This window comes from Stegostoma tigrinum, chromosome 17 (assembly GCF_030684315.1).
Source record: "Stegostoma tigrinum isolate sSteTig4 chromosome 17, sSteTig4.hap1, whole genome shotgun sequence".
NCBI classification, from domain to species: Eukaryota; Metazoa; Chordata; class Chondrichthyes; order Orectolobiformes; family Stegostomatidae; genus Stegostoma; species Stegostoma tigrinum.
Genome location: NC_081370.1, coordinates 43,330,188 through 43,618,545, shown reverse-complemented (window position 1 = coordinate 43,618,545; position 288,358 = coordinate 43,330,188). Strand labels below are relative to the sequence as shown.

General features: G+C 41.0%; 2 protein-coding genes across 2 annotated transcripts; one reads left to right on the top strand and one right to left on the bottom strand.

The window, feature by feature from the left end:
• Positions 1–71,132: 71,132 nt before the first annotated feature.
• On the top strand, positions 71,133–156,618 carry LOC125459512 (coiled-coil domain-containing protein 73-like). The gene is made up of 14 exons (XM_059651846.1): positions 71,133–71,202; positions 72,864–72,985; positions 74,990–75,025; positions 75,603–75,677; positions 79,223–79,358; positions 89,238–89,317; positions 102,282–102,410; positions 103,964–104,023; positions 128,325–128,435; positions 134,737–134,877; positions 137,471–137,687; positions 144,708–146,249; positions 149,048–149,181; positions 156,280–156,618. The coding sequence occupies exons 1-14, from the start codon at positions 71,133–71,135 to the stop codon at positions 156,616–156,618; spliced, it is 3,192 nt and encodes a 1,063-aa protein (XP_059507829.1).
• Positions 156,619–156,828: 210 nt separating this feature from the next.
• Positions 156,829–194,450, bottom strand: eif3m (eukaryotic translation initiation factor 3, subunit M). Its single transcript, XM_048545612.2, has 11 exons — positions 194,326–194,450; positions 192,155–192,287; positions 191,818–191,956; positions 187,804–187,927; positions 187,245–187,339; positions 173,109–173,192; positions 172,024–172,123; positions 168,102–168,183; positions 159,937–160,080; positions 158,027–158,087; positions 156,829–157,059 (listed from the first exon to the last, which is right to left on the bottom strand). Exons 1-11 carry the CDS (start codon positions 194,365–194,367, stop codon positions 156,939–156,941), a joined length of 1,125 nt encoding a protein of 374 aa, XP_048401569.1. The 5' UTR covers positions 194,368–194,450; the 3' UTR covers positions 156,829–156,938.
• Positions 194,451–288,358: the final 93,908 nt, after the last annotated feature.

Below are 288,358 nucleotides of genomic sequence, written 5' to 3'. Positions count from 1 at the left end.
GACAAGGTTTCTGCACACAACAGTAATTACTGTTAAATTACCTGTGTTAAAATCAATGGACTATTGACTTTATTCTAAAGAGTTAAAACTCTACTCAGGACTCTGTTACCTCTATATACACTTGCAGACACAAAATAAAATTGGATTTACGGGTCGAGGGACAAACTGGGTAGGCAGTTCAGTGAACTCTGCCCACACTATTCATTGAGTGGATCCTTTTGGCTTGCCAGGACTTGCTGTTCAGAGATTTCTTTTCCTGTCTTTCTCTCCTTCTCCATCTCCTTCTACTTCTTCTCCTGCTCCTTCTCCTCGTCCTCCTATCTTTCTGGCTCCCCTTTTTACCCCTGCTCCCCACACCCATGCACAGTAATTTTCTGTGCATCCTGCAAGTGAATCGTGACTGGTTCTCGATTTTTGGTTAATAACAGTAGCAACTGATGAGCTGGTGGAGAAACATTAGCTTTCTTTAGGCTTTAGGTGTTTTGTAATTGTAGAGATAAATTCAGCAACTTCCATTCCAAGGGTTTGAAGCCCTCTGCTGTCTCGTTCACACCCAAAAACTGTTCAGCTACTTTGAAGTCAATCACGTAGTTTTGGCAGTTGGAAAGCCTTCGTCATCGACAATTGGTACTTGTCCCAGATGAATCTCATTTCTGTACACTCCCTGGTGCCAATTTGCATTCAAATAATCTTACTCCTGTGGATCGCCCAAAAGTGTGAACAGCACCTACACTGCCACCAGCTTGTTTTTAAAAGTGTTGGTTTTTAAAGGAGTCAATTTTCTCTTTAAATCCATAATCAAGAAAATAAACAGGTATGGTCTTTATACCAGCTGCGACATGCTGTCATCTGCCCCCCCACACACACAAGTACACACTGCCCATGTTTGTGCTGCCAAGCACCATCCCTTACTGACAAGGGATACCCACTAAAGGGACCCTTGAATGGAATGAGAGGTGTTCTGAATCACTTGCCAATCCAAGCCACCATTGAACGGAATTTGAACGTTTTAAGATCAGATTTAATGGATTGGATCTGTCATGTTGGGTACTCCTGGTGCCCAGCAAGAGTATCATAGTAGTCCACCAGGGTTTATCAACTTTACTAATGTGACACTCCAGAGGTTAGAGGACTTGGCTTCTGAGGACACGCTGAGGAGGCAGAAGGTATCCTCACCTGAGGGTAAAGATAAAGAAGCTAATGACAAGTTGCAGCATCCTGATTTAAATGCTTGGCTTGAAGGGTGCCAATATATGGGCAGGGGGAGGTTTAGGAAGTGCTTGTGCATAATCGTTTGGATTACTCTTATCACTGCAGCCAGCTAGCCAGATAAAGAGCCACATTTCACCTGCCCTAATACTACTTGCCTCTGTATTGTTCAAAAATAGAAAAACGTGTCATGGTCGTCCCAGCAGCACTTGGGTGACATTCTTGCACTATCAGCTGGCCACCACCAATGGACAGAAAATTAATGAAGCTGAAAGCTTAGTCTTTCTCATTCTTTATAATTTGCTAATTCCTAACCAAACACTCCTGTTCTGGAAGTTGCATAAACTAACTTTCTGCTAGGATAACTCAGGCATTGAACTGTTCCACATTCCTTTTTAGGAGAGAATACATTGTGCCTCTCATCCTAGTTAGGTCTCCTTCAAAACTGGTTATAAAACTTCCAGTCTTTGGGTTTCCAGAAGTCAATTTCTGACTCTCCCAAATCAAAAGCAAGATAATAGCTCTCAATGTTTTAATGTGGTGGTGTGAGCTTGGCATAAACTAACCATTGTTCATTAACACTTGAGACACTGCTCTCTAGCAGCTACTGGGTTAGATCAAGTTTCTGGAGGGATTCATTGACCTAATTTTTGAAATAAACATTTGGAGTAACCAATTGCCAAATGTCAATATTTTGAAACCCAAACCCTGTAAATAGATTAGATTAGATTCCCTACAGTGTGGAAACAGGCCCTTTGGCCCAACAAGTCCACACCGCCCCTTACAGCATCCCATCCAGACCCATCCCTCTATAACCCACACACCCCTGAACACTATGGGCAATTTAGCATGGCCGATCCACCTAGCCTACACATCTTTTGGACTGTGGGAGGAAACCGGAGCACCTGGAGGAAACCCACGCAGACACGGGGAGAATGTGCAAACTCTGCATTGACAGTTACCCGAGGCTGGAATCGAACCTGGGTCCCTGGTGCTGTGTGGCTGCAGTGCTAACCACTGAGCCACCATGCCTCCCCAAATACCTCATCTTTTTTGGACTGTGCACTGAAAGAAAGGAAAAAGTTACTGTTACTTTGCAATGTTGCCTTATTCAAGCAATGGGAGAGTTATCTAAACATATCTGTTTTGTGTGTTTCTCTGTCTGTCTGTGTTCGGGGCAGTTTTGCCCAGAGAGAGGCGCATTGTTTTTTCAATTAAATCAGAACCAGTTGGTCATTAGCGCTTAGCAAAGTAACAACTTTGTGGTTAGTTCCTGGGTAGATGACGACAGCTTTGTTTGGACAAAACAGAAGAATCTTCTAAGCTGCAAAGAGAAAGCACCTAAATCCCCTTCTGTCCTCGCTCTCTCAACCTTTGTGTGTTGAGAAGTAGCAGACAATCCCTTCGTTGTTTTCACATTAGAAGTTTCCTGTAAACTGCTCTCTGCAAATTCTCTCACTAAAAAGTGGAAAAAAGCACCTTCAGAAAGGTTGAATCCTGAACAAGTGAATGGAAGACTGAGAATCAGAGTATCCACAACCTTGCATCATTGGCAAAGAATCAGAAGAAAGCCTAACAAAGTCATTTGTGATCTGAACTCGTGTCATCTGTTTTCCCGGATTATTTTTCCCATTCCCCACCCATAATACTTTGTCTTTTTGTGCGTCTGCTTGTATGTGTATGGGAATTTTATGGAAGGGGTAGTTTAGGCTGTATTTGGTTATAAGTGAGCAATTTGTTTCTTTTTTGCCATTGATTTCAAAACAGATTGATTACAGTAAATAATTGTTTTCTTGTTTATGAAATACCTGTGTGCATTTTTTAAATTTGAACTAGTGGTTCATCAAAGTTTGTCAATTTGAAGGTTTAATCAAAATTTTACATTTTGTGACAACTCTGGAATTGGTGTATCTTTAATTTCAGATGTAGCACTCTATGGGTGGTCACAAGTCTAAAAACTGATGTTGCACAGCAGAGCCAAAGTCACATAATTGACTGAATAATCAGGCTTGTTGTCAAACCTATTGACCTGGATAATACACTGCCTGTGCCATGATATAGTTGGTTGGCAGTGAGAGTTAGCAACCTGTTGTTTTCTTTTTTCTTTAAAAAAGGTTTTTGAAAGGCCATTCGAGAAGGCAGGGGAAAATCGGGAGTGGTGATTATTCTCTTTTTGGGAAGCTAACAGTACGGCTGCAGGCAGACCTCTTCTTCATCCATTCGTTGCCTCATTACTTTCTTTCCACAGGTGCAAGCAGTCTTGGTCCCTTTATGTGCCAGTTAATAAATAAATTTGCTGCACTAGTCAAAATTAAGAAGTCAATTACAACCTTTTCTTGAATGAAAGAAAATTGAATTTTAGTACTCAAAACCTTGAGAAAAGTAAAATGTGACTCTAAATGCACACAAAACAGGCATAAAATTCCAAAAGGAGATAATGTTTAAAACAGAACAATGACACATAAACAGTTTAAAAAAGGCCTTGGATTCCTTGAGGTGCTAGATCTTTAACATGAGATTGATGTTTAATTGATGATATCACAGCTTCCCTACAACATGGAAGTAGGCCATTCAACCTATCAAGTTCACACTGATTCAGCAAAGAGCATCCCAGTTAGACAACCATTCCTCCACCCAAGCCCGTCCTCCAATCCCTGTAACCCTGCTTTTCCTATGACTAATATACCTATCCTGCACCTCCCTGAACACTGGATAATTTCGCATGGCCAATTGACTTGCACATCTTTGGACTGTGGGAGGAACCTGGAGCACCCAGAGGAAACCCTCACAGATATTGGCACTTGTATCCTCAACATCATTGAAGTTTGTAAGTATGAGTTTTGCATGAATGAATATTCATTCAAGTACTTTATCTGATGTTGGTTTTTAAGATGCTGAAAGAGAGATTTCCAATTTTGCTGTTAGGAATCAACTTTCCTTCTTTCTTTCTGCTGTAAAGCGGTTTTTGAAATACAGTTCACTTGTGGACTGTTTAATTTGCAGGTGACTTTCATTACAATATGTACAACAACAATTATGGCTCACTACTGCTTTCTCAGGGGCAATTAGGAATGGGCAATAAATGTTTAACTTAAGTCAGTGCTGAAGTCTCACGATGTACCATCTATCAAACTTGATGAGAAGCAGTGTTTTAACAAAATGTTTTCATGGCTATCTGGATAGCACAGTGGTTGTAAGAATTACTGGATAATCACCTATTTCCTACTGCAGCAAACAGCTGATATCAAGAGCTTATTATCACTTCAGCTGAGATCAATTTATTCATTATTGGCAAGGAATCAGATTAGGTACCTTTATGTATTTTTTACACTGCACTAAACACTTCTCAACTTAGCCATTAGCCACTTCTCAACAATATTTAATTGTGCAGTGTTAATAGTACTTCACTTGCACACTTCCAGTTTTGTGCATAAAGACTTGGCTTGTGAGCTTGTTTCTTAATGGGAATAATTTTGCACTTCAAATAGATATTTGCTGAATTTCTGGAAAAAATACTACTTGCACACTTAACTGAAGTGCAGTACATATGTTGCTTGGGGCACTATTACTGAAAGGTTACATGTATCTGGACGAATGTTTTAGCACTTGACCTACAGGCTTTTAACCACATTGTTGGCCATAAAGCATGTCTGACATGACCTTTACGTTTGGACTCTACCCTTTAATTTCAGGTCATTGTCTTAACCTCATTTCAAGTAACCAATTACAAATCGTAAAGGTTTACTACAGGTATTTCCTTTCTCCTTACAGTTTTCAGAACAATTGTAGCATTTTCTTAACTTTCCTAGTACTGATTGAAATGTTCACTAAGCATCCAAATAGTTTTACTCATTGACATTTTAACAACTTCAGTTTTCCAGATTTGTGTCTCAGTTTAATGAGCTGTTAATTTCTTTCTCATTTCATTTGAAGCAATTTAAACTTTGAATTCTGAAACTTGGAAGGAAATATTGAGCTCCTTCCAAACTTGCCACATTAAAAATGGTTTGAAGTCAATCCTGTTTGATTTAAGTACTTAGGATGGAACAGCAATGATAGAGTATTTATATGTAACTACTTTGGAAAAAATGTTCACAATTTTGTGTATATCGTTCTATCTTTAAAATGAGCACGATGTCCAGACTAAATCTTCATTTTCAGTTGTGTAGTGAAATCAAATTGTAGTGCTTTGCTGAGTGTGCTAAAGTCTTTTTTGCTGTCAGAATGCTCTGGTTAAGATATACTGAACTGTACTTGGAAAATATATTCCTGTTTTTCTTGCTATATATGCCATAATTGTGTAGAATGTTTGTTCGTAAAGTGATGTTAGTCTGGAATAATTTTGCCAAAATAAGTCCAAACCTTTTAATAAACATTAGGAGAAAATCTCAGCTTTTAGAGCATATCTCTTAAACATGAAAATGGCAACTGCACCAGGGAAATTTATTTTGATTGTCGAATAATTCAGTGTGTTCTCCACTCTCGCTGGTTAAAAAGACTCCCTATGGCACTTCTCCAGCAGTTTACTCCAAAATTAGTAACGTTACTGTCTTTCCGGTGAACTGACAGCCTAGTGTTCTACAAAACATCTCTTGGTGCGATTATAGATTGTCCATACCCTGCTACTGCAGAAATAGGTAACCGTTGCTGAGGTTATTGAAAATATTCTATGGAATTTTGAAAAAGTTCAGAAATATGTTACATCAGTTATCTTTGTAGTGGAGTTCATGACTGTGTATCCACTCACGCCTTTTTATCCACTGAATCGGTACCCACAACTCTCCGTGCTTGCGAGGTTGGCCCCAGACCTTTTTTGTCTGATTGACTTGTTCGGTCAGATTGCACGGTTCTTCGCGGTGCATAGAAGAATTACATTCGAGCGGTATTTGTGTTGTTTTTTTGTTATTCATAGGAAGCCCGTGCCCCTATCCCTTGCAGATAATGGGAATTTGGTGACTGCCGATGGCTTCTCCAGCGAGCTTTTTAAAAAAAAAAAGACTTTTGCATATTAACTTCAGCTTGCATGATTTTTGTGTTGCTGTGATCCTTCTGTGAAAAAGCCTATTACAAGTAATTTATTCAATTGTATTTTTGACGTGTTTTCATTTTCATGAAAGCATTTTTGCAATTTGCTATTGAGAATGAAGTAAGTTTCTGAATTGCAGATGTAAAATCATGCAGAAAGACCCTGTTGACATACTAGTTTAAACTGGGTAGCACAATGGTTAGCACTACTGCCTCACAGTGCTAGGCATTCAGATTTGCTTCCATCCTTGGTTGACTGTCTGTGTGGGTTTCTGCCAGTGCTCTGGTGTCCTACCATAACCTGCAAATATTTTGTGGACTAACGTGGAATTGAACGCCCAAGGTGGGAAGCTCTTCAGAGAGTTGGTGCAGACTTGATGGAGCTGAATGGCCTCTATCTGCACAGTAAGGATTCTGTGTGGATGACCTAGTTTATTGGGTGGCACAGTGGCTGTGGTTAGCATTTCTGCCTCTCAGTGCCTGCTTCGATTCCAGCCTCGGGTGACTGTGTGGAGTTTACAAGTTCGCCCTTGGCCTACAGGAAACCCGTGTAGACATTCTCGTTTCCTCCCACAGCTCAACGATGTGCAGGTTAGCTGGACTGGCCATGTTAAATTGCCCATAGTGTCCAGGGATGTAGTGGATTAGTCATGGGAAATGCAGGGTTACAGGGACAGGGTAGGGGAGGTAGGTCTGGATCGAATGCTGTTTGGAGGGTCAGTGTGGCCTCGATGGGCCAAATGGCTTGCTTCCACACAGTTAGGATTCAGTGATTCTAAACAGTTCACAATAGTAATAGCTTTAGTAGTGATTGTAAATTATTTAAAAACTGTAATGCTCAGGGTAGATAAATGTCACACTGTGTCCTGATCCTTGGAAAGTAAGGGATTACGTATGCTTTTTACAGTTGCTTGCACTCAACTCCAGTGACAAATGGGTTTTTGCAATGTGATTAAATGCATATTAGTGTTTGCCCAAGGCACTTGATTATTATCATCCTTATTTTCATTACATTGTTACTGTAAGACCATATAATTCATAAAGATAATACAGAAATCATTTTGTTGCTGCTGGAAATAATTCTGCTTTATGGATGATGTCCTTTTAATTTTTCCTTTCATGGATTATAAAATTGGTTAATATCCATTGAACTGAACCAGTGGAGAAGCAAATAAAGATGTTGGCCTTAGGTCACAGTGTCGTTTGTGATACTGGCAAATTCCTACAGGCTCATTTATCCCTGTACATGATTGATAATAGTATGGGTTAAATGGAGAATGGTTTGCTTCCATTAAAGGATCATCTCTAGTAAAGACCTCCCACTTAAAAGTCAGGCATGGCAACATCTGTGATGAGAAGACAAGAGACTATCTACAGGTCAAATTAAATAACTTAAATAATTTAACTGGGATGACAGTGTAATTTGTCCGTTCTGTGTTATTACCTTGACCCCTATCAGACTTGTAGGCCACCTTGCATCCCACCCCAGGGTGTTTAGGATATATATTTTTTAACAAATAAATGTTCAAGATTAGGAATTTATACCGTTCAGTGCTGTGAAAAGGATCTGAAGGAAAATTGAGTATTAAACATTTGTATTCCTTAAGCTTTGGTTGAAAATAAGTATTTAAAAGCAAATACAATTTTCAATTTTATCATAATTTAGAATAAAAACGTTGGCATTGATCCCAGAAAAGATAACAGATTATTCATTTTGTTTGTGAGACAAAAACTGCTGTATTGATGACTATTACAATTTTTACATCTGACATGGCCCGAAGTGATGGAATACAATGTATGTGCAATTTTCCACAAATGTTCTTAAGAACCCCTAAAGGGTGGAAACAGACCATTCAGCCCATTGAGTCCACACCAACTCCCCGAAAAGCATCCTACTCAGACCAATTCCCTTACCCTGTCCTTGTAACCCTGCATTTCTCATGGCTAACACACGAAACCTATACATCTCTGGACACCACGGGCAATTTAGCATGACCAGTCCATCTAATCTGCACCTTTTGGACTGTTGGAGGAAACAGGACCGCCTGGTGAAAATGCACACAGACACTGGGAGAACGTGCAAACTTCACACAGACAGTTGCCTGTGGGTGGAATTGAACCCAGGTACCTTGCGCTGTAAGGCATCAGTACTAATCGTGCCAATGTAATTTATATAATCATTTCTGAAATCTTGCTCACTGAGTCTGAAATTAATGAATTCACATAATCTCCCAGAGCACTTTGGTACAGGGGAAGTGCTAAATTAGATTAGATTCCATTCCCTACAGTGTGGAAACAGGCCCTTTGGTATAACATGCCCACACCGCCCCTTGGACCATCGTACCCAGACCCATCCCTCTATAACTCACACCCCTGAACACTATGGGCAATTTAGCATGGCCGATCCACCTAGCCTGCACATCTTTGGGCTGTGGGAGGAAACCCACGCAGACATGGAGAATGTGCAAACTCCACACAGACAGTTACCCGAGGCTGGAATCGAACCCGGGTCCGTGGTGCTGTGAGGCTGCAGTGCTAACCACTGAGCCACCGTGCTGCCGAATGATCAATGAGCTAATATGTGGACTTTGTTTACTTATTTAACTAGATGTAGGAACAACATTGTAGAAGATCTGTGTGTTCTGAGGTTAAACTATCCATTTTTGTGCTGACAATGCTTGCTGATTCAGTTTTGGAGGAACAGTGGTGAATAGAGAGACACCTAGAGGCATGAAGATATTTTCCTTCCATTATTCCTCTAATTTTAAAATTAATCTACTTTCTCCACCGAGTCAGCTACAAACCTTATAATTAGAAATACAACTCACCACCTTCTGATCCCAGACCCTGTTATGGTGGCCAGTTTACTACTTGGGCATTTGGCACAGGAAGTATGCTTGCATTCCTTTTGTCAAAAATGTAGTGCACCTCTTATACACTGAGCTGGTTGGACAGGAGACACTTGAAGCTTCAGAAGAAAATTGGCCAAAATTCCTTTCCCAACCACATTGGCAAAGAACATAAATAACTAGAGCTGTGTTAGCTGGGCTTCTCTGACTATATGTTTTCACAGAATGGATTTTGACATTAACCAAATTAAGATGTGTAACTTGAGTTATAGCATCTACAGCAAGGGAATACACCCTTGGTCCAACTCGTCCACGCCAACCATGTTCCCAAACCAAACTAGTCCCACTTGTCTGCATTTAGCCCATGTATCTCCAAACATTTCCTGTTCATATACTTCTCCAAATGTTTTTTTAAATGTTGTAACTGTACATGCATCTACTACTTCCTCCGGCAGTTCATTCCACACACCAGCTACTCTATGTTTTTTAAAAAAGTTTCCCCTCGTGTCCTTTTTAGATCATTCTCCTCTCACCTTAAAAAAAGTCCCCCTTGTTTTGATCTCCCTCCACCCTAGGGAAAAGACATTTGCTATTCACCTTATCTATGCCCCTCATGATTTTGTAAACCTCTCTAAGTTCACCTCTCAACCTCCTACTTTCCAATGAAGAAAGTCCCAGCCTATCTAACCTGTCTTTGTAACTAAATGCTGCCATTCCTGGCAACATCCTGGTAAAACTTTTCTGAACCTGCTCCAACTTAGTATCCTTCCTAGGGTCACCAGAACTACACACAGTACCCTAAAAAAGACCTCACCAACATCTTGTACAACCTTAATGTGATATCCCAACTCCTGTGCATAGGTCTAAGCAGTGAAGGCAAGCATGCTAAATGCTGCCTTCGGCACCCTGTCTACATGTGATGAAAACTTCACAGAATCATGTACTTGAACCCCAGGCCTTTGTGTTCAATGACATTACCCAGGGTGCTACCATTAATTCTGTTATTGTTTACATAAATGACAAAAAAGAATGGAAGCAGTGCTGATCCCTGTGAAACACCACTGGCCACAGGATTCCAGTCCGAAAAGTAACTCTCCACCGCCACCACTCTACTGTCAAGCCAATCTTGTTTCTAATTGGCAAGCACACCCTGAACCTCATGTAATCTAACTTTACTAATTGATCTACCATGCGGAACTTTATCAAAGGCTTTACTGAAGTCTACTGTAATGCTGTACTGTCATTGAGATTTTTGAGAAAGTAATCAAAGAGATTAATCAAGTTTGTGAGACACTATTTCCCTTGCATAAAATCATGCTGACTATCCTTAATTAGTCCATGCCTCTCCAAATGCATGTAAATCCTATCTTTCAGAATCAACTCCCAACAATTTACTCACGGCCAATGTTAGATTCACAGGTTTCTAGTTTCCATGCTTCTCTTTACAGCCTTTGTTAAGTACGGCTCAGAGATGCATAGAACGTACAAGCAAGAGTAGGCCATTCGGTCCATCGTGTCACCTCTGCCATTAGAGGATCAGCCATGATCATGTCTATTTCAAAGCCATATTCCCACACTCTGTACCCATTGCTTCTGGTGTCTAGAAATTTACCTATTCTTAAGAAGGACATAGATTGTGACTTGGCCTCCATTGACTTACATGGTACAGAATTCAGTAGGGTCACCACCCTCTGAGTCAAGAAATTTCTACTCGCTTCTTAAAGTTTTGAGATTGTCCCACTTTGTCCTAGACCCCACAGCCAAGGAAACATAATTTCTGTGTCCAGCCTGGGCAGCCCTGAAGAATTTTGTAGCTTTCAATTCAAGACCATTCAGTTGCAAAATCCAATTAATACAGGCTTAGTTGTATGACAAATACCAGAAATCTGTCGGTGGCTGTGTTTTGTCTTTGGCAACTATGGTCTTGCTTAGGTAATGAGGCCAGAATTTTATACACTACTCTACTCTATATGTGGTCTCACTAAGACTCTGTGTAGCTGCAGCAAGATATTCTTGCTCCTGTACTCAAATCCTCTTGAAATAAAGTGCAACATACTGTTTGCTGCACTTGCATGCCTGTTTTTAGTGACTGGTAGCAGGGGGACCTGGATCCCTTTACAACATTTCCCAGACTATTGACATTTAAGTAATATTCTGTCATTCTGTTTTTCCTACTGAAATGTATCGTTTCACGCTTGTCCATATTAAACTGCTTATGCACGTATTGGCTCATTCATTCAATGTATAAGTTGCCTTCAAGCCTCTTTAACACTTACTCACTATTGCTTTTATTTCCGTTATCCAGATTGTTGATATATGTTGTGAATAACTGGGCTACAAACACAAGTCTTTTGATATCCCACTAAGTCATTGACTTCCACTCCTAAAAGGACCCATGCCAGTATATACCCCATATCCCATATGGTTTATTCTTGCATGCTAACCTGTTATGTAGATTTTATCAAAAGCCCTTTGAAAATCCAAGTACATTACATCTATTGGTCTCCCTTCTCTGTTCTACTCACCTGTCTTCACAGAACTTAAGTAGGTTCGTCAAACATCGTTTACAATTTAGAAATCTACCTTAATTTTGTTTTGTTTCCTACGTGACATGTTATTGTATACTTTTATAACAGAGTCTAGCATTTATCTACCATGATATCAGACAAACTGCTCTCTAATTTTCTGGTTTCTATCTTCTTTTTAAAAAAATAGTTGGGTTGCATTTACTCCTGTAGTCTGTTGGGCTTCTGTTTCAGAATCTCTAGAATTTTAGAAGATCATTACCAACATTCCATTATTTACATGACTATCTCATTTTGTACCCTAGAATGTAGATTATCAGATAGTGGGGGTCTATCATCATTCAGTCCCATTAATTTCTTCAGTGTTGTAATGAGTATCAGTCTCCTTCAATTCCTTATTCCAAAAAAAGCACTTGCTTCCCTAGCATTTTTAGCAAGTTATTTGTGTTTTCTTTGAACTCAGAACTAAAGGACTTGTTTAATTGCAGTGCTATTTCTTTGTTTTCCATGGTCAGTTCTCCCATTTCAGGTTAAGTAGCTACATTTGTCTTCTCTAACGTTTTTCTGTTTACAGACTTACGGAAACTCTAACAATCTGCTTTTATGTTCGTTGCAAATATATTTTCATACTGCATGTTTCTCTAGCTGTGACCCCTGCATTGCCTCAGGGACCTCTGATGTGAGCACATATCCATCACTGATCATCCTAAGTACAAATTCCTTTCTTGTGATTCTTAAAGTCCTGCATCTATGGCAAGCTTTATGTCCTCCATCCTCTGAAAGAGGTTGCCATGCTGAGACAGTCCCTCTCACCTCTTCCTATTCACTGGTATCATGCTGTTCACCCAGTCTCAATCTAATTGATGTGTGTACATACACAGGTGGAGGTTGTGCTTGACTGATGTGACAATGAGGTACTTCTGTTGATGCCATTGTATAGTCACGTTCCCCATTTCTCAACTGACCCTGTGGGAGATGCATGAAGGTGATCATGACAACTCCTTTATGACTGGGCTTTTGTAGTGATTCAGCTTCCAATTGTAAATGAGTTTTTGGCATACTCTTAGATGAGGAGGAATGTACTCCATACCTTTCATTCATGCATTCACTCACTCACTCACTCAACCCAAAGTTGGTGTTGGTTCTGCAAGGTCCTTAACAGCTTTGAGCCTTGTTGGAGAGTCAGTGATTGCCATTTGCAGCCGCATGTTCAAGAGCATCATTAGCTGGATGATATCGGGATGGATGTCTGCCTTCTCGGTCTCTGGTTACACTCATCTTTGCCAGAAAGAAGAAGATCATTAAACGCCGTGACCACTTACCCAACCCGTCCACACAAAGTCTGTGTTCACAATTTCTGTGACATCCATTTGGGCTTGTTTGTATGGCTGGTTCAATTTTTGCCACCTTCTTGAAATAAATCTCCTCCTCATCTCTCTCTCTCTCTCTCTCTCTCTCTCTCTCTCTCTGAACCTCCAACAGCAATTCATGGATTTGGTGAAACATGAGAAAATCTGCCTTGGGTTTACCTCTCTTGAGTGCCAATTGATCTGAAGCTTGTATGTGATGCTTTTAAGTTGGGTCTGCAATTATAAATCCCATCATCAACCTGCACTTGCCACAGTTGATTGGCCAAAGATCCTATGCGTAAAGAAAATCACAGTTTGATTACTTCCAGTGCAGTTTTGAGACTGGACATAGCTACACTGTTGGGGTTGCCAAGCCTGGAGGCAGTCTTCTGTGTATGTGTTCTTTAGTTTTCTTATAAGATGTGATCAGGAATTGTAACTTATTTCTCTCAATGTGTGGTGTTCTGCATGTTTCAACTCAGCAATATAGAAGCTTATAAATCAAACTGAATTGTTTTTATTCATTCATGGGTGTTGCAGGATAGCCAGCATTTATTGCCCATCTCTGGTTGCACTGGAGGAGGTGGTGGTGGGCCACTTTGCTTTGTTGAGACTTTGTAGCGATTGATACAATTGTGTAGTTTGCTCGGTCACGTCAGAGGGAAGTTGAGTGTCAACCACAAAGCTGTGGGTCTAGAATCACACGTAGGCCAGACCAGGTGAGGATGGCAGTTTTCTTTACCTGAAGGTTATTAGTGAACCAGATCAGTTCCTGACATTTGGCAGTGGTTTCATGGTCACCATTAAATTCTTAATTACAGGTATGTATTGAATTCAAATTCCACTGCTGTGGCAGTATTTGAACACGGGTCCCCAGACACTTAGCTGAATTTCTGGATTAATTGTTTAGCAATAATCTCACTGGCCATCAGATCCCTTTAGATAGAAAAACAAACTGCTGGTGAAACCCAACTGATCTGGCAGCATCTGTGGGGAGAGAAACAGAGTTAGCAGAATTTGGTCAGTTACCAGGGGCACAGATTTAAGTTCATTAGTAGATGGATTAGATAGGTATGAAGATATTTGAGTTGGAAGCAAAATTGATTAATTTTTCTATTTCCAAATAAGAGCAGGAAGCAACATTGATACATTCATCGAGGTACCAGAGAAGAAAAATTGTGGGGTGGGGCCCCTTGGTAGGACTGGTATAAGGAATGTTTCACAAGTCCGTGCAGTCACCGTATGTACAATTTCACTTTTGAGTAAGTGAGGCATTTTAAAGGAGGAATTGTTCAATGAGCAAATAATCTCAATTAGATGGAGGATCATGATGGTGCATGGAAACTGTGTTTGTATCTCCATTTAAGGAGACACCTCAGACTGTGATGGTGAGGGATTGGTTTGCAGAAGGATCGGATGCCTTTAGTGAAGAGGGGGAGTGAGGGCCAGGAAACTAGAAGTTGTTGAAATGGTGTAAGGCAGCAGAAGAACTGCAAAAATAGTTGGAAAGAGGAGAAGAAGACAATCTTGATATAAGAAGCCAAAAATACCTCTGGGGTAGGACCACACTGAAATGATAGGACTACAAAGGGCAATCTTGTTGGCGAAGTTTGGGAAGAAGGTAGAAGCAAGCTGTGCAGGATTGGATAGCTGGTAGGTGGGAAGCTGTGGAGAGAGAATCTCCAGATGAAATGAGATTAATGACAGTCCTGGACATTCTAGTTGCTTGACATTCAGTGGTGTGGTCATTATCCAGGAGTGGATGAGAAAAATCTCATTTGAACCATGCTGTGTTGGTGAAGTTGAATTACATGTAAATAATCTGCAATGATCCAATTCAAAGCTCAGGAACTTTGTACAGCTAATGCATATGGGGTAATAGATGCTAACTTCCCTTTCAAGGGAATGATTGACAAAAGTGCAAAAGACTTTAACAGAGATAATAGGAACTGAGATATTGGAGAATCCGAGATAACAAGGTATAGAGCTGGATGAAGGGCCTAGGCCCGAAACGTCAGCCTTCCTGCTCCTCTGATGCTGCTTGGCCTGCTGTTTTCATCCAGCTCTATACTTTGTTATCAGTGACTTTAACAGGTCCACGCTTTTGTCATTGCTGTTCATCTTATTTAGTTGTTGACTGTATGTGAGACTGGTGATTGTTTGCCCACAGAAGTCACTATACTCTGGAATTAATTCACTGTGATATGATACATTTTCTATAAATGCATGTGTTATATATTACAATGTAACATTTGTGTTCCTGTATTGATTTCAGTGAGAATGGTGAAGAAGCTTCTTTTTCCTGCCTCCTCATGGTAAATCATTGTCTATTGCAGCTAAACTAACAAATTCAGGATCATGTAGCAAATACAGAGTTACTTTAGCACAGTCACTAATTGAGACAAAAAATGCATAATTTACACATTTAATAATTTGGCTTGGCTTGTCTGATTTCTTTTTTCCATCCACTAAAGGTGCTGAACCCTAGCTGGCATGCAGTCCCATGCATGCTGGCAGCTCACTGAAGTGTGAAACTGAATCTCTATCAATCTTAGAGCATCATACTCAGTCTGGTTTAATCCTTATCTCACATATATATACTGTTTCAGCAAAGGGTCACTGAGCAGATTTTAAGACGGAGCCCTACTCGATCCTTCCCTTAGAACGTAGGTCAGTTGTGGCACTTTTTTTTGCGCTCGCTGAGATCAACTAATTCAGCACAAACTGAACATTCAACTTGGGATCTTTTGATCTTTATGATTTAATACTTGAGATCCATTTACCACTGGAATGTCTGTGTGGGTGATAGGTTGTTCCAAATTGGGGTATTTTAAATCATCATGAAAAATCTGCCAGAAAAATATGTGCTATGTTCCAAACAAAGAGATTTGATATGTGCGGCTTATTTCAGTTGTAATTATATATATGTTCAGTGTGGATTTGTGCTTTGTTCTTCACAAACATTAAAAATTAACTTTCCTTACACGAACAAAGAACATGTGATGATCTTCAATGCAAGACATGCTCTATATTGGAAAATGCCCTAGGGCCTGAAATTGAAAAGCTGCATTCACTAACATGAACAGTTCAGAAATAGCAATAACAGTTTGGATTTGCCAATTTAAAAGTGGCATTAAAAGCAGAAAACAAATTTACAGCTAAGTGTGCTCAAAACATGTGACCGCGTGGGACCAATAGTCACCATGAGTTGTGCACTGATAACATTGTTAGAATAATTTTGCTGGCCTGCAACTAGAAGTTTTCAAAGAAATTAAACATCCCACATCAAGCAGCAATTAAATTCTGATTGCCCTCAGGTGGTGTTTATGCATAGTTAAATTCCTCAAATAGGGCAAGGCGATTTAAACCATTTCAGTTCAGCGATGCATTGTACATAGTTTATAGTAGGAACATTAAACCATCATACCATTTGGCCCACTGTTATAATAAACAAAAGCAAGCACATTTCTGCTGCTTCTGTGTTGTAATGGCCATCAGACTTTGGAATTTTATAGAGGCAATGGGAGTCTTGTCTCCTTAGTCGCTGTTTTTTGAGAAGGTCTGTTTTATTTTGTGCCGTGGACTTAGGCACTTAACAGACCAACAGCTAGACTTTCCCCAGGATAAAGGGCATCAGAAGTTGAAAGCATTCCTGCCAAAAGGCTGGCAACTCTCCTGCACTCAGCAGTGGTACTGAGGAGTTCCTGTTGCTTGTATTACATCTATCTGAGGTTGAGTACAGAAGAGGTGTCCCAGGCACGGGCCCTGGAGATCATGGGGAGCAGAAAAAGTGCAGAATCAGCAGCAAAGCTAGTGGTGACTGCACTTGCTATCTTTCCTAGCAAATTCACCTTGGTGAAGAGTGCTACAGTTTGCCCAATGGGCCTGCTTGCTTATTCTGCTGATGTATGTCATTTTGGACTGCAGTGCCAGTTTCTTAGGAAGCAACTGAAAAATCCCCTCTGTCAGCAACAAAGAAATTTCCCTTATGATTATTGCCAACATATGAGGCAAATGGCGACAGTGGAGGATTGTTTTTGTAATCGGAAGCCTCTGACCAACAGTGTACCACAGGGATTGGTGCTGGAGCTCTTGCTGTTTGTTATGTAAATTAACTTGAATCCAAATGTAGAAAGTATAATTAGAAAATTACACAAAAATTGATAGTGGTGTTGATAATGAAGACTAGGACCTCGGGCTACAATCTGACATTGATCAGCTGGTTAATTAGGTGGAGAGATGGCAGATGGAGTTTAATCCTGATAAATGTGAAGTGATGCATTTTGAGAGGTCCACATACGTAATGATAGGTTGCGAAGTAGAACTGAGGCTAACACTGGGACCACATTATTCATGTTATACATTAAAACGCTATATGAAGGAGCTGAGCGCATTGTTGCTAAGTTTGCAGTGTCACAAAGATAGATGGAGGGACAAGGAGTGTTGAGGAGGTGGGGAGGATGCAGAAGGACTTGGACATGCTGTGAGAGTGGGCAAAGACTTAGCAGATGGAATACAGTATTGGAAAGTGTGAGGGTGTGTACTTTGCTAGGAAGAAGAGACAAACATTATTTTCTAAATGGGGATGTGCTTGAGAAATCTCAAGCTCAAAGGGCATTACGAGTCCTCCGTCAGGATTCTCTTAAGACTAACAGGTGGGTTCAGTTGGCAGTTAGTACAGCAAATGCAATGTTAGCAATTATTTGCACCTGGATAAAGGGCATCAGAAGTTGAAAGCACTCCTGCCAAAAAGCTGGCAACTCTTCTGTACTCAGCAGTGTACAAGAGCAGAGATGTTCTGCTGAAGCTGTATAAGGCTCTGGTCTGACTGCACTTTGAATATTGTGAGCAGTTTTGGGTTCCATATCCAAGAAAGGATGTGTTTGCCGTGAAGGGGTCCAGAGAACACTTACACGAATGATCCTGGGAATAAAGTGCCCTTCACATGAGGACAAGTGAGGACTCTGGGCCTGTGCTTGTCGGAGTTTAGAAGGATGAGGGGGAATCTGATTGAAGGTTAGAGTGTACTTGAAGATATTTCCACTAAGAGGAGAGACTAGGACCTGAGGGCACTTCCTCAGAGTGGAGGGATGACTCTTCAGAACTGACGTGAGGAGGAATTTCTTCAGTCAGATGGCAGTGAATCTGTGGAATTCATTGCTGCGGAGGGCTGTGGAGGCTAAGTCATTGAGTATATATAAGGTAGAGATAGGTTCTTGATTAGTAAGGCAATCAAGGGTTATGGGGAGAAGGCTGGGAAATGGGGTGAGAAACATATCAGCCATGATTGAATGGCAGAGCAGACTCGATTGCCTGAGTGTCCTACGTCTGCTCCTGTTTCTTATGGTCTTGTGTGGATGGTGACTGCTCACAATTTTAAGAACTTGTTCTATTTCTGATATTGGCTACACAGGTGCTTTGGAACTGAGGTCAATGAATGCAGCCAGGCAGGGTAATTATTGCTGTAGCTGTTCTGTTGTAAAGATGCTGCAAATTGAGGAGACCATAAGACATAGGAGTGGAAGTAAGGCCATTCGGTCCATCGTGTCCACTCCGCCATTTAAATCATGGCTGGGCATTTCATCTCCACTTCCCTGCACTCTCCCCGTAGCCCTTGATTCTTTGTGAGATCAAGAATTTGTCGATCTCTGCCTTGAAGGCATCTAACATGCTGGCCTCCACTGCACACCATGGCAACTCCATAAGCCCACCACTCTCTGGCTGAAGAAATGTCGTCTCATTTGAGTTTTAAATTTACCCCCTCTAATTTTAAGGCTGTGCCAATGGGTCCTAGTCTCCCCACCTGACGGAAACAACTTCCCAGCGTCCACCCCTTCAAAGCCATACATTATCTTTGTAAGTTTCTATTAGATCTCCCCTCAACCTTCTAAACTCTAATGAATACAATCCCAGGATCCTTAGCCGTTCATCATACGTTAGACCTACCATTCCAGGGATCATCCATGTGAATTTCCGCTGGACACACTCCAGAACTAGTATGTCCTTCCTGAGGTGTGGGGCCCAAAATTGGACACAGTATTCGAAATGGGGCCGAACTAGAGCTTTATAAAGTCTCAGAAGTATATCACTGCTTTTATATTCCAACCCTCTTGAGATAAATGACAACATTACATTTGCTTTCTTAATCACGGACTCTACCTGCGAGTTAACGTTTAGAGAATCCTGGAGCAACACTCCCAGATCCCTTTGTACTTCTGCTTTACGAATTTTCTCACCATTTAGAAAATAGTCCATGCCTGTATTCTTTTTTCCAAAGTGCAAAACCTCACATTTGCTCACATTGAATTTCATCAGCCATTTCCTGGTCCACTCTCCTAAACTGTCTAAATCTTTCTGCAGCTTCCCCATCTCCTCAGTACTACCTGCCTGTCCACCTATCTTCGTATCATCGCCAAACTTTGCCAGAATACCCCCAATCCCTTCATCCAGATCATTAATAAACAAGGTGAACATCTGCGGCCCCAACACTGAACCCTGTGGGACACCACTCGTCACCGGTTGCCATTCTGAAAAAGGGCCTTTTATCCCAATTCTCTGCCTTCTGTCAGACAGCCAATCCTCAGTCCAAGCCAGTAGCTCACCTCGAACACCATGGGTCCTCACCTTGCTCATCAGCCTCCCGTGAGGCACCGTATCAAAGGCCTTTTGGAAGCCTAGATAGATAACATCCACTGGGTTTCCCTGGTCTAACATACTTGTTACCTCTTCAAAGAATTCTAACAGGTTTGTCAGGCACGACCTCCCCTTAGTAAATCCATGCTGACTTGTTCTAATCTGATCCTGCACTTCAAGGAATTTAGAAATCTCATCCTTGACAATGGATTCCAGAATTTTACCAACTACCGAGGTTAGGCTAATCGGTCTATAATTTTCCATCTTTTGCCTTGATCCTTTCTTAAACAAGGGAGTTACAACAGCAATTTTCCAATCATCTGGGACTTTGCCAGACTCCAGTGACTTTTCAAAGATCACAACCAAAGCCTCTGCTATTTCCTCAGCCACCTCCCTCAGAACTCTCGGATGTAGCCCATCGGGGCCAGGAGGTTTATCAATTTTTAGACCTTTTAGCTTTTCTAGCACTTTCTCTTTTGTAATGCCTACCATACTCAACTCTGCCCCCTGGCTCTCCCTAATTGTTGGCATACTACTCATGTCTTCCACTGTGAAGACTGACGCAAAGTACTTATTAAGTTCTTCAGCTATTTCCTTATCTCCCATCACTAGCCTTCCAGCATCAATTTGGAGCGGCCCATTGTCTACTTTTGCCTCTCGTTTGTTTCTTATGTATTGAAAAAGGCTTTTACTATCATTTCTAATATTACTAGCCAGCCTACCTTCATTTTTGATCCTCTCCTTCGTTATTTCTCTCTTTGTTATCGTCTGTTTGTTCTTGTAGCCTTCCCAATCTTCTGATTTCCCAGTGCTCTTGGCAGCTTTATAGGCTGTCTCTTTATCTTTGATATATTTCCTGACTTCCTTTGTCAGCCATGGCTGTCTGATCCCACCCCAGGTAATCTTTCTTTTCTTTGGGATGAACCTCTGTACTGTGTCCTCAATTACACCCAGAAACTCCTGCCATTGTTTCTCTATGGTCTTCCCCGCTAGGCTCTGCTTCCAGTCAATTTTTGTCAATTCCTCTCTGCCCCTGTAATTACCTTTATTTAACTGTAACACCATTACATTCGATTTTGCCTTCTCTCTTTCAAACTGCAGACTGAATTCTACCATATTATGATCGCTGCCTCCTAAGTGTTCCCTTACTTAAGGCCTTTTATAAAGTCTGGCTCATTACATAGCACTAAGTCCAGAATAGCCTGCTCCCCTGTGGGCTCCATCACGAGCTGTTCCAAAAAGCCATCCTGCAAACATTCCATAAATTCCCTTTCTTTGGATCCACCGGCAACATTATTCACCCAGTCCACCTGCATATTGAAGTCCCCATGATCACTGTGACCTTGCTTTTCTGACATGCCCTATCTATTTCTTGGTGCATCTTGCGCCCCTGGTCCTGATCACTGTTAGGTGGTCTGTACATAACTCCCATTATAGTTTTTTTGCCTTTGTGGTTCCTCAACTCCACCCACACAGACTCCACATCTTCTGACCCTATGTCATTCACTGCCGTAGATTTAATTTCATTCTTAACTAACGAGGCAACCCCGCCCCCTCTGCCCACCTCCCTGTCTTTTCGATATGTTGTGAATCCTTGGATGTTTAACTGCCAGCCCTGAGCTCCCTGCAACCGTGCCTCTGTGATGCCTACCACATCATAATCATTCAAGAGGATTTGTTCTGTTAATTCATCTACTTTGTTGTGAATACTATGAGCATTTAGATAAATTGCCTTAATGCTAACTTTCTTATCATTATTAGAGAGGTTGGAAATCCTAAAATGTCTTAAGCTATCCTTCCTTTTTGCTGTATTCCTAGTCTGCCTCGACCTTAAACCCACCTGTACGCATGCTATCCTGTTGCTTATCTTTCCATTTAACTCCATACTCCCTGTCTCTTTCACTTTCCCTTCCCCGCCGACTCAGAAGTTTAAAGTCCTACTGACCACCCTATTTATCCTTTTCGCTAGAACACTGGTTCCAGATCGGCTCAGGTGGAGACCGTCCCAACGGTACAGATCCCCCCGGTTCCAAAACTGATGCCAATGTCCCATGAAATGGAATCCCTCTTTCCCATACCAATCTCTTAGCCACATGTTTACTTCCCTAACTTTCTTTTTCCTATGCCAATTGGCATGTGGCTCAGGCAGTAATCCGGAGATGATGACCCTTGAGGACCTGTACTTCAATTTCTTTCCAAGTGCTTCATAATCCCTGAACAGGTCCTCTACGCTAGCTTTGCCTATGTTGTTAGTCCCAACGTGGACCACAACAACTGGATCCTCCCCCTCCTGCTCCAATATCCTTTCAAACCGGTCAGAGATGTCCCGCACCCTGGCAACGGGCAGGCAACATACCATGCGGGGCTCCTGATCCGGTTTGCATAGGATACTATCTGTCCCCCTAATAATAGAATCCCCTCTAACAACTACCTGTCTTTTTGCTCCCCTCACTTGAATGGCCTTCTACACCATGATGCCGTGGTCAGCTGGCTCATCCTGTCCACAGACCTTTTCCTCATCCGTACAGGGAGCAAGAATCTTATACCTGTTGGTCAAGATCAAGGGCTGAGGCTCTTGTACTCCTGAACTCAGAATCCTCCTCCCTGCCTCACTTACAGTCACACCTTGTCCCTGAACACTTTCTGAATTCGAATTACTTAATCTACCGGGTGTGACTGCCTCCTGAAACAAAGTGTCCAGGTAACTCTTCCCTCCCCGGATGTGCCACAGAGTTTGAAGATCAGATTCCAGATCATTTACTCTGATCTGGAGTTCTTCCAGCAACCAACACTTGCTGCAGATGTGGTCGCTGCCGTTCGCAATGGGATCAGCCAGCTCCCACATCATACAGCTACAGCACATATAAACAAATGCACCTGCAAGTCCAAGACCAGAAGCACCCTCAAGAAACAGCTGAACAACCGCCACATGAAGGCACTTCAGCCATGCAGAGGAGATATAGGAGGACCAGGATCTGTTGACCTTAATACCATTTCCTTCAGATGACTGAGGTGCAGTGTTGCCTGACAATGTGGATATTCCAAGACACTAACACAGCTAAGCCAACTGCTGAAGTGGGACCTGCAATCTGAAGGGATGGGTGGCCATTCCATCCTGGTGGCTGTCAGGTCATTGCTGTGCGAAGCCTTTATGTAACTGCTGATTCCAAGGATCCTCAAAACCCTGAACAACTTTTATGCTTTGGTGGCTACAAAAACATTTTTTTGCCATTGCTTAATTTTATTTCCCTGTAACATTGCAGGTTGTGCAGTCAGCTTTGCCAACATAGGAGGCTTCTCCCAGCTGCAGAGCTCTATAAACTGAATACATATGCTGTCGAGAACCCCATATTATAACACAGCAGACTTTAATGACAGAAGAGGGTTCCATTTCATCAATGTGTAAGTCATTCACGTCAACGGTACTGCATCTTAGAGGTTGACACCAGGTAACCTGGGAGCTGCCACGATGTATCTATCCTTGAGAACTCATATGTTCCTACTTTTTTTTAAATGTAAAGAGGGCTGGATTCCTTACATAAGTGGTTACTGAGAAACTAGGGCTATTATGGCTGATAACGTGCAACCCCCTGCCTGAGGTCAAATGTAGATACAGCGCTGCTCATTCTTTAGCCAAGGATATTATGGAGCTAATGATGCCTGGACCTGTCCGGAGGTGGCCTTGCAGAACAGCCCAGACAAGGTGTGCCGCGTAATCCGAGCTTGCTGTCCTGTGCATAAGTGAAATAGGCAATGAGGGCCATCTGGACAAAACAAACTCCAAAGTATCAGGGCTGAATATCTGCGGGTGCTCCCAGGGTCACTCAGAGCCAAAAGGCTGCATTTCTGAAGAAGGCTCTAGGCCTGAAACATTAGCTTTCCTGCTTCTCTGATGCTGCTTGGCCTGCTGTGTTCATCCAGTTCTACACCTGGTTATCTCAGACTGCAATGTAAGGCAGCTACACCCCAGCTGTGGCCCCCACCTTCTGAGGTACATAGTTGCCACAAATGACACTTCAAACATCATGAAACATTTACAATGCAAATATATATTCACTTTTTAACATCGTGTGAACAAATGTAATTTTAGCTGCAACGATAGAATAAGGTACCCCGACTAATTCTGCCTAACGCCACATGATGTTGTCACCCTGTTTTAAGTGATAGCTATCTTTTTATGTAAAACCTATACTAGCATGAAACTTTGTCATGATTGAATAGAGATCATTGGTTGTTGTGATGGCTTCCATCCATTGGTAATGTAAACTTTTTAAACAGCCTGAACCACACAGATCAACACCTTAAACTGCATTTTGCAGTTGGGATTATACAGTGGGTGCTGGCCTCAGCAGGAAAACATTTAAAGTCAGTAAAAGATCACTTCATGTAATTGGACCTAGGTTCGCAAAGAAATCTTTCCTGCTTTGCTTTGGCTGATGCCACTACCTTGTAGGATGCTGAAGATGCTGTTCTGTCTGAAAAACATCCTCATGTTCTTAGTTGGTGCAACGTTGCAGCTCTCACAGGTCCTCGTCATCTATTCTTATAGCTTTGTCCTTGAGTTGTGTGGAGCAGAGATTCTGAAGATCAAGCAATGCTCTCTGTCTCAGTGCTACCAGTGTGAAACCTAGTCATGACCTGAGTGGAAATCTGATGTGGAGGAGCCATCCTATAACTGTGGGTGGCCCCAGTGAAGAAAGTGTTGCAGTGCAATTGTGATTGGATGCACCGCGGTAGGGCCCATCTTCACTTTGACTGAAGCTTGGTGCTAGGCTTCTCTTTGCATGCATTTCTTGTTCATTTGTATTGTAGCCTTCACTCTAGTGACCAAATATACAACCACAAATTCTGCCCCTGCAACCATGGTAATATCAAGTGAGCCTATGTGCATCATATATTAGAAATAAATCAGCTGCTTAGCAATGTGATTGTTTAGGAATTGCAGCACAAACAAATGACATTTGAACAACCCCGACAAGGCAGTCATTGAGGTGACTTTACATGGTAATTGTACATCTTTACCCTTATGCCCTCAAATCTTTTGGTGCTCATGCAGTATCAGATTGTTGTATATGTAGCACCCCATCCCCCTCCACTTACCCAAGAAAGTACAGATAGGATAATTGTATGAGATAGCAAGAACTGCAGATGCTGGAGTCGGAGATAACAAAGTTTGGAGCTGGATGAACACAGCAGGCCAGGAAGCATCAGAGGAAGAGGAAAGCAGTTTCGGGTTAGGACTCTTATGGACCAAGGTGTGAAGTGAGCATTTTCTGCACCTTTGCGCAGGCGATGGAACCTGAAAAGCAAATGGGAACTAGATGCAGTGCTCCAGAAAGATGTTGCTTCTGTTTAGCTTATGCACTGTTCTCCTTTGTATGAAAAAAGTGTTTTAGATTGAGATACCAGACTGAAAAACTTTGGATCCAATTTCTGTCTCTGCAGTATAATTTTAGGGAAGGCTGTGGTTTCATGGTAGTATCACATGACAAGTAGTCCAGGCCCCAAGCCAGTGCTCTGTGGCATGGGCTTGAATCCCACCATGGAAGATGGTGGAATTTGAATTCAATGACTATCTGGAATAAGAGATAATTTAATGACGACCATTGTCACTTTGCGTTTAAAAAAAAATCCATCTTGTTCACTAATATTATTTTAAGGAAAGAAATCTGCCTTTACCTGGTCCGACCTCCACATAAAGAAAATGTGGTTGACTCTTGGCAGCCCTCCAGGCAGTTAGTAATGAGCAGTAAATGCTGACCAGTATCCATGAATGCCCCAAGTTAATACATCCTATCACATGTTCTGTGAAGCAGTCACCCAGTCTATTCTTTGTTTCCCGAACATAGAGGAGACCACATTGTGAGCAGCAAATACAGCACACTACATTGAATGAAGTGCAAGTAAAGCATTGCTTCATTTTGTGGCTGGACTATCCCTACAAATGGAAACAGAGATATTGAGGAAGGGAAGGGAGGAGACAGATGGACCAGGTGAAAGTGAGGGTGGGGTGAAAATTGGAAGGAAAATTGACAGACTTCTCCAATTCTGGATGAGAAAGGTAAGTGACACTGATGTCATCAATATAGCGTAGAAAGAGTTGTGGATTGTGGCTTGAATGGGACTGGAACATTCCTTGTTCCAGAGACCCCACAAAGAGACAGGCATAAATGTGGGCACCCATAGCTACCACTCTGACCTGAAGAAAGTGAGAGGAGTTAAGAGAAGTTGCTCAGGGTAAGGACGAGCTCGACCAGGCAGAGGAGGTTGCTGGTGGATGGGGACCATTCAGGCCTTTTTTCCAGGAAGAAGTGGAGAGCCCTGAGACCATCCTGGTGGGAGAATGGACATGTAATGAGATTGCACATACACGTTAAAGAGGGGCCAGCTAGAAGCCTAAAAATTGGATATTCTGAAACTGATTTAAAGCGACGGAAGAATCGCAGATGTAAGTAGGAATGGACTGGACGAGGGGAGGGGAAAAATGAAGACAAGGTGGGACTTTTCAATGCTTGATGGAGAGGTAGAAGCCATGGATTCCAGAAAAGTCATAAAGGCTGCCAAGGAGCCAGGCATATTTTGCCTTTGCATTGTTTGAGTTTTCAGCTTGCATGTGGTCATCTTGTTTGTTCAGAGCCATTGCATCTACCCAAACGTAATACATTGTTTGACCTCACATTGACCACGTCTCTTAACCATGCAAAGCCATTCCTGTGGTTCCTACACCAGACCTTGTCCCCAGAACTAAATTGTGAATCTTGCCAAGTGGAGTCTTGTGTCCAGCATTGGCATTCCTGATGCCGTTTCACTCGCCTGATCTAGGAAGAGCAGACTTTACCGTCTCCCCGTTAGCAACTCTGCTGGAGTTGTCCCTGTAGCTCTATGAGGGGGTGGTTCTAGTTTGATGTTTCATGAAGCTGTAGGCTGTCTTCAAAGTTTGGACTGCTCTTTCTGACGATCATTGGATGATGGATGGTACAGAGTTGACAAATATCATTTGACTTTAGGAAATACTCATTCCCCGCTGGTAAACGATGGCCTGTTATCTGTGATGAACACTATTGGGTATCCATGTATTCGAAAAACTGCGCACATTCTTTTTACCTTGTTGTCCCTGTGCTTGATGAATGAACTTTATATTTGCCCAGCCATTTTGAGTTGATGTCCACAATGATTAATTTGAAATGAAAGGAGCGATATAGTTGATATGTAACTGAGTCCAGGGTTTACATGGCCATTCCCATAAATGTGAGCGAGCTGCTGGTGGTAATTTTTGTCCTTGTTAACACCCTGGGCATTGCCACACCAATGCAGCTATGTCTTCATCCCGTCTTGGCCACCAGACACAACTTCTCGCCAAATCTTCATGTGGGAAACCCCGAGATGACGCTGGTGGAGTTCAGCCAGTATTTTTAGCAACCTTTGCCCGGGATAATCATTGCTCCTCATAATAACGTGCCAACTACTACCCTGATATTGTCTGTTTAGGATTAAAAAGATTTCAGTTCTGGTTGTGATGTCCCTTTGGTTTCCACCATCACCACCAGCTGTTTCAGTTTTGCCAGGACCAGATATTTCTGCACCCAAAGTCTGTTATTGCGAACTGTGACTGGAAGTGTGTCCAGAAAATGTAAAACCGTGACAAACTCTTCCAATGGCAGCTCAATGCATCCGTATTTGCGAGTTGCCCTCCTAGAAGGTGTTTCAACTTGTAATTACATGCAGTTAGTATAGGGCTCACTGCTGAATTTGGCCGGAAGATATAGGAGGCAATGCCTTGTCCTCTTCAAGTAGACCTAACAGGAGTTTGTGGCCTATTATTTTTATTACAAATTTACATCCATAAAGGTATTGGTGAAACTTACTGACTTCAAATATGAGAGCCAAATCTTCCTTCTCTAAATGGGTGTATTTACGATCTGCATTAACCATAGCCCTGGATGCATACAGTATTGGGCAATCCTGTCAATTGGGCCACCTATGAGCTTATACTATCCTGATGCTGTGCAGAGAGGCATCGCATGTCAGTTTCAGATCTCGCTTAGAAGCATAATGTGCCAACACCTTGGAGGATGATAGCTGTTTCTTCACTTCCGGAAGGCCAAGGCCGTTTCCAAGACTGCCCTTTTGTTTTAAAGATTTGATGCAAAGGTGCCAGGATGGAGGTCACTTTATGTCTGAACTCTCCATAATAATTCACCAGCCCAAGGAAAGATCTGAGCTCCGGTACAGATGTGGTAGCCGAGGCACCTATGATCATTCTCACTTTATCTCCAACAGGTGTTACCTAGTCTTGACAACTCTGTAGCTCAAGTAGGTCACTAGGGGTGCCTGGAACACATTTTACCCATTTAAGGCATACACCGGGCTGGGAAAAATGTTTAAGGTCTGTGTTGAAATTTTCTATGTGCTCCTTGTTTGTCTTCCCTGCTATTAGCCAGTCATCCAGATGATGGTGGACTGGGGTAGATCTTGAAAAATGTTCTCCAATGGAAAATGGCGCAGGCTAATGATACTCCAAAAGGGTATTAATTGAAGCATACTTCCAGGAATGTTGATCCAACCACAATTGCAAATATGCATGGCTCACGTCAAGTTTAGCGAAGGACTGACCCCCTTCGACTGCTTTGCATATAAATCCACTATGCAAGAAATTGGTATTTATCCAGCTGCAAAATGTAGTCTACTGTTTGTTTAAATTCCCCACAATGGTGAACTGACCTATTGGGCTTCACAGTCACTATGACCAGTCCTGCCCATTCTGCAAACTGCACTAGTTTCACGATTCTTTTCATTTTCAGCCTTCTGATTTCTGCTACCTTTTGCCCCTGAAGCAAATGGCACCGGGCAGGCCTTGTGGAGTTGCTTCTTGGTCAACGTGCAAGGTGGTCTTGGCTCCTTTGATAATCCCTAGACCTGCCTGAAAAACACTTGGTTATTTAATTAGGATTTTACTCACGCGACTATTTTCTAATCAACAAATGTTGAGCCAGTCTAGGTGAATCTTTCTCAACTAATTTTGCCCTATTAAGCTTGGCCCTGACCCTTTCACTTCAATCAGTGGTAACTGAATCAGCTGCTTCTTGGCCAAGACCAGAACCAGAGTTGTAACCATAATTTTTAAAAGTTCCAGAGTATAGGTTCTCAGTCTAGCCGAGGTCTTGCACAAACTTAAGGTTTGGAGTCCAGAGCAGATTTTGTTAAAGACTGGTTTGGCGATCATTAAAACAGCTGCACCAGTATCAACCTCCATTAGAACTAGGTGACCATATCGCCGGATGTTTATTTTGATTAATTCTGATTTGTGTGTTGCCAAGCAATGTAACTGTTCAAGACCAGAGGTGGGTGGACTTGCCTAGTTGTGCACTGTCCTGGATACTGGCTTATGAGGTCTCTTATGTACCTTAGATCTAGTGCAATTCTTGTGTTATCTGGAGTCCACATACCAGCAGCAACTACAATGGCTTTCTGGTCTGGATCCTGAAGAAAGTTTTAGCCTTTCTGCCAAGACTTGCTTTGTGAGCTGACTTAGAGTCCCTCTGTTCAGCATAAGTCCTGAGTGAGGCTATGCAATTGTCTTCATTCAAGTGATGTTCCCCAAGCTCAGTCAGACTGGCGAGGGTGTCCATTGCTGTCGGAATACCCTGCAACATATATGCTTCACTTGCTGTATCGCCCAGTGATAAAACCTGTTGTAATGTCTGTTTGAAGTCCACTTGGGCTAGTAGGCGCTTCTGCATGGTTACAACATTAATCCCACATACCAAATTGTGTTTCAGCATCCCATTAAGGGTTAAACCAAAATCTGTCTGCCAGTTGTCTTAACCTAGTCAAAAACCCCAATGTGGATCCTGCTGGTTCCCAAACTGTTGAGTAAAATCGGTAGCACCTCAGAATTAAAGGAGGTTTGGGGTTGGAACGTTTGTTAAATAAATCTGTCAACTGAAAGGTTTTAATATCTGGTAGCTCAGGGAAAGTTAGGTTCCTAATAATAGACAAAAGCTGCAGGTCTACAAGATGTCAGGAGAATGACTCGTTGCTTTTCATTTGCCCAGAAAAACTGACACATTCTTTCCGTATGCTAGGCCCAGCCTTCGGCAGCATTGAATAGGTCAAGCTTTCAATATAATGGCATGATGCCAGAAAAGCTTACATAGAACATTACAGCACAGTACAGGCCCTTTGGCCCTCGATGTTGTGCCGACCTGTCATACCGATCTGAAGCCCATCTAACCTACACTATTCCATGTACGTCCATATGGTTGTCCAATGACGACTTAAATGTACCTAAAGTTGGTGAATCTACTACCATTGCAGGCAAAGCGTTTCATTCCCTTACGACTCTGAGTAAAGAAACTACCTCTGACATCTGTCCTATATCTTTCACCCCTCAATTTAAAGCTATATCCCCTCGTGCTTGCCGTCACCATCCTAGGAAAAAGGCTCTCCCTATCCACCCTATCTAACCCTCAACTCAAAGATGATTGTTGCGAGCAAATTTCTTCAGGAGCTTGCTTTTCTGTCTTCACTGAAATAACTTCATTTAGGCTGATACCCCATCACCAAACCACCCTTTGTTAATATGCGGAGAGTCCTTGACGCTGATCCAGCTTCCTCAGAGTGTGTTAATGGAGGGTTGTTGATATTGTAGGGTGTACAACAAGGACAATCTACATTTGAAGGCATTCATTTGGTTTTGAGTTAGGATGATTTTAGCTTAGACAAACCCAGACATTGTAGGTTCCAGGGCAGTTTTGGATGAGCTGTGACTGAGGTCAAAAGCAAATATAGTTTCTCTCCTAGAATGGAGTAAGGAACAATTCAAGAAAAACAGTTATTTTCGCTTAAAGTTTGGTTTATGAAACTTCATGACAAGGTGTGTTTGATTGGAAATCTACAGACATTAAACTAAGAAAGACCAGGCTTTTCATTTTATTAGTATTTATTTAAGAACATAATCAATGGTGAGGAAGGATATCGATGAATGCAGCAGGATATAGGTTAGCCAGAAATTTTGGTGGAGAACTGATATGGAGTCTAATCCATACAAGTGCAATATAAGGCATGTTGAGCGATCAAAGAGGATTGAGAGCAGAGTGGTGGATCTGAGCTATATGGACCACAGTAAAGCATTCAACAAGATTCCTCTTGGTGGACTGGGTTGCAGGGTTAGATCACATGGAGTACAGGGAGAACTAGTCATTTGGATACAGAATTGGCTCGAAGGAAGAAGACTGAAGGCAGTGGTGAAGGGATGCTTTTCAGACTGGAGGCCAGTGACTGCTGCTGTGCCACAAGGATCGGTGTTGGACCCACTTTCACCATTTATATAAATGATTTGGATGTGAACATAAGTATGTTTAGTAAGTTTGCAGATGACACCAAAATTGGAGGTGTAGTGGAGAACGAAGGTGCTTATCTCCAGAATACAACGGGATTTTGATCAGACTGGCCAATGGGCCGAGTAGTGGCAGATCGAGTTTAATATAGGTGAATGTGAGGTGCTGCATTTTGGAAAGGCAAATCAGGGCATGACTTACACACTTAATGGTATGGTCTTGGGGAGTGTCACTGAACAAAGAGGTCTTGGAGCTTAGGTTCATACTTCCTTGAAAGTAGAGTCACAGGTAGATAGGATAGGGGAGAAGGCATTTGGAATACTTGCCTTTATTTGTCAGTGCATTGAATGTGAGAGCTGGGACATTGGTTTCTGGAAGGATGTTATGAAACTAGAAATGGTTCAGAAAATACTTAGAAGGATTTTGCCAGGTTTGGAGGGTTTAAGCTATGAGAGAGGGTTAAAAAGTCTGGGGCTATTTCCCTGGAGTGTCAAAGGGTGACCTTTATAGAGGTTTATAAAATAATGAGGGGCATGGATAGGGTGAATACCCATGGTCTTTTCCCCAGGGTGGGGCATAGGTTTAAAAGTGAGAGGGGAAAGATTTAAAATGGACCCAAGGGGAAACTTGTTCAGGCAGATGGTGGTGGATGTATGGAATGAGCTGCCAGAAGAAGTGGTGGAAGCTGGTACAATTACAACATTTAAAAGGTATCTGGTTGGTTTTATGAATAGAAAGGGTTTCGAGGAATATGGGTCAAATGCTAGCAAGTGGGACTGTATTTATCTCTAGTTGGCATGGACGAGTTGGACCGAAGGGTCTGTTTCCATGCTGTACATCTCTGTGACTAAGTACAAAAGGAAGGTCTGCTGTAATTGTAAATACCCTTATGTGCAGAGGTGTCTTGTGGTCCAAGTCTGTATCTCGCTGAAAGTGGCAACTCAAGTTGATAATGTGGTAAAGAAGGTGTGGAACATGCTTGCCTTCATTGATAGGAGTGTTGTGTTTTTTTTAAAGAAATGCAAGTCATGCTGCAACTATAGAAGACTTTAGTCAGGTTCCAGTTAAAGTACTGTTTGCAGTTCTGGTTGCTGCACTATAGGAAGGATGTGGAGGCTTTGGAGAGGGTATAGAAGAGGATGACCAGGATGTTGTGTGTATTGAGTGTATTTGTTTAAAGGGGAGATTGGACAAACTTGGATTTTTTTCACTGGAGCAACGGAGGCTGAGGGGTGGCCTGACAGCTTTAGAGAATTCTATGAGAGGCATGAATAGGGAGGATAGTCTGAGAATTTTTTCAAGGATGAATATATCAGATAGTAGAAGTCTCAAGTTTAAGCGAACGGGGGAAAGCCGAAAGGAGATGTGCAAGGACAGTTTTTTTTTAGACACAGGTTTGTAGGTACCCAGAATGTGCAGGCAAGGGAGGTGGTAGAAGAATGTATGATTGCAACATTTAAGAGGCATTTTGACAGACCTGTGAACAGGCAGGGAATAGAGGGATGCAGGTCATGTGCAGGCAAATAAGATTAGTTTAGAATAGATGGCACAGATATGGTGGACCAAAGGACCTGTTCCTGTGCTGTATTATTTGATTTTGTATGTAAGACTTCATTATTAACATGACAGAACCAGGTGAGAAACAGTTGGGTCAACTTAAAGATTTGATATAGAATGGTAATTTTTTTTCTCAATTTGAATCGGTGCAAAATAATATTGTTGGGGAACAAGAGATTTTTGTTTCGAGGTGTTTACATAAGAACATAAGAACTGGGAGCAGGAGTCAGCCATCTGGCCCCTCGAGCCTGCCCCGCCATTTAATAAGATCCTGGCTGATCTTTTTGAGATTCAGCTCCACTCACCATAACCCTTAATTCCTTTACTGTTCAAAAATTTATCTTGCCTTGCCTTAAAAACATTCAGCGAGGTAGCTTCAACCGCTTCACTGGGCAGGGAATTCCACAGATTCACAACCCTTCGGGTGAAGAAGTTCCACCTGACCTCAGTCCTACGTCTCCTTCCCTTTGTTTTGAGGCTATGCCCCGTAGTCCTAGTTTCACATGCTAGTGGGAACAACCTCTCTGCCTCAACCTTATCTATTCCCTTCATAATCTTGTGTGTTTCTATAAGATCTCCCCTCATTCTTCTGAATTCCAATGGGTATAATCCCTACTCAGTTTCTTCTCATAATCCAACCCTCTCAACTCTGGAATCAACCGATGAATCTCCTCTGCACCTCCTCCAGTGCTAGTATATCTCTCAAGTAAGGAGACCAAAACTCCAGGTGTGGCCTGACCAGGACCCTATACAGCTGCAGCATAGCCTCCCTGTTTTTAAACTCCATCCCTCCAGCAATGGCAGTCAAAATTCCATTTGCCTTTTTAATTACCTGCTGCACCTGCAATCCTACTTTGAGCAGTTCATGCACAAGGACACCCAAGTCCCTCGGCATAGCAGTGTGCTGCAATTTTTTACCATTTAAAACATAGTCCATTTTGCTGTTATTCCTACCAAAATGGATGACTTCACATTTCTCAACATTGTGTTTCATCTGCCAGACCTTTGCCCACTCACAGACTATTTATATCCTGCTGCAGACTTTCAGTGTCTTCTGCACACTTTGCTCTACCAATCATCTTAGTGTCATCTGCAAATTCTAACACCCCACACTTGGTCACCAACTCCAAATCATCCATGTAAATTGTAAACAATTGCGGCCCCAACACTGATCCCTGAGGTGCACCACTAGCCATTGACCGCCAACCAGAAAAACGCCCATTTACCCTCACTCTTTGCTTTCTACTGGTCAACCAATCCTCTGTCCATGCCAATACATTATTTGTAACACTCTGCAACTTTCTTATGTAGCAGCCTTTGGTGTGGTACCTTGTCAAATGCCTTTTGGAATTCCAGATACACCACGTGCACAAGTTTCCCATTGTCCACCATCCAAGTAATGTCCTCAAAGAATTCCACCAAATTAGTTATGCGTGACCTACTCTTCATGAACCCATGCTAGGTGTTTCCAATGGGACAATTCACGCCCAGATGTCTTGCTATTTCATCCTTAGTGATAGATTCAAGCATTTTCCCCACTACCAAAGTTAAGCTAACTGGCCGATAGTTCCCTGCTTTTTGTCTACTTCCTTTTTTAAACAGTGGCATCACATTGGCTGTTTTCCAATCTGCGGGAACCACCCCAGAGTCCAGTGAATTTTGGTAAATAGTTACTAGTGCATTTGCTGTTTTCCCCCATCACCTCTTTTAGTACCCTGGGATGCATTTCATCAGGGCCTGTGGACTTGACTGCCTTTCGCCCCATTAGCTTGCTCCGAACTACCTTCTTAGTGATAACAAAAGTTTCTAGGTCTTCGCCTGCCGTAACCTTCTTGCCATTTGTTTTCAGCATGTTAATTGTGTCTTCAACTGTGAAGACCGACACAAAATAACTGTTTAATGAATTGGCTATTTCCTCACTCCCAGTTATTAAATTGGCCTTCTCATCCTCTAAAGGACCAGTGTTTACCTTTGTCACTCTTTTATAGTTTACGTATTATAGAAACTTTTACTGCCTGTTTTTATATTCTGAGCTAGTTTACTCTCACAATCTATCTTACTTTTCTTTATAACTTTTTTGTGGCTTTCTGTTGGCCTGTAAAGATTTCCCAGTCTACTAGTTTTCCACTACTCTTTGCTTTTTTTTTGTAGGTTTTTTTTCAATGTGCTACTTTCCTTTATTTCCTTCGACATCCATGGCTTGGCTCTCTTTTCCTACAGTTCTTCTTTATCACTGGAATACACTTCTGCTGAGCAGTGTGAAAAATCGTTTTGAAAGTCTTCCACTGTTCCTCAGTTGACCCACCATAAAATTTCTACCTTAGCTAACTCCTCCCTCATTCCTTCATAGTCTCCTTTGTTTAAGATCTTCAAAACCATGTTTTATATTTAAATAGCAAGTTTTTCTGTTTACTGCTTTGTGTAATAAAACTGTTGTTTCATTTTTAGAGAAAATCTTAAGTCTTGTGTGCCTGTGTTTCAGTGAATGACCATTAATCACTTCTTTCAGGCACACAGGGACTCGGCATTCACCACAATTAGATATTCTTCAAAAACCTTTTGCTTATCTCATTAACTTAAAGCTACAATTTTTTTTAAAAAAATGGCTTTAATCATTACACAACTACAAAATAGGATTGGATTGAGTAAAATGATGCCTTTATCTGTAAGGCTCTGCAAAATGGTCCAACTTATTGTGAAAAAATTAACAGTAGGTAAAACTTTTCTTGTTGCACAGATGGATGTCAGAAAAAATCAAGTTTCCAAAGACCCTCAGTCTGAATTAGTTATCACATACGACTTTCAGAACTCTGATACTACTGGACTTAGGACCGTTCAACAGCTAGAATTTAAAACTAGCCTTCTTGAAGCAGTGGAAGAACTTCGTATTCGTCGTGTAAGTGAAACATCGTGTAAATAATAGTAACTTTATCTTTTGCTTGTTTTTCGTTTAAGGCATACATTTGAAAATGAGGTGAAACTTGTTATTAATTTCCAGCACTTTCAAATTCTTAATATTTGAAAGCAACTAATTTATGCTGTAGCAAATTTAAAAGGCAAATAAAGTACTAAATTGGGGAAACACAGTTTCGAGCTGGAAGAACGCAGCAGGCCAGGCAACCTCAGAGGAGCAGGAAAGTTGATGTTTCACATAAGGATCCTTCTTCAGAAATGGGTCAAAGAAATTGTGATAACCTTTATTTGGCTGTCACAGGATCTTTGTTTATGGCAAAAGACAAAGTAGAATTAGGGCCCCGACCCGAAATGTCAACTTTACTGCTCTTCTGCCTGGCCTGCTGTGTTCCTCCAGATCCACGCGGTGTTATCTCTCTTAAGATGTTATGCCCATTATTTTAAATGTTGTGTTCATTTATAAACATCTATTGAAATTTTATTGTTTTATTCCTTTCATATTGATGGAGGTTTATTGATGCCATTCTTGCTTTTGGGTCAGGAAGTAATATTCCAACACCAGTCCAGAGATTTGAGCATAAAATCTTGGCTGACACTGCAGTGCTGTTACTGTTTTAAACACTTTTATTTGGACAACACATTAAAACTGAAGTTTTGCCTGCCCAGTCAGGTGGATGCAAAATAAATGAATGATAATTTATCATGACTTGTTCTCTACAATGAACAACACTGTGAAAAGCTTCAACTGTTACCACATTTCAGCATTATTTTGAATATTTTAAGAATTAAATGGTTAATTTGAAAGGAAGTTCCACGTCTTCACCATAAGTCCAGTGGCTTGAGCCAGCTGACTGACACCTGCACCACTACCCCTCCTCTGCCATGGCTGGATCCACTAATGTCAGTGTTGCCACTCTTAAGGCCCGCCTTGCTGTTGGGCTGCCATGGCTGGGTCCCCGAGCTGGACCCATGCTTGCTTTGCAACCAGGAGCCCTTGGCTCTGCTGCCATTGCCGCTTTGCTAATAACTAGGAGTCCCCAGCTCTGGGCCAATCATAACCAGGAGCTGCTGCCGCTGCCTTCCCAATAACCAGAAGACCCTGGCTCAGCAGCTTCCCCGGCCATAACCAGGAGACCTGGGCTCTGGGTCTGCCATAGCCTGGAGCTGCCGCCACCGCTGCGCTCTGGGCCTCCCACAACCAGGTGTACTTGGCTTCACAGTGAAGTTGCCGCCTTAACAAGAGTCCCACTCCAGCTGCACTACTCTGTGATGTCACCTTCTTTACTGTCGCCAGGAAGAAAGTGAAGAAAAAGAAAAAAGACGAAAAAAGGAAAGTCAAAAAAGGAAGAAGTGCCCAACTGGAGTCGAAGGGCTGAGGATCCAAACAGTACCCACTTTGCTGGCGCTGCTTCTGTTGTATTATTTGACAAAGAGCAGTGGAGAAACAGATTATGTAGTTATTTTCTTGCTGTTTGAGAGTCTCTACTATATAGAAATTGGCTACCAAGTTTTCTACATTGCAACTGTTATTACAGTGTAGAGTACTCCATAAAACTGTTAAGGCCTGCTACTCAATAGCTAGGTAAATGCCAGTGCACAAATGATGGAAAAAGCAGCACATTCTATTTTATACATAAATGTTGTCCCTAAGCAGAATGTTTTGCTTTTAGCTAGTGACCATGCAATGAATTTGCTCATTATCACCGTGCAGTGTGGCTGTGGAATGCATAAAGAATAGAGGTTTCAACATTCATATTACTGCAAACAAATTATTCTCCACTCTCAAAGTTCCAAAAATAGATTTTTAAAAAATCGTGTCTAATTGTAACAGCAGACATGCCTTGTTTTGCATCTTTTTTAAAAAAACTACCATACTTTTGGGATGTGGGAAACTAATCTAAATTAAACTGACCATCATAAACAAATATATCCGACAGTGCATGAATGTCTGGAGAATGTTATTACACACTCTGCACCAAATTTGCAAACTACCCTTGATTGCTTTAGTCCTACATTCAAATGCAAATTGATGTGGTTGCACCCAGAAACTCACCCATCCCTTCCTCCCACCCCAAGAACCACACAACCAGCCCAGCTCTTCCCCCCCCACCCACTGCATCCCAAAACCAGTCCAACCTGTCTCTGCCTCCCTAACCGGTTCTTCCTCTCACCCATCCCTTCCTCCCACCCCAAGCCGCACCCCCAGCTACCTACTAACCTCATCCCACCTCCTTGACCTGTCCGTCTTCCCTGGACTGACCTATCCCCTCCCTACCTCCCCACCTACACCCTCTCCACCTATCTTCTTTACTCTCCATCTTCGGTCCGCCTCCCCCTCTCTCCCTATTTATTCCAGTTCCCTCCCCCCATCCCCCTCTCTGATGAAGGGTCTAGGCCCGAAACGTCAGCTTTTGTGCTCCTGAGATGCTGCTTGGCCTGCTGTGTTCATCCAGCCTCACATTTTATTATCTTATAATAAAAAGCAGGTGATTGTTTTTCTGTTCGAGTACGCAGGCTCCACTTGTGAATGTCATTGAAGCTCTTACCAGCAGGCCACAATTCCAAAAGACAATCCAAGATCTCTCAGAACAAGAAAACAGAAATTATTGGAGCAATTCAGCTGGTCTGGCATCATCTGTAGAGAGAGAGAATGGAGTTAATACTTCAGGTTAAGGTTTCATCAGTTTTACTGAACTTGCAATCTCTTACTGTATTTGCACACCAATTTTTGTGTTGCATACATCTAAGTTCTTTGTAGAGGCAAACTGTATTGAACTGTAAATAGTGAGTGAAAGGACTTCTCAAATTACTAAGAATCTGAGATAATAAAATGTGAGGCTGGATGAACACAGCAGGCCCAGCAGCATCTCAGGAGCACTAAAGCTGACGTTTGAAGGGCCTAGACCCTTCATCAGAGAGGGGTATGGGGTGAGGGTTCTGGAATAAATAGGGAGGGGGGCAGGCGGACTGAAGATGGAGAGAAAAGAAGATAGGTGGAGAGAGTACAGGTGGGGAGGTAGGGAGGGGATAGGTAAGTCCAGGGAAGACGGACAGGTCAAGGAGGTGGGGTGAGGTTAGTAGGTAGGAGATGGAGGTGCGGCTTGGGGTGGGAGGAAGGGATGGGTGAGAGGAAGAACAGGTGAGGGAGGCAGAGACAGGTTGGACTGGTTTTGGGATGCAGTGGGTGGAGGGGAAGTGCTGGGCTGGTTGTGTGGTGCAGTGGGGGGAGGGGACGAACTGGGCTGGTTTTGGGATGCGGTGGGGGAAGGGGAGATTTTGAAGCTGGTGAAGTCCACATTGATACCATTGGGCTGCAGGGTTCCCAGGCGGAATATGAGTTGCTGTTCCTGCAACCTTCGGGTGGCATCATTGTGGCAGTGCAGGAGGCCCATGATGGACATGTCATCTAGAGAATGGGAGGGGGAGTGGAAATGGTTTGCGACTGGGAGGTGCAGTTGTTTATTGCGAACCGAGCGGAGGTGTTCTGCAAAGCATTCCTCAAGCCTCCGCTTGGTTTCCGCAATGTAGAGGAAGCCACACTGGGTACAGTGGATGCAGTATACCACATTGGCAGTTGTGCAGGTGAACCTCCACTTAATGTGGAAAGTCAGCTTGCGGCCTGGGATAGGGGTGAGGGAGGAGGTGTGGGGGCAAGTGTAGCATTTCCTGCGGTTGCAGGGGAAGGTGCCGGGTGTGGTGGGGTTGGAGGGCAGTGTGGAGCGAACAAGGGAGTCACGGAGAGAGTGGTCTCTCCGGAAAGCAGACAGGGGTGGGGATGGAAAAATGTCTCGGGTGGTCGGGTCGGATTGTAGATGGCGGAAGTGTCGGAGGATGATGCGTTGTATCCGGAGGTTGGTGGGGTGGTGTGGTGTGTGAGAACGAGGGGGATCCTCTTAGGGCGGTTGTGGCGGGGGTGGGGTGTGAGGGATGTGCTGCGGGAAACGCGGGAGATGCGGTCAAGGGCGTTATCGACCACTGTGGGGGGGAAAGCTGCGGTCCTTGAAGAACTTGGACATCTGGGATGTGCGGGAGTGGAATGCCTCATCGTGGGAGCAGATGCGGCGGAGGCGGAGGAATTGGGAATAGGGGATGGAATTTTTGCAGGAGGGTGGGTGGGAGGATGTGTATTCTAGGACGCTGTGGGAGTCGGTGGGCTTGAAATGGACATCAGTTGCAAGCTGGTTACCTGAGATGGAGACTGAGAGATCCAGGAAGGTGAGGGATGTGCTGGAGATGGCCCCGGTGAACTGAAGGTTGGGGTGGAAGGTGTTGGTGAAGTGGATGAACTGTTCGAGCTCCTCTGGGGAGCAAGAGGCAGCGCCGATACAGTCATCAATGTACTGGAGGAAGAGGTGGGGTTTGGGGCCTGTGTAGGTGCGGAAGAGGGACTGTTCCACGTAACCTACAAAGAGGCAGGCAAAGCTTGGGCCCATGCGGGTGCACATGGCCACCCCCTTAGCCTGTAGGAAGTGGGAGGAATCGAAAGAGAAGTTGTGGAGGGTGAGGACGAGTTCGGCTAGGCGGATGAGGGTGTCGGTGGAGGGGGAGGGTCGGGCCCGCGGGACAGGAAGAAGCGCAGGGCCTTGAGGCCATCTGCATGCAGAATGCAGGTGTATAGGGACTGGACGTCCATGGTGAAAATGAGGTTTTGGGGGCCCGGGAATTGGCAGTCCTGGAGGAGGTGGAGGGCGTGGGTGGTGTCACGGACGTAGGTAGGGAGTTCCATCCCCTATTCCCAATTCCTCCGCCTCCGCCGCATCTGCTCCCACGATGAGGCATTCTACTCCCACACATCCCAGATGTCCAAGTTCTTCAAGGATCGCAATTTTCCCCCTACAGTGGTCGATAACGCCCTTGACCGCGTCTCCCGCATTTCCCGCAACACATCCCTCACACCCCGCCCCCGCCACAACCGCCCAAAGAGGATCCCCCTCGTTTTCACACACCACACCACCCCACCAACCTCCGGATACAACGCATCATCTTCCGACACTTCCATCATGTACAATCCGACCCCACCACCCCAGACATTTTTCCATCCCCACCCCTGTCTGCTTTCCGGGGAGACCACTCTCTCTGTGACTCCCTTGTTCGCTCCACACTGCCCTCCAACCCCACCACACCCGGCACCTTCCCCTGCAACCGCAGGAAATGCTACACATTCCCCCACACCTCCTCCCTCACCCCTATCCCAGGCCCCAAGATGACTTTCCACATTAAGCAGAGGTTCACCTGCACATCTGCCAATGTGGTATACTGCATCCAGTGTGGCTACCTCTACATTGGGGAAACCAAGCGGAGGCTTGGGGACCGCTTTGCAGAACACCTCCGCTCGGTTAGCAATAAACAACTGCACCTCCCAGTCGCAAACCATTTCCACTCCCCCTCCCATTCTTTAGATGACATGTCCATCATGGGCCTCCTGCACTGCCACAATGATGCCACCCGAAGGTTGCAGGAACAGCAATTCATATTCCGCTTGGGAACCCTGCAGCCCAATGGTATTAACGTGGACTTCACCAGCTTCAAAATCTCCCCTTCCCCCACCGCATCCCAAAACCAGCCCAGTTCGTCCCCTCCCCCCACTGCACCACACAACCAGCCCAGCACTTCCCCTCCACCCACTGCATCCCAAAACCAGTCCAACCTGTCTCTGCCTCCCTAACCTGTTCTTCCCCTCACCCATCCCTTCCTCCCACCCAAGCCGCACCTCCATCTCCTACCTACTAACCTCACCCCACCTCCTTGACCTGTCTGTCTTCCCTGGACTTACCTATCCCCTCCCTACCTCCCCACCTATACTCTCTTCACCTATCTTCTTTTCTCTCCATCTTCAGTCCGCCTGTCCCCCTCCCTATTTATTCCAGAACCCTCACCCCATACCCCTCTCTGATGAAGGGTCTAGGCCCGAAACGTCAGCTTTAGTGCTCCTGAGATGCTGCTGGGCCTGCTGTGTTCATCCAGCCTCACATTTTATTATCTTGGATTCTCCAGCATCTGCAGTTCCCGTTATTACTAAGAGTCTGCTTTGTTTCTGATATTAATCAGAGGCTCAGACTCACTCACACTGGATTTACAGATCAGTGAAATTAAAACATCTGATGATCCTCACAATTGTCTAATTGTTGCTAATCAGACTTTAAGAATGAAAGATATTGGACACTAGGTTTATAATTTAAACAGAAAAAGCAATTAGAACAAAGCTAAACAACAAGGTAATCTAATTAAAGATAACAAGGTGTGGAGCTGGATGAACACAGCAGGCCAAGCAGCATCATAGGAGCACGAGAGTGGCATTTCAGGCCTAGAGCCGCCTTCAGCATCTGCAGTTCCTACTATCTCAAGTAATCTAATTAATGTCTACGATTTAAATTAATATTCTTTGACTGTAAGCCCCACTCTCTCACATAGAAAGACAAGTAAACACTTAATTGAGGGATAGATAAAAAAGAAAAAAGAAGTTGTAACTGACCAGTTTGGTAACTGTTTAAACAACATGTACTAAGCCTTATTGAAATTCATAGAACATATAGAACAGTATAGCACAGGAACAATGATAACAAGTTGTAGAGCTCGATGAACACAGCAGACTAAGCAGCATCAGAGGAGCAGGAAAGCTGACGTTTCAGGCCTAGACCCTTCTTCAGAAACCTAGGCCCAAAACGTCAGCTTTCCTGCTCCTCTGATGCTGCTCAGCCTGCTGTGTTCATCCAGCTCTACACCTTGTTATCTCAGATTCTCCAGCATCTGCAGTTCCTACTATTTCTAGCACAGGGTTGTTTTGATCACCTTGTCTATGCCTTGAAAGTTGTATTATGGGCATATGGAATTGTTTCTTGCCTGAAGTCATTTGTCGGTGTAAACAGCATCCAGCGGGCTCTGAGGAATATTCAGTTATTTTGTATGAGCTGGAATTCCTTTCACAAAACATAGAATAATTTGTCAACTGAATATGAAAACATAGAGAGTAAAACTGAAATGCAGCTTCCCAGCTCAACAGTTTCTGCGCACACAGACTTCTTCCTCAAAAAACTGAGTCCAATCTGTGATTTCTGTTTTGCAACATTCTCTGTGGTCGGCTGATCATTACCAGCCTCCCCTTGATTGACTGATGTAACATTAAACCAGCTGCCACCCCTTGAGCATAAACATCCTCGTGCTGAAACATCTGCAGTGTTCTTTGAACACTAATAACCTGCAGTTATCTTTCTAGGCCAGTTCTTATAAACAACATCAGTTTGTTTGCTCTCCTTTCCAAAACAAGCTGTTTGGTTCTCACCTTTAGGTCCTAGTTCTGAACTAAAAATGAAAAAACTAAAGGAAAACACCAGGCAGTCGGCATTACAAATATATCAAGCTTTCCCAAGATGTAATGAATATACTATTATAATGCAGTAGACTTCATGAGCAGAAAAGGGTTTTATTCTGTGAATAAATAAGTTACCTGTGATGACCAGTTCTCACATCCTAAATGTAATCTGGATGATTGCTTCGCAGAGCACGTATGTTCTGTTGGCAGAAGTGATTCTGAGCTTCCTAAAGCCTGCAATTTCAACACACAACCATGTTCCCTGGCCAACATTTCTGTCTCAGACATGCTGCGGTGCTCCAGCACAGCTCAGCACATGCTGTAAGTATAGCACCTCATATTCTGCTTGTGAGGCCTTGCAGCCTCTGGATGCAGCATTGAGTCCACGTGCACATGCACACACACACTGGGCACCGCAGATGCTGGAGCCAAAGACAGCAGTGTGGAGCAAGAAGAACATAGCAGGCCAGGCAGCATCAGAAGATTGGGAACGTTGATGTTTTGGGATGGGACCCTTATTCAGAAATGTGGAAGGGTAAGGGAGCTGGGAAATAAATAGAGAGGGGTGAAGGCGGGGAAGGTAGGTGGGATCGTGCAGGTATGGAGTGGCAGGGATTTGTCAGTGGGATGGGTGGGCTGGATAGTTTGGAGAGAAGATGGACATGGTATGTCCAGTCAAAGAGACAGGTAGAAGGATGGTAAAATGTGAGGCTGGATGAACACAGCAGGCCAAGCAGCATCTCAGGAGCACAAAAGCTGACGTTTGAAGGGTCTAGGCCCGAAACGTCAGCTTTTGTGCTCCTGAGATGCTGCTTGGCCTGCTGTGTTCATCCAGCCTCACATTTTATTATCTTGGAATTCTCCAGCATCTGCAGTTCCCATTATCCCAGGTAGAAGGATGGGTAGTATCAGAGATAATGGGTAGTGTTGGGGGAAGGCAGGTGAAGTGATGGTAGATTGGATGCAGGTAGGGATTAGTGGGGCTTGGTCAGTGGGAAGGGTAGGGTCGTTGGTGGAGGAGATGATGGACAGGTTGTGTCCAGTCAAGGAGGTGGACGGTGAGAGTCTTTTTCCGAGGATGATGACTTCATCTTGTACAAGGGGGCATAGCTACACATTGAGGGGTGATAGATTTAAGACAGATGTCAGAGGCAGGCGCTTTACTCGGAGAGTGGTAAGGGCGTGGAACGCCTTGCCTGCCAGTGTAGTTAACTCAGCCACATTAGGGGCATTTAAACAGTCCTTGGATAAGCATATGGATGATGATGGGATCGTGTAGGGGGAGGGGCTTAGATTAGTTCACAGATCGGCGCAACATCGAGGGCTGAGGGGCCTGTTCTGTGCTGTATTGTTCAATGTTCTATATGACAGGGAGGGTTGGACATGGGATGAGTCCGTGATGAATTCTATTTTTGGGCCGTCGGGCTATAAGCTCCCGAGGCGGAATATGAGGGTGTTGCTCCTGCAGTTTGTGTGGGCTCCATCTCGCCCTATTGTTTGCTTCTCCCTCCTCTCCCGACCCTATCTTTAGCATATATGCACTGACCTTTTCCAAGCTACGGTCAGCTTCAAAGAAGGGTTACTGGACCCCGAAACGTTAATTCTGCTTTCTCTCCCCAGATGATGCTGCCAGACCTGCTGAATGTTTACAGCAATTTCTGTTCTTGTGTCAGATTTCCAGCATCCAGAATTCTTTGATTTTTTTTTGCAATTGCTTTTATTGCTTTTTGGGAGATGAATGATGATGATGTCGGTAAATTCCTGTGTATTGCTCACGTTTTGTTTGTGAATGTTATGTTTCTGTGAAGTGCTGTTGAAGTAAGGTTAATCATTTGGCCCATCGAGTCCATACCAATCCTCTGAAGAGCATCCCACCCAGACCAACCCCCCTACCCTATTCCTGTGGCCCTGCATTTCCCATGGTTAGTCCACCTAGTCTCCATCTCCCTGGGCACTGAGACAATCCAACTGAGCTGCATATCTTTGAACTGTGGGAGGAAACTGGAGCACCTGGAAAAAACCCATGTAGACACGGGTAGAATGCAAACTCCACACAGCCAGTCGTCTGAGGGTGATGTTGAAGCAGGGACCCTGACGCTGTAATGCCACAGTGCTAACCACTGGTCCTACATTCAGCTCATTGTATAATAGTTAGGATGTCATGCTGTGGCTGTATAGGACATCAGTGAGGCTAATTTTAGAATAGTGCATTCAGTTGTGGTCTCCCTGCTATAGAAAAGGATTCAGAAAAGATTTACAGAGATGTTCCCGGGATTGGAGGGTTTGAGTGACAGGGAAAGACTGAATAGCTTAGGGCTTCTTTCCCTGGAGTGATGGAGGTTGAGGAGTAACTTACAGAGCTTTATAAAATCACGAGGAGCATGGATAGGGTGAATAGCCATGGTCTTTTCTGCATGGTAGGGGAATCCAAAACTAGAGGCAGAGGTTTAAGGTGAGAGGGGAAAAGATTCATAAGGGACCTGAGGGGCAGCCTTTTCATGCTGAGGTTAGTATATCTATGGAAGGAGCTGCCAGAGGAAGTGGTGGAGGGAAGTACAATTACATAATCTAAAACATCTGGATAGGTGCACAAATAGGAAGGGTTTAGAGGGGTGAGGGCCAAATGCTAGCAAATAAGACTGGATCAGTTTAGGATATCTGATCTGCATGGATAAGTTAGACTGAAGGGTCTGTTTCCATACTGTACAACTCTATGACTTCATGTCCTAGAATGGGGTGGTGCTGTGGAGAGACAGAATGTCTAGTGTAGAAGGGAGCAGTTAGGGCCAGGAAACTGGAAATTGTTAAAATGATTCGGGGATCGGAAAGGTCACTGAAGTAGGTGGGAAGCAACTGGACCAACAGAGAAAATAATGGAGTGATGAATGGAAGAAATAAGAGTAATTGCCACTAGGTGGACTGTAAGAAGTCCCAAAGAAGAAAAGCTGTTTCCTGGACTTAGGTTGGATATTTTTGGGAAGCCAGGCTCAGAAACCTCAATGTCGGTACGGAGGTAGGTATAGAGGCTGGGGGGGGGGAGGAAAAGGCGGCTGCAATTCAATGAGCAGCAGCCATTAATAAGCTCGGGGTTCCACTCCAGAGCAGGTGCCTCCATACCCCCTCCTGGTAGTCAAAGTTTCTGGATTGCTTGCCCTGAGACTATTCTTCCCCTCTCCTCCTCCTCCTCACTCTTCCTTCCCCCCCCCCCCAAAAAAAAAACTGGAGGTGGATTAGGGCCCTTGAGTGGCAGTTAATTGACCATTTACACGTTGTAACAGGCCAAAGGGCAGAAGGCCACCTTCCACCTTGCTTGCCTAGTGATTTGGAGGACATTGTGAATCGGTAGAGAACTGGAGGGCTAGCTGCTCTATTTACTTTACAAACTTGTTGTCACATATGTGGGTGGATGCGTAGGTGGTCGGTGGGCTATAACATGCATCCCCAGATTTTTGAGACTGAGTGAATGGAGTTGATTTAACGCTCTGCGATCTGTGATACCTGAAGGGAATATTGGGATAAAGAAGCAGAGTAGAAATAATTTAAAAGGTCAAACAAAAATCTGGTGCCTTATCTATGCTGTATTATTCAATGATTTTGGGTCACAAGCTTTCATTATTAAAACAGATAAGATGCTTGCACATTTCAGATCGACATTGACAGTGGAAAACATTATTAATTGCGTGCAGTAAATTGTGCTTGCATGGTTCAGTGAGTTCATGAAGGATTGAAGACCAGTTCAAAGTTGTAACCCTCATTAAAGTTGAGTGTAGTTGATTGGGCTAGCAGGTGGCTTTCCTTATTAATGATAACAATATTGCACCTCTTGAGCAGACCCTAGATTGATCTATATTGGGGTGGGAATTGTCTTCCTTTGAATCACAAACTTAAAATTAGTTTACTGCCCATAAAAGTTGTTCTCCTTTTTGTTTATCTGCCTTTTTGAGAGGTAAATTGATTTACTTTTCAGTCTCAATCACACTAATTATACAGGTAATATCAGTCTGTGGTTTATTTATCATAGAACACCAGTCATCTCTGTTTCTGCTGTGAAACATCAAGACTTAGATTGAGCTCAGTAATTAATCTGTGTCTAGTTTGCTCTGAGAAGTGCTTAACTCTTAATAAGAGTGCTTAACTCTTCACGCTTAAAATCTAAACAAAGTGGTAACAATTCTTGAATTATTTCATTTGTCCCTTGATAAAACACATTGAGGTACTGCAAAAGCCTGGCCAATTTAGTACAAATCAGTTCTGTTGTGAATGATTTTACATTGTATCAAGAGTTCCTTGAATGCCAAATTTAATAAAGTACAGATTTTTCTTATTACCTGGCCTCCAACTGGCATCTTCTGTGCTGTTATCAGAAAGTTCTGTGAAGCTTTATTTTTGCAGAACGGCATCCAGAAAGTTTTACTTGGAACTGACTGGTTGACCTTATAAAATACAGAGCAGAAATTGTTCATCATGAGTTAAGGATCAGTTATAATATCATACACAAAAGAGACCAACATAAATTAAAGCAGTTTTATATGATTTTGTCAACTTTCTTCCTCATAAAATATAGGAAAAGCATCTTAAAGGATGCTGCTATCGATTTGATTTATATATTTTTTTGTCAGACGATCATGGTTTTACAACTGATGTTGTGTTGCCAAGAAATCATCTTAAGTTTACCCTTTGTTTCACCTTTTTTTGCTGGGGCATTCTGTGATATCCCAATCACTGTATCAAAGCAGAGGAGGTTGCGAAGCATGGAAAGTATTTGGCTTCGACTCATGAGAAAGAGAAGACTGCTATTTTGTAGGCGGTAGATTTGTAACTTTGTGGAAAACAGTAAAAGCTTAAAACATCAGTGTTTTTTTAAAAAAAATTCTTTCACGACCTAAGCAAGCTACAGTCTGTCCTGGGTCACAAAGCAGAAAACTCTCCAACCAAAACACACTCTTTTGAATATAACTTCTTGCAACAAATAAAAATGCACTGGCTGTTTGAAGGATTTAGAAAAACATGGTGAGCTTTTCATATGGTTTGCTCTTGGAAGTGCCTAAATCCTTTAGTGTAGTTCGAGACATTCTGTGACCTAACACCTTGTGGGCATTTCTGTTAAAAGAAAAATACTGCAGGGGCTGGAAATCTGAAACAAACAGAAAATGTGGGAGAGACTGAGTAGATCTAGCAACATTTGTGGAGAGAGAAACAGGGTTGTACATTTTGAATCTGATTGGATTCCTGTTGGACTGTGTTAACTGTGTTTCTCTTTCCACAGATGCTGCCAGACCTGCTCAGTTTCTCCGGCATTTTCTGTATTTGCTTTGGGAATTTGTTTTCCTTGGACCTCATTTGATCACCCTCAAATGAGGAGGATAAACATATCCCCAATTTAGTTGTAAATTATAATATTTAGGTTCTCATGCAGAACTTGTCATGTTGACAATTAACTTACAATACTATGCTTCAAAATAAGGAGCAAGCCATTTTGGACTGAAATGAGGAGAAATTTTTTTTCACTCATTGGGTAGTGAATCTTTGGAATTCTCAACACTGAAGGGCTGTGCAAGTTCTGTCACTGAATGTGTTCAAGACCGAGATTGGTTAGCTTTGAAATATGCAGTGGAGGTAGGTGATCAGCCATGATCGAGAATGGTGGAGTAGCTGAACAGCCTACTCTTGCACCTATGTTTCTAGGTCAATGTTTTTTTTGTGCTGGTTTTCCTTGTTAAAAAGAAGCTCCAGCGTTTTCCCAGTCCTTGAAAAGAGTGGACAACAGTAAGAAATTTGGGAGATTTGGCGAGAATGAGAAATGAGATTTTAACACAGTTAAAAAATAGTTAAATTTTGCTCTGGAAGGTTTCAATGACTGAATGAAAATCCTTCAAGTAAATGGTGAGAACCTTATTTCCATGTATTTGTATCTCATAATGAACTAATCTTACCTCATCTCTATGCATTTTATGATTCTCTCAGGTACTGATGAGAAACTGGATGCCATCAGTTCCTGACTTGAAAATCTAAACGGTTACCTGGAAGATGAAGGCTCACTGGTTGTTTTCTGGGCTTCTGTGTCCACTTTCATTCACCAGCATCTGACCAGGATTTCCTCCATTTTTTATTCATGGAAGTTGGCATTGGCAAAATACCAGATTCACCAAGAGATTATGATTCATCTCCGACTAGCTCAAAAGACACTCGAGCACTTCATTACACACCTTGCAAACATCCAGCCAGATTACTGTGTACACAGTGACACACACATACGTGCGCGCACACACACACATCTTATTCATCTGCACAGAGTTCTCAAGTGTTCACAAGTTTACCCATGCCTGGATGCTCACAACATCTCAATCTTGCTCTGTTTCTTATCAGAGACAGAAAGCCAGGCAGCTTGTTACAGCTGCACTGAACACTCAAGTGGCTAGACGTGTTGCAGCATAGCACTGTGATATGTCACTGTTACACTGGCAGCATATGCCTGCGTACAGTGCGTGAACTTCAATCAAATGGCTAGGTCTGCAAGTTTAAGGGGGGTAGTTCTTAGTTGAGTACATGGGGACTATGATCAGTCAAAGGTTGTCACCACACTCAGGCAAGGGTATCATATGATCTCAGCCCAGAGGATTAGCCACATCAGTCCAATAAATGTCAAGGATGGAAGAGGGGTGGGAGTTTATCAAGGGATAATCCTTGCTTTATTTGTAGAACCTGGAACCACTCTGGGATGCATAGGGGATAAGGACTGTGAAGAATGGCAACTACAAATATAAAGGTAGGACCAATTCAGCTTGTGTTTCAACCAGTACTTTTGAGGTTCTAAACTGTCACCATGTCATACAGGAGCGCAGGGTACTGTGGAAGGAAGGGGTTTCACAAGTAACAGTTACCTTGGCAAAATGACGATTAGGTGAAAGTGACTGGAATAACTGTAAGGAGCCGTGCAGGAGTGTGAGAGTAGGAAATACAAAGGGCAGGAAAGCTGAATAGTGTGGGAGATGAGATGGGCCACAGCTATTGAATGAAGATGCTGCATGCAGTATTGACAGTGGTAGACCATTAACCTTGGTAGGAGGTGTAAATAAAGGCAGAGTTAGGGTGTGTGTGACATAATGGAGAGAAGTTGTGGCATATATCCTTGATATGGACACAGGAGGTCTTTGATCTATCTACAATACTCTGCATTTTTTCTCCCCGAGACACTGCCTTGACATGGATGCCTATCTTAATCCAGACTAACAGCTAAGAGTGCTGTTACCTCCTTTGGCAATCCTCTTTAATAATGGTTGAGCACACGATTTTGAATGCTGGTCCCTGGTTTGCATTGCATGAACTGTTGTGCAGCTGGGTTTTAAATAAGGCACTTGTGGAAAGTCCTGCTGGTGGTGAGCACCCAAAAATCAAACCCAGGGTCAAAGAAAAAGATTTCAGGCAGTATCTTGAAGGTGAATTGAAATTAGCTTTATGGTCATGTACTCACATGGGTATAGTGAAAAGTTTACAAGTTGCCACTTCCAGCGCCACTTTGGTTACAAAAGTGCTTAGGTACAGATTCTTAAGTAGAAATTGTTAGGGGGCAAAATTGAGAAAAATAAAGAACTGAAAAGTCCAGCATTACAACACATAGGAATAAACTGTCAGAATAATAGTCTTTCCAGTCCAGTCCACACTGGCACCTAGCTTCTATGATACACCTGGCCTTCTCTCCAGACCATGCTGGGCTTCATCTTGCAGCTGGGAGATCACTCGGGAATCGTCTTGAGGTGAGAAGCCCACGCTGAGCCTATGCAAGGCCGAAAGACCACCATGCCAGACCGAGAGACTGACACGTTAGGTGGGAGACACCCACACCAGACCAAGAGGCCGTCATGCCGACCCAATAGGTGGCCGTGTCCATCCTGCACTGACGCCAGAAGTTCAGGACATTGTTGAGAAAGAAGGGAAAAAAAAAACACAGCAGAGAGAAAAAAAAAACGAGGATAAAAAAGAAAAGGAATGGATGACTCCAGCTGAGGAGTCCTTTTCTGATGCCATCTTGGATCTGAAGAAGCTGTTTGCACAATGAATGGGTTTTTGGAAAATTCCATTGTTTAGGGCCTCTTTCTGTGCCGTACTGTTCTGTGTTCTATGACCACCAGTTAAGGAGCAAAAGAATTGAGATGTGGAGTGGTGCTCAAGAGTTGGAGGAACACAGAGCTGTTACGATGGAAGCTGATACAAGAAGGCAGAGATATGAAGAGAAAAACTGTGGATGACAGCAGGATAAGAATTTTAAAATCAGGGCATTAGTGGACATGTAGGCAATGATTTGCTGCCTGACATTTTTCTTGCTCTCACTGCTACCAGTTAGGATGTTATTACAGGGCACCCAATGCAGTGCCAAAGGGTAGGAGCCACTTCAGATGAAGCAAAAGTACTTGAAGATTTGGTGGTATGATTTATTATAGGACTCTGGCTGAACTAAAACAATGTAGGCCTAAAAAGATAAGTGGTTAGGGACTTGATACATATATATCACACAAGCAGCCAGGAGAGATCTTGCCAAATTCATCTTATTAACTACCTGGTCTGCCCCTACAGCAACCATCATGTCTGATTTTATTGCGAAATTACCACTGCCAGACTTAGAACAATTTGCCACTTCGCAGATATCTATCTTTAAAAGGATGAGCACTGGCAATCCAAAGCTGCCCTTCTCATCAAGGGCATTTTCTGAAGACGTTGGAGAAGGGATTGGCACCATGATTATCTGACAGGGATCTGGAGGGCCTGGTCAAGGGGGTGGTGCAAAAGAGAGGAGTCCTTTTTCCTGAAGGATGTGCAGCAGAGGCCATGCCAGCAGATCCTGGCAGCCTATTCTGGGTTCTTCATTTAGATCAGTGCTGTCTTCTGGATGCAGAGAAACAGCCACAGTGCCAGAAGGAGGTCAACGAACTTTTCCGCTGTGCCAAGACAAGTGCCACACTCCTCTCTGCAACAGCACATATACCCACAGCGGCATGGTTGGCTTTTTCTGTGGACAGATTGGTAGCTGCCATGAAGAACCAGGTCAAGAACCCAGTCTGATGGAGAGAGACATACACCTTTACTCCATGGCCTAGACATTGGCCCTGAGCTCTGAAGGCATGGCGACAGGGAACCTAGTAAGTATTTCTGGTTTTCTCCCTCCAAAATAAAACAGAGCTGTGCCAGGAAGCACCCATCCAAAGAAGAAACCATACACAAGTCCCTTTGAAATCTCCACAGGACTGACCATGAGCTACTCCATCGAATATAGCGGTATGGACCCCCTGACTGGATGCCTGACAATGACTTATCTCCTTGATTGATATGAGAGGCTGCTGTTGACTTATTGGGGCAGGATTCCTGGATTCTTGACTGTCTTCTTGGACTTTACTCCCCCAAGAGAGACATGGCTAATGTTGGATTATGTCCTGAGATGATGTTTATTCATGTACAACATGAAGGTACTTCGGATCGAGTGGTGAGCTGAAGTTGTCAGGTACCCACTCTGATTTCCATGTTGTGATTTCTGTATGGCTGGTTTCCTTGGTCCGTTTGGTTAGATTAGAAGCTGAATATTGGTGAGGCAAGTTGAGCCATTCATGAGGTTTAACAAGCAATAATCCCCCTTCATTAAAAATTCACCATCACCTAATGAAAAATGCATCTTTCCACTCAACAAGTCCATAATAAATGCAACAAGATGCTTCCAATGTCAAGATAGGCCTTGCTGGAATTGTCATCCAATTATGCCAAAAGCCTCACCATAGCCCACTTTGCTCAGATCCCTGTGAGATTCTGTCCATTGTGTAGGATCATGTTGAGGCATGCGGGTTGAAGCTGTTGGCTTGAGAACAATGAGTTGTCATATTGCCTCTTTCTTTCTGATTTAAGACCTGCCACTTAAGCACTTAACTGACTAATGGCATGTTTTCTACTGGGAACGGGGACATTGGGGCCAGAGGTCCCGCCAGCTGAGAGCTGCTGGCCAATCTGAGGTGCCACAGGAGGAGGCAATGGCTGCTGCTGGAGCACCTGACACTTGGGATTGATAAGGTGATGGTGGAAATGGGTTTGCAGGGGTCGAGATGTCAACAGCACATTGAGAACTACCTGAAGATTTATTGTAGGATTCCAACTGGACTAAGGTCTAAAAATATAAGTGATTAGGAACTTGCTTCTTTCAGCAGTACCTTCTCCCTTGGTAACCAATAAGCAAATTGAGAAGGATGACACCCTGAACAAAAGCATTAATTAAATGGATTAATTGAAGGGTTTCAGTTGGAAGCAGGGAAAGAAAACTGTCCGTTGGCCTTCTCATTATGGACCTAATCTTAGTGGAGAAAGAGTATGGCAGGGTACCCGTCCATCTAATTAAATTTTCTCCTTTCAGCAGGCCTATGTAAGATTCCATTTAATGTTTCACGCATTTGTTCCACCAAATAATTGACAAACTAGAAACATGTTACAGAAACAGTCACCTGCTTTCAATATGTTATATTGTATAAATTTCAAGTACTTAAGATCTAGGACCAAACATTGATTAGGAAAAGTATTTGATGAGTACATTTTCTGTCTTTTAATTATGTAGCTGTTCTTTGCATAGTTATTTCAGTACCATCACTTTAAAGATAACTTACAGGGTTATAAAGATGGCCCATGTTCTTTTATGTGAGTAAGACGTAAGCAACCTGCAGTCTATTTCTATGGAAGTCCAAAAAAGTCACATGGGCAATTTATTTTTGAGGTATAGCTATTGTTGCTGTGTGGGTGAACATGGCAATCATTTTGAATACACCAAGATCCTTTTAAAAAAAAGCAATAAGTTCAATGTATAGTTAACCTATTTTTATTGTCTAAGTTGAGGGAAGAATATTGACCACACTCAAAAAAAAAAAAAACCCCTGGCATGATCTTTAAATTATTCCATGGAATTTTTAAAGATCGACACAAGCAAGCAGATACAACCTAATTCAAGGAGGGGCGCATGCAACTGTATAATTTTCCCTCAGTACTACACTGGTGTCTATCTGGATAGTCTGGTATATGTCTCCAAAAGCAAAATCATTCTGATTAAGTGTAAAGTGTACCTTTTTAGTTACTGAAGTTGGACAAAACTTGTTCAGCATGCAAAGTGAATTCATATTTTGCACAGTGGAGACAATCTATTATATTTGTCACATAGAGTGATGAATTTTATTAGCTGTGCTATTGTGCCATATGCGATTGCAGAAGATGAAAAGAAACATTGTTTTGAGTTATCTCTATGAAACTTCAACAAGGAAATGTGACCTTTCTTTGCTGCATTTTTTTTGTTCTGCACTTTGAAGTACTTAAGTGCTTTATCTTGTGTGTAATTTCCACTGTTATGGTAGCAGCACTCTCTAATGACATTGTATAAATAACACTGCACAAGATTGTACTCCTACATCTAAATAAAAAATCAGAAGGTGCATGGGGTAATTTGCTTTATTTTCCCACCTTGGGGAAGCGGAGGAGGAATAATTACAGTTCTGTGCGATGTAGCTTTCAGTTAAAAATTGTTTTCTTTATAGTACCAGTGTTACAAACTTTATATTTTATTATCATCGTAAAAGGCTATATAGCACATAAGACATTGTTACAGTCAGTTCAGATTACTGACATGTTCACATAGCAGACCAAACTAATGTTGGCACAATTGAAGTTTGAATTTTATTAGAATATTTTATGTAAATTTATTGAAAATTGCCATGTTTTATGTTTTAGGCTGCAGAAAGTCGATATGAAGATCAGATCAGAAACCTTGTGGTGGAAAAGCAAGAACTAGAGTGGCAAAAGGTGTAGTTTCATATTAGGGCTTATCATGTAAAAACATACCACCATAGGATGGACGCTTCTTCTTTGGGTACTATCAGTGAGGTGTTAAAAAGATGATGTAGTTTCTGTTGTTTTTGGAATTTTTTATCTATATCTATATAACTGTTTTCTTGTGTTCTTTTCTGTAAAGTGAATTCTTGTAAATATGCTCCAGTTTGTTCAGAGAACAGATCTTATATTAAAACTGTTTAGCTAAGAGCTGTACTACACTAGTGCAAAGTAGAATATGTTTCTGGAGATTGCTGTCCATACTTGAGACCATTGATAAATTAGTCATGAGTAAAATCTTAACCAGAATGCTTGAGATTCTGGTGGCCCTTGACTATTGGACTGTCCTCGATACAGAATGTTAAAATCCTGTGGATTGGATTAGATGGTACCTTATTAGAATGTTGTTTTATTTATACCATAGAAAATAGTTGCATCATAGTTGCAGCAAAGTTACATTACAGAGTCCATTCAGCCTATCATGTCTTTCTTAGCTGATTAGATTAGCTGCTCATTTTAATCTCACTTTCTAGCACCTACTCTGTATCCTTTTCAGGTTGTGATATTGCTGTGGATTCCTAGCAAATGCTGTCAATAACACTTCTCAAGAGAAAAAGAAATGTTGTTTGTATCCTCAAAGTCCTTCGCCCTTGTGACATACCCCTCTTCCCCTCCTGCTTACACCTGCTTTCAGTACGGTTAGGGTAAATTTCAATTTCTCTATGTATGTCTTCTGTGTATGCACATTGTCCTCCGATCTTCAGTGAGCATTTGCTGGATGTGTGAAGACCTTGAAGCACAGGACAGAGATTGTACCTGGGGTCTGTTGTTTGATGAAGTGGTTGGAATGCAACTTAGTATTCAGGAGGGGTAGTAGAGCTTATTGGATCTAAGCCTGAGTATAAGTTAATAGTTCTTATTTACAAATAAGAATCTGTTATGGTCGCTGCATGTTGAAAGCTTTGTGTTATAATGCAATTGGTTTGAAAGTTGGAATGAGCAGGAAAGAATTGTGCAAAATGACTAGTGACTAAATAAGTGAAAATGTCCAAAATGAACACTTAAGAAAAATGTTATGATGTGGATAATGGCCATAACTGGAGAAATTAAATGTCACTAAACAAAAGGACATGCAAATTTGGCGATGGAATAGACCATTCAGCCCTTTTGAGCCTTTTCTGCCACTCATGAAGATCATGGCTGATTTGATTACTCCACACACCAGCCTAGCTTTGATAACTTTTTACCCCTTTGCTATCAAGAATCTACCTATTCCTGCTTTAAAAATAATTAAAGACTATGCTTCCATTGTCTTTTGGGGGAAAGTTCTAAAGTCTCTCTTTGAGTAAAAATGTCTCCACCTCTACCTTAAATGAACATCCACTTATTAAACAGTGACCACTAGATATTCCCACAAAAGGGAACATTCTGTTTTACCCTGTCAAGATCTAACATGTTTCAATCAAGTCACCTATTACTCTTGAGACGCAGTGTACGCAATCCTAGACTGTTTGTTTCTCATCAGGCAGCCTGTCCATTCAGATATTAGCTTAGTAAACTGTCTATGACCATTCTTTCTTATTTTAGATCAATATTGTTCATGGTACACAGTCTCACCATTGCCATGCATAACTAAAGTGTAACATTTGTACTTTTGCTTTCAACTTCCTTTACTATAAATGATCATATTCTTTTGAAACAAAGAACAAAAGAACATAGAACCGTACAGCACAGGAATGGGCCCTTCAGCCCAGCAACTCTGTGCTGACACTTGATGCCTTTCTAAACTAAAAACCTTTTGCCTTTCTGTGGTCTGTATCCCTTTATTCCCTGCATATTCATATATCTGTCAAGATGCCTCTTAAACGTTGCTATTGTATTGGTGTCCACCACCTCCTTTCAGTATGTTCTAAGCAATTACCGCCCTCGGTGTGAAAAAGAGCTTGCCTCTCTCATCTCTATTAAATTTACTTCTTTTTGCCTTAAACCTATGTCCCCTTGTAATTGACATTTCATAGAATCCCTACAGTGTAGAAACAGGCCATTTGGGCCAACAAGTCCACACCAGCCCTGCGAAGAGCATCCCACCCAGATCCATTTCCCCACCCTATCCCTGTAACACTGCTTTTCCTATGGCTAACACACATCCCTGAACACAATGGATAATTTAGCCTGGCCAATCCACCTAACTGGCACATCTTTGGATTGTGGGAGGAAATCAGATCACCTGGTGGAAACTCAAGCAGGCATGGGTAGAACGTGCAAAATCCACACAGTCAACTGAGATTGGAATTGAACCCAGGTGCTGTGAGGCAGCGATGCTAACCAATGAGCCATTGTCTTGCCCCAGGCCGACGTTTCTACCCTGGGAAAACGACTCAGACTGTCCATTCTATCTGTGCCTCTAATATTTTGTAAACGTTTATAAGGTCACCCCACATCCTTTGACATGCAAGTCAAAACAAACCAAGTTTGACCAGTCTCTCTTCTGGTAATGTGATGACCAGAACTGTACACAATATTTCAAATGTGGCCTAATTAAACTTCTATGTAGCTGCAACATGACTGGCTAATTGTTGTAAACTGCGCTCTGACTGCAGGAAAGCATACTGTATGCCTACTTGATCACCTCATGGTGCCATTTTTTTTTTAAACACCCAATGCCTTTTTTATTCGACATGCCCCAGAGTATGCTCCTGAGACTCGCCATCCACCGTGTCCTTTTGTGCATATTGATGTAAACAATAGTGATTATGATGAGGTCAGACAGCTGGACCTCATAGAATAGGAGTAGCTTGATTGAGGCTATTAATGTGGTGTAATCAGGGAGACCTGGCTGACATAAAAGGGTGAATGTCAGGGATATTGGTGAGAGTTAGTGCCGATGCCAAAGATTGTGCATTTATAAATAAAGGGTGATTGGTGATGGGATGCCATCCTTTGAAGAGTAACTTCACAAAGTATCATTAAGGATCTCACCCACTTCCTCTGGCTCCACGTTATCAATTTTGTCATTGAGCTGACCTACTTTTACCTTAGCAACCCTCTTGTCCTTGTATATGTATAAAATACCTTGGAATTTTCTTTAATCCTTTTTGCTAAATACATTTCGTGGTTCCTTTTAGCCATCTTAATTCCTTGTTTGAGCTCCTTCCTGCTGTCTTTGTATTCTGCGAGGGTCCTGTCTGTCTTCAGTTTCCTAAACTTACTTTTAATTTTAACTAAGCTCTCAATTTCTCATCATCCAAGGTTCCTGAATCCTACCATCCTAAGTCTTCTTTTTCACAGGAACCTGCCAATAGGCCTTTAAAAGATTCCACATACCGGATGTGGATTTACCCTCAAACAGCTACCCCCAGTCCACATTTCCCAGTTCCTGTAATTTTGTGGTTGTTAGTCTTTCCCCAGTTTAGTGCTTCCACCTGAGGACTACTCTTAGCCTTATACACAAGTAACTTTAAAACTCACAGAATTATCATTAGAGTTCCCCACTGAAACTTGGTTACCTGACTAGGCTCAACCTTGGGACCAAATCTGGTATGCCCTGTTTCCTGTTCGGACTATTTATATATTATTTCCAAAAACCATTCTGGACACACCCAACAAATCCTCCCCTATCCAAGCTCCTGGCACTAAATGAGTCCCAGTCAATATAAGGGGAGTTAAAATCACCCACTACAACAAACAACTTGTCACATTTTTCAAATATCTGTCCATATACCTGTTCCTTGATTGCCCACTGGCTGTTGGGAGGCCTGTAGTACAGTCCTGACAAGGGATTGCAGTCTTCCCATTCCTGAGCTCTGCCCATGTGGCCTCACTGGATGAGCCCTTCAGAGTGTCTTCCCTCAATACAGCTGTCATTCTCAGAAACTCAACACCCCCATCTGTTACATCCCTTTCCATCATGCCTGAAATATCTAAATCTCAAAGTTAAGCTGACAGTCCTGTTCCCCTCTCAACCAGGAAATAGGATTTCGTAATTACTTGCTGTAATTACGTATTAACTTTTGCCATTTATGCACTGGAATATCTGGATCCCTCTGTGTTTCAGACCTCTGTAATTTATCTTGTTTTAGATATTGTGCTTCATTTTTACTATTTCTGCCAAATGGACAATATCATATTTCCCACAGTATACTTCATTTGCCAGAGTTTTGTTCATTTACTTCACCTATCCATTTCCTTTTGTATCCTCCCGATGTCCTTTCACAACTTCATTCCTATCTAACTTTGTGTCATCAGAAAATTTGGTAATCATACTGTCTGTCCCTTTATCAAAGTGAATTGTTAAAAGTTAAAACTCTAGCACTGATTCCTGTGGCTCATCGCTTGCTGCATTGTGCCAATCAGAAAATAGCACATTTTTGCCTGCTGTCGCTTTCTGACTATTTAGCCAATTTTCTGTCCATGCCAATATTTTACCCCATACCAGAAGCATTTATTATTCTAAATAAGTTTAATGTGTCACCTTATCAAATGTCTTCTGAAAATCTAAATACAATACTCTCTATCCACGGTACGTTACTCCTTTAGAAAACTGCTCTTTTTGTAAAATAGTTTCCCTCTCACAAACTACATTGAATCTGACTGATTACCATGAATTTTTCTAAGTGCCCTGCAGGAATGTTTTTAATAATCAGCTTTTAACAATTTACCTATGAAAGATATTAAGATAATGCCTCTGGTTTCCTACTTTCTGCCTCTGTCTTTTTGAATAAAGGAGATATATTCACTGTTTTCCAACCTAATGGAAACTTCCCAAACCTAGGAAATTTTGGAAATTAAAGCCAATGCATCAACTATCTCACCAGCAACATCCCTACTTTTTTTTCTCTTTCACGTGGGCTTCTGAGGCCCATGTGTGGACACAACATCTGGAATCAGCAGCAGCCTCATAGCTTAGAACGAACATTACTCTCTAGCCATTTATTTTAAGACCCTAGGATATAATCCAACATGACCCAGGTACTTATAAGCCCACAACTTCAGCAGTTTGCTGGGTACCACTTCTCTAATATTTGCAATTTCCTTGAGCCTTTCCTTCCTTTCCATTTCCTGATATGCCTTAGATGTCATTTGTATTCTTTATGCTGAAGACTGGTAGAAGATAGATTTACAATTCTTCATCCGTATTTTAATGTTACATCGTAATCTGGCAGATTGACTTTTTATTGGGTCAACACTCACTTTGTTAACTTGTTCCTTGTAAAAATTTCAATAAACATTTTAAATCTTCATACATTTCTAGCTAGCTTTTTCTGATACTCTAATATTCCCCTCCTTTTACACAGTTTTCCCTATTTTTTTTGGTTATGTTCCGTCTGGTGATTTTAGAAACTCTCTCAAAAATATTCCGTAAACTCCCTACTTAGCCTCCCTTTGTCCATCTGATTTTTCCAGTTAAATGTGGATTATAATTCTCCATGAATATCTCTGTACTTCGTGATAAGCTCTCATGATTTCTTCAATCATATTCTATCTTAGCTTGTGGTTACTGTCAGGGAGCCTGTGCACCATTCCCATAAGGGGGACATGTTAAAATGTCAAATTCAGTTGGAGGGGAGGAAACTAGAGTCCCACACTAGTTCTGGAGTTAAATAAAGGTAATAACGTAGACTTAAGGACAGATCAGCCCTAGTGGACAAGGCAGAAGACTAAAAGTTAAAACCATTGCTGCGCAGTGGCAGATGTTAAAGAAGATATTCAATTGTTCCCAAATGTATTCCAGAAAGAAAAATTGTGAGGAGGGCTAAAGCATCCATGGCTAAGCAAGAAAGTTAAAGATGCCATAAAGACAAAATTTAAAGCATTCCATATTGAAAAGGTGAAAGGCAGGCTGGAAGATTGGGAAACTTTTAAAGATCATCAAAAGTTACTGAAAAAGCTTAAAAAGAACAGAGATACATTATGAGGAAAATCTAGCGAAAACTGTAAGAATGGGTAGCAAACACTTCTCTAAGTATATAAAAGGGAGTGGAGTAGCGAAAGTGAATGTTAGGCCTTGGAGGATGAGACTGGGCAGTTAATAGTGGGGAACACATAAACGGCGGAGTTACTAAAATACTAAATATTGTGCTTCACTTTTCATGATGGTGGAGACTAGTACCATCCCAGTAATTACTAACAGGTAATGCAGAGGTTACAGGAAGGGAGGAACTTAGAACAATCTTTATCACTAAGGGGAAATAGCACTCAACCAACGATTGGAATTGAACACAGACAAGACTGCAGGGCCTGATGCCCTAAATCTTGTGATCTTAAAGGGGATGGCGATAGAGATCCACTGGTTAAATATTCCAAAATTTGCTGGTAGGAAAAGCACTATTATAACATTCTTATTCAAAAAAAGGAGGGAGGCAGAAAGTAGGAAACTAGAGACCAGTTGTTTGATATTTGTATATCATAAATCATAGAATAATTTGTTAGGATCCATTATTAAGGAAGTAAAATCAGGACATTTTGAAAGTCAAAATAGCATACATCAGAGTAAGCATACTTTTGTGAAGGGTAAACCATGTTTCACTAATTTGCTAAAACTCTTTGAGGATGGAACAAGTAATGGAGATAGTAACGATCCTACAGATGTGGTATATCTGAACTTCCAGAAGGCACTTGATAAGATGCCCCACCAAAAGTCTTACGCAAACTAAAAGATCACATGGGGGTAAGGATAATTTATTACCTTGAATAGAGGATTGGATAGCTGACAGAAAGCAGTGTGTCAAGATAAATGGGTCCATATGATCATTGGATATAGGAGATATGTGTTAGATATAGGAGCAGAATTGATCATTCGTGCCATTGAGTCTGCTCCGCCATTGAATCATGGCTGATATGTTTCTCAGTCTCATTCACCTACCTTCTCACCATAACCCTCAATCCCCTTACCAATCCAGAACCTATCAATTTCTGTCCTGAATACACTCAATGATTTGGCTTCCACAGCCCTCTGCGCCAATGTGTTCCTTAGAAAAACCTCTCTCTGGTTGAAGAAATTTCTCCTCATTTCAGTTCTGAAGAGTTGTGCCTTCACTCTAAGGGTGTGTCCTTGTGTCCTAGTCTTTACGGCTGTTGGAAACATTTTCTCCAGTTCCACCCTGTTCAGGCCTATCAGTACTCTGAGTTTCAATAACGTCCCCCTCATTTTTCTAAATTTCATCAATACAGACCTGGAGTCCGCTCCTCATATGACAAGCCCTTCATCCCCAGGATCATTCTTGAAAATCTCGTATGAACCCTCTTCAATGCCAGCACATCCTTACTTAGATATGGGGCCCAAAACAACTTTTAGCATTCCAAATGTGGCCTGACTATAGCTTTACACATCCTCAGCAGTACAGGCTTGTTCTTGTATTCCAGCCTATTTGAAATGAATGCTAACATTGCATTTACTTTCCTAACTACAAACTGAACTGAATGTTAACCATAACAGAGTCCTGAACCAAGACACTCAAATTCTTTTGTGCATCAGATTTCTGAAGCTTTTCCCCATAGTCTGTGCCTTTATTCTTCTTAGTGTCTGGAGTTTGGCCTCATACTTTACCACGTTGCATTTCATCTGCCACTTCTTCGCCTACTCTCCTAGCTTGTTCAAGTCCTTTTGCAGTCTCTCTGCTTTCTCAGCAGTAATTATCCCCACCTTTGTCATCTGCAAATTTAGCAACAATGTGCTCAGTTCCTTTATCCAGACCTTTAATTTATAACATAGAAGCTATGATCACAACTCGGAACCCTGTGGAATTCTACTAGTCATTGACTGCCATCCTAAAAAAGACCCCGAAATCCTTAGTCTCTACCTTCTTCCAGTCAGCCAGTCCTCTATCCATGCCAGAATCTTGCTCCGAACACCATGGGCCCTTATCATATTTAGCCACTTCTTTTGTGGCACCTGGAAATCCAAACACACATTGTCCACTAGCTCCTTTGACTAACTTGCTTGTTACCTCCTCAAAGAATTCTAACAAATTTGTCAGGCATGACCTGTCCTTGACAAAGTCATGCTGACTCAGCCCTACTTTACCATGCAACCTGCAATCTCGTCCTTAATAATGCACTCTAAAATCTTATCAATGTCTGGAGGTCAGGCTAACTAGTCTATAATTTCCAATTTTCTGCCTACCTCTTTTTTTAAGCATTAGCCATTTCCAGTCCTCTGGACCCTCCCTGACTCCAGTGATTCCTGAAAGATCACTTAAAATGCCTCCACAATTGCCTCAGCTATCTCCTTCAGAGCCCTGATGTGTAGTCCATCTAGTTTAGGTGATTCATTCACCTTCAGATTTTTCAGCTTCCCCAAGTCCTCCTTAGAAATGGCCACTACAGTTACCACTGCCCCCTGACTTTCTTGAAACTCTAGTAGACAACAGCTGTCTTACAACATGAAGATTGATTCCAAGTACCTATTAGTTCCTCTGCCATTTCTTCATTCACCATTATGACTTCTTCAGCCTCATTTTCTTGTTCTAGTTTGCAAGATGTAACAAATGTGGTGCCACATGTTTTGTTTCTCGGCCCCCGACTCTTTATAACATATATGTAATCACTTGGATATGGGCATAGAAATACTATAGCCAGATTTGTAGATGGCACTAAAATAGCTGGGAGAGTTAAGTTGCTGTGAAGAAATAAATTTACAAATGGGCCCGGAAAGGTTACGTGAATGGCTCAAAATTTGGCAGATGATATTTAACATGGATAATTGAGAGCCTTTCCACTTTGGAGGAACAGAAAGGCAATGGAGAGAAACTTCAGAGTGCTTCATTGTAGAGAGCTCTGGATGTCCCCGTGCATGAATTGTGGTAAGCTTGTGTGCAGGTACAGCAGGTAATTAAGAAAGCATATGGAATTTTGGCATTTATTGCTAAAAGAAAGAGCATAAAAGTCAGTATTGCTTCAGTTGCACGAGGCAGTAGTGAGACCACACCTGGAGTATTGTGTACAAATTTGTTCTCTGTAGATCAGAGAAGGTTCACCAGACTGACTCCAGTGATGAGGTGTTGGTCTTATGAAGAGAGACCGAGCAATTTAGCCCTATAGTCTCTGGAGTTGAGAAAAATGAGAAGAGATCTGTGTGAGGTATCTCAGATGCTAAAGGAGATTGACAAAGTCTTTTCATTCACTGTGGAATGTGGGTGTTGCTGGTTGGACCAACATTAATTGCCTATCCCTGGCTGCCCTTTAGAAGCTGGTGGTGAGCTGTCTTTTTGAACTGCTGCAGCCCATGTGCTGTACGTAGACCTACAGTGCCATTAAGGAGTAAATGTGGAAAGGATGTTTCTTCATATGGGGCAAACTAAAACAAAAGTTTTACAATAAGGTGGAGCAGAACATGGGCTGCAGTGTTTCAAGAAAGCTGATTACCACCACCTTTTCAAGGGCGACTAATGACAGGCAATACAAGCTGGCCAGCCCACATCCCTTGAATGAACAAACAACAAAGGCTGTCACTGGCTTTAAAAAAAATACTTAATTAGCGTTTAAAGTTGTGTGTGTGTGTGTGTGTGTGTGTGTGTGTGTCTGCGTGTGTCTGCGTGTTCATCTCTATCAAAGATATTCAATTCAAACCCAACTCCTGGATTTCAGCTCCAGAATCACTGCTAACACTCAGTTGAGGGAGTACTGTGCTGTTGGAGTGGCTGGTTTTGGATGCGATATTAAATTAAGACACACTCGGAAAGCTAAAGATTCCTTGTTTCCATTTTGAACTGTAGGGGAGTTATTCCTCAGTGTCTGCCCAATGTTTATCCCTCATATAACAACATGAAAACATATCACATGTTTGTTATAACATTGAGGTTAGTGGAAGCTTGTTAGGCATGAATTGGCTGCCTTTTTGAATGATAAAATAATGATCAGACTTTAAAAGTGGCTGTAAAGCACTGCGAGACAACTGGTGATTAATCAAGTAAATGCAAATATGTCTTTCTTTTATAATTTGTTATTTGGATCTCTTTGATATTATCTTCTGTGAAGGGAAATAGTTATGACAGGAGTTAACCTGTAAAACAACTTGAAGTTCCAGCTGGAATTAGACTAAGGTAAACTGTTTTAGATAACTTGATAAGCCATAATCACATTAAATCATTTAAGATTCATTTTTCATTTATGCTTGTGCAAGAAAATCAGGTCAAAAGAAAAATCAGTTAAACCATATAAACATGCTCATGCTGATGTAGTGGACAGAGTTGCTGTGAAATACAACATAGCTGAACAAGCATTAACTCTGAGACCTTCTTTGAACATGGAATGTGAAGATGACCCCATACCACTGAGAAAGACAAAACGAATGGGGTTCAGTCAATGATGGGAACAAAGAGCAGGCTTCAGAGAGGAGATAGGATTGTAAGTGGGAAGATAGGGAGTGGTGCGACCATGGGAATAAGATACCTTGCCACTTCTGGTGTGTGTAAAAAAAAAAAACAAGATGTTTGTTTTAAAACAGACCATTTGGGGAACCTGAAAAATGTACTGTCTGCAATGTATAAATATCTGATGAATTGTCATTGAGTTGGAGTGCTTTCTCAGAATCTTGGATTGATTCTCCTAAAGTTGGCTCAATAAATGATCACTGACCTGTACCCGAGGTGCTGGAGATTATGTTAAGTAATCCACCACTTAACCTGTATGACAGATTAAATGTGAAATGCGTATGTACATTTGGGATGTTATGCAACAGTAGTGTTGGACTAGAAGGTCCAGGTTTAAGTCCCACCTTCCCCAAAAGTATATCATAATATGTCCAAACATGTCGATTAAGAATAATTTTTATACTTGAAATATAGCTCACCATCATTTTCCCAGCCACTGATTGAAATGGGAAACAAATGCTGCCCTAGACATTGTGATCAGAGATAATGGGAACTGCAGATTCTGGAGAATCCCAGATAACAACGTGTGGAGCTGGATGAACACAGCAGGCCAAGCAGCATCTCAGGAGCAGAAAAGCTGACGTTTCGTGCCTAGACCCTTCATCAGAGCCGGTTCTGTAGGCAGGTGCTGAGGAAGGTGACGTGGCTGTGGTACCTGGTTTGCTTCAGGAGATGGTTGAACAGCTTCAGGGCCGAAGAGATTACAAGAGAGTTGCAGTGGGAGAGAGATTCCGTGAGGTTGGTCCGGAGGGAGGAGGGTAACTTCTTCAGGTTAGTTGAAGGGTCTAGCCCCGAAACGTCAGCTTTTGTGCTCCTGAGATGCTGCTTGGCCTGCTGTGTTCATCCAGCTACACACTTTGTTATCTCTGCCCTAGACATTGATGCCCATATCCAGTAGAAGAATTTTAAAAATGAATAATCAATATTTATTGATAGTTACAATTAACAGTTGGATCCAAACATTGCAACCTGTGTTTAACCAGAGTATAACTGCAGTGAAAACAGAAATTGTTGGTGAAACTCTGCAGATGTGGCAGTATTTGTGGGAAGAAAGCAGAGTTAACGTTTCTGATAGAGTTACTGGACTTGAAACATTAACTCTGCTTTCTTTCCACCGATGCCACTATATCTGCTGAGATTGGCAACAATTTCTGTTTTTGTTTCATATTTCCAGCATTTGAAGTTCTTTGTTTTATTAACTGAAATGTTTGTTTGCTTCATTTATTGCCTGTAATTCATAATATGTGACGTTGATCACTGATGTTTACTTGCAAAGCAGGAGTCATTGCAGCATCAGTGCAATGTGCTATCCAGTCAACATGAAGAAGCTATGGCTGTCCTAAAAAAGCAGGTACAAATCTTTTGTGATTATCAAAAATATTTTCTTTCACAATGAGATTTTATAAACAGATGATCATTAAAATCTAATTTTGCAAAAACCAACTATGCTGCTGAAACTGAAAAACCATCTGAAATGGAGTTTAATTATTTGATTTAATTTGCAAATGTGGTTTATTTTGAAATCGATATCGTACCGAGAGACGCTTTCAAACTCACCAGTGATGGTATAAGTTGGAGCAATGTTTTGCAACTCATGTAAAACAATTTCAAAGATAACTGATTGATTGATTGTAACTGCATTAAACCCAAGTATATTGGATTATATGCATTTGCCACACATCAAGATTAAAAACAGTTAAAAATGTCCATTCAGCGCAGCTTTATGTGGACCTAAATGAATATATATAGCTTTACCAAATGCCAGAACAACCTAGGGTTTTCTGTGTAATTATACTGATAAGTGATATTTTTGCAATTAAGCTTCTAGTTAATGTATCAAAATATTGATAGAATTGCAGCTTCTTTGCTGAAGGAGAGGAAGTTGAAGCTTTTCATCTTGTACTCATCAGAACTAGGATGCAAGATACAGACTTAGGGAGAAAAAGAGACCTATTTTATGTGAGAAGAGGGTGCTGATTGGTTAGACCATTGTTGGCATGAAGATGTTAATTCACAATCTTAACGTTTAGACCAGGTAGGTAGATTCTGATTATAGCTTCTATCACATAGAAATGCATCAAACTGTGAACCTGATATTAAATTAGTTTTTGGTATAATTCATAGTACAGTCTGGATTGTTTAATAAATGATTTTCAATAGCAGAATCACACTGAGTGGTGGATATTCTTTTCTGAGCTTTTCAAGCATGTGTGGCATGTTGCTGGCTTCAAATAGTAAATGAGATTGTTGTTTGATGTGCCCTACCAGTTATAGGGATGTACAGCCTATATACATGACATCAAGCTGACTCTGGAACTCCTACCATAACATTGCTCATTTGTGTGGTAGGCAAAACATCTTTGGCTTGATGGCAACAAACTTTTATGCGAGAAAACCACTTCACTTTACTGCATAGTAGCAGCTTGGGACAGCCAACTTCACCTGTTATTCAAAATTTTGGACACCTTCCAGGGTAATCTGCGGTGGACTGCACATCGCTCAGGTTCAAAAGTGATGCATGTGAGCCCTTTAATGATTTTTGTTCTATCTCCATGGCAGTGATGGCCCTATCAATCAACACACTCTTTTTATGCTTTTTAAAATGTTTCTTCTTTCAAGTTTGTTTCATACATACTAGTTCTGATGAATTCAAGATGAAAAGCTTCAACTTTTAAACTCCTTTTTAGCATCATTTTTCATGTCTGTACCCTTCACCGCATGTTATAAAAATTTAATTGGGCGCACAGCTGTAAAACCATGGACTGAATCTTCCCAGCCTCTGAGTGACATAAGCAATGGTGAGTCAGTTGGGAAAGTACAGCAAGATAAAAATAATTTGATTCCAGACTTTGAGAAACAAAGCCCGCTTTTCCGTCCAAAATTTGGTCAGCCTCATTAGTATGCAATCTCATCCCATTTCTATGCAATTTTCTGCTTTTCCCCACAGAGCAGGGAAAACTAGATGGCAACGAATCCTAACATGAAAGTCTTAAATGTGTACATGATGGCTCCATATTGCCATTTGCTCCTCTGGCTCTACCTTGGCTAGCATTTCCTAACATCTCTGTGTAGACTCCACTGGTGGCAACTGCTTGTGCATATGCATGCGCGCATGTCAGTCTCACCACATCATCGTGGCACATTTTAAATGATTGAAGTAGAGTTCGCTACTTCAGTGCTGCACTTTGGTGACCACTAACACCTTACGTTGCAATATTGCTGTCTGGCCATTTTACACGCAGAAACCGACAGCCATCTCGTACACCCCCATAGAGTACATCTCAAGCTTTACAGCTTGATCTCTAAGTACTCACTCATGTTGTGCCCACTTGAATGCTTGCTGCATGCCTCTGTTACCTTGTTTTGCTTTTTTGCACTTTGTTGCCTCATTCAGAATTTAAAGACTTCGTCTACTGTGCTGACTTGCTGTTTAGAGAAGCTCGGAAGCTTGTTGAGGTTGTTGGCAGTGATCAGTTAATGGATTAGATATGCTCCTCTATGGCACTGTGCTACATCATGTCATACTCAGCAAATGTCAGCAGCTTATTCAGCATGCACATTGTATGTGCTTCAGCCAACTGACTGTGTTTCAAAGTCTGAGGGGATTATTCCTTGGGCTCCCACTAGGCGACAATGTCAGTTATGTGGCGTTGCCACATTCAATAAAGTGCAGCTCTGGTCTCAGTCCAGGTGCTGGGACACAGTCAGTGCCATTTATTGTGGCCGGGTCAGGCAGTTTCAAGTCTTGTCTGGATGAATGCAGCCCCAACAACACTCAAGAAGCTTAAAACTTGTATCTAGAACAAAGTGGCTCATTTGATTGACACCACATCCACAAAACATTCACTCCCTTCAGCGCTGATGCCCAATTGTAGCAGCATATATGATCTACAAGACGTGCTGGAGAAATTCACCAAGGTTCCTGAGACAGCATCTTGCAAACCCTTGGTCACTAATATCTAGAAGGACAAAGGCATCAAATATATGAGAATACTACCACCTACGAGTTTCCTCCAAGCCTGTTGCTATCCTGACTTGGAAGAGTATCATTTCAAATACTTTAGTGTTACTGGATAAAAATCCTGCAACATTTTCCCTGGTGGGTGTACCCACTCCAAATAGATTGTAGTTATTCAAGAAAACAGTTCATCACTATTTTGTCAAGGCCAACTAACAACAAAAATAAAAGCTGGCTCTGCCTGTGTCTCAGACATCCCATGAGTGTATTTAAAAAAAACACTGCAGGTCCATTGCAATCAGTCCAGGGATTAGTGATGTATCAGTCAGGGAGACACACAAATATTAGTCAGCAATCCAGTCACTCAACAGTCGGGGCAATGTGAAATAACTCTGCAGAGGCCACTATCCTGTCGTCAAGTCATGGTTGGTACTTGACACAGGTCTGGCTTCCTCAGTGAACAGAATCACTGACAATCCTTCTTAAACCTGTCAGCCAAGGCTCTCTGATCGGACCAGGTTAACAGCCCCAGTCAGGGAATTCATTCTGTGACGTTCACCTGGCTGACCTCATTATAATCGCTGTCTGTTGCCCTCTAAGCCTGTTCTTTTCTTGTAGCTTTTCCTGGGGGATTTGTGCACCAGGTCTGGTACCTCCACCTCAGCTTTGAATACTAGTAGTTTGTGCCAGATTGTAATCTGCCTCTTGTGCCTGGAGCATCTCTGAAGAGATTCATCCTCTTCTTCAGATGTAAAGGCATTAAGCCTGCAACATCCACCGTGTTCATCTCAGACTGCAAGGTTTCTTCAACGCTAGGTGAAGGAGAAGACCCACGGGCCCCAGCAGCCTTTGGACTGTGCTGAAGGGTTGGGTGTGTTTTTCTCCTGCCCTGTTTGCAACTTTGCAGCATTCATGTGGTCTGCGTTCTTGGTAAAGACCGACTCACCTCCCTGAACTCTGTGCGTCAAGTGACCTGACCTTGTGTCGACCATGCTTCTTATCCGTGCCGGCACCAAACTTCGTCCTCTGAAGTAAATGTCTCTCTCACTTCGCGGCGTTTCCTGTGTCTGGCATGGGTGTTCCTGAAGCTGTTTTGAACCAGAAAGGTTTCAGTTCTGGTAGTGATGGCCCTTTTTTGTTTCTCCAATCACCACCAACTGTTTTAGTTTTGCCAGGACTGGATCTTCTGATGTCCACAGTTTGATATTGTTACTGGTGATTGGGAGGGTGTCCAGAAAGTTTAAAACGAGAATAGACTCTTGCAGTGACGGTACCACTCATGGTGTATCTGCCAGTGGGAGGTGGCTCAAGGCATCTGCACTTGCGACTTGGTTTCCTGGACAGTGTTCCAGCTTGTAAGTGTAAATATTTAGAGTGAGATTCCACTGCTGAATTTGACCTGAAGCTATGGCTGGCATGACCTCAACCTCCTTTGAGTAGCCCAAGCAGGGATTTGTGATGTATTACGATTATAAATTTGTCAGTAAAGGTATTGGTGGAACTTCCTCAGTCCAGAGATGTCTGCCAAACTTTCCTTCTCTATCTAGGCACATTTGTGCACTGCTTCGCCCAAAGTCCAGGAAGCATACCTTCTTGGCCATTCCTGTCCATTGGGTCATCTGTGAAGCAACACTATCTTGATACCGTACAATGCTAACATTTTGCATGCCAATATCAGACCTTGCTTGGGATCATTATTAGATGATAGCTGCTTCTTCACTTCTCTACAGGCTATACTTTGGCTATGAAACCATCTCCAAGAACCTTTCTAAAAAGCAGATGTAAGGGTGCTAGGATGGAGGCCAGGTTATGTATGAACTTTCCATAATAATTCACCAATCCAAGGAAAGACCTAAGCTCCAGCACAGACGTGGGAGCCTAATCACCTTTGACCGCCCTCACTTCATCTTCCAATGGTTGTAAGTTGGTCTTGTCCATCCCATAGCCCAAGTAGATCACTTGGGGTAGGAGCAAATTACTGCAAATGCTGGAGATCACAGCAGTCAGACAGCATCCATGGAGAGACAGCAAGCTAACATTTTGAATTGGGATGACTCTTCAGAGCTGAAGTGAAGTGTGGAGGGACAACATTTATGCTATAGTTGGAGGGTGGTGTGGAGGTGGTGGAGTGTAGAATGCTGGTGGAGAAAAGATATTGGTAGTTCAGATTAAGTGATCAGAATGTGAGGATGGTAGAACAATGGACTTGAAACAACAGAATATCCCACTGGAGTGGGGGAGGGGGGAGAGAAGACATGGTGAAAGAGAATGTAACAAGTAAAGCTAAAAAGAAAGGAAAGAAATGGGAGAATGTGACAAGTAAAGGTAAAATTAAGGAAAGAAATAGGAGTTAGTTCACAGTTCGAAGGTGTTGAACTCGAAATTAAGTCCAGAAGGCTGTAAAGTGCTTGGTCTGAAGATGAGATAACACAGTGTGGATCTGGAGGTACACAGCAGACCAGGTAGCATTAAAGGAGCAGGAAAGTTGACATTTCGGGTCAGGACCCTTCTTCTGAAAAAGATGAGATGTTGTTCCAGTTTGTGCTGCGATTCACTGGAGCACTGCAGCATGCTGAGGACAGACAAGTGGACATGCAAATAGGATGCTGTGTTAAAATGACTGGCTATCGGAAGGATGCAGTCATGCTTGCGCACAGACCAGAAGTGTTCTGCAAATTGGTCAGCCAGTCTGAATTTACTTTCTGCAGTATCGACCAGGCCACATTGAGTGCAGCGAATACAATACAATACAATACTGTGGAAAGACTGTTTAGGCCCTTGGATGGTGAGCAGGGAGGACGTGAAAGGGCAGGTGTTGAACCTTTTGTGGTTACATCCACACTTCACTTGAACTCTGGTGAAGAGTCATCTCGACTTGAAACATTAGCTTGCTCTCTCTCCATGGATGCTGTCTGACCTGCTGTGATCTCAAGCATTTGTTGTTTTCAAGACATCACTTGGGGTGCCTGGAACACAGATTTTTCCCTTCTAAGACATATGGCAAGCTTGGAGAAACCTCGAAGAAATATGTCCAAATTCTCTAAGTGCTTTTTATTGGTCTTCCCTCTTATTAGAATCCCGTTCAGATAAATGGCGAGCTGGGGTAAACTTTGTAAAAGTTCTTCATTGTCCGCTGAAAAATGGCACAGGCTGATGATGCCCCAAGTAGCATTCTCGTACATTGGTACAAACACTTATGGGTATTAATTGTAGCATATGTCTGGGAATCCTTACCTAACTGCAGTTGCAGATATGCATGGCTCATATCCAGCTTTGTGAAGGACAGGCTGTCCTCCAGCATTGTGTATAAGTCCTTTATGTGAGGGATTGGGTATTTATTCAGCTGCGAGAAGCAGTTTGTCATTTGTTTAAAATCCTCACAAAAGCGAACCCGTCGGGCTTCACATTGAGTACGACTGGTACTGCCCATTCTGCAAACTGGACTGTTTTGATGATTCCTTTGCTTTCCAGCCTTCTGATTTCTGCCTCTATTTTTGCATGTACGGCACGGGGTGGACCTTGCAGAAGCGTGGAATCGCTCATGGTCAACTTGCAAGGTGGCCTTGGCTCCTTCGATGGTCCATAGACCTTCCTGCAAAATGTCTGGATATTTAATTATAACTTTACCTAGGTGCCCGTTTTCTAATTGAAAAACATTGAGCCAGTCAAGGTGAATCTTTATCAACCAATTTCACCCCATCAGACTTGGGCTTGAGCCTTTGACTACAATCAATTGGAACTGAACCAGCTGGTTTCCTGAAAGACTGGAACTGAAGTTGTACCCTTAATCTATAAAGGTTCCCTGGTGTAGGTTCTCAGTCTAGCTGAGGTCTTGGACAAACTGAATGATTTGAGTCCAGTGTGAATTTTATTAACGACTAGCTCTGCAGTCAGTGATACCGCGTGCCAGTATCAACCTCCATTACAGCCGGGTGACCATTCAGGCAAATGTTTATTTTGATTGGTTCTGATTTGAATGTTGCTAGGTAATTTAACTATTCCAAGCAAGGTGGATCTGATAGGTGTGGTATATCTAGACTTGCAGAAGGCATTTGACAAGGTGCAACATGAAAGACTGATCCAGAAATTAGATTCCAGTGGTTTAAGGGTAAGAGTATTGGCTTGGACAGAGGATTGGCTGATGATAGAAAGCAGAGGCTCGGGATAAATGTGTCCTTCTCTGGATGGCGAAGTGTAACTAGTGGGGTGCTGCAAGGTTCAGTTGTCAGACCTCAACTATTTACAATCTGTATAAATGATTTGCAAGCAGGAACAGAGTGTAACATAGCAAAGTTCATGGATGATATTAAAATAGGTGGGGAAAATAGGCAGTGATGAGGAACTGAAGAGTTTACAGATGGATACGAATAGGCTAGGAGAATGGGTCAGAATCTGGAAGATGACGTTCAGTGTGGACAAGTGTGAGATTGTCCAATATGGCCAGACAATAAATGGGGAAATTATTATTTAAATGGGAAACCAATTCAAAGTGCTTCAACGTGGAGGGATTTGGGCATTTTTGTGCATGATTCGCAGAAAGTGCAAGTGCAGGGTATGCAGATGCAGCATATATAAAGAAAGGCAAATGGAATCCTGGGATTTATTACAAAAAGGACTGGATTATAAAAGTAGTGTTGTTACAATTATATAAGGCATTGGTGAGACCACACCTGGAACATAGTGTCCACTTTTGGTCTCCTTATGTGAGGAGGGATTGTGGTGGATCTGGAGGTAGTTCAGAGGAGTTTCACAAGGTTAATTCTAGGTTGTAAAATGGCTGTCGTATGAGGAGCGATTGAATAGCTCAGGCTTGTACTCGCTGGAGTTCAGAAGAATGAGGATTGATCAGATTGATGTGAATAAAATGCTAAAGGAGACTGACGACATGGACATTAAATGGATGTTCCCCTCTGGACAGTCTTGAACAAGAGTTCATAGATATAGAGTGAGAAGAGGAAGATTCAAAACTGAGATGAGGAGTCAGAGGGTTGTGAATCTTGAATTTTCTGCCCCTCCATTGCAGTGGAGGCAGAATCAATTAACAGATTCAAGAAAGAAATAGATATGTTTCTGATGAAAAGCAAGATAAAGGGTCGTGGAGAGCAGACAAGAAAGTGGAGTTGAACAAAAGAAAAGTACAGGCCATTTGACCCTCCAAGCCTGTGCTGATTATCATGCCCTGACTAAACTAAAAAAAAACCTTTCTGCCTTTACTCGGTCTGTATCCCTCTCTTTCCCTCCCTATTCATGTAACCATCCAGATGCCTCTTAAATGTTGCCAACATGCCTGCTTCCACTATCACCTCTGGCAGTGCATTCCAGGCTTATCCCACTTTCCTCACACATCTTCCTTAAACTTTTGCCTTCTCGCCTTGAACTTGTGCCCTTTGTAATTGAATCTTCAACCCTTGGGAAAAAAAACCTCTGACTACCCACCCTATCTAAGGCTCACATAATTTTGTAGACCTCTATCAGGTCTCCTATCAGCTACCATCTTTCCAGTGAAAACAATCCTAGTCTTTTTACCCTTTCCTAATAGCCAGTGTCCTCAAGACCAGGCAATATTCTGAAGAAGGGTCTAGGCCCGAAACATCAGCCTTCCTGCTCCTATGATGCTGCTTGGCCTGCTGTGTTCATCCACCTCTACACCTTGTTATCTCAGATTCTCCAGCATCTGCAGTTCTTACTATCTCTAAGACCAGACATGATCTTGTTAAATGGCAGAAAGGGCTTGAAGGACCGAATTGCCTACTCCTGATCCTAATTCCTATGATCCTGTCTTCCTATGTAACTGATTTAAAGCTCATGCAGAGAAATCTCAATAAACCTCTCAAACTTGACTGCTTAGTCGATTTTTATTAAAATTCATCAATCACTATCTAATAGGTGTCTACTTCCTAAGCTTTTGTATGGATTGCAACAAATTAAAAGAAACTCCTTATAAGAAATGTAGTAAATAAAATCCCGTGTTTTCCATTTGAAAAGTCAAATCTATTTTGTCATGTGAGGCATGAATTGTAAGGGTAAAATACTGTCACATGGAAAAGGGTTAAGATGTGTGCTTGTTTATTTTATCAAACCTTAATATTAACGAAAATTTCTTTCCTTATAGTTTCAGACAAGGGTTAATGCAGTGGAAGAGGAGAAGGTATTGCTTATCATTAAGAATACCAAAACACATTGTAAAAGCTGTAAACATTTTTCACATAAATGGTTATTATGTCTTTTGTTGTTAATATTACTGTTGTAATTATTATTTCAGTTCTGTGATGTTGTTAAATGTAACTGGTTTCACAGAATTAATTTTCTGTACCATAATCTCATTAGGACACTTGGGCTAAGTTGTTGTTATTAGTAATTTTGCAAAAATTATGTTAATGGAAGGGGGCATCCTAACTTACCTTTTCAGAGCAAATAAAGTCAACTCCCTTTATAATATTTATGTGTTCCAGTTTTCCACAAAATTGATGGCTCATTGCTAATGTATAACACAAAGCACCTTGTTTTCTCATTAGCTTTCAGTTATATTTCTGAACATGGTGCTTTTAAAGGGTATAACTGTACCTTCAAACAAAAATCATTACACATCTAAAGAGATAAAAGTCAATTTTGTCCATTTCTAAAATAAATGAAATTCCTTTTCTGTATATTAATCGTGCTAATCTCTGTATTTAGAAGTCTGAGCATGCACTGGATAGTTGTGATAAGTATACTGTTCTACATAGGGAAAGTTCCAACTTAGCACAGAGGCAAAAGAAAGAGAAATCAATGGACTGAAGGAGGAATTGAAAGGACTGCAGGTAATGGATCAGTGTGGAACAGTATTTTATATAATGTGGTCAGTGGAAATGTTAAAAGGGATGTACACAGCCTAAGCTAACCTGGTTACTTTCAGTAAATTTGAAAAGCTGTTTAATGTTTGAAGGAAATCCTGTTATTTTATGCCTCCTAAACTGAAATTGTTAATCTTGTTAATCCAGGTGCTATTTCTGCATATTTAATAATTACCAGTAATTTGCTAGTATAGAACTCTGATTTACAATTAAGAAAGCTCTATAGTAAACCAGAAGCCTATTTTTATTGTGCAAATATTACAAAGATGCTCATATCCAATATATGGCATTAAACTATATGATCATGTGGCATATTGTCTGTGAGGAGTGCACAATACATTGTAAATTTATCACATAGTCTTGACAGCATTTGTGACTTATTCCTGTGTAAACAGATTGAGCACAGCTTGGATGGATTAATTGCAGCAAATCATAGTAACTGTTTTTCAAATTATTGGGTGTGCATGTAAATTAACAGATTAATAATCATGTCTTTATATTTCATATTTACTTTTTAAATGCATTTTGATTTACAAATAATGTTGTAACCATTGCTACTGCATTAATATGACTCAGATTGATAAGGAAATTAATCATATATTAGTTACAAAATCTTAGAAATACTTATTTATAGGTTTTTTTCCATGGGAATAGATTCATTCTGAATAAAATTCTAATTCTTTTAAGTGTAGAAAAAGTGCTTTTGGAAATAGATTACCTGGGTAATTCGACAGCTGATTCTCAAAAGAGCAGCTTCCAAAATGAAGTCAATGACTGGAACGCCTGCAATAACTCTTAGACTGGGTGCTGCTGACCTCATAAGTGCAGGCAAATAGCATACTGTGTTATCTATATAGGTCTCACTGTCATTTAATGTAAAAAATTCCATTATCTTACTTAGAGAAGGCCAAGAGTTCTTTTGATTGCTTTGCAGTACCTATGTGTCATGTGCAGCAGAGCATGTTAAATCCTATACATCACCTATGCTATGTCACAGATTGAACAAGCCAAACAGATCCTTGTAGCTACAGCGCAAAAGGTCAGACATGAGGAGGCATTTTGTTGGTTTTGATAGCTCGCCCTAGATTAACTAGATGATTAAAACAAGTAAACAGTGACACAAATAACAAATACTCTCTTTATGCAGGAATTTTAATTAGGTCTGAATATGGAAAATATAAAATGGAATACTGAAGCTGTAAATATAAAGTGTTTTGCAGTGAAGAAAACATTACAATGCAGTTGAGAAAATAAACTGGTTGAGGATTAAGCTTCATTAGGCATTTTAAACTGAAACAGTCTGTTCAAGAGGAATTGCAAGGCTGTTGAAGATTCTGGTGCAATCACTTTGTGTCCAACAGTAGAAAACCAGAAAGTATAAATAATGTTTGTAATATTTACTTAATGATGCTTTATAAAAATAAAGTTAGGAACAAAGTGAGAGAAATCAATCCAAATAATGAATAGTCCTAGTAAGTTGTCTTCCTGCCTTTAAAAGGGACAAGTGAAGTTTTGTAGCAGGCACATTAAGTATCACTCAACATATAGAAGCCGAACAGACCTGGCGATTGAATGCTGTTTTCATGCACTGCTATTTTGTTCTTGATGTGTTGATTATCTTATTTATCACTTCTTAAAAAGATATTGTGAGAAGTAAGAAAATTGAGTGCACATTTGTTTTTAAAATGTTTCTATGGAGGAGGACTTGACAACCATTCTTCTTTGTTTCAGACTCCCATTTTTAATCTCTGAAGTTATTTGCAGTTTATATATCCCTTCATAGGTTTCCAAGTACAGTCTAGAAAAAAAACTAAGTGAACTGGTAAGGACTTATTTTGCTATCCAGTCCTTTGTTGGGAAAGATGGGTAAGACAGCAGTATAGGCACACGGAGGGTCGGGCCAGTGGTAATAAAAGTGACTTCTGGAGCATTGCAGACGAGAATGAATGTTAGCTATCACACTGTTAAATTTACTTTAGGTAGTAATTGCTGGGAAAACTTATGCAAATCTGTATATTGCAATTTATACCATTGAAATATAATGTTGTACAAGTTTTAATTTATAGGAGTGGAATAATAGCTAAATTGTTATTGCACGTTGCACATACTCATCTCCCTCATCCACAGCCTGAAATTGCTGAAACATTTTTAACTGTTTCAATGCTATGATCCTTTCTTCATTGAAAGCATTCTCTTCAAATTGTTTGTTTGTCATTAATACTCTTGCATGTTTGAAATTTTTCCTTCAGAGACATTTTTAGTGGTGGCATGGTGGGTCAGTGGTTAACACTGCTCCCTCAGCACCAGTACAACTCCAAATCTAGCCTTTTCAGAATTGCCAATTTTTATCCTGCACCACTGGTGGCATGTTTTGAGATACCTTGGGCCCTGAGCACTGGAATTTTCTCCTTAAACCTTCCTGTCTCTCTTTTTCCTCCTTTTTAAGATGCTCCTTAAAACCTTCCTGGGCTACCAACCCTCATCTCTTTATAATATCAGTGTTAGGTTCAGTTTTACATTTTCCCCTGTGAGGCTCATTGTGATGCTTTTATCATTTTAAAAGATCTATATGCAATTGCAAAAAATTGCAATGTTGGAGTATGTACCAACACCAGTTAGACTGCACCGGTTCAAAAAAAAGCTCAGCACCAGCTTTATTTAGAAGGGCACATAGGAATGAGTGACAACTATTGGCGTTGTCTGCTGACAACCGATAAGAAAAATGCGGCCAAATTTGTAATATGCAAAGGCAAGTAAAGAACAGTGTATTGAAATCCATAATGATCGTACAGATGAGCCAGGTTCTGTATGTTTGCAGATGATGCTGAACTTTATCCTTCCTCTCTTACCCCAGGCTGTTGTCTCACTATAGTCTATACAGCAATAAGTTTTGAGAAGACGAGAATTTCCTCCAGCTTGAAGTAGGCAAAGCTAAAACCATTTCCTTTAACTCCCTATGCACCTAACCTCATAACTATCGGTTGTTAACTGAGAATAAATGAACTGGTGTGAAATTTTGACATGGTAGTTGATGTGTACTATTTTCTTTCCAACATGCTAAGACTGCCCTCTTTGATCATGCAACTGGTTAGGATAAACTGCCTGAAAGGATGGTAGAGCAAACCCCATCAAGGATTTCAGAAAGGAATTGGATGTGTACTTGATGGAGAGAGAAAAAAATCAATGCTACTGGGAAAGTACCTAACTTAAGTTACTGCTGCAGAGAAACAGCATGGAGACACTGAGATGAATGGCCTCCTCCTGTGCTTTAATCATTTGTGAATCAGTGAAAACATTGCCCCATCTTTTCCTTAATATTTGGAAACTTTTTGCTGAGTTTGGAACTGACTATCCTCTCTTCACAAAGATGAGTTGCTGCTTTCAAAGGCCTCTAAGATCCGACCCTATCCCAGCTCAGCTTAATGACACTTCTACTTAAATGAAATATCTGTATTATTTTTATAACGAATTAGAAACAATGTTTTGATATATTTTTCACCCTTGTTTTTCAGGAACAAAAGGTGCACTTGCAGACTGTTGCTAAGGATAATCAGCTCAGTCAACTGAGTGAAGTGGAGAAACGTTTTGCAGCAATAAGTCGCCAGTGTGGGTTGGTCAAGCAGGCTCATGAGAAACTAGAACAGAATGGTGAGTAGAATTTGCAAACCAAGTCCGTAACTCAATTAGTGAAATAAGCATAAGATGCCATGTTTTAAAGTCAGTTAGAATGTAGGAGTTGGCATTGAGAAAAGGCAATTCAACTTAACTGGAACATTTGAGGGTGAAATTTCTGATGATGCACTGTGTGTTAAATGGAAGTTAAATTATTTCCATTTTCTTCCATCACAACATCAAAGAGAATTAACATTATTCTGCACGTGGAGGTTTGGCTGTATTAGCATGCACTGTCAGAAACACATCAGTGAACAAGTGGCATTGAACAAATATTTTATGTATCCCTTCAGAGTGGAAGATGCATTTCAAACTCAAAACTTATCTACCATGAAATGACATGGTTCATCGGCAACAGAAACATATCAGCTACAATCTATAACCACGCAGCCTGGGTTATTCTCCACTCCACCATTGTCATCAAGACAGAGGATAAACCCTGATTGAAAGATGAGTGCGGGAGAGGTGTCCAAGAGCAGTACCAGACATACCTAAAAATGAGGTGACAACTTTGTGAAGTTACAGCACTGGATTATTTGTATGCCAAATAGCATAAGCAGCATGTGATGGGTAGAGTAAGAATTAGCTTTACTGTCACATGTACTCAAAATGAATATCGTGAAAAATTTACCAGTTGCCACTTATGGCACCATATTAGGCCCTCAGTGCAGATCCTTAAGTACAAATTTCTGAGGGAAAATAAATTATAAAAATAAAGAAACAAAAGCCCAGCATTGCAGCTCATAGAAATAAATTCGAAAAATAAAAGCACAGAATGATCCCACAACCAACAGTTCAGGTCTGTTGCCTGCAGTCCTGCCATGAATGTTGGGTGGACAATTAGACAATCAGCAGAAAGAGCAGGCTGCACAAGTATATTAATTCTTAATGATGAGCCCAGCACGTTTGTGCAGGGGACCGGGCTGATGCATTTTGAACCGTCTTCAGCCTGAAATGCTAAGTGGTTAATAGATCCAAGCCTCTTTCTGAGATCGCCAGTAGGACAGATGCCAGTCTTCAGCCAATTTGATTCAAGAAGCCACCAAAAGCGCTTGATGTTAGAAAGATGCATGGGTGTGACAGCATTCCTGTCATGGAACATGTAACATACACTTGAAACGTGTATTCTATAATTACCTGAAACAAGCTGTTCCACAATACGGCCACAACAGTACAATGTCATGGTTGGTTGGGCTCGCCGAGCTGATTCGATGTTCTGCAAACATTTCGTTACCCTGTTGGGTAACATCATCAGTGCACCCTCAGATGAAGTTTCATTGCAAGCTGCACTAATGATGTTACCCAGCAGGATAATGAAATGTCTGCGGATTGGCGAGCCAACCAACCACAACATCCACAACCCAAGCTACAAATCTAATCTAAAACCTTAGATAACAGTACAATGTGTAAAATTGTTCAGATATGTGCTTTCCACAGAAAGGAGGGCAAATCCAACTCGGCCTACTTACTGCCCCATCAGACTACTTTCAATCATCACCTAAGTGATCGTTGCTTTTGTTGACCATGCTATTTCGTTAGACGTGCTCAGCAATGACCTGCTCATGGATGCTCAGTTTGGGTTCTACCAAGGCCAATCAGACCATTAGCTCATTACAGCATTGGTGCAAACATGAACAACAGAGCTGAACTCAAATGGTGAGTTGGGAGTGACTGCACTTGACATCAAGGCAGCATGTGACCAAGCATGGCATAAGGGATAAACTCTCTGCTGCATTGAGTCAAACCTAGCAAAAGGAAGATGGTTGTGGTTGTTGCCGATCAATCATCTCAATTGTGGAGCATCACTGCAAGCGTTGTTGGGTAGACTCCTGGACCAACCATCTTCAGTTGCTTCATCATTGTTAAGGTCATAAAATAAGTGACGATAATGTTTCATGATTACATAACCACCATCCCTGACTCTTCAGATAATCAACCAAGAGAGAATCTAACCATCTGCCCTTTGCATCAAATGGGTGTTACCGCTGCTGAAAACATCTTTGTCAGCATCTTGGGGGTTACCGTTGACTAGAAAGTAACTGAATTAGCCATATATAATTGTGGCTACAATAGCAGGTCGCATTGTTAGTAATTCTGTGGTGAGTAACACACCCCCTGATTCTGAAAGCCAGTCCACTGTTTACAAAGCACAAATCAGGAGTATGGTTGTGTATTTTTCACTTGCCCAGATGAATACGGCTGTAACACAATCAAAAAATACCATCTAGAAGTATTATCAACCACCACCAGTGATGCACTGTGACAGCAGAGTGTGCCATCGACAATATGTTCTGCAGCGACTCACCACAGCACCTTCCAAACCCCTGACCACTACTAGCTAGAAGGACAAGGGCAGCAAGTGCATGGAAATGCCACCCTTGGAGTCACATGACATCGTGAATTGGAAGTATATCACCATTCCCTTCAGTATCAGTGGGTCAGAGTTGTGGAACTAACTTCCTCATGGCACTGTCAGTGTACCTAGCCTCTTAGGAATGGTTCAACAAAGTAACTTACTTCACTAAATACTGGCTAGATACTAAATCCTGGCCTAGCCACTGATGCCCATGTTGGGTTGAATAAAAGAAAATGTTTGGACAGTAATCCTAAGTTCAAAAAAAGTGAGGAAATTAAAGAAGCTACTATCAGCAGAGAAAAAGTGCTAGAGAACCTTAAGGACTGAAATCTGACAAATCCCCAGGACCTAAATGATCTCCACCTAAGGGTTATAAAAGAGATAGCTATAGCAATGGTGAATGTAGCTATGATTTTCCAGAATTTGTTAGATTCAAGAACAGATCCATTAAATTGGAAGTTAGCAAGAATTAAACTGCTTTTTAAGTATGGAGGCAAGAAGAAAACAGTGAGCTACGACCCAATTAGCCTAACATTGTTTGTCACTAACAATACACTTAGAAAAGCACAGTGCAGTTTGAACAACTGAACATGATTTTACAGAAGAAAATCTTGTTTGACAAATTTATTAGCATTCTTTGAATATGTGAATGGAAGATTAGATAAAGGGGAATTAGTAGATGTTGTGTCCCTGATTTTTCAAAAGACATTTGATAACTTGCCACTAAAAAGGTTAATAGTTAAGATAAGGGCTTGTAGAATTGCTGGTGATATATTAGCAAGGATAAAGGATGGATTAATGGCCAGAAAGCAAAGAATGGGCATAAACGAGGCATTTTATGTCAGCAGATATTGGAGTGCGACAAGGATCAATGCTGGGGTCTCAGCTATTTATAAAGGACCTCCAGGGGCAAACTTTTCACACAGATGGTGATCCATATATGATGGAGCTGCCAGAGGAAGTGTTAGAAGTTAGTACAATTACAACATTTTAAAAGATATCTGGATGGGTATATGCAGAGGAAGGGTTTAGAGGATATGGACTAAATGCTGGCAAATGCGACTAGATTTACGGAGGAAGTCTGGTTGACATAGATGAGTTGGACCGAAGTGCCTGTTTCTGTGCTGTATGTCTCTATGGCTCTATGTTACCTACGATTACAGAGAGATCTTGATCAATTAGGTCAATGGGCTGAGGAGTGACAAGTAGAGTTTATTTTGGATAGATGCGAGGTATTGCAGTTTGGTAAAACAAGTAAGGGCAGGACTTAGGCAATTAATTGTAGGACTATGGGTAGTGTTAAAGAACAGAGAGACCTAGGGGTTCAGGTACATAATTCTTTGAAATTTGCATCACAGGTAGACAAGTTGGTTAAGAAAGTGTTTAACACGCTTGCCTTCATTACTCAGGCCTTTGAGCATTGGAGTTGGGATATCATGTTGAAGTTGTACAGAATGTTGTTGAGATCTCTTCTGAAGTATTGTGTGTAGTACTGGTCTTCCTATTATAGGAGGGTTCATAAAATATTTACCACCATGTAGCCAGGAAAGGAGAGTTTGAATTATACAAGTAGGCTGGGATTTTTTTTCACTGGAGCGTAGGAGGTTGAGGGGTGACCTTATATAGGTTTATAAAATCATGAGGGGTATAGATAAGGTGAACAGAAAGGGCCTTTTCCCTAGGGTGGGGGAATTTTAAACTGGGAGAATGTATATAAGGTGAGAGGAGGAAATCTTAAAAAGGATGTGAGGCGCCACATTTCTACACAGAAAGTGGTCATGTGTGGAATGAACTGCCAGAGGAAGCAGTGAATGCAGATACAGTTCCAACATTTAAAAGACATTTAGATAAATACATGAATAGTAAGAGCTTAGAGAGGTGTGGGTCAACTACTGACAAATGGGACTAGGTCAGATTGGAATGTGTGGTCAGTGTAGACTAGTTGGGGCAACTCTGTGACTCTCTAAATACATCTGGAGTATTCTGCTGAATCACCAGTGGTCAGGTGGTAATGTTTAAGACCATAAGACAGGTGAAGATCTAAATGAAAGGTTTGGGTGAGAAATTGTGGAAACTCAGTACGGATGAAGCAGAATATCTCAGAAGCAGAAGTAATCACAAACGACATTGAAAGTGTCGCCCATTGACCTCTTCATTAAAATAATGAAGATCCCATGTGCTGCGTAAGGGCATAAAACTAAGTTCCTGTCATCTTTAACTGTAAGTAATTACCAACATGCTCTTATGTACAGTGCTGCCTTTCTTGGATGATGTGTGGATCAGTATCAGTATTTACATAGCATTTGCAAGCTCCCACTGCCTTTGTGTTACATGAATTGTGCTGCATTTATGCGACTATGGTCTCCTTGGTCAAATATCCATTTAGAGACATTCCATGACCCTTCTGTCAGAGTCTTCCATGTGCTACTACATGGATGACAATCCTAAACAGACATTAACTGATGCCGTACAGGCAAGGTTGCTGGGAGACAACTGTGGCTAAGTGCTCCGTTTTGCAACCTCCTGTCAAGAACAGACATAGATTCACTGTTGCCCATTTGTCAGCTAGGGCCATGATGAAGCAGTTGGTAGATATGCTGATATTGGGGTTCTGATGCTTGGATCTGTCTGGGGATGGTGGCCTGGCAATACTCTTCAGGCTAAAGTGTGTCATGTCATCCTTACATCACAGCTGTAACAGGGGAAATCTTGATGTGATGGATGTGAAAGAACTGAGAGAGTGGCAGCTGTCTTCCTAGGAGGAAGATAAGAACTTTGAGCAGGAGGAACATCACCACTTGTGTTGAGAGAACTCTACACTTTCAGCTACAGCAAACAGGCCAGGACTTAATTGATATGTGGTTCTAACAGAAGTGCGCTAGTTGGAGTGAACACTCCTTGCTTGTAAATTTGTGGCTGCTCAAAAGGCAAACATTCCCAAAAACAAATGCAATCTTTTTCATTTTCTTTGCTTTGGTATTGCTGAATGAAAATGAACACGCTCAGCCTTTTTGAAGGATTTCCAGTATGTGATGGTCCAATATTAAACAATGGGGAAATTTAGGCCACATTGAGCAAAAGGGAAAGACTGAACCTCTGCTAGATGGAAGCTATTACCAGGCACATACCTGGCCTTTAAAACATCGCCGATGCCAGGAGCTCCCAGCAGTGTCTAGTCTTTGCATCTCTGATGAGTGGGAAAGTGGTAGAGTTAGCAGAGTGGTAAATCATACATGTGTGGAGCATAGCTAATCTGATGAGTTGTGGAAAAAAAATGTGAAAAAACCCGCAAGGGCCCACTGAGAGAGAACTTCCATGAGACTCATAAAAATTCACAAAACCAGTTTCTGGTAAAATTCAGCCCTGTACCCCCTGTCTCACCTAAAAACCAAGCAATGATGCTGGCACTTGTAACAACTCGAGGCTTATATTTCAAATTAATAAGATAAAATGGAAATGTGGGGAGGGTGAGGAGGTAACTCTTTTGGCTAGAAAGCCAGCATAGCATTCAAATTAACACCAAAAAGCATAGGGTTCAGTCCTGATTTCAGGCAAGGCTGACTTGGGGCCTGCCTTCACACCATGCCCATCAACAAATCTCAGCAATTATCCATGTTTCGACAAAGAATCATCTTTCCAGCTTTCAAGCATAAAACTCAAGAGGAAGGGAATATTTTCTACCATGAACACAAGTGTCTGAATTTTCTGCAGGGGATGTTTTAAAATTATTTAGATCAGGATGGAGAGTGGGTTAGTATAATCAAACTGTACTTTTCCAAGACTCGGTTTAGATTGTTTTGCAATAGAATATCAATTTACTATGTGATGAAAATAATATATTTATAGGTGAAGTATTGACACAAAATTACACATAAAAATGGAGAAAACAAAGTGTGGAGCTGGATGAACACAGCAGGCCAAGCAGCATCTCAGGAGCACAAAAGCTGACGTTTCGGGCCTAGACCCTTCATCAGAGACGGGGATAGAACATAGAACATAGAACAGTACAGCACAGAACAGGCCCTTCAGCCCACAATGTTGTGCTGACCATTGATCCTCATGTATGCACCCTCAAATTTCTGTGACCATATGCATGTCCAGCAGTCTCTTAAATGACCCCAATGACCTTGCTTCCACAACTACTGCTGGCAACGCATTCCATGCTCTCACAACTCTCTGTGTAAAGAACCCGCCTCTGACATCCCCTCTATACTTTCCTCCAACCAGCTTAAAACTATGACCCCTCGTGCTAGCCATTTCTGCCCTGGGAAATAGTCTCTGGCTGTCAACTCTATCTATGCCTCTCATTATCTTGTATACCTCAATTAGGTCCCCTGTCCTCCTCCTTTTCTCCAATGAAAAGAGACCGAGCTCAGTCACCCTCTCTTCATAAGATAAGCCCTCCAGTCCAGGCAGCATCCTGGTAAACCTCCTCTGAACCCTCTCCAAAGCATCCACATCTTTCCTATAATACGGCGACCAGAACTGGACGCAGTATTCCAAGTGCGGTCTAACCAAAGTTTTTTATAGAGCTGCAGCAAGATCTCACGACTCTTAAACTCAATCCCCCTGTTAATGAAAGCCAAAACACCATATGCTTTCTTAACAACCCTGTCCACTTGGGTGGCCATTTTAAGGGATCTATGTATCTGCACACCAAGATCCCTCTGTTCCTCCACGCTGCCAAGAATCCTATCCTTAATCCTGTACTCAGCTTTCAAATACGACCTTCCAAAATGCATCACCTCGCATTTATCCAGGTTGAACTCCATCTGCCACCTCTCAGCCCATCTCTGCATCCTGTCAATGTCCCGCTGCAGCCTACAACAGCCCTCTACACTGCCAACGACACCTCCAACCTTCATGTTGTCTGCAAACTTGCTGACCCATCCTTCAATCCCCTCATCCAAGTCATTAATAAAAATTACAAACAGTAGAGGCCCCAGAACAGAGCCCTGTGGAACTCCAGGCAGAATATTTTCCTTCTACTACCACTCGCTGTCTTCCCCTGTAGCTGCCTGGATACAGAATTGGCTGGCCAACAGAAGACAGCGAGTAGTAGAAGGAAAATAGGATGGGGAGAGGGAACTGGAATAAATAGGGAGAGAGGGGGAGGTGGACCGAAGATGGAGAGAAAACAAGATAGGTAGAGAGGAGAGTATAGATGGGGAGGTAGGGAGGGGATAGGTCAGTCCAGGGAAGATGGACAGGCCAAGGAGGCGGGATGAGGTGGTAGGTCAGAAATGGAGGTGCGGCTTGAGGTGGGAGGAAGGGACGGGAGAGAGGAAGAATAAGTTAGGGAAGCAGAGACAGGCTGGGCTGGTTTTGGGATGCAGTGGGGGGAGGGGATGAGCTGGGCTGGTTTTGGGATGCAGTAGGGGAAGGGGAGATTTTGAAGCTTGTGAAGTCCACATTGATACCATTGGGCTGCAGGGTCCACTTGGTTTCCCCTATGTAGAGGAAGCCACACCAGGTGCAGTAGATACAATATACCACATTAGCAGATGTGCAGGTGAACATCTGCTTGATATGCAAGGTCATCATGGGATAGAGGTGAGGGATGAGGTGTGGGGGCAAGTGTCGCACTTCCTGTGGTTGCAAGGGAAGGTGCCGGGTGTGATGGGGTTGGAGGGGAGTGTGGAGCGGACAAGGGAGTCGCCGAGAGAGTAGTCTCTCCGGAAGGCAGACAAGGGTGGGGATGGAAAAATGGCTTGGGTGGTGGGGTCGGATTGTAGATGGCGGAAGTGTCAGAGGATGGTACGTTGTATCCGGAGGTTGGTGGAGTGGTATGTGAGAACGAGGGGGATCCTCTGGGGGCGGTTGTGGCGGGGGCGGGGTGTGAGGGATGTGTTGCGGGAAATGTGGGAGACACAGTCAAGGGCGTTCTCGACCACTGCGGGGGGGGAATGTTGCGGTCCTGGAAGAACGTGGACATCTAGGATGCGCGGGAGTGGAATGCCTCATCCTGGGAGCAGATGTGGCGGAGGATTTGGGAATAGGGGACGGAATGTTTGCAGGAGGGTGGGTGGGAGGAGGGGTATTCTAGGTAGCTGTGGGAGTCAGTGGGCTTGAAATGGACATCAGTTTCTAGCTGGTTACCTGGGATGGAGACTGAGAGGTCCAGGAAGGTGAGGGATGTGCTGGAGATGGCCCAGGTGAACTGAAGGTTAGGGTGGAAGGTGTTGGTGAAGTGGATGAACTGTTCGAGCTCCTCTGGGGAGCAAGAGGCGGCGCCAATACAGTCATCAATGTAACGGAGGGAGAGTTGGGGTTTGGGGCCTGTGTAGGTGCGGAAGAGGGACTGTTCCATGTAACCTACAAAGACGCAGGCATAGCTTGGGCCCATGCGGGTACCCATGGCCACCCCCTTTGTCTGTAGGATGTGGGAGGAATCGAAAGAGAAGTTGTTGAGGGTCAGGACGAGTTCGGCTAGGCCGACCCCACCACCCAAGCCGTTTTTCCATCCCCACCCTTGTCTGCCTTCCGGAGAGACCACTTTCTCCGCGACTCCCTTGTCCGCTCCACACTCCCCTCCAACCCCACCACACCCGGCACCTTCCCCTGCAACCGCAGGAAGTGCTACACTTGCCCCCACACCTCCTCCCTCACCCCCATCCCAGGCCCCAAGATGACCTCCCATATCAAGCAGATGTTCACCTGCACATCTGCTAATGTGGTATATTGTATCCATTGCACCCAGTGTGGCTTCCTCTACATAGGGGAAACCAAGTGGAGGCTTGGGGACCGCTTTGCAGAACACCACCGCTCGGTTTGCAACAAACAACTGCACCTCCCAATCGCGAACCATTTCAACTCCCCCTCGATTCCTCAGACGACATGTCCATCATGGGCCTCTTGCAGTGCCACAATGATGCCACCCGAAGGTTGCAGGAACAGCAACTCATATTCCGCTTGGGAACCCTGCAGCCCAATGGTATCAATGTGGACTTCACAAGCTTCAAAATCTCCCCTTCCTCTACTGCATCCCAAAACCAGCCCAGCTCGTCCCCTCCCCCCGCTGCATCCGAAAACCAGCCCAGCCTGTCTCTGCTTCCCTAACCTGTTCTTCCTCTCACCCATCCCTTGCTCCCACCTCAAGCTGCACCTCCATTTCCTAACTACCACCTTATCCCGCCTCCTTGACCTGTCCATCTTCCCTGGACTGACCTATCCCCTCCCTACCTCCCCACCTGTACTTTCCTCTCTACCTATCTTGTTTTCTCTCCATCTTTGGTCCGCCTCCCCCTCTCTCCCTATTTATTCCAGTTCTCTCTCCCCATCCTTCTCTCTGAAGGGTCGAGGCCCAAAACGTCAGCTTTTGTGCTCCTGAGATGCTGCTTGGCCTGCTGTGTTCAACCAGCTCCGCACTTTGTTATCTTGGATTCTCCAGGCATCTGCAGCTCCCATTATCATTTAAAAATGGAGACTTCCTTTTAGATCATGTAGCTCAAACTTTTTATTTAAAGTGTTTTTTGGAAAACTGTTTTGTGTTATTATAGTGGATGAAGCAGCAAGATTGAATAAGAAGCTTATGACAGCGAATAAACATCAGGAGAACATCATACATGACCTGAAACAGGTACTTAGGAAACTTCAAGGAAGGATTAATAATGCCGCATCTTCTGAAGTTTCGGAATGCATTTGAATGAAAATTGCTGTGGTGTGCTTTTAAACTTTTTTTGGTAGAGGATTCTTTTTTGTACAATAATATGTTGAAACTTCTAATTATTTTAGAATTTGGCTATGGATTTGCAACAAATAACTGCCAGATGAGATCTTTGCAAGTAATTTACAATGTGTACAAATAATGATTGAGTACTTTTTACTGTAGCAGTAACATTCTTGAATTAAGTGGCAATGATAGTTACTCCATTCTGAGTAGAAAGAGTTGCTGCACTTAAAAAACTGAATTGTGGATTTGTGTGTGTACCCACAGCTTTCTAAGAATTTTCCTTGTTTCCTGACTTCTACTCTGCAATTTATTTTTTTCTTTTTGCTTCATGTCTCCTTGTTCACCAATTGAATTATTTTGTTACTTGGTCTCTCAGGAAATGCTATAAATTATCCACTGATTGGCATGGCATAGGAACATAGGTTATCTGGTATGAAGAATCACTTTGGCACCGTGTGTCAATATGATAATTCATCAAGTCACTATACATATGTTTGCTATATTTTGACTGTTGCACAATAAATTTAAGTCCCAAAAGATTTTGACAACAACAAATAATATTAAGTAACTGAGATTTAATTGTTTGATGTTCCTTACAGTTGCTTTATGTACTGTACTTGTCCTGTGAACCTGGTGTTGATATTTCCAAGGGCATTCCACAATAGTTGTTTCTTGGATACTGATCATTATTCTAGTAAATTGTTCAGCACTTTGCTGCATCAAGAAGATAACATCAGCTGAACATTCAGGAAACTTATCAGATGAATCAGCATATCTGGAGAGGGTGAACAAGTTTAAAGTTTTGATGCAACACTTACATCACTGATAAGGTAGAAACTGGAGAAACATTTAAGTAAAATGGACTGATGGCAGAGGAAGTATAACTGTAGAATGACCTGAGGTCTGCGATAAAGAAAAAGATAGTTGACATAGCTGGGTGACAAGAAGAGGGAGGACTGGCTTTTCCAAAAACTCACTGGATTCTTTGTGATTCCCACAGAACGAGGGACAGAAGATGATTCTGCCTCCTTTCTCTGTTGAATGAATACATTAATATATATGAAGTTTTCTAAATATTATGATCTCCACAGATGACCCGTAACCAAAATAGTCAAATTTATCAAATGACCGCCAAAGAAATTACCAACAAAATTTGTTCTTGTAACTCCTACTTTAACAAGAATCAGAATCAGCATAAAACATATGTGAATTAATAGACAATTTTCCAAATAAGAAATAAATTTCACTTTAAATTGAATTGGCCAAGGAAGATACATTTAACGCAACCACAAACATTTGCAACACACATAGCACAAATGTGGCACTCTGTGGTTAGACTATTCCACTTGCTGCAAAACTTCATTCACATAGCATATCATATATCCTATTTGCCACCAATCTTCACCTTTGTGTTTTGTAGATGCAGTTATCATGAACAAGGCAAACCTCTATTAATCATGAACCTCACTCATGTCACAATAGTTCTAATAGTGTGGTGTTCCTTTATAGCTAATCAGTCGATAATGTTTTTATTCATGGTTTGACTTTTTCTGGGAAAATATCAGCTCATTAACATATCCAAGTTATTCACACAGCTTTCTAAATTTTAGACTTTTTTTTATACAGCTTACATATTGCCATGGAAGAGCTTCTGTTTCCATTACTGCCAAGCAGAAAGTCTGACCTCTTCTGAGAGTAGTTTGCTGCTGCTTCTCACAAGAATTCTCTCTGTTCCTCTTTTTGTCTCTCTTTGTTTTTTTTGAATGCATGCATGCACTGATCGCCTTCACCTCTTGATCATCTGCTTGTAGCGATGCTCTGTGCCACCTGCATGATTTATTTGTTAACTTCCTTCCTGTTGGAACTGCAGCTATGTCCAGAGTCATCAAATTATTAAGGGGAACTAATAGAATTAATGAAGGTAAACAATTTCTATTGATTGAGGCATCCAGGAAGGAGAACACAGCTGAAAAAGTAGAAGTAAATCTTTGAGGAGTAGAGTTAGGATAGACTTTTACACACATGTAATAGAATTCTGAACTCTTTTGCAATTAGTATTTGATACTTAATCATTTTGAATCTGAGCCTGATAGACATTTGTTAACCAAAGGAGTTAGGTCCCAGATCCATCGTATTAGCATTTGGGGCGTTGTAGGTTGCTAAATGCACTAATTCTATGTTCCTACACTGAAATGACATGGAAAAAAATCATAAGACTAATCATAAAACCTCCTGTTTTTTATTTAATGTGGCCTTTACGCCTGGGAAGTGGGATTATCAATTGAAATTGAAGTAGGAGAACCTCCAAAGCAGCATGTTTCTGCTATGTCTTTAAAACTCAGAGAAATTAAATATCATGCTTGTGGACTACTGTTTTTCTGTTGACATATGTTGCTGTACACATTTGTAGAATCGCCTTTTCTGTCATTTAAAACTTGGTCTGTTTGATGCCTCTTTTCATCCTCAAATACTGTTGTTCTGTTCTATTTCAAGGAGCAGTAACTTGGGCAGAACTCTAATCTCAACGGATTCATAAATAATAATATAAAAATGCTATAAAAATGGTAATAGTCTCATGCGCTGATTTTCAATCCCAAGCTCTACTTTAAATAACAAACCAGTGTTTTTGAATGCAATAATTGACTTCGCACTTGAAGTAAAGCATTATATAATTCCAGCAAATCTATATGGGAAAAAGTATTTATTCTAATATGAAGATGGAACAGATGCTTTCAATCTGTGGGACAATCTAGAATTAGACCTCATCTAGTTAATAAAAATAAATGATTGTTTTAAACCGAAACAAGGACAATTTTGTTCTTATTCAGGATCATGGGTCTCTGGAATTTTCTTTCTCAAAGTATGGTGGAAGTGAAAATTGAAATATTATTAAGGCAGAGTTCAATACATTGTTGATAAGGAAGGGGGTGAAAAGTTATTGGATGTATGCAGGCATGGGGAGTTTAGGTTACAATTGGATCGTACTAAATGGCAGAGAAGGTTTTTGGGTTGGGGAAGAATCTGCTCCTAACTAGAATCTTCATATGTATGTCAGTTTCTAAATTCAGTTAAACATCAGCATTTCAGTGTTGAGAGACACCAATAATAATGGGAAATAATAGAATTTTTCATTCTGGGCTTCATAATGATGCCTCTGGTCAATATTCGTACATCATTTTTTTATTAGATTGTATTTTATAGTTATGCCTGTTCACATTGATTTATTAAGATTAGTACAAAATTGTGTTGTGCTGTCTGATGATCTTCAGAGATTTATATGGATATGTGAATCCTATCAGTGATAGAATCTGAATAGTTAGCTGGCAATTTGGTATAATTATAGCAGTATTTTTGAGAGATGTAACAGCTGTTAAATGATTCTGTCATGTTTTTAAAAATCCTGATTTATACTCTTTGCTTAATACAAGTATTTAGATTTGATTGTTAACTCTAAATGGTGCTAACTTAAATGCCTAGAAATTACAATAGGTGATATTAACAAATGAAAGCGTAATGTGTTCACATAATATTGCTTTCACCACTGTTTTAGTGGAGGCTTCAACCAATTTGAAATAAGCAATAAAATTGTTGCCTTTAAAATAACGAAGAAAGGAAATCTCAAGCAAAGTCTGATAAATTAAAAATGACAGAATCTCAAATTTGAACATAGTTTTTAACAGTTAGAGAGAAGAGTTACTAATTTTTGAACACTTCAACATTTGAGTTGGACAGCATTCTGATCAGACCCTGTAGTGTAGCTGCACGGAACTTAGCCTTGTGTTCTATGTTAAACAACATTTTTCGATTTTAAAACGTTCATCCTTGATTTTGAATCACTGTCCAATCTGTGTATACCTTCTCACTGTCTCTGTAATCTCCACTAATGCTGCAAGATATCTGCTTCTTTGTTTCTAGCCTATTGGATATTCCTGATTTTAATAATTTCAGAATTGGTGGCAGCACCTTCAGCTGCTGACGCTCTCAACTCCAGTAATTCCCTTACAAATTCCTTTTCCTTCCATGCCTCCCTGCCTTGCTTTCCTGCATTAAAACCTACTTCTTCAACAAAACTTTTGAAATTTCATCCTAATATCTTTTCATGTGACTGGGAGTTCTGCATTGTTCATATAGTGCTGCTGTGAAATGCCATGAGATGTTTTATTATTATAAAATCACAATTTACAAGTGTTGAAAGAGAAAAATTGTTAATAAGAATACGAGAATGTGTCCATACACAATAAACTAGATTAGATATAATAGAATCTCTACAGAACAGATAGAGGCAGTTCAGCATATTAAATCTGCACCAACACCCCCCGCCCCTGAACAGCAACACACCCTATCCTCACAACTCTACATTAGCCATGGCTAATGTACCTAGTCTGCACTTTTGTGGACTGTGGGAGGAAACCCACACAATCAACCAATGCTGGAATGGAACCCAGGTCCCTGGCACTGAGACAACAGTGCTAACCGTTGTGCCACCTTGCACATAAAGAAAAACAGACATTGCAATTTGACACTCTTTCTGTTGCAAAACCAAAGGTATTTCCTACTCATGCAAGACACTATTTACATGCATTTTGAGGCAGATAGAGGCTCTGATAACTGAATAAGACCCTCATTGTACTTTGGCAGAAAGACCTTCAATGGTGGTCTGTTCCCCATTGTGCCTTGATGGCAGTTGCACCAAGCTTTAATGCATCGCTCAGCATGTATTCCTGGACCTTGGAATGCCTCAGCCTACAACATATAGTCAAGGTCAACTGGAAAACCACAAATTTTGGGAAGACCAAAAAGTGTCTTTCACCAAACTGATGATACGCCATACACAGTCAGTGATTGTCTTGGTGTGTGTCCTAGGGAGCACATGGTCGAGCATAGAGTCCCATGTCATGGGACTACTAGGGACAAACCTCAACAAAAACCATTGCACCTTTCTTCAGGACCACTTTGCAAAGGCACATTCCAGCAGGAGATGTGTGACAGTCTCCTCCCCACTGCAGTTGCGATGAGAGCAGTGTGTTGTGACGGGGAGAGTGGATTTGACAGGTAGTGCCCTTCTAACCACCAGCTAAGCTATGATGTGATGCTTGTTGGAAAATTCTGGCAATGAGGAACAATTCGAAACAATCAACCCTCTCCTTTTTTTTGTCAGGGTGTCAAATGATGCTATTTGCTGACCACTGCCTGATGGACTTGTGGTCAAAGATAATTTTCTTTGCAAATGTTTTCACGTTAGACCAGTATTATGAAACAGCCCAACTACTTGGGAGTGTTCTACAACATTGAAGGCAGGCCCATCCTTCTTAACACTGTGCACAGGTAAAACCTCAGTACATAGTGACACTATTTGTGAACCCAGGGTCTACTCACAGCTTGAAACAGCCACACTCAGAGGTGGCCATCATGATGTGAGCAGTCTAAGCCTGAAACGTCAGCTTTTCTGCTCCTAAGATGCTGCTTGGCCTGCTGTGTTCATCCAGCTCTACACTTTGTTATGATGTGAGCAGCACTGGGTATGTCATCCTCTCCTTTCTCCTTCCACTGACGCAGAGTTTTGTGCATTGTGTCCCTGTGGACACTGTCCACCAATGAGTCCAGATAAAGTGGAAAATAGCTTGGGTGACTGCAGTGGTGCAGGCTCGGGAGCAGGCCAGAACTACACCATGTACAACAGCACCGAGAGTACCAGGTTTTTACCCACAATGGAGAGGGAGTGGTCCTTCCATCTGTCCAGTTTCTACCTCACCTTGACAGTATGCTCCTGCTAGGTTTTGGTGCAAGCCCGATCACTCCATCTAGAAACCCAGCACCTTTAGATAATTTGGCCGGATGGCGAAGGTGTTAAAGATCTGCAAGAATGTGTCCATACGCAATAAATCAGCCCAGTTCTCAAAAAAAAGCCTTGTTCTTGCCTTGATTTGCCTAGGCTCCTGAGGTCATTTTGAAGTGGGTGCTGATGCTGTGAAGTCTGCACACTGACAATGGACCTGTAACAGTATGTTTGAGATCTGGTGAGCTTAACTTTCTCCAGGATATCAGAGTAATTTTTACCTGCTTTGTCCTTTTATAATACAGTTTCAATCAATTTGAATGCCAAGTTGCAGTGTAGTTCTCGAAGTAGAGCAAAAGAGGCACAAGGAAGAGGCTTCCAAGATAATAAAATGTGAGGCTGGATGAACACAGCAGGCCAAGCAGCATCTCAGGAGCACAAAAGCTGACGTTTTGGGCCTAGACCCTTCATCAGAGAGGGGGATGGGGAGAGGGAACTGGAATAAATAGGGAGAGAGGGGGGGCGGACCGAAGATGGAGAGTAAAGAAGATAGGTGGAGAGAGTGTAGGTGGGGAGGTAGGGAGGGGATAGGTCAGTCCAGGGAAGACGGACAGGTCAAGGAGGTGGGATGAGGTTAGTAGGTAGCTGGGGGTGCGGCTTGGGGTGGGAGGAAGGGATGGGTGAGAGGAAGAACCGGTTAGGGAGGCAGAGACAGGTTGGACTGGTTTTGGGATGCAGTGGGTTGGGGGGGGGGGGGGGGGGGAGAGCTGGGCTGGTTGTGTGGTGCAGTGGGGGGAGGGGACGAGCTGGGCTTGTTTAGGGATGCAGTAGGGGAAGGGGAGATTTTGAAACTGGTGAAGTCCACATTGATACCATATGGCCGCAGGGTTCCCTGGCGGAATATGAGTTGCTGTTCCTGCAACCTTCGGGTGGCATCATTGTGGCAGTGCAGGAGGCCCATGATGGACATGTCATCAAGAGAATGGGAGGGGGAGTGGAAATGGTTTGCGACTGGGAGGTGCAGTTGTTTGTTGCGAACTGAGCAGAGGTGTTCTGCAAAGCGGTCCCCAAGCCTCCGCTTGGTTTCCCCAATGTAGAGGAAGCCGCACCGGGTACAGTGGATGCAGTATACCACATTGGCAGATGTGCAGGTGAACCTCTGCTTAATGTGGAATGTCATCTTGGGGCCTGGGATGGGGGTGAGGGAGGAGGTGTGGGGACAGTTGTAGCATTTCCTGCTGTTGCAGGGGAAGGTGCCGGGTGTGGTGGGGTTGGAGGGCAGTGTGGAGCGAACAAGGGAGTCACGGAGAGAGTGGTCTCTCCGGAAAGCTGACAGGGGAGAGGATGGAAAAATGTCTTGGTTGGTGGGGTCGGATTGTAAATGGCGGAAGTGTCGGAGGATAATGCGTTGTATCCGGAGGTTGGTAGGGTGGTGTGTGAGAACGAGGGGGATCCTCTTGGGGCGGTTGTGGCGGGGGCGGGGTGTGAGTGATGTGTTGCGGGAAATACGGGAGACGCGGTCAAGGGTGCTCTCGATCACTGTGGGGGGAAAGTTGCGGTCCTTAAAGAACTTGGACATCTGGGATGTGCGGGAGTGGCATGTCTTATCGTGGGGGCGGAGGCGGAGGAATTGGGAATAGGGGGTGGAATTTTTGCAGGAGGGTGGGTGGGAGGAGGTGTATTCTAGGTAGCTGTGGGAGTCGGTGGGCTTGAAATGGACATCAGTTACAAGCTGGTTGCCTGAGATGGAGACTGAGAGGTCCAGGAAGGTGATGGATTTGCTGGAGATGGCCCAGGTGAACTGAAGGTTGGGGTGGAAGGTGTTGGTGAAGTGGATGAACTGTTCGAGCTTCTCTGGGGAGCAAGAGGCGGTGCCGATACAGTCGTCAATGTACCGGAGGAAGAGGTGGGGTTTGGGGCCTGTGTAGGTGCGGAAGAGGGACTGTTCCACGTAACCTACAAAGAGGCAGGCATAGCTGGGGCCCATGCGGGTGCCCATGTCCACCCCCTTAGTCCTCCGCCTCCGCCGCATCTGCTCCCACGATAAGACATTCCACTCCCGCACATCCCAGATGTCCAAGTTCTTTAAGGACTGCAACTTTCCCCCCACAGTGATCGAGAACGCCCTTGACCGCGTCTCCCGTATTTCCCGCAACACATCCCTCACACCCCGCCCCCGCCACAACCGCCCCAAGAGGATCCCCCTCGTTCTCACACACCACCCTACCAACCTCCGGATACAACGCATTATCCTCCGACACTTCCGCCATTTACAATCCGACCCCACCACCCAAGACATTTTTCCATCCCCTCCCCTGTCAGCTTTCCGGAGAGACCACTCTCTCCGTGACTCCCTTGTTCGCTCCACACTGCCCTCCAACCCCACCACACCCGGCACCTTCCCCAGCAACAGCAGGAAATGCTACACCTGTCCCCACACCTCCTCCCTCACCCCCATCCCAGGCCCCAAGATGACATTCCACATGAAGCAGAGGTTCACCTGCACATCTGCCAATGTGGCATACTGCATCCACTGTACCCGGTGCGGCTTCCTCTACATTGGGGAAACCAAGCGGAGGCTTGGGGACCGCTTTGCAGAACACCTCCGCTCAGTTCGCAACAAACAACTGCACCTCCCAGTCGCAAACCATTTCCACTCCCCCTCCCATTCTCTAGATGACATGTCCATCATGGGCCTCCTGCACTGCCACAACGATGCCACCTGAAGGTTGCAGGAACAGCAACTCATATTCCGCCTGGGAACCCTGCAGCCACATGGTATCAATGTGGACTTCACCAGTTTCAAAATCTCCCCTTCCCCTACTGCATCCCTAAACCAGCCCAGTTCGTCCCCTCCCCCCACTGCACCACACAACCAGCCCAGCTCTCCCCCCCCCCCCCCCCCCCCCCCCCCACCCACTGCATCCCAAAACCAGTCCAACCTGTCTCTGCCTCCCTAACCGGTTCTTCCTCTCACCCATCCCTTCCTCCCACCCCAAGCCGCACCCCCAGCTACCTACTAACCTCAACCCACCTCCTTGACCTGTCCGTCTTCCCTGGACTGACCTATCCCCTCTCTACCTCCCCACCTATACTCTCTCCACCTATCTTCTTTACTCTCCATCTTCGGTCCGCCTCCCCCTCTCTCCCTATTTATTCCAGTTCCCTCTCCCCATCCCCCTCTCTGAAGGGTCTAGGCCCGAAACGTCAGCTTTTGTGCTCCTGAGATGCTGCTTGGCCTGCTGTGTTCATCCAGCCTCACATTTTATTATCTTGGAATTCTCCAGCATCTGCAGTTCCCATTATCTCTGATACAAGGAAGAGGCTGCTTATATCTCTGGGGGCCAGGAAAGCAAAATTGGCCCCGGGCAGTAGAATAAATAGGAAAAGGAAGAACAATGAAAGGAGATAAGTGGAGAAATAGGTGCGACATTGTCTGGGGAAAGGTAGATATCCATCTGAGGCCTGAGTCAATTAAATTGATAGCTTAGCAGTGTGTTTCATGGATAGTGGATGTCCCAGAATGCTGATGAATGAAGCCATGGAGGAAAGGAGAGAAATGTCATTCTTGACATGCCCAGGTGACAGAGGGCGACAGTTTCTGGGAGTGAACTTCTGGCTACCTGGCTAGAAGCTCATGGTGGACAAGGGATAGGTTTGGGAGAGATGGGATGGTAGGTTTATCATGGCTAGGAAAGGTGATATTAGTTGTGTTCCTGCCTTGCTGAAGAGAAGCTGGCTGTCATGACTGGTTGGTGCATGGTCACGCTTTAAGTAACCCAGATAAAAAGTAATGAATCCTTGCACACAAATATTTTGCTGCATAGAGTTGTTCTCCGCTTTCCCCAAGATGGGTCTGGCTATGATGGGCGTGCTGGATGAAGAGGATGTTGGGAGGATAGATGCTAGGTCAAGAGCTTTGTAGAGGCACAAATGAGCAGGTTTGGAGGCCAAATCTGAAAGAAACAAATCAGCATATCATCTCCTGAAGCTGAGAGTACAATGGCACAGAAAAATTTGCCCTTCTGCCTATTGTGCAGCTGAGGAGGAACTATCCAGAAAGATACAGAAACAGCAACATCAGGCACAGACATCTGAACAGACTGCAGAGGCACAAGATTCAGAAAATCGGGTGCCAAGGCAATGATGAGACTTGGCTGGAAACAGAATCTACTGGAGGTGCTACAACGATATTCAACTGACAGACAATGCAGCAAGTACCTCGGGCTGCGTCGTACATATGCTAGTTTTGGGTGAGCACCTGTCATTGCAAAGACCGAAGATAGTCTCATGTTGATTGTCTTAAAAGTCAATGTGGCCCTGAACTTGGAAGTAGCTTGTGCTAGCATCCACTGAAACCTTTGCGGAATCTCTGAATCAGCAACTCACAAATAATAGAGGTAACTGATGCTCTATTTTGATAAGTTCAGGAATTTTGTAGATTCTTTTGCATGGTCCCCTTGAATGTTGAGAGCCAGGCAGCCTTGGCAGTTTATTCATCAACTATTCTGTGCTCAATAATTTACATTAACTCCTGTTCGCAAAATTATTATCCCTGTGTTTATTTCCTTCTGTGACCTCACCTCTTCCCACTCTATAATCTCATCTATCTCATTACCTTCTAAGACCTCTATTCCTCCAACTAAAGCCTTTTATACCTGCTTTATTTCTTTCACTTTGCCATTGGCGGCTGGCCTATAGCTGTTAAATGCCAAGGTCTAGAATTCCATCCCTAAACTCTCTCCCCTTCCCCCTTTAAAATATATTGTCTTACAAAATGATGAACCATAAGATGGGTACTATAATTACTAAGAAGTTGCTGAGTTGGACCGTTGTTTTATAAAAAAGGTTACAAAATAGTTTCAAGACTAATATTATGTATTTTGTATAAACATTCTGCAGAATTCTCTGACTACTACTTTTATAGACAAAAAAAAATTCTAATCTGAAAACCTCCTGCATGAGCATAAGAAGTGTGAGTGAAATTTTTGCCAGAGAGGATAATGACATTTATTTGGGAGATTTTACTAGTATATGCAGTTCTCCCAAGTATAAATGTGCATTTTAAAATTGCAAAATGCTTTCAATGTCTTATTCCTTTGATTTGGAATCTAAGCTAGCATAATTTTTAAAATAGCTGCAATCATGTTTTTATTTTGTGGCTGTAAAAGGATGTCTTTAGAAAACTGCATACAATTCTGTTGCTGTTCTATAGCAAGGATGTTGTTAGCCTTGAGAGGGTGCAGAAAAGATTTACAAGAATGTTGCTCAGACTGGAGGGTTTGAGTTATAGGGAGAGGCTGAATAAGCTGTGGTTATGTTCCCTGGAACATCAGAGGCTGAGGGATAACCCTATAGAAGTCTATAAAATCATGAGGGGCATGGATAAGGTGAATAGCTAAGATCTGTTCCCCAGGTTGGGGGACTCCAAAACCAGAAGGCAGTGGTTAAGGTGAGAGGGGAAAGATTTACAAAGGACCCGAGGGGTAAAACTTCCACGCAGGTGGTGGTGCATGTATGAACCAAGCTGCCAGAGGTAGTGGTGGAGGCTGGTACAATTAGAACATTTAAAGGCAACTGGATGGGTTCATGAATAGAAAGTATTTCAAGGGATATGGGCCAAATGCTGCAAATGGGACTGGGATGTCTGGTCAGCGTGGATGCGTTGGACTGAACAGTCTGTTTCTGTGCTGTATGATTCTATGACTTTGATTACTTCCCAACAAATAGTGATGCCCACAGGACCCACTATCCTCCACATGCAGTTGTATTTAGTATCCTGTCATAAGAATAATAGAAAAATCTAAGAATAATAGAAAAATAAAAATAAGAAAAACTTTGAATCTGTTGTGTGTTCTGATTTCCTGTTTATTTCCTTGAGAAAGATTCAAATATATTATTTAGGTAAAATGAATGAGATTTAGGACTTCTGGTGTGAAATGGTTACAAAATAGTTTTGAGATTAATACTATGTATCCTGTGTAAACATTGTGCAGAATTCTCTGTGACTGCTACTTTTATAAACAAAAAATATTCTAACCCAAAAACCATCTGCATGAGCATAAAGAGTGTGTGTGTGAAGTATTTACCAAAGTGGATGATGACATTTATTTTGGAGATTTTACTCGTATATGTAGTTCTCACAAATATAAATGTGCATTTTAAAGTGCACAGTCTCCACAGAGGGTGCTGTTGTGCAGGTGCCCATTTTAAATACAAATTTTTTGCTAGACCAGTGGAGCAAGGGACGTAGAGCCAAGATGGACAAATGGAGATAGAATGCAAACTACCATGATCTCAAACATGTTCAAAGGCCTGAATAACCTCTTAAGGTTTTACTTCCAGTCTATTCCTGTAGTTTCAATGGAGTTGACTGTTGAATTGATGCATATTAATTCTTTAGGTTGTTTAATACTTAGGAAATTTTTATATAGAATAAAGGCTACACTTTTAAGATTTGGATGTAAAACTACTACACTGCATGTGCAGTTACCATATAAAATTAAACCTATTGGTCCCACAAGTTGATTTAGTCCAGAGCAGTTCAACAATTGTGATGTGATTGATGGAATTCCAGTTTTTCAGAAAACAGTTAAACAGACCAAACATTTGCCAGATAATAGAATTACTGTGCTGAATGCTTAGTTCAATATGATGGCATCATCAAGAATCCTTGATACTATCAGAGTGCTACATTCATAACCTCTGCCGTTTGCCTGAGTAAATGTCAATGTGCTCAAGGAGCGAAGGATATAAAGCAGACTACCCTATACCAGAAAGGGAGGGGGTGGGGGAGAAAAGGGCAGAATATTTATGACTTGAAGTTCCATGAGTTGCCATTAATTGAGATCAAAGCACATAGCATTTATTTTTTACACCCATCAGTTCAAACAGTGAAGTAAATTAATGATTTAAATATGTACCATTCTTGTGCAATTAAAAGTAAAGCTGTTGGAAGGCTTTGGCTGGTAATGGTCACCCGCTACAGTTTGCTGTTCTGATATTGCAGAGTTATTTAGATTTTTGTTTAGAAAACGGCAGTTTCAAAATGAATGATGTTCAAGTGACCTAATGCACGCTTTTGTCTCTGTTCAGGAACTGGAGAAAGTAACTGCAAACTTGATAAGATCCAAGGTCACTTCTCAGTGCAAACTGGGAGAAGAAAATATCCAAGTTACAGAACAGCAGCAGCAACTACAAGAACTGAAGCAGAAATTGCTGATGGTGTCATACAAATTTAAAATTTAGTCACCTTTTGTTCCTAAATTGGAATTTAGCAGATATAAATGCAAATTATTTCACAGTGAATTTCTTCTTAGCATTTATCAATATCGAATCATAGAATTGTTACAGTTTGGAAACAGGTCATTTGGCCCATCAAGTGCACACCAGCCCTCTGAAGAGCATCTTGCTCACAACCGTCTCCCTAATCTATCTCTGTAAACCTGCATTTTCCATGGCTAATCCACCTAGCTGTGCATCCCTGGATACAATGGGCAATTTAACATAGCCAAACCACTTATCCTGCACAATTTTGGCCTGAGGGTAGAAACCAGAGCCCCCGAAAGAAACCCACCCAGACTAACAGGAGATAATGGGAACTGCAGATGAATGTGCAAACTACACACACACAGTCACCTAGGGGTGGAATTGAACCCGGATACCTGATGCTAATCATTGAGGCACCATGAGCAGTTTATAAAAAAGAAAGCACATCTTTTGATGTGGAATAATACAAACCAAGTAGTAGTGAATTAGTATCTTATTTTACATCTATGAAAATAAATTCAGGAGTGAAGTTACTTGATTTGCTATCATACATTCTGTACTATAACACAAAATCAAAATTACACAGAGTAAATTACACTTAGGAAAATTAATTTCTCCATATTTTAATTCTAACTTCTGTAAATTTAAATGACATTGTTCTGGAGAAATATTGTAGCATAGTATTGCTAATAAGGAAAGTAAAAATAATGTTTCAGAATTGATTTCAGTTTATAAACTCACAGTTTATGTACTGTGTTACCGCATTTTGAAATAACTACTATGGTAAAAACAAGTAATGAACTGTTTTTAAAAAATTCTCTTCCACTGTGAGTTTTGATCTTGATCCTGTAAGGTCCTTCTGAAGCCACAAGGCTTTCTACAGGAAGAGTAGAATGTGAGACTCGTTATGGAGGATCTGAGATAACAAGGTGTAGAACTGGATGAACACAGCAGGCCAAGTAGAATCAGAGGAGCAGGAAAGCTGATGTTTTGGGCCTAGACCCTTCTTCAGAAACAGAGATATTGTTAACCTCCCAATGGTTGACTGAATACGATTAACATGCATATTTCCCAGCTGCTCATGTTAACCTGGGTGGAGTAGCAAGTGTCTCGGTGATACCGAGATAAGTGTAGCAAGATACATATATATTTGTGTTGCTGAACAAAGTAACTTGTTCTCCTTACGTGAGTCCTCGATGCACCCCTACCTCAAAAGGAGGGCACTTTCTTGGACCTGATCGGAATTTTGTGATTTCTGATTATTTTCTCTTCTCTTGGTAAAATTGTGCTTGGCTCTGTTTTTTAAGCTATCTCTGAGAATAGAAAGTCCATACCTTGCTGCTTTATGATGAACTGTTTCACACCCTTGCCTCAACGATTTTAAAATATTAATTTTACACTTAGTTTTGACATGCTGACTGTAATTTCCCAATTGCAACATAGATGCAGTTATATGCAGTTGTACAAACAATTGTGTAATATTTTTGCACTTTTCTTTTATTTTAAAGAAAACAGAGTTAAACAAGAGGCTATCTAGAGATGTTCTGGCTTTTCAAGAAGACAAAAAGGTTAGCATAAAATAATTTAATGCCAGAACTGACGAATGCCTCCTTGCAAGCTGAAATGTCACTATAAATGGAATGAAATTTTCATTCTTTTCCATTTTTAAGCCTGTTATAGTTCATAAGATAGTTCCCTGTGTGCGCATTCACTTCAATTTCCGATTAATTTGCATTAAAAAAACAGGAAAATGCCATGTCATATTCTTTACATATCTAATCAACATCACAAATGGTAATATCTAGACCATAGTCATTGGAGTTGTGTATCATATGATTCCTTGTTTTAGCAAAATGTATTATTTTGTTGACAGTGTTCTGAATTGTTGAACAAATAAAAACAAAGAAATGAGCACTTGCTAAAATTCTACGACCAGATTTGTGTGGCAGCGACACCTGTGTAGCTGGATGTACAGTTTAAATGATGCAAGATACTGCAGTGTTATTTGCAGATAACTGGAATTTTGGGGGGAAGGGATGGGAGAAACAATTTATTGAGCATGGTGAAGGCCTGAGAAACCCTGATTATGCATGCTCACAGTCTCCTGAAAGTGGCAAGGCAGGTGGATAAGATGATAAAGAAGGTGTATGTGATACTTTCCTTCATTGGACAAGGTGTTGAATACAAGAACAAGGATGTAATGCTATATAGGACACTAGTTAGTCTACAGCTGGAGCTTTCTGTACAGTTCTGCTTCCTACATTATGGGAAGGGCATAATTGCTTCAGAGAGAATACAAATGAATGTTACAAGAATATTGCCGGAGCTTGAAATTTGCAGGCATGAGGCAGGATTAAGTAGGCTCTTTTTTTTCTTAGAAAACAGAAGGCTTAAGGTTATCTTAATTGAGGTGCACAAAATGATCAGCAATATGGTGGACAGGGAAGACTTATTTCTACAAGTAGAGAGGCCATTTGCTGGGGTGCAGAGAATTAAGGTGATTGATGGAAGGGTTATGTCAGAAGGACGTGAAGAAAAACCTTTTCATCCAGAGGGTGGATGATTTCTGGAATAAGTTGCTCATTTTGGTGATTGGAGTGGTAACCTTCAACTCATTTAAACTGAACCTGAATTTGCATCTGAAGTGCTATGGGTGGTGTTTGAAAGTTGGATTCGAATGGGCAGCTAATTTCAGCATAAATCAATGCAAATATGGTGGGGGAGGGGAAGAGGGTTGTGAAATAAATAGGGAGAGGGGGAGGCGGATTGAAAATGGATAGAGGAGAAGATAGATGGAGCAGAGACAGACAAGTTAAAGAGGCAAGGATGGAGCCAGTAAAGGAGACTGTAGGTGGGGAGGTAGGGAGGAGGTAGGCTAATCCGGGGAGGACGGACAGGTCAAGGGGGAGGGATGAGGTTAGCAGGTAGGAAATGGGGGTGTGGCTTGAGGTGAGAGGAGGGGTAGGTGAGAGGAAGAACAGGTTAGGGAGGCAGGGATGATTTTGGCTGGATTTGAGATGCGATGGGGAGAGGAGATTTTGAAGCTTGTGAAATCCCAAAGGTTGCAGGAGCAGCAGCTCATATTCTGCTTGGGAACCCTGCAGCCCAATGGTATCAATGTGGATTTCACAAGCTTCAAAATCTCTTTTGTCTCCACCCACCCCCCACCGCATCCCAAAACCAGCTAAACTTGTCCCCACTTCCCTAACCTTGAAATTTGCGAATAGATCTTTGGCTCTGAACATGACTTAATTTACAGTAGTTAGAATATAATATGAATAAGATAATGGCAGCGTCATATTTATGAGAGGTATCTTTTGTTTGTTCTGTTTAATGCATTGCTTACGTGCCTGTTTTGAGCTGTACTAAAACCAAGCTTGGCAAACTTGTTACTTGAAACTTGGCTCTAGCGATTATGTTTTGCTATATTATAAATAAAATGTGAGGGCTGATTTCTTCCAGCCCCTGAATGACATGAACAGTGGTGAGTCAAACATGAAAATATGGTGAGAGTGGAAAAATTAGGTTCTTGACATTGAAAATATTGTTCAATGTTACACTCAAGGTTTCTGGCTCAGTGCATCCAAAGCTGCACTTTGGCATATTCCAACACCTTGCATTGTAATGCTTTTGCCAGGCTACTTTGCATGCAGTGACAGATACCCATTTCATCATTGGAGTAGGGTGTACCTGAAGGCTGTTTGCTTACTTTCTTAGTACTCACTCGCTCTCTGCCCACTTGCAACTCTGCCTTGCTATGCCTTTTTTCACTTTGCCACCTCTTTCAAAATTTAAAGGCTTACAGTATTTCTGTGTTCATTGACATTTAATGCAGACATGAAGCTAACTTGTCATGATTGTCAGCAGCGATCAGACAAGGTTGTGGGAATGTTGCTGTTCAATACCATGCTATATCAAATCACATGTACAGCCTGTGTCAGTGGCATACGCAGCAAAAGCTTTATACATGCTTCAGCCAAATGACAATGTCTCAAAGTCTAATGGGAGTAATCCTTAACCAAATTATGAGGGACTCTGTTCAGTCAGGGCATCCCAGTTAGTCAAGGGTATTGGTCTGATCGCAGTCCAGGGACTTGGAAATGATAAATAGGCTGCCTCGGGTGGTCAGAGTCAGGGATTCTGAATCATTTCAGTCTGAGGAGTGGGCTATGGTAAGTGCTACAGGTCCAATGTAAGCAGTCTGGAGATTCATATTTCAATCAGGGAGATGAACAGAGATCAGTCAATTACCTGGTCACTTATCAGTTGAGGCTGTCCATCCAAATTGGTCAAAGGGGTGCACCACAGTTAGTCTGGGGTCTGCTCACAGAAGGAGTTAACAGGGGTCCCTGATATGGTAGGAAAATTTGGAAAGTCAATTGTGAATCAAACCTGAGTTGTCGTAAATGTGAAAAGTTAATTAAACTCCTGGATTGCCCAATGCTACCTAACTGCCTAGTCCACTTAGAAGGAATACGCTCACCAAATTTTTCAAATATCAAGAAAGTAACCATTTATTGCAAAATACCCATTTTTAACCAATGACAAAAAGTCAACCAGAAGAATTGCTAATTATCTATATAGGTTAGACAAGAAAAGGAATAGGAGTGGATTTTAAAATTTATGCAAATTAAACATTATTCCTTTTAGAATTTGTGCACACATTCAAAGACTCATGAAGAAAAACCAACCAAGACAAATATTGAATGGAGGAGACAAAGCATATTAGTCCCGAGGAAGACAGTTCTGAATTATCGGTCCAAAAGCTCAAATTTGGATGAGTTTGTTCCACTGTCCTTTTCCTTTCTTCTGTGATGTCTGTGTTACTTGTGCAGTGATGATCTGTCCTTAGCTCACCAGTTGCTTAGTTAGATCAAGGTGTCTTTTTTCTCCTGTCAGATTTGGTATTCTCCCTTTCAGCAACTGGAATATAGCCTTTTTCCGTTTTTCTAACAAAGAGTAGGAGAGGACGGTTTTGCAGACCAGTGGAATAGAGAGAGACGTGAATGCTGCAAACTTCTGGGGGTTGTTTTGTCTTAAGTTTATATGTAATTTTAACACAGACCCTCACAGTGACCAATAGAGCCATGTTACCATGCTGAGCTGTCATGAAGCCATAACAGCTAGTGCCAGTTGAAAAGCCTGTCTCTGGGCAGAATTGCCCTGAAGACATACAGGTGTCTTTGATTTGCTTAAACTTTTCCCTCACTTTTCCAATAAGGCAACATTGCCTGTGCAACTCACAATGTGCTTCATAGCATGATTTTAAAACAGTAAATAATTTCTTACGCACCTGCTTTGTGTTAAAGCAGTATCTTGCCCCAGTTCAAATATAAAGTGATCTTTACACAATGGAAATGGAAAATTGCTGCAGCAGCAACCAGAGAGGCAGAGTAAGTGTGCTTTTTCAGTGACCACGCATCTATATTTGTGAGCAATGCGAGGCCCTTCAAGAGCCACTAAATGTATCAGGCACTTTCACAGTACAGGTTGAAGATTCTTTTTCATTATATAGCACAGAAACAGAGCCTTTGGTCCAACTCATCCGTGCTGATCAGGTATCCCAAACTGAAGTAGTCCCATTTCCCTGCATTTTGTAATCATAGTATCCTGTATGTACAATGAATGTAGTGCTCAACTATGTGGGATACAAATCCTGGTCACAAGCAATCTTGACCATCTCATTACAGGTTAATCATAGTCATCTCTTTGTAACAAAAGTAATCAAAGGTGATCTTAAAAGTGGCACCTGTGCGCTACAATTCACAAAGGCAATCCAATGCCTCATGGACTGCACAAGGGTGTAGAATTGATTGGCACTCACCTTGAACTCTAGTATTTGCTGACATGCTCTTGTATACGATGCTGTCTTTCTTGACTGATGTGGGAATGGAGAGAACAGCTCCATATAAAGAAGTCACAGCTGAAGTGCAGTAGGCCTAGAGTATATTGTCTTTTATGTCATTTAATCCAGATGAATGAAGCACATCTCTCCTGCAAACCTCAGATGCCCTGGGATACTGTCATAAAATTGGGATTATCTGCTTGTTTGAAACTTGTGATCTGAAAGGGAGGTGAGCGTCCTATCCCAGTGGCTATCGGGTTGACAGCTGTATTTTTGTGCAACTGCTCTTCCAAGATTCCACAGGCAACCTGTGGGAATGTCTCAATCCTCAACCTACAGATGTGTCAAGCTGTTAACAGTACAAAAAGTGCCAGATTACACTCCTTCATTTTGTTTCCCCTGTAATCTTGGGGAGTAGGGCAGCTTGGGAAGTAGTCTTTGCCAACATAGCTGTCTTCTCCAAGGTGCAGGGTGTTACAAACAGTGCATGTATTGCATTGAGACATCATATCATAGTGCAACAGCCCTGACCAACAGAAATGGCTTCCATTCTATCCATGTACAGGTCATCTGTGATCAATGCTAGGGCAGCTTAGAAGTATGTGGCAGGTACCCTGGAACCTTCCATGATGCCTGCTTGTTATGATAGGGGTCCAGTTTAGTTTCACAGGCCAGATGCCCGACTGGAATAGTTACTGAGAGGCAAGGGTATCTTCTGCAATCATAGTCGATGATTCTGTTGCGCAACTCTCACCTGAGGCAGAGCATAGATGTATTGCAATCCATTCTTTCACTACGGCCATCGAGGACCACTAGATATGCCTGCTGAAGATGAGATTCCTAAGCTTGAATCGGTCTGGGGACATTGCAGGATCCTCCAGTCAGAGCGTGCTCCATGATCCTAGCATGCTGTGGTCTGCAGAGCTGGAACAGGCAAGGAGGATCTGATGGATACTGAAGAGTTGAGTAGGAGGAACTTCACTATGTCAGCATGATAGAGCATTGCAGCATCAGGTGTAACAAGCCAGGCCCATATGTATTGAAACTTGGTTTCAATTGATTTGGTTACAGCTATCATTCTTTGCCTCAATAAAAGATAATGTTTTCAGTTGTTTGATGGCTTTCTAGCAAGTGATGGTGCCATATTGAACAGTGACAAGATATTATGCTATGCTGAGTGTGAAATAAAGAGTAGCATTCTCTTAGAGAGGGTGCTAATACAGTAAAAGGATGGATAAACTATGTGGCTTCATTCTTTTAGGTACATTGCAATTGCATTGTTCAGATAGCCGACGATGTAAAACAGCAATACATTTACAAATCTGAGCTTTTACTTGCAATAAAGTGTTATCCATGTCACTTCTGTCCCCTCAAATGCTTTAATTGCCCTTGCACTATATCTACTGTGAAGGTAAGTTCCTGGCTGGCAGCTCATGATCTTGTGCTCAATTGGGCTTTAGACATAGTTTTAAAACAATCCAATGAACTGTTAATGCAGAAATCTGAAACAAATGCAGAAATTGCTGGAGAAACTTAGCAGGTCTGGCAGCAACGGTGGAGAGAAAGTAGAGTTAATATTTGGGTCCACTGACCTTTCTTTCTGCTTGAGGAATAATTTTCATCGTAATTTATGTATGTATCATAATTTTAATACCACTATTACATCTCCCCTTAACATTTTCTGCTTCACAGATCCCAGCTCCTATTGTCTGTTCACAGAACAAATATCATTTGTCCTGGAATAGTTTTAATAAATCCACTCTGCATCACTTCAGAAGCATTGGCATTCTTTCTTAAAGTGTGGTGTCCAGTACTGGTCAGAATGCGCCATTTGATCCTAATCAGTGACTTATATAAGTTCATCATAACTTTGTTGCTTTTGTATTCTGATACTCTCTTCCTCTGCTTATGAAGGCGAAGATCTTACATCATGTTTCTTCTCAACATATCTGCCAACTTGTCCTGCCACTTTCTAGAATTTATGTCTGTGAGCCTCCTAGGTCTCGGTTTCTATACCCATTTTAAAGTTGTGCCATTTGGTTTATTGTGCATTCTTTCATATTTCTTCTCGGGTAATGCTTATTGGAACATTCAGAGAAAATCAAAAATTTCTCCCAGCGTCCTGGCCAACATTCCTCCCTCATCTGTTACCACAAACAAACTCATTATTCATCCAATTGTTATTTGTTTGGTTTTGAAATTAGAATATGGCTATCATGACTATTAAACATAACACCTTTTGTATTCCAAATGTTATTGTCAATACAAATCTTTCTAAGTAAAATTTTACTGAAGGCAATAAAGTTGTGGCTGACTTACCAGCGGTAAGCTCAATTGTTCTTTTCATTGTGTGAGCTGTCACACAAGTGGGAGTCCAGTTGTACCAGGATGGGAGCTGCCAGCAGGAATCGGGTCAGGATAGCTCAAGAGGGTTGGTTCAGGCTGCCAGGTTTTTAACTGAGATGTGGCAGCATTTCGTGTACCACCCTTCAACTAACCCCCAGTCTACTCCCCTTTTCTTCTACCCCGCTCTGTTCCCCTTCCCAGTTCACAACTGCTTCTATTTAAATTTCAATATTTTGTTTCATTTTTAAAAATTAGCTCACATATAATAACAGCATAATAAACTGACTGGGCAGAACAAAAGATTGAACAGTCATTAGTGTTTTTCTTTGTTGTTGAATAACTTTAATAAATTACTTATAATCAGGAACATGTTCCTATGTTCAAGTAACGTTGGAGTAAAACTCTTGTGACTTTCTACCAGGCTTGCCCAGCTGTTCATTCATATCTACTTTTCATATATGCAGAAAATAGTTTTGAAGTACTATGAATCTCATATTTTCCACGCTTTTTTCAGTTTCATTGTGATTTTATCCCTGACTGAGGATTTCCTGCATTTAAATTGTGTGTGATTGAAGTGTATATTTTGTAACCATTTAAATTATTGAGTTGTAATTTGAAATGTGGTCAGTAAAGGGTAGTCAGATTGCAACAGGTTGTTCTTAAGGATTTGGATAATGTTCAAATTGTTGCAGATATTAAAGATAATTGGAATTCATGGATTTTATTGCTACCTTGAACCCTCTTCTTAGTAATATTCTTGCAGTAACTTGCAACAAAGCATTTCATGTTTGAAATATTAGGCAATGGTGAGTGCATTTATGGATCTAACAGTGAGTAAATATAAGCAAAACGCAGTGTACACAAATCCGTGGTTGCTAGCTTCTAAATAATTTTTTTTAAACTCTGAAATTCTTACTTCATAAAATATAGAAAATATAACTAACATTTAGAAGCGTTTATTTCCATAGGAAGTTTTAAAATTACTTCATCAAACTCAGCAGCTGCTTCAACGTCAGGACCTGGCACTAGACAGAACTGAAAAAGAGTTAAAAGTTTATGGAGAGAAGCATCAGGTCAGAATGTTTATAGTGTGTTGTTTCTATTGATACCACATGTTGTTAAGTTTTTCAACAGTGCTTTATGATTAATGGTCTATGGGTGTTGAGCACAAGAGCTAGACTATTTTAAAATGTTTTGGTGCACCTCCAATCTGCCTCCTCCCTTTTTACAGTAATCAGTGCTGCAGAGCATAATTTTGAGTTAAACCTATCTTCATCTGACTTATCACCTGTCTGGTCATTAATTTCAATTTTTCAGTGCATAATTTGCTTTTTTGTATTTCAGTTTTTAAAAGGCCACTAACACTTATAACTTAATTCACCTATTATGCCCAGCATACCCATCATCTTCACATTAAGAGTAAGTGATATTTACTTTTAAGTCGTTTCATTTGAATATGCGAGTTGGGTCTCATTTGGAATTAGGTTAAATCAGGCTGTCAGTAGCCATTTGGTCAGGGTTGTTGGTGGGAGTTGGGTCATGGCTACCAGTAGGAGTTCAGTTGAAACAAGGCTGTCAGCAGAAGTTGCATCTGTTTCTAAGCTTCCTTTCTATTATTCTGTATGTATACTTTGCCTATCTTCCTTAGCCTGCTGGGTTGCATTGCTTATTTTGAATGTGGGAGCTGATTGGTTATCAAGCAATTTTGAGAATTGATCTAATTTGATGTAGAAAATAATGTGATAAAGAAAATTAGTTTACTGTCATGGAATAAATGTTCTTTATATAGAATAGATTTAGCTGTAGATTCAATACATGTACGCGTTATTGATCAAACTGTCTTTGTGCAGCACAGCCAGTTATTAAATGTAGAGCAAATGTAGCAATGTTAAAAAAATCTAATAGCTGCAATGTTTGAGAGGTGTGCAAAAATTATAAAGGCAGATGGATCTGTAATAGCAAATTTTTAAAAAATGTATTCAATATTCTGCTTTTTTTTAGAAAGGGCTCTGGATCATATGACATTTTTACTTCACACAGCTATGGATTGAAATGAGTTCTGATGAAAAGCAACTGGACTTGCAACGTTTACTCTGTTTTGTCTTCTCGTATGTTGCCAGATCTGCTGAGTTTCTCAAGCAGTTTCCGTTTGTTTCAGTAAGAAATAAGTATTGCTTTTGCAAAGCCATAAATCTAAATGAAACTTGAAAAATAATCTACTTGGAAAAGAAGACTTTTCGTAAAGGATGAGTGGAAGGGGACTGACTGGCTTGTTCAAAGATGGACATGATGGGTAAATGCTGTCTGAGATCTATGATGGATAGTAAGAACATAGGAATAGTATTAGACCATTCAGCCCATAATGCATGCTCCCCCATGGTAGATCACCTTGATGTCACCAGTTGCCAGCAATCTAGAAATATGTTATGCTTAATGAATGAGCTTCTGTAACCCTCTGGGTAGGGAATTCCGAAGACTCACCACCATCTGAGTGGAGAAATTCCTCCCCAACTCAGTCTTAAATTGGCTGTCCTTATTCTGAGATTATGTCCCCTGAGTCTGGATTCACCACCAACGGAAAACATGTCATCTAAACTCACGTGTCACACACTTAAGAATTCTGTAAGCTTAAATTAGATCACCTCTCACTCCTCAAAACTCTAGACAATACAACCCCATTTTCCTAAATTTCTTCTAATATGTCAGTCCTGCCATCCTAGGAATTAGTTTGGTGAAGGTGAGTCTCTGCTGGACTCACCCTATGAGAAATACATTCTTCTTAGATAAGGAGACCAACTCTACACATCACTCTGGCTGTAGTCTTGCCAGAGCTTTATGCATTTGCAGCAAGACGTCTTTACTCTGGACTTGAATCCCCTCTAGTGAATGCCAAAGTACCATCTGCCTTCCGTATTGATTTGCTTGTCATATTAGGAGCAGTGGAGGACTCTGGGTCTCTACTCAATGGAATTCAGAGGGATGAGGAGGGATCTGATTGAAACTTACAGAATACCGAGAGGCCTGGATAGAGTGGACAGCAAGAAGATGTTTCACTTGTGGGAGAGCCTGGTACTAGAGGGCAAAGCTCTCTAGTGAAGGGACGACCCTTTATAACTGAGCTGAATGTGAATCTGTGGAACTCATTTCCACAGAAGGCTGTGGAGGCCAAGTCATTGAGTGTATTTAAGACAGATGTGTTATTTATTAGTAAGGGGATAAAAGGTTATGGGGAGAAGGCAGAAGAATGGAGCTGCGAAACATGTCAACCAGCACCAATGGCAGAGCAGAATTGATGAGCTGAATGGCCCATATATTGTGATAATTGCACCTATGTGGTTGCAATTACTGACTTATTAACAAGGACCCCCAGGTCCCCAGTATAGACCATGGCAACCCTTGACCAATTTTAGTGGACAGCCATGACTAATGATGGATATATGTGGAGCTTCCCGACTGCTGGACCTGCAACACTCAATAGTATGATGGACTGCCTAACCCTGACTGCTCTCAGTGGCCAACTGATTGCTTCTAAGCTGCTGGATTTATATCAGACAGTGCTCTTTATTTGCTGTGCCAGGACCCCCTGACTGAATGGCGTTTCCTTTGGCCTTACTGAGGATTATTTCTCTTAGATTTTGAGACGCAGCCACTCGGTTGAAGCACATGCAGTGCTTTTGGCCAGTGCTCTGCTGGCAGAAAGTGTACGTGTAAGATTGATGTAGCAAGTTACAGTATGGTGTTTCCATCCTCCTTGATTGATCACTGCTGACCACCGTGACAAGCTGCCTGTCTTTTTTTTTTGAGAGACTGGTGGCACAGTTAGGAGGATTAGCTTTGTGATGCTTTCATTAACTTTGACCACTTGTATGCGGTCTTAATTTTCTTAATTACATCTTCAGTATCAGAATGTTGGCAATGACTGCCGCAGGCTTCAGCTCCCACAGCCTTCTGAACTGTTATCTGAAGGGCCTCTTGGACTTCTGATAGAAGAAAACTTCTACCCTCTGATTCATGAACCTCACCAGTGACTGCCGTACAGCTACTATAAACCTAAGGATGCATTCTACTTCATTTTGCCTCATTTCAGTAATCCTCTAATGTTTTTCAATGTGTCTCAAGCAGTTCTAGTCTCTGCTACTATCAAAGAACACTCCACCTTTAAGGGGTACAGTCCAGCTTTAGGTAATGTCGACTATAATAGGTATCAGCCTGCAAAAACTTGGGTCCCCTTGCTGAGTCACTCTTGCAGCCACTTAGCAACATATTTAGTACTGGACTACACAGCAACATCATGGAAATGCACAGGCAGCCATCAACAGGATGGATTTGCCTGCACCTCTTCAATACTGTGGAGGATAACTGTGCATCTTGGGGATTGTCCCAGTTTAACCACTTTAGAATTGCTGAATTGAGAGTTGCTGGGATTTAGAAAGAGAGTTAAATTTAAATATACTTGTTGGAGCAACCATCTATACCTGCATGTTTAATCTTTGATTTTTGTCAATCATTCAGGTCCATAGGAGTTGCTTATGTTAAACCTCCAGGGTAGGGAATCCCAGAAATAATGAGGAGGTAGGCTGGGTGGAAGGCACATGTCCAAAATTTAAAATGAACAAATAACTTGTTGGCATTAACCCTCACACTCTCCATGCCAACTCATAACTATTGCCCACCTCCATGGCCCCTAATACCATCTCTGCAAACCTGTGCCCCTCTGTTCACATTGGTTAGAATTTGACAACTTGCCAGTAAAAAGGTTATTGACCCTATGCCAACTTAATATCAACTTACCCCAACCTATACCCACTACATACCACAATTTTCCCTTGCACCTACCATGCCAACTCACCTAGTATCCACCAAATACAAATCCCAACCCGTGTACAGATAAAATAAAATAACTTTTATAAAATAATAATCTAAGTGTCCATTGTAGACTTCACCATAATGAAAAGAGTTACTTGGTCATAAAACCTAATTTACTACATTTACATTCCTTCAAATACATTATGCCTCATAACAATACAATCCATCATAACAAGCATTGGAATTCATAGTTCCAATACAAACAATCTATAATCACTTCTAGCAGTCACTTGAACCATGAAATGGCAGGCACTGTGATAATGAATGAATGTGAAACTCATTATGCAATGCTAATTCATTAATATAAACCCTTAAGCTTATGTAAACAGACAAAGTGAAACAGTGCCTCTGTTTTTTTCACATATTCAATAGGTAGGAATTTTAAGTGACTTGGCAGGTCCTCATGATACTTTTGACGGGTTTTCTTGACTGTTCTCTTTACAGTTGATTCTGGCAAGCCCATTTACAGTTTCAATAAGCTTGACAGTTAATGAGTTTATGCATTTATTTTACATATATTTATACCTTTTAGCAATTCCATAGGGCAACTGACCTTACCTAAAGGTGACCTAGGACCATGTCCAAAGGGGTACCTGACACCTCCAAAGACTATCCAAAGAAATGTGCAGAGCTCAGGCCTGCTCTAACCAGATCTACTTTTCACACTTTGGGTCTCACTCTCCTAGGCTACCCCAATACAATTTGAATCGATTCATTGTCATGCACTGAGATGTAGTGAAGAGTATTGTTTTGAGTGCTAACCAAACTAATCATATCTTAGATAAATACATCAGGGTAATAGAACACAATGCAAAATATAGTGTTGCAGCTATGGAGAAGTTGCAGAGAAAGATTAACTCTAATATATGAGAGGCCTGATCTTAAATCTGACAACAATGGGGAGGAAGCTGTTCTTAAATCTGTTGCTGTATGTTTTCAAACTTTTGAATCTGCTGCCCGATGGAAGAGAGTATAACTAGAATGGGAAGGGTTTTTGATTGTGTTAGCTGCTTTCCAGAGGCAACAGGAAGTGTAGCCAGAGTCAATGGAAGGAAGGCTAGTTTTCGTGATGAATGGGGCTGCGTTCGCAACTTTCTATAATTTCCTGCGGTCTTGGGCAAAGCAGTTGCCATGCCAAGTTATGATGTGTCTGGATAGGATGCTTTCTGCGGTGCTTTGATAACAGTTGATAAAGGTCGTTGTGGACTTGCCACATTTCCTCAGCCTTTGAAGAAGTAGAGGTGTTGGTGTGTTCTATTGACTGTGGTGTCGACGTGGATGGGCCAGGATAAATTGTTGGTGATATTTACTGTGAGAAACCTAAAGCTGTATTCAGCACTATCGACACAGACAGGGGTGTGTCCTCCACTCTACATCCTGAAGTTGATGATCAGTTCCTTTGTTTTGCTAATATTGAGGGAGAGATTGTTGTCTTTAAACCATTGCCATTAAACTGTCTCTCCCTTTTCTGTACTCTGACTTGTTGCTTGAGATCCGACCCACTGTGGTGATGTCATTAGCAAATTTGTAAGTGGTAGCGAGTTTTGAGAAGATTTGTAGCTCATGTTGAGGTTCTGGATGTGAGTTTGCTCGCTGAGCTGGAAGGTTAGTTTTCAGATGTTTCGTCACCATTCTCGGTAACATCATCAGTGAGCCTCTGACGAAGGGCTTCATTGGAGGCTCACTGATGATGTTACCTAGAATGGTGACGAAACGTCTGAAAACTAACCTTCCAGCTCAGCGAGCAAACTCACATCCAGAATTTGTAAGTGGAGTTGGAGCTGAATTTGGCCACACAGTCGTCATTGTATGAGAAGTATAGTAAGGGGCTGAGTATGCAGCCTGCAGGGCACCAGTGTTAAGGATGATTTTGGTGGAGGTGTCGTTGCCTATCCTTACTGATCCTGTGGTCTCTGGGTCTGGAAGTCGAGGATCCAGTTGCAGGGGAGGAGCAGAGTCCTAGGTCTGAGTTTGGAGATGCATTTGGTTGGAATTAGGGTGTTGAAGATGGGGCTAAGTCAATAAATAGGAGTCTGACGTAAGTGTTCTGTAATCCAGATGTTCTAAGGATGAGTGTAGGGCCAGCAAGATGACATTTGCTGTGGAGTTAATTTGATGGTAGGAAAATTGTAGTGGATCAAGGCAGTCTGGAGGCTGGAGTTGATGTGTGCCATTACTAACCTCATGAAGAACTTCATAATGATGGATGCCAGAGCTACTAGGAGTTTGTCATTAAGGTACATTGCCTCATTTTTCTTTGGCACCAGGGTGATAGTGGTCTTCTTGAAGCAGGTAGGTATCTCACACTGTAGTAAGAGAGGTTAAAGACGTCTGCAAATACTCTCACCACCTGGTCCATACAGGATCTGATTGCATAGCTGGGAACTCCATCTGGGCCAGTTGCTTTCTGTGGCTTCACTCTGAAGAAGGCTGATCGCTCATCTGCAGCAGTGACTGTGGGTACAGGTGCAGCAGAGGCTGTTGGGGCAGATGACATCATTTCAGTGACCCTCTGTTCAAAAGATCATAGAATGCATTAGACTCATCAGGGAAGGATACATTGTTGTCAGCCACAAATGAGTGGATGAAACTGCTGATTTGAATAACTAATACTTATAAGAAATGTAAACCACTATTTTTTTTTGTTTATTCATTCATGGGATGGGGGTATCACTGGCTGGGCAGCATTTATTGCCCATCCCTAATTGCCCAGAGGATAGTACTGTAGGTCTGGAATCATTTGTAGGCCAGACTAGGTAAGGATGGCAGTTTCCTTCCCTAAACGTGAACCAGATGGGGTTTTCCAGAAAATTGGCAATGGATTTATGATGATCATTAGATTATTAATTCCAGATTTTATTGAATTCACATTCCACCACCTGCCATAGTGGAATTCGAACACGGGTCCCCAGAATATTGTCTGGATCTCTGGATTAACAATCCCGTGATAGCGCCACGAGGCCATCACCTCCCCCAAGTAATTGAAGAAAGTGCCATATTCGTGCATGAGATCTCTGATTTTCAGGTTCTCTGTTGTGTACATATCTTAGTGTTCATTTTTAGTTGGAACTATTTCTATCTTGCCAGTAAAGACAGTTTACAGAAGCTGTTGATTTTAAATACACGGGTGTATCTCCTTTATCTTGCAACATTAATGCTGGAAGTGTTAGGAGAGCTGATGGGAAAACGTTGCAGGAAAGCAAAGGATATGCTAGCTGAAAGAAATGTCTCTCAAAAACTTTTTACTGTGGTTTGGCTATCTCAATACATACATGTCTTCTCAGATTGAAAAGATTTGTTGTAAAGACTTTATACAAGAACAAACTGAGTCATACAATTATTGGAAAAAATCCAGCTTTAAAGGGGACCACAATTTTCATCCAGTATAGGTTTTAGTAGTTCTTTGATGTGCAGCTGTGGGTTTCTTAACAAAACAAAGTAAAAATGTTTGTGTCTTCTAGATTAAAAGGAAAAAAATAATTCAAATTGATATTTTTAATTGGAAACAGTACTTTCTTTTTTATGGCATGATGTTTTTCATTACATTACTTGCAAAATGAGTTGCAAGGCAATGTTTACTTTCCTTTTTTGACTTGGTATCGATAACAGGTGGACTGATTGAAAGAAAACATGACCACATTTATCTACATTTGTTCCCTGTGAGGTATCTGAAAGCAGCCACAATGCTAATAATTTTATCTGGCAGGTTATTTTGTGAAGGTGGACTGAGAAGACCTTAGGATGTCCCAGAGTGTTTTGAAGCCAGTGGTGTTTTTCTTGTTATGATCGATAACATATAGTATATACAAGCCACAGAAAATTATGGAAATGCTCAGCAGGTCTGACAGCATTGCTGGAGAGAGAAACTGAATTAACATTTCAAGCCATTTACCTCCTCATCAGTTCTTCCAAATCTGTCCTCATAAGCATGCTTCTCACCCTTTAGCCTACCATTGATAACCACATATTCAGGCATTTAGGTCTTAATCTCTACAATTTATCCCCAGTAATGCCTGCTTCTCTAACTCCCCCTTTCCCTTCCTTAGACTCTGCCTGAGCATCTACCTCTTTCACTAAGTTTTTGTCACTCCTGTCACAAAATCATCTTCTTTGGTTCTGTGCCATTTTCTGACATGTTACACTCTGTATATTAAGTTTCTTTCCTATATCAAAGATATGATAGAGTTGCAAGTTTTGTGTCTTCATTTTATATTTGTACAAATGTGTAAACTTTCTCCTTTTGATAGTATTTTGCGAGCAGAATTTCTGTTAAAGATTTGGTAAAATCCCAAAAACAAATCTGAGGTGGTAAATTGTCTACCTCACTGAAAGATCAGGGGTTAAGGGTGAAGGGTAAAAAATCCACTAGGACATTACTTTGGAACTGGACATGTATAACTGGAAGCTACTATAGTCTGACAATATACTTATTTATAAATTGTAACTGCAAATCTAACTTGTAAATGCTTATTCCCAATCCATGTTTAAAAATGGCGGCTATGATTAAAAAGTACATTTTGTCATAATTTTCAATGTATGTAGTTTCTAGTGAAGGTAGTGTAGATGATTGATTTAATAATCCATAATTCAAGATGAATTATAAAAGTATCCTCACTTTTCAAATTACTAAATGTACCTTGTTTTCGCCAAACATTAATGGAGAAGAAGAAAATTGCTTGACTTTAAGGTTCTTTAAAACTGTCACAAAAAGCACACAATTGACTCTGGAATGTCATTTTATCTGTAGGTTGGGAGGAATACTCCAATTCATTTTCAAATATTTGTGGTATACTTGCACAATAAAATTCCATATTTTTGTTATTTTCTCTAGTGAATCATCTAAAAAGCAGTAAAAACATGAAAGTAACCCTGAGTATTAATGCAAACAATGCGTTTAACTCCTGCTGAGTAGTTAAAACTTTGTTTACATTACAGAAGGTCCCTGACATTCTGTTAAGATTTACAGATAGATTCAATGGACTTTTACTGCAATCCTTTAAATCACCCTTTTCTATTCTAAAAATTATTGTGAGTATGTATTTTCATCTGTGCCTTAGAAATTTGAGATTTATACATGTTTCAACAAGATAATTTGTAAAGCCAAATGTCCATGAGATGAGATTGACTAAACTGGAAATATTGCATTTTACTCGGCAGCACCCATTGTCAATAAGGTGGCTTACTAAGAAATGTATTTAGAGTTGTAAATTTGCAAATATGTATGTTGAAATTATAAACATGGTGTTGTGCATTTTTTGAGCTTTATGAAATAACAAAATGAATTTCAGTTGGGAAATGACAAAATTACCACTGAATACTGAGCACAGCATATACCATTCACAAAATAATGTGCTGCCACATCATTGCTTTTGTGTGAATGTAATCTTATCAACAGCTGCAGTGGTTGCATGGATCCAACATCAGAGCAATAGATCTAAGGACAGCCTGTTGGCTTGGATGTGGAATTGGTTAGGAGGTAAGAGTCAGTGTGGAGATAAGGAACTGAATCTTGCAGCTTCAGACTGGCATAACAGAAAGCAAGAGAGCATTTAAAATAAAACGGATTGGCAGTTCTTGCACGTAAAATCTGTCTCCCATTTAGAGGATTTGGCTAAGGTATTAAAATGCACAGCCACCCAGGCTTATTGGGAACCTTAAGTGGATAGTTATCTGCCACTTCTGGGCTTCATCTTGCTTCCACCCCAATTTTTTTGTAAGTTGGGGAACCGTGGCTTTCACTTCACTGGCTGCTTGGAGGCAAGAAATAAAATAAAATTAGAGTCCCTTCTTTAGGCTGTCCTATTTTACTCAATGAGGAAATCCATCTCTCAAAATCACGTAACTGTTACTGTACAGAAGAAGGTCATTTGGCCTATGATACTATTACTTAGTGCCAGTCTCTTGCCTTTTCTGTACATCTCCTGTATCTCTAACTAAATAATCAACCAGTGCCTCCTTGGCTGCTTCATTAGAACCTGTCTCCACATCATTTCCAGGCAGTAGATTCTATTCCCAAACTATTCGTTGTGCGAAAAAAAAAATTCTGACTCTAGTTCATAATGGCATTTTCCTAACTACTGTGTCCAGTCTGCTCATGATTTTGAAAACCTGTATAAGATTTCCTCTCAGCCTCCTCCTGTCCAAGGAAAACAGTTCTAAATTCTTCAATGTATTCTCATAACTGAACTTTCTCATTCCTGGAACCATTCTTGCAAATTGCCTCTGTACTCCCTCTACTGTATTCACATTTTTCCTTGTCTGCCACTGAATGGGGTTTTACCCATATATGAGTATGCAACAGGCTTAAAATAATGTAATTGAGTGATAAACTTGCCCCAGCCTTGAGTGGAAGTCTCTCCTGCTTTACAGACCCGTTTGTGACAACCTCAGAAATGCAAATTCCACTGAATGTTTCAGGTTGTGACCATTCATCAGGGAAGGATATTTTAACATATGATCGGGTGCACCACAGTTTCATCAAAATCATAAAAGGTACATAGTTCTTTGAAATTTGCGTCTCAGGTAGACAGGGTGCTCAAGATGTTTAGCATGCTTACCTTCATTGCTGACACCTTTTGAGTAAAGGAGTTGGGACGTCATTTTGAGGTTGTACAGGATATTGGTTAGTACTGTTCTGGAGTGCTCTGTGCAGTTCTAGTCACCCTGTTATAGGAAGGATGTAAGATAATTGGGGTGCTTTCAGAAGAGATATATCAAGATGTTGCCTAGAATGGAGAGTTTGTTACAAAAAATAGGCTGGATAGGCTGGGACTTTATTGCTGGAACGTAGGAGACTGAGGGGGTGACCTTGTAGAGGTTTATAAGATAATGAGCGGCATAGATCAGGTGAATAGCAAGGGTGTTTTCCCTAGGGTGGGGGAGTTCAAAATCAGTGGATGTATTTAAGTGGAGAGGAAAAAGTCTTAAAAGGGACATGAGGGGCAATTTTTTTTGTACAGAAAGTAGTCTGTGTGGGGAATGAACTGCTAGAGGAAATGCAGGTACGGTTACAACACTTAAAAGACGTTTGGATAAATACATAAATAGCAAAGATCTAAAGGTATGTGGGTCAAATGCAGGCAAATGGGACTTGTTTAGTTTGGGAAAATATTTGGTGTGGAATAGTTGGACCAAAGTTTCTGTTTCTGTGCTGTATGAATCTATGGTAAAAGAGTTAAATTACGACGAGGCACATGTTTGCTGGAATATAGAGGATTAAGGGGTGATCTAATTGAGGTATTTAGATGATTAAAGAGTTGGTTAGAGCAGAAGGAAAGAAATTTCAAATCAGGGAACATAACCTTCAAATTAGAGTTAGGCTGTTCGGGGATGATGTGAGAAAGCAGTCTCCACAAAGAGTAGTGTAGAGTTGGCATAGACTCTTCCAAAAAACTGTTGAGGCTGTGGGTCAATGAAAAATGTCAAAACTGCAATTGATAGATTTTTGTTAAAGAGGCTGTTGGTGATTATACAACCAAGGCAGGTAGATGGAATTAAACTCATCAGCCATCATCTAATTACATATCAGAACAGTAAAGTGATGTAATGGGTCATTGGTAGTGATCTCAAGTGACATTTTCTTAGCAATAACCAGCTAACTGACACTCAATTTGGGCCCTACGAGAGCTGCTCTGTTCTGGATAATTACTGCCTTGATGCAAATGTGGACAAAGAACTGAATGCTAGAGACAAGGTACGTGTGGCAACCTTTGACATCGAGGTAGCATTTGACCTATTATGTAAATAAAAAGCAGGGGAAACTCTCCAATGGTTAGAGGAAAACTAATGTAATTATAGCTGTCGGAGGTCAATATATTAGTCCCTGAAAATCACAGTTAATGTCACGGTTCAAACGTCTTCCCACTGTTTCATCAATGATACTCCATCCATCCTAAGATGTTCACTGTTGATTGCATAATGCTCAGTACCACGTATGATCTCTCACATACTAATGTAGCAACATTTGGATAATATCCAGGCATTGGGTGATAAATGGAAGTAGCATTCATTACCTGGAAGTTCCAGGCAATGACCATTTCCAACAAGGGAAAATTTAAACACCTCTCTTCAACGTTCAATTACATAACCACTGCTGAATCTCCCACTGTCAACATTCTTGAGCTTGTAATTGTCCAGAAACTGAACTGGACCAGGCTTACAAGTACTGTGACTACAAGGTTAGGTCAGGGGCTAGCAATTCTGAGCTGAATAACACCCTCATGAGTTCCCAAAGTCAGTCTGCTATCGACAAGGTACACATCAGGAATGTGATTGAACACCCTCCATTGACTAGGATTAGTGCTCTAATGTGTGCAGATAAACTGAGTCTGCACTTCACCATGTCCTATGTTTGCTGCCACCATCCTCTAAGTTTTGAGATCTATGGGACCTATTTAGCATGGTAAAGGAAAACCACTTACTAGTCTGACTAGAAGAGTGTTGTACTGCACAAACAAGTAGTTTAGTGCATGTTAGCAACAAGTGACAGACTATGTTTTCCTGATGGAAATGAAAACAGGAGACCCTGGAAAAAAAACACTGGGAATGTTGGAAATCAAACATGAAAACAGAAATTGTCGGAAAATCTCAACAGATCTAGCATCATCTGTGGAGAGACAGCAGAGTTAATGTTTTGGGTTCAGTGTCTTCAGAGCTATTCTGGAGAAGGATCACTGGACCCAAAATGTTAACTCTGCTTTCTCTCCGCAAACTCTGGAAAAACCCAAAAAGTCGAGCAACACCTATGAAAAGAAAGAAATAAAAGTCCACATTTCCTGTCTGATATGGCTCTTCTTTGGAACTTATACTCCTCTGAGATCCAAAGTTGTTCTGTTCACAAGTCCTGATGACATCATAATACATGGCATTACTCAATATTGATTCTTTCAGGCTCCTAATCAACAAGTATAGCTGAAAAATACTTAAGACACTTGATGTAATCCACACAAAGCACCCACCTTAATTGGCACTCCATCTACTACATCCAATATTGAGGATAAATCACAGACAAAACAAATCTGTCCATTTTCTTTAAAGAAAAGACTTTGCAGTAAAATTGTTGAGTTTGAAGTGCTGTGATAAAATTAAGTAATGACAGTTTTCCTTTCAGAGTGGTTAATGGTTATGCTGGGAAGAATTTAATGCTCTCTTGTGAGTTTAGTGGCAGGGCTCATTTAATCGGGCAAGAGCGTGACAGGTGGGGAAACCTGGGTCCTTTTTACCACTACCCCAAACAGGAGGTTCTAAGTGATAGGTGAGTGCATCCAAGGGGGTTACATATTGCTGACTGAATTTTTGCTGTCAAGCTGTCAGATTTCATCAGAAGAACCTGAACATTTTTTTTTATTTATTCATTTTGTGGGCTGTGGGTGTCCACAGGCTGGCCAGCATTTATTGCCCGTCCCTAGTTGCTCTTGAGAATGTGGTGGTGAGGTGCCTTCTTGAACTGCTGCAATCCACCTGCTGTAGGTTTGACCCACAATGCCATTAAGGAGGGAATTTCAGGATTTTGGCCCAGTGACAGTGAAGGAACAGCGATATATTTCCAAGTCAGGATGGTGAGTGACATGGAGGGGAACCTGGAGGTGGTTGTGTTCCCATATATCTGCTGCCCTTGTTCTTCTAGATGGAAATTGTCGTGGGTTTGGAAGGTGCTGTCTGAGGATCTTTGGTGAATTTCTGCAGTGCATCTTGTAGATAGTACACACTGCTTCTACTGGCCTTTGGTGGTGGAGGGAGTGAATGCTTATGGATACAGTGCCAAACAAGTGGGCTGCTTTGTCCTGGATGGTGTCAAACTTCATGAGTGTTGTTGGGGCTGCACTCATCCAGGCAAGTGGGAAGTGTTGCATCACACTCCTGACTTGTGCCATGGACAGGCTTTGGGGAGTCAGGAAGGGAGTTACTCACCGCAGTATTCCCACCTTCTGACCTGCCCTTGTAGCCATGGTATTTACGTGGCGATTCTAGTTGAGTTTCTGATCAATGATAACTCCCAGGATGTTGATAGCGGGGAATTCGGTGATGGTAACACCATGTCAAGGGGTTATGGTTAGATTGTCTCTTGTTGGTGATGGTCATAGACTGGCATTTGTGTGGCACGAATGTTACTTGTCACCTGTCAGCCTAAGTCGGGACATTGTCCACATCTTGTTGCATTTGGATACAGTGTCTGAGGAGTCACAAATTATGCTGAACATTGTGCAAGCATCGGCGAACATCTCCACTTCTGGCCTTATGATGGAGGGAAGGCCAATGACGAAGCAGCTGAAGATGATTGTGCCTGGGACACTACCCTGGGGAACTCCTGCAGAGATGTCCTGGAGCTGATATGACTGACATCCAACAACCACGACCATCTTCCAATGTGTCAGGTATGACTATAACCGCCGAAGACTTTCTCCCCGATAGCTGTTGATTTCAGTTTTGCTAGGGCTATTTGATGCTTTACTTGGTTGAAAGCAGCCTTGATATCAAGGGCCGTTACTCTCACTCTCACCTCTGGAATATTAATCTCTTTTGTCCATGTTTGATCCAAGGCTGTAATGAGATCAGAAGCTGAGTGGCCCTGGCAGGACCCAAACTGGACATCATTGAGCAGGTTATTGCTGAGCAAGTGTTGCTTGACAACACTGTTGATGACACCTTCCATCACTTTACTGGTGATCGAGAGTAGACCATGGGGACGGTAACTGGCTGGGTTGCTCTTTATGTACAGGATACCAGTGTTGTAACTGTACTGCAATAGTTTGACTACGAGAGCGGCAAGTTGTGGAGCGCAAGCCTTCAAGACTATTGCCGGAATGTTGTCAGGCCCCGTAGCCTTTGCAGTATCCAGTGTCTCCAACCATTTCTTGATATCACGTGGAGTGAATCGAATTAGCTGAAGACGTATCTGTAATGCTCAGGACCACTGGAGGAGGTTAATTTTCCTATGAACAGAATGATGCTTCCAACAACCTCTTTGGTTACCAGATCCAAGATGCTCATGATCGGTACTAGGGAGGTTAAAGAAAAACAACTGAATTCGGTGATCCCATCAAGAAGCCGATCTGAGTTGACTTTAGGCTTGTATGCACCTATTGGAGGAGTTCTCTTTCAAGAATATTTTTGTGGTACGATTATCCTTTATATTGTTATAATCCTCTTCCCTTGCTCCGTCTAATCCTAGGATGTTTGAGATTTTCTTTTGAAATACTAATCTCTAGCGCTGTCCACAGATGGCAGTGGCTCAAAACTGACATGAGCTCCATGAGATATGTTTAAAAAAAATCCCAAACTTCCAGTAATCTAAAAGGGAATCAGTTACTTTCTCGGGATGGCCACTTCAAAGGGAACAAGTGTTGATGAGTTTCTTCAGGACCTTGCAAGGGTGTCAATCCTCCAGTTTCCTGGTCTATGGGTTTGATTAACGCTGGAGCTGGAGCAAGCGGGGATTTGTCCCTGTGAAGCTTGTGTTAGTGGAGTGGATGCCCAGGAATTTCATGACTTGTCATTCAAACATGATGCCACTGTCTTTCCTTACTTCTTGAGTATATACAAGCCATTAAATAACTATTGTGAAATTTAACTAATCATGAAAGATTTTGAAAATAAATCACAAGCATGTAGGGACAAAAATGTAAGCAATACCTTTGGTTAATCTCCCTGTGGACCTCTCCCAACACCTCCCACCAAAAAAGGCAAACAGAGGACCAACAGAAGATTGGAGTAAAGCTAAACTTGTTGTAAAGTCAACATATAAAAGAACAAAAATATCAGTACTAAATTTAAAATTAGGTATCTGGGATTAAAGCAGTTTGGACAGAGAACAAACATTTTCAAGTATCGAACTAGCCTATAAATAAAAATAAGAATGAAAGATCTTAGAATAAAGTCTAAAGTGGATGAACCAAAACTAAATAATTGTATACTGTGGATATTTGGTTGGAATTGAAAAATGCTGTAAGAATGGCACAATGACACTAATATTTTTCAAATTAGGAGATTAAGGGACTGGTGACGAAGTAGGCATAAGTCGGCATTTTCAAGTTGGCAGGCGGTGACTAGTGAATTACCACAATATGCAGTGTGGAAGCCTCGGTTGTTTATAATCTGTATTCTAACTGACATTTGTTTTTGCCCAACATTCACCCCAGAGGCCAGGACCTGATGTGTGGTGTATGAGTAAAAAATTTGCAATTAACGAATATGTTAAATAGATTTAAGTGGACCTTTTCATACTTGTCAATGTAATCAATCAAACAATTTAAATTGTTATCTTCACCAGTGGCAAAAAATGTGAATTTATCTTAAATATAATAACATATATACAGTTTTGCCTTGCTAAATCATTGTTTAAATGCAGATAAACCACGAAAAATTTATAGTGCTTTTGTATTATTTATAATTATCACTTAAAAGATAACGTGTTCAGTCACCTTAATTTTTTGCTCACAGTATATTAGATTAAACAAAACTTTCTCTTCCATCACTCAGCTCAGTGTCTTATATTGCTTAGCCTAGCAGATTAGAAGTTGTTCACTTAGACAACAAGTTATAGCAAATGTGTTTATCATATCTATTAATGCCTCGGTTTTATGAAAAGACCATCTTCTTCTCCCCGCTCCATGTACTCCTCCAGATTTCTATGAGCCGAGTCAGATGTACATTTCTTAAATTCAATGTGAAATTCATTGGTGACATGGCAAACTAACCCTTATCTTTATTGGAGCACGAATCTTAGAAGCAACACAAGATCTGTGTATTAGAAAGAGATCATATAAGGCTAAGAATGCCATATTAATTTTCTGGGGCAATTAATTTTATGGCAGATTCTGGAAAAGGATAATGAGCTACTCCGGGAGAAGGCAAAAGAAAATGAAGATAAATTTCAGATTCTTGAGAGGGAAAATGAAAAGTCTACAGCTCAGTGGAAAAAGGAGGTAACAGGAATTAAAATAATATGATATTTGTATGTAAATTTTATTATACTTTTAGTTAGTAGCTCAATTAATTGCAAAATCATTTAAGTATAATATAAAATTAAAATAATGTTATAGAAATCTCTGTGGTACTTCTCTGGCTGTTTTACGGTGTCAAAGAAGTCATGCTAATGTTTCATCACAGTAATATAGATAAAATTGCTGAAGGACGACTTTGGTAATTTTGTTCCCAATAAATCAATCATCATCTGCCACCTTACTTCTGCTTCCATCTCATTTAACTCCAAATTTACTCCATCTAGAAAGAAGGGGACAATATTTTACATACCTGAAGCAAATTGTTCTAGCCATCCGTTGCTAGATTTATTTCAACAATGCCAATCATAGCTGTATTTTGCTCCCCTCAGTTAAAACTGTCTGTTATTCCTATATCATATTGCATAACAAGGACATCCCCAGGCTGTTTTTATATAAAATCGATCTTTTTTTTTAAACCATTCCACCTCATCTCAAACATCAACTGCACAGTGCTCAGGAACTCCCAAATTTCAAAGAAAGAGACCACCCATGCACTTGACTCTACGACATCATCAAGATCCCAAGCCATCTTCTCTGTAGGTGGCCTGGGAGAGGAATTGTCACTGGAATGTCTGGAACACGGGTAAATGAGGGAGCTTCATTGGGGCCTGGCAAGCAATTTTGCAAGTTGCAGGTAATGTGCAATTAATTGATCTGCTACCTGAAAGACCCTGGCATAGGTAGCAGCGAGATGATCGGGATTGTAGATTTAGAGGGCAGAGTGTGAGGTGGTCTTCCCATGGGAGTGGCCCTTGCCTCCAGCAGATCCCAATGTAGCTGAAAAACTATTTGGCATAACCAGGTGAAGAGCTGGATGAACACAGCAGGCCAAGCAGCATCAGAGGAGCAGGCTGCTTGACCTGCTATGTTCATCCTGCTCTACACCTTGTTATCTCAGATTCTCCAGCATCTGCAGTTCCTACTATCTCTGAAACTTTGGCAGCCTGCTTAGGTGGAGTGATCTCAGTCTCTTCCATGTGTCTTTTTCTTTAAAACTATTGTCACCAGACCTCAAAAGTAAATTAATCTTGATCCTCTCCCATAATCAAATTCCGTTCTCCATAATCTCTGTGCCAATTACTAATGAAATCAGAAATATACAGGTAATGTGGGAATACGGCATTGAGGTAGATAGTCAGCCATGATTTGGAATGGCAGAGCAGGTTCAAAAGGCTGCATGACTCCTGCTTCTATGGTCCTCTTTTCCTAACTCTTCCACTGGTCCTTGATCATGTTGTTGCATAGTTTTTTGTCTTTGTATAGTTCTTGTTTTACCTGTCAAATGTAGTGTATGTAATTACAACAACATTTTCTCCTTATTATGGGGTCCTCCCATCCTGTTTCTCTGCATGCTGTTTCTCTATGACTTCAACGGCATTCACACATTCATTAATAATAGCCAGTTCTCCCTCTCCATCATTTCCCTTAACATTTAACTGACTCTAAGCTGTGAAACCACGTGTGCTAGTTGAGCCATAACCTTTTCTGACTTGCAAGCAAGCAAAATAACGGGCTGTAGGAGAAACAAAAAGTGCGCTTTAGTTCTCATCAATGCTATTATCCTAGTTTCCAATTATCTTGGGTATCCCTAGCGCTGAATGAAGACCTTGCTCTGCCAAGACCATGCAGAAGCTGGTATGAACAGTTATGCCATGTTAAAAGATCCTATGAACAGGCATCTTCCACACCCACAAAACGAGGTTTGGAACATTAGGACCCTCATGGATGACCCCATCAATGATAGACCTGGATGTCATATCACTATCAAAGCTTGTGAACTCTATAACTGACACTGATACCCTGCGTGAGACATAGCAGCCCAGCTCATAAACAAGGTAGTAAATGATAAATCTTAGGGAGAGCGCCAACTCATGGGCAAAACATGGCAGCAACACCAGTGGCACTGCTGTAGGAAATTCATGTCAAAAGTAAGGAAGCACCTGCCTCACATTCAGCCTGAAGATGCTCAATGAATAAGAACAACAAAATGTCCTAAGTGCCTGGTCTGCCCATAAGCCCATCATAAATAACATTTGCAAGGAAACTTTAGGTTTTGTTATACCAGGAAACATCAAGACTGAATTGACAAGAATGATGAGGAGATCCACATGTTAAGTTGCAAGTACAAGATATTATAAACTGGAAGTACTGTTACTTCCTGAGAAAATTGAATAATATGAACAAATCAAACAGTTTATAAGGTTAATATTTCAATTTAAATGTAATCCTCTGGAGGTTCATTGCATATTTTAGAAACTTTTGCTGAATTTATATGTCTAACTTATACCCTCTACTCAGTACAGTTTTTGGTAGTTCTCAGTTCTGAAGAAGAGTCAGACCAGTCTCAAAATGTTAACTGTCTTTATCTGTACATAAATGCGATCAGATCAGCTGAGTTTATTCAGTATTTTGTTTTATGATGGTGCTATTTCTGTTTGGTCATCATAGATCTCTTGCATTAAATTCTAATAATTCCTTCCCCATTGGTGCGGATGAAAATGAAGCAATACAGTACAAATAATTTGCTTTGTCATTTGACACTTAATGATCATTGTCTTTATTGTACATCCACTGCCTTCTCCTAGGAGTTTGAGCATGCATAGTATGGGAATGTTGTAGCATGAATCAGTACAGGTCTTGAAATGATTTGCAAAATTACTGTGGTCTGTTGTCAGATACCATCTGAACCAGAACTGTTGTTGCTGTTGATATGTGACATGCCCCACATGTGTTTATAGTCATTGAATATCCTGTTTTGTCACTGGCAAGAGCTGTCTTGTGCATTGAATACCAATGTGTCCCTGGTGTAACAATGTTTTTGGTATCAGGATGTGTATGCCCAAGAAAATGACTTGTCATGATATACAAAGTGTATCTTTTGATGGTCAAAATGAACAAATCTTAATACCATCAGGACATCCCTGGATAATGATCTTCTGGAATTCTTGAAGTCGCCTATCTTCAGCAGTTGCCAAATCCACATGTCCATATTGACTCTGACCAAAGTGTAAAATTAAACTTTGAGAATATCTTCACCCTTGTAGTCAATAGTGTCAATGTGTTGATAAAAAGAACAGATCTTGGTCTTTTTGGGTTGAACAATCTGCTGCTGTGCCAAAAATAATTATTCAACTACCTGGTTTATATCTTGCTTCAAAATCACATCTTTGAACATCATTGACTAATTCAGTTGCATCTCTTGAGATGTTTTCTAATACTTATCTATACTGAGATCTGTGCCTGCTACAGCAGGTATCTACCAGTTAGAAGATTTTAGGAAGCCAACATGATTCTGCATTTTGGCAATGCAGTGTGATTTTGTCAATGCATGGAATTGGTTTGTGAGAAGGCTTCTTTTAGGTTGTACCATTGAGTGCAAATTTTTAAGATGCATTTTAAGACACATATGATCATATATTGGCACTGGGTCCCATGTCAATTTTAGCTTTGTGTATTGTAAGACATATATAAAATGTTGCAAAAGCCTCTGATTACATTACACCATCAACATGGTGTGTGACAAATAATATGGAAAACTTGGTAATCTGAATTTGACCTTCATTTGGTTGACTCTGAACCTCATTGATGTATTTGCATTTATATACTTTTAACACTTGCCTTGATACCGGTGTTGTGGTGTTGTACCATCTTGTTTTGGAGTCTGGCTTGGCTTTTGGTGCCAGATTTCCTGCATGTGTGTCCAATGTCCCTTGGTGTTTTACATATGCTTTACTGATATACAGGAAACTGGACAGCTTTGGGTAGTTGTGACAACTGCAGCTGTTACTAATTTTGTTTATTTGTTGAGTTTTGCTAACTAAAGCAATTGTATTTGCTGCACTTAAAGCATGTAATTGTTGTAGGCCTGCCAGTATGAGGTCACACTTGTGTTCATCCTCAAGTAATGCATCATTAGTTTGCTCTTTTCTTTGTCTAAAAGATACTTCCTAATGGCTTTAATTGGTGTGGTGATGATTACTGACCCATTGAGCATTTTTGACACTTCCTCTCTGGAAATGTCACACTCACGGCCTTTGCTGTGGCATTTTCTGACAACCTAGTCAATAGACTCATCGTGTTGCTGTCTAAATGACATGAGTTAGATTCTGTTAGTCCTGAAGTTTGTTCTTACCTTGGGTTGATCTTCAAGATCCTTCCAGATTTTTTTCTGGATCTTCAATATTGTTCATTGGAAAGAATGGATGTGTTATTTCTATGAAGGTTTCTCCTTGCCAATAACAAACAAGATCTTTAGAGCTCTTCTGTTAGGATTATCTGTTGCTTGGCCTACAAAATAGAACTGCATACATTGTTTGAATAGTTGTAATTCAGTAAAGGTGTAACTGGATTTTCAATTCATAATTAGGTTTCTCCTGTGCATCATTCCACTTTAACAATTTTGTACTGGGGTTCATATAGCTGTGTGCCTTAATGACTGTTTCAATTAAAACTGCTCCTTAAGAATGTAATTTTGTATCTGCTGTTCTGAGAAGCTGTTATTTATGTTTTTATTGTCAAGAGGAGAGCATTCTAACCTCCATCTTCTGTATTGCACTGTACTGGCATTGTGTATCAGTTCAAAAGTCCATTGCAATCTTTTTCTTTCCTAAGCAATCTTACATTTCTTTTGTCTTGACATGACATATTCTGATAAAAAAGAAATCAGCTGTTTTCTTGGAGTTTAATGCTGTGTCTGTAGCTGTCAGTATTCGCAGGAACTGATGCTGCTGACAAGTGAGAAATCCTTCCTTTGGCTGAATTATTTTGTCTCAAGCTATAGCCCGTTTGGTCTTCAATTAACTTGCCAACTATCTCCAACCAAGATATTGGAGTTTTTTCCAGACAGCCACAGCTGCTACCATGGTGTGAGTTTGCCCCCAACAAGGTGCTTTACTTGATTTAGCTTGTGTTATCTGGTGTATCACCATAAACTGGATGAGGATATCATGATATTGAAAAATCCAGCAGATATTTATTAAAACTTACTACTGTGTACAAACATTACATTTTGTAGACCCCTTGTGTCTGGGCTAGCATTAACCTAATAGTTTATAACAGGAATAAAGTTCCATTAGAGTTTAATGCTTCAAGTGATCCAAGGGAAGATTGAGTATGAGCTCTTTATACCCTCAGGTTACATGCTATGATGATGTTATTAGCATGTGTCTTAAGAGAATACTGACAAACTGAGACATAATGCAACCCTGTCTGTACTATAATTTTTGCTAATTTGGGAACCACTCATTATAAGCAAATTTAGGCATGTGTTTTTGGATGATGCCACAGGACATCATGGGATACAACCCAATTTTAAAAAAAGTCTTCATATTTTTGATTAATGAATAATTCACTATTTTATTAGAGGAATGTTGGCAGGATGGGGGTTGTTAAGCCATTTCATTTAAACTTGGAAAAGTTATAGCCTCATTTTAATCATAAGAATTTGGAATATTTTTCATTAAACTGAAAATGGATACGCAACTGAGAATTGACCAGCATTGAACATTTAACATAACTGTAAACAGAATTAATTGACATTCACTGTTTGCCAAATGTATGTAATATTTTGTAAGGAAATATGTTATAGTGAATATTTCATTCTTTTATCGCTGAGTATGAATAACACAGATTATCATGTTGTCAACCCTATTTTAATAAGCAAGTAGTGTCTTGTTTACTTATTTGATTGTATCAGCAATAAATGATACTATTAATAAAATCTTAAGATAACTTGAGGCATGTTGCAAAACATCATGCAGGTTAAGTAATTCATGTTATAACTCATATTTTGTCAAAAACACTAATTGATATTTATTCATCACGAAAATGTGATATACAAATCATGTTATTGTCATTTGTTAGAATTTTATATGCAATGCGTGTTGACCATGGAGGTGAAGTTTAAGGTCTCACCATTTTTGGTGAGGCAAATTTCTATGCATATGCAATACTCCCTAAATGACAGAACCAGCAAGTTATGGGATCTTACATCTGCACCAATGCTGTTCTTAAACACATCTTAGATCTGGTGAAATGCTTTGACTGGTAACTTTCCTTCACTTATGGGAATATGCTTAAATGATAAATGTAGTCATAGTAGTGAGTGAAACCCACTGTTTTCTGTCAGTGCTAACTTCACATTCAGATGAAGTTAAAGAAATAAAAGTTTTGATTTCACACATTTCACAATGTAAGAGTAAACATTGGTGATTTTTGTTTTCAGGAGGCTCGATTAAATGAAGAAAATCTCCTAATAAAATCTGAGTTAGAATCGTTTAAAAAGGCTCATGCTGAGTGTCAAAAGATGCAAAGAAAACTATCAGCGCAGAATATACAACAAGGACAGAAAATACAGAGATTAGAGGCAAGTTTTATTGGTTTGAAGGCACCAGAATAAAATCATATGGCATTTAAAGGAACAGTAGGTTTCCATATATTTTATGTTGACCTATAAATATGCTATTTGGGTAATTGTGGCACATTCAATGTTTTATTGTGACATAAACCAGATAATATAAAGACATAAGAAAAAAGTTGAAGACCGAAAGAACTGCAGATGCTGTAAGTCAGGAACAAAAACAATGTTGCTGGAAAACTCAGCAGGTCTCACACCATCTGTGAAGGAAAAAAACAGTTAATGTTTCGGGTCCAGTGACCCTTTATCAGAGCCCAAGAAAAATGTTGTTTTGTCCATCTACTGTAGCATTATTAAAGACAGGAGATTTGTTCTTAAAATATTTACTTGGTGCATACAAGGGAAGAGGCAGGACCTTATTAGCAATGGACCTGCATCTCTACCTTGTACCTATTATTTGTATATATTAGTGTGCTTTGTAAGGAAAAACTCCATTAATGATCCCAGATGTTAAAATTATTCACTTCTGAGGAAGGGTCACTCAACCCAAAATGTTAATTCTGATATCTCTCCACAGATACTACCAGAATTACTGAGCTTTTCCAGCAATTTCTATTTTTGTTTTTGATTACCACTATGCACAGTTTTTTTCAGTTTTTTATTAAACTTACTCAAGTAATTTAGCAACTTCAGTGTTGTGAAGAATGAAAGAAAAATTCTTGTTCCCAATTTGAATTAGATACCTTAGGATATTTTGATCTTGAAGTATCCAGCCTCAAGGGAAGGATTTAAAATGAAATTATTTGACCTGCCTTTCCCTGTGAAAGCCTGGCTCAGACTTTGATAGTCCTCATGATCCATTTAAGCCTCTCCCTGCATACATTTTTATGATGTCCTTACACTGCTACTTGTGCTTCACTGAACGTAGAAGAACAGCTACATTGATACATGCTATTTTTGAAACACTGACATGTTGAGAGACGGTAAAAATTTTTTGGGCGAATCAGTCCGGGGATCGGCTGAATTTCATTTTTGGAGAGTTTTGTGGAGGGTTTCATTCTGTGATCCTTAACAACATGTTTTCTTGTCTTACCTTAACAAACTTGCCTTATTGACTATGCAACATACTGGTATTGCACCTGCTTGTAATATTCTTCCACTTGCTGCAGGTATAAGTTCTATTCACTGCCAACTCTCTCCGAGGATTTCTGGAGTTGGTAACATTATTAAAGTCCAGCTGTAAACCTGGTCAAGCAGCTGCCCTGAACAGTTTATTTGCCGCAGACCTGTCAGACACAGGGTAATTGGTGTCTTGCTATGCTGTTAGGGAACCTGGAGGCCTACTGGATGGAGGGTGCATGTGGTTGCTGCCCTTGGAACATGCCCTGAGATGTCGATGATGGATGGCTGGAGGAACAAACAGTGTGCTGAAGTTGCCGGATTATTGCTCTGACTTCAGTTAATTGTTCCCCACCTAGTTTCAATGCAATGGATGGGAAATTGGAAATTGCATATTAATAAGGCATGAAGATGTCATAATGAGATACTAAATCATGCAAATAGATCTCTCACTGCTCATTAGTGAGAATCTCACTCACTGTTCCAGTGCTTGGTTGTAAAATGAAACTTTTTGCTCTTGACAGCAGGACGTTGTCACTGCTGATCTCACAATTCTCTCAACTTTCTTGTCAATACCCTGGTTCAGGATTGGGAGGTTCCATCCAACATATCTGTCTTTGAAGAAGGATATAGGAGGGTCTGTGGACTCAGTTAACTGGGTTTTCTCTCCAGATGCTGCCAGACCAGCAGAGTTTCTTAATCACCTTCTGTTTTCATTTCTGTTTAGATCTCCAGCACGCACCGTTCCTTGTTTTGTTATAAAAACTGAAAGAATTGTGGATGCTATAAATTAGGAACAAAAACAAAGTTTTTGGAAAAGCTCAGCTGGCAGCGTTAATGGAGGGAAAAACACAGAATTAACTGTTCCGTGGGAAGGTCACTAGACCTGAAACGTTAACTCTGTTTTTTGCCTTTGCTTTGTTATGTCTGTCTTTCCCTTTCTTCTCTAATCAACCTGGACCCACCTCTTGTATACATCCGTTGTGTTTTTTTATATATATTGTTTGGCTTCTCCAAGGTTCAATCTGGAAACATACATGTTACTAGAGTTTAACTTGCTCTAAGACACAGTCCCTGGAGTTGTTTTGGTGTTCTGGTTAATATTCTCCTGTCAACTAACATTACTAAAATATATGATCTGCTGATTAATATTTGTGGAATCTTGCAGTTTAAAAATTGCCCAGCAGGTTTCCTACAGTGACTGTAAAGTGCAATAAGGTTGTGAATCTTGCTATAAAAATGAAGTTTTTTCTTTGTTTATAAATTCACAACCTCTAACTCGGAGGTCTGAGACTGCTGATTACTGAGCCAAGATTGAGACTCAACAAAATACGAATAGATTGCAATAAGAATTGATGATATACGCAAAAATAAGAAGTTTCATTTTAAGTTAGGTAATAAATTGGCAATTTAAGTTTTTGTTCCATGTAAGTCTAATCCACTATTAAAAACTGCCTATTCATTACTTTTTTTTCCTTACTAGAATAACTTAAAACATTTTGAACAGCATACAGTACAGGAAACAGCGGGAGAGCAGAATTGTGTGAGCGAGGCCTTAATAGTTAATGACGATAAGATTAAACAAGCAGGAGTGCACAACAGCATAGAAGAGGAAATAAAAGAATCCAGTGAGAGAGATGACACGAAGCAAGAGATTAGTATTCATGGTGAAGAAGGAATGATTAATACAGATAACATAGGTAGGTACATTTTAAACATAGACGTTACACATCTATGGAAGGAATCTTCCAATCAATCCTGTTCGTACTTTATTTTCCCCCTGGAAGCAGTATCTTTTATAGTATCACCATAACTTCAAATTTGCACAAATTGTTATATTTGGAATATTGCACAACAAAGTCATTTTTTTTCTGAATTAATATGCACTATTGAAGTAACTCTAACCCTGATTCTTAAAATTGAAACTGAAAACATCTGCATTAGTACTGAACAGTTCAGTTTGTTCTAAAAAGATTGGTGTCACTATTTTTATATATTTCAGAGAGTCTAGAATAAATTTGATACTAATTAAATACAGTTGAAAAGTGTTATAGGAAGTATGTTATCTTCAAAGCTTTTACTATTTTGCCAGCAGGTTTCAGTGGTGCTGTTCAAGGTGATCACAACATACACTGTTATACACCACACATTTGGCACAAGAACCAAAGATGTAATGAGGACTTTTTAAAAAAAATTAATGCATTCCTATGATCTGGAATACAATGCCTAAAGGCATTGGAAACAGATTCAACAATAACTTTTGAAAGCAAATTGGTTAAATGCATGAAAAGGAAAGATAAAGGGCAATAAAAAGGGAAGGAAAATGTGACTCATTGCACCTTCAAAGAGCTTGTAAAAGAATGATGGGCCAAATGGCTGCTATCTGTGTTATATCATCCAGATATTGCATTTAATCTGCAATATATTATCTGGCTACTGATTTAATGTTATTAAATCAAATTGCATTTTATTACTGTATTATGAGAGCTTCAGCGATGGGGTTGTTATTGGCCATGTGTAATATTATCTGCACATACATACACATTATGTACAGCGTATACCAGTTGTACTGAATATTATTATTAAGATTAGATTAGATTCCCTACAGTGTGGAAACAGGCCCTTCGGCCCAACAAGTCCACACTGACCCTTGAAGCATTCCACCCAGACCCATCCCCCTATAACCCACACACCTCGGGCAATTTAGCATGGCCAATGCACCTAGCCTGCACATCTTTGGACTGTGGGAGGAAACCGGAGCACCCGGAGGAAACCCACACAGACACGGGGAGAACGCGCAAACTCCACACAGACAGTCGCCTGAGGCTGGAATTGAACCCAGGTTCCTGGCGTTGTGAGGCTGCAGTGCTAACCACTGACCCACCATGCCACCGCACAGTTAATTTTTTAAAGCCCAAAAAATGGAAACTGCCTAAAGAAAAGGCATTCTGGTTGTTCAGTTGTACTGAGCAGTTGAAGGAAATGCATGCATTAGTACATTATGAAGGATCATTCCATAACAATGATAAGTGGTTTGATGGGGAAGATATGATACCTGGTGGTATTGGAGCTCTGGTAGGAATATTAATGATGCTTGGGACTACTATAAAGATGTACTTTAGTCTAACAGGAGAGGGTCCATCTATGATATGATTACACACAGTTCTTGGCGGCATAGAATTGCTGCATGTAACAACAGTAAGAATGTTCTGACTTGATTACTATTCCTCAATAAAAATCTGGAATTTTGCACAGTGGCTACCTTATTTTATTGTGGTTTTTGCAAAAGCAGATTATTTGGTCAGTATCACTTCGGCTGTTTATGGGACCATGCTGTACACAAGTTGGGTATTCACTTCATAAGCATATTATTGGCTGGAAAAGCATGTTTTGGGATAGTGAATGATGCAATCTAAATGCAAGTCTCTTTGAATTTGGAATAAAAGAGCACTGGACTAGCAGTCACAAGATTTGACTGTATTGTGGTGGAGTAGCTAGATATGATACCACTTGGGAGGGGAGTTGTTACATTTGAATGTTCGGGGGGATGCTGGGTGTAAAAGTGCTGTGAGAGGGTTCCTGCTTATGGGAGAACATAAAGGATTACTGGCTTTCGGACAGCGGGGATACTGTCCATGGAAGAACAGGAAAGTGGATTGCCTACCGTGGGAAAGATGGGGATATTGCTAGCTGTAGAAGAAAATGAGGGGCATTGCTGACTGAGCAAGAGTTGAGAGATGTTGAGGTTGGTTGGCTTGCTTGTCGAGCTGGTTTGTTGTTCCGCAGATATTTCATTGCCTTGCTGGGTAACATCAACAATGCAGCCTCCGATGAAGTGTCGGCGTGTTTTCCCGCCTGGTTTTTAAACTCTGGAGTCGTTGAGTTGAATTGCCTCACTTTTGGTTTTCCTTTGTAGTGGAGGTATTTAGGGTCGCGTTCTACGTGTTTGTTAATGGCTTTCTTTGTGAAGTGCCAAACTTCTAGGCATTCCCGTGCCTGTCTCAGTTTAACTTGTCCCAGGATCTTGGTGTTGTCCCAGTCGAATTGGTGGTTCTCCTTATCCATGTGAATTGAGATGAGTGAGTATTGGTAATGTCTTTTTGTAGCTAGTTAGGAAAACCAGAAGTGAGGCAATCCAGCTGAAATGGTCTGCAGAGTTTAAAAGCCAGGAGGGAAAACATACTGATGCTTCATCAGAGGCTGCACTGATGTTACCTAGCATGGTAACAAAATGTCTGCAGAACAATACACTGGCTCAGCGAGCCAACCAACCTCAACACCCACAACCCCAGTTACAAATCTACTCCAAAACCTTGGAGAGTTGAGAGACTGCTGGTTTTGAGAAAACTAGGGAGATTACTAGCTGGACGAGAACATGATTTTCCTATCTGTAAAATTTTGGTTGTGGGAGATAGGGATGAGGTTTGGTGAGGGAATTACTGATTGTGAGAAGTTGAGGGTCTGTCAGCTATTAAAGCTAGTGTAATTGTCATTGTTAGTTGCAACATGATGCTTCCATACACAGTGGTCATTGGTGAACCTGTCCACAAACGTGCAAGTGAGTCATCCGTAAGATACAGGTTAGTTGGGTAAGGAATCATCCCGCAGATGATTTGCTCATGTTTTTGCTCGAGCTTATAAAAGTGAATGTTGATTTGATTCAAATTTACATGATTCTGAATGATCTTGAAAAAGTAAACGTGGAAAGGATGTTTTGTCTTCTGAATCCAGAACTAAGGACACGGTTTTAAAAGGAGGGGTCATCCTTTTAAGACAGCAATAAGGGAATTTTTTTTCTTTCCTTTTAAGAATTGAGACACTTCAGAGGTGTCTTTGACTATTTCTAAATCAAAAGTCATCACATTCTTCTTAGGCAAGGTTACTTGGGGAAATGTGCGGTTTGAAACACATACAGATCAGCCATCATTTCACTAAATGCAGCAAAGCTTGAAGGAGTGAATGAGCTACTTCTCTTAATTTGTATGTTGGTAAATGGTTCATAGATTCATGGAACTTAAGAAGATACCAGGATCTCTGCAGTCCTACGTGATCCAGGCATGTCCCAGGCAGACCAAGACCAATCCTCCCAAGAACAGAAGAATCAGAATCAGAAACAGGAGAAGGCCCTATAAGAACATGATTGATCTTACATGATCATACATATCCTTCCATGACACTCTTGTCAAACAAAAATCAATATAATTCTGCCTTGAATATATCCAACAATCTTGCCTGTACTACAGTCTTGTGAAAGAATTCCATCGACTAATATCCTTTGAGAAAAAGACTCCTAACGCATTCAATACTGACCCTAACGTTTTAAACTATGACCTCAACTTCTGGACCATTCTCCCACAAGGGGAAACATCCTCTCAGTATCCACCATGTCAAGTCCCCTCAGAACATTATTTGTTTCAATAAGATCACCTTGCTTTCTTTGAAATTCCATGGTCAGTAGGCCTGAGCTGCTTAGCCTTTCCTCACAAGCTAAACCTTTTATCCTCGGAAATAGTTGAGTGAACTTGGTTTGCACTGCCTCTAATGGAACTATATACTTTCTCAAAAACAGAGACCAATACTGTATTCAGTGCTCTAGATGTAGCCATAGTAATGGCCTACACAGCTGTAGCAACAGTTCCCTACTTTTATACTTGGTTCCCCTTGAAATAAAATCCATCTTTCAAATTGCCTTCCTAATCACTTGCTGCATCAACATACTAGGCTTTTGTGATTCGTGTACCAAGACATTCATATACCTCTGTAATGAAGAGCTCTGCAGTTTTTCTCTGTTGAAGTAATATGCTGTTTTGCTTCTACTTAACCCATCTAAATTCCCCTGCAGATTCTGTAGTCTTAACAATTTGCTTTCCTACTGTCTTAGCGTCATCAGCAAATTTAGTTACCATACATTCAGTCCTTTCATCCAAATCTTTGACATAGACTGTGAATAGTTGAGACCCCAGTTCTACACCTGTGGCATTCTACTAGGTACAGCTTGCCAACTTGAAAATAATCATTTTATCTGTTCTCTGTTTCCTGAAGCTAATCAATCCTCTATCCAAGTTCTTATATTAGCCCCCTACACTTTGAGTTCTTATTTTTCTAATAACCTGTGGCACATAATCAAATGTGGTTTGGAAGTCCAAGTTCACAATGTCTACAGGTTCTCCTTTATCCGCCTTGCTTGTTACATTTCTCAGCAAACTCTAATAAATTAATAAAACAAGAGGTCCACCACATTACCGGTTTTCCTCTTCCTTGAGCGACACATATTGAGGATAGCTGGATGCCAAAATGGACAGTCCTCCCACTATATATAAATGACTTTTATTGAGCTGATGTGCGCTGGTGGGCACCCATTTTAATTTTACAAAGCTCTGGAGGTCAGAGAAAGAAGTGCATTAGTCTCCAAACCTTTTCCTCTTACAGGCATTAATAATCACACATCCCCTAACACCCTCCTAAAATCAGTAAACTCTTCCTGCCTAGTGTCCCTTACCTATCTTAGCTGGGGTTCTATTAGATTTTCATCCTCGGATTGACTGTAGTCCGGATTGGACTTGGGCCTACTGACCTCTGGTGCTGATGGTACTGTTGGAGCTGCCTGGGTGACTGAAATCTCCAGTGGGTGATGCATCCACCTACCGAGAAGTGAAAATCCATTAATGTAGACCACTACAATGTTTTGGCTGTGGGGCAGACTTGTTCTAAGCCTTCTGGCTAACTGCTGACTTTCCTTCCAATTGTGGGGTGGTCTCAAGCCATTCTACATTTCTGCCTATGATTTCTGTTACACAAAACTGTATTGACTCTGCCTGTCTGTATTATAATTTTCTAAATATCCTGCTTTAACTTCTTTACTAATGGATTCTAATACTTCCCTATGACAGATGTTAGGCTACCTGGCCTATCGTTACATCCTTCTTGTCTCACCATTCTTGAACAATGGCATTACGTGTGCAAATTTCCAATTTGTTGGATCCTTTCCCAAATCTAGGCAGTTTGGAAAATCATAACTAATGCATCTTCTATCTCTGCAAATACTTATTTTAAGGCACCAGCGTATGGCAGTCAGGTTCTTGGCTAGGCTTTAGTTCAAACAGTTTTTCTAGTCCCTCCTTCCAAGTGATTGTGATTGACATAAAATTTTCTTGTCTTCAATTATAAGTTGTCTGGTCTCACCCTGTAAGGGACCAATACACATAGGTAACTTAATTTCTTTTTAAATACTTATAGAAACTCATACTGTCTATCTTATGTTTCTAGCTTGCTTTCCCTCATATTTTTAATTTCTGACTTTTTCTTAAACGTTCTTTGATTTCTAAAATTTGTCCAATCTCTGACCTTTCACTAACATTCACAGCATTGTATGCTTCTTTCAATTTCACACTTGCCTTAATTCACCACAGGTAAATAATGACCTTCTTTAAAGACTTTTTTTTCATCTTTTCTTATGAAAAGTTTCTTTGCTACGAGTCTGTAATATTTCTTTAAATATACTGCTTCTCTTCTGTCATACTTTTCAAACTGTCTTCCTAATTGGACTTTATTTATTTCTGACTTCATGTGTTAGTAATTCCTTTTACCTAGGTTTACTTCAGACTAAAATGATAGTCTTATACCCATACTTCTCCCTTAGCTCCAAACTAGATGTGAAATTCTAAAAGTCAAAACTGAGCTACAGACTGACAGCTTATTTATGGTGCTCCACAAAAGACTGTTTGCTAACTGTAACCACATTTGCAACAACTTCCTAAATATCACAGTTAAATCATTCTGACTCTCCCTGTGCTGAACAGTTGCAGACAATAGCAGGACTTTCTTGGTAGTCAATATAAGCACAATGCATAATTCTGTACATACTGTGTGACCAATATTCAATGACTCTCTTGTTGAAAGTTTCAACATTTTTGTAAAATTTGTATCAGGTTTTCTTTAAGATAAATTTCTATCAGGCATAAAAGAAATTTAGTATAGCAAGCAAAAAACAGGTTAGAAGTAGTGGGCGGCACAGGGGCTCAGTGGTTAGCACTGCAGCCTCACAGCACCAGGGACCCAGGTTCGATTCCAGCCTTCGGCAACTGTCTGTGCAGAGTTTGCACATTCTCCCTGTGTCTGTGTGGGTTTTTTCCGGGTCCTCCGGTTTCCTCCCACAGTGCAAAGATGTGCAGCCTAGGTGGATTAGCCATGCTAAATTGCCCATAGTATTCAGGGGTGTGTGGGTTGTAGGGGAATGGGTCTGGATGGGATGCTCCAAGGGGCGCTGTGGACTTGTTGGGCTGAAGGGCCTGTTTCCACTCTGTAGGGAATCTAATCTTAAAAAAAAGTAACATGCAGAGACCAGGATATTTGTACAGTTATGGGGTTGGGGTGGTGGCAGAATTGGAAATGTTTATGAAAGAATTGATGAACAGATGAAGGAGATTAGTACACATAGAAGTAATTAGAGAATGAGAAAGAAATGGGGATAATGTGATTTCTTTCAAGTTATAGTGTTTGCTCTTACCTGTTGCATTGCTCCGGGATAGTAATATATAATAGTACACCTGTGCATTATATGAGCGGCGGTTACAAAATAATGTAGCCATTGACTTACCAGAATCAAAACCTTTGAGATCCACCAGTTTAAATATCACTACTTAAACTTGCATAGAATTAACTGAGAAACTGAAGAAATTGAAATGTGTACTTTCAAGGTTAATCTTATATTTTCCTCACAGTTACGAACAGTGATATATGGTCACCAGATACTGCCAAGCCAACTGCAGAAATGCCAGAAAAAGCAACTGATAACAGAGCTCTGTTTGTGAATGAAAGACCGTACACCAGTGTATCCACTCTGACCGTTAATGCTGGTGAGCCCAATGACACTCAGCAGGGTGAAACAGGAAACACTCGTAATGACGCTGAGTTGGCGAGTGCAAAAATCAAGTTGCAGTGCACTTCTGTCTGTTTGGCAGAAGTCCCAATAGAAGGAGGAAAGAAGCTCCCAGACAGTGCTGATGCATTAGGTGTCTGCAGTGCAGATGTAGGTCAGCAGACAGACTCCAACACACACAAATTCAATGGAGGCAGAACTGAAGCAGTTTATGATATGAATGATAAGACTAAAACCACACAATATGACAAAGGTGTCTTTATAAATGAATCACCTAGGACTGAAGCCAGAGCAGCTGCTTGTACCACTGAGATTATAACAAAGGAAGGCGATGCAAATGAAGCACAAAAGGATACTGTTCAAACTGAGCAAAGTATTTTTGACCTTGTCTGTCAACCAGTACTTGAAATTAAAAATGAGCAGAAATCCAGTTTACAACAGCAGCATGAACACAGCCAAGCAGATATTCCGATGGAAGAAAACTGTGTAATTGAACTTTGTCAATTCCACAAACCCTGCAGTAAATCAGATGTCAGTCCTATAAAACTACCCATTGACCACTGCATTCCATCAATTGTGCCCTGTAAAATTAACAGTAGTGTTGATGTCGGCGGTAAATCCAAGTCAGGAAATCTCAGGTATGACAACCATGAGGAAGATACTATCAAGGAAGTCAGTAGTAATGCACAAAACAACCTTGTTAGTACTGAAGATCAGCAGAAAGAACCACTTAGCCTGGAAACCATCATTTCTGACGGTGGAGCAGTTCAAGATATTCAGGTAACTGTGTCCAATGCTGAAGCTTTGGGAAACCAGAAACAGTTGCTAGGTAACTTAGCACAAAGCAATGACTGTTTGATTATGACAAGTATCCATTCACCAAACTTCATAGGTAATGCTGACCATAGTATGGTTTTAGCCCCAATCTCCCAAAGTACAGAGGAAACTAACAGCAATGTGAATGGTTTGGAACCCACTGTGGAAAATCAGCAAACAGTAATTAGTAAAATGGATTTGCATGCTGAAGTACTAGAAACAACAGGTATTTCCAAGATTACAGAAAATAAATTAAAGTTCAGCTTCACAAGTCCTTCAGTTAATCCGGTTGCAACCATTGCTCTAGATCACCAGAATAAAACATCAACTTCTCAGATAGACTGCACAAACACCAAAGCTCCAAGTCAAAGTGACTTGAAATTTTGTGAACTGCCTTTTTTAGATTCTGAGAAAGAAAATGATATATCGAACAAAGCTGCAACATCACTCTCAGTTTCATTGTGGAGAGACGAATCAGATGCTCCTGTTGCAAGCAGAAGAACCCCTTCAGCATTTACTTTTCCAAGACAAATCGGTGAAATAAGTTTGAGAAATTCTGGTGCAGCAGGTAATCGTTTTTAGCAAGTTTGGTGTTAAAAGTGGATAATGGTATGGGATATGGTACCGTAGCAGTTATATTCCTGGACTAGTAATCCAGAGCTTTTGATGAATAATCCAGGTATATGTGAATTAGGGGTTTCTTTTGGTTCTCTGCCCAAAGGCAAGTCCAACCTGTAGCAATACAACCTCCACCAAGGAAGCAGATTCTGAATTTAGTTCATCCAGAAAGCAATCAAATTTGTCTGTTGTTGGAATCAACGTAATCTATAGTTTGTATCCAGCCAACAGGATCCATGAGCAGGTCAAATTGCTGTGGTTGCATGCATATTTTTGTCCAAATCTAGCTATGATGTGTCGAGGCTCAAATTTTCTTTCCCACACCTGGAGAATTTGATCTGAATTAAATAAAACAGTAATAGTGACCATGCAGCTATCAGGCTTTTGGAAAAACTAATATCATTGAACATCGATGAGTATATAGGGATACGGACCATGTGCAGGCAGTGCTGTTGCCATTTTAACAGCACTGCCTGCACATGGTCTGTATCCCTCTATTTTCTGCCTATTCTTGTGTTTGTCTAAATGCATTTTGAACATTGCTAATGTATCTGCTTCTACCACTTCACAAACAAATACAAAAAAAAAATCGCTCGAAAGCTCAGCATGTCCAGCAACATTTGTGGAGAGAAATCAGCATTAACACTTGAGTCAGGACCCTTCCTCAGCACAGGTACTTGTACGACTAGCCCAACAGCATGTTCCAGGCACCTACCACCCTCGGTATTTAAAAAAAACCTCACGCTTTCCCCTTGAATGTTCTCCTCCCTCACCTAAAACCTATGACCTCTAGTATTCCACTCCAGGAGAAACACTGATTATGCAGCCTATCCATGCCTGTCAATTTTGTACACTCCTGTCAGGTTGCCCTCAACCTCCAACACTGGCAAAAACCATCCAGGTTTGTCATATCCTAGCAACATCCTGGTAAACATCTTTTGCACCTCTTCAAAGCCTCTGCATCGTTCCTTTACTATGGAGACCAGAACTGCACACGGCACTCCAAAAAATCTGGCCTAACTAAAGTCTTATACAGCTGCAACATCACTTGCCAATTTCTATACTCAGTGCCCCAACGGAAGAAGGCAAGGAAGCTGTATGTCTCCTTTACAATGAAGTCATGCCTTCACATCGAGAAGACCACCCCCCCCCCCCCCCCCCCCCCCCCGCCACCCATCGTGTTGCGTGCGCTGTGCTACATGGGAAACTTTTAACACATCTAGCAACTCAAGACTGGATATCAAATGAGGTGCTGTGGGCCATCAACAGAAATGTACCCCAGCACAATCTGCAAAGTCGTGGCCTGGTGTACCCCTACTCAATCATTGCTATCACGCCAGGTCATCAACCCTGGGTCAATCGAGAGTGCAGGAGGGCATATCAGGCAAAACTAAAAGTAAGCTGTCAACCTGGTGAAGCTACCAAACAGGCTACTTATGCCAAACATCATAAGCAGCAAGTGATAGACAGAGCTAAGTGATTACACAACCAATGGATCAATCCTGCCATATCCATGATAAACGGTGGTGGAAAATTAAACAACTCACAAGAGGTGGTGGCACCACAAATATCCCCATCCTCAGTGATGGAAGAGCTCAACACATCAGTCCAAAAGCAAAGTTGCTGGAAAAGCTCAGGTCTGGCAGCATCTGGGAAGGAAAAAACATAGTTAACATTTCGAGTCCAGTGACCTTTCCTCAGAATGGGACCTGAAACGTTAACTCTGTTTTTTCCTTCCCAGATGCTGCCCCCAGACTTGCTGAGCTTTTCCAGCAACTTTGTTTTTGTTCCTGATTTACAGCATCCACAGTTCTTTTGGTTTTTATATCAGTGCAAAAGTTCAGGCTGAAACCTCTGTGGCAATCTTCAGCCAAAAATGCCAAGTGGATGATCCATCTTGGCCTCCTCCAGTGGTCCCCAGCATCACAGATGCCAGTCTTCAGCCAATAAAAAAGTGCTCTTGAATCTAGACTACCCAGAGCAAAGCCATGGGAAGTCAGGTCACAAATGCACTTGTAAATGTAGAAAAAGTGATTGAATCGCAAGGTTAAAATAAATTACAAAACCATTGCATTTCACTCTAATATTTTATGATAATGGTCTGAATCCTTTGAATAGATTAGGCCCTGTAATTCATCCCAATTATTCCAGTATCCTGTGTAGAACTTTGAAGTATGCATCCAACTCCGAATACGTGTCTATCTCCCAGCCTGGCTTATTCACAATGACCCAAAATGTATTGGTCACATGGGATTTTCCATCACGAACCAATCAAAGGTGAATTACAGTCTCTGATGATTAATTTATCTAAGCCTATGAGACTAAGTGCAGACGCGGACATGAACTCTACTAGTATATTTTTCATTACCTCTGACAGGAAACCATCCATAGGAGAAATAGTATTCCTGAGACAAAAAGGGTAGAATTCAGAATTTTACAGCACAAATTAGTATTTGTTCGTCCCTAGTAATTATCATTAGTCAAGTATACTGAAGGAAACACATACTTTTTGAAGACATATTTCAAATGATTTTACAGTTCTCCATGGCATAACAAGATCAAAGCCTACATTAGAATAGGAAATTGTCCATCGAATGGATGAACAGTGAAACATTTCTGATTAAATGTGAATAATTCTCAAGGTCAGATAGGAAACTAGGAGTTCAATGACTTCAAAATTAGCATCTGGGGATTTTCAAAGTTTAGCACATTGAGTGTACTTGTAACCATTTCCTCTCTGTCATTCAGATTCTCCGAGTACTAAAAGGCTGAATGACACTTTTAATACCTCCAGTATTCCTCTTTACCCCAAGAGAAATTCTGATGAGGAGTGGAACACAATAGCACAGACATATTCTGATTTTTCACAGCGTACAGATCGGGTAAGTGGATTTTAAAATGTCATTCCAAATCTTTGGAGAGATCACTTAAGAACAATGTACAATTTTATATGGAAACATGCAATTTATGACAGATGGATTCCAAAAATATTCGGAAGCACATTGGCATCATATGTTATAATTGAAGCTGATCTAGATAGAATTAAAATATGGGGAGAAAATAGGCATAATGACGGTATACACCAACGGCAGAAAGAAAGGGAGGAAATGATGTGCACTCTATCCCATACAAAGCATTAATTGCCAAGATAGGTATAACTTTGAAAAGTGTTTAAAAATCCAAGATAATAGCTCTCAAAGTGGCTTGGTAGGAGAAGTTTCAAATATACCTTAACAAATTAACCTTTTATATAATCAAAAATGAATTTTGTGAAATATTCATCCATTACATTTCAAAGTATCAAATTTATTTTAAAAAAGTACTTGTTTCCAGCTAATTTGGCAAATGTAGGGCAACCTGACATACACATGAACTAGACCTAATGCTTTAAAAGAATGGGCCAATTACATTGAGCTTCTTGTTAGAAGTGCAATAAAGCATTGTATGTTGTATGCAATCTGCCAACACAAAACAGTGCATGCTTGAACTTAATTACAAACAACACTATGGGAGATCCATTTTACGACAACAATTAAATATCCAACCACAAAATAGGTCAAGAACAACATCAAATGAACTCAGTAACATGTCTTACAGCCATGCTGACCATAACAAGTGATTGTGAATCTTAAGATCTCCGGAAAGATCCTGTACAGGTACCTCTAACTGTTGACAGCATTTCTGTGACAAATGACTTGATTAAATCATCATCAACCTTTGAACTTTGGCAATTTGTTAATGAAACATGAGGTTAGTGGGCATTGAAGCAAAAGGGAAATTTTAAATCGTGAACCTGTTATTAGTCATTCATTGTGATATTGAGGTGACTGAAGGAATAGTCAATATCTTATTTGTTTTTGCGTGTACGAATCCAGTCTAAGCTGTGCTTGCAACTTACGATAAAGCAAGTGTGTCATGTGCACATTTTGGTTATATTAATATTTAAGGTTTTGGAGTAGATTTTATATTAGTATATTAAAATATTAGTATTACTTTCTGTTCTGCAACAGTGGTAATATCTTAAAAGTACTTAATTGGTTATGGAGTATCCACAGATGTGAAAGATGTTACACAAATTATTTTTTCTGTTATTGAAACGGTAGAAGACTAGCAACTGAATCGTCCTAAAAATTGGTTGAGTGTAAGTTTTAGCAAGCTTCATGTATCGCATTTTCTCAATAACTTTGCACCACACCCCCATGGCACCCTGCTTGTCATATCCTCCCACTCGCTGCAGGTGGAAGTACAGGCAAATGCCAAGATTTTAAAGCCTGACTGAACACCCAGTGACAGTCCACAGCTGCCCTGCAGAGTTTGTTTTATTTACCTCAGGCATGTTGGATAGAGATGAATTGGCATCCTGCTTCACCGACAGGGACCTGGAGATTCTGCTAGATGAGGAAATCATGGTGGTGGTGGTGGTTCTTGGGGGTGAGGGGGAAAGAAGGGCAGGTGCCTGCAGTCACTGTCCATGGAGCATGCTCTGACATGTTAGTGATTGATATATGGCTGGAGGAACAGGCAGCAAACTGGAATTGAACTGACTTTCACACTGGGAATTATCCAGTTTTCTATCTGGCAGGTGGGAGAATAGAAACTGCACATTAATTAGGTGAGATTATGTCATAAAGATGAGCAAATGATTGCAAATAAACCTTTCAGCACTCATTAGCAAGAATTTCATATCACTGTTTGACACTATATTGGAAAATGGGTTGTTTTGCTCTCTGACAGGATACTGCTCACTGCTGACCTCTTGTTTCTGATATCGTATAGATAACCATAATAGATGTGATCATCTTTAGTGTACATTATCAGCTTTCAAACATCATTCTAAGGCTAAGGGATTGCAAAGGATTGCTCTTGTAAATGAAATAGATGCTCCAAAAAAATTGTCATTGGAGTACAGGTGCAATGATCACATTGAACTAATTGAATCAGGACATTTGACACTAGTATAGTGAAGACTAAAATGATTATAGATGACTACCTCCATACCAGTTGAAAACTGTAACAAGGATCATTTTTGAACAAGTCAGGAAATTGCACTTTGATTATTTAATTGTAAAAAAAAAGCACTTTTATAGTCTTAGAGAGACAAATGGTAGATACTCCTCATTTCTGTGTAAGGTTCACCAAGTTCCTTAGATAGCACCTTTCACAATCACTGCCATTTAAAAGGAGAAGACATCTGTTATGTACTAACATCAGCACCTGCAAGTTTCCATTCAAGCCACTCACCACTTTCATTTGGAAATATTCTGCTGTGTCTTCATTAATTTTGGGTTAAGATCCTGTAAGTCCCTTCCAGCAGCATTGTCAATGAATCTGCACCAAATGGACTGCAGCAGTCCAAGATGATGTGACCTTCTCAAGGGTATTTAGAGATGGGTAGTAAATGCCAGCTGAGCCAGCAAAGCCCACGACCCATGCGCAAATAAAATAAATTCCACAATATATCAAAACAATTCAATCATTGCAAGGGACATTGTTTGCTTTAAAATGAGTTTAAGGTATTCACATTATTTCCATTATTCATTTCCAGCTTCCATTTGTGTATTATATTTCTTGTTGCAATAATCCCTGCATGTGCAACTCAAACAAATTGTGTTGGACTCTTTTGTGTCCCCACTAATTCAATAGCAGTCGCATTTTGAGAGCTGTACAGTTTGAAAGATTAGTTTGCAACTTGATGTGCGATTGGTGTATTATTATAATTAACACTTAAAAGAATCCAGAAGAAACAACAAAAAAATCCTAACAGGGTATAACCAGAATGCACAAAATATTCGTCCTAAATGTAACACAATCTACTAGTGATGCAGTGTTGATTTTTTTTTCTGGATATTTCAAAGTGATTTAAATATTTTTATGTTTAACCTTCCACCCTGCTCTGAATTTTCATTGCATTCATATATGCAGTTAAGATACTGCAACATTAATTCTCCCACCCCAACCCCTTTCTGTCTGGCTTTGTTTAATTTTTATCCTCACATGTAGTGAAATGTAAATCTAATTATGGGTAGTTTTAGTTAGTATTGCGTTTCTTTTGGGTATCTGAGTTTTTCTATTTACAATGTCCCTGCACTGTCTGTTTGTGTATTATTCTCCATTATCATCAGAGAGTTCTTATTATTTCCTTTTAAATCTGCATTGGCCACTTTGCCTCTCTATGGAAGTGCCTCCTCCACTTTCATAAAAATTCGGAATGTTTTAGTGTCTGTTTATAAATTCAGGCCATAGGAGACTGCATGCTTTATTTAATTCACTTCCGCTGTAATTCTATCATTGACCTTACCTAGGTTAAAATAATAAGGTCTGCCTACAAAACCTGTTACAAGAATGTAACTAATCTCAACTTGAGCATTTGGGTCCTTAGGTTCATAGTTCTACAGTACAGGAGGAGGCCGTTCATACAGACCATCAAGTCTATGTTGGCTCTCTGAACGAGCAATCCTTTTACGTTCACAGTGCCCTGCAACATTTTCCTTCTGTTAAAAACTCAATTCCCTTTTGTAAGATGCTATTTAATCTGCTTCTGTATTCTTTCAAGTTATACATTTTAAATTAAAACAATTTGATGAGTAAAACATTTCCACCTGCAATGAGTTTGAATCCATGTCTGGTTACCAACCTTTCTGACAGTGCAAGCTTCTTCTTGAATCTGTAGTTTTCTTTTCACGTTCTTCAGTCAGTTGCTTTCCCACTAAATCTTTAAAGGGGAAATGCAACATTTCCACCCTCCCTCATAATTCAAGATCATTCTTCTCATTTACCGAGTATAATGGCATGCAATCTTACACTGAAGAGAATACACAGAATTGTGTTCACAACAATGGACCTCTTAAATTCTTATTTTTTAAATGCATTATTCAGATGAGTATCCAAACTGAAAGCAGTGGAGAGAGAGCTTCTGTGGTAGTGTTCCCACATTGCTGTTGGGTTGGGAATTCCAGGAGCTTGCCCGTTTACTGATAAAGAAATCATTGTACACATTAAGACTTGTTGACGTGTGACCTGGAGGCAAACCAGAGATGACGGTGCTGCCATGAACTGCAGCTCTTTGTCACTTTCTAGGTAGATGAGGTTATGAATTTAAGAATTCCTTCATTACATTGTATAGACTTTATGGATAGTATCCTCCATGTGCTGATGGCGGACTGCCTCCGTAGACATACTCCTGAAATTAGTATGGTTAAAACTCGTGTAATTTTGAAGACTCAGCATACTTAATTAAACAACATTCTTATAATTTCTCATGCTTCTACTTCAAACCACAAAACAAAAAGCTGATTCCTTGACCTTCAAAATGCTACTACTCTAACCTCCATTTAATTAAGATTTTTAAAATCCAGAAGTTCCATTTTCACCCTTTTCACTGTAAAACTATTGTCTGTATTCTCCATTCTCACTGCATATCCCACCATCCCACACTTTCTTTCCATGCCATGTCTTTGTCCTTCACTTATATGTGCAAGTATGGAATGCAGTCAGCTCTCTTTTCCCACTGCTGTTCTTATAGCTGTCCAGTTCCCTCCTTGAAATAAAATTCTAATATTATGACTATGTTAAGGTACTTAATGGGTAATTATTGCAACACTTCCTGAATCTACAAGATGAATAGTTACATTTGACTAGTAGTTTAAAATGCACTGCTTTATTTGTGCAGGAAATTTGAGGCATATGTTTTTGAAATGGATGAACTTTTGTAAGCTCCTTATGATCTTTAAAAGGTAAAAACATACTTTGTCCATGCTAAAGCATCTGTCTCTAACGTGTACCTCTTGTGCTTTAAGTACTCGTCATATCAGCTTACTTCACACACAAATAGGCCATTCCAGAATTAAGTTAGATAGAGTTAAGGTGAAGACCTTCCTCAATTTCCATAACATTGTTATGGTGTAAGGGCTTGAGTGGTTTTCTTTGTTGTTTACAGCTTCAGATTAAATACTTGCCTGTGGAGATTTATTGCAATGTGGTGGTGGTACCACAAAATTGTTGGCCACTTTGACACAAGTATTTGTGCATTATAAACATCAAAAAAACTGGGGGTAATTTTGCAAGTTCTAATGGTTAAAATTGTTTTAAAAAATACCAAACTGAGCTTATATGGAAGGAATTAGCTTTCCCTCCAATTGTGTTTAATCATTCCCCTTGTTTCACATGGCACCGGCAATAATTGTTAATAGACCATTGTACACTCGTTCTTATTTCATTGGTGGTCTTCTGTATTCATTGGGACTGTGGACTCCAATCAGTATTCCAGTCTAACATGCTGGGAAACAGACATTGACAGACTGTTCCATTGTACACAAATTTGACAGAATTATGCTTACTAAGGCATCAGCTGAGAAGATCTATGGTACTTTCTTACTAATATTCCAGAATTTACCCATCATAAGGCTTTAAAAAACTGTGATAATGAGTTACTTTTGACCATCAATTTTGAGAAAAGCCCTTGATGTCTTCTCCTTCAAGGTTCAGTGTGTATTAGTACTGAATGTATCTTGTCATCAAACTTTGTCAATGTACAGACCCATCCTTTAGTTATAAGCACACAGCCAAATAAAGCTCAAATCAATAGCTTTGCTATTAGTACATTCAAAGTTGTTGTGGTAGGCCACTATAAATCAAGACACGGGAACATAAGGCAGGGGTCTTCAACATAATTTTATTTCATCATTGGAGCAAATGCATAAGTTAGTTTTTAGAATTGTGAGCAGAGGCAAGATCAAGCAACTCAGGCAGTGTGGGAGTTCTAGGGCAGGTGTTCATGGTGGTTGGAACTCTTGGAAAACATCTACAGCTGTTGGATTGGGAGATGGGCTACACAGGATAATAATCCTTGGTAATAAGTAATTGTTAGCTTCGAGAGCAGTAGAAGACTAGCCCCAGAGATAACTCCAATTCCTCAGGTCAACATCAACAAGGAACTGATATATACAATGGTCTCTTTGTACTCTATCGTACTCTATCATACTACTCACAGGGACTTCCTTTGCAATTTTTTTGTTTCAATAGTTTGTTAAATAACTGCTCACCACTCTGCAGAAGGATATCTTCATAGTTATTTCACAGGATTAGTGTAAAAGATGTGTTAAAATACCTAATTTCTATTTCAAACAATTATCCTATACCAAATGAAATATCATGGCAATCTTCTCAAAGATGGCACACTAAAATCTATACTGCGTACAGGTCCTACTTTTTGTATTCACTGGACTGATAATGGAAAATTTTAAAGAAAAAAATTCCACTGACATGAAGTTAACATAATATTTTGGCCACCTGTGATAACTAATCAATTCAAGAAATCAATACAATCGATTCTGTAATTTTAGACTTGATTAAAAATCAAATGCAATTTGCTACTTCATTGTATTGTCCTGAGAAATCAGTCAATCTACCTAGGTTAAAATTTAAGCAATGACTTGCAGTTAAATAATAATTATGTCAATAGCACCTTTAATCAGTTAAACTGACAACTATTCCCCTCAAGCAGTTTAAATATTGTTCTTCCCTTCAGTTGGTATTCTTGCAAATTGTTTTGATGAGTGCAAGATGAAAATCTTCAATAAGCCTCAAATTAATACAAACCATTTCAATTATAAGCTGCCACTACTCCTAATCCTCTGCCATAATTTGAAATATCCTAGCCCACATTATGATATGAATGGACAGTAAACTTTATTCATGTGTACTATATTCTCACTTCACTGCCGCATAGGAATTATCCCAAAACCCAAGACTGTCAATTCTTGATTTGATTTGGGTTAGGATTGATATTCCTAAAATCATTGTTTGAAAGATCTGGAATTTTAAATTCTGATGACTGTAGAACTACTTAATCAAGCCTTCAGGCAGTGAAACCATGCTGGATTTCCAGCTGCAGTCAGTGTAGGAGTAAAAACCAAAGATGATTGACAAGACTGTCACAAAGGCTAATGAGTTTTATTACAACAAATGTCTTCTATATTTAGGAAAGACCATGTTCATCCTCCAGCAAAGGTTTCAAGATTCCTTTTTCATTTGCTTCAATGAAACATCAGGGAAAGTTTACAGAAACTTCTACTTGTTCCCAATCATACTTTCATCCTCAATCACCAGAGATCAAGGGACCAGAGGTTTCTACATCTAACACCATGCCTGCCACTCAAGACTTACTGTTCGAGGAGGAAACTGATTCTCAGTATGCCATCATCAAAGGGCAAATTAGCAAAATCGAGAGGTTTCTTAGTCTGGACCGGCTCAAGCACACCCGGAAAAGGAAAGCTGACAATAGCACAACCGAATATGTAATCAAGATAACACCAACTTAAAGTCTACTGTGTGCATATCATGCCTTCACGGTAGAAATTGAGAATTTTTTTTGGCAAGTGTTCAACTGTTAATGAACAGATATGTTACGGTTAAAAATTTTAGGTGCAATTTAGAATTTTTTCACTTTTACATAACATTTACTGTGCTGTCAAACATAATGAAAAACACAGTTAAAATACACTTTTAATCAGATTGCTGGGACTTGCAAATTATTCCACAGATCTTTTATTCAAATAATTTTTGCTTTTAAAACAAACAATCTTAATTCTGACAATGACCTTAAAAATGAATTGTTTGGCAAGTCCAAACATTTTGGACTTTATGTGGTGGAAATGCTGAGGAGGCTATTCCGCACCTGGTTCAAGTTCTGCTTCCAGGAGTTAAGACTATCATACAACTGCTGCCACTGTTGTTTTCCGAAGGTTCTGTGTGTAGTGTGACTGTAATGAGAAAGGTGAAAAAAATGTACAACGAAGGTTACAGTGCAAAGCGTTTTGCTCAGATTGTCACCATGCATAAATATTGTTTACTTTCAATCACATTAAGAAGTCAATAAAAAAATGAAGCAACTCAACAGATCTGGTGACATCAGTGGAAAGAGAAGCAGAGTTGATGTTGAATCCACTAACGACGCACATTGCTAGACCTACTGAGATCCTCCAATGTTTTGTTTTTAGTTAAAATCTTCAACATCCACAGCATTTAGCTTTAGTTTAAGTCAAATAGGTACATTGCTTCGATATCTCACTGCAGGAATCAATGGTGATCCATGCCAATGTTCCAGCTCAGTACAGAGACAATACATTGATTTTATTTTTAGTGGTGGACATTAAAGATTTGACAGTACCTATTTAAGAAAATGTAGCTATTCTCTTGGTCAGCATTGCTCCATTGATCAACAATTAAGTTCTCATTCTCATTGCAATTTATTCTTGCTTTGCATGCAATTGATGTCACATTTTCCTCCACAAACTAATTCAAAGTAATTGTCTAAAATTTATTCTTTGAGTATATATAATTTTCAGAACAGTTGAAGTTTCATAGATGAGCACTAGATGCCTTATTTTTCAAAGGTATATCTTCAGAATGAGTTAAATTTTAGCTGTAATTGCGTGAAGGAGTTTGAACCTTTTAACAACGGAAGCTATTTCTTTTCAAATGCACCAAACTTGTGTTTTACGTAGCTCATGCTTGCAGACTTGGCCTGAATTCACGCAGATAACAACTCAAACAAGTTACTGTCTTATTGGAATGAGGACAAGAATATGAGACCTTCAATAACCAAGGACTAAGATAAGCAGTTTATCCAAACCATGATCACACAGCAGTGACTAGGTATAACCAAGTACATTTAACATTTTTTTGTATTTCGAATTTATTCAGTAGTTCAATTAAAACAGGCCTTACCTTACAATTACTTTGCGTTGTGTTTGATCAATTTTGCAGTATACCATCTTTGTACGAACAGCTGAAAAATTTAATGTATTCCCAAATGTTTAGAATTCAAAATGTTTCAGGTTAACTTCTGAAAATATCCTTGCTTTCGCCTTCATAACACAACTGCAAATTTCAAAGTATTAAACGTGATATGCAGTGAACCAAATTTAACCAAAAATCAGCCAGATAGGGAATTTTTTAAAAAATCAAATACGTGGGGACATAATTTATTTAAGAATCGAAGCTAGTGAATATGGTAAGAAGTAGAAAGGCGTCCTGTTAACGGTGTCATTAGCCATACTTTTTTTTTGAAAATTTTTTGTAAATGACTAAGATAAATTCTTATCCTAGGACTGTGACTCACTGCTGTGATAAGATTGCTTGTTCTCACAAAAGAAGCATTTAAATGGGGAACATACTTCCATAGCAGTGAGATATAGCACCACATATTCACAGGTTTTTAAAGTACCTTTCAAGGTCAGAATTTTCATCAAGCATGTTTTCCACAAATAGAAGGAGATAATTCAATTGAATTCTTTACAAACACTGGTGAAGAATTGCTCAAACGCATAAATAATATATTCATAAAAATTATAAATCATTCTTGGTCTTGAAAGGTGATCACTTTTTTCTTTCACTCATTAAACAGCATCACAAACATAAATGTAATAAAAACATAATGCAAAGTTTTACAGATCAAACACAGGCTTACATTGCTTTCCAAGTATGTATGTTAAAAATCACAATTTAATCTGTATACAGTAATATAACTTCTTTGGAAATAAGGCATTCACCAAAACAGAGGTGTAAGAATAGGAAAACAACTTGAAATTGGGATAAAGGATTTTGCAAACCTCTTGTCAACTTATTGAAAGCAACATTTTGTCTATTTGTGCAACTTAATCTCTACCAAAACACATGCTGTATTTATGATGGCACATAAAATGGACAATTAAAACTACATAGACTGTCTCCCTCACAAAAAGACAAAGCATAGAATACTTCTGTGAAGCACAAGGTTAAGACAGTTAAATGGTGTATTTTTAATATACTCATATCCTTTGTTCTTTCTTATAAGATGTCCACCATAGACTCCCAAGTCAACAGTTATCAATTTAACAATGACAAGGACCTTATGACATCTGGTTAGTTTGTTTCACTACTATTAAATGATTTACTGGAGTATTACAATTTTAAACCAGGAATTGGTAATTCTTAAGTACACATTATTTATCATTTGTTTTAAAAGCTGCAGTCATTTTTTTCCTTTTCAGATATCTAATTTTAGCACATAAAATAACGTTTGAAAGAAAATTACAGCAGCATTTTTTAAATGTAGTGCTACCATTCTAGTTTCAATGTGCTGCCGTGATCTTTGAAGACTTGAACAGATATTTATATAGTTTTGCGAGCCTCTCTTCTGACAAACATCAGAACTGTCCAGTTTGGAAACATCTCCACAGACATCCATGCTGTTTCAAAAGTAATCTGCCACGTATGTTTGCTTTGCCTGGAAATTAACCGCTCCTGACCAGTTTATCTTCCCCTCAAGACAGACAGATTCACCCTTCCCTTAAATAGTCTCATGTAGCTTGACTGCAAGAAAATCAAGGAGAATAGTCCAGGCAGGGAATGACTTGATGGGAAAAATATGTTTAACTTCCTTTACTCAAAGTGGCAAGTTCCACATTTTATTGGCAAGCAGCTCCCCCACATACCACTTATCATAACGGTAACAAAACTAGAGTCTAAAGAAGTAGCAGTGCACTACATTCAACATCCCTAGATTACTATGCTTTATTCACTTTAAATATGTAGCTCCCCCAATCTGATGAGACATATTTGTTTGTAAATTAGTGAAATCTGCTCACTTTGCTTACCATCTATGACAAATGCTTCAACATCATCTTCAGCAATCTGAAGTTCTTGCTGAAGAGTGTCAAAAGAAATCTCCTTGTTGTCCACTGCCATTCCCATCAAAGTTAACAGTCTCATCTTTGCTGTGTTCTGTTCATGAGAAAGTCCTGCAACCAATGAAATTAGTTATATGTTCCCAGCATTTCATTACTACAGCTTTGGGGGATTTTTAGTATGCAGTATTTCCAATGTGGATAATTGCATAAATTTGACAAGTTAAGTAGATAGTTTTGAACCGTATGAAGTGTTGTTATTGAAATCAATTTGACTAAACTTCTGATAGAATAAAGCAAATATCAGGCCAACAATTACACCCAGAGTAGCACAAATTCAAAATTTAAAAGTGTATATGGATTTCTTGAACTGCATTACACATTCAATATTGTTACAAAATCAACGAGTGTACAATAAGGCCATAGAGCATGAAATGATCAGGGAGTAACATCTAAACATTTCTTCATAGAATTCTAAGCAAGTCTTGAATAGTATTACAGCTAGCGCTCAAATTTTAATTAACTTTGCCTCATCAAATAATGCAGTAATGGCAACATAACGGTGAAAAACATAATTCACTTGAATGAGGTACACTAGGGGAAAATTACACAAAAATCATTTAGCACATACTCCTAATTAACAAATGCAAATGAAACACTGATGAACTTTAAGCAGGGTGGTCGTGAAGAGAATAGGTTTATTGAAAGGCTACATGTGTTAGGGCAAAGCAGTTGACAGAAGAAACTGGCCTATCTTGTCAACATCAATAAAAGGCAAATTACGACTTCAGGAATCATGCCACCTGTTGGAGACTCCATCTTGCACTTAAAATGCATTAGTGATCCATAAATACACTGTCCTTTCATTATGAAGAGTAAAAATATTGTACAATGCTAATTAATTCAGAAATCTCCAGTAAGTTAGATTTAATCAGATCAAGGTAACAAACGAAAAAGTGCTACATAATCAGAACTAATCTGAGCTTTCCTTCATTTAACCCCTTGTGTGCGCTAAATGCCCAATGAAATGTTTGCATGAAACTACAGGAAGGTTGTAATACAAGAAAATGAAGAAAAGCAACTGCCCAGATTTGTGTCAGGCCAAGAGCCTTGTCAGTCATATTTGTCAATGAGGTATTTCCCACAGGATGTTCATTGTGGAAATAAAACCTAGATGAATAACAGCAGTTCAAGGATCATCTTATGCTATCTGTATGGCTACTCATCTGATTCACTCTGCTCATACAAGAGCATAAAGTTTTAAAGAAGGATTGTAGATGTTTGCTGGGTGAGAAGACTATCTAATACATGTGGTTTGCTGATAACTACTGCCCAATAGTCAGTCAGCAGACCACCATTATCCCACTTAAAACATTTTTAATTTGACACACATCCTTGAAATCTGTATACCCAGCCTGCCAAATTTGTGTTTTCTTTGGTAATCCCACAGGATCAAGGATGATTCGCTTCCTCTCAGACTCAATAGGCTTTGAAACAATGTGCAATCTTTAGACTCTGCCATATGCAGAAATTGTGATGCTTAAATGCCTAAGCAGATTGTTTGTGGGAGGTCTTTATGCCTTCACGTGTACCTCAACTTCTCCTGTGCACATGTCTGAAGTCTCAGTGTATGACACCTTCCCGGAATAAATATTTTGGTCAGCCACAAGCAACATTTCTCCCTAAGTCAGCAACTTTGTTTGACCTCATCAGGGATGCCATGAGGACACCCCTAAAGTATTTCCATTGTCTTGGGATCTCCTATTGAGACCGAATTCTGAGCAGAACAGCTACTTCACAAGTCTAGCATCAGGCACACAAAGGACGGCAGTGCTAGCTGAGGACTGCAGATGCTGCAGTCAGAGATAACAGCGTGGGGTTGGTGGAACACAGCAGGCCAGGCAGAAGAGGAGCTGTAAAATTTGTGTTTCAGGTCAGGACCCTTCTTCAGAAATGGGAGCAGAGGAAGGGAGCTCAGAAATAAATAGAGGAGGGGTGGAGCGGGGTTAGTTAGCTGGGATGGTGATAGGTAAGTGCAGGTAGGGAGTGGTGGGGATTAGTCAGTGAGGTGTGAGGAGCAGATAGGTGGGAGAGAAGATGGACATGTGTCAGATCAAGGAAGCAGGGATGGTTGGTCATGGGATGGGGCTGGGGAGATTTTGAAACTGGTAAAATCCATGTTTAGGCCATAAGACATAGGAATGGAAGTAAGACCATTTGGCCCATCAAGTCCACTCTGCCATTTAAATCATGACCAATGGGCATTTCAACACCACTTCCCTGCACTCTCCCCATAGCCCTCGATTCCTTTTGAGATCAAGAATTTGTCGATCTCTGCCTCGAAGACATCCAACGTCCCGGCCTCTACTGTACTCTGCGGCAATGAATTCCACAAGCCCACCACTCTCTGGCTGAAGAAATGTCATCTCGTTTCAGTTTGAAATTTACCCCCTCTAATTTTAAGGCTGTGCCCATGGTTCCTAGTCTCTCCGCCTAACGGAAACAACTTCCTAGTGTCCACCCCTTCTAAACCATACATTGTGAGGAGTGAGGCCATTGGGCTGTAGGGTCCCCAGTTTGCAGGTGGTGTCATTGTGACACTGGAGCCGGCCCAGGATGGTATTAGCATTGATGCTGGGCAAGTTGGAATGGGATAGGATGCTGTTGGACTACGCTTCCTTCTACTTAGAGGATTCTGCGAAAGCACTACTAATGGTCCATCTCCACTGCTTGAGGGGTTTTACTCTGGTCTGTCCATGACTCAGGAGTATAGAGGATCACAGGATCGTTTGCTACCCATTTTACAAGTATGAATTGTACATAAAGTGATCACACCAGCAAAATTCACAGGAGCAACGTGGCGTTCTGTGCAACTCCATCAAAATAATGCCTAAGGTCAAACAAGAAGAGCCAACAGCAATGTTACTCAGGAACACAGGGACAACAGAAAGACAAAGAGCAGGAAGTAAATGGAGGTCCTATGCAATAGGCAGGAAACATGTCAGCCTACAGTGCCAAAAAGGGTTGGTCTAGAGATTCACTCAAATGCTCTACCCATAGGTTAAAAAGTACTGATCTATAAATCAGGACTTTGGCTATTTTGTACTATGAGGTACAATGCCATACCTGTGCTCAGTTTCACTTTGCATGCTTTTCCACCTGCTTTTCATGTATCTTTTCAAATGAAAAAAGTTTATCGTATAAAACAGATGCCTTAAATCAGTATTTTCCAGGCATCTCTCTCTGGAAAGGAGTGAGAGAAAATCCCATATAGAAACCCAACATTTGAAGTTTCAGATAGTGCATGTGCTTTATCCACTCCCATTCTTCTGTAGGAAAGCAGCACTTTGAATGGCAAGTTAAATTCAACTTCTGTAACCCATGAATCCTCAGCACAAACCAGAGAGAGGGGGAGCATCAGCATGAACCATCAACAGTTCAGTTAAGCATAAATAATATATGCCTAGAATTGGAGGAAAGAGAACAATGTATGAAGGAATGTGCATGTGCACAAAAATATGGTGACGTTGAAAACAGTTTGGGAAGCACCGGGTGTTCAGGGTTCAGTTAAGAAAAAAGCTGAGGTAATTGCACGCAACTTCACGTGTACAATAATGGTCTGGAATTTAGCTAAAAAGGACACTTCTAAAATAGTATATTGGTTAACAGTTGATGCTCAATTTTATTCTGGACCCTTGTGCCAGCCCACATTTTCACATAAATGGATTCTCAAATGTGCACTTGTATTGCTGAAAGCCTCCACCTCTAAAATCAAATGAGCAGCTACCAAGAAAACAACAAGGAGCTCCACAAAATTAAGATACCCATTTTTCCCTCAAGGAACCCTCAAAAAATATTCTAATTCCTGACCAATATTCTTAAAATTTTGTTACAAAACATAGCTTACTTTCTGTGAGACTAATTCCCAAGCATGATCTGTGTAAAGTGATAGCAGATACTAAGCTTCAAAAGCATCTAATTTTCTGCCAAACAGATTTACTTATTACTGTTATGTCAAAATCCTAATGCAGCAATAAAGTATTCTGCATCACTAAGCAATTTCTGCATTTGTTAAGCCTTGCCATCAAAAAATTAATGCAATATGAAAATCACATCTTAATACAAATAAGACACTCAAATCACTGCACCTTTTAAACAGTCAATTACACAGCACTGTGGGAGTGCTGAAGTGTTAATTACCACTCCTTCCTGCTGGGCGTAAATAAGGAGATTGCTGACACCAACACCTCCCACCTTAAGCAATGAAGCAGATTATCTCGTTCATGAAGGAGACAATGATGAAACTTGAACAGCTTTCTGTAGCTATGCATTGAGCTCATCTTTTCTACATTCCCGTGATTATCGCTCCGGAAGTTATACGTACATTTAATCAGATCCCTCTCAGGTATAACTCTTGGTGATATGCAGATGTAAACACTTTTTCTAAGTGAACAGAAACCAGAGAATCAGCACATTAAATGCTGCCATCGATGGTTTTAAAGGTCAGAAGGTCAGTGCTAAAAACAATGATCCTTCCAAACTGCTGCATAAATGAGAATCTGCAGGTCAAGAGATACTGATGGGTATAATTTCACCTCACAAACTAAATTACCTTTTAACAAACACTGATCTTAAATGACCAATGGGTATCTAGACTGGTAGACTAGCCCCTTGAAAGTGCCCAACTCTTTTGATAATTGAAAACATTAACAGTTTTCAAGTGATATTTAAAAATAGAGTAGAGTAGTGAATTGATACAAATAATGTGGCTAAAAAAATCCGAACTAGATAAGCAGTGACATTAAACCACAATTCTATGTGTTATGCCACATTATGCAGCATTATCAGAGCAACAATATACCTCACATCAAACTTAGAGAAGATCCAACAGACCTTCATGATCGCGAACACGAGAAGTGCATAAGTCTGCTCTACCATCCAATGTAATCACAGCTGATCATCTATTTTCATTCGACTTCTCTGCCCTATCACTTGATTCTCTTCCTATCCAAAAAACTATTAAAAGCTGAGCATTCACAGGCCTCTAGATAGAAAATTCCAAATATTCAGATCAGAGTGGAGAAATTTCTCTTCCTCCTACTCCTAATTGACTTATTTCTTATGTTGCATCCATGACCCGAGGTATGACTTGCCAGTCTAACTGCTCTCTCCACTACCCACACTTAGAGTCAGAATCATTGAGTCAACCAGCACAGTAACAGATCCTTTAATCCAACGAGTCCATGCCAAACATAATTCCAAACTACACAAGTCCCACCTGCTTGCTCCTGGCCCATATCCCTCCAAACCTTTCCTATTCAGATATCCATTTAAATGTCTTTTTGTAGTTGTAATTGTACCTGCATCTACCACTTCGTCAGGAAGTTCATTCCACACAAGAACCACCCTGTGTAGAAAATATGCCTCATGACATTTTAAATCTCTTCTCACCTTAAAAATGTCCCCTCTAGTCTTGAAATTTCCCATCTTAGGGAAAAAGACAACCACCATCAACTCTATTTATGCCTCTCATTATTTTATAAACTTCTATCAAGTCACTTCTCAAACTTCCTACACTCCAGTGAAAAATGTCTCAGCGTATCCAACCTTTCCCTATACAGCCTCAAACCTTCCATACCCAGCAACATCCTGCTAAATCTCTTCTGAACCCTTTCCAGCTTGATAATATTCTTCCTATAACTGGGAAACCAGAACTGGACAGAATATTCCAGAAGAGGCCTCACAACGTCCTGTATAACCTCAACATCCCAACTCCTTTATTCAAAGGACTGAACAATGAAGGCAAGTGTGCCAAACACGTTTTCAACCACCCCTGTCTATATGTGATGCAAACTTTAAAGAATTACCCCATTCCAAGGCATCTTCTGATTTCAAACCAACTATTTCAGAGTAGAAAGCAACTCTCTAACTTAGATAACAAAGGTTATAACAGAGCTGGATAAACACAGCAGGCCAAGCAGCCTTCTCCTAAGATGCTGCTTGGCCTGCTGTGTTCATCCAGCTCCACACTTTGTTATAAGGGGATATAGATAGTGGGCAAAAACCTACAGATTGAGTTTAATGTAGGAACGTGTGAAATCATGTACTAGGAAGAAATCAAAAGGTAGACCATTACTGAAAAGGAGACAGACTATAAAAAATGTGAAGCTCAGAGAGATTTTGGTGTTCTTGTGGATAAAGCATAAAAGGTCAGCTTTCACGTGCAGCAAGTTACTAAGGAAACAAAATGGAACTTCGTCTTTCATTGCCAGGGTTTAAGAGTTTAAAAATAAGGAACTCTCATTACCACAGCCGATTCCTGGGATAAAGGAGTTGATTAAGCAAGATCAACTAAAGGGGTCAGACTGTTATTCACTGGCGTTCTGAAGAATTCTAACATCCAAGTTTAGAGAACATAGACACAAAAGAGGAAGACACTAGTTTAAAATGGAGAACGTGAAGGAATTTCTTCTCCCAGAAAGTAAAGGTCTGAAATTCTCCATTCCAGAGTTGGAGAGGCTAGATCATAAAAGTATTTGAAGGGCCCGTGATTAAGTTTGAGTTTTTCGGGAAGGGAGGGCTATGATGAGCGTGAAAGAAGGATCAAGGCCTAGGGCAAATCAGCCATGCTCTTGTTGTTTGACAGGGCAGGTTTGATGGACTGAATTGCCCACTTCTGCTCCCATTTTCTACGTTCTTGTGAAATTCCTTGTCATTTTTGCTTAACACTTCCCAAAAATAAGATTAGGAATCTCAAACTCAAGCCCTACTGCTTCATAAGAGCAAAACAATGACAATAGTGTTAAATCAATGCAAAGGTTTATTCCTTCATCTTTGGAAAATTATTTTTTCAAGTAGCCATGGTGCAAAAGCAGCAATTTGGGATTCGCCTTAATGCCAAAAGTAAACAAGAAAAAAAATAGCCATTTTAAAAGTACTAATCCAAATCAAATTTATTTAATAAATTTCAGCAACAAAGGCAGCTGGCCAGCATTTGAGAAGTTTTAATAATTTATTGTGACTTATAACCTCTATTTGCCATCTCAAACCTTTCAGATGACAACCTGCATTCAAGCCAAAGCAAAGCAGACAGGAAACTTAGGGGCAGTTGAAAAGACTCCCTCAGTGCTGTTGTGACCAACTGCTGTAAGTACCGAAGTACAACCATAGTGATTCTCCCACACTGGAAATGTACTGAAGTGCTTAGATGAGATCCAATGAATTTCTGATTTATCAAATCCAGATAAGAACAAGGAGGAAACCTAGAATTCAAATCTGGTACTGCACTTCTGCATACCTTGTGCATTACTGTCAGACACCTGATTAATTTCTGTAGAATATCAAAGACAAATCATACCATCTCAATTTGAGAATCTAACTTCAGTTTTTTAAAAAAAATTAGGAAATTATAGTCAGGTCTAAGCGAATGTGAAATTGAATTATTGTGAAAATTTAGTACAATACCACTTTTCATGGCCTAAAGCTATCCCAAAGCAGCTTGAAACCAATTAACTGTGCTTTTGAAGTATAGTCATTATTGTACAAAACCTGCCATCCCATCACTCTAAAGTGGTTGACTCAACTTTCTTCTGAAATGATCCAAACAAGCATGCCAGCTGGAGAAGTCAAATTTCATGTAGCAGTTAATACGAAAATCCCTCAGGTATTCTCAGAGCAACCAAAGATAGGCAATGCAATTTGATATTTAGTGTCACATTATTAAACTGCCACAGTCCATTTGGTATAAATGCACCTAACCACTGTTTGGGAGGGATCTGCAGATTTCGACCAAGCAACAGTGATGGAATAAGACAGGATGGTTGAGAGGTTGTAAAGTAACTTGTAGGTAGTGGTATTTTCATGCATCTGCTGCCGCCTTTGACCTTCCAGACGGTAGAAATCACAAATTTGAAAGGTTGTATCAAAGAAGCCTTGACAAGTTGCTGCAGAACATAATCCAAGTGGTATATACTGCTATCCTTATCTATTGATGGAGGTTGTTTATGTTTAAAAATTTTGAAATACAAGATTTCAGTGAAGTAATCCCCTTGTTGAAGCACCTAGTGATGAAAATAAAATGCATCTTTTCAACTGTCCTTGAATTCTTGCTACAATTCGAAGAAATGAAATCTCACCTAGTGAATCAATGAAGTCTTTGTTATTCTGGTAGAATTTCACATACGCTGCTAATTTTCCACTAACAAAAATCGTCAAGAGCTATTGAAAGGAAACAGATATATCAGGTTAATATAAATTCTACTGTGAAGTTACAAAATACAAAATATCAGATGCACATTTAAAATGTTTTATTTATTTACACTGAAGACTGTGGCTAATACTTAAATGAGAAGCTACTTTAGAGAACAAAAGTTGCTTGTGGCTGCTGAGAACTATCTGTCCCCCTCTGTATGGTTTCCAATCACTACCACATTCCTTTGATCCCTTTTGAATGGCATCCTGCTTTTAGCAGAAGTCTAGGGCTGAGGTTCCTCCATTGTTACATCCTGAATCCCTTCATCAGCCTTACCTATAGTCACACTCCCTTTCATCCCAGACTGACACACAGCTCTACTCAACCTAATGGGTGCGAATAGCTTCTAAAACATGTCCAGTTAACTCCCCTCCTGCATCATGCCCTGCAATGTCATCCACTCAGACTCTGAAACAAAACTTCCTTGAGCTACAGAAACATGACCACAGAATTAGTTCCAGGATCACAATCCTTTTCACAAACTCCCACATCTGAATTCACTGCACTTGTTGTCACAAACCTATTTAAATATCTGATACCAATTTAAAGTAATAACAAGTATAAATTTTTCAGCTTAGAGGAAAAGCACTCATGACCCACTGGACAAACAAAAGTAGATTTTTTAAAAAAAACGCCTCCTTCCCCCTTTAAACCCCCTCCTAATTTTAGCACTGCTTATGAAGCACTTATTCATCAATCACTGCTCCACACTGTGCAATCCAAAGTAGTATTTTTATACAGAGATTATAATTTTCAAATTATGGACTCAAAACAGCATTTGACACGGCTGTTCTTAAATGCATTTGGTAGCAAAAGGTATGAAAATACGTTCTACAACTTTCAGAATGGCAATAAGTACAACCACTGTTTTGTGGGACTGAGTAAATTTGAAGCTCAAATTACAGCATTGTGACTTAAGTCCATAACTTCAAGCAAAAAAATGCTGGAAAACTACATGAGGTCTCAAGAAGCTAATCACCATACAGCTGATATTCAAGTAGCTCCAGTCTGACCTGAAATAGGCTGAAACAAACACCAATGCGAGATTCATAACAAGAAGCCCAAGCTTTGAAGTGAGCACTACAGTCCAAATTAAAATAGACATCAAACCTCCTGCATAGATTAGATTCTCTCAAATGCCACAAATGACAATGCGCTTCAAAAACTTTGTGAAGTATGCTTTCTTAAAATTTTATTCATGATGTGAGCTTCAATAGCTGACCTGGCATTTTTTGTTCATCATGAATTACTCTCGCGAAGGTGCCTCCTTGAACTGCTGTAATTCATTTGGACCTAAGATGCAGTTAAGGTACGGACTTCCAGAATTTTGACCCAATGATATCGGAGGAACAATGCTGACTTATCATGTTAGGTTTGTTTGGCGATGGTCTTGACACACCCTCCTGCAACTTCCATTAAAACAGTTGATCCTTGGCTGCATGGTAATGGCAGAGTGAGGTTATGTCATGCCATGCCATGAAGTTGCAGATTTTAGAGTACAATTCTGCTGTTGCAGATTGGCCATAGGCCTGATGGATGCCTGGGCTTGAGTTGCTATATCGAAAGTTTATCCCATTTAGCTCAGGTGATAATCTCTATCACATTGTGTGGCACTATGGAAGTGGATAGATTGTGCAGTGGTGATTCCCACTGATATCGTCATGGACAGGTGCATTAGAGGCAGGAGGATTGGTGAGTACAAAGTCAAATGTGTTTTTCTCTCGTTGGATTTTTTATCACTTGCCACAAACCCGATCTAGCAGCTATACCCTTTAGAATTTGGTCAGCCTGGTCAGTAGTGGTGCTGGCGAGCTACTCAGAATACATTCCGTAGTCCTGCCAACCTCAACACTTCCTCTAAGTGGTAGTTTTGTGTGCACGTGCGTGCACGGGGTGGGAGTAGGGGAAACAGCATAACATGCTAAAACAATATCATCAAGAGGCTTTCTTGCCTACTTTTGAACCAATGGCATGCCACAAGACTTCACAAGTAAATTAATGCTAAGGACTCAGGTTTGTATCACATAGATCATACAGGTTGGGTGGTTAAAAAGGCGTTTAGCATGCTTGCCATTATTACTCAGTCCTTTAAGATATGGGAGTTGGGAAATCACATTGAGGTTGTACAAGACACTGGCGAGGCTTCTTCCGGAATACGGTGACCAGAACCGGACACACAGTTATAGGAAATATGTTATTAAGCTAAGGAGGGTTAAGAAGAGAATTACTAGGATGTTGCTGGTATGGAAAATTGGAGTTACAAAGAAACGCCAGATAGGCTGGACTTTCTTCACTCAAGATAGGAAATTGAGAGGCGACGTTAGAGAGGTTTATGAAAACATGAGGAGTATAGATAAGGTTAATGGCAGGTGTCTTTTCCCTAGGATGGGGGATTTCAAGACCAGAGGGCACTTTTGAAGGTGAAAGGAGGGAGATTTTAAAAAGACCATTGGGGCAATTTTTTTTTTTAAACATAGGTGGTAGTTTGCACGTGGAATGAGCTTTCATGCTGTATAGCTGTATTATTCTACGATTCAAAGTGGTAGATGGCAGGCATTGTTGCATTTAAAAGACACTTAGATAAGTACATGAATAGGAAAAATTTGGAGGGATGCAGGCAGGTGAAACTAGTTTAGTTTGGGATTACGTTCCGCATGGACTGATTGGACCAAAGGCTCCGTTTCCATGAATCCCAGAGCAATTCCATCCCTACTGTTCCATTATCTTTGATGGGTCTTCCCTACCCACAGCCTCAAATATGATGATAGCGTTGGTAGGGACATGGACAGTCAAAAATGATTCCAACAGTATGATCTTGTCAGGCCGTTGCTTGTCTGTGAGACAACTCTCCCAATTTTGGCACTAGCCTTCAGATGTTTGTAAGGAAAACATATCAGGGTTGGTAGGCTAAGTTTGACTCAGACTGTAGAAAACCCAAGTATAGAGAAATATAATTTAATGTACTGCATTAAAAAATATGAATTCAGTACTGTGTGGGAATTGAACAAATGCCCAGTAATCCTAACTCTAATATTCCCACAGGGTTATTCCAAAAAGATCAAAGGAAAGTTTAGGATCCATCCAGTAGTTGAAATTGTACTTGACAGTATTAAGCATTACATAAAAAAAACTTTACCAGGCTCATGTACAACACTAGTTATTTAAGGAACATTGCATTAATCTTAAAGCAATGCATCTCTATGATTACCACTTACTAAGAAAGATTACATTTCCTTTTAGAAAATGCACCAGAAATAAAAGACAAACGTTAATAACAAATGAATTCTTATAAATGGGATGATTTTAATTCTCATACTATGGCTTTATAGAAAAGAACACAAGATGGAATACGGTTTGACCTAGTGCTCATACCTAGTTGAGCCACAATTCTCGTGTGCCCCTATCTCTGAGCCCAAGAAACCGGAATTTAAGATCTACCTGCACTGGCAGTGCATAGAAACACTTCTGAAGACATTAATTTAAAACAACTATTTTATGGGGCCCTTTTTTCAAGTCCCACCTGTTGCAGAGGCGTGTAATAGCATCTATAACAGGTTGATTAAAAAAAACAGGTTTATTCTTCCAGAGGCTCGTGTGCAGTCGTGGTATCTAATTATATTTTCTCATCAACCTGCTCCGATATTAAGGTAGAATCACATGCTATTTACAGGCAAAGTGTTCAGCCAGACCTTTTCTCTTCATTTTGTAACATGTACAAATCAAAAATACAAAAATCTCCTTAAACTAGTGCATGAAGAACATCCTGATAAAATATGTAGCCAATCTGCAATACTTAGTCTACTCACATCATGAATGAGCTCCCCTTCCAGAAATCGAACAGGTTTCAAAGCAAGAAGATGGTCAAAGAGAAATGTGTTTTGATCCTTCAATGCTCTTACAATGCACCTATCAGAGAGAAATTCAACAAAATATTTGTTGTTTCTGCTACAAAATACTTCACTCAGCTCAAAGGCAGATGGAGTTCAATTTGGATAAATGCGAGGTTTTGCATTTTGGTGAAACAAACAAGGGCAGGACTTATACAATTAATGGCAGGACCCTAAGCAGTGTTGTAGAACAGAGACACCTAAGGGTTCTGGTAAATAATTCTTTAGAATTTGCATCACAGGTAGGCAGCATGGTTAAGAAGCCGTTTAGCATGTTTGCCTTCATTCCTCAGACCTTTGAGTAAAGGAGTTAGGACATGATGTTGAGGTTGTACGGGACATTGGTGAGGTCTCTCCTGGAGAAATCTGTGCAGCTCTGGTCACCCTGTTATGGGAAGGATATTATTATACCAGAAATGGTTCAGATAAAAACTACCAGGATGTAGCCAGGTATGGAAGGGCTGAGTTATAAAAATAGGCTGGGACTCTTTTTCACCATAGCGTAGGAGATTGAGGGGCGACAGAGAGGCTTATGAGGTCATGAGGGGCATAGATAAGGTGAAGCAAAGGTGGAGGGGGTATATTTCTAAGAGGAGAGGAGAAAGTTTTTAAAAAGGACATGGGGGCAACTTTTTTTGTTTTTACAGAAGTAGTTAGTATGTGAAATGAAGTGCCAGAGGAAATGGCGGATGCACCTACAGTTACAATGTTTAAAAGACATTTGGATAAGTACATGAACAGGAAAGGTTTGGAGGGATATGGACCAAATGCAGGTAGGTGGGACTAGTTTAATTTAAAAACATGACTGGCATGCACTAGTTGGACTTAAGGGTCTGTTTCCAAGCTGTGAGACTCTATGACCTACAATCAGTTGATAACTTGCAACACACAATTTGGTGGCATTTGAGAACATTTGTTACAGAAACCAAAACTTCTTGAAAGGCAACGTTTTAGATAACTTAGGCAGTGCAAATTGAAAAAGCAGAAAATATCAATGACTTTACCTGTGAGCATCAACTCTTGCCTGTGAAGCATTATCTTCTGTATAGCTGCCTAGCAATTCCACCATAATTTTGGCTGCAGAATCACTGTGAAAAAGTTTTAACGATTCAGTACATAAAACAAAGGAATTAAAGTGTGTTCATTTCATCACATTTATAAAATCCAAGGGCAGGTTTTCATTCAAGGTTGAGTGGTATTCTAATACTAATCACAATGTTTAAAATATTCAATGAAGTACAATCAGAAAAGATATTTCTTGTTTGGGGGTGGGGGGTGGGGGGGGGGGGGGGGGGGGGGAAGAAAGATGGTTTAGTACCCAGAACAAAAGGGGGACACAATCTTCAAAGTTAGGTCTAGGTGATTTATTGATGAAACATGAAAACACATTTATGAAAAGGATAATGGTCATTTGGAACAGAGTCTGGATGCTAGGTCAATTGAAACTTCCAAGATGGGAATTTACGTAAAAGACAGGATAAAGAATCAAGGATGAAATCATCTATCTGACCATTTAAAATGCTGCCAAACCAGGCTATGGGAACTGAAGGCCTTTATCCATTTCCATAATCAACAAATCTCTGGTGGTACTATTTACAATAAATCAGAGAATAAGCAGTTTTACAAGGTTACAATAGTTTTTTGGTAGTATAAAAGTTTGAATCATGGTAACTAAACAGAAATTCTGTGAAAAATGTTTTTATCTGGACTCTCATCTGGGTGGATGCAAGAATACTAAATTTCAAAGCCAACAATAAATTGTACTACACGAGACATCACAATTCTGATTAGCTGGCAGTGAACTTATGTTGGTCAAGGAGTTACCATGGAGAACACACCAAGAAACGCATGTATCCCAAGAACTGTACTTGGCAATTAAATAAAACCTGTCTGAACATTACAAAAGCCTAATTTCTATTAAATGAAAACCGATTTTGATTGTAGGTAGGGTGATTTAGAAGGTGCAAAAATTGTAGTATTAATACTGTTTTTGAGATGGTTGTTTTGCTATGTGTTATTTTGAAATTTAATGAGAAATGCAAAAAACAGAAACATTTATTTTTAATAAAACTAAGATTTTCATTTTCATTGTAGCACATTTTAACATCAAATTAAGAATCTATTATAAACCATTGTGAAACTGAACAGATTGCCTGGAATTCTTACAGCAATAATCACTCAAATTTTGTGAAAATCATTGTCCTCTTAACTCATTATAATGTGTTTCTTGGTCTTTATAGTCAATCTAGTGGTCCTGTTATGCTTGCCACTTTGGCCCCACTGCTTCAAGCCCAGTTACTTTAGACAGTGATTCACATGTAATTCAGACTTTGAGATCTTTGGCAAAAAAAGGGGAAATTATGCTTTTAAGTTATGATGATGTGGAATGCCTGCCTGAAAAAAACAACTATGGCAGAAGTAAAATTCAACTGGTTAATGTCAAAAGGTAAAATTAGATGTAGACTTCAAAAGGAGACATTTACAGAACTCTAGTGAGACAGAAGGCTAGAGAGATGGACAAATTAAACAGATCTTCCAAAAAGTAAGTAAAAGCATAATTTTCACATTCTGGCATTTTGCATACCATGCAAATTCAATCTAATTTTACACTTTATCAATATGCATGTTAAGGTAATAGGAGAAGTCTGTTCCACCATTCAACAATGGCTGATCTACTACCTAACTCCACATTCCAGTCTCTTTATAAGGATCTCTAGATAGTATAGGCCCAAACACTTTCATCTACTTCAATGACCTTCCTTTCATCATAAGGTCAGAAGTACAGATGTTCACTGTCAACTGCAGCTTCCACTCACGTCTCAAATAATGATGCAATCTGTGTCAACATATAACATGACCTGGCAATGATCAAGCTTGGGCTGATGGCTGCTAAGTGCTTTTTGTGCCGAACGATGCTCATTTCGAACAAGAGATGCACTAAGCCTCTCCTTGACATTTAACGGCACTATCATTGCTGCATTGCTACCATCAACCTAAAGCTAAACAGCACATGTCAAATATATACCCCACAGAGACAAGGTCTAGGCTGGGAAGTTCTCAAACGAATTGCTCATCGCAACTTCTCAAAACCGCCTAGAAGGTGCAAGTCAGGAGTGTGATTAAATACTTGTCTAGACGAGTGCAGTTTCAGCAGTTTAAAAGCTCAACACCAATTCTTAAACACGTTCAATCTACTACCTTAAATTATTTACATCCCTCCATTACTGGCCAGGGGAAGGGACAGAAATCATGGACTATGGTGCTGCGCCTGACTTGGCCCCCAACTAGAGCATAGAGACTGCTGCAGTATGTCTCTTACCTGATTATCTCAATGTCAGCAATTATGGCACCAACACTGCTAACTGTTTATTATTTAATATAGTAACCAATGGTTTGCGGGGTTTGTCCCAATACAAAACAAAATGAAGTGTGAAAATTTCTCAAGCCCAAGTGGCAGCCAAGAAAGGCAACAAAGCTAGGAACTACCACATACACTGTAGCAGCAGTGTGTACCATCTACAATATGCACTGCAGCATTCAAAGCTTCTTAAGTTTTAACAATCCATAACCTTGACCATCTAGAGCAGTCCCTCCCTCGCTTCCTTGCCCCCCCCCCCCCCCAATCTCACACTCACACACACACACACCTCCAGGTCTCTCACCAATCTTGAATTAGAACTCAAATGCCAATCCTTTATAGACACTTAATCAAAAGTCTGGAACTTCCGCTCTAACAGCACTGCATGGACTGAAACGGTTTTCAATCTATGTGCCAGAGTATTGCCATTTAGTTTAAGCAATCTTGCAATATTGAACTTTATATATATGGTGTTGTGCAGTTTGCACCACTGGGAAACTTGGCTATGTGGCTTTCTATGGTAATAAATGTAACCAATACTATAAAGGTCCAAGACAGATTGTTGTAGGACATCTTTAGTCACACTCTACAAATTACAGTATTTGCCCACTACCCTTGTTCCTTAACTGCACAAGATATAATTGCCTTTTAATTTCATAAGTTAACTGGTTTGCAATGGTATAAGAACAAAATCTCAATTAAGATTTAGAACTCTTAAAGGTCATCAGAGTGTTTCAAAGTGCACATATGCCATAACTACACCGACTTCAAATCCCAATTTTTCTCTACTCTTCAATAAGGTTTTGTGCATATATCAAAATCCCTGTACACACACAACCAGAGTGATTAGATGTACAAGTTACTGTTAACAATTTCAGGATAGGCAAGTTTGAGAGCTAGGAATGCTGTTGTATAAAAATATATTTAAACCAGTATGGAACTGCAAAATTTACCATACAAGGGGAAATCATTTTGCAAACAAAGAAATCTTAAATCTTCATCTCAAGCATTAAATTACTACATAGCTGACAAGAATCAAATTTTAATAAAACTCATTTAACAAGTATTGTTGAAGCTGCAAACCATACACGACAAACTTAAGCTTGACAACATTAAACTCCAATTTTCAACACGTCATCTTGCTCTAAAAGGGAGCTGACATAAAACACATTTTATCTTTTAAATTCATTCTACTGATTTAGACAGTCATGGCACGAGAAAACTGAATCAAAAGTCATTTCAACGTATGAGTAGTCTGCACATTTTAGTGCACACACACTTGTAATCTTGCCTCATTATTCATTTGGCAAAACATCTGTAAGTATGCAGAAGTTCAGCCTTGAAAAACACAAGAAATAAGGCCGCTTTCCTGTGAAATTTTAAGACTTGTTCTGAGTCACTTCCTAGGACATGCAGCTAATTCATACTTCATTGTGACATTCAAGTGGTTGAACATTTCCTTTCAAAATAAGTTAATATAACTTGCAGCTGCTTGGCACAAGGGGAAAAAAGTGGTGCTTCTGTTAATTAGAATTGAAGTACAGATTTATCTCCTTTTGCTAAAACCAGTACATCAATGCATCAAATTTGTTGCAATCTAGGTTTGCATTCTGGAGTGCCTTCTCAGGAAACTAGATCCAAATGTCTTGGAGTCTGACATGGTAAACTATAACAAACTACAAAAGGCATAAATTGTGTTATGTTACCCGGCTGTTGGTTTAAGCATGCAGATCAAAAGATTAAAACAATCAAAACTACAAAGTGAAAAAATACAAAAATGCATACATCAAATTTTATAGGATGTGACAACATTCATAAGACACTGAACAAAATCAAAATGAGAAATTGCAAAATGAGTCAGTTTTTAAATTGGAATAGTGATTTAACACTTCCAAATTAAAATATCATTGCAATTGGATTTTAAAGAAAACTATTGTATGACTTGTTAGAGCAAGAAGTCTTGCCACACTGCTTGTGCTGGCTGTTTTAACAGAACTCCCACTTCCCTGCTCTTTCCCTGACATCAAAAGTCAGCCAATGTTCCAAAAGAAGCAGGACATCAATGGGTGTCAGTGCAACAGTAGAAAACCAAATTCATAGGGATTTGCTACCTTTATAAGCTGAAGGGGATCACGGAGTTGCCAAAAGAACAATTTCAAATACCAACCCTTTCCATATTCTTGAAAGACTGGTATAGTTTTAACATTAACATGGCATCATTTGCGTGGTAAAGTTTTTAGGAGCAATTTTCTTGCCAAGCTTGGCAGAATGTTCCTACATTCAAAAATTAGGAGAGAAAGGTGCATTAATGAGAAAAAAAAGGTTAATTGACTGCAGTATCACTGAAAATTTGCAAGTTAATGGGAAAGAGGAATTTAAGCGTTATAGAGCACTACCACCAAAGTACCAATGCCAGAGACACAAAGACAAAAAGACTGAACATCACCAAGTTAAAAAGAAATATTTCTGGAGATAAAAAGAAATATTTCTGGAGATAAAAAGTTGAATTTGGTTTAACAGATGGCTGGCTGTGATCTAAAACTACTTACATTTGCGATTAGAACCACAGAGGGCACTCCTCCAAGAAATTATTGAAAAATACGCTCTGTACTCAAAGAAAATACTGATTCGGCTCAGTGATTTGAAAAAAAGTGTTCCTAGTACAATTACACCTTGCATTAAGCAATAGTTGAATTTTAATCTTTCGTTGTTATACCAATTTATCAAATTTTAATCATCGAACATACTGATTTCTTATAAGTACATTTGCCAACCAAATCAACAATAGGTGGGGAGCACTACTATTTAAAGAACACAGTAACAGGAGTAAGCCTTTCAACCCTGTGAATCTTGAGATGACATATGATCTGCTTTCAAATCCATTGATTGACCTTGAAAATACAGGCACATTTGCAGTTATATAATACCTTTCATGACTGCTGAACAATCAGAAAGTGTTGTAGCGGGAAATGTAATAGTCAACCAATTCTCACAATTGAATGTAGAAATGACCAAGTTCCAGGATGTCGACAAGGGATAACCACCTGGTTCTCCTTCAAAATAGTGTCAGGAGTTACATTTACATTAGAGGGAAGAGACAGCATTGTTTCAATGCGTCCTGTGAAAGCATCAGACACTATGAAGTGGTATGCTGGCCTTGACTTTTATGCTCAAGTCCTAGAGTAGGACTTGAAATTCAAAAGCTGCTGACACAACACAAAGTGCTGCCAACTGAATTAACTTGATGTGGCAACCCGCACTGCTAACAATCACATACAACTTTAAAAAACTGCAATTAACCTTAAAAACTGTAGTTATTTTGTGAGGTGGGGCAAGATTGCCACCATCCTGTGTATAATGCAGTACCTTCTGATGTCACTCCTGAATGGTCCAGCTCTGATTTGTGGCCCCTTGTTCAGGGAGGATTGCTACTCTTTTGATTGGCACTAAGCATCTACACAATCAACAAGTGATATTCTGGATTGTGTGCAAACCAAGCACCACACCTTGGGCACATGGTGATAGCAATAAGTTGCTCAAGCACTGCTGTTATTCCAATGCTTTGATGTGCAACTGTCCTGCAGCTCACCACTTGTTGTGTTATTCCATATGTGGACCAAATATAATGAAAAATTAGAAAGAAGGAAATTAGAATATCTGATGAAGTTCAAGAGCCAGTAGTGATCATGCTATACGATTTAAGTTTAGGGCAGTTCTTGAGCAATCAGATTTAGCCACTGGTTACAATATTAAACTGACAGAACCCAGGCATACTTCACAGCTTTACTATCCATAAAAAAAAAGTTGACTGAAGAAAACAGCTTTGAGTTTCTGCAATTAATTAATTTCTCCTAAACAACTGATTCTATTCATTACAAAATGTGAAATCACGCAAAAAAAGTGTCTCACAGTAGTATCACAATCATTACTGAATAACCCATCTAGCTCACTAGTGCCCTTCAGAAGAGGAAACCTGCTGCCTTGCCTCAATGAGTTACAACAACACTCAAGAAGCTTGACACCGTTAAGCACAGAGCAAACCCAGCACCATATCTACAAACGTTCACTCCCTTCACCAATGATGCTCAATAACAAGCTACCAAATTATAATGAAATCATTAGCATCAAAAAGTAAAACATAAATTGACCAAAACTACATCTAGTCTAGATAATCTTGTAAATTAGTCCTCACTATCTGGGATTTTTCGCAAAATTGGGAAGGTTACCCAGAAAGGCTGAGGGACTTGAAGCTGTTTTCATTAGAGAGAAGAAGGTGGAGAGGTGACTTAATTGAAACATATAAAATAATCAGAGGGTTAGATAGGGTGGATAGGGAGAGCCTTTTTCCTAGGATGTTGACGGCGAGCACGAGGGGGCATAGCTTTAAATTGAGGGGTGAAAGATATAGGACAGATGTCAGAAGTAGTTTCTTTACTCAGGAGTAGTAAGGGAATGGAATGCTTTGCCTGCAACGGTAGTAGATTCGACAACTTTAGGTACATTTAAGTCGTCATTGGATAAGCACATGGATGTACATGAAATAGTGTCGGTTAGATGGGCTTGAGATAGGTATGACAGGTCGGCACAACATCGAGGGCTGAAGGGCCTGTACTGTGCTGTAATGTTCTATGTTCTATGTTCCCCAGAATCTTGTCCTTACATGGTCCTATTAACCAAATCATACCTTACAGCAACCAATGTTACCATAAACATACTCTAGTATGTCTTACACCATCAGCAGGACAGACCCAGCAGAGGTACCATCACAATGGTATATTTAACAGGGAGCAGCCTGAGAAACACTGAATGTTGACTCCAAACCCCATGAAATTCATAACATTAGGTCAAATCTGCATCTGGGAAACAAAACTTTCTTCTGGTTTTTACAAATACCTTCTTTCAGTTGATAAACCCATTTTCCATCATGTTGAAAACCATTTTCAAGAAGCAAGGGGGTAGCAAAAATTAACATCAGGGAATGAAGGTTAATGTCAGTAGCTCCACTTGTGACAGTCCTGAAGTTGTATTTGCCAGTCTGGGCCTGCAGCTAAAATCTAATTCATTGCGTCCTCAGCAATTTATCCAAAGATACATTTGTCCATTGCAGTCCTGGTGGGAGTAACTGCTGCACTACCTATAGATATCAAAGCCTGTTTCCACACTAACATCATCCATTTTGGATTGTGAAGCGTGTCCATCATGTTAAACGGGATCAAATCAAACCAGAATGTGCAGCTCTAAACTGATATTCAGGTGATTCTGTGGTCCATCAGTAGGAGAACTGTATTCAACCACTAGGAATACAGCAAAAAGGAAGGATAGCTTAAGACATCTTGGGATTTCCAACCTCTCTAATAATGATAAGAAAGCTAGCATTAAGACACTTTATCTAAATGCTCGCAGTATTCGCAACAAAGCAGATGAATTAACAGCACAAATCCTCTTGAATGATTATGATGTGGTAGGCATCACAGAGACAGGGTTGCAGGGAGCTCAGGACTGGCAGTTAAACATCCAACGATTCACAACATATCGAAAAGACAGGGAGGTGGGCAGAGGGGGTGGGGTTGCCTTGTTAGTTAAGAATGGAATTAAATCTAACGCACTGAATGACATAGGGTCAGAAGATGTGGAGTCTGTGTGGGTGGAATTGAGGAACCACAAAGGCAAAACAACTATAATGGGAGTTATGTACAGACCTCCTAACAGTGATCAGGACCAAGGGCGCAAGATGCACCGAGAAATAGATAGGGCATGTCAGAAAGGCAAGGTCACAGTGATCATGGGGGAACTTCAATATGCAGGTGGATTGGGTGCATAACGTTGCTGGTGGATCCAAAGAGAGAATTCATGGAATGTTTGCAGGATGGCTTTTTGGAACAGCTTGTGGTGGAGCCCACAAGGGAGCAGGCTATTCCGGACTTAGTGCTATGTAATGAGCCAGACTTTATAAAAGACCTGAAAGTAAAGGAACACTTAGGAGGCAGCGATCATAATATGGTAGAGTTCAGTCTGCAGTTTGAAAGAGAGAAGGCAAAATCGGATGTAATGGTGTTACAGTTAAATAAAGGCAATGACAGGGGCATGAGAGAGGAATTGACGAAAATCGACTGGAAGCAGAGCCTAGCGGCAAAGACAGCAGGCCAACAATGACAAGATAATAAAATGTGAGGCTGGATGAACACAGCAGGCCAAGCAGCATCTCAGGAGCACAGAAGCTGACGTTTCGGGCCTAGACCCTTCATCAGAGAGGGGGATGGGGGGAGGGAACTGGAATAAATAGGGAGAGAGGGGGAGGCGGACCGAAGATGGAGAGTAAAGAAGATAGGTGGAGAGGGTGTAGGTGGGGAGGTAGGGAGGGGATAGGTCAGTCCAGGGAAGACAGACAGGTCAAGGAGGTGGGATGAGGTTAGTAGGTAGATGGGGGTGCGGCTTGGGGTGGGAGGAAGGGATGGGTGAGAGGAAGAACCGGTTAGGGAGGCAGTGACAGGTTGGACTGGTTTTGGGATGCAGTGGGTGGGGGGGGAAGAGCTAGGCTGGTTGTGTGGTGCAGTGGGGGGAGGGGATGCACTGGGCTGGTTTGGGGATGCAGTAGGGGAAGGGGAGATTTTGAAACTGGTGAAGTCCACATTGATACCATATGGCTGCAGGGTTCCCAGGCGGAATATGAGTTGCTGTTCCTGCAACCTTCGGGTGGCATCATTGTGGCAGTGCAGGAGGCCCATGATGGACATGTCATCAAGAGAATGGGAGGGGGAGTGGAAATGGTTTGCGACTGGGAGGTGCAGTTGTTTGTTGCGAACTGAGCGGAGGTGTTCTGCAAAGCGGTCCCCAAAAATGACAGGAGTTTCTGGGTGTAATTGAGGACACAGTACAGAGGTTCATCCCAAAGAAAAGATAGATTATCCGGGGTGGGATTAGACAGCCATGGCCGACAAAGGAAGTCAGGAAATATATCAAAGAAAAAGAGACAGCCTGTAAAGTGGCCAAGTGCACTGGGAAATCAGAAGATTGGGAAGGCTACAAAAACAAACAGAGGATAACAAAGAGAGCAATAAGGAAGGAGTTTATCAAATATGAAGGTAGGCTAGCTAGTAATATTAGAAATGATAGCAAAAGCTTCTTGCAATACGTAAGAAACAAACGAGAGGCAGAAGCAGATATTGGGCCGCTCCAGATTGATGCTGGAAGGCTAGTGATGGGAGATAAGGAAATAGCTGAAGAACTTAATAAGTACTTTGCGTCAGTCTTCACAGTGGAAGACATGAGTAGTATGCCAACAATTAGGGAGAGCCAGGGAGCAGAGTTGAGTATGGTAGGCATTACAAAAGAGGAAGTGCTAGAAAAGCTAAAAGGTCTGAAAATTGATAAATCTCCTGCCCCGATGGGCTATATCCTAGAGTTCGGAGGGAGGTGGCTGAGGAAATAGTGGAGGCTTTGGTCGCAATCTTTCAAAAGTCACTGGAGTTTCGGGAAGTCCCAGATGATTGGAAAATTGCTGTTGTAACTCCCTTGTTTAAGAAAGGATCAAGGCAAAAGATGGAAAATTATAGACCAATTAGCCTAACCTCGGTAGTTGGTAAAAATTCTAGAATCCATTGTCAAGGATGAGATTTCTAAATTCCTGGAAATGCAGGGTCAGAATAAAACAAGTCAGCATGGTTTTAGTAAGGGGAGGTCGTGCCTGACAAACCTGTTAGAATTCTTTGAAGAAGTAACAAGTATGTTCGACCAGGGAAACCCAGTGGATGTTATCTATCTCGATTTCCAAAAGGCCTGTGATTCAGTGCCTCACGGGACGCTGCTGAGCAAGGTGAGGGCCCATGGTGTTCGAGGTGAGCTACTGGTTTGGATTGAGGATTGGCTGTCTGACAGAAGGCAGAGAGTTGGGATAAAAGGTTCTTTTTCGGAATGGCAACCGGTGACGAGTGGTGTCCCGCAGGGTTCAGTGTTGGGGCCACAGCTGTTCACCTTTTATATTAATGATCTGGATGAAGGGACTGGGGGCATTCTGGCGAAGTTTGCTGATGGTACGAAGATAGGTGGACAGGCAGGTAGTACTGAGGAGGTGGGGAAGCTACAGAAAGATTTAGACAGTTTCGGAGAGTGGTCCAGGAAATGGCTGATGAAATTCAATGTGAGTTAATGCGAGGTTTTGCACTTTGGAAAAAAAGAATACAGGCATGGGCTATTTTCTAAACGGTGAGAAAATTCACAAATCAGAAGTGCAAAGGGATCTGGGAGTGTTGGTCCAGGATTCTCTAAAGGTTTACTTGCAGTTAGAGTCCGTAATTAAGAAAGCGAATGTAATGGTGTCGTTTATCTCAAGAGGGTTGGAATATAAAAGCAGCGATATACTTCTGAGGCTTTGTAAGGCTCTAGTTAGGCCCCATTTAGAATACTGTGTCCAATTTTGGGCCCCACACCTCAGGAAGGACATATTAGCCCTGGAGTGTGTCCAGCGGAGATTCACATGGATGATCCCTGGAATGGTAGGTTTAACATATGATGAACGGCTAAGGATCCTGGGATTGTACTCATTAGAGTTTAGGAGGTTGAGGGGAGATCTAATAGAAACTTACAAGATAATGTATGGTTTAGAAGGGGTGGACGCTAGGAAGTTGTTTCCGTTAGGCGGGGAGACTAGGACCTGTGGGCACAGCCTTAAAATTAGAGGGGGTAAATTTAAAACTGAAATGAGACGACATTTCTTCAGCCAGAGAGTGGTGGGCTTGTGGAATTCATTGCCGCAGAGTGCAGTGGAGGCCGGGACATTGGATGCCTTCAAGGCAGAGATCGACAAATTCTTGATCTCAGAAGGAATCAAGGGCTACGGGGAGAGTGGAGGGAAGTGGTGCTGAAATGCCCATCAGCCATGATTTAAATGGCAGAGTGGACACGATGGGTCGAATGGCCTTACTTCCATTCCCATGTCTTATTGTCCGGAATATCCCTCGCTCTACAAGCACATCAAGCCAGGAAATCAATCTTCAATCAATGAGAAATGTATACAAGTAGGAACAACAAACATACATTAAAAAAGTTCCAACCTCGTGAACTTACAACACAGGACTACAGCAGCAAGTGGTCAGCACTCCCCTAACTTATAGATCAGATCCAATTCAATTATCAGTGAGGTGGACAGTTAAACAACTAACTGGAAGTGGTGCTCCACAAACAATCCTCAATGACAGAGCCCAGTACACAAATGAAAAAGACAAAGCAGCAGCATTTACAATAACTCCTTGGCCAGAAGTGTAGAGTGAATGATCCATCTTGGCCTCATCCTAAGGTCCTTAACACTACAGGTCTTTAGACAGTTAATTTACTCCAGCTGATATCAAGAAATGGGATGGATGCATTGGACACAGCAAAGATTACAGACTTTAACAGCACCATGATAGTACTGTTAAAAATACGTGCTTTACTACCAGCCAAACCAATACACTAAGCTACAACGCTAGCAACTACCCAGCATCATGGAAAATTACCTGGGTACATTCTGTCCATGATTAAAAAAAAAGGATAAGCCAACCTGCCCAACTGTTACCTAGACAACTCTCAATCAGTAAAGAATATATTGTTGACAGCATCACCAAGTATGATGTACTCCGCAGTGAGCAGCTCACAGTTACAAATCACCACAGTCACAGCGCCAGATATCAATGCATCCCTGGTCCATTGATGGGCTTAAAGGCTTAATTCCACACGTCACTGTTTTTAACTAAGGCAGCATTTGACAGAGTCTAGCATCCAGAAGTCCTAGATATAAATCATTGGCATTCTTGAGGAAAAACAAACTTTCCACTGGTTAGAGTCACAGCTGACACAAGAGAGGATAATAGCTGGCAGCATGGAGGCTTAATGGTTAGTACTTCTGCCTCACAGTACCAGAGACCTGGGCTTGGTTCCACTCTCAGGCTATTGTCATGTAGAGTTTGCACGTCTCCCCCTGTCTGGATGTGTTTCCTCATGGTGCTCCAATTTCCCCTCCACAGATGTGCAGGTTAGGTGGATTAGCAATGCTAACCTGCCCATCGTATCCGGGGATGTGCAGGTTAGTTGTACTATCCGTGGGAAGTGAAGGATTATGGGGATAGGTGGGGAGAGAGCAGGTAGGTCTGGGTGGGATCTCTTTGGAGGGTCAGTGTGGATTTGATGAGCCACACTGTACAGATTCTATGAAATCAAATATTTCACCCTATGGAATGCAAGTTTTTTAAAAATTAACCTGCTCAGAGACATTATGACAGTTCTTGGGGCAGGTGGGTCCTGCACCCAGGTTTACCTGGCTCAGAGGGAGGAACAGTTCTGGGTGGCATTCTGAACTCAATCATCATCAGCTCCTTTATCAATGACTTCTCTCCATCAAAAGGGAGGCACTTTCTAACAATTTCACTGTGGCCTGTACCACCAAGTGTTTCAGATGCTGAAGCAGGTTCTGCACAACATTCAACAGAAGTTGGTAGCTGCTCCCAGCAACTTATCATCAAACGATAGAATCTAACCATCTCATGACATTCAAAAGCATTTTATCACTTATCACTGAAATCCTGGGGTCACCAGAGTTGAGAAACTTACTTGAGTCAGTAATATAAATATTGGAACTACAAGAGCAGGTCAGAGACATGGGCTCCTGTGGCAAGCAACTAAACTCATGATTGCCCTAAGATTGCCCACCATCTACAAAGCACAAGTCAGGAGTAAGGTAATGATCCCAACTTGTCAAAATGCACACAGCTCCAACAACATTCTAGATGTCTAACACTATCAGAAAAACCTGCAACTGTCACCACCCAGAAGTACAAGGATAGTAGATAGAAGGCAACAACACCACCTGCACATTCTCCAAACAAAGCTGTGAATTTATAAACTCTATTACTACTCCTTTCCCACTGGTGGGTCAATGTTCTGAAACTCTCACTCTAACAATGAGCATTTTTACATCAAATGGATTGCAGCAGTTAAAAGTAATGAGTATCAACATCCAGGATGGTCAATAAATGTTGGATGTTGCCTGCAATATTTGCATCCCTACAGCAAATTTATAAAATGTTTTCCCCATTAATGCAGTAAAGGAAAAAATTAATACGCAGTTTTAGGTTTAATTTTTGTCCTAATCTATACCCACAGATAGGATGGGGGCAGTTAGCTCTGGAACTGATGGGAGCAAGACAACAAGCTCCTCTCTCTCTCTCTCTTGTTATCTCTCTCAACCTCAAAATCAGCGTTCAGTAAAAATGCAACTTGGGATAACAACCACTCACTGAGAACAATTCTACAAACTCTGCCAATGCTGCAAATATGAGTGATTAAATAAACAACTGGTTTCAGGTTTAAAATATAATATTTCAAAGACTAAGGTCTTTGAAACTGTGCAGTTTCATTTCTGCCTGTCTGTATCAGATTCCCTTCAACACATGACCTGGGTTTGTGCACGCTTTTTAAAAAAACATTTCAGGTTTTAGGTAACAAAATTCTCCCTTTCTTACAGTCAAGTGACTCCTTATATTTGATTTAGTGAACTAAATAATTGATGTCTAATAACATGGCTGCACTCTAAAAGCTTAAAGATAATTTATTGTTTTTGATTGAGTGGAGTCAGAATAGGAGCCAATCACTCCTTACCTGATAATACAATACCATTGCAGAGAAAACAACTCCACATCTTGACTCAATTTACTCACATGATGCAAAAGTCTCAAGGTTAGAAAACATTCAACCACGTTTATTATTAATTACTCCTCTAATTAATTCATTTTTCTTTACTAAATCCAAATACCTTTTTTTGCAATCCACCAGCGCTTCATAAAGCAATCGGAGAACATGGTGTTTCTTGTCTACACTGAGATTCCAATCTGATATCCATTTGCGAACCTAGGTGAAAATCATTAACTTATTGACTGATCATTGTCATTGCATCCATTATATTGATCACTGGCTACGAAAGTAGATGTAATGGCAGCACATTAGAAATTTCTACATCCAATGTATTATTGATATATAACCAACATACCGAAAAGTCTGTGTAAAAGTAAATGATCAATACATTCCTCCTTCAACAATACTTTATGCCTCAGTATAAATATCAATACTGAAGACGCCTCCTTCAAAACCAGCCACAAGAGATTCCTCTAGCAATCGAACAATACCAAAGCTGCAAAGTGCGCATACCTGGTTGAGCACGCTCAGTGAAACTCCGTAGAAAATATTCTGCCACCCAAAAGTATTGGGAATGGTCCAAAATAGATTTTCTCCACATTACGTTTTGATTGGGCAGGCTCCAAAGCATAAACAGCAAATGACACTAACGAAAAGCATTTGTAAAGGGAGTGACTCACCTGGTCAAGATCAGAAGGAATATACTGAATAGCATTACAGGATGATGCCACCTTGATGAGACTACAGTATACAATATACCTGGCTGGAGCGTTCTCCTCCATTCCATGGAAAAGATTGCGCAGCCTAATTTAAAACAAGACCAACATTTACATCAGATAGCAAATAATAAACACAGAACAGCATTGTAAAAATGAGTCACAACGTAAACTTGCAATAACTTCAAAATAAAAATCTCATCCTTTCAGAAAGTGAACAATTTCCCAAGTTGTCTCAGCATCAAGCATAACTATGTCACAATCTATCAGGTGACAGAGGGAAAAATTGTTTTCAAGTTTCTGCCAAGGAGGAGTACAAGAGTGGTATTACTGCTAGCCTATTAATCCAGAAACTCAGCTAACATCCTGGGGACCCGGGTTCAAATCCCAGTAAGTTAAATGGTGGAATTTGAATTCAATAAAATAAAAAGCCTGGAATCAAGAATCAACTGATGGCCATTGTCGATTGTTGGGAAGTCCCAGATGGTTCACTAATGTCCTTCAGGTTAGGAAATCTGCCATCCTCATCTGGTCTGACCTACATGCAAGTCCAGACCCACAACAATGTGGTTGACTCTCAACTGTCCTCTCAAATGGCCTAGCAAGCTATTCAGTTGTATCAGTTACTGTGAAGTTTTAAAGAAATGAAACCAGATGGACCACCTGGCATTGACTTAGGCACCAGAAAAGGTAATGACAGAAACAGTCCTGCCAACCCTAAAAAGTCCTGCTCACTAACATCCAGGGGGTAATCCCAAAATTGAGAGAGCTGTTTCAGCCTAATCAAGCAACAGCCTGACATACTCACAAAATCATACCTTACATTTTCCCAGATACCACCATTACATTCCTGAATATGTTGGTCCCATCAGCAGGGCAGACCCCACAAATGTGGCAGCACAGTGGCAGACAGCTGGGAAAGAGGGAGGTGCCCTGGGGACCCCAAACATTTGCTGCAGACCCCATGAAATCTCATGGCTTCAGGTTAACCATGGGCATCGTAAACTCCAGCTGACTACAATACAGTCCTCTCTCAGCTGATGAATCAATACTTCTCCATGTTAAGCGACAAATAAAAAGAGCCACTGAGGGTGGCAAGGGCACTCAAAATGTATATTGGGGGAATTGGGGGGGGGGGAAGAGCTGCAGTTTCAACGTCCAATGTCAAGAGCAGCCCTGCAGGAGCACTACTAATTGAGCTGGTCAGGTCCAAAGGGACATAGCTGCTAGACTGGGTCTGTAGCAGGTGGTGACAAGGGAGAAATATACTTAACCTCACCCTGCTGGCTGCAGATGTCCATGACAGTATCGGTAAGAGTGACCAATGCACAGTCCTTGCAGAGATGAAGTCCTGCCTTTACATTGAGAATAACCTTCGTGTTGTGTGACACCATCACTGTACTAAACGGGACAGATTTTGAACAGATATAACAACTTACGATTGGATATCTGTGAAAAGCTGCAGGCCAACAGCAGAACTGCACTCCAGCATAATCCGTAACATCATGGCCTAGCATGTCCCTCACTCAACCATCACCACCAAGCAAAGGGATCAACCCTGGTTCAATGAAGAGTGCAGGAAGGTATGCCAGGAGGAGCATAAGGCATACCTAAACATAAGGTGTCAATCTGGTGAAGCTATCAAACAGAACTACTTACATGCCAAACTGCATAGGCAGCAAGTGATACACAGAGCTATGCAATGCCACAATCAACCGATCAGACACAAGCTCCGAAGTCCTGCCACTTCGAGTCATAAATGGTGGTGCACAACTAAACAACTCTCAGAAGGCAGCTGTCCCACAAATATCCCCAATGATGGAAGAGAGTCAAACACAAAAGTGCAAAAGATAAGGCTGAGGTATTTGCAATAATCTTCAGCAGGAAGTGCCGAATGGAAGATCCATCACAGCCTCCTACAGTGCTCCCAGCATTACAGATACTAGTTTTCAGCCAATTCGATTCACTGCAGTTGATATCAAGAAAAGATTGGAGGTGCTGGATACTGCAAAGTCTATGGGCCTGGACAACATTCTGGCAATAGTACAGATTTGTATTCCAGAAGTTGCTGCTCCCCTGGTCAAGCTGTTCCAGTGCAAGTACAACACTGGCATCTACCTGACGACGTGTAAAATTGCCCAGGTATGTCTTGTACATAAAATATAGGACAAATCCAACCCAGCCAATTACCACCCGATCAATCTACTGTTGAACATCATAAAGGGATGAAGGTGTCATCAACAGTGCTAGCAAACAGCACCTGCTCAGCAACATCCAGTTTGAGTTCTGTCAGAGCCACTCAGCTCCTGATCTCATTACAGCCTTGGTTCAAACATGGACAAATGAGCTGAATTCCAGAGGTGGTGATGGTGACAGCCCTTCTCATCATGGCCACATTCAAACGAGTGAGCCATCAAGGAACCCTACCAAAATTGGAATCAATGGGTATCAGACAGCAAACATGCCACTGGTTGGAGTCATACCTGGCACATAGGAAGATGATCTTCACTGTTAGAGGTCAATCATCTCAGCTGCAGGACATCTCTGCACGAGTTCCTAAGCCCAACCATCTACATCAAATGACCTTCCCTCCATCAACGAAGGGCCTGTTTCCACACTGTAGGGAATCTAAATCTAAACTGAACGTAAGTGGGGCGTTCAATGATGACAACACAATGTTCTGCGCCATTCGCGGTTCCTCAGATACCAAAGCAGTCTGTGATCAAATGCAATAGGATCTGGACAATATTCAAGCTTCGGCTGACAACTGGCAAGGAACATGCGCACCACACAAATGCCAGGCTATGACAATCACCAGTAAGAAAAACAAACAAACAATCTAACCATCTTCCCATGGCATTCAACGATGTTACTATCATCGAATCCCCCCGCTATCGACATCCTAAGGGATACCATTGACCAGAAACTCAACTGAACCTGCCACAATTAGTGGCTACAACTGCAGGTCAGAGACTAGGAACAGAATGGCCAGGAACCCATCTCCTGACTCCCTAGAACCTGTCCATCATCTCCAAGACATGTCAGGAGTGTGATGGGTGTGGCTGCAACAACACTCATGACACTCGACACCATCCAGGACAAAGCAGCCCGCACCACATCCACAGTCATTCAATATGTTGCTGTTGCTATCTTTAAGATGCAGTGCAGAAATTCAAATATCCTTACATAGCACCTTCAAATCCACACCTACTTCCGACTAGAAGGACAAGGGCAGCCAAAATACGGAAACACCACCAACTGCAAGTTCCCAGTCAACCACTCACCACCCTGACTTGGAAATATATCATTCCTACAAAATTGTTCGGTCAAAATCCTGGAATAGCCTCATGACTGGTATTGTGGGTCAACCCCTATCAGGTGGGCTGCAGCAGTTCAAAAAAAGACAGCCTTCTCAAGGGCAACTAATGATGGGCAGTAAGTGCTGGCTAGCCAGTGAAGCTCGCATCCCACAAAAAAAATGTACTTTAATAATGGGTTTTTTTGATTTTTCACTACTGTAACCGGGGTCAACTAAATAGTGGAGATTTGTACGATGTAGCCTGGTTCATTTAACAGAAAAGAATGGAGGAAACAACATTCTGAAGATATTTACCTACAACATTTAATAATAACTCCTATCCGCAGGATTAGAGAAAACAAATTTAGTGAAGATATTTAGACCTTCCTTATTCAAGGATGACAAATGGAGGGAAATAACTCAGGCAAGAGGATGACCAAGGTCTTCGAAAGTTAGATGAAGTGATTTGGCTATGAAGGAAGCTGCTTTATTGGAATTATTGACTTACTTACTATTAAGGCATTTTATGAACATTAATGTACCTCCAACACACTGTTGTGTTAGTAACATAACTATTTTGACTTTTTTTGAAAACTGCATAATATAAACAAGTTGGTAATTTTCTTTTTACATTGAAAGAGACTCAGATGGTATGAACTCAAGTTAAATTACATACTCACAACTGCAATCTGAGAGACGATCGCTCACCATCACAAGCTTTCAGCAACTTCTCACACAAGTTTTCAGTCAGTGCTTCCTGCTTTTCAGTCTCCAGAATTAGGAGAAGTGACACAATGCTGTTCATCACACTTTCCACATCTGCATAAAGAAACAAAAAAATATTAAACAGGGTAGCAACAAGTTCAACGGACCTAACTCTCAGGCATGCATAACACTTCAGCCTGTCTCAAATGTTTCATCAAGGCCCTTTGCACAAATCATTGGTTAAAATCAAGGTCCTTAAACAGAACTGGCAGTAACTTTAAAGTGAGCCAGATGATTAGTGAGCAGACAAACCTTTGTCATCTTCCTTGAAACATACGTCACAGACTTCAATGATGTGTGCCAAGTCAACGTGTAGCCCACCTTCAGAGTTTTCTTCTGAAATTTCAGCTCCTTTTGACTTCAGGTAGGATCGAAGCTCAGAGGCCTAGGAAAATTTATGTAGGCTTTGAATTTTTTTTTCCAGAAACCCACAACCTCCTCATATTTTACATTGTGAAAGTAAGGAAACTTTTCACACAGATTCAGCTCGAGAGTGTCTGATGCATCTATAACCAATTGGTTCTGTAATGACAAACCTGAACTAACTTCAGCATCAGCAATTCATATGTCATTAAGTTAATTAGAGACCGAAATATACAAATCAATGGTCTCTCAGGGAGCATTCCTTTCAAAAAAAAGGCACAGAGTTGGAGTCCTTCTCCCTCGCAAAGGGCAAAACATCACGATATTGCAAAGTGAAGAGACATTGGAATACCAAGGCCACAAAGATACTGCAGTACTCATTGCTGCAGATGATCCACAGCCCTAACCAACCATGGTCTCAAATTACAACACACCTCCACAAGGACACTAAAAACTTTAAACTGGATAATCTTTCATCTTCATTTCACACTGGATACTATCAATTTTTTTTTATTTCATGTAAATGTTTGTGTGCGCAATTGATGTTGCGTCTGTGTTTTTGTCAGGACTATAAGTAATAAAATTGCTCTTCCAGTCACTCAAGAAACCACTGTAATTGGCTTCTTACTTGTTTCTGGTGAACTGGCTAACTATATTTTGAACGATCAGAGATAATGGAAACTGCAGATGCTGGAGAATCCAAGATAACAAAGTGTGGAGCTGGATGAACACAGCAGGCCAAGCAGCATCTCAGGAGCACAAAAGCTGATGTTTCGGGCCTAGACCCTTCATCAGAGAGGGGGATGGGGAGAGGGTTCTGAAATAAATAGGGATAGAGGGGGAGGCAGACCGAAGATGGATAGAGGAGAAGATAGGTGGAGAGGACAGTGTAGGTGGGGAGGTAGGGAGGAGATAGGTCAGTCTGGGGAGGACTGACAGGTCAAGGAGGCGGGATGAGGTTGGTAGGTGGGAAATGGAGGAGCGGATTGAGGTGGGAGGAGGGGAGAGATGAGGGGAAGAACAGGTTAGGGAGGAGGGGATGAGCTGGGCTGGTTTTGGGATGCAGTGGGGGAGGGGGAGATTTTGAAGTTTGTGAAGTCCACATTAATACCATTGGGCATATGGAAACAGAGCAAACACATAGGTTTAGAATTTGTATCCTGGTGAAACATAGAAGTCTTCAGTTTGTTAGGCCAAACTGCCCCTTATGTCAACAGGCACAAAAGCACAGAAAACAATTTTGAACGACTGTTGTGCAATAACAACAAAAACAGAGGTTGCTGGAAAAGGTCAACAAGTCCGGTAGCATCTGTGGATTAAAAACTCAAGAGTTAACGTTTCGGATCTGGTGATCCTTCCTGAGAACCCAATTATTTATGGCATGCGCTTTCGGTTTTTATGTTATACCACAACAGTGGCCATATGACAGAATGGGCAGAAGTAGCACATTCAGTCCATCCATCGAGTCTGCCCGAACGAAACATCAGCTAACCTAATCAACTCAACTCCCGCCTTATCCCCATAACCCTTGATTCGCTTACTGATCAAAAAACTCCAGCCCTGGTTTGAATACCGCAGGCCAAGCAGCATCTTAGGAGCACAAAAGCTAACATTTCGGACTTTGTGCTCCTGAGATGCTGCTTGGCCTGCTGTGTACATCCAGCTCCACACTTTGTTATCTCGGATTCTCCAGCGTCTGCAGTTACCATTAGTCCTGGTTTGAATACCGCCCCTCCCGTTATAAAATCGCTAATTGTTCTGAAGCTCTTTGGGACGCCTGGAGGTTGTGACAGGCGCTAGAAAGATGCACATCTCCTTATGCAGAATACAACAAAGTTCAATTTCCAAGACGTGCTGGCTCTTTCGCATCGAAGTCACTTTAAGCGGCCTCAGACTTCCTCGTTTGGCCCTCTCCCCGTGTCTCCGGCCCACGAGGCTCTAGGACAAGGAAGTCTGGACGGACAGCGATGGGACACAGCCGCTCGCCGCACGAAACGGGATCGATCAGCCGGCCGCCTAGACACTGCTCACTCGGATATCACCCCAGACCACCCGCTGACCTGGTCCTCCTCAGTAATGTCGATGAAAGCCGGTACGCTCATGGCTTCCACTCCAACTGTCTCTCCACCTCCCAACTTGGCCACTTCCGGCGTGATCGCGTCACTTCTCGCCCGCCGCCTCTTAAAGGAGCCATCACTTACCTTCAAAGGGGGGCAGTCTCCCTTGTATCCTTTGTTACAGAGCAAGTGACAGTGTAACAAATGGGGGTGCGGGGGAGATATGCGACAGGAAATTCTGTTGTAAAAAAATACAAGGAAAATGTATTTCGGAAAGACGTAGATCATGCTACTTGCTCGAGAAAGTGAATTATTTTAATCTAAAGTGAAGCAAAGAACTGCTGATACACGAAATCTGAAACAAAAAAAACAGTAATTGTTGGAGAAATCTGATGTGTACCCCAGCCACGCACATGAAGAAGGGTTCCGACCTGAAACTTCCTTGCTGCTCTGATACTGTCTGACCTGCTGTGTTCCTCTAGAGTACAAGAATTAGCAGGTCATGTTGCAGTTGTATAGGACTTTAGTTCGACCACATTTGGAGTACTGTGTACAGTCCTGGTCGCCACATTACCAAAAGGATGTGGATGCTTTGGAGAGGGTGCAGAGGAGGTTCACCAGGATGTTGCCTGGTATGGAGGGTGCGAGCTATGAAGAGAGGTTGAGTAGATTAGGATTATTTTCATTAGAAAGACGGAGATTGAGGGGGGACCTGAATGAGGTCTGCAAAATCATGAGGGGTATAGACAGGGTGCATAGCAAAAAGCTTTTTCCCAGAGTGGGGGACTCAATTACTAGGGGTCATGAGTTCAAAGTGAGAGGAGGAAAGTTTAAGGGAGATACGCGTGGAAAGTTATTTACACAGAGGGTGTTGGGTGCCTGGAACGCGTTGCCAGCGGAGGTGGTAGATGCAGATACATGAGCGTCTTTTAAGATTATATTTGGACAGGTACATGGATGAGCAGGGAGCAAATAGACACAGACCATTAGAAAATAGATGACAGGTTAGACAGGGGATCTTGATTGGCGCAGGCTTGGAGGGCCGAAGGGCCTGTTCCTGTGCTGTAATTTTCTTTGTTCCACAGTGCATTGTTGCACACAGTGTCATTTCTGTCTTTCTTATTTGGTGTCAGTAACAGCTCAGGAAATACTTCTAAGGCAGAAGGTTTGAGTTTATATCTCACTCTAGAGACTACATCACACACAGATGCACCCACACAAACTAGGCTGCTAATTCATAGCAGAATGGCCATCCTTGGGAATTTGGCCTCAGGTTAAGGTGGCACTGTTGCGTCACAGCACCAGGGACCTGGATTTGATCCCACCTTCCGGCAACTGTGTGGAGCTTTCACATTCTCCTCCTGCAGGCTAGGTGTATCGGCCATACTAAATTGCCCGTATTGTGCAGTGACGTGCAGACCAGTGGATTAGCCATGGGAACTGCAGGCTGACAGTGATGGGGTGGGTCTGGATGGGATGCTCTTCAGAGGATCGGGGTTGACTCAATGGTTTCACACTGTAGGGACTTCACGAAGTCCTGCATCAGGCTTGAACTTCTGGATTTCTCTTGGATATTTTATTGTTCAGCAGGCACTTGTTTGGATGGATTGGAATCCAAGGCAGTAGCATCAGAATCCGGTGGCCACACTGATTACGTATCTGGTTAGCAGAATGTCACAATTGGCACCCTCTTAGTGTCTGCTGCACAAATATGTAATGTTATCAGTGAGTTTCAGTGCTGACACGATGCAAAGGATGTAGGTTATACATCCCAGCTCTGGCAGATCCTATCAAAAGGATATTCTTTTGGCTGTTCCCGATAGACAGAGTACTGACTATACTCAATTAGCCTGTGCTTGTAAAACTCAGGACATTGTCTGCTATTTTAGAGATGATATCTGATTTGATAACACGTGCTAAACAATCCTGACTGTGCTCAGAGTTACTGTAAAACCAAATTAATATTAACTGTCAGACTAGCAATATGGCATATTTATGCATGCTAGAAGTTACAGATATTTGTGAAGAGATAGAACATGCCCATGCATTGTCCCCTTTTCAACCTTTGCGGTCAGCATTCCTTAGTGCGTTCCTCATGGCAAAGTCTTGACGATTCAGAGTCAACTTGCCTGGTTTGAATTTAAACAAAAGCTTGGCAGTAACCTGTTCCTGATTCTCCATTACAGCACCTCAACCAATTGCAGCCAACTTTCCAGACCAATAGTCCCCCTCTTTTCACCTAGTATAAATCATTGTTCTGGTATTCTTGTAATTGTCTCCTAATAAATGCAACAAAAAGCTTTGACAACATTTCTCTTTTCCAACATTACATAGGTATAATCCATGCAATTTTCTGGCTGGATTTGTGCTTTGGACTGTTTAATGGCTGCTTCCAATAGAATCAAAAAGTGTATTTAATATGATATAAACACTGAGACATTCTAGCATTCTTCAACAAATTAATGATGAAACATACAATTTTAAAATTTTACCGAGAACTGAGGAAACATACTAAAGTGAGGTCGAGAAGCGATTCTGAACCAGAAAGGCCGAGAAGCTCTAAAGTGAGGTCGAGAGGCGATTCTGAACCAGAAAGGCCGAGAAGCTCTAAAGTGAGGTCGAGAAGCAATTCTGAACCATAAAGGCCGAGAAGCTGTAAAGTGAGGTCGAGAAGCGATTCTGAACCAGAAAGGCCGAGAAGCTCTAAAGTGAGGTCGAGGAGCGATTCTGAACCAGAAAGGCCGAGAAGCTCTAAAGTGAGGTTGGTTTTAGTTTCCTAGTTGCAGTCTCAGCGTTTGCAAATTTTTTTGGAATGCAACAGCTCTACTTCATAATAATAATAGCACATCTTCAAGGTACATACAATTTCAAATTCATCCATAAAGATAAAAGCAAAATAGATGGCAAGCAACAAGGAAGGAGCACTCAAAAGTCTGCACTACAGACTTTAGTTTTAAGGAAAATCTTGGAGTGGAGGGATGTGGGGAGGCAGAAGTAAAAGGGAAATCACAGTATATGGGTCCCAGGCAGCTGAAGCCATGGCCTCTACTGGCATTGGGAGTAATGCACTCTATTTCATCAAGTCCCATACTTGAAATTAAAACCTACTTTAGATTCTGGTAGTTAATCACATTGCTGTATGTAGAATCTTCATTTATTCATTCATTCTTGTATACATTCACTGCTGTATTGCCAAATAATACAACAGATGATCCAGCACAGATTCCTCACTGGCTGTAAAGCATATGGGAACATTTTGAGATTGTGAAATGTTTTATGTAAATTCAAGTTCTTTGTTTTCAATCCTATACATAAAATTAGATAGAATATACTGATCAAAAGCAGGGCAATTACCTTAACAGGTCTGTGATGAATCCTGCTTTTACCCTATTTCATCTAATCCCATAACTTGCTATTCCATACCATTATCCAACTTTATCTTAAATGCAATTGTTTTATACACCCATTATACCACCCATGTAGTAGTGGGTTATACATTCTCAACATTCTCTCGCTAAGGAAACTTTTAAATGTTGGATTTATTATTAAGTATTGCCTTATATCATAGCCAGACCCACTCTGTCCCTGTAACTTCACATAGCTAATTTGCCAAAGGGCTAAAGTTTGAAAAGTATCAAGCCAGGTGATAACTTGAAAAATTCTTAGCATGGTAATTATCAATGTCAGGTAGTGTTGGAACGCATAGAGCACAATTACAGAGCTGTTATGGTACAGAGGGAGGCCTTTCAGCCCATTGTATCTCTATGAACATTTCTCTTTGTGTGATTCTCCCAACTTCTCCTAGTAAACCCGGACAAGCTTCCTTTTTGAATGCCCCAATTGCAGAACTTTCATGCCTGGTCAAACCTAGACAGAATGTGCCAGTTGAAGCTGAATCAGTGTTTTTATACATTTTTAAATCATAATTTCTTGTTTTATTCACATTTTCCCATGGATTGTAGTGTAGCTAATATAATCCCACTGTTTGAGAAAGAAGGTAGAAAGAAAACAGAGAATTATAGACCAGTTAGCCTAACATCAATTGTAGGGAAAATTCTAGAGTCCATTATAAAAGATTTTAACAGCAGTGCGCTTGAAAAACAGTGACAGGATTGTGCAGAGTCAACATGGATGTATGAAAGGGAAATCATGCTTGACAGATCTATTGGAATTTTTCGAGGATGTGGCAGTAGAATCGATAAGGGGAGGCCAATCGATGTGGTCTACTTGCACTTTCAGATGGTTTTCAATCAAGTCCCACACAAGATATTAACACTAGTAAAATTAAAGTGCATGGAATTGGAGGTAATGTACTGAAATGGATTGCAAGCTGGTTTGTAGTAAAGACTAGGAATACACGTATCGTTTTCTGAATGGCAGCCAGTGACTAGCAGAGTACTGCAAGAATCAGTGCTTTGATCCCAGATACTCACAAAATATGTAAGTGATTTAGGTGAAGGAACTAACAATAACATCTCCGAGTTTGCAAACAATATGAAGGTAAATGGGAGGATGAACTGTAAGGAGGACATAGAGATACTTCATTGCAATTTGGATAATTTGAATGAGTGGGCATATGCATGGCAGATTAAGTACTGTGTCGATAAATGTGAGATTATCCTTTTTGGTGGCAAAAACACAAAGGCAGATTATTATAAGAAAGCGGGAGGTGAAATGAGCCCTCAGTGTCCTTGAACATCAGTTGCTGAAAGTGGGCAGGCAGGTGCGACCGGCACCAAAGAATGCAAATGGAATGTTAGCCTTCATAACAAGAGGACATGAATACAGGAACAGTTGTCTCGCTGTAATTGTGCAGGGTTTGTTCAGACCACACATGGAATATTGTTTGCTCTTTTGGCCTCCTAACCTGAGGAAGCATATTCTGGCTATAGAGGGCATGTAACAAAGGTTTACCAGACTGATTCCTGGGCTGGCAGGACTGATACATGAAGAGAAATTTGATTGGGCAAGACTGTATTCATTGGAATTTAGAAGAATGAAGGGTATCTCGTTGAAAGTTATAAAATTTTAACTGGATAAGACAAGGTATGGTGCAACTGTGGAATTCTCAGCCACAGAAAGCAATTGTGGCAAAAACATTGAATGTTTGCAAGGAGTTAGGTATAGCTCTGAGAGTGAAACAGATCCAATGGTATAGGGAGAAAGTGGGAACGGGGTACTGAATTGGATGAGCAGTCATGATCATATTGAATGGCTGAGGAGGTTTGAAGGGCCAAATGGCCTCCTGCTCCTACTTTCTCTGTTTATACTTCATGACTCTACTGATGAAGGCCAGGATCACCTAAGCTGTATTAACTGCTCTCTCAACCTGTCCTGCCACCTTAAACCAAGTTGTGACAATGCCCCAGGCAGATTAGTGGGTTCATGACATGAAAGAAATACTTCATGCTTATGATAAGTTTTGGCAGCATTGCTTCTTTGAGTTCTTACATTCCAGTCCATTAGGAAAGGCATCTAAATGAAGAACATAGCATGCCCCTTCCAATAGAGCTGTCGTTTTAACAGAATATGTTATAGGTTTATAGCCCAGCACTGTCACAGACAGTACAAAGTGAATTCATAACAAAAAAAACCTCCTCTTAACCTTCCTGAATGAATTATTGAAATTTGGAGCATGTTTCTAATGAAAATGTGATATGTAGTCTGTGTTTGTATTACACTTTCTACAAGTTCTAAAACTTCCCATTAATTTTTGATATTAATATTTATTTCCATATAATGAATATAGTTATATTGCCACATGCAACCCTTCATCATGAACATATACAATACTTAACTTTTCTCATATGTATTATATTGATAAAATCTTAAACTTTCCTCTTATCACCTTCTTCTATTTCATGGTTATCTGATCTTTCAAATATCACTTCCCTGTTTAATGGGTCTTTATAAGCTGACCTTTCTAAAGAGATGACAATTCTCCCCCTTCTTCTCCCTAACCTCTAACAGATGACCTCTCACAGTGGATTTATTATTCGCCATTAGGACCAACAATGCTTTCAATCTCTAGCTGAGATCTTGTACACTTTGCCAAATTGGGCTACAGCTTTCTGACATGCTGTGTAAAGCATCTAAAAACCTGAACAGGAAACACTGGAAGCGTACAGCATTTCTGATGATACCTGAGAAAAGGCAGCTTAACATTCTGCGTGTAAACATTTTGTAGCAGCCACCAAGTTAACCCCCAAGTTGAGAAGGCTGGCGGAAGATTGATCATGGGACCCAGTATTGGCTCTTTCATCAGTGGAGGCAACATTGGTGTGAGAGGCCAGCAGTGAAAAATGGTGCCTGAGGACTGGCAACTTCGACATTGGTTGGGTTCGGTGCTGGCAGCAGTGAAGCTTTGGCAGAAGGGTTATGGACTCTCTTTAAGCTTTTTTTTATCATCATTCTTAAACTATTCAAAATGGCACTGGAATTGTGGTGACAATGGAAGCTTTTCGCTGTACTTTACTGCATTTTTCACTTAAATACACATGACAATAAAATCATTCATTCATTCATTACAACATTTCTGAAGCAGCATTAGTATAATGACTGTTAGGGTCTAGATAGAAAGAATCCTTGTTTTCCTCATGCCCTCACTCTAACTGATTCTAGCCCTACAACCCTCCTTAAATCTCAGTCTCCTCTAATTGTGACTTCTCACACATCCCTGATTTTCACCACTCTGGCAGTCAATTTTGCCTAGATCTAAAACTACTCCTTCCCCACACTACTCCATTTCTCTGAACTGGAAAGTATATTGAACTACAGATAGTAGGAACTGCAGATGCTGGAGAATCTGAGATAACAACGTGTAGAGCTGGATGAACACAGCAGGCCAAGCAGCATCAGAGGAGCAAGAAGGCTGACGTTTCGGGCCAAGACCCTGCTTCAGAAAGGCCTGAAGAAGAGTCTAGCCACGAAATGTCAGCATTCTTGCTCCTCTGATGCTGCTTGGCCTGCTGTGTTTATCCAGCTCTGCACCTTGTTATTTCAGTATATTTAATTAGGTGGATTGATAGTGTTCCTGAATCCTGTCATCACCACCGTAAATATGGGGAAGGTGCATAATTGACCTTCCCACTGTGCCACTAATAAAGGCTCTTAATGGAAAATTATTAATCTCTTAAAGGTCTCATCCCACTACAGGTAGTATTAACCCAGCTGCAGCCAACTTGACAACTTTCCCTCATACACGATATGGGCTAGGCCAGAACTTATTGCCCATTCCCACTTGCCTTTAAGAACTCCTCTAACCCTTGGGATGTAAGAACATCCACACTGTTGTTCAAAAAGGAATTCCAAGATTTGAGCCAGTGCCAGTGATGAAAAAATGACATAGTTGTAAGTCGAGGTGGTATGTGACTTGGAGAGGAAGTTGTGGATATTATGTCCCCATATATCTGCTCCCCTTGACCATCTGGTTAATAGAAGTCACAGCTTTGGAAGATGCTGTTGAAGGAGCATTTGTGAATTACTGTAGTGAGTCTTACAGATGTTACACACCATGGTCAGTGTAAAGAAGGTGGTTATTGAAGGTGCAAGGTGGTGTGCAAATCAAGCAGGCTGCTTTATCCTAGCGGGGGCTTCAATCAATATTAAACAGCTGATTCAGAAACTGGACATAGGGACGAGAGCCACCTCCTTGTCCTACTGACCCTCCTTGGCCCAACTCCCATGCTAAAACCACTTGTCCCAATATTACATATTTGTAATCCAGTCACACTGCAATCTTGGTGCTCAACAACTCCTCCTTTGGGCAGCAGCCATGCACTCTTCAGTGGTACTCGTGAGCTGCTGGCCTCTGATTGGCTCACAGCACTGCGTAGGTGAGAAGTCCAAGCCTGGGCTCTTGATTCTAAGGGAAGACCTCCTGTTAGCCTCACCACTGGCTGATTGGCCCATATTTTGGCAGACCTTTCCAAAAAGACAGTGTAGTTATCTCAATGGCCTGCGAGTGGCAGGTAAGACATGCAACCACTCGGCAAGATTCTACCCTACATTTCTGTTTGTGGTTCCATGTCAAGTGCTGCTGCAAAGACCCTTGCAATATTTTAGTCCCTAATGCTGCTACACAAATCTAAGTCATTGTTGTTTAAAACACTGTCTTCACAAAGCACCACCTCCCTTGGGTTATCAAGGCAAGAGCAATAAATGTAACCCAACCAGTGGTGCCTGGATCCTGAAACCAAATTTCACAAATGCAATGAATAACACCAGGAAATAGTACATCAACAGACTTCTTGGAGCCTTACTTGTTCTTTCCCTGAAAGAGAGAGTCAGCAGACTTCAATGTCTTTGCTAAAAATACAGAAAGTGGAATGTCACATAAATGCATCAATACATTTGACTAACTCAAACACAACGTGAACTCTGGTGAGTTAATTTTCTTAAAGTAGTATATTGCTTAGCAATATGATATCAAATTCTGTTAGTCCCTACTTCAACAGTGATGATGTCTCCTTGTGTTATGTTCAAAATTACAGCATTTGTTTTAATGTAGCTACCCATCAGGTGCTGATATGTTACTTATGTACTGATAGACAAGTTACTATGTGAAGTAAACATAAATTCTATTTTGGTTAACTTCTGCTAAGAAAGAGGAAGCGTTCTTTGCCAAATAATCCTTTGCACTTCAAATCATCAATCGTTTGTGAGTTATGCCAGGAAATCTTCTTAAAGCACTGTTAAAATTTCCTTTGGAAGATTGAATATAGTCCAGCCTGTCAAGTGACTACACACAGTTTTAGATAACATATAACAGCTGTTGAAAATGCTTTTGGAAAAGCATCTTATATTATTGCTTTTGCATTCTGAAGGCACTATTTAATTATGTCACTACAAAATAATCAAAGCACTACATGTTCAGAAATATTATGAGGTAATTCCTTAGTTGGACCTGGGCTCCTCTGCTCTGCAAGTTTGTATTGAATCATCTGTCTTCATCCTACATCCATTCCCTTTCAGTGTCCTCTTACCCTGCTGAAGATCACCCAAACCCAATAATGGGCTACTTGTCAAGCTGCTAATTTAAAATTACTTATGCAGAGTAGAGTTGCCAACTCTGGGCATATTCCTGAAGGCAACCACATAACCTTGAACAAGGCATCCCTTGTTCAAAGGCACTCGGTGTTTAACTGGAGGACTTGCATCAGGACAGGGACTCAATCCCAAACATCGCAGCTGACGCATCTGATCACCTCCTAGCTGCAACCCTCATCATGTGAATCTCCTCCCAATGTCACTCATCTGTATCTGGATTCATCCAGGATCCTGGGTCTCTGGTAAATGGCGTATTGACAGCAGCCACTGCCTCCACGGCTCTTGATCCCAACAAAAGGGGACTGCGGCCTGTAAAGTGCCTGATGACTCTTAATTCAGTTGGTTCTCCCAAAGAGCTAGCATGGGGTTTCAGTCAGCTCCTCAACTGGTGAGTGAGACCTCAGTTCAGTAAGTTGCCTTCAGTCCTTAATCAACTTTGAATTCACTTATATTTCCTCTTGGTTTGTGTTTAAATCAAAGTACACTGATGTGGAAGACCTTGAAAAGGTTTTCCTATGCAGCTAGTACTACATAAGTAGCAGGAGGCAATGGCCTACTGATATCCTTGCTGGACTATTAATCCAGAGACTCAGATAATGTTCTGGGGAGCCAGGTTCGAATCCTGACATAGTAATGGTGCAATTTGAATTCAATAAAATATCTGGAATTAAGATCCTAATGATGACTATGCACCTGGGGTCAGAAAAACCCACTTGGTTCACCAGCGTCCCTAGGGAAGGAAACTGCCATCCTTACCTGGTCTGGCCTACAAGTGATTCTAGATCCATAGCAATATGGTCAACACTCAACTAACTTCTTCTGGGCAATTAGAGATAGGCAATAAGTGCTGCATTGCCAGCGACGCCCTCATCCCATGAGTGAAAAAAGGAAAACAAAATTGCTGTCACCTATATATCTGATGTCTGTCCAACATAATAGCATTTTACAAAAATGCCAAAGCTTGCAATAAGCCAGCTGGCCTTACAAATTTAAAAATATAAACATCTCAGGAATTAAATTTCTACTTTTTACTTCACTATTTTTTAAAAAGGCGTGAATTTATAAATAGCACCTTTCACAACCTGTTCCATAACATGTAAAGTACTTCTGAAGTGCAACATGGCAGCTAAATTACATGTAGCAAGGTTCCGCAAACATCAGCAGAATGCTTTGTAAAATCATCTGTTTTACATATCAGTCAAAGGATTAATGTTGACCAGGACTCGAAGATGAACTCCTTGCTTTGTTGAATAGTGCCATGGGGTCTTTGTTTAGGGAGGGCAATTGAGACCTTGATTTACATTGTAACTAAAAGATGACATTTCTGACAGTGCAGCACTTCCTAAGTACTACATTGGGAGTTTCATTCTCCATCCTGTATTCAAGAGTCTGAACTGGGGTTCAAACCTACAGCCTACTGATTCAGAGGCAAGAGATCACTACCCTATTGACCATGGTTGATGCTTAAAGATTTAAAAAATCTCAAAATAGTTGTTAAAGGAAGATGCTCAAAAATTGAACCTCGGCATGTAAACTCAGTTAAAAACAAGAAAACTAATCATTAACTGTCAGAATGAATAGCATTTCAGCCAAAATATAAGCATTCACATGTATTTCAATTCCCACTTATTTGCACAGACCAATTTAAATTATGTTAACGATGGATATAAATTCTATTTATCCACAAGCATGTGTTTCATTACCAGGACAAAGGAGCGGGATGTCAGTAAATTATGGATATTATAGTAATCTAATTCTGATTGAAAATCTCTGAGATCACTGTAGGTAACTATCTCTCCAGAAATACACATAGCAGGAATGAAGCACAGCAAACATGCATCATCTCTGATTGTAGATTCTTTCATAATTAGAGCCATTTCATGTGAGGGATTTTACATCTCCTATGTCCTACCACAGGAAATGGGACAGCTCCGTGACGAGGTCGTCGTCAGAAATTAATTCATTTTTTTACCTACTAACACATTTTTATGTTTAAATTTATACTATAAGCTTAAGTACTGTTGTGTCTCTTTAAATATTGCGGTATTGGGTTACTATCCTTCTCTGGAACACAAGCCAAATGAGTTCTGACTCTGTTTTCAGCAGCCCAATTTCCCTTAGCATTCTAAAACAGACATTGAGCTCGTATAGGCACCTCGACCCTGTTTTAGAGAATGGTCCCAGATGCTTGAATGTCATCTGAGGCAAATGGCGTTGGATATTTTATATTTATCCTTTGCTTATGAATTTTATTTGTAAAATTGGTAATTGTTTCAGTGTTTTCCATCTGGTAAGATGGACACTGATGACCAATATCAGCCCATTATCTCTAGTTACTGTTCTTCTTTGGAACATTGCTGAGAGCTCAGAAGTAATACCATTGAGTGAACAGTAGTACGCATATGGCTATGAATGCCTTACAAGTGAAGGGTCTCAAGCTGTCTCTGTAACTCTTAATACCAGAATACTGTGTACTTGGGAGAATAATGGTGCTTGTGGAACTGCACTGCGCCCTGTAGAGATCAGAACCTAAGGAGATGAAAAGAAAAGAACAGAATACTGGCAGAGAAAAGTTTGAAACCAGACCCTTAAAAACTCAGTGCTACACATTCTTGTTTGCAATAAGTTATCCACAAGACTAAAATCTTGCCCCTTTTCCAAAACTATGACGATCAAGGGGAGATGGGAATAGGGCAGGAATATGGAGTCGAATTAGTATTTTAACCATGATTCATTGCATTGTGGGTCAGGATTGACGGCTGCACAGTTACTGCTCTCCTATTTCTTAAATTTCTTCAGACTTCACAGTTATAGAGTTATTATACCCCGACTGAAGACAATTCATGCATTAAATTGATGCCGGCTCCGTCAAATAATTAGTCTTTCTCCATGGCTTTATCCCTGTAGTCCTGTAGACTTTTTCCAGCCAGTTTCTTTATGAAGTCATTCATTGTCTTTGCTTCCAGTACTCTTGTAGATATGAATTCCAGATCATTAGCACTTACTGTAAAGAAAATGCTCTTATTCATATCTTCCCTGAACCTCTTCCCCAAAATCTTAAACCTGTTCATCCAAAGTACCATCAACTGATAGGAAAACCTGTTTTTGAGCTATCTTATCTAAACTGAAGTAATCTTTTACACCTCCACCAAATCTTCTTTCTATATCACTTGCTTCAAAAAGAACAAGGCCAGCTTGTAGTTAAAATCCCTCATTCCTGGAACATTTCTGGCAAAATCTCTGTGGCCTCTTAAGGAGACTCATGTTTTTTCCTACAAAGAGGAATTGCTCTTGTTTATATATTAATATCTATCAATATCGCTGTTGCTTTCATATTTTTGAATGATCGTTAACCAAGTATGTGTACACTTCATAAAGATTAATAACTGGAATTACTACTGGACTCTCAGTACTATTTCAAATAAGAATAGAACGCTCACTTTATACCAGTCATGTTTTATTCTGTCATGTTAATGATTTCACTTTCAATCATCATTTTAGACAGCAAATTGTAGATTTTGGAGCAATTAACTTTGCTTCTATTGAGCCCTTCTATCAGAATAGATTGAACGTAACACATCTGTAACTGATAGCTTTCTGACTGTTTATTCTCCATTTTTTTAGGCATACTTTATGGACCCATCACTATTTAGCTAGCGTTGGAACTGTTGTTATATGTGCAAAACAATTTAAATGATTAAATTATTTTAGCCTTAATCTTGATTTTTTTTTGTTATTTTTCATGACCAAGTCTAAGCTGTATTGAAAGTTGGAATGTCCCATGAGCTTGCTTCAACAAATACGCTGCATAGTACAGAGATAATGGGAACTGCAGATGCTGGAGAATTCCAAGATAATAAAATGTGAAGCTGGATGAACACAGCAGGACAAGCAGCATCTCAGGAGCACAAAAGCTGACGTTTCGGGCCTCTCTGATGAAGGGTCTAGGCCTGAAACGTCAGCTTTTGTGCTCCTGAGATGCTGCTTGGCCTGCTGTGTTCATCCAGCCTCACGTTTTATTACACTGCATAGTACAGGCAGTTGAAAATTATTTTCTCGTAGATTTTTATAGGCTGCTTTATTTTGTTTGATCCTGATTTGTTTTATCCTCATTTTCACCATTGAGTCAGAATGATGAGAGTCTAAACATAACTACATAGGGGTGGGGAGGTTTCAATTTAAAAAAAAACATTGAGCACGACCTGAGTTTATGCTTTGGATCTAATCTCTCCCAATTAGGTTGGATGAAGGTGCATTTGGAATAACAACTGCTAACAATAGAATATTTTTGTTCCTCAAACTCAGCTTGGCATATACTGACAGGATTTCTGTTTGTGGTGTAGAATTAATATTGCAAATATTCCCTTAAGGCTGAATTAGCTGCTATTTTGGCATCTGACATTGGTCAAATTGCCTTCTATATCTACCTTGTGATTCTGTGACAAAAATACAAAAAATGCTCAAGCACCACAAGGCCTGAATGTCATTCAGACTGGAGTTTAAAGCAGCAGATCTTCCCAAATGGAATTCCTGTATTGCTGTCTGTTACATTCCTCTGTCATAGGAATACATATGCATCTATGTTCCTTTATCCACCTTTGTAATAAATGCTTCCAATTTAATCTTGTCAAAATGTGATTACACCTTTCTGCCAGCAGTGGCAATAGACTGCTGTAGATTTTCCTCATCAAGTTCCAAAAACCTCTGCTACGATAAACGCTGACCAAATTCTGTAAGCCTTGTCAAAGTATAGCAGAGAAGCAAGAAAAAGTAAATAACTTGAAGAGGGTATCAAATTATGTCTGGACACCCTGGTCTAATTCTACAGCAAACAAAAGCAGAAATTGCTGGTGAAAGTCAGCAGGTCTGGCAGCATCCATGGGGAGAAAGCAAAGTTAATGTTTCGAGTCTGGTAACTCTTCATCAGAGCTCTAACTCTACGTGCCTTCCACGTCTTTTACCTAAAGACTATTGTCTCACTGTGTCTAGTGCTTTGGAAATCCATCTAGTATGCAGACATTTTTTCATTAGTACAGTTTTTAATGCAAAGTAAGTGATTCCTTCCCTTTACCCAAATTATAAGAATATAAATTATGCAATCTTAATTGGTGTAAGTTCCAAATCTTTCACTTCATTCATCAGAAACTGTTCATGACCAACTTAAGATGACCTTCCAATTGCTGAAATAAACTTTTTAACCTGGCTGTAACGTTTTGGTTGGCTAATCGCAAGTTGTGTCAAGTTTTTGCCTAGCAAGATTTCTTGCTGTACCTTACCAAACGGGCCTTCCTAAGTCTAATCCTAACTTGCCCTTATGGTGTCCCTCCATTCACTTCTAGCCCTGTCTTACATTGTGCTGTTTCTGGAACACCTTGCCACTACTGAAATACTCAGCATCTGATTGGCATTCTTGATGCCAGTATCATGTTTAAAAGGCCTTTGTGCATCCAGACAAGCACTGACAGCTTGAAGCTGACCTGCAAGGTTCCTGGCATTTTCCTCAGATATTGCAAACAAGGTAAATTTGGCACTCCACGTTGTAAACAGGAGCCTAGATGTTCTGCAGAATGGCATGATGCACAGGCGGAATGTGCTTTTCCCCCAGGACCAGGAAGCCACAACACCAAACTATGTCAGCACAGTCTTAGGTTGCCACCAAGTCAGTAAAGTCTCAGACATCTGGAGGAATGCACAGCAAAGTAGGGTGAAAGTCAATGAAAGTAAATGCCAGTATCTTTTCTCCAATCCCTCACATTCATTCTTTCTCTGCTACTTTAAGCACCACACACCAGTGTTCATGCTCTACCACTCGCAGTATTTCCAGTCACATCTTCCTTCATTTGCTTTCACTGACCCCAACCTTTGACACCACTAACACTGCATGCCGTCAGTGCTGCCTACTTACTCTCTCGGACGCTCCTCACCTGCACCAAAATGAGCAGCTGTGCCACCCAGCTCGCTTAATACCTGCCTCTCTCTTAATACAAGAGGAAAACAGCCTACAATAGGCAAAAAGAATCAAGATAGGTAATTGCAACCGGCACACTGCTGCTCACCCCTTATGAGGAGAGTACCCAAACTTTGATTTCTCTGTGCTGTTGATCGACTGTGTCCAAATCCCAGGCTGGAAGGCTATTGGAAGCAGCCATTGCCCTACTGTTAACAGACCTTCCCTTTGAGCAAAGGCTATCTGCATTTACTTGACTGAGGACTGCTGAACAAAATGACGATCTTCCTCACTTTAAGCTTATGCCAAATGGTATGGGACTATTTTGTGGTTCTGTAAACCTGGTATCTCTGGCTGAGGGGCAAAAAGCACAATAAGGCCAGGATGCTGTGAGCAGAGATAATGGGAACTGCAGATGCTGGAGAATTCCAAGATAATAAAATGTGAGGCTCGATGAACACAGCAGGCCAAGCAGCATCTCAGGAGCACAAAAGCTGACGTTTCGGGCCTAGACCATTCAGTTTGGATCAGAGCAAGTGAGTGCTATAACAAACGAACAGGCTAAGCATGTAGCCTGTTCTAGTCCATGTACTGGGTGTGTGTCCCGACATGCACAGTCTTTGCAACAGCTTTACAATTATAGTTGCCAGTGCAGCCCAAGGGGCAGTTTTAAAGTTCAGCAGCTTACTGTAAGTGAATCAAAGCTATGCTATGATGGTACTTGGGGGATGGCACATATCTAATGTCAATGTCTATGGATGTGATGTGTATGTGACTGGTGACAATGGAACATGCCCGGAGACGCCGATGCCTGATGTTCAACTAGAAGTTTGTTTGGAGTAAACAGTGACCTGAAATCACCAGATACCCACTCTGACTTCCATGTCAAGAATTCTCCATGTCTCGCTCTTTCAATGCATTTGCTGAGATAGGAGGCTGAATGTTAATGAGGTGAGTTGGGCTATTTAAAGGATGTTTCACATGCTATAGCATCCACTTAGGTGGCAACTTACTGTGGCTTAGTGAGAAACTCACCTCACCATTTGGCAGGTGCGTAAAAGTTACAGAAAGTTGCTTTTGATGTCAGGAAAAGCCTTGCCAGACTTCTTGTCCAATTCTTCCACAAATTTCACTCAGGTCTGTAGTAGATTCTGCCTGCTGTTAATCTGTAGTATTCCTTCTGCATAGCCCAAGCTTGCAGCACGATGAAAAACTCTCAACTTGCTTGATGAATGCAGCTTCAGTAACAATACCATTCAGGGCAAAGCAGCCAGCTTAATTAGCATCCCATCCACCTCTTTGATTCCCTGAACCATTATGCACAATGACAGCAGTGTGCACTGCAGCAATGTGACCAGTCCTCCAAGACCTCACCCATGCTCAAGGATGCTGCAAAGATATCTGTTAAGGCCCCAGCTATTTTGTCTCTCGCTTCTCTCAGTAACCTGGGATAGATCCCATCCAGACCTGGGGGTTTTGTACACCTTAATGCCTTTTAGAATACCCAACACTTCCCCCCTCCTTATGCTGACTTGATCTAGAGTAATCAAACATCAATCCTTAACCTCAACATCCGTCATGTCCCTCTCCTTCTTGGTGAATACCGATGCAGAGTTCTCATTAAGAATCTCACTTATTTTCTCTGACTCCTTGCATAACTTCCCTCTTTTGTCCTTGAGTGTAGTTACCCTCTTGCTCCCTATGTACAAATAAAAGGCTTTGGGATTTTCCTTAACCCCGCTTGTTAAAGATATTTCAAGACCCCTTTTAGCCCTCTTAATTCATCATTTCAGATTGGTCCTACTTTCCTGATATTCTTCCAAAGCTTCATCTGTTTTCAGTCGCCTAGACCTTATGTATGTTTCCTTATTCCTCTTTGTTAGTTTCACAATTTCACCTGTCATCCATGGTTCCCTAATCTTGCCCTTCCTATCCCTCATTTTCACAGATACTTGTCTGTCTTGCTATCTCTTCAACCTCTCTTTAAAAGCCTCCCACATATCAAATATGGATTTACCCACAAACAGCTGCTCCCAATCCACATTCCCCGGCTCCTGCTGAATTTTGCTATAGTTGGCCTTCCCCCAATGTAGCATTATTCCTTTAGGACCAATTTTGTCTTTGTCCATGAGTATTCTAAAACTTATGGAATTATGATCACTATTCCCAAAGTAATCCCCTACTGAAACTTCAACCACCTGGCCGGGCTCATTCCCCATCACCAGGTCCAGAATGGCCCCTTCCTGATTTGGACTGTTTACATACTGCTCAACAAAGCCCTCCTGGATGCTCTATACAAATTCTGCTCCTTCATTGTGGGCTGAAGGGCCTGTTCTGTGCTGTACTGTTCTATGTTCTATGTTCTATGTTCTAAACCACGTAACGCAAAGTGAATCCCTGTCAATGTTGGGAACATTAAAATCTCCCTTCACCACCACCCTGTTGCTCCTACATCTTTCCATAATCTGTCTATATATTTGTGCCTCTATGTCAAGCTCACTGTTGCAAGGCCTGTAGTACAGCCCCAACATTGTTATCGCACACTTCCTATTTCTGAGCTCTGCCCATATTGCCTCACTGCTCGAGTCTTCCATATTGCCCTCCTTTAGCTCAGCTGTGATATTCTCTTTAACCAGTGATGCAACTCCTCCAACCCTTTTACCTCCCTTTCTATCCCGCCTGAAGCATCTATATCCTGGGATATTTAGTTGCCAATCTTGCCCTTCCCTCAACTAAGTGTCAGTAATAGGAATAACATCATATTCCCAGGTACCAATCCAAACTCTAAGTTCATCTGCCTTACCTACTACACTTCTCACATTAAAACAAATGCACCTCAGACCACTTTCCCTTTTGCGTTCATCATCTGCTCTCTGCCTACCCTTCCCCTTCGTCACATTGACTTCATTATCTAGCTCCTTACAGGCTTTAGTTACTACCTCTTTCCTGCCCACTAACCTCCTCATTTGGTTCCCATCCCCCTGCCACATTAGTTTAATCCCTCCCCAACAGCGTTAGCAAAAGCATCCCCTAGGACATTGGTTCCAGTCCTGCCCAGGTGTAGACCATCTGATTTGTAATAGCCCCACCTCCCCCAGAGCCGGTCCCAATGTCCCAAAAATCTGAACCCCTCCCTCTTGCACCAGCTCTCAAGCTACTCATCTACCTTGCCTACCCTTTCATTTCTAATCTGACTAGCAGATGGCACTGTTAGTAATCCTGAGATTACTATCTCTGAGGTCCTACTTTTTAACTTGGCTCCTAACTCTTTAAATTCTGCTTGTAGGACCTCATCCCATTAATTATCTATATCATTGGTGCCTATATGCACCACGACAGCTGGCTGCTCACCCTCCCCCTTCAGAATGTTGTTAGTAACACTTGCATTCCAAGGAAAAAAATTACAAATCTTTTAAATTGAGCCACCAGCTTCATTAGTCATTGCACATTACTTCAAATTTCTGGTGATTATTATTTTGTTTTTGTCTATATATACAAATATCTATATTTTTCTTCCTTAAAGAGGCTCAAATCTTTATTTACTATGAAAGGTATATGGTTTTATGAGAGAGAACATTTTTGAATGATGACATAACAATATGAAACACTACTGTATGAGCTGATACACTCAAAGTGGTTTGCAACCCATATTTGGTCAGTGAGTCACGTGGCTTGAAAGCTACTCCCACAGTTGGTGCCATGGAACCTATTGAAGTTGGCAGCATTGCTTTAATCTGCAAGGCTGTTAGGGGTCTGTGCTGAGTTATAGGACAAGCTGTTTTTTAGAAGTGATGAATACTACATCAATTGTGAGCAGGATGCTAACCCTTATAAGCAGGCCTAGATGCGGGGCTCATTTTCACTTACAATAGATCTGTTTAATCTTTAAGCAATGTCAAAGTCACTTTACCTGGCAATGGGTTTGACCAGTAACAGATACATTAGTAGGCGTTACACTGGAAAAGGGAGGAATGTGGTGGAGGTGCTGATTTTCTGACAGTAAAAAAAGGAGTTACTGCGAAATCTGAAGAACTGGCAACCACTGCATTTGGCAGCTTAACATGTTTTAATTTACTGGTAGTGTAATTTAGAAGGATTGATAGTGCTTGCACCAAACTTGTTATGATCTAGATGAATAACAAAAATCAATAACAAAAAGCATTTTTATTTAAAATTTCACAGCATTAGTGTTAGCAAATAAAGTGTGAATATTGGAATTCAAAAGCAACATTAAAGAAGTTTAACTAAAGAATGAAATGCTGCATTGAGTTTTCCTTACCCATCATAAAACATTCCAGTTTAGCAGATTTTCTATGTAGAGCAACAAATAGAATTGCAAAAGTGATTAAAAGACTAAAGACAAAACTAAAACTAGATTGGGGTTGAAGAAAAATTGAAGATATCTTCTGCGTGGATTTTTACAACAGAAATGCAAACATATAAACAACCATTTTATACAATCATACATGTGCTTAATTCGGAAAGTTAAATAGGACAGTAGGTTAAATGACAGATCCTTGTATTGATGAAAGAGTTTCAAACAAGGGGTAAGCTTGCCACAGGAAATACATATATCATGCTTTTGCATCAAAGATCTGAACAAGGGCAATGACCTCAGCTCTGAAATCCTAACCCAGGAATTTTAGTCAAGTCTGAACAATGGAGGAAAATAGCCAGCTAATAAACTCATGGCGTCATTTATATTTCGCAAGTTGAAAAACTACATATTACCAAATGTCATTCTCTTTGATTTCAACTTACCATGTAATAAAGAAATTCAAAAGTAATGTATTTTTCCTACATATTGCCAACTTGTGAATCATGATGAGGAGAAGCAGTCACTTCCATCCACGACAAGTTCAAAGTTTCTGTTTTTTTGTATTTGATTTATGCCACTCCTGGATTTAAGATGAACAGGTCAAGGGGCCAAACCCATTTCTAGTCAAGCAGTGATGAGATTTTAATTATTCAAATTCTCAAGTAACAATTGTCGAACAATAGTTAGTGTATGATACATTTTGCAGAAGTGCAAATCCAAGTAAAGATGACTGTCATTAAAGTTGCACAAAACAATGCTGCCATCCAGCAGCTACGCTCACATATGTATAGTGAGTCATTGCTTTTCTGTTTGCTTGAACAGGGAAATTCAGCAGCCAGCAAAAACTCCAGCAATTAAGAATTTAGAAATGTTTTCAAACTATTCTATAAAATATATTAGAGATAATGGGAACTGCAGATGCTGGAGAATCCGAGACAACAAAGTGTGAAGCTGGATGAACACAGCAGGCCAAGCAGCATCTTAGGAGCACAAAAGCTGACATTTCGGGCCGAGACCGTTCATCAGAAATGGGGGAGGGGGAGAGGGCTCTGAAATAAATAGGGAGAGATGGGGAGGCGGATCGAAGATGGATGGAGGAGAAGATAGGTGGAGAGGAGACAGACAAGCTAAAGAGGCAGGGATGGAGCCAGTAGAGGTGAGTGTAGGTGGGAATGTAGGGAGGGGGTAGGTCAGTTCGGGGAGGACGAACAGGCCAAGGAGGCGGGATGAGGTTAGTAGGAATGAAATTGGGGTGCAGCTCAAGGTGGGAGGAGGGGATAGGTGAGAAGAAGGACAGGCTAGGGAGGTGGGACGAGCTGGGTTGGTTTTGGGATGCAGTAGGGGGAGGAGCCCAATGGTATCAATGTGGATTTCACAAACTTCAAAATCTCCCCTCCCCCTACTGCATTCTAAAACCAACCCAGCTCGTCCCTGCCTCCCTAATCTGTTCTACCTCTCACCTATCCCCTCCTCCCACCTCGAGCCGCACCCCCATTTCCTACCTGCTAGCCTCATCCCACCCCTTTGACCTGTCCGTCCTCCCTGGACTGAACGATCCCCTCCCTACCTCCCCACCTACACTCACCTCTACTGGCTCCATCCCCACCTCTTTAACTTGTCTATCTCCTCTCCACCTATGTTCTCCTCCATCCATCTTCGATCCGCCTCCCCCTCTGTCCCTATTTATTTCAGAACCCTCTCCTCCTCCCCCATTTCTGATGAAGGGTCTAGGCCTGAAACGTCAGCTTTTGTGCTCCTAAGATGCTGCTTGGCCTGCTGTGTTCATCCAGCTCCACACTTTATTATCCATAAAACATATTTCTTTTTCTAATTCCCGGGATGTAGATGCTACCATCAAGGTTAGATTCCACTGCCCACCCAAGTTGCTCTTGAGGTTGCCTATGAGAGGTTGGAGTGGGACATCTTCCTGAGCTTTTGCAGTTTACAGCACTCGAACAGTGTGATGAGATGAAAATATTTGGTTATGTATTTCCTCCTTTTTATTATACAGTTTCCTTTTAGAGATCAACTCTGGCCTTCCAGTTAATGACCCTAAGAGACGGGTAGTCAGCGCATTTAACTTTTTTTACATCAGAAGAAATGTGAGATAGAAAACATTAGCCTGAGTATTAAGGATATTTGGATAGCATAAAAGGTGATCTGCAAATTCAAGTCTGAAATTGTGTTCAAATTGGCCATTTGTTTTGGTTGTGTTTCATGGAACTTATTGCAAGTTGAAAATACGTGGCTTGTTGCATTAAGTTGTTACAAGCCTGCTTAATTTCTTTAAGAGACAATTGATTACAGGTAGTTTTTGCCTCCCATGTAAAATTGACAATACAAGCTATTCAGAACAGTTGTACTATTGGTCAAATTGTTTTATTCAGTCAGCAAGACACTGATAAATAGAACTGGAGACAATCTTTACTCACTTACAAGTTTCCAGTTACCAACACATTTTACATACATGCACTGTGAACTGTAGGCCTGCAGCTTAATTTTACTATTTATAGGCACACACTCTGAATGCACACAAAGCGACGTCCAAAAGACAACAATGAGTTTAATGACCAGGTAATCTGCTTTTTTTTAAATGATGTTAGTTGTAAAGAATGGATGCCATGTCATTCACAGTTACCAATGTAGCTGTTATCTAATATGACAATATCTCTACATGGTTTTTGAACCACAGAGCAGAAGCCTATTATGGAAGTGCGGTAGGGGACATTTTGATGGGTGGGGGGAGGCAGTGAAACGAAAGCCCCCAGCCAGCTGACAGGCCAGGAAAGTCCAGGTAGAACTTGTAAATGATACATACTGGTTTGATTTGTGCTGTCTACCTTAAAATGGATTTCCAGCATGACCAAAGCATTAATTTCTATGTATAAATGTTTAATTATTAATATAATTTATATGTTAGTAACAGTCTGTTTGGGCCAGAACATGCCTGTTGCTCAGCCATTGTGCATTGTGAAGGGGCTAAATTAGCACACAGTGGGGCTATCACCCCTCAGTCTGCAATCAGATTAGCTGGCACCTCAAGCTGTCCGGCCAAAGCCCATTTCTGAACTCTGGCACTGCCATGACTAAAATCAGTCTCACGGCAAGTCCCATGAATCCTGGAGCCAAGTAAGTAAACGGAATTAGGCAATAAGGATTGGAGACTTTGTGGTTTTGAGGGTAGGGGATTTGGAAGGATGGGTTTTAAAATCTGTGCGGGGTGGACAGAAGGGGGGAGTACTGATATTACTTTCTTGGGGGAGATGTTCCTGATGCACTGAAAGAATTGCCCGAAGTTCATATCCACCTTCCTTCTCACCCCTGTGAAAACATGAATGGAACAGGCAACCTACTCCGTCTCACTCACATGTGGTTTTGGATCCCAATTTCATCTTTTTTTTTCAAAAATTGTACATTCCAGCAATCTTTCTTTGTATTGGACACTTTTGAGGGCTTGTGTGCTGCAGTGGTAGTAATCCTGCCTCTGAGCCAGGATTTTGTAGGTTCACGTCCTGCCTGTTTTAGAGCTGTGTACTAACCTGATGACTTGAATTTAGGTTGATTAGAAAAAGTTAAAAAATAGAGTGAATTCAAGAGTAAGTGGGAAGCTTTTAGGCAGGATACTCACCCTTTTTAAGTGCTCCCCACACCACAGTGAAAACCTGACGGGGTTCCATGATATCCAGCCCTGGAATTAGGAACTCTGCCACCTTCTGATTCCGAGTTGCACTTGCTGATCCATGGCAGGCACTTTTGTTCCGAGAAAAATCAAATGTATGTTTGGAAAGTTTCGTACTTACAATTGACTTCACATAATCCCTATGGTGTGGAAACAGGCCAATCAGTGCATCAAGTCCACACTGACCCTCCGAAGAGAGTTGGAGAGGAAATCCAAACATTTCTCAGGATGGGTCAATTGTTGCACTTCATTGAATCACCAAGTTCTCTTCGATATATGAGGCCATTCAGCCCAGTAGTTCTGTGCCAGCTCTGCACAAGAGGAATTCCTCAACTCTATGTTCTTTGCCGATAGCCCTGTGACTTTCTTCCCCTCAAGTAAATATTCAATTCCCTCTTGAATCCATAATTGAATCTTCCCTCATCACACTCTCAGGTGGTAAATTCCATATCAAAACGAATCGTGTAAAAAAAATTTCTCATGTCAACTTTTGTGCTTTTTGCCAATTAATCTAAACTAATTTATGTTCAATAACCAAAAATTCTCATGATCAGTATTTCCATGATTTCATTTCTTTGCTTCTAGTTTTGCTTTAGATCAGTTCTCTAAGAATGCAGACATTGATGGCCTGACCAACATTTATTACTTCCTCCCAGATGCGCTAAGGTGACTGAGTTGTTTGCTCGGTAACCTCAGATTCAACAACATTAGTGTGGGACCGGAGTCACATTGATGTCAGATAAGGATAAGGATAATAGGTTTGGTTCGTTAAAGAACAATCTGACAGTTTCATGGACACTTCTAGTGGTACCTGCTTTCTCTTGAATGTATCTCAAATTCTCAAGTTACTATAGTTGGGATTAGAACTCCTGTTGTCTGAAGTTGTTAGTCCAGTAACATGAACGGTATGCTGTGATGCACGTAATCGGAAATTAGATTCACTAAAAGAGTCAGTACATTTCTCTTATCACAAATTAATTTAAACAATTAAAAATAGGATAGAGACAACTTTAAGGGCCAGTGGTCTGGGATACGCACGATACTCAAAGGCAAATCCCTTGATTAAAAACCAAAAGAACTGTGCATGCTGTAAATCACGAACAAAAACAAGTCCTTTGATTCATTTGCTGATGCTTATCCTGAGCCATTTTCTTGACAGTTTTTGATAATGATGCTTATTATTGCCATCCACACTCAGGAGCAGTGTAAGGAGACAGGTCCTGGGTCTATCTCAGCTAGAACAGGAATTGAACCCATGCTGTTGGTGTTATTCTGAACTTTACACTAACTAGCTAGCTACAGAGCAAGCCATTCCTAAAAGGAGGACAGATCCAGCTAAAAGCTGAAATAGTTATCAATGTGGGAATGTACAATGGGCATTCATGTAGCTGATACAAACACACCCTGTTATTCAGTACTGATTACCACATTTAAAAGAATATGTGATCCCTGTTACAGGGTTTATTATTCTAATAGAGGTTGAAATTTTATTGTAAGATTTAAAGGAGGGTTTTATAACCTACTTTATTTTCAAAGGACATGTAACATTTGATCAAAAGAGTTGTAAAACTTAGAAGGAGCTATGGATTTATGTGATACTGTGTCAATAAAGGCCCAGAGTCCCTTTGTGGATCAGTGCAGGGCTGAGCAAATCTATTCCTGTAGCATTACCTTTTTCTTATTCTTGTCAAAATATATTTTTGCAATCCTTAATATTTTCATAAATAACTTAATCACATTAAGCCTGGCTAATGAAGCAAACATCGTCTACTTCTTTCGCACCATGCAAGTTACTTTACAGTATAACAGGATATTTAAAGCAATATTTTCTAGGGTTTTTCTCCCCTTGCTGAGGCATGCTACAGATACACATATTAAAATTTTAATTTATATTACAGATTTGTAAATTATCCCCATGTAGTTTAAAAAAAAAGAGGCGTGCAATTTCTCAATATGATAAGACCTCCAACTTATTCAAAGACTGCCTTTTTAAAAGGGGCCTTTTCCGGTGATATTTTGTTTTAACTAGGCTGAGTGTTCTATAAATTAAGAAAATTTGATTCCTTGTGCCGCACTGCAATGGTTACTGATTCATAGGCCTCCATGGAATGAACACAAGTACCATAGTTTTTGAACCTCTGAAATGTGAATCTAGTCTCTTATCATAGAATATGTCCAATATAAATTATGTTGTCTTTACTTAAAACAAAGAATTTCTATGACAGTTAGTAGGGACAGTCGGTGCCTCGCATTCGCTTAGATTAGCTTCTCCAGATGTGCTTTATGCAGCCTCTGAGTCACTGCAGATTAAATACAGTCTTGCCTATGACACTCAAAGACACTCATATTAATTATTACTGCAGTGGAACTAGTAAGAATAATAGGTGGGATGAAATATTAACAGACTCTATTTTTTTGCTGATCCACCAGAGCAACATTGAGATTTTGGGATCAAGAAGCCACCTATTAACAGCAGCTGCATGGTGTCAGCTGTAACTTAGTGGGCAGTACATCTACTTCTGAGTTAGTAGGTTATATGTTCAATACCCTCTCCAGAGATTCAGGGCAGGATTCTCCTTGCAGACTTTGGAACCCTGATGTCAGGGTCAACTAGGGGTCAGAAGCCTGCCTTATGTAGAAACCAGTCATTTAGCTGTGTTTTTTTTCCCGGTGCTGATCATTAATAGCCAGAGAGCAGGTGAGCTGTCCAGTTTAGGACAACAGGTGGGGTCTCAAAACTAGAGGGCCAGTAGCAGGCCTCCCAACTCCAAAGAAGCAGTAACAGTCTTTCTTTTCAATGAGGCATCTCCAAAATGAAAAAACCACTCTCCAACCTTTTGAAATGCTTAATAATAAAATTGTCTATTCACCCCTACCAGTGCAATGGGGTGAGAACCCTGCACAGCTGAAAACTAGGAGGCTGGGAGGATCACAGAGCCTGCCTGGAGACTAGCCTCAGCCCCTTCCCCTCCTAGTGAGGCCACTTCTAGGCAACGACACAGTTCCTTGATGACAGACCTGAAAGAGGTGTGGAAAGTTCCAGCTAGCTTTGGTCACCTGGCCTTTATTGGGCTTTTAACAAGCTCAATTGATTACCTGGCACTTGGGGGGGCAGTTAGCCCTGCATTTCCTCACATTCCACCTCAGAGAACATGGACCAGGGGCAGAATGATGCTGAGGATCATATCAGGTGGTTGGATGAAATTCTACGGCCTTTTCGTACATTCATGCTCACCCCTATTGGTGCCTAAAACCTCAGCCGAAGTTCGAGACTCTCCAGTACGGTACTGAGATGATGATGCACAGTTGGGAGTGCTGTATTTTAAATGATTTATTAAACCAAGACCGCTTCCTTCCAGGTAGATGAGAAAGACCACAGTCTTAGGGAAGAGGTGAGAAGGTGGTCCAGGAAGGGGGAATGGTGGTGGGAGAAGGTGTGGTAGAGAGGGATAGTTGGGGTATGAGTGAGACGGGAGGGTTGAATGTAGAGAAGGGATTTGGTTTCAAGGGAAATGACAAGAGGAGAGAGGGCCTAGGAGGGGAAATGGATGAGAGACAAAAAAGAGGAAGAGATAGGAAAGGATCAAGAGGAGAATAACAAGAAAGAACAGAAGAAGGGAGGTGGCCAGGAGAGGAATAAAACATCGCTATGGACATGAAAAAAATTACCTTGGACAATGGTTGATGCCTTAGTTGTCAATTCTGTATTGCCTGCCCCAGGTCGCAAGCCTTGACAATGATTATGGAGATCTTGCACTGCCCCCCTCTGTTGGATCTGGCTTGGTTGTAGAAGTTGACAGAGTTAAGTCATCATTATGCCATTTGGACTTCATCCCATTTTTTTCTGTCAAGATTTCCTCCTTTAGCTCCTATCTCTCGCAGGTACCTACAAGACAGCAGAGTTTATCTGTCCACAGAGTATTTGGTCCGTGAGTATTAGAACTTGTATACACATACCTGTGATCCTTTAGCATGAAAAAGTAGTGGATGAAGGGAGGGCAGCTTCAGAGTGAGAAACAGCAACTTGAGAGTTGGGCCAAGCCAATGTATGCAGCAGGGGAAGGAAAGTCTGCAGAGTCTACAGCATGAAATCTGATGTTAGGAATTAAAAAGTGGTTTCAGCACTGAAGGAGGTAATCTGCTGTGGCAGCAACAAGGTTTTGCTGATCTTACAGGAGCTGATTGATGTGAAACGCCCTACTTGCTTCAATTTTGACCCACAAGAAAGCTGGACTAAGCACTGCCAAGGTAGAGTATCAGGTGCTGGGAATAACAACACATATGCATGTTCGTCTGCAACCCTGCCACCCTTCCCATCAGACAAAGACCATTTTATCCAAATAAAAGATCCAAAGCTCAGAAATCTACCACCCTTTCAAAATGAAGCTCATGACCTGGACTTTCAAGACATTTTATGGATAAACCGAATGGCAACAGAACAACATCTTACACTGCCATTATCACTTGAGAACTTGGGCATGATGATATGATATTGCTGTCCTGAATGAACACAACAGTCAGGAGAAGTGCAGCTCAAAGAACAAGGTGGCGGATACACCTTCTCCCAGAAGTTAACCTAGAGCAAGAATGATGATGCTGTGGAGTTGGCTTCGTCATAAAAATGATCTAGTTAACCTCTGCAGCAAGTCCCTTTGCTGGGAAACAAAAGCCTCATGACCCATTGCCTCACTCTAAGTTAGCAGCAGTGTACCACAGTCATCAATGCGAACATCCCAATCCTAAAGCATTAGATGAAGCTAAAGAGGAATTCTGCTCCAGCCTTGATCAATCACTGTCTTGCACCCCAAAGGGAGATAAGCCAATTCTCCTAGGCGATGGCAGTGCCAGTGTTAGGAGGGACACAAACCTCTGGAAAAGCATGATTGGCAAGCAATATACGACGAGATGCTGAGAACATAGTCTGGGAATAGCAAACACTCCATTTCTATAAATACAAGCTCTCGTGGCAAAAGCCTCATTCGAAACATTAGCACCTGATGAGTATATCATTGTCCAAGTGAGGCAGCACATGATATCTAGTGCCACCATGACTGGAGCTGACAGCTACTGGATTGACCATTGCCTAATATTTCTATCAGCCTGGCCTTAAAATGCCAGTGGCAGCAGCAGAAATACTGCTCAATGGATAAGTAGAGTCACCATAGTCCCAGAGGACCATAAGGCTACTCTCTCATTAGTGTGAAATGACTTGTGGTGGTTTAACATGAGGGTTTCTATGCCTCAGACAAGGGTTGAAGTTGACGAGGTGAGACCTTCATGGAAAGATCAGCTGCTATGTAAATTGTACCTACACTGTTGGCATCACTCTGCATTGTAAAGCAACTGTCCAGCCAACTAAGCTAATCAATCCCCAATCATGATGTTTCCTAACAAAGAAACAAAGAATGTCCTCACTGTCTACAGTGGATTTAATGGCAGACCAGGCATTGTAGACATCCGGAGGTTCTCATTCACTGACACCTACAACCCCACCTCGACCACCGGCTCACCCCACATCTCCTAAACAATACTGGTTTGATGAGAATGTTGAGGAGATCCGGGAGATCCTAAATTGCAATACCACAGCATTCCTAAATGTAAATTAAGACAGAGTTCCAACAAAAAAAGCATGTGACCTAAAGGGGAGGTGGTAAGTGGAAATACCACAGAAAATCCAGCAACTTGCTGATGGCTATGACATATATGAAATTCTACAGCTCAGTCAAGACTATGGCACAAGTGGCCAACAACAAACCCCACTTAATACTAAGGAATAGAGTGATACCCATTAAGGTCAGAGAGGCAGTCAACACTCATTTAGAGGAATAAATTTAGGATGTCCTCAACCAAAACTCAATCTTTGACATGAGTCCCTCGACATCATCCTGCAGTATGGTACTTATCACCATTTCACCACAAACTAGCCTGCCATGAGGTTTAAAAAGATCATTCATTAGCTGAGAGCCAACAAGACCACTGACACAAATGGAATTTTCCCCCACAAAATACTGAAACACAACCAAGAAGCACTCCTAACATGAATTCTTGAAGTCATTTCCCTTACCTGTAAGGAGGACAGCATTCCAGGAGATCTCTGAGATGGTGTAATTATGACTCTTTTACTATATGGTTTGATGTCACATTAAAGAAAGCAACCTGAGCTTATCCAACATCTCATCATAGTTGAAATGCTCCATCCCAGGCAACAGCATAATTTAGAAGGCATATGGGATACTTCCTGTATCAGTCGTGGCATAGATTATAAGAGCTGGGAGATCATATTGGAACTGTACAGAGCTTTGGTTTGGGATGGAATGTTTCAGCCATAAAGACAGGCTAGATAAATGGGTTGTTTTCGTTGGAGCAGAGAGGATGGTGGGAACCTAACAGAGGCATATAAGATTATGAGAGACACTGACACAGGGAATAGAAAGCAGCTTTCCCCCTTAGTTGAAGGGTCAATAAGCAGGGTGAGAAACAGTGAATCATTTGGATTTTCCCCAGTCTGAGAGTTAAAGGCCAGAGAGTACACAGTCCAGGCAGGTTCTTTTAGTTTATTGATCAATTAGTACCCTTCCAAGCTTGAAAAAACCTACAGCTGCAATTGAGTATAAGCCTAGAGAGGATACATCCGAACTAAGATGTCCTTTCACCAATTTTTAAAAGTATTGTTTTAAAAATGGCTTTTGCAGTCAGTCCACCATGACAGGCTGAGAAGGCAAGAAGCAGGGAGGGGAGTAGAATGGGATCTCTTCAATACAATTCTCTAATCTCTGGGCCACATGGCAAACACAGTAATGTGATTGGACCCAGGGCAACTGAGATTTAATTTTCTGAGGAAATGCAACAACTGCTAGCCATGGATTTTGATAGTTGGTTAATGTTTTTTGTCCAAATTGTTTAATGGATCATTCAATGCAAGCATTCATAAATTCTGTCTATAAAATCCTTTAATATGGAAAGTTCCACATTCGGGTACTATCACCAATATTCCATGGCAGTATATCTTTGGGAAATAGGCAAAGGGTTTGGACGGTCTTACACAGTGAGATTGATGCACTGGCTTGTACATCCATATTGGTGTTTATCAGTTGTCCTTTCATTGGAAAGATCAACTTGTCTCTACAACCTTGGTTAGTAACAGTAAAGTTACCATGCTGCTGCTCTCTCATTAGAGAAAGAGACCACTGGTTGTCGTTTAACCTGAGGGCCATCACATCTCAGATGAGGGAGGAGGTTGAGATATGGGAACAAAAACAAAGTTGCTAGAAAAGTTGAACAGGTCTGACAGCATCTGTGAAGGAGAGAACAGAGGTAGCATTTCGAGTCCGGTGACCCTTCCACAGAACTGAATGTGGCTGGGAAAATGTTGGTTTATATGCAGAAAGTAGGGAGGTGGGTGAGGTAGGGAGTAAACGATAAGATAGATCCCAAAGAAAGAGAAAGACAGTTGTACAGACAAAGGAGTTGCTAATGATCAGGCTCGGAGGGTGAATAGTTGTTAATGAGATATGGTAATCTCAGTCAGTGCAGGCATCGAACCCAAACAGCTATCATCACAAACCAACCAAGTGAGCTAACTGACATCCTTGGTTGAAGGTCAGGTAGAAGAAAATATTAAAAAGATTCATTTTTAACATGTGAGGGAGGCATTGGAAATCACCTCAGCTGTTCTTCCCTTGTTAAAGATGTCTTGAAGAACGTGAGTTAATTTTGCCCCAGGACTTGACAAAAGGGATGGCAGCCTCTTGCTAAAAATCTGTTCTAAATATTTCCACATGAGCTGCAATGTTACAACTGGCCAGAGGGGGTGGCTGATGTTACAATGCAAAGAAAGAAATCTGTAGTAACAGGTGCCATTAAGGCAGCCTGATATTTAGGAGACGCTGACCAGTAGAAAATTAGCGAATTAAAGTACACACACTCAAACTCACAAACAAATTAAAAGGCCAAGGATACCTACTTATAAAGGGAAATGAATTGCTTCTGGAGAATGTTTTAGATGGTTAGTTAGTGCCTGAAAGCCCCAGGCACATGATGCATAAATTCAGATTGTAAAACAAGTATTAAAAACAACTGGTAAGCGGGTCTAATGATAGAGTGGCAGTGTTCACTGCAAGGTTAAAACATATTAAATCAAGATTAGGCGCTGAGTCTTACCATGTTTTGGGAAGTGTCATTTTAGTCAAAGTGCACAGAATATTTCTTTCATTGGGCCTAGTGAGTTTTCTCAAGCAACCATCCCAAATTCAGCTCACTAACTGCTTCCTATATCCCTCAGATGTTCATCTCGTCCAATGCTGGACCAATTCTACCAGTTGCAGTATCTGGAACTACTTTGTCACTGCCAAAATATCTCAGTACTCACTGGCGTCCCTGGCGCTGAAACTGTATTTAAAAGGCCGTTGCGCACCCTGATAAGAACCAGCATTCTAGAGTTGCCCTGCAAGTTTCCACACCTTCTCCATGTTTTGTTGACAGGGACCTCGAGGTCCTGGTGGACAAGGTGGTGTAGCTGGAAGCAGTCCTCTTCCCAGAGAACTGCTAGGGGAGGTCACATCAAAAGACCTTTCCAGCCTTATCTGAATTCATCACATGGGTCAATACAGCCTCCACGGTCTGGAGAAACGCCAGTGCAAGAAAATGTCGAATGACTTTCTGTGCTTTGCCAGGGCAAGTGTAATCTTCTCTCTGCCACCTGACACTCACTCTATGTCTGCTACTACAAGGCTCATGTTCATTCTGTCTTCACTATTACATGAGCACTTTTCCTCACAACCTCTCACTCATCCCAAAGTCCTCTGTAATATCAACTTGCATGCATCTGTGCTGCCTCCTCACTCACTCACTCAGGACACATCCGCCTGGAGCAGCAATTACAGCTATCCCAATCCCTTCTATATGACACAGACAGAGAGGGATGAGCATGTGCATTGGTGCGACACTATGGCACTGAGAGTGACATCGACAGAAAATCCACTGCCTCATTCCTCTAGACTTCCTGTGGAAAGGAAGAAACAGGTGGGAAATTGCCACAGTTCCAGTGGTGGCTGTCAGAGAGTGCTCTTACCTTTTAGTCAGGTCTGGGTATTGAGGCCTTGACAGTAATACAGTAGGATACTGTTATGCAGTACTGAGGAGGGACAAGAACAAGGTCCTTCTGTTCACGATGGCGACGCTGGAACAGCAGGCATTGTACGGGCTCCTGACCCCATCCATGTCAGTCTCTTGCCATCCTTTTCTGTTTATCCTTTTTGCCTTTTTGTCTTATTTTCTTTTTTCTTTCTTTCTTCGTCTTTGAGGCTGGATGGTGTCAGCAGAGCAGCGGGCGTAGAGTGGCTGCTTCAACCAGGATGCCTGGCAACAGCAGCAATGTACCAGGCTGCGGGTAGGCACAGAGCCTGGACTCTTGGTGGCAAGAGGACATCGGCTCCAGTGGTGGTGTGCCCAGAGCGGGAACTCTTCAGCGTCATCATTGCTGTACCTAGAACAGAGGCCCAGAGCACCTTGAGATCCAATTTGAACAGAAGGTAAACTCTATTTAAGTAATTTCTTCTTATTCATCTTATAAATCAAAATGGTGTTGGATTGTGGTGACAAAACATTTTTATCTGTATCTTCCTGGATATATGAGACAATAAAATTGTTCACTTGAAATCATTTATTCATTCAAACTCTTCCTGTCTCTCATTTCAGTAAGAAACAGCCCTTAACAATCCTAAGGACCAGGGGAGATGTTGAGGTAACTGTTATTCGGTTCCTTACCCTCAATAAGAAAAGCATTTTGGGGGCACTGGCTGGTGAAGACCAGGATCTCACCTTTGGGAATGTGGAAATCTCTACGTCCTGGCAACCAAGTGATATTCATTATGGTACTACCTTCCCACTATCCTCACTCTGCGCTTAATGTTAACCTGCCAGATTCCTTGGTTGGCAGTATTCACTCTTTTGTCTCCTGCAAGTACCAGCAGAATGTCCATGGTAGCCATGATCAAGATGGCAGCTCTGCTAGACATGCCCTCCTGCAGCTCCATGAAAGAGATCAGATGCCTCAGAGGATCAGTAACACACCTACCCCTGCCCAGCTCAGATACTGTCACTTTAGAGGGTATTTTTCTAGATTAGAGTCAGGAGCACCTACTGATGAGCATCTCACTGCATATCTCCACATCTGGCCGATGAAGAACTGCCCAGGCTGCTGGGTAGCAGGCAAATGCTCAGCCCCATTAGGAGGATCCCAACGTGTTGGTAATTAATAATTTTACAAAAATATACCGACAGACTCAGAAGCAGGAGGTAGGTTTTTGGGGGTACAGCTCAACTTAACTTAAAGGCTGCTGGACTACATCAATGTGTTTGGGACCTGCAGCCTCAGGTATGGTAACATCTGGCTGTTTCTATTGATGAGCGCAGAGCCAGGTCTAGAAGCCACATAGTCTGTGGGCTATGCACACAAGCCTACACTTCATCACGCTTACCAAGCACTGCAAGGCAACACAGAAACAAAGGACCTTGACCTCAACTCAGGTGGCCTTTTCCTCACAAGAGGAAACAGTAGGGCGAGTTGCCGTCCAGCCAAAGGAAGAAACATGCATTGCACCACAGAAGTCTCCTCTCAGGACACTCCAGAAGTGATTGAGCCTTCCAACTCCACCCTGTCTGCCACTCTCAGCAGTGTAAGAGATCAAGCCAAGAAGGGTGCATATGCCTCTGGCAAGACATGCTCTGCATATCTGGGCCCTCTAAGCAAAAGTTGACTGACAAAAATTCCAAGGGCAACAGACTGCAGTGTAGAGTAGGCTCTCCGTACCCCAGCTGATGACCTTGGGACTGCTTTGGAACGTAGGGAGGAAAGAAAGATAAAGATATACTGACGACGCAGGTGACTCATCTCTGTAAGTAATTTCTAACAGCTGTAAATAGTGCATTCATTTTTCACCATCAGCTTTGACAGAGTGCCTCTATGTAGCAGCAATTGCAACTGAATTGCAGAGTTCAGCTATCCTTAGGGCTACATAAAGTTCCATGGTCCATGGTGTGAAGTGAGCTCCAACATCAGGTGCAGACAAAGGATAAATAGCTGTTGATTGCTACTTTTGGCAACTAGGCTCCATCTTTAAAACTGGACAAATATTGTATATACATCATAGACTGTACTGGGACTTCTTTGTTATCTTGCATGATATGGTCAGGAGTACTTGTGGCAAAAAAAATGGACTGCACACAGTAGTCTAATGCCTAAAGTTCACAAGGAAGGTAGTGTTCACACTTATGTTTCAGCTTCAGTGTAATGGTGTCTTTGTAGTAGTGTTGCCCTTTAAAGGTCCCAACATTGCTCAAATTGAAGCTCCCTCTTTCATAGAACGAAGCACTTACCCTGCTTGTTCTGATTGGGCAGAAGGCTATGGAGGCTACATCACTAAAATTGAAAACTCTTGGATATTAAAGGCATCAATGGGAATGGACAGAAAGCAGCAAGATGATATTGAAATATAGGATCAATCCTGATCGTATTGAATGGTGAAGCAAACTCGGAGGCCCTGCTTTACTACTATTCCTAATTTCTGTGATGTTATGTTATTGAAGTAAGATTATTAATAATGAGGACGCAAATGAGTGATAATTCTGTTAATAGGCCTCTCATTGAGTATGAGTAAAAATCTCACTCTAATTTTTTTTTCAGTGACAGGTCAACACTGATGGAATGATATTATCAAGTTATTTACACCTGTTCACCAATTTGGTTAAATGAGACGCTAATCAACTTATGGGGATGTTGATACAATTTCATTATCTATGGTGCTACATGTAGCTATTGAAAGACAGTTTAAGACAGATACCTGAAGGAACAAGAAGATGAGGAAAGAAAACTAAAGGAAGTATTTGCACCTGTGTTGTATTTTTCATGGCCTTTGCCTTTTAAGGCCAGTGAAATGATTTTTGGAATGTAGTTCAGTGCTTTGAAAGAGAAGTTGTTGAGGGTGAGGACGAGTTCGGCTAGGCGGATGAGGGAGTCGGTGGAGGGGGCCTGGTCGGGCCTGCGGGACAGGAAGAAGCAGAGGGCCTTAAGGTCATCTGCGTGAGAATGCAGGTGTATAGGGACTGGACGTCCATGGTGAAAATGAGGTGTTGGGGGCCAGGGAATTGAAAGTTCTGGAGGAGGTGGAGGGCGTGGGTGGTCTCACGGACTTAGGTAGGGAGTTCCTGGACCAAAGGGGAGAAAATTTACATCAATACTTTATTTACATAAATACATTAATGCAGTAAAAAGGACTCCCAAGGCACTTCACAGCAGTGCTATCAATCAAAAATCTGAGTTTGAACTTTGTAGGCGGTATGAGGGCCAAAGATCAAAAGCTTGGTCAAGAGAGTAAGCTTTAAAGAAAGAGCTGAGATATACAGAGAATTAAGGAGGGAATTCCAGAAGTTAGAGCCCAGGCAGCCGAGGACAAGATCAGCAATAATAATGCAGTTAAAATAGTGCACAGCAACATTTTAAGGAGTTCAGACCAATCATTGATTGACAGAACAGCCTGTCAGTCTCTTGCCTGTCAGAGGGGGCAAACTAAAGCTTGGACTCTATTCTTGTGGTAGAGATAGAGAGAACAAAGAACAAAGAAAATTACAGCACAAGAACAGGCCCTTCAGCCCTCCAAGTCTGTGCCAGCCCAGATCCTCTATCTAAACCTGTCATCTATTTTCCTAGGATCTGTATCCCTCTGCTCCCTGCCCATTCATGTATCTGTCTAGATACATCTTAAATGATGTTATTGTGCCTGCCTCTACCACCCCCACTGGCAACACGTTCCAGGCACCCACCACATCTGCGTAAAGAGCTTTCCATGCATATCTCCCTTAAACTTTTCCCTGGTCACCTTGAAATTGTGACCCCTAGTTATTGAGTCCCCCACTCTAGGAAAAAGCTTCTTGCTATCCACCCTGTCTATGTCTCTCTTGATTTTGTAGACCTCAATCAGGTTGCCCTTCAACCTCTGTTTTTCTAATGTAAATATTCCTAATCTACTCAACCTCTCTTCATAGCTAGTGGCCTCCATACCAGGCAACATCCTGGTGAACCTCCTCTGCACCCTCTCCAACGCAGCCACGTTTTTGGTAAAGTGGCAACGAGAGCTGTACACAGTGTTCCAAATGTGGCTGAACCAAAGTCCTATACAACTGTAACAAGACCTGCCAACTCTTGTACTCAATATCCTGTCCGATGAATGAAAGCATGCCGTATGTGTTCTTGACCACTCTATCGACTTGTATTGCCACCTTCAGGGTACAATGGACCTGAGCACCCAGAGACCCAGCCATTCACCTTAAAGCTATCGAACTATGAAAAAAATGAGGTACTGGATTGAAAAATGTTACTAACGCAAGTGTACAGAATTGTCAACTCTGGCTGAACAAATTTACAGAGATTTGACTTCCAGCCGTTGATGGCTCCTTTCCCACACTGTGCACCATTGATGGTCTAAAATGTTTATCTTCATGGTGCCCTCATCTTCCCATGTCAAATTGAAAGGATTTGGCAATATTGGATTGGTTGATTCTGGACTGTTTTTTCCTAACCTCTATATTTTTAAAATGAATAAATAAAAGTTCAAATAATTTTCTTTTAAAATAAAACTTGTAATTGTTCCAACGATTTCTTTTTCCTTGGCCTTGCTTGAAGCAATTGGCAATTGGCTATTTTATACTGCTGTTCCTGCAGTGACGCTGGGTCACAATCCTGAAACTCCCTTCCTAATGACAATATGAGTGTACCTTTGCAAAATAGACAGCAGCAGTTCAAGAAGGCAGCTATTACTACCTTCTCAAGGGCCGTTAGGTATGGGTAATAAATGCTGACTCAGCGAGCGATGCCCATATCATATAAGTAAATTTTTAAAAAATTCCTGAAAACTCTAGGGCAACTCCAGATGTGTTATAATTCCCATCAGGAACAAAGAGGGAGAAATAACAAACTGTAGGCAAGAATGAATGGCTGCAAAGATGGGATTCACAAAAGAAGGGGTGAACTTTGAAAGAGAAAGTGTAAGGCTCCTGGTGGCTGGTCACGAATGAATTGGAAGCACACATAGCAACAGCAACACAGACACCAGACAAATAAAAACCAAAAGAACTGCGAATGCTGTTAATCAGAAACAAAAACAGAAATTGCTGGTAAAGCTCAGATTTTACATTTCAACTTGAGTGACCCTTCCTCAGAACTGATGGTAACTAGGAAATGTCGGTTTATATGCTGAAGATAGGGTGGGGGGAGGGGAGAAAGGAGTAAACAACAGGTGGGGATAGAGCCCGAAGAGAGAGAAGAGCAGTTGGACAGACAAAGGAGTGGATGACAATCTGACTAATAGGGTGAATAGCAATTAATGGGGTCTGTACGTGGCTAACAATGGATTGTGTGTATTAGCAGACTAAGTGATAACAAGTGAAAACCAAAAGAACTGCGGATTGTGTAAACCAGAAATAAAAATAGAAGTTGCTGGAAAAGCTCAGCAGGCCTGGTAGCATCTGTGAAGACAAATCAGAATTAACGTTTCGGGGGTCCAATGACCCTTCCTCAGAACACTGAGTTCTGAGGAAGGGTCAGCGGACCAGAAATGTTAACTCTGATTTCTCTGCATCGATGCTGCCAGATCTGTTGAGCTTTTCCAGCAACTTTTTTTTAATGTGCTAACAAGTCCTGGTGTGTGGGGTTTGGGGTCAGGATATGGGAGAAGTCAAGCCCTAAAGTTATTGAATTTGATATTGAGTCCAGAAGGCTGCAGGATCAACATGCAGAAAATGAGGTGGTGTTCTTCCAGCTTGCACTGAGCTTCACTGGAGCACTGCAGCAAGCCTGAGGCAGCGAGGTTGGCTTGCGAACAGTATGGTGTGTTGAAGTGGCAGGCAACTGGAAGCTCAGAGGCTTTGTTGCGGACGAGGCAAATGTTTGCCTCACTTATACATAATTTTCCACAGCCCTGATTTTCTGTCAAAAGGCACTGTGGTTTGGTGGTATGGTTTACTTGTGCTGTCGGCACTCAGAATTTCAACAAGTTACAGCAGCGTTTTGGCTGAGATCGGGCTTTTGCTCAATTCATTTGTACATCACAAAACAAAAGATCTGCTTTAAGCCACTGCAATTGAATAACATTTTAAAATGTGATTTTATATGAAAAAAATAAAAGAAACTTCTTTGTAACTTGGTGTAATTAGACTGACACAATGAGTTTATAATGAAAAGTTAGCATTTTAATCACATTTTTAACTGGTTGCCAATTCATTGAAAATTATTGAAAAAAAATTTCGAGTTAGATTGATGTGCAGTGGTCAGTTTCTTAGTAAGTTAAAGAAGACATTTACAGTTTTTCAAGATGAGTCTGTTACAGTCCTAGTGCTGTAAATGCTTGCCTCATTAAAGCTGCTTAAACAAACAAAATTTACAGAAATTCCCAATAAAGATGAATTGATCCTCATAGAGCAGAAATTTAGTGGGCATGGTTGACTTTTCATGCAATGTTTTTAAAGCTAGCACAAAATATAGCATAAACTCAAATTTCTGTGACATTCAATGCCATTTTTACGATCAGGTAAATTGCATTAAGAAAATCAGTATAAGCTAGTTGGAACTCTGTTATTATCTTAGTGATAGTCTTCCATCTCCAATGCTTGAAAGGATGGCAACACATCCATTTATTGTTTTCTGCAGTTCCAATAGCTGCTGGTCATATTTATATTGGCTAAAAGTATGTTTCTGCATCAGTGCAAAAGGAAAACCTGAGGCTTATAATTACTGCTCCCCCACAACACACACTCCATTTTTTTATGCTTCATATTTTAAAAAGGAAGTTTTGCGTTTATATAAAGCATGTCACAACATCAGGATGTCCCAAAGTACTTTACAGCCAGTGAGACACTTTTGAAGTGCAGTTACTATTATAAAGTAGGAAACACAGCAGCCAATATGAGCACAGCAAGGTCACCAAAACAGTACTGAGATTAAAAAAAAAACAGATAATCTGCATTAGTTATGTTGGCTGACAGATAAATGTTGGCCCAGGAAAATGGGGGAGAAGTTCCCTGCTATTCTTGGAATTTATGTTTTGAGGTCATTTTAATGCTTTGCCTAGAAGCCAGAAATTCTGAAGGTGCTTCTCCCTGTCAGAACTGCTTTAGAAGTGCCAGTCTGTACCATGTGCTCATGTCCTTGGTCTGCCAATGAGTTATATTTTGCCTGAGAGGGATAGTGAGGTGGTGACACTTCTTTCCTTTCAGCTTCTTGAGTCGAAACATTAACTCTGTTTCTCTTTGTACAGATGTTGCCAGAATGATGAGGATTTCCATCATCCTTTCAAGTCATAATTCTATCTTCATCAAATGATACACAATCATTGGTTGCTGCGAGGTTACCAGCTTGTAAAACAGGGACACCATTACAATAAGGAACAAGCATTACACCACAGTATATGCCATAGTAACAATTCACAATATTTGAAATGTTTCCAAGAGATGTGATGGGATGCTACGTAAATTCAAGTCATTCCTATTCTGGCCAAAGAATGGTAACTCTTCAAAGGGATTATTGTAGAAACTCTTGTCAGTTTTCAATGAGTTGTTAAAAATGTGGATCTGGGAGTCTTATGTATTCATAAGTGCTGTCAGGCAGATGTACACTTCCAACCAATTGATAAGTGGAATGATCTTGACTCCCTTTATGCTGTTTGGATCTTCTTAGCGAGGAGAGGTGCAGGAAGAGCAGGAAGATGAGGAGGAGGAGGGAAATGGAATTAATAAAAACTAAGTGTGAAATTACACGTGAAATGAAAAAGTAATTTAAAATATTAGTTTCATACACCTTTCTAATATCAACAATAATGGTGATAACCTCTTGTTATTCTGTATACTTGCTAGAGGATAACAATTGTGATTGTGTTTCTATGAATATTGCTCTGATTATACAGACCATTTTTTCTTGTTTTCTGTTACTATCGGAGCCTTGAGCTTACATAAGAAAGAGAATTTGCTTACCGGTGAATGTTTTATTCTCAGACTCAGACTTATATTCTACACCAAATAGATTCCTTGTTTTCTTTTTGGTAATTTTATTATATCATAAAGAAAGAAACAAAGAATTGAATTTACATAGTGCCTTCCATGGCCAGTGGATTTCCCAGAGTAGTTGATGTAAAATTATGGTCTTTTGAAGTGGAGCTACTGTGAAAATTTACCAACTACGGAAGTGAATTCATGCACAGCCAGATTTCATAAACAGTAACGGAGTAATGGCTAATTGACTGTTTAATCACAGAGTCCGAGAGTTTTACACCAGGGAAGAGGCCATTCAGACTCTAGGTTAGAATTTACGGTGAAGGATGTAATAGCAGGGCATTTAGAAATACATATAATGATCAAGCAGAGTCAACATGGCTTTATGAAGGGGAATTCATGCCTGCTTAATTTACTAGAATTCATTAAGGAGGTAACAAGTAGGATAAATAAAGAGGAAGCAGTGAATTTTACATACTTGGATTTTAAGAAGGCATTGACAAGATGCCAAACATTAGGCTATTTAAAATGATGAGCCCATGGTATTGGATCAATGCTGGGGCCTCAATTCCTTACCATATGTATTAGTTACTTTTGTTAATGATTTGGATGTGGAAAGTGAATGTGTTACAGCCAAGTTGGCAGATGACACAAAAGTAATTGGAAGTCAAGTGGTGAGGACGACGCAAAGGGTCTTCAGAGAGTTAAAACAGGTTAAGCGAGTCAGCAAAAACCTGGCAGATGGAATACTATGTGTGTGGTTAGGCACTTTGGCAGGAAGAGCACAAGAGCTGAATATTACATGGAGACTGTTTTAACTTGAATTAATTGAACACAAGATTGCGGGGTTGAATGGCCTACTTCTGTTTCTATATTTTCCTGAGGAAATTAAGTATGTAACTTCAATTCAAACTAGCAAGCTCATTCAGGAGAGTTGTAAAATGGATGTTGTGAAAAATATATCCAGGATTATTTAGCAAAATACAATGAAAGGAACTTTACTCCACTGGGTCCAACTTTAGACTAGGTAGAGCGTTTGAAAGATCTGACATTTTATCTTTCATATTTATCCACTCTCCAGCGACTGTCTGTGTGGGGTTTGTATGTTCTCACTATGTCTACTTGGGTTTCTTCTAGGTGCTCCAGATTCTTTCCACAGTCCAAAGATTGCAGGTTAGATAGATAGGGACTTTGGGTGGGCTGTTCTTTGGAGGGTCACTGTGGACTTGATGGGCTGAATGGCCTGCTTCCACGCTGGACGGAGTCTGTGATTCTATGACCTCAATAAGCCCATAATGAATACAAAAAGAAAGCTTCTAAGGACTTTATTGCCAATGAATTTCTTTTGAAGGTAGTCATTTTTCTAATGCAGGAAATGTGTGTAAGTCCATCGGAGTCAATCATCCCACTCCCAGAACATCGCTGCAGAAGTTCCTCAGACGCCTGTCCCAGGCCCAAACATTTTTAGTTGCTTCAATAATGATCTTCCGTGTATGATAAGGTTCACTGATGATTGCATAATATTCAGCAGCATCTGTAACTGCTCATATATTGAAGCAGCCTGTGGCCATATGCAACAAATCCTAGACAACAACCAGGCAAGCAACATTCATGCCATACAGATGCAGAGCAATGACCATCTCCAATAAAAGAGAATCTATCTATGATCCCTTGACTTTTAATAGTGTTAACATCCACTGAATGCCTCACTATTAACATCCTAGGGTTACCATAAACCAGAAATGGAACTGTACAAGCTGCATAATTACTGTGAGCTAGCCAGAGGCTATGAATTCTGTAGTGAGTAACTCACCTTCGGTGAGTCCAGTAGTTTCAACTATCTACATGGCCCAAATTAGGAGTGCAATGGAATACTCTCCGTTTGTTAGAATGGGTGTAGCTCCAAAAACGTCCAACAGGCTTAACACCATCTAACAATCTGCTCATTGCCTTCAGCCTTCAAACCCTCCACTACTGATGCTCAGTGGCAAGATACCATGCAACGAGTAACCATTGCTCTTTCTGCAACACCTTTTAAACCTGACATCTGCCATTTCAAAATACAAAAGCAGCAGATGCTTGGGAACACCATCATCTGTAGGTTTCCCTCCACATGCCATCCTGACTTGGAACTATTTTGCTGTTCTTTCACTGTTGCTGGCTCAAAGTCTCAACACCGTGGGTGTAGCTGCATCCCAAAAATTGCAGTGGTTCAATAAAGTTGTTCAAGACCACCTCTCAAAGGCAATTAGAGCAATAAATGCAGGCTCAGCCAGCAACATCCATATTCCATCAACAATGTTTTTTTAACAAGCTACTAAGCACAGCAAGTTCCCGCAGCTGTTAGGCCTGCTCAGTTTCTCCAGCATTCTCTGTGCTTGTTCTTGAATTAGTGCTTCACTACACTGATGCAATTTGGATAATCAGTCATGCACAGAGAACATCAAATTGTCAATATACTTCTCAATGTCTCTCTTTCAAACTCTCACCTCCTAACACTACAAACTCTTTACTTGCTGGCAAATTTGGAAGAAGATTAGTGTCCGCACAAATGTTACTTCACAACTATGACTGGAGTTCAAAAGTACTTAACTGGCTGTGAAGAGTTTTGGGATGTTATGAGGCACTGTATAAAAGCAAATTTTTCTGCCCTTTTACATAATAATAATGTTCCAACAGGACAGTTTCCTTCTTTTTGTCCCCTCAGCCTCTCACTCATTTCCAACTCTCTGCAATCACCCCAAACTCATGGTCCCCATTATTAGCATGGGTACAAAGATAACAAGAATTGTTCATGTATTGGTTTGTTTGTGTGTAGCCTATGGGTTGAAAAAAACAGTTCAGTTTGTTTTCCTTACCATTCTTTGTATTTAATCACAAAAGCAAACTGGACTGTTGCCTGTCTCAAGGCATGAGTCTAAAATCTAAAATTATTCTGCTCCCACTCCATTATAAAACTCATGGGAACATGAACATTCACAGGCAGGGAAATCAAGTGTACAGAGAGCGAGAGTGAGAGTGAGAGAGAGAGAGAGAGAGAGAGAGAAGCTCAATTCGAAAAGCACTTATAGAGCCTCTTGCAGCAGTGAATGAAGATTTGATATAGAGCACCTGTGTTGGCCGTGGTCTTCCAGCATTAAATCACACCAGAGCCTGGGAAGGCCAGTATACAGGCTGACAGCCATGAGGATGGAGCCCATGCCCAACATACCAGTGGCTCAGTCAGTCATGCAACTGTCACCGTAGACCCAGGATGTATGATGAGAACCTATGGCCCAGGGCAGCATTGCTGAAAAATGAGACTGTTCTCTCTGTTGAATCAAGATAATGGTGCAGGGAGGTGAAATATGGGCAAAGAAATCACAAATAGGCTGTAAAAAAGGTTTCCTGTAGATATAATGCATTTTTTATATTATTTAGATAACTTTGACTGAAAGGATCTATTGATTCAATTAGTTTTATGGATACTTGTTGTGTGGAGAATGCAGAACTCTTTTAAAAGGCAAAGGCGGCTTATTTTCTCTAACTTTTTAAAAACCTAATCCCTGCAGCTTACAAAGTGAATGTTAAAGAGTTGAAAGCATGATTGAAAAACAGGCTGTTGATTGACCAGTCTGTAGGATAGCTCCACCAGTTTTAGCACTAGCCTCCAGATGTTAGTGAGGAAGACTTTGCAGGGTCAGCAGGACTGTTTCTGCCATTGTCTTTTCCAGGCCCTAGGTCGATACCAGATGATCTGTCAGATTTCATTTCCTTGTTGAGACTCTGCAGCGAATGATGCAGTGGAATGGCTTGTGAGGCCACTTCAGAGGGTAATTGAGAGTCAACAGAATTGCTATGGCTCTAGCATCCCATGTAGGCCAGACCAGGTGACAATGGCAGATTTCCTTCCCAGAAGGACATTAACAAACCAGATAAGTTTTTCTGACAATTGACTATGGTTTCATCTTAATTCCAGATTCTTAACTCCAGATAATTTTTATTAAATTCAAACTCCACCATTTGCCATGGTGGAATTTGAACCTGGGTTCCCAGAGCATTAGCATAGTTTCTTGATTAATAGTCTAGCAATAATACCACTAAGCTATTGTCTCCCATGTAATTTTAATGAAAGTCATTCTGTTCTCTGAGTGATGTGCTTTAGCGGTTGACAAAGTTAACCATTTTGTCATCTGATTTTAAGCCAATCATTATTCAACATGAATGAAATGACCACGAGTCCCCATTTATGCTTACAGCCAGAACATATTTGAATGTTGATAATGCTATTTAAATACAATTTTTCATATTGAAAGAAAAATGTTTGAACTGATAGGCTTTGACCAATGACCAATCTGTAGTCCACACAGAGTTAAGGTCATTGCAGTGTTTTGCTTCTCCTGGATTTTGTATTGCTACAAATCTAGGAGAGACCTAATGTTAAAAACAAATAGAGAACTTTATGCACTGTCAAAAAAAGTCATGATTTTGGGGATATTATTCATTGTGAACTATATCTGCTAATCTGATAATATTGAGCATGTCTCTTTCAATAATTATAGACAATAGGCAATAGACAATAGACAATAGGTGCTGGAGTAGGCCATTCGGCCCTTTAAGCCAGCACCACCATTCATTATGATCATGGCTGATCATCCACAATCAGTATCCTGTTCCTGCCTTATCCCCATAACCCTTGACTCCACTATCTTTAAGAGCTCTATCCATCTCTTTCTTGAAAGTATCCAGAGACTTGGCCACCACTACCTTCTGGAGCAGAGCATTCCATATGTCCACTACTCTCTGGGTGAAGAAGTTTTTCCTCAATTCTGTTCTAAATGGCCTACCCCTTATTTTTAAACTGTGCCCTCTGGTTCTGGACTCACCCATCAGCGGGAACATGCTTCCTGCCTCCAGAGTGTCCAATCCCTTAATAATCTTATATGTCTCAATCAGATCCCCTCTCATCCTTCTAAACTCAAGTGTATACAAGCCCAGTCGCTCCTATCTTTCAACATATGATAGTCCCGCCATTCCGGGAATTGACCTCGTGAACCTACGCTGCACTCCCTCAATAGCAAGAATGTCCTTCCTCAAATTTGGAGACCAAAACCACACACAGTACTCCAGGTGCGGTCTCACCAGGGCCCTGTACAGCTGCAGAAGGACCTCTTTTCTCCTATACTCTTCATGTTATGAAGGCCAGCATGCTGTTAGCTTCCTTCACTGCCAGCTGTACCTGCATGCTTGCTTTCATTGACTGATGTACAAGAACACCTAGGTCTCGTTGTACTTCCCCTTTACCTAACGACTCCATTTAGATAATAATCTGTGTCAAGAGTCCTTCCACAGACAAATGTACTTATCCCTCAACCAACATTACTGAAAAAAAGAACAGGTTGTCTGGTCATTATTTCATTGCAGTTTGTGGGATCTTGCTCTGCACACTTGGTAACCACTGTGATGTTTCCTATGACAATGACTGCAGTTCAGAGATACCTCATTGCCTGTAAAGCATATTGGGATGTCTGGAATTTGGGAAAGGTGCTACATGAATACAAGTTCCTTCTTTTATTTCCATGTATTTGCAAGTATCATAGTCTAACATGAGTTATTTGAATCCAGACACTTTGATATGTTTCTTATGATGTGCTCCATGAACAACTCATGATTAGTATGGAAATGGTACCAGCATGGTGTCTGGGGGAAGAACTGAGTATGGTTTGTAAAGGTATTCTGCAAAGGAGCACAAGAAGAGGGCAGGGGGTCAAGCTAATGATGTCAATGATACTTCCAATCTTAAAACAGACACCACAGTTCTTATCTGTCCAGCATAGGCTAGTTATCTATGTTAAAAAGCAGGATTACAGTTATCAGGATAATGTTTTAGGTTATTAGGACACATGAGAAGATGGAGTGCTTCACATTATAGGCCTTTTACTGACCTGGCCAAAGGGCCTATGACTGAAAACTTCCAGTCTAACCTCTAGTGATTCAGGGTCACTACTGTGTGATTTGTAGAATTTTTACTTCTTTGTGGCAAATTGAAAAATGAGAGTTGGGGGTGGTGGTGGTGGTGAAGAAAGGAAAAACAGGGAGGAAAGTATATATAGCTAAAACAGCTTAAAGTGCTTTCAAGAGTTTAAATCTTCATCTGCTGTACTATTTATTTACTTTGTGAAGACAGTTTGTGAGCATCATGTTATGCTCCTTTATTCTATTATAAATAGTAATGCTTCCCAAGTTTGATGCAGTTTGTTTTGTTCCTGAGAAATAGCCTAGAATTTCCTATTAATAATATCAACACATTTAACTAGTCTGTATATTGTTCCTCTGCTGTTTTAGCAGCAGCTATATCTAACTTGAAATGATTAAGGTCTGTGAAAAGTGGAGGAAGCTCAAATAATTCTAGCCCATGTTTGGAAGTAATTATGAAAAGATATTAAAATGTCACAAGATAATTTTTAAAGTTATTTCTGTTTAGCAGGTATCATCATCCTTGTAAACAACTTTGGTTCACTTGCCAAATAATTTAACACCTACAAAGTATAAGTATTTAAGAGGACCTCATACCAAGCTGACAGGGAGGTTATTTATGTTGTGAGAGACAATAGCTGTTCATAATCAACTAGCTTTCAGGGCTATAGACTAATTTGAAAAATAGCCTGTGTGCCAAAGGGATAGGCTTTAGAGGCATTTTTTTAAACTGAAAAGTAAAATACCACATACGCTGAACAAAAATGGACAATATTGCAAATATATTTCTAATTGTATCACCTCTAGACTACCAACTGATCTTCAACACTGCTGTCAGGTTAAGAAGCAAAAAGAACACTATAACTTGATGCCTGTCTCCAGTCAATGAATATACTTTCTACCAGAATTATCTACACTGTTTTCAAATGATGGGATTGCCTTACACTGTTTATCTAAAATAATTCCCAATAATCCAGAGTTTACTTGGGTATTAACCTCTCTATAGTTTAATCAACTGGCAATGTGAAGAAAGGTCTTAAAACTGTAAATCCTTATCAGTAACAAGCTGACTGAGAGTGATTAGCACCATTTGTTTAGTTTGTATGATTGTCAATGGGTGTACTTGTGTTTGTTTTACCTCCTGTTCAGCTGTAACATTAACCAGGGCACCCTCATTGTAAACTAAGGATATAGACAATTCTTATCAATAGAAAGTGAAATTCATGTTTTATCTCAAGTACAGTGTGCTTTGTACAATTCGTGTCCTCTGCTTTTAAGTATGAATTAATTATTGTTGAATCAGTATGTTTATTCCCACTACTGTGCTTCTTCCCCTTTTGTCCTATTATTGGCAACTGTGGTGTAAGACACCTTGGACCCTCTCTGTGGAATTCTGATCCCAAACACTTTGCCATTCTCCTCTCTTTCGTCCTTTATCAATCTCTTTGAATTTGATTGCTTGGACCAAGCTTTTGGTCACTCCTCCATGTTATTGTAACTGTTGTTGATGTTGATCCTTTTTAGAAGTTAATTACAAATTATAACTGTCTATGGTACCGTTAGCATTTATTTCCATTCTTATTGCGAAGATGATGATGAGCCACTTTCTTGAACCACTGCAGGTCTTGTGGTGTTGGTACAATCATAATGCTGGTAGAAATGGACTTTCTAGTTTTTGACAATTTGTCAGTGAAGGAGCAAAGATATATTTCCAAGTCAGGATATCGGTGTCTAAACTGGGCTGTGACTGGCTCATTAATGGAAAGCAAAAATGGAAGAGAAGGACTTTAAAAAGTTAAATTTGCTGTGGGTGGGGGTGCAAGAGAAGCTCAAGTGAAAAAAGATAAATAACAGTTTGAAAATTAACATCCAGAAATTGTTCTTTCAACAGTGCCAAAGGAAAAACAAGATCAAACTTGGAGAGAGAAATCAAAAACATGTGAGTAAAGCATCAGAGTAGGGCCGGTTTGGCTGTGTGGCACATACAAACATTATTAACACAAGTTTTCTCAGCCTCTGAATGACATGAGCAAGGGTGAAATTGTATCAGTGACAATGGGAACCGCAGATGCTGGAGAATTCCAAGATAATAAAATGTGAGGCTGGATGAACACAGCAGGCCAAGCAGCATCTCAGGAGCACAAAAGCTGACGTTTCGGGCCTAGACCCTTCATCAGAGAGGGGGATGGTAGAGGGAACTGGAATAAATAGGGAGAGGGGGAGGCGGACCAAAGATGGAGAGAAAAGAAGATAGGTGGAGAGGAGAGTATAGGTGGGGAGGTAGGGAGGGGATAGGTCAGTCCAAGGAAGATGGACAGGTCAAGGAGGCAGGATGAGGTGGTAGGTAGGAAATGGAGGTGCGGCTTGAGGTGGAAGGAAGGGATGGGTGAGAGGAAGAACAGGTTAGGGAAGCAGAGACAGGCTGGGTTGGTTTTGGGATGCGGTGGGGAGAGGAGACAAGCTGGGCTGGTTTTGTGATGCAATGGGGGAGAGGAAGAACTGGGCTGGTTTTGGGATGCAGTAGGGGGAGGGGAGATTTTGAAGCTTGTGAAGTCCACATTGATACCATTGGGCTGCAGGGTTCCCAAGCAGAATATGAGTTGCTGTTCCTGCAACCTTTGGGTGGCATCATTGTGGCACTGCAGGAGGCCCATGATGGACATGTGTGAGGAATGGGAGGGGGAGGTAAAATGGTTTGCGACTGGGAGGTGCAGTTGTTTATTGTGAACCAAGCGGAGGTGTTCTGCAAAGCGGTCCCCAAGCCTCTGCTTGGTTTCCCCAATGTAGAGGAAGCCACACTGGGTGCAATGGATACAATATACCACATTGGCAGATGTGCAGATGAACATCTGCTTCATATGGCAGGTCATCTTGGGGCCTGGAATGGGGGTGAGGGAGGAGGTGTGGGGGCAAGTGTACCACTTCCTGCGGTTGCAGGGGAAGGTGCTTGGTGTGGTGGGGTTGGAGGGGAGTGTGGAGCGGACAAGGGAATCGCAGAGAGAGTGGCCTCTCTGGAAGGCAGACAAGGGTGGGGATAGAAAAATGTCTTGGGTGGTGGGGTCGGATTGTAGATGGCGGAAGTGTCGGAGGATGATACGTTGTATCCGGAGGTTGGTGAGGTGGTATGTGAGAACGAGGGGGATCCTCTGCGAGCGGATGTGGCGGGGGCGGGATGTGAGGGATATGTTGCAGGAAATGCGGGAGACGCGGTCAAGGGCGTTCTCGACCACTGCGGGGGGAAAGTTGCGGTCCTGGAAGAACGTGGACACCTGGGATGTGCGGGAGTGGAATGCCTCATCCTGGGAGCAGATGCGGCGGAGGGGGAGGAATTGGGAATAGGGGATGGAATTTTTGCAGGAGGGTGGGTGGGAGGAGGTGTATTCTAGGTAGCTGTGGGAGTCAGTGGGCTTGAAATGTACATCAGTTTCTGGCTGGTTACCTGAGACGGAGACTGAGAGGTCCAGGAAGGTGAGGGATGTGTTGGAGATGGCTCAGGTGAACTAGAGGTTGGGGTGGAAGGTGTTGGTGAAGTGGATGAACTGTTCGAGCTCCTCTGGGGAGCAAGAGGCGGTGCCGATACAGTCATCAATGTAACGGAGGAAGAGGTGGGGTTTGGAGCGTGTGTAGGTGTGGAAGAGGGACTGTTCCACGTAATCTACAAAGATGCAGGCATAGCTTGGGCCCATGCGGGTACCCATGGCCACCCCCTTTGTCTGTAGATAGTGGAAGGAATCGAAAGAGAAGTTGTTGAGGGTGAGGACAAGTTCGGCTAGGTGGATGAGGGTGTCGGTGGAGGGGGACTGGTCGGGCCTGCAGGACAGGAAGAAGCAGAGGGCCTTAAGGTCATCTGCATGAGGAATACAGGTGTATAGGGATCAGCCCAGCTCGTCCCCTCCCCCACTGCATCCCAAAACCAGCCCAGCCTGTCTCTGCTTCCCTAACCTGTTCTTCCTCTCACCCATCCCTTCCTCCCACCTCAAGCCGCACCTCCTTTTCCTAACTATCTTGTTTTCTCTCCATCTTCGGTCTGCCTTCCCCCTCCTTATTTTTTTCCAGTTCCCTCTCCCCATCCCCTTCTCTGATGAAGGGTCTAGGCCTGAAAGGTCAGCTTTTGTGCCCCTGAGATGCTGCTTGGCCTGCTGTGTTCATCCAGCTCCACACTTTGTTATCATGAGCAAGGGTGAGACAGTTGAGATTCTTGATGATCAAAACAATGGTCTGATTTTCTGCATAAATTTCAACAACTAGATAAGAATCTTACTCCTGAATGGTGAAATGCCTATTTGCATGTGTTAACATTTCATTATTACCTGTTCTCACCACATTTATTTGCAGGTTGCTGTTCTCTCAGGCAAGGAAGAGAAATGAGACAACGCCAATCCCTGACATGAAAGTCAGAGCAATTGACTGGCATCTTCTCAAGGCATCCATCTTGGCCAGCATTCCCCAGCAGGGTATGCTTCCAAAGGAACAGCCAACCTGCTTCCTCCAAGATTAGGAAGTGTGGGGCTGGATGAACACAGCAGACCAAGCAGCATCTAGGAGCACAAAAGTTGATGTTTCGGGATGGGTCTAGGCCCGAAACATCAACCTTTGTGCTCCTAGATGCTGCTTGGCCTGCTGCGTTCATTCAGCTTCACACTTTGTTATCTTGGATTCTCCAGCATCTGCAGTTCCCATTATCACTAACCTGCTTCCTCCATGCTGAAATAACTAGGTGTAGAGCTGGATGAACACAGCAGGCCAAGCAGCATTAGTGGAGCAGGAAGGCTGATGTTTCGGGCCTAGACCGTTCTTCAGACAAACTTATCATCTTCATTTTCTGAAGAAGGATCTTGGCCCAAAACGTCAGCTTCCTGCTCCTCTGATGCTGCTTGGCCTGCTGTGTTCATCCAGCTCTGCACCTTGTTATCTCAGATCCTCCAGCATCTGCAGTTCCTACCATCTCCTCCATGCTGAAAGTTGACATCAGCAAAGAACCAGCCTCACCACATCATCATGGCACTCCTCAGACTCACCTATAATACAGTGCAGTACTTCATTTCTGCACTTTGGGAGCAATAACATTCATCAGGCATTTACATGGCACAGGTTAAAGACATCAGTAATCACAGCATTTCTTTTAGAAATTTACAGTGAGTCCAATGTAATATACCTGGCCACAAGCAATTTTGGTCAAGTCCAGAATTCATATGACACCAGGTTATAGTTCAACAGGTTTATTTAAAATCGCAAGCTTTCATAGCGCTGTTCCTTCTTCAGGTGGAGTGAAGAGAAACATGCAGGCACAAAATTTATAGGCAGAGAGATCAAGAGATCTTACAAATGGTGTGCCTGGTGTGTCGACAGACTGAATAATAACTCTCTGCAGGTGATTAAATGTGTCATGCGGTGTGAATGAAGTGTCAAAAGCTGAATAGCAGTAAAGGGATGACCTATAATCCGATTAACTCTGGCAGTGAAATAATTACAAAAAAATAAAAATAAGGTGGCGCTGGAAACAAACCAAATGGCTGGAATGACATGATAAGTATAAGAGCCACTTGCCGAGAGGCTAACCAAAGTAACAAGCAATACAAAGTATATACAGTAATTTAGGTAGAGAGATCATAACAATTTATCAAGGTGATGGTGTCAAAACAGGACAGTAAGGAAGATTTTACAGATACAGAACAATATGGTGGGTTTCACATAGTGTGACACGAACAAAGATCATTGTTGAGGCCATGGGTGCGGAACTTGATTATCAGTTTCTGCTTGGCGATTCTGCTCTTTCTCCATGGATGCTGCCTGACTTGCTGTGATTTCCAGCAGTTTTTTCTTTTCAATACAGGTTTCAGCATCTGCAGTAAAATGCTCCCTCATTATGAATTAATCCCAGTAATGGCAATGAAGCACTCTAATGTTTGATCTGTGTTCTACAATTCACAAACACGTTCAAAGATGTTAGGGGGTGTACATTCCAATCTGAATGCACACTGCATTCACAACAAGCTGAGTGAACTGATGATGCTAGTAGAAGCAATAAACTATGATTTAGTTGCTATTATGCAGATTTGTCTTCAGAGTGACCGAGACTGGGAATTGAAAATTAAAGGATATATGACATTTAATGAGGATAGGCAAAAAGCAAAAGCAGGTGTGATCATAGTGGTAATATGGGATGGGAATCTCCGATCAGAAGAATAGCACATAGAATCTGTTTGGGTGGATGTATGAAACAGCAAGGTGCAGCCAACATAGGTATGAGTGGATTGTCGGGCACCAAGCAATGGCAGTAATGTAGGGCATGGTAGTAATCAGGAAATTGGAAGTATCTGTAATAAGATGAATGCAATAAGTATGGCTGTCTTTAACCTATATGTAGACAAGATAAGTCTAATTAGCATCAATGTTGTTGAGGAAGGATTCCTGGGATGTGTTCAAGAGAGATTTCTGGGGCAATATGTTGAGAAACAAAATAGGGCACAGGCTATTTTATATCTACTAGCATGCAGGAAGGGCTAATTAATAATAAAATGTGAGGCTGGACGAACACAGCAGGCCAAGCAGCATCTCAGGAGCTCAAAAGCTGAGGTTTCGGGCCTAGACCCTTCATCAGAGAGGGGGATGGGGTGAGGGTTCTGGAATAAATAGGGAGGGGGGAGGCGGACCGAAGATGGAGGGAAAAGAAGATAGGTGGAGAGAGTATAGGTGGGGAGGTAGGGAGGGGATAGGTCAGTCCAGGGAAGACGGACAGGTCAAGGAGTTGGGATGAGGTTAGTAGGTAGATGGGGGTGCGGCTTGGGGAGGGAGGAAGGGATGGGTGAGAGGAAGAACAAGTTAGGGAGGCAGAGACAGGTTGGACTGGTTTTGGGATGCAGTGGGTGGAGGGGAAGAGCTGGGCTGGTTGTGTGGTGCAGTAGGGGGAGGGGACGAAATGGGCTGGTTTAGGGATGCGGTGGGGGAAGGGGAGATTTTGAAACTGGTGAAGTCCGCATTGATACCATTAGGCTGCAGGGTTCCCAGGCGGAATATGAGTTGCTGTTCCTGCAACCTTCGGGTGGCATCATTGTGGCACTGCAGGAGGCCCATGATGGACATGTCATCTAAAGAATGGGAGGGGGAGTGGAAATGGTTTGCGACTGGGAGGTGCAGTTGTTTGTTGCGAACTGAGCAGAGGTGTTCTGCAAAGCGGTCCCCAAGCCTCCGCTTGGTTTCCCCAATGTAGAGGAAGCCACACCGCGTACAGTGGATGAAGTATACCACATTGGCAGATGTGCAGGTGAACCTCTGCTTAATGTGGAATGTCATCTTGGGGCCTGGGATGGGGGTGAGGGAGGAGGTGTGGGGGCAAGTGTCGCATTTTCTGTGGTTGCAGGGGAAGGTGCCGGGTGTGGTGGAGTTGGAGGGCAGTGTGGAGCGAACAAGGGAGTCACGGAGAGAGTGGTCTCTCCGGAAAGCAGACAGGGGTGGGGATGGAAAAATGTCTTGGGTGATGGAGTCGGATTGTAGATGGCGGAAGTGTCGGAGGATGATGCATTGTATCCGGAGGTTGGTGGGGTGGTGTGTTAGAACGAGGGGGATCCTCTTTGGGCGGTTGTGGCGGGGGCGGGGTGTGAGGGATGTGTTGCGGGAAATACGGGAGACGCAGTCAAGGGCGTTCTCGATCACTGTAGGGGGAAAGCTGCGTTCCTTGAAGAACTTGGACATCTGGGATGTACGGGAGTGGAATGTCTTGTCGTGGAAGCAGATGCGGCGGAGGCGGAGGAATTGGGAATAGGGGATGGAATTTTTGCAGGAGGGTGGGTGGGAGGAGGTGTATTCTAGGTAGCTGTGGGAGTCGGTGGGCTTGAAATGGACATCAGTTACAAGCTGGTAGCCTGAGATGGAGACTGAGAGATCCAGGAAGGTGAGGGATGTGCTGGAGATGGCCCAGGTGAACTGAAGGTTGGGGTGGAAGGTGTTGGTGAAGTGGATGAACTGTTCCAGAACCCTCACCCCATCCCCCTCTCCGATGAAGGGTCTAGGCCCGAAACGTCAGCTTTTGTGCTCCTGAGATGCTGCTTGGCCTGCTGTGTTCATCCAGCCTCACATTTTATTATCTTGGATTCTCCAGCATCTGCAGTTCCCATTATCTCTGAGGGCTAATTAATAATTTTGTTGCAAAAGAACCTTCATTGAATATCAATCATTTCATGGCAAAATTTTTCCTTATGTTTGAAAAAGATGTAGTTCAATCTGTAACTAGGGTTATAAATATAAAAAAGAGCAATGAAGGTGTGAGGAGGAAGTTGACTGAAATTCCATCCAATGCTGTCTTGAATACTTCAATTGAACCTACCTCCACCACACTTCAAGGCAATGCATTCTGGGTGTGAATCACTTCCATGAAAACAATTCTCACTTCACATTTTTCCCTTTTGCAAATCACTGTAAATCTGTGTCTTTTCATCCTTGATCTTTTTACAAGCAGGTACAGTTCCTCCTTAGAGATAACAAGGTGTAGAGCTGGATGAACACAGAAAGCCAAGCTGCATCAGAGGAGCAGGAAGTCTGACATTTCGGGCCTAGACCCTTCTTCAGAAATGGTCTAGGCCCGAAATGTCAGCCTTCCTGCTCCTCTGATGCTGCTTGGCTTTCTGTGTTCATCCAGCTCTACACCTTGTTATCTCAGATTTTCCAGCATCTGCCGTTCCTACAATCTCTGAGACAGCTTCTCCTTATCTTCTTTTTACCTTTTTCTCTCTGATGAGAAGTGTCCCAGCCTCTACAATATATCCTCATAACTAAAGTTTCTTGTCCCTGGAATATTCTTGTGAATCTCTTTTGATTGATTGATTGCTGTCATGTAGCGAGATACAGTGAAAAATGTTGTTTTGCTGGCTAAACAGGCAGATTACACCAAGCAAAGTGCATTGGGGGACGGTAGAACAGGGTGCCGAATACAGTGTTACAGCTGCAGACAAGGTGCAGAGACTGAGATTAATATTAGCATTTGAGAGGTCCATTCAAAAGTCTGATAACAGGGTATGCAATGAGGAAGGGTTAATTGATAATTTTGTTGCAAAAGAACCTTTACAGAATATCAACTGTAGCATGTTAAGACTTTTCATTATGTTTACAAACAGTCTACAGTATATCCAATGCATTCACATCCTTTCATCAATGTGGCGGCTGGCATGGAACAATTATTTTCAACAGGAGACACATAAGAGCCATGGCTAATTGGGTGTCAAAGAAGTATTAGATCTAAGGAGTAGGCTTATAAAGTCGCCAAAGTATGTTATAAGTCCAAGGATTGGAAAAATTTTTGAATTCAGCAAAGGCGGACAAAGAAATTGATAAAGAAAGAGACAATGGAATATGAATGTAAAAATAGGGAGAAGCATAAAAATGAATTGTAAACACTTGCAAAAGTATGTAAAAAGTGAATGGCTAGCAAAATAAAGGGTCTGTTATAAGTGGACACAGGAGAATTTATGGTAGGAAATAAAGAAATGAAAGAGAAACTAAAGAAGCACTTTATGTCTGTCTTCACAGAGGAAGACACAAGAAGAATTCTTGAACTAATCAAGATTGAAGAGTTTTGTGAGAATGTGGAACTGGAATAAATTTGGATTATTCAGAAAGTCATATTGGAGAAATTAATAGGACTGAAAATTAACAAATCTTCAAAACCCATGACCTTCATCCTGGAGTGTTGAAAGAGATAGCTGCAGAGACATTAGATGCATTAATGATCATTTTTCAAAATTCTACTAATTCTGCAATCATACCAGAAGATTAGAAGATTGCAAATGTAAACTCACCATTTAAGAAGATAAAGCGAGAGGGAACCACAGAACTATTAGTTAGATGTCAAATGTGGGGATAATACCAGAATCTACAATAAAGGATGTGATTGCTGGATATTTAGAAAATAATTGTTCAACTGGTCGGTAACAATATAGATTTGTGAAGGAAAAGTCATATTGAGAAACCTCATTGAGTTGGTTTGAGGATGTTACTGGCAGAGTGGATAAGGAATGAGCAGTGGATGTAATGTATTTGGATTTTCAGAAGACGTTTGATAAAATTACTCTTAAGAGATGAATAAATAAAATTAAAATACATGGGCTAGAAGCAATATACTAGAATGGATTGAAGATTGGTAAACAGGTAAAAAACAGAGTAAGGACAAATCCTAAGTTTGACAGGCTGTGATCAGTGGGGTACATGGACATGAGGCCCAATTTTAATGTGTCCAAGTTTTCAGTGGATACAAAACTTAATAGTAGTGAGTTGTGATGAAGATGTGAAGAGGCTTCAATGGAATTTAGACAGGTTGAATGATTCACTTTGGTATGAGGAATGAAGGTGCAGAGTGTTACCTAAATGGAGAGAATTGGAAAGTGTTGATGTCCAAAGTAACATAAATGTATCTGTTTGTAAGTCATGGAAAGATTAGCATGTAGGTACAACAAGCAATTCAGAATGTAAACAATATGTTATCCTTTATTACAAAAGGATTTGAGCTTAGGAGCAAAAAAGTCTTGATTTAATCACCTCAGACAGTATAGGGACAGCATTTTGAGTATTGTCTGCAATTTTGGACTCCTTACCTATAAGCAATATATTTGCAATGGATGAAATGTAGTACAGAATCAGCAGACCAATTTCTGGGATGGTGGGATTGTCCTATGATGAGAGATTGAGGAGAGTGGGCCCGTCTTCTTTGGAGTTTAGGAAAATGAGAAATCTTGTGGAAAGTTTCAAAATTCTTAAAAGGATAGACAGGGTAGATGAAAAAAAATGTAGGCCCTTGCTGTAGGATCTAGAAATGGGGTACATAGTCTTAGAACAGAAGACAAACTGTTATAAGACTAAGAGGAACATCTTCACTTAGTGGATGGACAATCTTTGGGATTCTCTTCTCCAAAGGGTTGTGGAAGTTGAGTCATTCAGTAAAATGAGAACAGACTGACAGATTTCTAGTTACTAATGACGTCAAGGGATACAAGGGTAGTGTGAGAATATGTCATTGAAGTAGATGTTCAGCCATGGTCTAAAATAGCAGAGCAGTTTTGAAGGGCTGATTGGCTTACAGTCACTCTTTTGTTCTTTAGGCATTGCCAAGGCCAGTTCTTTATTTTTCCCTTGGTGAAGATGTAGCCTATGTCCATATATGCAGTTCATTTTTCTATTGATTGCAATATTTGACTTAACTTCCCACTCACATTTTGCGATGTCTTGATGCACGTGCTTGGCTTCATTCACTGTTTTCCAAAGTAACTCTGGCCACTACTTGAAAAGATCTCCTTAGTTTCCAATCTTTATCTTCAGATAGCCATTATCTGATGAAACAGAAAATGAGGCACATCTCCTTGGGTCTAGGCCCGAAATGTCAGCTTTTGTGCTTCTAAGATGCTGCTTGGCCTGCCGTGTTCATCCAGCTCCACACTTTGTTATCCCATATTTCCTTTTAATATGTTTTATTAAATGTTCCTTCCAACCTGTTTCCCTTTCATATACTTTCCAATCAAACTATTCAGAGATGTCCATCATGGGCCTCCTGCACTGCCACAATGATGCCACCCGAAGGTTGCAAGAACAGCAACTCATATTCAGAGATGTTATTCCACATCACTGGAGCAAGCGGTGTTTGAAATCAGGCCTCCTGGTTCAGCGGTAGGGACACCTCCACTGCGCCAAAAGCAGCCTGTTTCCCCTTTATTTTTGTTGTTTTTTTTAAACAGTCATCCTTGCTCCCCACAGTACACTGGCTTTGGCTGGCCAGCTCGGAGTCAGTCCTCAACTGAGGAAATTCTAAACTTCTGGTTATATTCTTTTTATATATATATTTCACCATTGTCGTGCATGTACAGGCGTGAGACACAGGTGTGCAAATAATTTTATTAACCTACCAACACCAGGAAAAGAAGCCCATGTGACAAAAGCATCAGTATCAAGCAGAGTCCCTCAGGAGGCAATGCCTTTGTGAAGGAAAAGGTGAGGGCGAGGGTAGGGATCAAATCAAAATAGAGTTAGTGGGAAAAATAAAGTACTCCACACCCTATAGTGTCCACCTATCCCGAAAGGCGTCGAGAACACCAGTGCAGACCGCATGCTCCTTCTCAAGGACACCCAGATGCGGACGTAGCCACAGAAGAGGGGCAGGCAGTTGGCCATAATGACCCCCTCCACGGCTTTCTGCCTGGACCCATTAATGGCCAGCTTGGCCAGGCCCAGGAGCAGCCTCACCCAGAAATCCTCTGACCTGCCCGCTCCCCTCTGCATCAGGTGCCCAAAGCATGGGGCTGAAAAACAAAAGGAGGCCCTTAAGAAAACTGAAAATGGAGTACAAGCACCCACATGCAGTTTATACATGGTCCATGGACTCCACAGTGCTGCAAAACACACAGTTGGTCTGGGAGTCCATGATCCACTGCAATCTCCACTTACATGGGACTGCTGTGTGCAACATTCCCTACCCGAGATCCCTGAGGGAAAGAGGGAGGACTCCCACGTAGAAAGACCTCCACTGGGGTTCCCCAGCACCTGGTGGAAAATGGCATGGGGTGGTGGATGGTGTGCAACAGCAGCAGTCTGTATGGGGCCTGCCATTGCACATCTTTAAAAGACACAAACGTGAAATTCTGGAGGTGACTCAGGGTTTGGAGCACAGGCTCCTGTGTGGGGGCGGGCGGGGGGGTGGTGTGCGGTGTTACGTGATCCTGGAGGCAATGTGAAATTCTGTATGCGCGGCTGGGATTCCACCACACAGGTGAGTAACCTCCAACTGGTACACAATATCGGGTCTGAGCACTGCTGTTTTAAGGTATTGAATGACAGTGGCCGCAAACCGGACATCTGCCACGGCCCTGTGCACCAATTCCTGTGGCAGCATCCAGCCCAGGCCCCCGCCATCCAGCACTTCCCCGACTCCAGTCCCCCCGTAACCACGCCCCTCACTGTTTCCCCTTTACATGCATCCCTTTATATGCATCAATTATTTAATTGACCTCAATCACTATCTTAACTACTTACTACATAAATGTGTTTAAGATGGCACACATCATACGTTGAAGAAGTTTTGTGGAGCAGAAGGAGTGTCCCTAAGAGGTTAGATTAGCTTCCCTACAGTGTGGATACAGGCCCTTCGGCCCAACAAGTCCACACTGCCCCTTGAAGCATCCCACCCAGACCCATCCCCCTATAACCCACAAACACCCCTGAACACTACAGGCAATTTAGCATGGCCAATCCACCTAGCCTGCACATCTTTGGACTGTGGGAGGAAACCGGAGCACCCAGGGGAAACCCACGCAGACACAGGGAGAATGTGCAAACTCCACACAGACAGTTACCCGAGGCTGGAATTGAACCCGGGTCCCTGGTGCTGTGAGGCTGCAGTGCTAACCACTGAGCCACCGTGCCAACCTGAATCTGACTTCAGATATCACTTGCTCCAGAAATGTGACAGAACATAACTGAATTGGTTGATTAAAATACCTATAGCATGTTTTATTTCAATAGCTGAAAGCACAGAATAGAAGAACAGGGGGTTATATTAGAACTGTATAAACAGCAAGTTACATATAGCTGGAGACCTGCGTCCAGTTCTGGTTGTAACAATTAGATTGCAGTGGGAAGTGCATTGAAGACATTCATGATCGTATTGGCATATCCTTAACTCTACTGAAATGCTTAATAAAATAATATCATAACCAATTACTATTAATTAACTGCTCCAATATACAGCATCCCATAAACACAAACGAAAACCAAAAGAACAGAGGAAGGGTCACTGGAACCAAAATATTAACTCTGATTTTTTTTCTTCAGATGCTCATCCCACACCTTTGGCAAAGGCTAATTCAACTCAACAGATTTTTCTTACAACCTGTCTCCTCCAGTCTGGGAGGAAGGAACACTGGAAGAAACAATTTAGCAGCAAAGAGAGAACTTCAGCTTTTTGCTGCAGCAGAGAAACAGCTGTATCTATCAGCTCCAAACCCCAACCACTGAAAGTAAAACTAAAACCCTGGTCCTGTGTGAGCCTCACTCCACCCTTCTGAGGAAGGGTCACCGGACCTGAAATGTTAGCTCTGTTTTCTCATTCACAGATGCTGCCAGACCTGTTGAGCTTTTCCAGCAAATTTGTTTTTGTTCTACCCTTCATGCTCCTTTTGTCCAATTTAAAAAAAACACAACTCTCAGGGAACTCAAAGAAGTTTATCCATTGCCTCTGAAGCAGACAATGTATCACCACCAGCAACACCATTCTGCAAGAGAAATAGCACAGAATAAATTCCTCTTAAAGATACAGTACTGTCACAGCACAGAATCTCTCATATTGGGATATGCATTTGATATGTAGTAACCTAAGTGCTGTAACAGATCAAGAGTTGGAAAATGGGATTAGATTGGATTGCTCTTTTTGACTGGTACCGACACAATGGACTCATTGGCCTACCTCTGGACTGTAAATTCTGAATTATTCCATGTCTATAAATATGCGTGATTGGGCTGACAGAAACTCAGTTTCACATCATCTTAAAATCAATACCTCCAACAGTGCAGTACTCCATCAGTGCAGCATCTGAAGTGTCAGTCTAGACTTATTTGCTGGGCTAGTGCATTACAGATCATAGTATCCATCACTTTCTGACTCAGGGAGGTGAGAATCCTATTGATTGAGCAATGGCTGACATGCACAGCCTTGGTTCGACAAATGGAAGGGCTCCAACAACTTGACAATCAAAATGATTATTTCAATCAACGCTCCTGCACTGGTGAAAGACATGCAGGAAGTAGCTGATGATAAAATACAATGCTATCAAGATTCAAATAAGTACTTTTGTGTGAGTTACTGAGCTAGGAATCACTGTTCAGCATTGCATATCCACGTTCATAGAATCATTAGCCATTGAAAGCCAGAGAGTAGCTGAAACCATTCCAAAAGAACACAGACTGCCAGAAAACCAGTTGATACAGGATATTACAGCCAGATGGAACGACATATCTCTGCTTCACGTTGAGCGAGCAAAACCTGGAATAAAATATTTAGTAGCAATATAATTGTGGATCATCGGCAACCAATTAATCTGCCAACGTTGTTTTTGAAATGTAATCTGAATTGCATCATTTCTCTCTCCCTCCTTCCTGCTGTGCACATCCTACACAACCTCATGTTTTGGAAGGGAAGGTGCCCATATTCCAGCTGCAGATGGAACTTACTTTCCTGACCAACTCCGAAGGTGATTCCGCTCCAAATTATTTTTAGCTGTGTTATTTGTCTCACAAGATTAAAACAATAAAAAGAAGGGAAGCCTCAAAGTTCACGGACTAATATAGGGAAGAAGATCCAAGCAATTCAAGCCCTGCCAGATCATTACAGATCAGCTTAATATACTTAACAGTCACACGATCAACTTTGAAGGAGTCAATTCAATCATCATCCACAGTGGCAACTGCAAATTGTAACAACTCTGGTTATGTCACCTGCAAGTCATTTATAATTCATGCTGGAAAGGCTAAACAGGTTGTGGCTGTTTTCTCTAAAGAGCAGGGTGGTCTGAGAAAGGGGCTTTAAGATCATGAAAGGGTTTGAAAAAGTAGATGCAGTAAAGATGTATGCACTTGTGGGGAAGAACAGAACTAGAGGCTGTAAATACAAGATAGTAACTAATAAATCCAAAAGGGAATTTAGGAACAATGTCTTCACCCAGAGTGGTGTGAATATGGAAATTATTACTACGAAGAATGATTGTAGTGAATAGTAAAGATTTGGTTAAGAGAAAGCCAGTTAAGTAAGTCAGGGAGACAGAAATAAGATGTTATGTCGATAAGATGAGGTAAAGTATGAGGAGGCTTATGTACAGGATTATCACTGACAAGATCTAGTTAGGCTGAATGACCTGTTTCTGCGCTGAATATTCTTAGTAATTTTTTTTCTTTATTCATTCATGGGATGTCCCTGATCAGACATCATTTATTGCCCATCCCAGAGGAATTAAGAGCACCACATTACTGTGGGTCCGGAGTCACATGTAGGCCAGACCAGGTAAGGATGGCAGTTTCCTTCCCTAAAGGACATCAGCGAACTAGTTGACTTTTTCCAACAATCAGTAATGGATTCATGGTCAGCATTAGACTCTCAATTCAGTTTTTATTTTATTGGATTAAAATTCCACCATCTGCCTTGGCAGGATTTGAACTCAGTCCACAGAACATAATCTGTGTCTCTGAATTAATAGTCCAGCAATAATACCACTAGGCCATCACCTTCCCTCAAGATTTTCTCTTCATTGTAGGGATGTGGGTTTTGCTCGCAAGGCAGGCATTTGTTGCCCACCCTAATTAGTGTTGGAAATACAGTGGTAAATTGACTTCTTCAGCTGTGTACAGCTTCTTCACCATCCTTCTCACAATTCCTAATTATTTCAAGTTTTGTGTCATCTGTATATTTTGAAACTGTGTCCTACAGATCCAAATCTAGGTCATTATATCAAAGAAAGCAGTGGACATAGTAACCATCACCGAGGAACCACATTGGATATCTTCCAACAGGCTAAATAAAACACTTCTACTCTTTGTTTTCTGGCACTTAACCAACTTCATATCCATGCCTCCAATGCCCCTGTATTCTGTGAGCTTCAAATTTGCTGGCAAGCCTATTATGTGGCACTTTAACCAAACATCTTTTGTAAGCGCATGTACACCAGTTTTCATCTCTGTTACCACATTAAAAAGCTCAATTCAGTGCATTAAACACAATTTGGCTTTCCTGGCTCAATCTTTACTTGCCCAAACAACTTAGTTTCGTCCTGGATAATCTTCTCTAATAGCTTTTCTTCTGTTGAAATTAAATTAACAGGCTTGTTGTTAGGTTCATCCCTATGCTCTTTTTGTTGAACAATAGTGCAACTTTTGTAATTCTTCAAACCTTAGATGCATTTCACTTAGCAGTGGTGATCCTTTAACTTTATGGAATGGTCAGCCTACCTCACATCTCAGCCTACTCAATATTTCATTTACACTTGTGTCATTATGGTATTGGCCATCTTCGTCCATGGTGGAAATATTCATTTAGTACCTTCCCTCTGTTGAAATTGTACCAGCCTCTACCGCTTCCTCTGGCAGCTCATTCCATACACACACCACCCTCTGCATGAAAATATTGGCTGCTTGGTCCCACTTAAATTTTTCACCTCTCACCTTAAATCTACGACCTCAGGTTTTGGATTTCCCTTCCTCTGGGGGAAAGACCTTGATTGTTCATCCTATCATGCCCCCATGATTTTATAAACTTAAGATCATTCCTTATCCTTTAATGCTCCATGGAAAATATGCCCAGCCTATTCAGCCTCTCTATAGCTCAAACCCTTGGTTACAACAGCCTTGTAAATCGTTTCTGAATGCTTTCAAGTTTCACAACATCATTCCTATTACAGGGAGACTAGAATTGAACACAATATTCCAAAAGTGGTCCAACCAATATCTTGTACAGCCACAACATGACCTCTCAAATGCTATACTCAATGCACTGACCAATAAAGGCAAGTGTACCAAATGCCTTCTTCACTATCCTGTCTACCTGCGATTCTGTTTTCAAGGAATTATGAACCTCAGGGTCTCTTTGTTCTGCAACACTGCCCAGGACCTCACCATCAAGTACATAAGTCCTGCCCTAATTTGCTTTTCCAAAATGCAGCAATTCATATTCATCTAAATAAAACTCATCTGCCACTCCTTGGCCCATTTGCCCATCTGATCAAGGACCTGTGGTACTCTGAGGTAACCTCCTTTGCTACACCACCAAATTTGGTGTCATCTACAAACTTGCTAACCATACCTCCTACATTCACATGCAAAGCATTCATATAGATGACAAGAAGTAGTGGAATCAGCACCAATCCTGTGGCACACCACTAGTCACAGGCCACCAGTCTGAAAAGCAATCCTCCATCTCAATCCTGTGTCTTCAAGCCAATTTTATGTCCAAATGGTTAATTTTCCCTGTATTCCATGTGATCTAACTTTGATAACCAGTCTACTATGTGTAACCTTGTCAAACACCTTACTGAAGTTGAAATAGACATTCTACTGCTCTGTTTTCATCAATCTTCTTTGTCATTTCTTCAAAAAAATCCAATCAAGTTAGTGAAAAATGATTTCCCATGCACAAATCCATTTTGATTATCCCTGAAACATCCTTCCCCTTCCAAATGCAGGTAAATCCTATCACTGAGAATCCACTCCAACAACTTATCCCACCGTTGACATCAGGTTCACTGGGCTATAGTTTCCTGAATTTTCCTTATCACCTTTCTCAAACAGTGGCACCATGTTAGCCAACCTCCAATCTTCCTACAACACCCCCCACCCCCCACCCCAGCAATCACCTCCCTAGCTTCCCACAAAGTTCTGACTGGCTCCTGAAGATTTATCCACCTTTGTGTGATTTAAGACATCCAGCACCTCCTCTTCGGTAATATGGACGCTTTTCAAGATATCACTATTTATTTCCCCAAGTTCTCTAGCTTCTATATCCTTCTCCACAGTAAACACTGATGCAAAAGACTCATTTAATATCTCATCCACCTCCTATGATTCCACACGTACGTGACCTGGCTGATTTTTATGGGGGCCTATTCTCTCCTTAGTTACTCTTTTATCCTTAATGTACTTGTAGAATCCTTTTGAATTCTCCTTTACCCTACTTTCCAAAGCTATCCCATATGCCTTTTTTGCCCTTTTGCTGATTTCCCTCTTGAGTATACTTCTACTGCCCTTATACACCTCTAGGAATTCACTCAATCCCTGCTATCTATACATGACATATGTTTCCTCCTTTTTCTTGACCGGAGCCTCAATTTCTCTAGTCATGCAGCATTCCTATGCCTACCAGCCTTGCCCTTCACACTAATAGGAAAATACTGTCTTTGGACTCCTTTTTGAAGGCTTCCCAATTTCCAGCCATCCATTTACATGTGAAAATCTGCCCCAATCAACTTTTGAAAATTCTTGCCTAATACTGTCAAAATTGGCCTTCCTCCAATTTAGAACTTTAACTTTTAGATCAGGTCAATCCTTTGTCGTAAATATTTTAAAGTTAATTGAATTATGTTCACGTGCCCCAAACTGCTCCCCTACTGACACATCAGTCACTTGCCCTGCCTTTTTTCCCAAGAGAAGGTTAAATTTCTCTCCTTCTCCAGTAGGCTCATTCACATATTGAATCAGAAAAATTTCCTGAACACACTTAACAAATTCCATTCCATCCAAGCCCTTAGCACAATGGCAGTCCCATTCTATGCTTGGAGGGTTAAAATCTCCCATTAGTACAACAGTATTATTCTCATAGATAACCGAGATCTCCTTAGAAATTTGCTTCTCAATTTCATCCCTGACTATGGGGTGTCTATAATACAATCCCCATAAAGTAATCATTCATTTCTTATTTTCCAGTTCCACCCAAATAGCTTCACTGTGTATACTCGTCAGAACATCCTCCCTAAATTTAGCCGTAATATTATCTCTAATGAAAAAAAACACTCTTCCTCCTCTCTTGCCTCCTTTTCTATCTTTCTTATAGTATTTACGGCCTAGAACATTAAGCTGCAAGTCCTGTCATTCCCTGAGCCACATTTCTGTAACAGCTATGATATCCCGGCCCCATATTCGCAACCATACCCTGAGTTCATCTGCCTTGCCTGTCAGACTTCTTGCATTTAAGTCAATACAGTTTAATTTATCAGTCCTACCTTGTTCTCTGCCTTGCTTCTGCCTGCCTTCACTGTTTGACTTGTTCCTTTTCTCAATTGCAGCCTCAGACTGATCTCTTCACTTACTATCTCTCTGGGTCCGCCCCACCTTACTAGTTTAAATCCTCCCGAGTAGCTTTAACAAATCTCCCCGTCAGTATATTAATCTCCTTCCAATTCAGATGCAACCCATCCTTCTTATACAGGTCACTTCTATCCCAGAAGAGATTCCAATGATGCAAAAATGTGCATCCTTCTTCCTCTGAGGCACCACAGTTGCTTCTTCTGCCTCCGGCTGTGTGTCAACAATGTGCTCACCAGAATGTGACTCTGAGCCAACGCTAGATAGATTTAGGGAAGGTAATGGCCAAGTGGTATTATCGATGGATGGTTTAATCCTGAGGCACAGATTATATTCTTGGGACATGTGCTCAACTCCCGCCACAGCAGATGGTGGAATTTGAATTCAATAAAAATACCTGGAATTAGGAGTTTAATGGTGAACACAAATCCATTGCTGATTGTCGGAAAAAACCATTTAGTTCACTAATGTCCTTCAGGGAGGGAAACTGCCATTCTTACCTGGTCTGGCATACATGTGATTCCAGACCCACAGCAATGCGGTTGATTCTCAACTGCCCTCTGGACAATTAAGGATGGGCAATAAATGCTGCCAGGTCAGCGACTCCCTCATCCCGTTAATGAATAAAAGATCCTCACTGAGGTGAATATCTCCATGTTTCTGGAGGCCAGTGGGGGAGGCCTTTACACTGCAGCTTCTGACAGTCTTGACTATCTCTTTTTAAAGTGTGGTACAAGGGTCTGATGGAGATGTCCCTTCGGGGTGAGGTTCTTCATTTTTTTTTCCTGCATTAGTCATAGAGCCATAAAGCCATACAAAGACGAAACAGACCCTTCAGTGCAGACAGTCCATGCCGAACATAATCCCAAACTAAACTGGTCGCATCTGCCTCACCTTGGCCCATATCTCTCTAAACCTTTCCTATTCATGTACTTATCTAAATGTCTTTTAAACGTTGTAATTGTACCGACATCCATCACTGCCTCAGGAAGTTCATTCCACACACAAATCACCGTCTATGTAAAAAAATTTCCTCATATCTTTTTTAAATCTCTCTCCTCTCACTTTAAAAATGTGGCCCCTAGTTTTGAAATCTCCTGTCCAAGGGAAAAGACAACTAAAATTAATTCTATCTATACTTCTCATTATTTTATAAACTTTTAATCAGGTTGCCTTTTAACATCCTACACTCCAGTGAGAAAAGTCCTAGCCTATCCAACCTTTCTTAATAACTCAAACTTTCTATACCCAGCAACATGCTGGTAAATCTCTTTGAATCCTCTTCAGCTTAATAATATCCTTCCTATAACTGGGTGACCAGAACTGGACACAGTTTTCGAGAAGAGGTCCCACCAATGTCTCGTACAACCTCAATATGACTTCCCAACTTCTATATTCAAAGGACTGAGCAATAAAGGCAAGCGTGCCAATTGATTAGGAGTGGGATCTGGAGGCTGCATAGAGAAACATAAAGATTTGTTAGAATTGAGAGCCGTCACCTTTGCCAAGGTTTTATAAAGACATTGCTGCTTCATGTACAACTGGGTGGAGCAGACTGGAGGTTTTCTTCCTGGATGGTCATAAATGTGCAATCAAGTCTGAAACATACACACATTCCCCTTGCTTTCCTGCCAGCTTAGCAGCCTGCTTCTGCAATGGACTTGGACCCTTCTCTCAGGCATCTCCACTTGGAATACATCTGTATCATCAGATCTTAGAAATGTTTCATATAAACACAAGTTGACTCTGTAAATGCTTTAAGTAATTTTGATCTGTAATGAAAAATATTATGTAAAAATTACCCTACATAAAATAATCAAACTCGAGGGATACTTCACCGACATATGGCCTGATTTGGGAAACACATAAAATAAAAACAGTAGGTGTTGGTGAAAGTCAACAGGTCTAGCAACGTCTGGCGAGGTAGAAACAGATGGACTGTTTAGAGTCATTCTGTTTATATTTCAGGCTTGCAGCATCGATTGTATTTTGCTCTTACCCTGGGAAATGTCTATTTTTAATTTCCCTATCCTGAAGTACTTCTCCAGTCTAAGTCAGCCTCTTGCATGTATCTGGTGTTAGTGAGTACATCACCGGCCGCAGTGATTTTCATCTGCCTTGGACTTAAGCTCTGGAATTCCCTCTTCAAATCTCTTCATCTCTCTAAGCTGTCTCCTCCTTTAAGATGCGCTTTAAAACCCCTACCTCTTTGGCAATGCTTTTGGTTATCTGCCTTAATATCTCCTTATGTAACTGTGTCAAATTGTGTTCGATCATGTTCCTGTTAAACACTTTAGGATATTTTACTACACTAAAGTCTCTGCATAAATGCAAATAGCTGGTATATAAAATGAAAAACACTTTATGTAATGCACAAATATATTTACATTTTACTGGATAATGAGGAAATTCATGAGGTAAATTTTGGACATTGTTTATTCAACATCCAACATTTGTCACTTCAGTCTTATTGTACTATGTGTGCAATGGATTATAGAGCAACCTGGTTAGAAGTGTACAATAATGAGTGACAACATTTTGGAAAGCCAAGTTTCCAGTAAATGTGGTTTACAGAAAGTGTATGTCAGAAATGATAAATATTACAGTGAAAAGATGGAATGCTGCAAAACTCATCTGAACTAAGGTTTCCTTTGCCAAAAAAACTTACACAATTATTAAAAACAAATTCTTGGCAGTTAACTTGAAAGGGATTGGTTTGGAATTTTATCATTCGGTGCTGAAAAAAGAATCTGTGAACGTCATGGTGTGTTCCAGATAAATGGTTATGGCTCATAGACACCTGGCAGTTTGGGCATGCACAAAGACTATTCTGATTGAGGGAAATAGGCTAAATCCGTTATTAGTGACTTGATTTTTAAAAATAGTTTGATGTATGAATAGATAGATTCTTGGGCCTGTTCACTCAATTTGTACCTCAACTTCAGTTAGGCACCTTAGAACCATTTAAGATCAACAACATCTTACATTTGCATAATGTCTGTAACAATGAAATGTCTCAAAGGAGCATTATCGTACAAAAATTGACATGAGATACATGGAAGAATTTAAGGACTAGAATCTTTTATTTTAAGGGGTGACAAAGAAGAAGAGATGGGTAGGAAGTAAGGGTATGTTGGCTAATGGTAGCAAGGAGGAAATTGAGACATAAAAGAAGTTAAAATTCAGGGAACTCAGAATTGATAACCTATCTGAATCAAACATATTAATTCAGTCCTGAAAGCCTCACCGCCACCAGCTAGTCATAGCTTCACACCTGCACTAACCTTGCAGTGTGAAGAAAGACCTGAAACGTACTCAAGGCATTTCATTAGAAAGTTGTCTGAAGGTGATGGAGTAAATATTAAAGAGCCCATTGCTGATTTGATGGATGCCTTCTATCTGTGATTTTCTTCGATATTGATCTGAGAGAGAAATAGCAGTGATGCTTAGCATCCCAGTGATGCTTAGACCCAATAAAAGATGCTTTGGCTCTTGCTTGTGAATTGCCTCTTTTTAATAGTAATTTTACTGTCTCAATTTCAAATTTTTTAAACCATTGTTTGCTGTGAAAACTTTGTTTGCAAAACCGGGAGCCATCAACACAACTTTTTCTTTCCTCGTTAACACCTGGTTGATTTATTTTTGCTTTAATGAGGGTAATTTCAACTTTGCCAAGAAATCTTACTTTTCTGCTTGGCAGGAAAAGGCCTAGCATTAAGCATTTGTTACAATGAGTCCCTGGGTGAGATTCCCCAGTTTGTTACAGCTCTAGATGGGATTTCCCAAATTATTAAGCACTTCCCTTTTGTGCTTCAGATTTCTGAAGCCTTTCCCCATTTAGAAAATGGTCTAAGCCTCTATTCTGCCTCCCAAAGGGCATAACCATATACCTTCCAACTTTGTATTCCATCTGCCATTTCTTTGACCATTTGCCTAGCATGTCCACGTCCTTATGTAGCCTCTCTGCCTTCTCAACACTAGCTTTGTGTCATCTTCTAGCTTAACAAGAATGCCTTTAGTTCTGTCATACAGATTATTAATGAATAATGTGAGTAGATGTGGTCCCAACACCGACCCTTGTGGCACTCTGCTAATTATCAGTTGCATCCTGAAAAAGACCCATTTATCTCTTTGTCTTCTGCCAGTCAGCCAATTCTCTATCCATGCCAGTACCTTGCCCCTACACTGTGGGCTCTTCTCTTATTTAGCAGCATCCCTTACATCGCCTTTTCATAGGCTTCTGGAAATCTAAATAGATCATGTCCACTGCCTCTCCCTTGTATAACTTTGCTCATTGCCTCCTGCAAGAGTTCTAACTGATTTGTCTGGCATGGCTTCCCCTTGATAAAACTTTGCAGACTCAGGCCTTTTTTAAAGCCTGTGCTTTCAAGTACTCAGTAAATTCATTCTTCATAATAGTCTTTAAAATCTTATCAATGACTGAGATCAGACTAATTGGCCAATAATTTCCCATCTTAATCTTCTTCTTATGGTGTTACATTAGCCAATTTCCAGTCCTCTAGTACTTTCCCTGACTCCAGTGATTCCTGAAAGATTACCACCAATGCCTCCACAATCTCCTCAACTTTCTGCTTCAGCACTCTAGAGTTTGGTCCATCTGGTCCAGGTGATTTATCCATTTTCCGATCTTTTAGCTTTCCCGGCAGCTTCTCCTTATTGATGACCATTACACTCACATCTGGTCTCCCATCCATCCCCTAAATCTTTTGAAGTCCTGGGGTGCTGCTAATGTTTTCTACTGTGAAAACTGATGCAAAGTACATATTCATTTCCTCCCCCATATCCCACTATTACTTCTCCAACCTCATTTTCCAACTGTCCAATGTCTTGCCTCTCTCTTACCTCTTACAGCTCTAACAAAACTTTTGCAATCTTCTTTAATGCTACTAGCTAGCTTACCCTTATACTTCATGACAATCCACTTGACACAGTTATTGATAATTCAGAAAGTACTGTAGGTCACCTCTGATGTTAGGTTCTTATTGTGCCATGCGTACATGTTTTTTGACATTCTTTCACGAAATGGGGGTGTCATTGACAAGGCCAACATTTATTGTGCTTCTCTAATTGCCCTTGAACTGAGTGCTTTGTTAGGCCATTTCAGTGGGCAGTTAAGAAATAACCATATTGTAATGGGTCTGGAGTCACATGTTGGTCAGACAAGATGTGGATGGGAGATTTCCTTCCTTTAAGAACCTTGGTGAATCTGACGTGTTTTTATGATAACTGGTGATAGTTTCACAATTGTCATTGCTGGGATTAGCTTTCAAATTCACCAGTTGCCTTCGTGGGATTTGAACCATTGTCCTCATAACAGTAGCTTGGCCATCTCTGGTTTACCCATTCATGGTTATCACATAAGGCACCATCTACTCCACTATAAAATGACCAGACGTTTGTGTAAAACATTAACAACGGCTTGCATTTAGAAATGTGCCAAGTTCCTTCTCAGCAGAAATTTCAAACAAAACTGACACAGAACCAGAATGGTGAAGAGTAAATTTACTTCAAAATTATTTAATTGACTGCAAATTGTCTGTTTTGGGATGCTGTATGGCTGTGAAAGCACTAGTAGCTGTTAGGAAGGTATGCATGCAAGTTTTAGGGAACACATCAATAAAACAGGAATTTGAATTTATATAGTGCCTTTCATGGCATCAAGAAATTCTAAAGCTCTTGACAACCAATGAACTACTTTTGAAAAGCAGTGACTGTTGGAATTCAGGGGTTGCAACACTAAATTATATGTAGCAAGTACTCCCACAAACATCAATCTGATTATGACCAATCTGTTTTTATCCAGCGACAATGGGAACTGCAGATGCTGGAGAATTCAAGATAATAAAGTGTGAAGCTGGATGAACACAGCAGGCCAAGCTCTCTGATGAAGGGTCTAGGCCTGAAATGTCAGCTTTTGTGGTCCTGAGAAGCTGCTTGGCCTGCTGTGTTCATCCAGCTTCACACTTTATTATCTTGTTTTTATCTAGTGTTGTGTTAGAAGTTTGTCAAGATATTGGGGAAAACTCTCTTGTTGTTCTTATTAATTTCATGAGTTCATTTTTACATTCACAAGAGAGGATAGATAATGCTTTACTTCAACATTTTGTCTCCAGCCGTGCAACATTTCTTCAGGAATACTGTACTAGAATATCAGAATTGACTTATTCGCTGAAGTCTTCAGCATGGAGCTCAAACACATAGCCTTCTGAATCAAAGACGCACCAATACGCTGCTAATTATTAACTCTTACTATGGTGTCGCACATTTGACATTTACTTCAGCATTGAGGCTAGATTATATGCAAATTCTCTACTAATGCATTTGAGGAACCCTGCTGAAAATCAAGTTTCTGCAAGTTGCACAAAAAAGGCAAAATATTGTAGATGATGAGGTTGCAAATACTAAATGTCAAAAGCAGATATGCAAATTCTTAGGCACAGCTCATAACATTTTATTAACAGTAAATATGTACATATTAGGTCTAAGAATTCTGCAGGCTGGCTTTTGAGCTTAAAATTCCAAAGGAACAAGATCAGTTGTTTTTTAAAAAGTACCTTAATTTCAAACAGCAAAAACAAAAGTACTTAATTTTTAAAATGGCATCAGCTTTTCTTCATAAGTATATTAGGGGGAAGTAGAGATAAGAAGTTTCCAAAACAGCGCTTTGTTGAAATTATTCTGTAGATAAGTTGAAAGTGACATTATGCATTACTAATGCATTTCAACATCTCTGGAAGAGCTTCACGAGTCAGAGAAATTGCTTCATCCTTTATTGGTGAGGGAGGGGTGGTGGCGGCAGCAAATGAAGATTATCCGTTGTTGCAAAAATGGCTGTTCCTCAAGATGCTGCAGGCTTTTACTCTGACACAGGCATGAAAGAAAGAAACCATTTTTTTTGACATGCTGGTAATTTAAAGCCTTGGGAAGATTTGTGAGTGAGCCTTCCCTTGTTTTGAGCGAGGCCGCAATTAAGTTTAATTTACTGCTTTGAAAGACGGCAGAAAAATGTGAAAAGGCACTCCTTTGAGATAGGCGTTGAAGGGGGAAAAGGCATACTTTTCCTGTAAGAGTTATCTTCTGCTCTTCAACGAGTATCAAGGTCACTCTTTGCAGCTACATACCGCGGTACGTTGTAATTAATGTGCTTGCAGCTGGCAGTACCATTGTGACTGCTTCAGTCTCGGGCTGTTGTTCCATATTTCTGCATTTTGTTTAACCACATTTGGATTACATCCCATCTCCCTTCAAAACCCTGAAACTGCTGGAGTTTCAGTTTTTCTGACTTTGGAGGGGAGCCAGCTAGATTTTTAGATATCACCCATTGTTGCTTTCCATTACAGTTTTATAATCAATTTTATTTTCTGATTCAAAGTTTCAACACCAGTGTAATTGAATCAGGATGGTTACAAATTTTTTTTAAAAGATGGATCTCTGTTCTCGAATTATAATTCATATCTCTTATGGTGACAATTGAATGATAGTTTCTTAAACTCCTATCCAGGAGATGGTGTGATAACAATTTAACTCTTTGGCAATCTCAAAGCTTAACTGCATCACACAAGGCCAACAGGAATCATACTCCCGTGTCAAAACCTCCGCACCCTTTCCCGAAAGTAAGATCCTGCTTTATTTCTATATTATACTTCAAAGATGCATTTAAATTAATTCTTTTAGAAAAGAAATGAAAAGCCATATGTAGTATACAAGAGTGTAAGGCTAGTGAATTGGTATTAGGTTAATTATAGTTCTCCTTTTGAGTTAATTTGATTAGTATCAATGGAGTCTTTTCAGCCCATCATCTTTTACATTGGTTTCTTGAGTCTCCTTTCCTCTGTTGCTTTCAGTGTAGAACCCTCATCCTCCTTCGCAAATCCTTCACAGAATTGATACCTACTAATCCCACAACATTCTCCAGAAATATACTCCAGCCCGTGACTGGGTGCTGTGGGATGTTTTGTGCCTACATAATAAAAGGTTGCCAACCTGAAAAGTTAACTATATCTCTCCATAGTGTTCTGCTTCTGATTTGGCACTAAATTCTCTTTCCTTCACTGTTTCCTGGTCAATATCCTTAACTACCACTCCTAGAGACCCGTTGAGATATTACAACACATGGATAATACTGGCTCAAGAAGATGGCTCTCATGACAGACTCAGGAGTAATTAGATATGCCCAAATCCCACAACATAATATAAAATAAAGCCTCCCTGGCCCTCAGCCAACATTATATATTATCTATCCATTATCTCATTGAAGTTTGCAGAAACAAGTGGTGCACAAAATGGCTGCTGTGTTTCTTACATGCAAACGCAAATGCAGCTTAAAAACAAACTCCCTTGGCTGTAGAACACTTGGAAAGTCATGAAATGTGTGCTGAATTTTCACACCTGATTTGAATTTAGGACAATTTCCAACTCTGGGTTCTTGACTTGGGAAAATATGTCCTGGAATTTGGGATTTTCATTTTGGAGCTGGGATGGATTTTATGGAAATTTCAGGCGGTATGATGAGATTGCCAGGTGCAAACTTGGGCTGAGCAGAAGGCCTGCCTTGGTGCCCTAGCACTGTGTCAAATTCTTTTGAAATCAATTAAGGATAAAAATCCCTCCAATTCTTTTGCCCCATTTCCCTTTACTCCTCCTGGTCCATCTACTTCAAGCCATGCCACCACCGACTCCCCACCTACCCGTCATGGTCCCTCATAGCATGTGCTGCAGCTTCCGTTTCCACAGTCCTGACAAGGTGCAGTAGCAATAACATGTGATCTGTCTGCTTCAGCCCAGCAAGGACCAATGATAATGAAAACACTGGCTCTCTGCACTGCGTGACAGTGCTGTGCATCAATCAGTTGCGGGGATCTGATATCCTTGCCAATGCACACTGGATGAAAAACACTGCCCCAACTCTTCAACAGCCGCTATGTTTGAGAAAGATCTCTGCATTTGGACCTTTACAACCATATGTAGAACATTTGCAGAGACTCTATATCTTTACAAACATTCTGGCCTATGTGACCCTCATTACTTTTGCTATGTCTTCAATGCTTTTCTTACTACTGCTCTGTGCCCATTTTCTGAGGTGCTATATGTCTGTAAGTGAGAGCATGTGTGTAGTATATATATAGTGATGACCTTGCCACTTGCTAATTGTCTTCTCATGCACTGGGCTTCTAGTATCGCAGAGGTTTCATTGTGTACATTTAAGAATACAAGGAATAATAACAAGAGTAGTCTCTATGGCCCACGGCCTGCTCTGTTCCAGAGTAAGATCATGGCTGATCTTTGATCTCAACTCGAATTTCCTGACTAATCCCCACATCACGTGACTTTTCCAGAATCCAAAAATCCCTGGATCTTAGTTTCAACTACAGTCAATGTCTGAACTCAGGAATAGAGAATTTTAAAGATTAAAGACACTCTGACTGAGAAAATGAACTCCTTATCTCAGCGTTAAATGTTCAGACACTCATCCCGAAACAAGTGCCTAAATCAAGTCTCTCCACCTGCAGGGAGATATCCTCTCAGAATCTATCTGGTTGAAACCCCTCAGAACCCTGTAAATTTCAACCAGATTGTATCCCATTCCTCTAAATTATAGAGAGCGATAGGCCTGATCTATTCAGCTTCTCATTATAGGATAAACCTCTCATTCCAGGTTCCAATCCAATGACACTTCACTGTATCATCTTCACAACAACTTGTAATGACTACATGCTTTTTGGTTGAAAAGTTGCCTAGCAATGACCTTTTGAATTTTTGTGTTGGAGTTTTTCTTTGACCTGAGAAAGGCATGAGCACACAGACATCCAGAAAACTTATGTTCAGTTTTTATTGATATCTGTAGTCAGGCTAACTGGCCTGTAGTTGCTTCTTTATCACTCTATCTCTTTCTCGTTTCTTGAATAGCGACATTGTCCCTTCTAATCCAAGGTGATCTTGCCAGAGTCTGAGGCCTTCCTCATATCCAATGTATTCACTATCTCTGTATATGGCCTAGGATGTGGACTGTCAGGTCTGGTGGATTTATTAGTTTTCAGTTCTTATGCATTTTAAAAATGTAAATGGGCCGTTGGCATAATTGCACATTTTTGAACTCTTTATCGAAGCAAATCTTCCAATAATATAAAAGTCTGAATATGTTTTACATGCATAAACCCTGAAAGTATGTAGAATTCACAAATCACCACCTGCATTTCACATAATAAAGTTCTAAAGAATAATATGCACTTATTAAAAACAAGAGTTTAAAATCATTCCAGTAAGCTTTTAATGTTGACAATATTTCATGGATAATACACGAAGAACAACTTGTATTTGTAGAATCACAGAGTTGCACAGCATTGAAACAGACCCTTCGATCCAACTCATCATGCTGACCAGATATCCTAGACAAATCTAGTTCCATTTTCCAGCATTGGTCACTAATAGTTCCCATTAACAACTATTCACCCTTCCAGCATGATCATTAGCAACTCCTTTGTCTGTTCAACTGTCTTTCTCTGTCTTTGGGCTCCATCCTATTGTTTACTCCCTACCCCACCCACCTCACTATTTTCTGCATATAAACTGACATTTTCTCAGCCACGATAAGCTCTGAGGAAGGGCCCCTGGACCCGAAACGTTAACTCTGTTTTCTCCTTCACAGACGCTGCCAGACCTGCTGAGCTTTTCCAGCAACTTTGTTTTTGTTCCCATTTTCCAGCAGTTGGCCCATGTCTCTCTGAAACCTTCCTATTCATATACCCATCTAGATGCCTTTTAAATGCATTGCACCAATGTTCACCACTTCCTCTGGCAGTTCATTCCACACACGCACCACCCTCTGTGTGAATATGTTGTCCCTTAGGTTTCTTTTAAATCTTTCCCCTCTCACCTTAAACCCACGCCCTCTAAGTTTGGACTCACCAACCCCGGGGAAAAGACCTTGTCTATTTACCCTATCAATGCACCTCAAAATTTTATAAACCTCTATAGGGCCACCCCTCAGCCTGCAACATAGACTGCAGCCTATTCAGCTCCTCTCCAAAGCTCAAATCATCCAACCCTGGCCATATCCTTGTAAATCTTTTCTGACCCCTTTCAAGTTTCACAACATTCTTCGTACAGCAGGGTAACCAGCATTGCATAGAGTATTCCAAAAATGATCTCACCAATGTTCTGTACAGCCACAAACTAACCTCTTAACTCCATTATTCAATGCACCAACCAATAAAGGCAAGCACACCAAATGCCTTCTTCACTATCCTGTCTGACTGCAACTATGGATCTGCAAGGAACTATGAATCTGCACTCCAAGGTCTCTTTGTTCAGCAACACTCTCCATTAAGTGTGTTGCATTTTCATCAAGAAATGATCTGGAGGTACTTCACAGGAGTCTGATAAAACGAACCAAACTGAGATCAACACAGAAGGAGGCTAAAGCTTCGGCAAAGACATACGGCTGGATTTTGTATGCGCCCTTCAGGGGTGTCCCCTATAAGAAACACCCGCTATGCACAAATGTAAACTATGGCGTCATGGCTTCAGTTTGTCATTACAACTTCAACGTGCCAGCTGCAGAAATTACCGAAGGTGAGTGTGCACCAAAATTATAAACCCGACTGTCAACATCAAATGACTAATTAACAAACTGTTATCTGAATTACAAAAATCAGACAGGAACAATTTGAGGAGTGCTTTCTGGCAGGTATGAGAAAGCAGATAAATGTGCAAGAAAATGCCTGACACCAAGAGGTAAATAGCAGCAGATTCCTCTGGTGAAGGTGGCAGCATCTGTAATATTTTTGATTTCATTTTTTATGACTTCAATAAGAAATCAAGACAAATTCAGAAGGGCATTTACATTTGTAGTCGAGATCAACTCCCTACTTGTGGCAAAAAAATTCCCTGCTACATGATGCCTTGGCCTGGACTGCCAGTTGGGTATGGAGCTTCCCTTTGCATTGCTAATTTGCCACTTTGCTGTCACTAATTGAGCATCTAAAGCTGAATTCACAGAGACGACACAGCAGTTTGGGAATAAGAGGTAACCAACTGTCCACTCTGACTCTCTCATCCTGCAGAAGAATGTCAAATCCAGCCCGTAGGTCTTAGACACCAATGTAAAGGAAGAGAAGGAGGCTGTAGGTTAAGATAGGAATTCCAGGCCTTATGAATTTTGTGCACCAACAGTGGGTGACAGAAGTGGGAAATGCACAAGAGGCTTGAGTTGAAGGAACAAAGGAAAATTAGAGGGTTTTGGGGTCAGAGCAGATTACCAGGATAGAAAGTGGGGAGGGATTCGAACACAAAGTTTAAGAATGTTAAATTTCAGATGTTAACATCTGACACACTTACTTAGCATTCAACTGTACAAATTCTGGACTTAAAGACTATTAAATGTAGTGTCAGAAAAGGATACATTCAGGTTCATGAAACAACAACAACAACTTGCATTTACATGCTGCCTTTAACACCATAAAACATTCCATGACTCTTCACAGGAGAGTTACCAAACAAAGTCAGACACTGAGATATGTAAACAGATATAAGTTTTAAGCAGTAACAACAAACGAGAGAAGAAGAGAGATTTAACAAGGTAGGGAGGTTTAGAGTTGGCGTTCAACCTGGGGCCTGAGCATCTGAAGGCATGACTGTTAGTGTCATTTACCTGGGGCCTCCACAAAATATAAATGGGATAAATGAGCCCATTCCATTTAATACAATAAGTAGAAACATAGTTATAAGACTCTTTCAAAATATTTTTACTTTTACCATTATCTGTTTAGTTGCTGAACAATTTGAAACCTACTGCATGGTGGAACCATTAACAAAGCAGCAAAATAAGCAGAACACTAAGAGTGACTCACTGAACCAATTTATATCACCCAGAAAAAAAATTCTACTCATAACAAGACATAGGAAGATAGAAAATAAAATAAACAATTTTCTTTCGAAATAGTGGCTGACTCAGCTGAATGATAAGTAGCGACATCACTGTTGTGGTCAACTGGCGTGTGAGCTACTCAGGATTCAGTGTTGTGATTCAAGACCACATACAGTTCAGATGCAATAGGTTGTTGTCATTGCTTACTTCATTACAATGTTTGGACAATTACTAATGTATGGATCTGATTGTTTAGTGGTGATAGAAATGCATTTAATCATTGAATTGATCACCTTAATTGTTTGATTTAAAACATAGGGACTTTCAGTAGAAATTTTGGCAGTGAGCCGAGAACATTTCAGCCATCGTGCCAATGTTAGCTCTGTCCTTAGGGTTATCCACTTAATCCGATTTCATAACAACTGAAGAAATATTTTAAAATTGTATTAGGCTTTTTGGCCTTTTGAGTCTTCTCTGCCTTTCAGTAATATTTTGCTTGATCTCCCACTACAACTTCACCAGCCTACAGTATTCTTGTATCCCTTAATTCCCTTCATACCCCAAAATCTATACACCTCCCTTAAATATGTTCAACTACTGAATATTCATCACTGTCTGGGGGAGAGAATTCTAAAGATTCATAACCATCTGAGTGAAAAATAACAACTCTTCATCTCTGTTCTGAATGGCCACTAGTTCATTTGGAGATGTAACCTTGTGTTCTAGATTCCCAGCGAGGGAAAATATTTTCTGTAAAACTCCTTAGTAAGGGATGGTCAGCTTCATATATATGCTCAAGGTTCTGGAGTGAGGCTGAACCTACATCCTTCTAATTTAGAGGTTAGCTGCACAGTCAATATGCATCAGAGTAACTGAAAGTTTATACATAAGAATAGTTTTGCTCAGTAATTCTATGGATTTTAACACTTAAAAAGTATCACTTTACAGAGGCCCTGTGTATAGAAGGTACATTTAAAGTTGGTAGAAGTGGATTCAGAAAGTTTTATTCTACAAGCAGCTTCAGGACTTCATAATCTAAGGTGACATGTAAGTACAATGCCAAATGAGTGCTGCATTTTTGGAAGTCTCATAATTTACATCAAGCGCTATTCCAAAGCCTTTTTTTGCTCAGGTAAGATCTGGTGGCAATATTCAAACTGCAGGAAGTCTCCTGAGATACTCACTGATATGCTAAGAAATATTTCGGACTGTCTAAAGAAAGTGAAAGGTCCTGTATTCATATCTAAATATTATACTTAGCTCAAAGGACATAAATTTCAAATCAGAACCAGGCCATTCAGAGCAGAGTTATTAACACATCATCATATAATGTTTGGTAAAAGTATCAGAAAATTCTCCCACAAAATGCAGTGCATGTTAGCTGAATGTTTGCTGTTAACTCTGAGATTGATCATATTTTACTAGCTAAGAGGATAAAAGGATTAGAATTGATGCATGTAGCTGGAATCTGAATACAGGTTAGCCATGAGTTTGTTGAATGGCTTAGTCTTGTTCCAATGTATTTACCCAGGCAACATTACCAGAGAGTCATAAAAAAAAGTCCTCAAAAACTGTGTGTAACAGAGACTGTGGAATTCTTTTCATGAACCTCTTCACTTTTCTTTCTTCCTTTTGGAGATTATTTAAACTCTACCTCTGGCCAAGCCTTTTCAACCCAATGTGATTTGGTGTTAAAATTCGTTCGATAACACTCCTGTCAAGCATCTTTGAAATTTTTAATTTTTTAACACAATAAAGGTGCTGTGCAAATGCAAATATGGTGCTGTATTTGGCAAGACAGCAAACACAGAACCATGTAGCTTGGCACCAATGATTCCTGGCAACACATATGAATGACAGAAATTTCCTCTCAGTTTCTCCTACTATCTGCTGTAACTTATAGCAACAGTTTAGAGCATGCAAATATGTAAATGAGTCCTTGCCAAAATCACACCGTCATAGCACGAGAAGTCTTCAAGGAAACTCATGGCCAACATTCAAAGAATTCTCATTGTAGAAAAGAGTGGAAGATTAGAAAAACAGCATCAGAGCAACATTGATTACCTGGACAACTGTGGCATTTGAAAGCTTTGCCTTACTCATGGATGCAATGGTTATGATACTGTTGCAGATGCAAGAACTGAATTCTGGAACAGCTCATAGACATTTGGATTAATCATAGCTGGATGAGTGTGTAAATGATATGGAGGGAGTCTTCAGTATTAGTGACATTAACTGAGTGCTGAACAAGTTCACTGTTCAAAGCAGTCTGAACATGGTGGATGACATGTGTCCTCAAATCATGGCAAACTACTTCTGTCCAGGACACTGAGGAGAATTGCTCCATAGAATACTACTGTACAATAGGATATCTTACATTCACTTTAACCTCTGTTTAATGTTTCATCTAAAGTAAATGTTTCAACCATTGGTTAGACTCAATTAAAGCCATGCTTTGACAAGGTAATGTGGTAGAAGGAGAAAATGCAGGCAGATGCTGTGGATTTAAAGAGCAAGAACACAGGACAGTGTATTTGAGGCTATTGGAATTGGCTGATCGCTTAATGGTCCATTAAACACAAGTGGCTGCACGTGCTCTCGGACCCTAATTAGAATAAATAATACAGTAACTTATCTATATTTACAAAAAAAATTGGCAAGGAGATTGCCTTCAAGGCAACATTGCAAGATCCAGTCAAACAAAATCTTTAAGGGGCTTTGTGGAGAATTGATGTAAACAGTCTGTCTACTTGGCACTAATTTAACATAGCCTTCTCATAATCAGTCTTTTGTAGAGATTAAAAAAAAATCTGTGTATAGAAAGATTTATACAAGGACTGCACTGTTTAAAGTCTTCAGAAATGATGCTGGCATTATTTATTTTTACAAGACTGGAGAAGATTGAAGAAGGCATTGGGGCTGTTGGATTTCCTTTTGCAGACAGGTTAGGAGTTTTAGCTTCTGCTTAGATTGTTGTTAAAGTGTTGATCATGCAAGCAAGAATTGTGTTTATTACTAACATGTAACTAAGCAGCACACCAAGCCATGTCAAAAAGAATTAAGGTTCAACGCAAGGGAGGCAGAATTTCTGATGAATTTTCTTGACCTGACATCATAACTGCAAACCAGGTACGCTTTGGGAGCTGCTATGTTCATTTTCTAATGTTGACTTACTGATTGTTGTGTTCGCTGGTGCAACAGTATATTAACTTCTTTCACTGATTGAACCAGTTCAATCAGTACTTATGGATAAGTGTAGTCCATAGACTTATTGAGTAAATAAATCACAAAGATAAACTGAAAAATACTGGAGTTACTTTGCAGTACCTATAGAAAGAGTATCAGAGTTAAAAGACAGAATGATCCTGATATTTTGGAGTTGGTATTAGAGTGGAGATGCCAGGAAGCTTTCTGTAGATAGCTCACTGACATTCTCCTTCTACTGGACAAGTCTTACCCCAGAAAGGGAAGGCGTGGAGGTGGCATTTCCTTCAGTACTGTTGGGTCTGACCCCTTCTTCAATTCTACATTACTGACCAATCAGAGTCCACTTGCTAACCATTAGGACCGATTTTTCAAACAGTATGAATTATTGTTCCCTTTGAAGTTTGGTGTTCGTGCATCTGTCATGATGAGTGAAAGACAAATACCTTTGATGGCATGTCACTTATGCAGCAAGAATCAAGATCTGTATGGCCAAGTGATAGTTATAGAGTCATAGAACTGTACAGCTTGGAAACAAACCCTTTGGCCCAACTCACCCATGCCAACCAGCTATCTTACGAAATCTAGTCCCATTTGCCAGCATCTGTCCCATATCCTTCTAAACCCCTCCTATTCAGATACCTTTTAAATATTGTAACTGCACCAGCTTCCACTTCATCTGATAGCTCATTCCATACACCCACCACGCTCTGTGTGAAAAAGTTACCCCTTACTTGCTTTTAAATCTTTCCCCTCTCACCTTAAACCTATGCCCTCTAGTTTTAGACTCTCTCACCCCAGGGAAAAGACCTTGCCTATTCACCCTATCTGAGCCCCTCATGATTTTATAAGCCTCTATAAGGTCACCTCTCAGCTTCTGATTCTCCAAGGAAAATTGCCCCAGCCTATTCAGTCTCTCTCAAACCCTCCAACCCTGGCAACATCCTTGTAAACCTTTTCTAAACCCTTTTAAGTTTCACAACATCCTTCCTACAGCAGGGAGACCAGAATTGAGCGCAGTATTTCTAAGTTACTCATAGGTGATGCAATAAGTAATGATCCAGAATAGATAGGGAAGGCCATTTGATTAGAAATCTGATTCTTCCCTCATTTAAAGGATAAAATCTAGGTTGTAAGCACCATTGACAAGACTGGCACTTATTATCGTCTCGTGATGGCCTGCAAAAATAGCATTGGGCTGCCTTCATGAATGGCTATCCTGTTTGGTAATGGTAGTTTCACGGTGATGTTAATCAATAGTTGTAAAGATTTTAGTCCAGTGACAATGGAGCAACTGTGATATGTACCCATATTGGAATGGTGTTTGACTTAAAACATTCAGGACAATTAAATTCCCTTGCATCTGCTGCCCTTGCCATTCTAGGGGTAAAGGTTATTCTAGCTTTGTGCTTCCTAATCCACAACTAGTTTACCCAACTTCGCAACATTCCCCCACTTAAGAAAAAGAAGTGAACCATCATTATGAAAAGATGGCTTTTTTTTCTCTTTTAAAAGCATAACTTCATTATATTACTAAATCCATATCTCATTAATCTAGAGTTACACATTTCATGCTAATTCTACATATATACAACATTGTATATTACTGTTTTTATCTTAGATAAACATTTTTTTTTAAACTCATAACAAAGCATCCGCAATAATATTTTCATGACCCACATCACGTGCAATTTGTAAATTAAATGTTTGTGACATAAGAATCAATGAAATAATCTGGTGTTCTTGTCCTTAAATCTTTCCAGAAATGTCAAAGGATTGTGATTGGTATACACAATTGATGCATTGTTTGCAAAGTAAACATTAAATGTTGTAAGGCCATTACCAAGCTCAATAATTCCTTTTCAATGGCTGAATTTTTTTTCTGGTGGATATTGAGTTTTTTTGAAAAGTAACCAATTGGCTTTCAATTCCACATTATCCTCCTGTAACCACATAGCTCCAAAAGCTACATTGTTTATGTCGATGGTGGCTTTGAAGGGTTTCAAAAAATTTGGCATGACTAAAACTGGTGTGGTGGTTAACACTGCTTTTAAGTTCTCAAATGCCTCCTGGCATTGTTCTGTCCACTGAAATTTCATGTTTTTTTTCAGGAAATCCAGTGTCGGTGCCACTATGCTATTATAATTTGGTACAAACTTCATGTAGAATCCACTCAATCCTAAAAATCATAGTACTCCTTTCTTTGAGGAAGGACTTGGAAATTTCTCAATGGCTTTCATCTTCACATTCCTCAGTATCATCCATTCATATCCAATGTTGTGCCCTAAGAATATCACTTTCGCCTTTACAAGTGCTGTTTTTGCCAAGTTTGTGACCATCTTTGCTTTCCATAGTGTCTCAAAGAGCTCTGCCAAATGCTTCATATGATCTTTCCATGAATGGCTAAAGATCACTAAGTCATCTATGTAAAAGGCACAGTTAGTCAATCCTGCCACACCTCCGTTCATAAGTCATTGAAAAGTGGCGTGTGCATTTTTCATTCTAAGGAGTATTATGTTAAATTGATATAGCCCATTTGGGGTTAGAAAAGCAGAAACTTCTTTTGCTCTCTCCAGCAAAGGTACTTGCCGGTAATCAAGAAGTAAGTCCAAGTTTGTGATGTAACTGGTTTGTCCTAATTTTTCCACAAGTACCCCAGTCTTGGAATTGGGAATAAATCACATTTGGTCATACCGTTGACCTTTCGAAAATCATAGCAGGATTGTTGAGTACCATCAGGTTTGGAAACCAATATAATCAGTGAACTCCATTCACTTTGACTCGGCTCTATGATGTCTCCTTGGAGCATCACTTCCACTTCCTTCTGAAACTGAGCTGCTTAGAGAGAATTAAGCCTGTAGGGATGTTGTTTTGTTGGAACAGCATTCCCTATGTTCTCCTCATGTACCATTGCATCAGTACGTCCCATTCTATTTCTACATAGGTTCTCATGGCACTGTAGCTAGTCTTTCAATTCACTTCTCTGTTCCTGTGACAAACAACTCACTATCCTCTCCTATTTCATAAGGCCTTCCTCATTATTCAACTTATTCTGAGGCATCTCAAAATCCAATTCATCTGGATTTGATTCCTCACTCTGAGATGCAGTAACTAATACCCGTACCTCTGGTTCCCTTCCCCTGTCATAGTAAGGTATTAGCAGGTTCACATGACATACCTGTTAATTTTTTTCCTATCTGGCATCTTTACCAGATAATTCACCTGGCTTAACTTCTTCTCAATGTGAAATGGACCACTAAACCTTGCTTTGAAGGGATCTCCTACTATTGGTAACAGCACCAATATTTTATCCCCAAAGGCAAACGTATGAATTTTAGATTTCTCATCTGCTTCTTGCTTCACTATGTGCTATGCCATCTTCAAATGTTGTCTAACTAATTCACCTACTCTTTTAATCTTTCTATTACTCCAGATACCTAACCCAACTGTAAGATTTCTGACTTTGGATCTATCAACATTTCCTTAATTAATTTTAAAGGCCCTCTTATTTTGTGTCTGAATATAAGTTTAATTGGTGTAACTGGAGTGGATTTGTTTGGAGTATTTCTAATAGCAAATAATATAAATAGGATACCTTTATCCTAGACAGTTGGGTATTCCTAGCAATAAGCCGTCAGCATTGTCTTTAGCGTCACATGCCACCTTTCCAATGTTCCCCGGGATTCAGGATAGTTTACACTTGATTTAAAGTGTTTGGTGCCTAAACTGTCCATGAGCTCCTTAAATAAGTTGGCAGTAAAATTGGGCCCTTGGTCTGACTGAATCTCCCTGGGTAGGCCATAATGGGTAAAGAAAGCAAGCAACTCCTCCACGACCCTTTTTGCCTTGACATTCCAAAATGGAATTGGCTCCGGAAACCTGGTAGACACACCCATTATGATTAGCAAATATTGGTTCCCACTTTTCGTTTGAGGGAGGGGACCCAGACGATCAATTATAAGCCATGTTAAAAGTTCTTCGAATGTGGGAATCAGCATCAAAGGTGCTGGTTTAATTACCGCCTGTGGCTTTCCTACCATCCGGCATGTATGACATGTACAGCAAAATTCAACCACATCTTTATATAATCCAGGCTAATAGAAATACTTCAGTATCTTAGCCTGTGTCTCCCTCACCCCTGGATGACTTCCTACAGGTGATTTGTGTGCTGCCTGCAATACTTCCTGTCTGTATGCTACCAGCAACACAATCTGATGAACTTCTGCCCATTTCTCATCTGCCTCTGCACTAACCTGCCAAAGTCTCCATTTCCACCCTAAGATTTTATGCTTAAGGGAATAGCATTCAGGAGTACATTCTGATTCCTTTTCAGAGTAGTTTTTATAATATAAAATACTTTATTTTGTCATCTTTTTGGTGTAATTCCAATATTCTTTCAGAACTAAACACATCGGCCCGATCCTCTACCTGCTTAGGTTTTTCCTTTGCCATCTCATAAAACAGAGTGTCAGCTGACTGGATTTCAACTTCTTCGTCTTGCTCCTTGCTTTCTTCTTCTTGTTTTAACTTATTGCTGTTGCATCTCGTCACCACACAGTCCAGAAAAATTCCAGGGTAGTTTTCTTTTAGCTCCTAAGTTCCCTGATTTTCTAAAAACCAAAAGAACTGCGGATGCTGTAAGTCTTTTGCCTTCTCCATTACAATTGGCATCACTCCCATCTGTGACCCAGCTATATTGTTTCTAAGAGCAAACTGGAATCCTGGAATAGCCAATGTTTCCAACACTCCCACTGTCACTTCCCCAGTCTTCTTTGGACTTTCTAGCCTTATCTTAGACAAAGGAACACTCTCTCGGGCAATATTTCAGAAGACGCAAATATTTTCATCTCTTACTTTGAACTTGACTAGCTCCTATATCTCTCAATATTTTAACTTCTTTACCTACTCACCCTGTTCTACTTGAGTAAACCTTACCCACACAGGTCAAGTCTTTGAAAAGATCAGCTACTATCTTACTTTCTAGCCTGTAGCTAGGCTGTGCATTCTCCTGCAGATCCTCAACTTCTCTTGGGATTTCCTTCACTAACTCAACTAATCCCACTGGTTTAACCTCTTTTATCACATCCTTTTCCCCGGTGCCTTTCTTAATCCACCAGCACTGTGACTTTGTGAGTCCCATCTTATTGCAGTGAAAACACCTGAGGTCTTTCACATTTTTTCCACCCTCTTGGGTTTCTCTTTCCACATGTGGTAAACTGTTCCCACTGTGGTATACTTCCTGATTTGCTTTGAAGGATCTCCCTCTTTGCCGATTTCTATCCTTCATGGCATGAAATTGCTGTCACAAGCTAGGTTTTGACTCATGCACTGATGTATAGCTGTTTTAACTTTCTGGTCCTCAACATGAGTTCTTACCTTCTGGAAGCGAGTTTTTAAACTCATCCAGCAGAATAATATCTCTATGATCCTCATATGTCTTTTCTATCTGTAATGTTCTCATCCATCTGTTGAAGTTGCCCTGTTTAATTCTTTCAAACTTGACATAAATATCATCTGGTGCCTTTCTAATATTTCTGAACCATTGTCTATATGCTTCTGGTACCAATTCATAAACACTCACAATAGCCTGTTTGACTCCTTCATACTCTCTTGACATCTTCTCTGAGAGCGCTGCAAACGCCTCACTAGCCCTGCCTACCAAACTGACCTAAATTAACATTACCCACGTAGTCTCTGGCCCGTTCATTTGTTTAGCCAATTCCTCAAAGTAAACTCTGAAGACTTCTATGTACTTTTCATTGAATTTTAATAAGGTTTTGACATACTTGTATACATCCCTATCAGGCCTTCAGCTACGATGGTTTTGCTCATCATCACAATCCTCCTCAATAAGCCTATCTTCTACCTTCATCTCCATCATTTTAAGTTGGCTTATCTGTCTAATTGTCAACTGCTGAATTTCAAACTCTCTCTTCTTTTCTTTTTCTTCTTTCTCTCTTTCCCTTTCTTCTCTTTCTTTTTCCCATTCTTCAGCCAGGAATCTTCTTTATCTTTCTTTCTCTTCTAACTCCAATTGTCTAATTTGCAATTTATTTTATTTATTTATTTGCAATGCCTCTCCCACTAGCATTTTATAAACACCTGACTGTATCTTCCTGACTCCCAATTCATGAGTACTTTACCCAACTTTGCAACAATGGAAAGTCAGGTGGTAGTGGGAAGGCATTTACAATGATTTATTAGAAAAAGAAAGGAATGAAGAAGTGGGGGGAAGGTCATTTGAGGAAGTAATGCCCTATACTGCGCAATCAGGTCTCCTGTTGCTTTGATTGCCCATCAGATCTGAACCTCCAGCCTCCCACCCCCACACCTTCTCCTTGGGCTATAGGATCCATAAGGCCCTAAAACCCTGGTTGTTTACCTTTCAACTTCTGACATGATCCTCTTCTAAATTCTTCCTGCCCACCCACCAGCATCAACTACTGTGCTTTGATGCTTCCAGGGATGATGGAGCTGCTGGTTGAGTTGAGTGGCAGCTCCCGAGGGTAGGAATTTGTCTAACTATTATGTAATTTAGCTTGATACCAGCTGTACAACAAGCTTTCTCAGCATATCAGCTCCTGCCCTTTCTGTACCCTCTCCCCGCACCCCCTATCCACCCACAGCTTGGATAATGCAGTCCATTGTATGGTTCCAACACAACCTGAAATGCCAGCCAAACAGATTGATGGCATTTGTAGGTGGAAGAAAATATTAATTTTGCTATACTTATGTCAGACTGAACAAATTCATTTAATCTAGGTCTTGGTTTCAGAGTAACATTTGAAAGAATCTCCAGCATGGCCATGGAGGCTATCAAACATTTCCTAAGATCATCATGTATTATTATTTAGCAAATTATAATTATATTTTTGTGTTATCGGCCTGAAAATTCAGAAGTCTGGTCTGACAGTCCACTGAGAAGGTGAGTTTATAATGCCACCAAAACAATTTGAGAGCTTGAATTAAGATCAAAACCAACCATGGAGCTGCCAGAATGTATATAAAATGCAATTTGTTCCCAAAAAGGTGTTGCAAATATCTGCAACATTAATTACTGTCTGACGGATTGAGGCCCTGCACTGATGATTTTTTTCTGGGCCATGGCATTGTTCATCCATAATTAATATTGACCATACCATTAAAACCTTGGTTACTCCTTATGGATAAAGGATTATGTTTATTATTTAAGAATGGTTGCGGTGCCTAAATAGGATGCATGCTTTAAAAAATGATTTTGTGCAGGTTCCATTAGTGAAAACACAACAGCTCATCACTTGGAGGAGCATGGTATCTTAGTAGGATATCTGCATCTGGGGATATCAGATATTTCCAGTAATATTGGTCAGGGCCGATACACTTGAAATTATGAGTACTGAAAAGTTCTGGTCTAAACAGTTCTATGTGATCCCCCCATTTATAGCACACAGCTTTGCAAACATGGCTTTCTGGGTGTGTTTGGATTACAGAAGCACAAACTACAATTGGATCACTCATGTACAGTATCTGTAGCTTGGAGGCTACAAGGGCAAAGATTATCAGTGCTGAGAGACACAAGCCCCCACGGACACACTCATAGCAGGTTAATGTCAGAGTGTCTGCAATGTTATTTTTGTGACCCCAGTGAATTTATTTGTGGCATATGGTTCACTTTGTATCTGTGGATTTTCAATGATTTGACAGAAAATGTATAAAAATAGTGAAAATTGAACTGGAAGTGTAGCACTGAGGAAGATCTGTCAAAAGGCTTTTAATTAGTTGCAGTGTGCTGTGCACTGGTGAGCCGAGGAATGTCTGATGGGAACAGAGTAAAGAGAGGACTCGTGTTCTTTCCTGGGACCAGAGGGTCACTTGTTGGTGAGGCAGCCAATTAATCCTGAGATGTTTCTGGCTTATTTTCTTGAGTCTGCCCTGTCAAAGTGAAAAGGTACAAAAGTCAAGTGCAATAGGAATTGTTTCTGAAAACATTTTCCTCTTGTCAATGAAATAGTGTTATTAATAAAGTGCCTTTTTCTATCTATTGCATTTATTGAATAATGATTCATAATACTGGTGTGGAATTAAGATTAATGTGCATTCTTAAAGGGGTCTTGCCTTTGTGAAGATAAGCTGAAAACCTTTTTGAGTTCACATTACCATGCTTTGACTTGTACTAAAATTCATCCTTACATCACTTGCTTGTATCCCATTATGTTGACACCACTGTATGACTACATAAAAATAGATACCCGGCAACTTCAGCTGACCACTGGCTGTAAAGATTTCCGTGTTCGGGGGGTTACATAGAACTATTTAGACCAGAACTTTTCAGTACTCATAATTTCAAGTGTATCGGCCCTGACCAATATTACTGGAAATATCTGATATCCCCAGATGCAGATACCCTACTAAGATACCATGCTCCTCCAAGTGATGAGCTGTTGTGTTTTCACTAATGGAACCTGTACAAAATCATTTTTTAAAGCATGCATCCTAATTAGGCACCGCAATCATTCTTAAATAATAACCTCCTCTGAGCTGGATAGCTGGGGGCTCCATAGACTTGAACACTTAGCTTAAACTGAAACTTTAGTAGCAAATTGGTGGGTATAGTACATTGTCAGAGAGTTTGGGTGAAATCTTCTAGAAACCTGAGCGACATGAATTATGACAAAAAAGTGGCAGAATTGTGTAAGAAATCCAGCAAGACCTATCTCAACAACAGGAAAAACTCACTACATCTTTTAACTCGATTCTGGGCATTAAGTGTGATTCTTGCTGGCTAGCAGAAAGTTGCCAATTAAAAGAGGGATTATTACTTGGTAATGACTTAATTAAGTGCATATCTCATTATTAATATGTTGTTTCCTATCCTGACACCTGCCACTAGCAAACTAGATACCACAATTCTCAGCACGGAAGTCAAAATAGATACCCGGCAACTTCAGTTGACCACTGGCTGTAAAGACTTCCGTGTTGCTCAGCACAAAACAGCATCCCAGGGTATGATCTATCGGTACAAGCTGCAAGCAACCCTTAACCATGGGCAATGGCATCCAATAAATGACAACTGCTTGGGATTCTCATAGGACCTACTTGCAGGACACATAGACGATTGAGATCCTCATTTCAGGATACACCCGAAATTAGCATTGAAAGACAGCTACAAGGACATTTTGTATGCAGGGACAAGAACCCAGCTCCTGGATTGGTCCAGGCTGCATCCCAGAACTGCTCTCCTAGTGCTCCTTCCCTTTGTTCCTGCCTGGATACTCACAGATTCCTTGTTTTGTGTATCAGCTCAGTCACACAACCAGGCAGGTTGCCTTCATGGTCAGTAGCCTTTAGTCAAGAGACCACACATCTTGGCATACAGCAGTGTGCTATATCAGTCTCACATCTGTACCATATCATAACAGCTTAGGTGGCAAACTCCCTCCACATGTAGCAAGTAGGCAGCCACATCTCCAAATCTTAGGGGTGTATTCTTCATGAGAGTCCATGGAGGCATCTGTCAGTCAAGGGATTCCAGCTCAGTGAGATATACTATAGCAGTCCATGGGATTGGCCACGATCAGGCATCTGGTCATTGTGTTCTTGGCCAGGGAGATAGTGCTTCTACAGTTTGGGGTGTGGATCACAATAAGTCCTGTAGGTCCATAGCTGCCATTCCAGGGTTTAGGAATAAGAGAATTGTGGAGGTGTGTAGTTATTATTCAGAGGCCTGGGCTCTTCTCGTTGCCTGTTCAGGTCACTCTGGGGGGTGAACCAGTCTGTTGGGTTTGTCCAGAGAACCTAGAGGAAAGGAGGTGGGGGTTACAAAGGGGAGATTGGGAACCTACTCATGGAGATTAGGAGTTGCAGGCTGGAGGAAGAGGGGATGACAATTGTGAAGCAGAGAGTGGGGACAGCTGTATTTGTAAGGGATGAGTATGACAAAGCAGGATGGGTTTGGCAGATGGAGTGGAGTGAGCCTGTTTAGTTGTGGAAACCATGGCCTTAGAGGTTGGGTTGGGTGACTCAGACAGTATTTCTATTTGGACAGCCCAGAGGCAAGTGGATCCCTCCTTAACTTCATCTTGCAAGAGTCAGAAGGTGCAGGCAAGGTGAAAGTGGAGAACCCAGCCCCCTGGGGAGTGTTCTGAGAGCAGAACTCTGAAGGGCCTGCATGATGTCCCCTCCTCCAGCTGAGGACTTCCCTGTCTTCTTGTGAGGAAGGGTCCCGTGGAGTGAGTGCCATGTTCCCCATGCTCCTTTCACTGTGCCTATTGACATGAGGACCAAGAGCTTGGGTGATGAAGTGCAGGACTGCACATGTAGCCAAAAGAAGAGCCAGTGGCCAAGGCCGTTTCGTCCTCAGCCAGCTGCAGAAACATCTCAGTGAACAGCTCAGCAGCTTGTGTTCCCAAAAGTAACAAACTTGATGTTTCTGGTAAGGTGTCAATATCTGAACTGGTGAGGGGTAGAGGGAGATGGCGATGTAGGAGAGAACTTCGTCATTGCTTCCTTTGAGGCCTCAGAACTCTTTTCTGCTTTTGTGACATATTCCTGCCTTCATTTGATGGTATTTTCTTCAATTAGTCTTTAGCTGAGGCCTGTTAAAACCTGCTAACTCAGCTCACTACTAGTTAATGCGGGTTCCCTAACATTCTGGCTTCAGCAGCTTTTTACGATGGCTTCCTCAATGTATCTCCACAGCCTACTCTTTCTGGACTGAAAACAAAAATTGCTGGAAATCAAAGTGGGTAGTCAGGCAGCATTCATGGAGAAAAAGGAAGCTAACTTCTCAAGTCTAGATGACTCTTTGTCAGAGCATCTGCAGTAATTTGCTCCAACTCTTTCTGGAATGATTTTCGTACAACTCCAAACTTTTTCCTCAGCCCTCACTGATTGGACTACTAGTGACCGCTCCTCCTCTTTTAAGGATCTCTTCTGTCTGAATCAACCTGCTTCTGTCTAAATAAAAACAAACAGAAACAGAAATTGCTAGAAAAAAATCAGCAGACCTGGCACAATCTGTAGAGAATTAAAAAACAGAGTTAACATTTTAAGTTCAGTGACCATTTTTCAGGACTGCTGTGAAAAAGGGTCACAGGACTCAAAATGTTAACCCTTTTTTTGCCAAAAATACTGCCAGATCAGATGAGTTTTTCCAGCAATTTCTGTTCTTGTTTTCTTCAATCCCCAGCATTTGCAATTCTATCTTTTATTTCTGTGTAACAACATTTTTTTGTCTGAATAGACATGCATTTGTTCTCCTTTCTATCTCTCTCTACCTCTCTCTCTCTCTCTGGGTTGCAAAAACCACCTAGCACTTATGTTTGCAGGGGAGCACTGTTTATTTAACTTAAGTCATTTGATTTCTTGAAATGTGTTTTTTTAAGAAAAAGACATGCTGTTCAAAATTACTTTCTGATCTTTTTGAGAAAAAAATGTTCTTCCAAGTAATAATAATATACTATGAGCTTTCATCACATTTTACATCTGTAAGGAATAGAAATAGCTTTGTTGTATTATAGAGAAACAAATTACGCATAGCTGAATCATAAACACAGCATTGAATCAAATCACTATTTGATTTGTTTCGGTGGAATTTCTCAGCAACAAATACTATTCAGGACACAATGGTGAACTTTCCCGTTCAACATAAATAGACTCATCAACCTGAGGTACACATTGGTCCAAGACATCCGTAAGAAGCAATCTCGATCAAATTTCTGCTCTTGTGCCTATTTTCTTACACTGCACCTGAGCTTCACATTTCAGATCCTGAGAGCTGATGCCAGAGGCTTGAGAAATTTGCATCATACCTTCAATCCAGACGAATCTTTGTAGCAAAGGATCATTAGTGGGAGCTGAAAGACAACATTTTACAGCACTGATTACTATATTCCAGTCAGTGAAGATTTTAAATGTCTTAAAGCCTCATTGATAAGCAACAGGGAGAAGGTAAATGAATGAGTAAAGTGGGTGAAGTGGTAGAGTGGCATGTGTGTGGGCTTAGGCTGACACATAGGTGCAGCATTAGGGTGAGGTGTTAAGGTGGAAGGTATGTGTGTTTGGGCATAGGATGGCAGGTGAGAGAAGGGATAGGGTGGCAACTGGTGAGGGAATTAGGGTAATAGGGAGATGGAAGAGTAGGGTGTTAAAGGGCGGGTGTTTGTAGACTAT

Bases quoted from the DNA above. Each gene is read 5' to 3' on its own strand.
- LOC125459512 (XM_059651846.1), top strand. From the start codon at position 71,133: ATGGTGAAAGAGAATGTAACAAGTAAAGCTAAAAAGAAAGGAAAGAAA. The intron at 75,026-75,602 runs GTATTGCTTATC...TGTTCTACATAG, and splicing joins ATGCAGTGGAAGAGGAGAAG to GGAAAGTTCCAACTTAGCAC. The intron at 104,024-128,324 runs GTTAGCATAAAA...ATTTTATGGCAG, and splicing joins CTTTTCAAGAAGACAAAAAG to ATTCTGGAAAAGGATAATGA.
- eif3m (XM_048545612.2), bottom strand. From the start codon at position 194,367: ATGAGCGTACCGGCTTTCATCGACATTACTGAGGAGGACCAG. The intron at 191,957-192,154 runs GTTTGTCTGCTC...TTCTTTATGCAG, and splicing joins TTTCAAGGAAGATGACAAAG to ATGTGGAAAGTGTGATGAAC. The intron at 160,081-168,101 runs GTGAGATTTCAT...CATTGGTTGCAG, and splicing joins AGACTTCATTGATTCACTAG to GACTTTCTCATGAACAGAAC.